General features: G+C 53.1%; 2 protein-coding genes across 3 annotated transcripts in view; both read right to left on the bottom strand.

Annotated features, from left to right (window-relative positions):
• DDC (dopa decarboxylase) overlaps nucleotides 1-44,228 on the bottom strand; it is a 77,603-nt gene extending 33,375 nt beyond the window's left edge. The window contains exons 1-7 of one of the 2 annotated variants that reach the window (XM_032874998.1): nucleotides 44,031-44,228; nucleotides 36,170-36,219; nucleotides 22,710-22,938; nucleotides 19,986-20,099; nucleotides 17,643-17,762; nucleotides 12,526-12,660; nucleotides 11,665-11,808 (exon numbers count right to left, since the gene is read on the bottom strand). In XM_032874998.1, the coding sequence (XP_032730889.1) occupies nucleotides 11,665-11,808; nucleotides 12,526-12,660; nucleotides 17,643-17,762; nucleotides 19,986-20,099; nucleotides 22,710-22,910 (714 nt within the window). In that variant the 5' untranslated portion in view covers nucleotides 22,911-22,938; nucleotides 36,170-36,219; nucleotides 44,031-44,228. The remainder of the gene's footprint in view (nucleotides 1-11,664; nucleotides 11,809-12,525; nucleotides 12,661-17,642; nucleotides 17,763-19,985; nucleotides 20,100-22,709; nucleotides 22,939-36,169; nucleotides 36,220-44,030) is intronic. The other variant, XM_032874997.1, reaches the window with a different exon arrangement.
• Nucleotides 44,229-56,259: 12,031 nt separating this feature from the next.
• Nucleotides 56,260-224,057, bottom strand: GRB10 (growth factor receptor bound protein 10). The gene is made up of 17 exons (XM_032874995.1): nucleotides 223,839-224,057; nucleotides 170,317-170,406; nucleotides 146,585-146,675; nucleotides 121,955-122,135; nucleotides 116,151-116,292; nucleotides 88,193-88,349; nucleotides 81,226-81,341; nucleotides 80,494-80,562; nucleotides 78,950-79,087; nucleotides 77,425-77,535; nucleotides 75,582-75,680; nucleotides 68,176-68,253; nucleotides 67,392-67,508; nucleotides 66,565-66,631; nucleotides 66,288-66,375; nucleotides 57,748-57,841; nucleotides 56,260-56,605 (listed from the first exon to the last, which is right to left on the bottom strand). Exons 2-17 carry the CDS (start codon nucleotides 170,365-170,367, stop codon nucleotides 56,459-56,461), a joined length of 1,746 nt encoding a protein of 581 aa, XP_032730886.1. The 5' UTR covers nucleotides 170,368-170,406; nucleotides 223,839-224,057; the 3' UTR covers nucleotides 56,260-56,458.
• Between the last annotated feature and the right edge of the window lie 1,666 nt (nucleotides 224,058-225,723).

Genomic DNA, 225,723 nt, shown 5'->3' with positions numbered 1-225,723 from the left:
TTTTTTTTTTTTTTCTTTTTTTTTTTTTTTTTTTTTTTTTTTTTGCTATTGTTCAGGTACAGCAAAATCACCAGATTGGGTGCTTGCTGCCATTGGAAAGACAGCTTGTTTTATGGCCCCTAGGAGAGGAGGGGACCTGCTGTGCCACACAGGGGCCACACGGGGAAGCGCGAGCACCAGTCAGGAGGTGGAGGGAGAAGGGGCAGCCAGGACCAGAGCCTTTCCTGGGGCTCCCAGGGGAAGCAGCAGGTGAGGCAGGGCGAGCAGGCTGAGGGTTGGCTGGTTGGAATAATTGCAATGGGCTTTGGGACGCATAGGGACTGTCCCTAGTGTCCCTGGCTCTGGGGTGAGGAAGGCAGTAACTATTTGCCTGGAGTGTAGGAGCCCCATGGTGGAGGCAGTTTGGGGTGTGGACTCTGGATTGGCTGGTTTGGGGAAAGACGGTCCTTTACCATCTCTAGGAATCGTCTGGTCCTGGGAGGAGCGGTCCCTCCAGGGTCAGTGAGGCCGCCAAGATGTTACCCATACAGAAACAGAGATTCAGGAAACAGAAATCGTGATGAATACACCCACACTGTCGTCACACGCCCTTGGGGCTTAAACCCCTGGGCTGGAGCCTGTCACGCCAGCAGCTAGCTGGGCTTCTGTTTTCCTGCTTACAGCACAAACGCCCAGCCTGCAAGGTCCCACCGGGTCCAGATGCTCCAGACCTCGGCATCCCCAGTGCTCTCCGCCCCTGGCCCCCACCGCTGTGCGCCCCTCCCCATCGTCAAACTCAGCAACCTCCACATTGCTTCATTCCGACAAGATGACTCACTTAGTAGGACTCCAAGAGAGTATGCGATTTCTCTCTGGTATTTGCAATTTCTTCCTGATGCTTTGCCTATTTCATTAAAAGAATAGCAAAAAAAGGATATATATTAAAAAAAAAACCCTACAGAATGACTCAACCATCTTAATATTGGCTTTTAATTTATTGTGTCCATTTTAAGAACTTCTTAGGAATGACCTTTTATTCAGCAATTTCTTCAATTCCCTCTGATTTTCCTCCAGTTCTCATCTAAATAAAGGCAATAACTTATGTTTTAAAGACGACGCGTATATTAAATATCCCTTGTTAAAATTACTTTCTACCTATGGACGTGTGCACGGGAGAGTGTCTACAATGATGTTTGCCAAATATTAATATGGCTTGTCTTTTTGGATCTCATAACAGAAAAATACACTCTCCATGTTTGCCTACCGAGCATGGAGCATTTCTGTAAAAACAAAAGTCCCTCCTGCTTCGTCCTGGGCGCAGCTCAGTGGAGAGCAGAGCAGGTGATGTGTGCTCTGAGCACCAACTGTGCCCAACCTAGGGCTTCGAAGACTCTGTTCAGCCGCCCCAACAGCCCTTGGGTCAGACTTTGCAGCTGACCCGGGTGAGACCCTGCAGGTGGGTCAAGGAGACACGAGAGGTGGGGGCAGGGGGGCAGACCATCATGTGAACCCAAGTGTGATGAACTCTTGTCTTGCCAGTTGAAGAAAGAACCCAGGGCCCTGGGCTGGGCTGGTGGCCCTGCTGGCTGACCCAGCTCGTGGGCAGGCGGTGGGGACCGGGCTGGCAGCAAGGACGTGCCCGACTGGTGGGGCGGGGTGGGCCCTGCGTGCTGCATTCTAGATGGCTGCAGCCGGCTTGTTCTAATTCTCAGAAGCCGCTTTCAAGCCCAGCACCTGCTCGCTGCAGGGTCTGATTACCCCGGCTCCGCTCGCTGACACTAACCTGATTTGGGTGGCGCTGCAGGGCCCTAATCACATTTGTGCAGGGAGAGGGAGGGGGGGAAGGTGCCGGTGCCCTATCTCTGAGAGCTTGTGGCGCATCTGCTGTCCAGACCCAGGTCCCCTTCCTCCCCTTCTGAAGGCAGAGCTGCCCCTCCTGCCTTCCTTGCCACGGCTCTGATGAGCACCTCTCGGGCACTGCCCTCTGTCTGTGACATGAGCCTATTAGGTCGGCTCTCGGGGCGGCAAACCACCTCGGGGAAGAGAAGGGGACTGTTACAACCCCATGCACGTCTGGGGAGGGGCCGAGATTCATGTTTCCTGGTTCAAACTTGGCAAATGGGTCCTTCGCTTTCTGCAGAGGGTCTGGGTTTTGAGATGCCTGCAACTCCTTTATGAGGATAATGGAGGCTATGGGTTCGCATCTCGGAATTAGGCATTTGGTGTTAGGCAGAACTATAACCACTAGATACATAGTTTCAACGGAGCAGGTAGGAAGTATGTCCAAGGTCAAGCTGCTGCCCTCCTGGGTATGGTCTGGCCTCTCTCTCTGGCTTCAGAGGACCCTGGCTGAGGGACCCATGTAGGGTAAAAAACCCATTGCATGTCCTTAAACCTCCTGTGACCTCTCCTGTCTCTGTACCTTTGTCGTACTCTGTTCTTCAACCAGAAAGTCTCTGAGCCCATGAGCGCTGCCTGTGTATCCTCTGGGACACAGCTTACGCATTATCCCTTAGCCAAAGCCTTCACAGATCCTGCAGAGTGCTAATCACACCCTCTGCTCCATGTGTGTGCACAGTGCTCACCAAATAGTGCAAAGACCGGGAAACCCGTGTCTTCCCACCAGGAACCATCCCACGAGGAAAGAGACCGCGTCCTCACAGGTTTAAGGGCCGGTGCACACACGTGCATGAACTCTCAGCCTTCCCTGGGCTCTGACACACAGGACTGGCCCATGCCTGTGGCTTCTGTCAGAATGCCGCACGTGCCCTCAAACATTTGTTGCAATCTTGGCCTCTAGGGCAACATTTGGGAAGACTTGGCCCAGTCTTCCCAAACAAAAGTGTGGTTTGTTCCCCCTGATGTGAGGGGGTTTTCTCTGCAACACTTGCACCTGTCCGTCTTTACTGAGCACGTGGATACACTTCAGGCTCATTTCTGCACAGCCAGCATTACTGCCCTCTCCTCCCCTTTCCCACCTACAGATGAATCCATTCCCACATTCCTCATTGCAACAGGAGCCCAGTGGAATCCGAATTCCACCCCTGGCCACTCCAGAAAATCTTACGGAAGTCCCAAGTTGCCTCCCCTTAGCAAAACACGCAAGGCATCCAGGCTTCAGGACGCGTGCCTACTGGCTGCGTGGCCCCAGCTTTCTGGTGTGGCTCCTGTACCACCTCTCCTCTTCCTCTCTCCCCACACACTTCATCTGTTGGTGTTCTCTCCTGGGGCCTCTCCCCAGACCCCCAAGCAGTCTGCGGGGTCTGCCTGTGCGTTCCTAGCGATGTCAGGACCCCCCAAACTCAGATGGGACCCACTCCTGTGTCTGGATCAGACCTCCCCTCCCAGGTGAATTCAGCTGTCTTGGGGCATCCCTATTTAGACGTGCAAACCTTCATCTCCTGCAAGAATAAGCTCAGCACTGTCTCTCCCATACCTTGCTGCTCCCGTTTCTGGGCTCTCTGGATCTCCGAGCTCGGGGGTGGACGGGGGACCATCAGAGTTCAGGAAGTGCTCCTGAGCTATGCTCTCACTTTCTGTTTTGTTGGCCATCAGTTCCGTCGTGAATGCCTCTTAACTCAGTCCCTTCTTTCCATAACCATTGCCATCATCATCCTCCACCAATCGCCAGACTGTTTCACGTCCTGCTTCTTGTCTTGCCTCCCATGCACCTGTCGGCCACACTCATCATCTGCCAGTGATTATTAACATTAATCATGTTTTCCGCCACATGCAATGAATAGCTTTTACCTCCCAAAGATGCTCCTGTGGGCCAAGCCTGATTTCGATGGAACTCCATTTTTCAGATAAGGAATGTTCTACGGTAAGTCACGATCCCTGCCAATGTTGGTGGTTAATTGCTAATGACCACTGGTCATGGTTGAAGGATCAACAAGACAAGCAGTGAGAAGGACATCCACAAACCACCCCGCCACCCCCCCAGTGATGGCACTCAAGTGTGCCCTGTTATTTTCATAGGGTAACGTTGAACTGGTGCACAAAGAAGACTGTCACCCGGTTTTCAGTGGACAGACCCCCAGAGTCATGCTTAACCCCTGAGCTCTGCGCGCCAGGCTTCACAGCCCCACCCGTGCCCCTCAGTTGCCAGCAGGGTGTTGGAAAATGCAAACCATATTGTGTCTCTCTTCCATTTAAAACTCCATTCCTGACCACAAATTACCCTCAGGACGAAGCCCATCTTCCTCATGCTGGTCCCTTCATGACCTCCTCCTCACGACCTCAATCTTCTACATCCCTCCATTCACCCACACTCCAGGCACTCTCGAAGCTTCTAAGACCCATTGGCTCTCTCCCTGCCCTTCTGTGAGCAGCAGCACAACATGGCCTGTGCGTCAGAAGCCTTAGGATCACATCATGGTGCACCTGCCAACTTCATGGCCGTAGCAAGTTCTGAGCCTCTGAGCACTTCAGGTCCCTGGGATACAATCCCTTCTCATTGCTATTTCTGTCCCCACAGAGTGCTTTGCCCAAACAGCCCCGCTACCCCCTTCCTCGGCATGCATCCCTTACTCTTTCCAGATTGTGGCTCCTGCGGCAACTCTTCCCTGATGTCTGCATTCCCGTCATGGGAACTGCTGTACCATAGATCACACTGCACCTGCTGAACATGACTGTCTAAACAATAAGATCCTGGAGGGCTTGCTGGCCTGGCATGCATCAGGTGCTCAATAAATGTTTGCCAGGTGAATGAATGGCTAAGCAAATGAACCTGTAACCATTGCATACCCCATCATGAAAAGTTTGGAAATAGAACAAGTGGAGGTATCTGGCACCTGCTGCTAAGTCACGAATTTGTCCACCATTTGCATGAAAGCCCGCTACAAGGATCATAAAATGTAGTCAGTGTAGATGCCTCCTGACTACATATATAAAATGTCCCGACAAAGCCTTTGGCTAGTCTGAAATGCCTGCCAATCATGCTTCATTTCAAAGTTCTCGCTGACTCGCAGGCACAGAGCAGTGGCCATCGTGAAATTCTTTGCTGCCTTCTGAAATCCCACCACTGAATCATGAGCTCATGCTTTGATCGCCTTTCCTTTGTGTAGAGGCATGAATACTTGATGAATATGTATGTGTTTTCAATATGACATTCTATAAAAAATACTTAAATAAAGACAATAAATTTACTTCCTAAGGATTCCTGAGGGAAGACCACAAAAGTGTACACTTTATAAAATAATATGGAAAGAAGAGATGAAATTCACTCTCTCTCCCTCTCTCTCTCATCCCTAAAACTGTCTACATCATTGTATTATTTATGCATATATTTGGATTTCCATCTCAAAGATGAAGGAAAAAAACACTAAGAGATGTTAGAGCTTTGACTTTGGTAAGGAGACATCCCAGGTGAGGAGCATCAGATCTTCCTAGACCCTGTTTTTCTGTATTGCGGTTATAAGACACAAAGAACTTATTGTTATAAAGTTGGGTACATATTTAACTTTAATTAAAATATAAATTCTAATGTAAAAGAAAGCTTACGTTCTAATGAAGGAGCACATAATTTAGCAAGTCAAATGTGTATCTGAGTTAGGTGAGCTGCTCTAACAAATTCATCAAATCCAAGGATGCGACTCCCTGAAATTTCTGACGTACAGCGGTTGGTCGGGTGAAGACCTGGGGTTACAACCAGCAACTGAAGTGGGACAGTCTTGTAGGACTGAGCCCTTCACCTGTGGGGTCTAGTGCTGCTTCTAGGTAGACAGTATCAGAACTGAGTTAATTGCTTGGTGGTGCAGGAAAATCCCATGTCAGAAACAGGTGCATCTTAATGTCCTTAGATAGGTACATCCAGACAATGGAATACTATTCAGTGGCATATATATATATATATATATATACCTCTCTTATTTTATTTTATTTTTTAGAGAGCTATGGGGCACCTGGGTGGCTTACTTGGTTAGGCGTCTAACTTGGTTTCATCAGGTCATGATCTCATGGGTCACGGCATCGAACCCTGCATCAGGCTCTACACTCAGTGGGGATCTGTTTGGATATTCTCTCTCCTTCTACCCAATGCCCTGTTCTTTCTCTCTCAAATCAATAAGTCAGTTTTTAGAGAAAGAGACAGACAGACAGACAGACAGAGAGCTATAACGACCCTAAAAGAAAAAGAAGAATCTTACATGTGTAACACTGAGTGAAAGAAGCCAATCCGAAAAGGTTACATACTGTATGACTCTACGACTTTTAGGAAAAAACCAAAACTATAGAGACAGTAAAAAGATTAGTCATTGCCAGAGGTTGGGTGGGAGAGAGGGAGGGATGACTAGGTCGACTACAAGGTTTTTTCACATCAGGGAAGTTACTCGGTATGACGTTGAAATGGTATATGCGCGCCATTAGACATTTGTCAAAACCCATCAAAAGAACAGCATGAAGAGTGAACCCTAATGTAAATGATGGAGTTTCAGAATAATAACGTATTGGTACTGGTGTGTTAATTATAACAACTGGATCACAGTAACAGGAGACGGCAATCACAGGAGAAACTAGGGGGTGAGGAGTATCTGGGAACTCTCCGTACTGTCTGCTCATTTCTCTTTACACCTACAACAACTACAAATAGTTGATTAATTAAAAGAAATCAGTCCATCCATCCGATCAAAAATGTGCAAAGGATATGAAGACCCATTTCGCTGACAAAGATATATGGCTGGCAAAAAACCCATTGAAAGAAGTTCGACATCATTAGTCCTCAGGGAAATGCAAATGAAGATATCTCTACTCTTCTATCAAAACACCTAAAATTTACAAATAGAGTACCGAATGCTGAGGGGGATGGAAAGAGCCTGAATTTCTCATTTCTTGCTGGTGAGAATGGAAACTGGCTCAGCCACTCTGGAAACAGTTTGACAGTTTCTTGAAAAAGTAAGTATACAGCTAGCGAATGATGCTCAATTGCGTGCTGGGGAATTCATCCCAGAAAAAGGAAAATGTAGTTTTACCCAAACACCTGTATGTGAATGGTCAGGGAAGCTTTATTTTTTATTTGTGTTGTTTCGGAATCTTTATTTATAATAACCCGAACGTGGAAATGTCTGTAAGGTCATCAGTAGGTAAACAGTTACTTGGGCTGGGGTACAGAGACTGTGGCGTCAAATTCCTGCAGTGCAGCCATAGAAAGAGCCAACGCTGGATACACGCAGCACTTTGGGTAGATCTCTGGGGGTCTCCCGTGCTGAGTGACGTGATGGACTGTGTCCCTGTGTGTATAGAACATGCTCAGAATGGGGACAGTGTAGAGAAAGAAAACAGAATCATGGTTTCCAGGTGTCAGGGTGGTAGGGGATGAGGAAGGCGTGAGTGTGTGCCAGGAGGTGGGTGGGGGAACTTTGTGGCAATGGAGAAGTCCCGCATCAGGATTGCAGGGTGGGGAGTGACGTGAATCACACATGTGACAAATGACATGAGGTCCCAATGTCAGCGTCCCAGTTCTGTTGTTGCACTGTAGACTATGGAAGCTGCAGCAAGTGGGGGATACGCGGGTGAAGGCACAAGACGTCTCCATGTACTATTTTTTGTGGTGTTTTTTTCTAAACCTACAAGTGTTCAAAATAATAACTTAAAATGTTTCAGTATTTTAAACTAAGAACATGACATATTCATTTATCAGCTGGACATAACGAAACAAAGAAGCGGCAAATTGTAAATAGGTTAGAGTGTGGGGATTTAGGAATGGCTGGAAGATATACGGAACAGCATGAGAGGTGGTCGGCACTCAGTGGGAAGATGGAACACGTGTGCTCAGAGTCCCAGAATGGGGGGAAAGAACGGGCAGAAGCAAATCTGGAAACACAATAGGTAAGAATTTCCCCAAAGTGGGGCACCTGGGGGACTCAGTCAGTTAAGTGTCTGACTCTTGATTTCGGCTCAGGTCACTATCTCAGAGTCACGACATGGAGCCCGTCATCAGGCGCCACACTTAGTGGGAGTCTGCTTGAGATTCCCTCTCCCTCTGCCCCTCCCCTTGCTTGCATGTGTGCACACACATGGCCTCTTTCAAATAAATAAATATATCTTAAAAAAAAAAAAAAAGGAACGTCCCCAAACTGAGGATTTCCCCAAAGAGATGACAAATCATAGATTCTGGAAATTCTGTGAAACCCAGTGAGAATCAGCACAAAGAAACAGTCAATTTGCCTCCAAGTAAAACTGCCTAGACACAAAGACAAAAAGCAAATGGTACAAGCAGCCAGAGGGAAAAAGCTACATTGCCTCACTAGGTGCCTAAAAGCCACTGTGACACTGACCACCCATGTTCCATGGGCTTATGTATTTCCTCTGCCAAAAGAAAAAACCATCCACCCTGAAACTCTAAACCCAGCAAAAATACCCTTCGAAAGCGAAGGCAAAGTAAAGACATTTTCAGAAAAACAAAAACAGAGACAACTTACCGAAGTGTGAAATTCTCACGATAGTTTTTCAGACAGAAAAAGAAATGATCCCAGATGAAAATAAGAAAATGCAGGAAAGAAAGATCAATGGAAAAAGAAATATGAGATTTATATAAGTAAATATCAGCTGTATAGAATAATGCCATCTCACAGGATTTAAATATATGTAGAATTAAAATGTATGACAATAACCACACAAACGGTGAGGGGAGGCATAATAATAAGATAAAGCTAGTAAGCTAAAATGAAGAAAGCAGAATAATATAAAACATATAAACATATAAAACAATAATATAAAACATTTGATAGTCTAAGACAAGAAACCCTAGAAAAACCATCATATGAGAGGCCGGCAAGATGGAAAATAAATAGTAAGATTGCAAATGCTCATTGAAATGTATCAAAATTTCCCTTAGGTAAATGGAGAAAAGCAAGAAAAATGTCATGTTGGATTTATAAACAAATGAAAAAACAACAACCACCCAGCAAAAAAGACTGGCTGCCCCCAAGAGAAATGAGTATGAGAAGAGACCTATAGGCTGGAAAGGAAACAATGTATCCCGGCAGCACTGACTACTAAAACTTCAAAGTATGTGAAATAAACCCCTCCAGACACAAAAGAAGCCCGTTGGCATGTCTACACCCACAGCTGAGATGATCCCTTGCCTCTGTCAAGAGCCGATCCGCACAGCTTTGGTTATTAGAAGATGGAAATTGATTTTGCATTCTCGCTTTCTTGGGATTGAATGGGGAACTAACTGTTTTTGTATTTTGTCTGTTTTCCCACTGGGATGTCACCTTTTTGCTTATTGAGATGTGAGCCTTCTTTTGAGATTTACTTTATATTATATACTCTGTTTCCTGCCAGCATTTTCCTTTTCTATTTTGTTTATGAGTTTTGTGGGGGCTTTTAAGAGATTTTATTTATTTATTTGACACAGAGAGACGGGGAGAGCACAAGCAGGGGGAGCAGCAGGCAGAGGGAGTAGCAGACTCCCTGCCGAGCAAGGAGATGGATGCGGGACTCAACCCCAAGACCCTGAAATCACAGCCTGAGCCGAAGGCAAGCACATAACCGACGGAGCCACCCAGGTGTCCCATGAGTTTTGAAGTTTTTATGAAATGAAATCCTTCCATCATTTCCTGTGGTCTATCCCATTGCTTTCATTCTTCAAATCTGCAAGAGTGGGTTTTATTATATTTATTTTTCCCTATGCGGGGTAGTCTAATGAGTCTTAGAAGATTGACAGTATGGGTTCAAAAATATTTATCTCTTTGAAACAGAATCCTTTCAAACTCTCCTGAAATTGTACATGGGAATTTTAAAGGTAGTCTTTCTTTCTAACTAGAATGTCCTTCCTTCCAAATCTTTATTTATTTGACAAATACTTAGGGAGTGTCTGCTAAGTATCAGGCAGGTTCCAGGAGCTGGGATAACGAGCTGATTACACAGACGCTCCCTTCACATAGCTTGCAGGCTGGTGGGAAGAAGGAGGCAAGAAACAAACATACCAATAAATACGGCTGTTGTGCAACACAGAGAAATGAAGCAGGACAGGGTGACTAAGGTGACTCTGGCCCAGCCTTGATCACAACCAGATACCTGCCTTCGCCATCGGCTTCTCCCACAAGCTACATCTGAATCTTCTTGATCCTTCTATAGGGTAATTATTTGGTGATGCTCCTGCTTCCCCCAGCAACTCCATAAATCAGGATTCAATTTTGTATAAAATTATACCCTCCATGCCCTCCCCAGTCACAAGTTAGATTTTCAACGAGGTCTAGTTCATCTGAACGGACAGAAACAATTTTTTTGGAGGGAAAAAAGTTTGTCTCAAAGATTAAACCTTAAATTTAAAAAAAAAAAAAAACAGTGGACAGGAGTAATATAAAAGTCTATAAAAGTCTATAAGTAGACGTAAAAGTCTACCAAACCTAGATTGCTCTAACAGCTGGGAAACACTCGGATACCTAGAAGGGTTCGGGAGGGATATGAGCGTCTTGAAGTGCCATGTAGAGCTTCCATTTCTTTTTAAGGTTTATTTTTTATTTTAGAAGGGGCTGGGCAGAGGGAGAGAGAATTTGAAGCAGAACCCTCACCCACTGCAGAGCCCAACCCAGGCTCGATCCCAGGACCCTGAGACCATGACCTGAGCCAAAATCAAGAGTTGGACGCTCACGGGGCGCCTGAGTGGCTCAGATGGTTGAGCATCTGCCTTCAGCTCAGGTCACGATCTCAGGTTCCTGGGACCGAGCCCCGCATGGAGCCCCACATTGAGTCCCACAGCAGGCTCTTTGCTCGGCGGGAAGACTATTTCTCCCTCTCCTTTTCCCTCTCCTTCTGCTGTTGCCCAGCTTGTGCTCTCTCTCTCTCTATCTCAAATAAATAAATAAAATATTAAAAAAAAATAAAAAGAGTCAGGCAGGTAACCAACAGAACCACCTAGGCACCCTTACTGTGAAAAGCTTCTAACGCCTGGCTCCCTCCCCAAAAATTCTGGTGAAAGTTGCTGGGGCAGGGCCTGGGCATCAATGTATTTTCAACACCACTGGGTACGTCCGGCGTGTGGCCCAGCCAGGCTGAACACCATGAGGCTAGTGCCAAGGTCATTCTTAATTGTCGTGACATGCGACACATCAGCCCCAGGCATTGGACGTGGCCATGGCCACATGCAGGATGACAACTCCCATGTCCAGCTGCTGTAAGTTGTAACACCAAGTATCTCTTCCCTTCCTTGATAAATGCCTGTCTGTGCACAGATGGGCAGAAACCTGGTGCTGTTTGCTAGTTCGATATTTTACCGATAACGAGTCACTGCTTGTTTGCAACACATCCCTTGCCGACGACGTGTCTTAGTGTCCACTCAGAATCCTGATCTAGGCGGCAAGGCCTTCTGGGTTTTATTTTTAATTTGGTGCATGGGTCCATCCTTCACTCCTCAGGACAGAGCATCCTACCATGGCACGGGGAGGTGGGGGGTTGGGCAGTGTGTCAAGGGGCGATCACAGGATGTCACTTTTGACAGGAGCAGAAACAAGACCTCTTGGCTTATTAGGATGCTCTGGGCTGAGCATCCGCTTCCGTCTTTCTGGGATTAGGTGGGTGGAGGGAGAAATGAATGGAGTGTTGCTCCAGCCTCCCTCAAGGAGGAGCCGGCTGGCCACACAAGTACACGCAGACTGGGACAAGCACTCAGGGCCCTGCCTAGGCCCAGGCGGGGCTTGGAGACTCCCGGGGGGCCATACCCGACATGCCTGGTTGACTTACAAAGAAAGGGATCAGGCCCTCCGCCTTGTCTCTCTCCAGGACCTCCTGCAGGGCGGAAGCCCGCATGGCAAACTTGCCATCTGAAGGGATCACTTTTAGTTTCACGCCTCCAATTAATCCGGCTCTTTCCACCGACGAGTGCGCCTGGAAAGAAGGCAGCAGAGTTAGAGTCTTGCATGCACGTGCGTGCCGTGCATGGGGCCGTGAACCCCCCGCTCTGCAGAGAGCTCCCTGTGCGACAGGCCCCCACCACTCCCCTGCACCTCATTCCTGCTGTGGTCTTGGGTCCTGTGGAATCTCGCTTTTCAGATTAGTGAGCAAACAGCGAGAGCTTGCAAAGCCCACCCTGAAATAGAGTACGCAAACCCGGTTCCTATCTGGGGGGCTCCGCTCACCATGAGGCCTGGGGTTGCTTCGGGGCCACACTCAGAAAGGAAGCCAACGACAGGGCACCATTGTGGGATGGTGGATCCACTGTGTCTCGAGGATTCCAGGAAGGCCAGTTCTTACCCTCTTACGAGGGCGCCCCTCTCTGCCTTGGGGCTCCTACCACCGCTGTCTCCTACCTAGCTCTGTCCTGGGGTCTGGATCTCGTTGTGGCTCCCAATGGCCAACAGGAGGCTCAGGATCCCAAGCCCTCTGGGCGCTCGCCCGTGACCCTGGCGTGTTAACCCCCCCGTGGACCTGCATGACCTCCTGTCCACACTGACAGAACACCAAACACCCACGTCAAACACAGCTGCTGTGGAAATGTCGGGAAGGTCGCATGGTTTTGTTTGGATCAGATTGGACACAAAATAAAGATTCTGATCATAGAGGCTCAATGGGGTTTTGGGCCAACATGCTCGACTGACCCCTCACCTGATCCGATGAGTAGGCCACTAGCTTCTCCATGATGGCGCCCTGCGTCAGCCCTGGGGAGGTGGCCTGGAGGCGGCGTACCACCTTGGTCCGAGCGGCCAGCAAGGCCATCAGCGTGGCCTCGCTGGCGCTTCCCTGGATTGAAGAAAATGTGGAAATGAGCTTTGAGGGGCAGCGAAGGAATCAATATCAGAACTGTGGGGAGTCATTAGCGTCCCTCTTTTTCTTTTCTTTTTTTTTTTTTTTAAAGATTTTTATTTATTTATTTGAAAAAGAATGAGAAAGAGAAAGAGAGGGCCATGGGGTGGGGAGCATCAGAGGGAGAAGCAGACACCCCACTGAGTAGGGAGTCTGATGTGGGACTCGATCCCAGGACCCAGGGATCCTGAACTGAGTCGAAGACAGGCGCTTAACCAACTGAGCCACCCAGGCATCCCTAGTGTCCCTCTTTTTCTTAAAAGATGAATGTGAAGCCGCAAAACTGATTCCCCTTCACATAGGAAAAAATCGGAACCCCTGGGACTGCCATTTAGTGTTAGGATTCCTTCTAAGAGAATCGCTCTAAAAAGAGAGAGGGAGCACAAGCAGGGGAGCAGCAGGAAGAGGGAGAGGGAGAAGCAGGCTCCCCGCTGAGCAGGGAGCAGGACGTGGGGCTTGATCCCAGGACCCTGGCATCATGACCTGAGCCATAGGCAGAGGCCTTTGGCATTGCTTTGTCTGTTTTGCATAACCCCTCAGCCAGCACCTCTGGGCACTTAGCTTGGAGCACGTGCTGCCCTTCCAAGCAGGGGGCAGGGGTCCCCACATGTACAGCCTTGTCCCCCTTTCCCACGGCTCACAATCGCCACATCTTTAGTAAATCCTAGGAGAAATCCAGGAGCTAAACAGTTTAACATTAGAAAGGAAAAAAAAGAAAGAGAATGTAGATTTTTGTCGAGTATGAGAGATTTGTAAGCTTTCAAGGTTCTGCAGAGAAATATACAAAGGCACCTGGCATGCCGTTTCCCAGGGAGTCCTCCCAGTGTGGCCTGGAGGAGGAGAGCAGGACCAGCATCGCTGCCCAGCTCTGTGCTTATCACTACTTGGACAGAAACATCTGCATTTGTTTGTAAAATGACGTGCATTTGCCGGGAGACTCAGAAGCTCGCAGTCAGCAGACTCACACAACTAATGTCAACACCTTAACTCTAGCAAAGCACTAGGGAGTGCTACAGTCTTCAGGGCACTTGGGGGCTCAGTTGCTGCATGTCTGCCTTTGGCTCAGGTCATGATCCCAGGGTCCTGGGATCGAGCCCCACATCAGGCTCCTTGCTCGGCCGGAAGCCTGCTTCTCCCTCTCCCACTCCCCCTGCTTGTTCCCTCTCTTGATGTCTATCTCTGTCAAATAAATAAATTTTTTTAATAAATAAAATTTTTAAAAACAATGACAACAACAACAAAAAAGAATGCTACAACCTTCGACAACCTGGGAGTGGGTAAAAGAGGACTTGGCTTCTGCACCCGCCATGCCTTCCCATGTCATTTGCACAATAACTGTCTTTAAATTCTGTCATCATCAGGTAGGAAATGGATGCCCGGCAAAAAGGGAACTAACCTGGTCCAAGTGAGCAACTAGCAAGTGGCAGGGGTAGAAGTGAGCCCAAGCTGCCCTTCCAGGAGGGGGGGGGGGTCCCCACATGTATAGCCTTGTCCCCCTTTCCCACTGGTGATGACCACCATCTTAAGTAAATCCTAGAAGAAACCCAGGAACTGAACAGTATTAACATTAGAAAGGAAGAAATAAAAGAAGGTAGATTTTTGCCATGTATGAGAGATTTGTAAGATTTTAGGGTTTTTGCAGAGAAATATACAAGAAAATCATTAGGTCACCCCCTCCCCCATTAAGGTTTTCTCTTCCTTTCCCTTCATTGATCCTGATTTCCTCTTCCATTTTATCATTTCGATGCTTTCACTCATTCTTTTAAGTCAACGCATATCCTTCGGGAGACGGGTGAAGTGTGAACATATTTAGGTTTACTCAGAGTTTTGAAGCTCAAACGCATGGGCTCGAGTCCACAGGATATCCTCTCTTGATCTGGCCTGTGAGGTGGGTTTTGCATTTCTTCAGGCCATCTTTGTAGAAGTGGTGTTAGAAGAAAAGTTTCCAGACGTGGTTAAAGAAACAGGGCTGGCAAGGCTAGGTGGGCCTCACAGGGAATCCGAGCTCCCTGAGGGCAGGCACTGGGCCTCCCACTCCAGGGGCCTGGGCTTCCTCCTGAGCCCGGCAATGTGTGCGTCCTGGACCCACTGGCTCACTCCTTCTCATCGGAAGTGAACCATGAGAAGCTTCCTGAAAGACGCAGCTTCTCCGTGCTGTGCTGAATTATCTATCTGCCTTGTTCTGCCCCCAACACCCACGCGGGACTGCAGCCCCCCCCACCTTCCACCCTCTGCCTGAGGCCTTGACCCCCAAAGGTCTGCTCTCCCCTGATACACTTGCTAATGAAAGGCTTTGGATGGCCATGCTGATTCGCTCTGGGGTTTGCCTCTGGGCTCTGTCCGGGTGCTGAAACATAACCCCCCCCCCCCCCCCCCCCACCCTTCACGCAGCCAAAAGTGATTGAACACATACAATGGCCCAAGGAAGGAATGAAATTCTCATCGGAGTCTCTAGAGCTCAGAGGCTCCCCAGCAGCCCACAGGCTCAGCCCTAGAACAGGAATCAGGCAGATTTCCTGTCTCCAGCCCTAGAACAGGAATCAGGCAGATTTTCGGTCCTTTGTGGGAAGGCCAGCTTTGCCAGGGATGGGGGAGTAGGGCGTCTGTTCCAGAGTGAGCCTGCATAATGACATCTTAGCTTTCACTGCAGCAGACAAAGGTTGCCACGCAAGCAGGAGGAAATGCTGGTGACAAGTGACTCAGGGGCCAGAACCGCCCTTTCCGCCTCTGAGTGTTTTCAAGTGTCACCCCACACGAGGCGAGCAATTGGCTTTTCTTCCACAAGAGCTTTCAAACCCAATTAAGAGACCGTTTTCCGGGCAGGTTCGTCCAGCTCAGAGGATGATTTGCCATTTGACTCTGTCGCCTGTCACTGTGCTGACGTCTAGAAGCTATGACAACAGCCCGGAGGGGCACGGCGTCCCCCACAGCTCCGGCCCCATGGCTGTCACCAAGCTGTGCTGTCTGGGGCCTGACAGACTGCAGACAATCAGCCTGGTCAGCTGGGAAGGTGGGCTTCCGGCTGCAAACAGGGATGGTCGCCTGTGTTCTTCAGCAAAACTGGGGGAATTGGGATTTGACGCCAGGGGCCGAAAGATGCCAGGATGATCCCAAACGATGCTGGGGTTGCCGGTATCTCTGCAAAATGACATTGTCTTTAAAGTAAAGAAAATTGCAAGATAGAACCTCTGGATACTCGAACCCAAGCAAGGAGTCAGGGCTGAGCTGGTGGAATTTGTGGTCACCTGCCTCTAGTTAGCTCATGCTCTGGGCACGATATGCCCCCTTTCTTGGCTCTATGTCCTTCAGCTAGGAGAAAACTTCTTGATAATGCAGCCAACCCTCATAAGTATTTGCAGGTTGAATGAGGGTCGCATAAAGCAGCAGGAATAAGCCTAGCCCAGAGAAGGCATTCAGTAAAAAGTCACTGTCGGTATAAAGGGCACACCTGAGATTACGGGGTATTTGTAAGATTTTTGAGAAGCATCAAATTAGAAGAATCATCCCAGACTTGCAAGTGGAGAACCTTCCACATCTGTGGTCAGAGGGAGACGTGACCGTGAGAGAGGGGCCGGATATATAGAATGCTGTGGGCTTTGGAGATGGAGGAGGGGCCATGGTCCAGCACTGTGGGAAGCTTCCAGAAACTGGAAAAGATAAGGAACTATTCTCGCCTGGAGCCCCCGGGTGTCAGACACCTGGCCTACAATGTTGTAAAAGGATAGTTTTGTGCTGTTTCTTTTTTAAAAATTCTATTTATTTGTTAGAGAGACAGAGGGAGAGCACAAGCAGGGGAGCAGCAGAGGGAGAAGCAGACTCCTCACTGAGCAGGGAGCACAAGGCAGGGCTCAATCCCAAGACCCTAAGATCATGACCTGAACTGAAGGCAGACGCTTAACTGACTGAGCCACCCAAGTGTCCCAGGTCTGTGCTGTTTTAAGCCACCAAAATTTGTGACAGCAACAACAGAAAACAGACACATGGAGGTCAGAAGCCCTGGTCTGGACCTGCTCCCTACTTGACTTTGGCCGCACCAGGCAGGTGATCGCACACAAAGGCACCCGGGCTTCAGAGTTTTCATTGGCCGGTGGGCAGAGTTACAGCTGCCTTAACGGATTCTCCAAACCTTTAAACTCAACGGTGCTCACCCGATTTCATTATCATATACTTGATCCCAGAAAAATGATGCCAAGCCAGATAGTGGGTCCACCAGAGCCCATCGTCCATGCTGGGAAGTGAAAAGAGCACAAAGCCCACGTCTCCTTGGTGGCATTTGTCCTGAGCCTCCCAGGGGGAAAGACGTGCACCGTCCCTGGTGCCTGACTTGTCCCTGACACGCCCTGGGACGTCGTCGCTGTCACCAGCACACGTCCAGTGAAGAGAATGGATGACATGGGGTGTAGAGAAGGTGGCCACGTCAGATGACCCTGGTTCTCATTGATACAGCACTTTCAAGAAGCCTTGGAATGACTCGGTCACAGCTGCACTCACCGCTCAGAGGACGGTGATCGGGGGGTGGCGGTCACAGCCCTGTGGTCAGACAGATGTGGGCTGAGAGCCCAGCTCTAGAACTTACCAGCGGGAGGTGGCTGGTGGGCTGGGCCCTTCACAGCTCTGAGCCTCAGGCCCCTTGTCTGTCAAGTGAGGTGAAAAAGGCCCCTAATTCCTAGCCTTTTATAGAATTAAATGAATTAAAGCTTGGAAATCACTCAGGAGCGGCTTTGATCTGCGGAGCCGGGGGGCGGGAGAGGTGGACAGCCCCGGGACCCAACCCAGGTCCAGAGGCTTCCTAACTGCTTGTTTTCCAGAAGGTCCCATAGAAGCTCAAGTGGCTCTTTTTTCCCACTTGCCACCGCGGCCCTGGCGTGGAGCCGCCCGTGGGTCCCGGGAAGTTGGGCACCCCTTCCCTGCTGCGTTACCTGGATCACTCCACCCCCTTCTCCCACTTGTCCAGCCAAAAATGCCTCTGGCAGCTTCAGCATCTTCCCCAGCCAGTCCATCATCACCGTCTCCAGCTCTGTGCACGCCGGACTTGCAGCCTAGCGGGGCAGGAGGACAGGGATCAGCCGCCTGTCAGCTTGTCATAAACAGGTACCCTCTGTCACTTAGAATCTCCGTGTCAGTTTCCCAAAAGGCCCCCGCCTGGGGGGGTTTAATGTGGTGGCATGGTCTCCCATCTGGGGGTCCCAGGGAGAGACTTCAACAGAGACTGCCCCCCACCAACTGGGCACAGCAGCAGGACTCCTCCCTCGGGCAGCTCTCAAAGCAATACGGGGGGCCCCTCTGGGCACATGCTGTGCAGAGAGCTTAGCACATGTGACATCCCTCTCCTCTCTCACCCTCAGAGAACTGAGGAACCCACAGTGACCAGATCCCAGATCTGCCCCAGAAGGGACAGTGACCTCCCTGTCCCCCACCCACAGACTTGGGTCCCAGGGACACCTTCGTCTCCCCCCTCTTCTCTGCCACACATCTCTAGACACTGGTGTCAAAACAACGGGCCAGGTCTTGCAGGATTTGGGGAGCAACAGGAGAGTTTACTCTTCCACTGAACCCCAGATTAAAATCTCCCAGTTCCAGATGCTGTTCAAATGTCTGAAATGAGCTGAAAGGACTTTCAGACAAGTGCTCTTTGACTAAGACTCGTGGGGGATGGCCAGGAAGGAAGGTTCAGGCCAGAATAACCCCTTTGGACTGGGCTGTTCTCCACCAGCACCACGTGCAACCCCATCTAGCCATCCGTGTATACACAGAAGGATCTAGAAAGACGCACTGGTGGATTCTCCTCCAGTCACAAGGGAGTGCAGTGAGGATGCATCTGGGAGGTGGGTTCCAGGTGGCCCGAGTCCCCTGGGAGCTCCCCAGGTCAGGCCACTGACCTCAGCTTTTATGAGCTGGAGATGTTCTGCCATCTTGGACACTCCTCTGTCATTGCACAGGGGAGACGGCAGGTTGGCCTTCGTCCCCCACCCAGGGGTGCACACCAGCTTGTGACGCGTGGCTGGGAAGTGAGGCAGAACGTTCTGCCTGCTAGTGTGCCCCAGGGGAGGGTCCTACCCCATCCCAGTCAAGGTCAGCTCTGGGCGTGGGAAGTGCACTCACGGTTAGGAACTCATGTCTTGGCCAGAGGAGCCAAGGGGCAGCCCACCCAGGCTCCAGAGGAATCAGAGTGTCCTCAGAAAGCACGTGTACCATGGGATAGATGCTGAGTCACAGGGACAGGAGGGACAGGATGGCTCTGGGCTAGCAGGGCTAATGAAATCTGCCATAGTAGCTTATGAAAGAAAGTGTCCTTCAGAAGGGGTGTTCATCAGAGACACAGGGAGGTGACCAAGGCCACCCGGTCCATGCTCATGCTGCTTTGGGTACCTGGCAGAGAGCAATTCAGAGACCCACAGCAGGGAGCCAGGGATGACCCTCCCCCAACCCTTCCTGGGCAGCTGACTTGGTCCCCCAGGAAGTCTGGTCTGAAGAGCCAGCAAGTCAGGTGGGGGTGGGGGGCAAGGAGATGCTAACATGTCCTTCCCCTGCCGTGGGTCCTGGGTCAGCACGAGTCAGCACCCACGAGTACGCTCAGCTCCGAGGCACCAGGCACTCTGGTGGCACTCTGGACGCAAGAGGCCCTGGGATCCCTGATGCTGTCGGCCGGCCACTTTGCTTCTGAGTGCTCTGCATTTAGGGAGGAGGGAATCCTTCCTGCAGCACCGGACCTGGAAGCAGGGAGCCGGAAGGAGGAGCCGAGCCCGCCCGCTCCTCTGACATTTTATCTCCAGATAAGGTGGTGCTGGGACTGCTGGCATGGGGAGCGGGAGCTGGCCCCATTTCCAGAGCCACCTGCCCCGCATGGCTCCACACGCTGATGGGCAGGGGCCTCTCCAGGTTGCCAACAGATGGAATGAGCCCTGGGCAGCTGCAGGGTATACACAGATCCTCTGGAATGCTTGGCAGGAATGCAGATTCCCAGGCATGGGCTGCAGAACTTCCAAGGCCTTGGTTGTGATTTCAATTCATACCAAGTACCTCAAAAAAAAGTGCTGCATGCAGAATTGGGCTTTCTTTTCCTAGAAAGGAGACTTTATCTCGTTCTATTTCCCTGAATTCCAAATTCCCTCACGAGACACTCTCTCCAAGGCTGAGACCCTCTCCGTCCCCGCAGGTGCCACAGCTACCTGCTCAGGTCCTATGGGCCCAGGAGCCCTGTCCCCACGGCAGCATGTCCCACCCTTGCCAGAATCCCCCAGGATCCCCCCTGCCGAGCTCACCCAGGAGAAGCCGATGCAGCCGATGGCCCCACACAGTATGTCGGCAAGCAGGGCTGGGTACGAGTTGGCTGTGGGGAAGTAGGCGAAGAAGTAGGGGCTGTGCCAGTGGGTCACCTGTGTGCAGACATCAAGGTATGAGGGAGCCCCGCCCTGCGTGAGGAGGACCCGGGGCCCTCCGTTGGCCCTCATGGCAGGTGAGGTCTCCCAGAAGCTGCCCTGTATTTTAAGTTCTGGTTAGGTGCCCCCATCAGAGAATGAACAGAAACGGAAACCCCATCTCTCCAGGTAGAAGCCTGGCTTTCCTAAAACTGCTCTAAAAAAGTAAAATCCGTATTAGAGAAAAAACCAAGCCTGATTTCACAGACTGTTCAGCTGGTTTTCCTGCCATGGACTCACTCTCCTATGCAAGGCATCCCCTCGAGCAACTGCAACTCCGTCATCCCCCATATCCCTCCTCTCCTCTGTCTCCAGCCTGGGTGGGGGTCCCAGGCTGTGGCAGCAGTGGGGCCACACCGGGGTGTTGGGGGGAGTGAGGGGCCAGGAGCCCAGCCAGCCCACTGGGGGTGGGAGGATCTAGGACTGGGAACGCGGGACTGGCTAGGAATATCTCAGAGTCTGGGAGGAAGATGGAGGAGGGGAGAAAGTGGGGAGAGGAGGGGCAGTGCCTGCTTGTTTTATTTGTTCTTGCTGTTGACCAGCCTGTCAGGTGGGGAACAGAATAAATAAAGCCTTTAAGACACCTTCCACCCCGAGAGGTGGAGGGGTTCTGCCAACGCTCCTCGTTTTCTTAGTCTGGAGAAAAATGCAAATAATTCTTCTTTCATAAACTAGTTACTGATTGTCTTTTGGACCCCATGTGGCCCAAAAGACCACTCTGGTTGTGAAGGCAACTCACTGGGAGCTCTCCGAGAACTGAGAGTAGTCCTGGGGACTTAAGACAAGTCCTGCTGCCACCACAGTCACCCGCACCCCAGGCTGAGGTCAGGGACACTCCTCGGGAGGACCAGGCACTAGCATGGATCCTCCCGAAGCACAGAGTGGGTGGAGGGATGGACACGTATCGCAGAAAACTGGGGAGGACCAGGGCATTCAGCCTGGGGTGGGTTCAGGTATGGCCAACAACTTGTGGGGACTAAGAAGGAGGGAAGAATGGTCTGGAGACAGCTAGAAGCTCAGCACAGTCCCAGCGTGGGCAGCTCAGGCAAGAGAGGCTGCCAGTGGACCTGAGGGGGCATAGGAAATGCCAGGCGCAGTGACCAGGGCTGGTGAGATACTTTCAGGGGCCCAGAAAATATTTTAATTTCTTTGAAGAATCAGGAGAAAGAAGTAAACATTCAGGTCCAGGGGACAAAATGAATCTAATGCTAATGTTTTCATGTTCATGACAATGCCTTCACAAATTACAAATTCCCGTATTTCTACGGGAAGGAAGGAAGTGGTCCCTTCACCCTGTCCCTTCCCTGCTTGCCCTGACACCTGGCAAAGGACAACTGGGGATCTGTGCCTTTGCTTTCACTCTCAACTGAAGCTCACACCACGCTCCAGATGGATACTCCTACGTTCACTCCTCATACCTGCAGACAGGAGCCCTGAGTGGTCACCTACTGTCCCCGCAACCCACACAGGGACCCAGGGACTCAGGACAGTGCATGTACCAGTGCAGCTGGGACACTGCTGAATGCCCCCTTCTCACTCCTCCAGAAATCTCCAAATTCCATTGTCTCCCACATTCCCCGTCATGGAACATGCTTGTGCCCCCAAATTTCTGTGTTGAAGCCCTAACTCACACTGTAATGACATTAGGAGTGGGACCTTTGGGGGCCCTGGCAAGGAGGAGAGGGATGCCCAGAAGTGGCTGTCGGCAAGCCAGGCTGAGAATCCTCACAGGAACCAAATCCGCAGGCACATTGATCTCGCATTCCCAATCTCAGGATTATGAGAAGCAAATAAATGTCTGTGGTCCAAGCCACCCAGCCTGGAGTGTTTTGCCACACCCCCTGCCTGACATTTAACCATATCTCCCCTGGAGGGGCTTAGTGCCTTAGTGCGGGCGACTCAGAGTGTTTGCACAACCTCAAAGGCGAGAACAGGAATCCCGTGCTTCGCTCCAAGCACAAATGTCAAGGGAAACCCCTGGGAGGTGGAAAGTGAGCAGCTGGTCTGAAAGAGGCACTCGGGTCAGGAGGAGCAGCCCTGCCCCAGGTCAGTGGCCCTGTGACTCAGTGGCTTCAGATAAAGAGGTCTGCCTCCATGGACAGAATTTGCACAGAAGCAGGTGCACGCCCCGCCCCCTCCCATTCTCAAGTAAAATAAATAATGTCTTCCAGGCATGCAATTTGCCTTGCTGAACACAAGAATGTTAGGAAGGTGCTTGCTCTATTTTGAGCAAGGAACTTACTTGAAACAAGCCATCAGGGCTGGAAACGAAGTTCCTATGAGGGCTCACGCACGTACCCAGGGCTCAGAGCAGGGCCCGACCTGGGAATCTATGGGGAAAAGCATACTCACTGCCCTGGACGCCCGCACAATCCGGGGCACAGTCCTAGCTCCATCGCTTACTAGCTGTGTGACCTCAGGCTGATCACCTAGCCTCTCTGGGCTTCCGCTGGCTCACCAGCAAGGTGGCTGTGAGGACAGGTAGCATGACACGTGACGTGCCTGATGCCCAGTAGGTGCCACCTTAATGCTAGCCCTTCCGTTTCGCAGCCTGGGGTCCAGACTTACCCCTGGCATGATTATCTTCTCGACATCTTTGAGGATATCCTCAAACATGTCGGGCTCCTCAGGGGCAGAGGTGGGGATCAGGGGCCGCAAGTAGCCGGGCTTCACGTCGGGGTAGACCTGGCGCCCCTCGATGCCGTCCAAGTAGTCAGCCACGAAATCCACCATCTCCTTCCCTCTCCTTCGGAATTCACCTGAGTTCATGGTGGTCGGTCTTTTGCAGAGGCAGAACCTTCACAGCGAGAGAAAATAAATCGGTTAGCAACTATGACGATCTTCCAACTGGACCGGGGCAGTTCCCAGAGAGCTGACTGCTCAGACAGCCTGATCGGTGATGGAAACACCCAGAACCCAGGTGGGAGCACTTCCCTCCAAGTCTGGATGGGTGGAAACACCACTGGTTTTGGACACACAACCAAATGCTCATCCTACCATTGGCCGGCTATGCTCGTCTTATCATCTGCACCAGTGAACGGGGCTCGAAGCACTCACCTCTCGTCCTGGTCCATTCCAACCCCCATGACAAGCACCAACCAAGTCCCACCCTGTTCCCCCATAGCCATCAGACAGACAGGTAAGTGTAACCCTCTGAGCCTCTGTGCCCACGTGAGAGTTGAAGGTGACAAAGCCGATTCCTCAGGAAGGTGGGGAGGTGAACTCACACGGTGCGTGTCAGGCACTCAAGCCAGAGCCCTGGGTACGTAACCTCCCGTCAGCTTGTGTCTGCTTCCTTTTGATCCCATCCCACCTGGGACCACATTCCTGCATGCAACCTGCTTCCCAGACCCAGCCTTTCCCTTTCTCATGGCATCAGGAAGACACAGGTGGTGCCCTGAATACACGGGGCAGTTAGGTTCCATAAAGTCTCCATGGACACCACACTGCCCCCAGGGGAAAGGCAGGGTGAGGATCCTGAATCTCTGGTCACAAATAGGTCAACCAATCAGTACATAATATTGTTGTATTTTTTAAAGATGCTTTATTTGATATTCATTGATTAAGACTGGACTCATGGCCAATTGCACTCTAACTCATGCCAGGGAGCTTCCCTAACACATGTGTTTTCTCCCTAAAGCACAAAATGCAATGTACATGCAGGACCCCTACAGTGAGCTTCAGATTTTATTTATTTATATAGAGCAGGAGGAAGGGCAGAGGGAGAGGAAGAGGGAGGATCTCAAGCAGACTCCCTGCTGTGCGCAGAGCCTGATGCAGGGGTTAGATCCCAGGACCCTGAGATCATGACCTGAGCCAAAATCAAGAGTCAGATGCTTAAGGGACTGAGTCACCCAGGCGCCCCTCTGTGAGCCATTTTAAACAGTGAAACTACCAAGACTAACCCAACCATGTGAACATTGTGACACTACATAGAGTACTTGCTGACATATGAAGATGGGCTATTGTCTTGCTCCACCTCTGACAGAAGCACAATGAGGGCTAAAATGTGTCATCGAGTTATACTGTGCATGTTGTGAAATGTCAGGAAAGCACCCTGAGTATGGATTTCGGGATTACAATTTTAGCACGTAGGTAAATTTGCAGGAAGTAGATCTGTGAATAATAAGAACTGGCAGTATTTTCAAAACAGGGAACTGGGACAACACGAAGAAAAGTATTCACCCGGAATCCCACCACTCAGAATTCTGATGCATGTCCTTACAGAATGCTTCCTGCATTTCTAAGGGACCACTGGGTGCTGAGCAAGGGGTGCCTTTTTAAATTCCTCCCACAGTTCAAAGCATCATGTTCTACCAATTCCCATTGTCCATGCTGGGTTTCTATGGATTTTTCTTGACTTTATTTATGAGATAAAAGTTGTTAAAGAGAAATAATTCACCAGACACTTATTATGCACAAGAAGATTTTATTCAAGACCACTGCCATGGAGAGGGGACTGAATTTAGCTCCCAGTGCAACAGGGGAAGGTGGTGGATTCATAGCCAACAGGTAGGGTAAGGAGCAGATGAACATGACTCAGAGTAACTTGGTTCAGGGGCCAGGGTGGGGAAAGAAGACCTGGATTGGATATCAAGGGTAGAGCTTTCCTTGAAGAGCTGGCTGTTGGGATTCTTTGCTAAACCTGGGCTCAGCATGCTGAAGTAAGCATGAATGAAGATGGCTCATGGAAGCAGGACTGAGTTTGCTCAAGGAGGGCTTCTTGGATGAGGTGAGCCAGACTGAGGATGCCTTTCCATGCCTCGGTGTTCTCTCCAGTCTCCAAGATGCTTTCCTCAGAGCACTCCCTGGTACATGAGTTAGACTTTCCTAGGTTGCTTCAAGATCAGCTGTTAGATCAAACCCTTATTTCCGTGTTATTGTTTGGGGATACATTTTGCATCTAGTGAATGAATGAGTCACAGCAACTGGGACATAAAGTATGGTTCTAAATTGTAGCAACAGTGAACACTAAAAACGTATGATCACCTGGAGTTCCCGTTTGTGTTTATAAGCTCGGGGCCAAGGAGAGCACGGCTTCTCGTCTGGGATATCACAGCCAGACTTTCCAAAGGCTCTTAGAGCCACAAAGCTTTATCGGCATAGCCCCTGGTATATAATTCCCTGGGTCTGCAGGCTTCGAAGCTGATTTTTCATTCAGAGTGACTGATTATTTCCAATTTTGCACAGAGAGTAAAACTTGCTTTTTAAAAACCCCAAAATATACTCTGGTTTCTCTTCAGATCGCATAAATCTTTCACCTTCTTTAAAAACCCCAAAATATTTGAAGTTGACATGATTCCAATTCAACTAGAACTGCATACATTTGCAGGTGTTTTTGCTAGCTAGCTTGCTTTTCACGAAGCAATTTTGCATGTGCGTCCCACATTAATAAATACTTTTCCAGCCTGTGGTTTCTCATTCTTGCTTGTATTTCACAGTTTACGTGTGCTATAGTAACAATACCCTTCAATTATTGAACATTTGGGTCAGTCCCAGCAGCCTTCGGAGAAAGTGCTGGGGGAGCCCAGTGGCCAACATGTCAGGATTGAAAGCCAAAAGCCTCTGACTCAGATGTTTACTGGTTAGACCATCTGATGTCAATCGCCACCGTGGCAAACCTGATCTGAAAACAAAATTCGTGGTAGTAACAGCATGACCTCAAAGGACTTTTTGGTGACAATTGAATAGTACATGGCAACAGCTTTGAACAGTGACATTCAATAAATGTCAGTTATTGGCATTTCTGTAAAACACCGGCAGGTGCAATGTACATTTCTGCACACTTTGCTCTGCATTACAGTTTTCTGAAAGGAAGAGCGTCGACCTGTAGTTTCTACGGAACAGAGTCTTGTAGAAATACATATTTTTGGTGTTTCAAAGTTACATGGCGGGACACCTGGGGGGCTCAGTGGGTTAAGCCTCTGTCTTCAGCTCAGGTCCTGATCTCAGGGTCCTGGGATCGATTCCCACATCAGGCTCCCTGCTCAGTGGGGAGCCTGCTTCTCCCTCTCTCTCTGCCTGCCGCCCTCCCTGCTTGTGCTCTCAATCTCTCTGACAAATAAATAAATAAAATCTTTTAAAAAATCGTTTTAAATCCATCATCTAAAAACAAACAAGCAAACAAATAAATAAAGCTCCAAGGCCACATCTTTCCCCAGAATTCTAGCTCCCCAGAGTACTCTCCCAGTAGAAATGTATGACGGTGCTCGGTCTGCTGTGCTGTGGTCAACACTGGATTTGGGCGACTTCCTTTTAAGCTTTACCGGCCTCATAGGTATCTATGAATCTGTTTTACTTGGATTAATAGGTTTTAACAGGTTTCTCTATTTCTTTGCCATGTGGATTTCTTTTATGAATTGCTTGTCTTCTGCTTTTATTTAATTGTGAAAACTCTCCTGTAATAGCCGTTATGTCTGTGATGTATTTTGCAGACATCTTCTTCATTTTTTTTTTGTTTGACCTGATTTTGTTGACAATTTTCTTCAGCCCTATAAGAATTTCAGCTTTTATGTAATTGGATCTCATGATCTTTTCCTTTATGAGTTGTACCACAGGAACAACTGTAAAAATGCCCTGTGGAGGGGGCACTAGGGCGGTACAGTGGGTTGAGCGTCTGACTCTTGGTTTCGGCTCAAGCCGTGATCTTGGGGTTCTGAGATCAAGCCCTGTGCTGGGCTCCATGTTCAGCCCAGAGTCTGCTGTGTTTCTCTGTCCTCTGCTTCCTCCCACTGAGCTCTCCTTCTAAAAAAAATAAAATAAGTCTTTAAAAAACTGCCCTGTGGAGTAAATATTCGGATGAGCTCTATGTGCCCTGCTGTGCGTTAGCCCCTAGCAGATGACCCAGCATGAGAAAGTTGGGCACAATTAAGAAGGACACTTTGCTTCCCGGAGAATCGGCGGCTCCCTTCTACCAGGAACAACCTAGCATGGACGGCCACACGGGGTCCCCAGGGAAAGTGGACAGACACACCAACTCACCCTCCGAAGAAATATTCCCCAATTGTAAGATGACACCACCTCGTTATGTTCTCGTCACTCTGCCCTGGTTCTGCCATTAATTTGCCTATTGTTTCCCACAAAGACCTTTACAGAAGGCTCTTAGGGCCAAAGACCCAGAGAATCTTGTGCTCATTTTATAGCTGTTTGATATCTCATGCCCCCAAGCTGGGCAAATATTGGCTGGAATATGCGGACAGTGATAAAGTCTGTGATCGATGTCCCCCCACGCCCTCCCCAGAGCTTCTGAGGACATAATCTGATCACTGGGTGGGCCAGTCCCTGTGATCTACTTGCCACCGCTGTCATGCCTTGTGGGTGCCGGGACTCCAGCTCAACCCGGACCTCTGCACCCCAAGCAATCCACCTGCTTCTCAGTCAGTGCCGGGCAGGGCACAGCTCCAGCCCCACAATCTCAGACAGGTCCCTCCTGCCTGGCCCAGGACTTGTTTGGTTTTGTGATGTTGTCTGCTAACTGGGCCTTCGCCAAGCTGAGTCCTCAACTGTTGATTTTTGCTTCCCAGGGCCAAGCACTGACCCAGAGCCACACTGAGCGCCTCAAATGCTTGCTCACTGAGACAGACGGATGAGTGAATGTATGGTTGGATGAACAGAACATCAGATCCTGTAAACATTTTATTCTGAAATATGCTCTATTATACCTATTTCTCTACTTTTAAGACAGCCATAACTACAAGACCATCCTATATCTGCCACAGGAGAAGCCACAAGAGACAAGGGTCCTGGGGCAACCGGGTGGCTCAGTCAGTGAAGCCTCTGCCTTCAGCTCAGGTCATGATCCCCAGGGTCCTGGGATCGAGCTCTGCATCCGGCTCCCTGCTCAGTGGGGAACTGCTTCTCCCTCTGCCTGCCACTCCCCCTGCTTGTGCTCTCTCTTTTTCTCAAATAAATAAAGAAAAAAAATTTTTTAAAAGAGAGAAAATGGTCCCCTCGGAACCCTGACCCACCCCCACCGGGGGCCCTCCTGTTTAGTTCATGCTGAGTCTCTGGTCCTCCAGCCTCACTAAGGACTCAGGGTCCCCAGCCTAGACCCTCAGTGTTCACCTTGGACTTGAACTTCCCTCTCCTCTGGCTCCAGCGGTACCCCCAGAGCCCGGACCAAACCAGCCACAGTGGTTTGGCGAGAACTCAAGCCAGGCCCTAGATCGTGTCTCATAGGTTGTGGATGTCAGGGGGCTGAGCTCCCATGGGACCTCAGTGATGACACAGCTGAACCGGCAGGACCAACCAAGACCACCAATTTGTTGTCAGGGGATGGGGGTGGGAAGTCAGTCCCTCTGGGAGGGTCAGGAACCCACTGCAAGACCGTGCTCTATGCCTGTCTGTGGTCCTGCTCGCCAGGGCTCAACAGCCATGGTCTTGTTTAAACCCTGGGACCCTGGACACTGCAGCCTTTCCTGGACTTCCTCTTCTAACTTGATAAAAAGAAAAGTGCTTACATTTTTTATACACTATCCCAGGAAAAATGAAGCATAATTAGGATTCAAAACACGCTTCTCCCCCCAGGATGGAGGCCTGTCTCTTTTCCTCCAGCATATCACTCTCAATCTAAGCACAAAAGTAACTGGACAGATTTTCCCCCGAATCACCTGGCTTCTTGATGAACATTTCCTCTGTGGGTAAAAAGCATAAATAACCCCAACATGAGAAATGCTTCTAACCCAGACCATGAGGAAGCTTCTAGCAATGGGAGCCTTCTGACAGCAAGAGTGGCTCGCTCTCAGCTTGCCTTGAAGGAAAGTACTGTGCTGTTCCATAACTCGAAAGACTCCAGTTAATGAGTCATTCAGGAGCTTTACGTCATTTAAATTAACATTTTTCTCAGTGACTGTGTAGTGTGTGAGAATCCCAACAAGGCCCTGAGAGGCCATACAGCCAGGGGCGTGGCCATCTCTTTAGTGGGGATGGGGCTGAGGCCCATCCTTGCCCTTTCTGACGCTCTCAGCCCCGCGCAAAGGCGCCTGGTGAAAATGCCCACCTCTAAACACTCTTGGGAGATTAAATGGGATAATGATTTAAGTGTCCCTCAGAGTTGGCGTTCAGGTAAAAGTTTTTATTAAAACTAGGGGAAATGGTGTGTGTGGAGGGGTGGGGGGCAGTGGCAGAGAGGGCAGAAGGAATATACAGAAACTCCCTGAACTTCCTCCTCAATTTTCCTGCAACCCTAAAATTGCCCTAAAAACAGTCTATTTTTTCTAAATAAAAATAAATGTATTAACTGAGCAAAAGTACTTCATTTTGTGGGGTAGGAGAGCCAGCAGGGACGGCTCCTCCCTCTCTTTTGATGAAACATGATTTCACCTTTTTCTCCAACTATGGTTCTCAAGATCATCTAGAGAACATTCCATTACATTCCATTACAAAATGGAAATCCCACTGGATGGCAAACACAGTTTCTTTTCTTTTCATTTTTTTAAATTCAATTAATTAACATACAGTGTATTGTTAGTTTCAGAGATAGAACTCTATCTCTAGAATTCATCAGTTGCCTATAACACCCAGTGCTCATTCCATCATGTGCCATCCTTCATGCCCACAAGAGGAAATTTGGAAGGACCACAAATACATGGAGGTTAAAGGGCATCGTACTAAAGAATGAATGGGCCAACCATTAAAGAAGAATTAAAAAAAAATTCCTGGAAGCAAATGAGAATGAAAACACAACAGATCAGAACCTTTGGGATACAGCAGAGGCAGCCCTAAGAGGGAAGTACATGGCAATACAAGCCTTTCTCAAGAAACATGAGAGATCTCAAATATGCAACCTAAACACACACCTAAAGGAGCAGAGAAAGAATAGCAAATATAGCCCACATCCAGCAAGGGAAGAGAAATAATAAAGATCAGAGCAGAAATCAATGAAACAGAAACCTAAGGAACAGTAGAACAGATCAATGAAACTAGGAGTTGGCTCTTTAAAATAATTAATAAGATCAATAAACCTTGGGCCAGACTTATCAAAAAGGATAGACAGAGAGAGGGAGAGAGAGAGAAGGAAAGCACCCAAATAAGTAAAAGCACAAATGAAAGAGGAGAGATCACAACCAACACCAGAGAAACACAAACAATTACAAGAATATATTATAAGCAACTGTATGCCAACAAATTTGGCAATCTGGAAGAAATGGGTGCATTCCTAGATACATTCCTAAACTACCAAAACTGAATAGGAAGAAATAGAAAGAAGAAATAGAAATAGAAAATCTGGACAGACCCAGAACCAGCAAAAAAAATTGAAGCAGTCATCAAAAATCTCGCAGCTTCTTTTTGATCCCTGGCACTCTGGGTTGTGCTCATGGACGCATCAGATTGTGCAATGAGAGGTGGGTATGGGACTGGGGCACGGCTTAGGGCTCAGACCGACTTTCCTACAACTGCTCCTCTTGGAGTCCCCAATTCGGATCTTTTGCTCTACATGCTTAGCCCCACACTCCTCCAGAAAGCTGTCTTAACAAGTCAAGTCTTGCATGAAGACATCATGTCATCATGGCCCTCCACCCACAAGCTCTACAGGCTACCAAGAAACTCCATAGACTCACTCGGGTAAGAGGAGAAGCCACCACAGTGGGTGTTCCCAGGAGGCGGTGCATACGCAGGAGGGAGTGTGGACCCTGAATTCAGAGTCCTGGGTTTGCACCTTCTTTTCACTGCTGATTAACTGGGTGATTTCCAGTAAGACAGGAAGGCCAGTTAACCCCTCAGAGCCTCCATGCCCATTCCCACCCAGATAGGAGGGACATGGGGAGCACAGTCTGCTCGGGGACCCACGTCATTTGCGCAAAGCAGAGACCTGGTCAGGCTTGCCCAGACAGAGCTGGCATGGGGAGGAGCCTCGGCCAGTGTCACAACGGAGATGGATACCTCTGTCCTCCAACCTCCCACCAGTGCCTCTCACTGGCCAAACTTACAGGATCCAGGTGCCTGGGAGCAGGGGTCAGGAGGGAAGGGGCAAGACTAGAGATACAAGATGGGCTTTCCAATGCATTTAAAGCTTTGTTATGCTTGAGCAATCGCCACCCTAACTTAACAGGTGGGAGATCTAAAACGTTAGGGCCCAGGGATGTTAGGGCCCAGGGATGTCAGGGCCCTTCCCAGATGTGAAGCGAGTGGTGACAAAGCTTTGGGGCACCGTGTCCTTCATGCCAAAGCACCCCTCCCTGTAGCTCCAATAATTACGGCAGGTGCCTCATATTACCCACATACCACTGTCTTCCACTCAGTTAATTTCGTGTATACTGGGGTGTCCTTGTTGAAATAGGGACTCTCATCGGTCAGCACAGACATTAGCTCACAGGTGCCTAGCACCATGTGAACCTCGTAGCATGCACTGTTGTTGTTGTTGTTTTAAGATTATATTTATTTATTTATGACAGAGAAAGAGAGAGAGAGAGAGAGAGAACAAGCAGTGGGAGTGGTAGGAAGAAGGAGAGGGAGAAGCAGGTTCCCCGCTGAGCAGGGAGCCTAATGCAGGACTCGATCCCAGGACCCTGGGATCATGACCTGGGCCGAAGGCAGATGCTTCACCAACTGGGCCCCCCAAGCACCCCTCATAGCATATATTCTTATTAATCTTTGTAATAACCTTGTTAGGACCCTTACCATCCCCTCGAACCAATGGAAAGGCCTTGGCACCGAGAGGCTAGGGACACAGCTGGACCCTGCCCCCTGGCCTGACCCCTCCTGGGTGTAGTGGACTCAAGCACAGGTTTGGCACATCCCCGACAACCGTGGCCAGGGTATGGGTTGACAAACCCTGGGAAAGAAGATATGGTCCCTATATACAATGGAGTATTATGCCTCCGTCAGAAAGGATGAATACCCAACTTTTGTATCAACATGGACGGGACTGGAAGAGATTGTGCTGAGTGAAGTAGGTCAAGCAGAGAGAGTCAGTTGTCATATGGTTTCACCTACTTGTGGAGCATGGGGAATAACACTGAGGACACTGGGAGATGGAGAGGAGAAGTGAGTTGGGGAGGGTCGGAGGGGGAGACACACCATGAGAGACTGTGGACTCTGAGAAAGAACTAAATTCAGGAAACCGGTCTCCCCCTGAGAAGCCAGTGAAGAGCTCCCGGACGCCCCCTAGAGGCCGTATGGGTCCAAGCAGCTTCCACAGAGCCTCTGGGGGCTCAGCCAGGGGTCACCACGGAGGAAAACACAACCGGTTGGCTCCAGCTGTTTGCTGCAGGCGTGCCTGCGAGCCAAGCCACCTAACCTCTCCACACCCCCACCTCCGGCCTGGAAGATGGACGTTATACCGAGGATTCTAAACAAGATGCATAATCATTAACCCAAGCATATGAGCTGACGGGCCCCGGGGTTCTACCCGGTCAGTGCTGGACACCCAGGAAGCCTCCTCCCATCTGGCCAGCTTGGCTGGCCTCTGAGGGGTTTCCTGCTACACTGAACAGAATCAGATCTGAGCCTGCAGTTGCCCAGGACTCTGCTCTACCTCTTGGCCGCCACCGGGAGTAGAAAGAACGTGCCTCTGGGATCAGAGTAGGCAGAAGGGCTTGAATCCTGGCTCTGCTCCAGGAGGCTGCCTGCTTCCTCCCTGGTACACGGGCAGCGAGGTGCTGCAGGCAGAAAGCCCCCGGACTCCAAGGCTGCATGCAGCTGCCCTTTGTTGCTACTGATGTTGGGAAATCATCACGTTAGAACTCAGTCCTGTTCCAGCTGGGTCATCTGGCGGCGACAGAACCCCAGGGCAGTGCAAGGCAAACAGGAGGAAATCCCCGCCAGGACAAAGACCGAGCCTCAGTGTTTTCCTGGCTGACCGTTCTCATGGGCAGGACCCACAGAAAAATCTGTCACGATTTCTCTTTTACTCCCATGGGGACAGACTGCTGCTTCTGTCTGCATCCCTGCAAAATGTATCCTGACACGTGATGCTGCCTGGGAAATTGATACCTGCAGCAATTTCAGAAGAAAAATATGGGGGCAGCCAACTTGTTGATATTATTCCGATTTATACCTGGCCTTGGACAATTTGGACGGTGGTCACCAAGGTATGTGTATTATTTGGTTCCTTTTTTTCACTTATGCTTCGCATTGGCCCCATTACAGCAAGCAACATTGTATTCATAAAGCATACACATGTACCCTTATTAACACCTGCTAAGCAGACTTCCCGGGTCGCCTGTCCCTCATCGGCTGCGGCCGCTGTGAGCCACGTTGCTTGGTTTTCCTATTGAATTTGTCCCTCAAACATGTCAATTCCCAAATGGAATTAAGAGGTGTAAGGCTTTCTGTTCTTTTGCACGCTGTCTGTTTCTTTCCAGAAGAACAGGGATGATACAAACATGTCACCCGCCCCTCGGCACAGCAAGCACGAACACCCCATCTCTGCTGGCTTTTATCATTGGCTCACACTTTACATTTAAACTTCTTTTCAATCAAAATTGAAATTTTAAAAATTTTTATCACTTTCCTTTGTCTTTGCTATTCTGAAAAGTTTGTATGAGAACCATCCAGTCATTCTGATTCTTAATGTCGCCCCTCCCCTTTCCAATTAATTCCATTCTCTTCCAGAAGACACTTTCCTGGCATGGAAAGCCCCTCTCCTCACCCTTAAAATGCTCACCCCCTTTCTCTTGCTCTCTTATAGTCACATTAATAGGTCACAAAAGGCCACCACCATCTGCCTTTTCCATAGACTCAAGACTATTAAATTATGTTCTGGTTGGTTGCTTTCTTCTTAATAGCAGTCATGCCTGTGGCTAACTCACATATTGATTTATCATCTTTCCAAATATACAACACCTGCTGTCGGGAGTCTAGTTAGTTGGCTTTGGCACATTCTTCGGGGAGTCTCCGTTTTTCTTTGTTGTTGTTGTTTTGTTTTGTTTTTCACAAATCGGGTCAGTGGTAAATATTGACTGCGGACTCCCTCTTGCTCCTTGGAGGGGGTTGCTGGTCTGTCCCCAGTGTTGTTAAAAAAAAAAAAAAAAATCTGTGTTTGAGGCTTCCCCAAGTCAGAGCTCAAGCACACGCTGACCCAGGATTGCCATATCCTATTGTCGGAAAAACCAGATGAGTCACTGCTGCCTAATTTCTGCGAGGCTTGTTGTGTGCCCTATCTCATTTACTGTCTCAACAACCCAGCCCGTGAGTATGATTATCGTCGTCTGACCAAGGTTCAGAGGGGCTGGTGCCCTGACCCAGGCTATACAACCAGGAACGGGAGCACTGGGGGCTGGTGCTATGCTGTGGAGGCTGAAGCCAGCCTCCTCCCCTGACAGCTGTGGCCAGTGGCCATGGGCTCCTGAGCCACCTGCTGCCTCTGCCCACCCAGAGGAGGCTCTGGTCTGGGCTGGAGAGGCAGCGCGTGCCACCCAGAGTGTGGTCTGGGCGCTGCCCTTTCACGACATGCTGGAGCAGGTGCACAGGGGAGAGCTCTGATCTGATCTGACCAACTTCGAGGTCCTCTGCGGCCGAGGAGAAGTGCTTCCACCACCTCCTCCAAACCCAAGCAAATGCTGAAATTGTTATCCTCCACAGGGCAGTGGTGTCCTCCCCATCTTTCTCGCCAGCCTTGCAAAGTAACAATACTATCCCCACCTAGAAATGAGGAAATGGGCTCAGGGAAGCAGGTGGCTGGTCTCAGCCCACACGGCTACAGGCAGTTTCTCTGGTGGGTTTGTGCCCTTGGAACACCAGACCCGGTCCGCTGAGGCCCGGTGCCTGTGCTCTGCCCCCTGATGCCCTGAGCATCGCCCCCCAGAAATGTTAATGAGCAACTCAAGACACTTCACAACCTCTCTAATGTGCAAAGTCTAATTTTCCTGGAGTCTTTCCCCAAACTTGCCACCAGACTCAGTTTCTAAGGTTATAGGGTAAAACCTTCAGAATGATACACATCCTCGAGAGGGGAAAACAGATGTAAATAAATTCTCCAGCTACTTATCTGATTTGTAAGAGGTTTTTTTTTTTTTTTCATCAAATTGGCTGTATGCAGAGGCACCCCCAGCACATGTCCAGAAGAGAGAAAGAGGCTGCGGTAAAGGACACAAACTTGCTCCCTTTCAGAGCCATCCCGACACTCATCCTGTCAGAACTGCTCCAGGATGTCTGCTGTATTTGCTGGGGAACTGCACCCCCACACCCCAGGCAGAGAGGATTTGTTTGTCTCTCCAGCAGCGTGGAAAACCCAAAGAGGCCAGCTTTGATGCTGTAACTGGCACCTTTGCAATGGGTTCTGTTTCAGAACGGAAAATGCTGCCCATTTGGAAGGAGAAACCAAGGGGGAACACCCAGCTCTCAGAGTTTTTGACAGAGAAATAGGATTAGGGGGGAAGACCTGGATCACTTGCTTGAACTTCCCTTGGAAACTGGAGAAAACAATATTCCCTGGGACAGGAAAGCACTGGGCAGCATTTCACCCCCCTCTGACATTCCCACCTGCTGGTGACTGGCTTGTTAATACCATAGTCTCATTATTGACCACCTACTGTGTGCCCCGCCCCTTACAAACATCAAAGCAGGTGTTTACAACCATCTTGCAGGAGGACTGTTAACTCTCCTGCACGCTGAGGGCAGGAGCCCTGGCAGGGGACATGCAGTGCCCTCCACGCAGCCTGGGTCCACCTGGTTCCTAGCCATCTCCTTTTCCCACCCCATCTCCCGGCCTCCCTGGGCTCCAAATGCACCAGGCACCAGCCTGGAAGCTCCTTTCCACTAGCTTTGTTATGTTGCTATTGTGGCTCAGAGAACACGGGCTAAAAAAACCATCAGAAGTTTCTGCTTCTTTCCCTGACTTGTTGCTTAGAGACACACAAAAAGGCAGGTGATTTGGGTTGGCATCTATGTTTGCAAAAAGTTCCTATCGTGTGCCCACCGGCCCACAGCAGGATGCTGAGCCATCCTAAGCCAGCTGGAGGAAAACCGCCAGCTGAAAGCAACAGGTAAACCTCTGGTCCCCAGACCCCAGTGCCACAGCCATCCAGGAGCTGGACTGTCCAGTGGGGCTGGTCCCCCGGGCTACAAGGACAAGGAGCAGTACTCACAGGCAGCCCCGCGGTGCTTGCTCACTCGCTCCCTCTTCTCTCTCCTCTCCCTGTGACAGTTCAAAGACACAGAGGATGTGATTGCCATTTATATAGACAGTGTCCGCCTCCCCAAAGCCAATCAGAGCAGCTTGTTCTGCTCATTTCCCTGGCAGCAGCATCTCCCACCTCCCGCCCTCCTGCTCCTCACCCCAGACTCGAGGGCCGGGTGGGGGCAGAGCAGGACCACGGAGACAGTGGGGACTGCAGGCGGCGGGGAGCAGGGGATGGGGGGCAGAGGGAAAAGGCCACAGAGAAAGGGCTGTGTGTCTCCAGAGCTCTGCGCAGGACCCAGATGCGCGGAGACCTTCAGGGCAACCTCAGAGCAGCAGCAGAACGTCCTGGCTTGTCAAGGAGGAAGGACCAGCGCGGCAAAGCAAGCGAGGAGGACTCACTTGGCCAGCCCCGGGCCATCAGAGCCCGCTGCCTGGGGGTGGTGGGCGGCTCCGGGGCCCCTCCGTGCACGGGCCACCCAGAACGCATCACTGCCAAACCCATTAGTCCAGATCAGAGAGCGGCAGACGCAGGTGAGGGTTTCATCCGATTCATGTGATTCAAAATCCCATTCTTTGGTTAAAAGAAGCCTATAGCGTTCAAAACACAAATGTCTTTTTTTTTTTTTAAGGAGAATATTTTTAAAAACACCTATTAAAGATAGATTTTCTAATGGTTTGTAACTATTGTGCAATAATGCACTTGGCTTTCTTTTTTAATTGAGGCATGATTGACGTACAATATTGTGTTACTTTTAGGCATACGGTGTAGTGATCGGACATTTGATCCCCAGCCTGAGTCTAGGCACCTGTGTCACCTCTCCAAGTTGATACCATAGGATCAGCTGCCCAAGCTGCCCATTACGTCCCCAGGACGTCTTTCTTTAATAGCAAGAAGTGTGCACTTCCTGACCCCTTCATCCACTCCCCACCCCCACACGCCCATCCCTTCAGTTCCCTCTGGCAGCTGCCAATCTGTTCTCTGTATCTAGAACTCTGGGTTTTGTTTTGTTTGATCTGTGCTTGAGATTCCACATATGAGTGAGATCATATGGTATTTGCTTTCTCTTATTTCACTTAGCACAATGCCTCAAGGCCCATCGCAAATGGCAAGATTTCTTGGGCTTCCTTCTCCATCCCCTCAGGTAGACTGATCAGGGCAGTACACCGGGCAGGGTTCATTTCTCTTTTAAGGTGTGCACAGAGCCCTGGGAACCTGGAAAGTGTGCCTGGCAGAGCCCACCCAGGTCAGGAGGGGCGTGCATTTCCTCTGCTCCCACCGCACGTGCACGCACACACGTGCAGTACACGCCGGCCAGCTGGCTGGGGGCAGAATCCTTGGAGGGGAGGGGCTGGGCCTGCGGCAGGTGTGGGGTTGATGGGGGGCTGGTGAGGAGCCTCGCACCTGGTGTACAGCTTCATTCCTCCTTCCGTGGTTGGGTGGGGGCAGGAGGCTGGGATGCTTCTCATCCCCCAGCCCTGGGAGGGGCTACTACAGATAAGGGGCAGGTAGCACCAGACTCTCCGAGGGAAGAGAGATCACCCTGGCTGGGTCAGCGGCAGCTGAGCCCTGGGAAGGGCTCTGGGGTCTCAGCACACTGCTAGGTAAACCCTGCATGAAGACAGGGAGGCTCTGCAGAGAGGGACAGAGGTATGGTGAGGGGCTGAGCCCAGCACAGACCTCTGGACAAGGGGGTTTGAGAATCGAGAGATATCTTCCATTCCATAAAGAGTCACTATAGTAATACCTGGCATTTGGGGTGCCTGGGTGGCTCAGTGGGTCAAGCATCTGCCTTCAACTCAGGTCATGATCTCTGGGTCCTGGGATTAAGCCCCAAGTCGGGCTCTCTGCTCAGCAGGGGATCTGCTTCTCCCTCTGCCTCTGCCCCTCTCCCCAGCTCATGCCCTTTCTTGCCTCTCTTTCAGATAAATAAATAAAGTCCTTTAAAAAATACATTTGTAAAGGTTTCATTACAGGCATTTCTACATAAAATCATTCAGTCCCTCATAACTGCCTCACAAGGTAGATATTCTCATCCCCATTGTACAGACGAGGAAGCTGAGGCCCAAAGAGGTTAGGAAATGTGGCAAGGTCCCACACAAGCATACTCCTCGCCAGCAGGCCAGCCTGTGCTCATGCTGGACGCAGCAGATCTGCTTGCTGGGTGGCATGCCAGGAAGGGAGGCAGACCATGAAAGAAAGAGCAGAGAGAGAAATCCACAGTGGTCCACCGGGACCAGTGCTGCAAAGCTGGTGGAGGGGGCACAGCCCAGGCAGGAGCCCTGAATCCAGAGACCCAGCCTGCGTTTGCAGAGAAAGCAAAATCACTGAAAGGTTTCAGGCAGCACACCGCCCTGCCTAATGCAAGTGTTTAAAGAGAAGGCACAGGGGACGCTGGGGTGGAGTGGTCAGTTAAGCGTCCAATTCTTGGTTTCCACTGGGGTCATCATCTTGGGGTTGTGAGATGGAAACCGTGTCAGGCTTAGTGGGGAGTCTGCTTGAGATCGTCTTTCTTTCTCTGCCCCTTCCCCCCTCCCCCACCGCTTTCTCTCTAAAATAAATACATTCTTGAAAAAAAATAAAAAATAAAAGAAGACTCAGCTCAGGTTTAAGACCTCGGGCTCCGGAGGCTGGGCTTGCTGCTCTGCCCACCCACTGCGATCATGGCAAGACAGGACTTCATGAGGAACAAGAAAATAAAAAAAATAAAAATAAAAAAATAAACATTAAAAAAAAAGAACAAGACAATAGGAGTGAATCTAACAAAACCTTAACAAAAGACTTGTAAGACCTGGATGAAGAAACTTGTAACAACTGATGGGACCCATTCAAGTAGATCTAAAAATGGGAATAAATGCCTGCTCCATATTGTAAACGTTTCCATTTCTCTCCATGTGATTCACAGACTCAATATCATTCCAATCTAAATCCCAACACAGATATTTGACTCTAAAATGTAAATGCCAAAGCAGAGGTCTACAAAGAGCCAGCATAATCTGCAGAAAGAAGGATATTCCCATCTTGCTCTACTTATCAAGACAGATGAAACTGTAAAAAAAAAAAAAAAATCATGATTTTGATGCAAGGATAGATGCCTGACCAATTAAACAGAATAGAGAGCTGGGAAAAAACCCCACCAATACATGGACAATTGACAGATGTGGAATTGCAGATCAATAAAGAAAGAACAGTGTTTTTTTATATATATATATTTTTAAAGATTTTATTTATTTGACAGAGATCACAAGTAGGCAGAGAGGCAGGCAGAGAGAGAGAGGAAGGGAAGCAGGCTCCCCGCTGAGCAGAGAGCCTGATGCAGGGCTCGATCCCAGGACCCTAGGACCATGACCTGAGCTGAAGGCAGAAGCTTTAACCCACTGAGCCACCCAAGCGCCCTGAGAAAGAACAGAGTCTTAAATGGTTCTGGGCAACTGGTCACCTACTTGGGAAAAGAATGAAGTTAAACCTGTTTCTTAATCCATATACAAAAACAGATTTCTGATAGACTAAATCCTTCACTGTGAGAGGCAAACTTTTAGGACAACAGAAATGCATTTTTATGACGTTGAGTAGGAAGGATTTCTTAAATGATGCACTCAATCAGTTAACCAAGAAAGATCGACAATTGTCGCTACAGTACTAGTAAGAATAATTGTTCTAGGGCACTTGGGTGGATTAGTTGGTTGAGTGTTTGACCCTTGGTTTTAGCTCAGGTCACGATCTCAGGGTCATGAGATGGAGCCCCATGTCTGCTCCTCGCTTAGCACAGATTCTGCTTGGGATTCTCTTCCTCCTCCTCTGCCCCCCTGCCCTACCAGCTCTCTCTCTTTCAAACAAATAAATCTTAAAAAAAAAAAATTTCATTTGCCTGGCCCTGTTCTAGGGCCTCTTTGACATTGTTGAACAGAAGCAGTTGTGAACATCCTCATCTTGTTGATTTTATAAAGAATGCTTCTAGGGGCACCTGGGTGGCTCAGTTGGTTAAGCCACTGCCTTTGGCTCAGGTCATGATCCCAGGGTCCTGGGATCGAGTCCCGCATTGGACTACTTGCTCAGCAGGAAGCCTGCTTCCCCCTCTCCCACTGCTTGTGTTCTCTCTCTAGCTGTGTCTCTGTCAAATAAATAAATAAAATCTTCAAAAAAAAAAAAAAAGAATGCTTCTAGAATTTCACTATTAATAACAGGGTTTTGTTGGAAAACCCTTATTAGAAGATTTCTTCTATTCCTACTTTTATAGTAAATTGAAGTTTAATTTTATCAAAGTATTTTCTGCATCAAATGAGAAGCGAATCATATAGTTTTCTTAATCTAAATTGTTAATATGATGAATGTCATTAATACATTTTCTAATTTTCAAATATCCTTTTATGCTTCGGATAAAACTACGGTGTATTAGCCACTTGCATAGAATTTTTACTTCCTTCCCATGAATAAAATTGTAATTTTTCTTGCTTATATGGATTTTCTCTAGTTTTAGAGTCAATTCTGTGATCTCATAGATGGAGGATAACCCCTTTTTTAATACTCTGAAGGAATTTATATAATTTTGAAATTTGGAATTACCCAATCACTGACAGGGTGTGACAAATCATACATAGAAATCATTTGCCTCTCCTTCTTGTCTGAGGAAATATTTTTCATAAATCAATTTATTTATTATTCAGGACCGTTCAGTAGGATTTCTGTTTCTCCGTGGTGTTGTTCCAAATGTAAACGAAATGTAATTTTAAATTTTTACATTTAATGACAAGGGTTTGTCTGTTTTAATAATATACTCATTATCATTATCATTCTGCTTGATTGAATCTATAATGATGTCCCTTTTCTTTTTTTCTTAAGCTTTATTTTTAAATTTTATTTGAGAGAGAGAAAGTACAGGAGCAGGGGGAGGGGCAGAGGAGAGCTAGAGAGAGAATCCCAGGCAGACACCCCACTGAGCATGGAGCCTGATGTAGGGTCCAATCTCACGACCCCGAGAGCATGACCTGAGCCGAAACCCAGAATGTGGACACCTAACTGAGTCACCCAGGTGTCCCTAAAATGACAACCCCCTTTTCTTATGATATTATTTATTTCCCTATTTTCCTCTCTTCTTGTCTTTACTTAGTCTTGGGATCAAGACCTGAGCTGAGATCTAGAGTGAGATGCTCAAACAATCAAGCCACCCAGACGCCCCAGGACTATCTCTGTTTTAGATTTAAAAAAGAAAAACTTGTGGCTTTGTTGGTCTGCCCTCATCTACCTTTATTTCCTTTCTCATTCATGTTTCCTCTTAATCTTTATTATTGCCTGTGTTCAGTTTTCTTCATCCTGTTATTTTTCTGGCCCCTTTAGTTGCTTGCTTATCTCAACATCTATCCTTTTTCAATTTCTAATATTAGCTTTGTTTTTAAGATTTTACTTATTCATTTATTTGTCAGTGAGATTGAGAGTACGTACAAGCAGGCAGAGTGGCAGGCAGAGGCAAGGAGAGAGGCAGGCTCCTCGCCGAGCAGGAAGCCCAATGCGGGACTCGATCCCAGGACCCCGGGACCATGACCCGAGCTGAAGGCAGCAGCCCAACCAACCGAGCCACCCAGGCATCCCTCTAATATTAGCTTTTAAAACTACCTGCTTTCTTCTATGTTCAGCTTCCAATACATATCTCAAGCCTAAAACAAACATTATTTCTAAAATAATAAACATTATTATTTCATTTCCATTCTGTTTTTTTCCTTGATGTGTCAGTTACATGGTCTATCTCTTCAAAACAACTCCAGACCAATGGAACAATCTTTGCTTTAAAAAAAAAATGGAACTGAACTGAACTTCACAGAACTGGATCGACCTGAGCTGAATCGGAGCAAGAGAACTCGCTGGTCTGATAGCGATTCTCTGACAGGTGTTGGGATTTAGGCGATGGCCGGTTACATCCTCAATTTTGTCACATTTCACGCGCACTTGAGAAGAAAGCGTGTTTTCTAGCTCTCTGCCGAAGGCTTCTATCTATGTCCCCCACACCAAGACGGTTACTTATCGAAGTTTTCCAAATCTAATATTTTTGCTCCCTGGATCAATCATCCTGTTTACTACCATCACTAACGATGCATTGAAGATTTCCACTATGAGGGTGAGTTTGTCGATTTCTCCCCAGTTGTGCCAAGACTTGCTTAATACGGTTAATATACTTAAGATCTATTTATGTTCATCCACTAGGGTTATATTGTCTAGAGCTGCATCCTCTTCTCGGTGGACTGAGCATTTCATCATCGTATGTAGCCATGGACTCCGTGAATCGATTACTGCGAATGACCTTGTTCAATGGGAACACACTGCTCTTCTTCCTCAGTCTGAGCCGCGGTCGGCCTCCTTGAGCCTCTCTCGTGCAGCTGGAGTCAGGGGTGTCGTGAAGTTCAGGGATGGTCCCCCGAGCAGATGGCCGTGTTTCTTCCCATGTTATTTAGTGATTTTTGAAAGTCTGGAAATCACGATTTAAATTTTGAGCAGCACCGACACATTCCTGGTTTCAAAATGTCATCATTCCACTCTGGGAGAGTCCTAGGGTGCCCGTCTATCCCACACGCGTATGCAGCCTAAGGGCAAGTGCGAGGCTGAACCCTTGAATGACTTACTCCAGCAATAGGAGCGCCATTTGTCACCTCCTGGACCCAATATGCTGGGTCACTAGGCTGACTGAGAGCAGGACAGGCTGCCTTCTGGGGTACAGCGTGCTCTGGTAAGGGACCCTCAGACCTGGGAGCTTCAGGCCCCCAAGGCTGTGCACAGGGAAACGTGTCTAGATAATGTCTGCTGTGCCCTCAGGCCACCTTGGGAGACCAGAGCCTTCGACCCTGTGTCCAGTCCTGCACTTGTCACTTTCCAGCTGTGCCTTGACGTTCCTCACGTCCACCCTTTCTGTCCCCCTCCTGCCCACAGTCCTGCATCTCTGGTCCCGTCCCTCCAGCATCCACTGCCTGCTCTCCGAGGGACTCCTGTGCCTGGGACACAGTAAGTGTCTTAAACATCCAATGCTTTCCCAGGGGCCACCCTATGCCGCAACAACATCCAAGCGCCAGTTTCGTGGTTGCAAGGGGGGAGGCCTTGCATGACTATCCTTCTCACCTCTCCTGACTCAGTTTCTCGTGCATCCAATGAGGATATGTTAAAGATGAAGAAGGTGAGTCCCAGCACAGGTTAAACACTCAGAAGCATTGTTTTAACTCCGACCTGGTGGAGAAGCAATGGTAGTCTCAAAAACGGTACCTTCTGAAGAGACTGTAACCAGCGGGGCAAGTTGGCAGAAAAGACCCTTCAGTTCTCCTCAGACCACCCTGGACAGGGAGCCTCTCAGGTTACCGTTGATGCTCCAGATCTCACAGGAAAGGGAAGAGTCACCATTTCTCTATCACCTTCCAAGCGCCAGATATTTTCCGGACATTATGAGATCGAATCCTCACAATTAGCTGACAAGGTGGGTGCTAGAAAAATCCCCATTGTCGAGAGGAAGAAACAGAGACCCAGAGGAACAAAGGACCCAAGACCGCGGTGGAAGCGAGTGGTGAGGACAAGATGTGCCCATGCTGTCCTGTCCTCGCTCTCGAGTGACAGGCAGGAAATCCTCCCCAGCCCTCGCCTGGCCACACACGAGATACGTGCAGGACTGTGTGCGTGCAAGCACCTAGGGTCAGTCCCCTTGGTCCCGACAGCCTTGCCTAACAGCACTTGACCAATAGTGACGTCCAGTCCTCAGGTGAGTTAACGTTAAGCAAACGTTCAGTACCCTGGGACCGGAATCAAGGTTGCGGTTTCCAACAATAACCATCAATTACGTATGAAGCCGGGGACTTACTTGCTGGGAATCCTACTTCCTTCTGAGTCTGTTCTCCGTCAGGAGACTCTCTCGTTCTGGGGGTTGAGGAAAACGTGGCCAAGCAGTGTTCCGACAGGTCACTCTTTGTAGCTCGAGATCCAGATGGCTCCCTGTCCTTGCTTTCCCAGCCTCCGGGGCTGGTTAAACATTAATTTCTCTTGGTGATAAAGGTCAAGAAAATCTGGAGAAACCTACCGGGAAAGCTCATTCTTCAAAGCGAGTTCATTTCATCTACAGTCCCAGCCGCGTGGATCCCTCTTACCACGGGCCCATCACCAGATGCCCACGTTTCCCCCCGAACACCCCGGCTTCAATTTTTCAGCCCCATTAGATCATCCCACAAATTCCCACCTTGGCCCGCGGGAAGCCTTCCCCGCAGCCCCAGAACTGAGTCTTCACACTCTACTCTTCCTCCCCACGGCTGAATCGCTGCTTAAGAGAACAATACCGTGGGCGAGATTTTGACAGATCTACAGAAAAAAATACAGTCGAGAGAATTTTATGGGGACCCAGAGCACAGCTGAGAGGGGTCACCGAGAGCAGGCAGAGAGGTTTGCAGGGAGCATGGGGGCTGGACGCTTTGGTGCACCTGCAGCTGCCCTGAGCTTGGGGCTTGATAGGTACAAAGGGCAGAGGGGGTGTGAGGCCGTGTTCAGGCCATTCATGGAAGGACTGGGCACGGACTGGGAGGACAGAATGGCCATGGCCTGAGGCACTTGTCATAGGCTGGAGGAGGGAAGAACTCTCTGTGTTCTGCCTCCGGGGCCCAGGATAGGCCGGGGGCCAGCGCTGGGTACTGAGGATTCATGGTTAGGACTGAGATCCTGGACTGAAGTAGAGCAACAGTGAGGAGAGTATAAACCTCTAGAAAAGCCATTGGAGGAAAGAAAGGAGAAGGAAGAGCAAGTCGGCCCTACAGACACACATCCTAATGCTCCCTGTGCTGCCCGACGTCAGCAGAGCCCAGAGAAGTAATTGTCCTCACAGAGCAGGGGTAAGGGAAGGGCACCCTATGGGGAACAGCATCCGTGAAGGCAGTGAGGCTAGACAGACCAACGCAAACCCTGAAAGAAGTCCACCCCCCGCAAGGCCTGTACGAAGCACAGGGGTCCTTTGAGCCATGGTTCCTAATTTGTACTTCCTCCAACTGCAGTGGAAGGCATTGGAATGTTTTCATGAAGCCTGACCCGAGCTTCCGTATGTCTTCATTACAATCACTGGTGCTTGGAAAATGGGTCAGTGGGTGACAAGACTACACTTGCCTCTGCTCTCCTGATTTGCAGGAAAGAGCAGAAATCCAAGGAACATGGTGGGGGTTTTGGATGGGCTGGGGAAGGGAAGAGAGTCAGGTGTGTGGGCGTGCATGTGTGCACGCTCCTGTGTGGGTGTCAGGAGGTTGCCGGAAGGGGATGAGCAGGGAATCATGAAGGCTTAGGGGACACGAGGCCACTGGGGGGATGGTGACCATCATGGACCGAGAAGAAGAGCTCAGGGAGGGCTGCTGTGGACCAGGGGATGAAGGAGACTAAGAGCTGGGGAACTAAATGGTAGGTATTGCACGCATATATTATTCGATGGAGATGTCCAGAGGACTTTTCTACATAGGAGTCTGCGGCTCACAGAAGAGGAGTCTGGATCGGAAATGAAGTCATGAATGTCAAGTTTTAGATGGTGTGTGAATAGTAAGACAAAATCACCCAGAGAGGGTGCCTGGGTGGCTCAGTTGGTTGAGCGGCTGCCTTCAGCTCAGGTCATGATCCCAGACTTCCGGGATCGAGTCCCGCATCGGGCTCCCGGCTCCTTGGGGAGTCTGCTTCTCCCTCTGACCTTCTCCTCTCTCATGCTCTCTCTCACTCATTCTCCCTCAAATAAATAAATAAATAAAATCTTTTTTTTAAAAAAATCACCCAGAGAGAGTGTGCGAGAGAATGGAGTGCACAAGTGTACAATTTACAGAAAAGAGAGAGACTTGGTGATGTCATTGTGACCAACAATTTCCCTGTCAGTAGACAAAGGCACAGAGGAATTTAAGTGACTTATGGAAAGTTCTTGTTGAGGAGGGGTAAGCTCAGGGTTTTGGTTGGATGACGTCAGGGCACCCCCTTTCCCTGCAGGTGTGTGCCAGCCAACACACACCCTTGGAGTGTTTATTTTGTGCCTCCCTGCTGGCGACTGGGCCAACTGGCCTGATACCAACTTGGACAGAAAAGCTGCGGTGACCCATCTGTTTCCTGAAGTCTCCTTGGCCATAGACTCGACTCTATTCTTCCTTTTTACTTAACCACACAAGTGAGATCACTTAAGAACAGCCTTGGGACATAACATCCGTGATCAGCTCTGGAGATACGACCAGCACTCACACCGTCCTCCATCATCTCCTCCTGGGGGTCCCCCAGCAGAAGCCCAGCCTCTAGGGCTATAAAAGTCAGTCTCACAGGAAGTGGGCTGTGGAGATCCAGCTTGCCACCGGCTGCCCAAGACGTGCTTCTGTCTGGAAGCCTTTTTAGACCATCTCTTGTCAGCCTGGACTGGACGGCTTTTTCCTTTGGTCTCATGGCTCCTTTGGCTTTGGGAGGTCGTCTCCTTTGGCTTTGGGAGGTCGTCTTGCATACACTTGCCTTTCACGGAGCACCATCCTTTCCCTTGATGGATACTTTCTTCAGTGTATGTTTCAGTTGAACCAGTCCGCAGAACATTCTGTGTTCTAAAGACATTCTACCGATCTCCAAGTATGCACGCACACACATGTCCGTCTCTGGACGCACAAGGCACACGAGCCTGTCTAAGAGTACTCCCCAAACCGACAGACGTTCCTTTAGGAGACACGATAACGCTTCTGAAGAGCAACAGTTACAAAGCATTCCTCCATAATTCTCTCTGGGAGAGAGTGCGCTGTCGACATGTACTGTCAACATTGACCTTCCACAGGTTTTCCAGTGCCTGAAACTGTGTTAACCATCTGGCAACAAAACCATCTATCCTATGCCATCTGCTTTCCCCCACTGGACAACACACCATAATCACGCTTCATCACAACCAATGTCCTTCCCTTAGCTTGACTGGGATTTCTGTTTCTGGATGTTTGGAATCTTCATCCAGGGGGTGTTCAAATCTGGTGGCCCCGGCTCTGCTCTTCTGGGCTCTTCTCTGTCAGGCTTGGCGTCTCATCCACTCAAAACTGTAGACACATGGACCCCTATTTCTCTGTAGTATTTTTATACATTCAGAGTTTTTACTCTTAGATCTTCACTACCCCTGGAATTTACATCAGAGTGATGCAGATAGCAGAGTTCTAACATATCCCCCCAACTGGTAAACCAATTCTCCCAACATTATTTTGGAGCAAAAGTCCTCCTCTCATCTTGCTGATTCTTGAGCTTGTGGTTCTTCTACTGAGTCATCTGTCCAGTTCTCTGCCCATGGTTCCTTGTGTCAACATTATCACATTATAAGGAACTAGGATACTTGGAAGGGCAAGAATTCCCATACAAGTTTTCTTAAAAAAAAAAAAAAATCCTTGGCGTGCCTGGGTGGCTCAGTGGGTTAAAGCCTCTGCCTTCGGCTCAGGTCATGATCTCAGGGTCCTGGGATCAAGCCCCCCATCGGGCTCTCTGCTCATCAGGGAGCCTGCCTCCCTTCCTCTCCCTCTCTGCCTGCCTCTCTGCCTACTTGTGATCTCTCTCCCTGTCAAATAAATAAATAAAATCTTTAAAAAAAATCCTTGCTACTTTCACATATTTCTGTTTCAAGAGGAACATTCAAATCTTTGTTGGTACCTTGAAAAATTGCAGTGAGAGGAACATTAATGCATAATGTTAAAGAAAGTCTTCCCGTACAGAATGTTGTTGCCTAACTCCAGTCCCATCTCTGTCTTTGTCTGGGTTCCCTCCAGAGCTAATCCTAAAACAAAGATGCAAGCACAAGTAGTTTATTTTGTCTGTGACTGCAGAAAATCCAGGGAGGGATGGGGAATTAAGAGATGGGAGGAAGCCAGCACGGGGCACAATTTTAATGCCAGTCCACGCTGTGGGCACCTGGCAGAGCATGGCTTCAAGATGCTGGGGGATGGGACAGGATGTTTCCCTGGGGGCGGGGTGTTCACTCCCCTGAATGGACATAAGCAGAGCCTGTGCAGGTGACGAGGGACAGCCCATGGCCAAGACACAGGAGCTGGCTGCTCTTTGCTCAAGAAGTGACAAATGATGGACAGCATTAATCAGTCTCAGCAAAGTACTGTGTTTACAGGTCAACTCTGGAGGTCTGTTGATAAAAGGATGTACACATCTGGTACCTTTCACTCTACCATGTGAACTCATGTTTTCCAAGAGAAGACATGTTCAACCTGTTGCATCTTGGAGTTGAAGAACCTGTTCAGGTGTTGTGATCTGTAGACACCCGGACCCCACTGGGGGAGTGGGGTTCTGGGTGTATCCCGTAAGTCCCCCCCAGGTGAGTTGCAAGTCCCATCTACACTGCACGGTTCCCTACCGAGTTTCAAAGCCACAGCCTCTGGTCTGGATTCAAGTGTATGGACTTCCATATCTGTCGGGACTTGACACTTTCCATAGTCCCAGCTGAGGCCCCAGTAAGAACTCCTGAGGAGAGGCTACACAGGCCCCGCCTTCTAAACTGTTCTGAGTCCATGAAGGTTCACAGAGCCTGCGTGCTTTGAGACTGTGCAGCAGAAACACAGAATGTTTCCCTGACTTGTTAAAAGAAAGCACACATCCCAAGAAAGCTGTCTGTCAAAGGAAGGGTCACCTGACAAGGGAGCATTAACTAGCCAGCCCAAGCGCAGGCCTGTCTGCAGCTGGAGAGTCTGATCCGGTGGCTGACATGGCACCGTCGTCATCATCGTCATCAAGAGCTGCACATGATGGGGACCCTGGCCCCTGAGGTTGCCCAGCCAACACCAGGGACCTATTCTACCCCAACAGGAACCTTCTAATACTCAGTTAAATTCGTCCACATTTCTTTACAGCAGCCACGATGCTCATGAGGGGTTTTTCCAGCTCTGGCTTCCCGATGGGACCGGGCGTGGACGTCCATTTGGACAACTCTACGATGTTCCTGCAACGCATGGCCTCTCCCGCATGAGTGGTTGGAGGCATGACCACAGAGCTCCAAGCCCCGGAGAGTTGGAGCCACCGAGACCGCATGGTCCTGGCCACCTCCTGATAAGACAGAGCAGCAGGCCCACGTAGGTCCCCAGTGGACCATCTCCGGGGCTGATGGCATTTCTCAGCCCTAATATTTGGCCTTTTCATTTAGGGTTTTAGTTGCCTGGGTCCCAGGTGAGGCCCTGATAGGAGGAGTCATACCATCGGGACCAAAGTTGGATTTTTCTGGAAAAGACACATAGCTTAGGGCAGGGTGAGAAGATCCTGTGTTTTCAGCAGAGCTGAAGTCTGTTTTTTTTTAATTTCGGTGAAGTCCGGCTTATCAACCTTACTTTCAGGGAACGGATCGTGCCTTTGCTGTCATGGCTTGGAAGTCACCACCAAATGCTATATTATTCATCTAGATTTTCTTCTCTGTTAGCTTCCAGGGGTTTTATAGTCCTGCATTTCACATTCAGGTCTGTGGCCCACCTTGAGCTGGTGTTTGTGAAGGGCGTGAATTCTCCGTCCAGGTTCGCTGTCCTGCATGGACCTTCGGTGTTTCCACCATGAACCGCTGAAGAGACCGTCTTTGTTCCACCGTGTGGCTGTTGCTCCTTTGCCAACGATCAGCTGCTTCTCCTGATGGGGGCTACTTCTGGCTCTCTGTTGTGTTCCATGGGTCTGTTCTTTCACCAGTAATGCACAGTCTTTTGTGGGGAAGGGGGGAGAGAGAGAGCGAGAGTGCCTGAGCAGGGGGAGGGACAGGGGAGAGAGAGAAGCTCAAGAAGATTCCCTGCTGAGCGTGGAGCTCAGGCTCGATCTTAGGACCCTGAGATTATGACCTGAGCTGAAATCAAGAGTCGGACGCTTAACTGAGTCACCCAGGGACCGCACAAATTCAGTCTTGGGGCACCCGGCTGGCTCAGTCGGTGAAGCCTCTGCTTTCAGCTCAGGTCATGATCTCGGGTCCTGGGATTGAGCCCCATGTCAGGCTCCATGTTCAGCGGGGAGCCTGCTTCTCCTTCTGCCCTTCTCCCCACTCATTCTCTAATAAACAAATAAAATCTTCAAAAAACGCTCGTGGTAGCTTTAAAGTAGGCCTTGGAGTTGCGAGCTGTGTATCTTCCAACATCGGGCTTCTCCTACTCAGTCTCTCAAAGCCCTATTGGATCGTGAAATCGGTTTTGAAGGTGTCGTGACCAGCATTTTAAAAAACGATGCAGAATCAGAGGAAAGGGGGGCGTTGCACCTGGTAAGGGAAATACTAATTTCCGAGGCTCTGTTTGCATCCCGCGTGTGTATAACACGCACAGCGTCAGAGGAGAAACACGTTTCTTACCGTAGGTTGTCATACAAGCCTCAAAGCAACTACAGATACTCTCTTCTCAGCAAAATAAAATTGGTAAAGATTCATAAAATCTAAAACTGAGGATGAAACTGCGGGCAAAAAAGCTTGAGAAGGCAACTCCGACAGATCACCAGTCACTCCTGTAGTTCTTTTGTATTGAATTAAAAAACGAGAGTCACAGGTTCCCCAGTTCTTTGTGGTTCTTCTTGCATGAGTTTCTTGCTTCCATTTCCAATATTATTTCTAGTTCGGGTCCTGAGGGCAGTGCTGGAGCCCTGGCCGGGGACCGGCGGCCCAGTGCTGTTCAGCGGCTCTGACGGGGACCCACTCCTCTCCTTGCAAACGGAGGATGGTCAAGCTACAGCACTACAGGTGGCCGTTTCTGTTGGCACTGGAGCCTCCCCTGGGACGTGGACAGAGTCGGTGTGGGTGACCCGTCTTCCAGAGGAGAGGGATGGTGGAGGCTAGCAGAGGGCAGGACGGGGTGGGGGGGTGAGGGGGGAATCCCCTGGGGGTGCTCAGGTTGGCAAGGGGCAGATGGCCGCCCACAGCCTTGGCGGGAAGCTCTGTCTTTGCCAAGTGAGCCCCCTGCTAGGCTCTGGCAGGGGAATGCGGATGACAACCCGGCAGAGTGGACAGAGCCCCGTCACAGACCCGGGAGACGGGGTCCAGGCCTGACTCCCATGACCCAGCTGTGCATACCGGAGCCAGCCCCATCCAGCGGGGAGAGCGAGTGGCCTGGTGTGCCCAGGAGGGGGTGACATTAGTGTGGGGACCTCACACCTCTGGCACTGCACCATAGGGCTGAACGGGGCCCCCAGGTGGCAGCATGGGCAGCTGCCTGGGTCTTGGCAGAGCCAGAGCCCACCAGTGGCCTTTCCAGTTGTGCTGGTCCTGTGCTCCCAAGGGTGCTCCCGGGGGTGCTCACGGGGCAGCTGCAAGGACTTCTAAATTAGCCTCAACATTTCCCAACAGCCCACCAATAACTCTCCATGTAGGAGCTCAGCAAGTCCCCGATGGGTCCAGGAAGGATAAAAATACAGCAGAGGCATGCCCCATACATCCCGGGAGCCACGGTGAGCTGGAGAGGATCTCGCCTACCTGTAGTGGCCTGGGAGAAAGCATTTTATTGCCATGTCCAAGCAAGACCTTAATTCCAGAAACTTCAGAAGGGCGTGGAGACATGGAGCCTCAAAGCTCCAAAGGTGAGTCTGATGAAAGGGTAGGTTGAATTCCCTAGCATCCCTTTACAGGAGTGTTATATGGTTCCCCCCAAAATGTGGCCTGTTCTCGTGACAGCCTGCGAATTCCTCTTGCTGGTGGGAGCCACCCTGACTCACGTGGGGCCCGGCCCCATGGTGCCCTCTGTCCTCACTGAACAGGACACTCTGGGAGTGAGGCCAGGAACGCCTCTGTACTGGGTCATCCCGAGGTGCCTGTTTGGGAGAGAAGGTCGTGGAGCCTCATCTTACAGCAGGACTCAGACAGTACTGAGGAAGGTCATCCACGTCCAAATCACCCCAGGAAAAAACCTCAACCAGCTCGGAGATAGAGCACGGTCAGATCGGATGCAGAATTGAAAGTAGTTTGGTAACAGAACGTTAAGGCCGCTTCACTTTTTACACCCAATAAAAAATAATGCTAAAATCTTAAAAAAAAAAAAAAATAATGCGCGTCTCCTCCTCTAATTAAAAAAGAGGCCAAGAAGTGCACACTTGTGGAACCGGTGGTCTGGGAGAAGCCCCCGGTGCTTTCCTCACGACGCCTGTCTTAACTCGGGAACAGAATTCTGTCGGGATTGGGTGGGAATTCTAGAACAGCATCAGGAATGCTCCCCGTTTCTCGTGTGATGGCTCGCACAGAACCGTCTCTCAAGAAGCAAGGCACGGTCCATTCTTACTCCCGCAGGGAAAGAGGAGGCTGTGTCCTCAGAGGAGGACCTATGTGGTGTCTCCTTATGCTCAGGGTCCTCGTGTGCAAATACGAACACGAAAGCTACCCTCCGTCTGGAGAGAGCATCACAATGGGTCTAATCAGGGCCATAGAAAATGGACCTTCCCACCTCTGGCTCAGGCCAGGAAGTCTGCTCCTGGAGCTGGTGGCTGTGAGACTGGGAAGCGTCCTCCGCACAAGGGGGTGTTTGGAGGTTGGGCTACGCAGACACAGTTGAGTTTTATACACAATATACGTTTCTGATGTGAAACCACTGTCATTCCATTATAACCATTTGGCCAAAGCCAAAGGAAGGCAGTGGACAGTCCTTCTCTTGTGGCAAAGGGGAAGCTAGTATGTGTGTGTGTGGGGGGGTACGCAGGTGTGACTTTGGGGCGGGGGCTACGCTTAGTCTTGGGTCTGAGGCTGAGCTTTGCCGACTCAAAGCATCAACCAGATACAAGAGACGGACCCTCCTCGATCTCGTCATCCACTTCTGTAATGTAGGCATGCCCTGTCAGTCCCTGACTGACCCACAGAAGTTTCCGCCATGATGGACCACTCTAGATCCGCACCATCCATCATGGCGGCCACCAGCCACTTGAGGCTGTTGAGGACTTGAAAATGTGGCTAGTGGAACTGGAACTGAATGTTTCATTTTATTTTTATTTAAATTTAAGTTTAAACAGGTGTGTGTGCCTGTAGTATGGTATTGGACAGCTATATTCCTAAAATACAACGGGGTTTGTATTTTCTGAGAGAATTTGTCATCCCTCTTAACGTCAAAGAACAAAAGTCCGGGAACAGCCCAGAATGACACTGCTGTAATCTGCAAGAGAGGCACCAAAGGAAAAATGTTCTATTGCCAATTCATGTGTCATTTTGGGAGATGTCAGGAAGGTGTGTGTGACCAGAGGCAGGGAGACAAGTTAGTCTCTCCGGGGAGGCCCTGGGGAAGCAGTGACATGGGGCATCCATTCTCTCCATGCTCCTGCCAGTTTATTTGACTAGAAAACCTGGATCCAGCCCACGGTCATGGTCCCACTGCAGCACCAACCATGCCACTGGATTTCTCAAATGCAAACTGGTTGTGAGTTCCTTCAAGTGTTTGCAAAACGTGAGTGAGGCTCGGACCACCTCTGCATCACTTGGTGATGGAGGTGCGGGGAGAAGAGGTGGCTGAGGTCATTGCGGCAGGGATGCGGAGCCACGTGGCCCGCGTGTCACTTACCAACTTCTCTCCAACTAGTGTCTAACCAGGACAAAGATCCATGTTACCTCCAAAGGTTTTCAGGTCCGGGCCCGCTGGAGTGCTCCCAAACACAGAAACAGACACAGGAGCAGCGGAAAAACTAAGAACACCATAGTCATGTTTATTTCTAATTACAAGAAACAGAACATCAGTCCCTCATTTGTACAAAAATACCTGAAAGTTGACAATTAGGTTCACAAGCCACAGAGCTATGTACAGAAAGGGGCAAAGCACGTGGAATAGAGGTTTTGTCTCGTGATACCTTCAGCATTCCCTGAAACCGTCCACATGTCCTCTGTGTCACCGGCACCGCAAGCTTGCCCGGGGACTTCACGATCCCCCGCGAGCAGGTCCCGCCCCGGACAGCTGCCTCAGTTGGTCAGACTGTCAGGCATTAAGTGCACAAAAGAGAAGACAAAACAGCTAGACTGAGGCACGCATTTCTCCAAGGTTTAGCAAACAAAACAACGTTCCAGAACTCGAAGACCCAAGGTACCCGAGATCACCCATTTCAACTCCAGTACCCAAAGATCTGGGTATTTCCAACTAAGTCCAGGCTGCTATGTGGGGTTTTCCTTTGAGAAAAGAAAATCACAGGTGAGAGAAAGAGAGAGAGAGAAAGTCAACAGGCTCCAAAATGACCCTGAGCTGTTCCATTTACATTCATGTCATTTTAAATACAAAAATAAAAATCAACCATCCTTCCGCCCCTGCTTGGTCAGGCCAGGCGCCCATATCCTCAAGGGACAGGCTGCTTCTGGGTGGAATTCCCAGCCACCAGGCACGGGGGCTCCCACCCTGCACCCAGCATTTCACCGCGGCCAGGAAGGTACAGAAGACGACGTCAACCCAGCAACACACAGACCGTGAGTCAGGGTCCAGCTTTCCCGCTCCTCTTAAATAAAATGCATGTTTACAAGCACGAGATGCCATGGAGGCTGGCCGTTCAGCGGAGAGGGGCGTGAGAACCTCATCCTCCAGGTCTACGCACAGGGAAAAAGAGATCGCCGCATTGCTCTCGGGTTCTACTTCCCATCAGTGGAGAGAAAAATGTCTAACGGGAACTGAAGACCGGCTCCGAGGGGCGGCGCCCTGGCGACCGGCAGCCAGGCGGGACCTGGGGGTCGGCTGACCTGCAAGGGCCCGAGATAACTGGCTACAAAACGAAGAAAACGCGACGGAGTGTCTACAGCTAAAAACGTTTTACTAAAGATTCTGCATTTGTATAAGTAGACATTTTTTGGAAAACGAGCAGAGTGAGGCCCGTAAACTAAAATACAGTGTTTCTACACCCTTGAGGTCCCAGGAGCACAGCAGTGCCACTGATGAGGGTCCCGTGGGTCCCACCAGAGTACACGCTTGCTGGGGGCACGGTGGTGGGGCAGAGGCAGGCACCTGGTGGGCCAATCCCGCGTGGTGACCCATCTCCCAGGCCTGTCAGGGGAGACCTTTCTGCTTTGCAGAGTCTGCCAGTAAAGCCGCGGCCCCTGTCACAACTGGTGACTCAGCTACGGGGACGGGGTGGGGGGGCAGTCCAGTCACTGTGTGACTCAGTCCCCCACGGGGGAAGCAGTGCTGTGTTGACCAGACTCTTCTGAGCTCCAGCCCGCCGAGGGGGGCCTCCGCCTGGGCCGGCTCACAGGGCTTTTCAGCAGGACAGAGGTCATCGAGTGAGGACCTGTCCGTGCCGGGCAGCAGACGTGCCCTTTTCTATGTTCACGTCTTTATCACCATGGAAACCCTCGGGCCACCTCTGGCAGTCAAGCAGGTGCCATTTTCCTTTTCGATCCTTTAACCCCCGGAGGGACGACGGCCAGGAAAAAGCCTGAGTGCCTGGGGGTGGTGGGGAGTAAGGCAGCGATCGTTCTAGAACAAGCTTAGAGGGGGCGGTGGACACTGGGTGCTGGGGCGGTGCGGGGGTCCCAGGGACGCTCCCCATGTCCACTAGAGGCGAGGCCACTCAGCCAGACCGTGAGGTGGGCCAGAGAGCTTTCCAGAGCACCCAGGCCTCCTGAACTGTGAAGGACACATATGTAACAGGTGTAGGGGGCATCTGTGCACACGGAAGTGACGGACAGATGGGGGTGTCCGACTGCGTCCACACCAGGGGCCCAATGCCTACTACGGGTGACACCTGTGTCTCTTTAAAAAAAAAAAAAAAAAGCTCTTCAAGTATTCTGGGGAGGGCTGGGGTGGTTTGTTACCTGGGAGCAGATCCGCCTCCAGTCACCTGCACCGGGCGGGGACCTGGAAACACCTGGGGGCCCAGATTCGGTCTCTGGAGTCTGCTCCTCGCCAAGGTCCCCGCGTCCCTCGTGCACAGAGGAGCCAAACCCCCTCCTACTGGGGCCGAGGGCAATACTGAAAACAAAGAAGGAGTGCAAAAAGTGATCGATACAAAAAAGTAAACATATCAGTTTTAATTGTCAAGATTATTCCAGGGCAAGAGTTCATTTCCAATTACGTGTCTCTGGTTCTCGCTCCTACGTGGCCCAGCCAAGACGATCCGTCCAGTTTTTTGCCTCCCGTTCGAGGTTGCGCTCTCCTGCCTCCCCGATCTGTTCGGCGTTTGGGGCGGGGGGAGGCAGCCCCGTCAGATCCGCAGCAGCTAATTGTTGCGGGAGTCCAACCCCGAGTCCCTCCTGGCGGGTGGGCCCCGACGGACCCCGCTCCCCGGGGTGCAGAACGGACGAGTGCTCTCGGCCACGCGCGACCCCCCGGCCCCGTTCCAGTGTCAGCTTGCTCCCGTCCTCAGCCAAGAGTGAGTGTGAGGTCATAAGGCCACTCGGATGCAGTGGTGCTTGAGTTTGCAAGGTAGGACGCCTTTGTTGAGCTGGTAAAAGTCCACAAGCTGGATCAGGTCAGAGAATTTGGTGTTCCCGTCGTCGAGGCTGAAGAACATCTGCCCGTCATCCTCGCACTAGAGGGACACAAGGACATGTGCCGAGTTAGGGGCCACACGCTTGGGGACAAAGAGTGCGACTATGGGGTCACTGCAAGGGATCAATGAGGGCAGGAACCGGCAGTGCTTTCCTAGGTCCTGCCATAGTGGATGTCAGGTAGCCATTTCCATCAACATGGAGGGACCCCATGGTACCTTCTGGAAGTAGCAACCTTCCTAAGGCTGGTCTGCGCAGAGAGAGTTAAGGACTGCACTGTGGTGGGAACACGTGTGTACCGAGCAGGTCAGTCTGATTAATAACTCAGAACCGCTTCTAGACTCCAAAACACAGCTGAAGGCACGAGTGCACCCCGTTTTCAAGCCTCCAGCGACTATCCCTGGGAGGCTTCCAGAATCTGGGGTTATCGGGGAGAATGGCATTACCCACTCCGCTGGCCACATAACAGGTTTCCTTTGATTTGAGGCTAAGACAATGAGAGATGATGTAAGGCGGGGTCAGACAGAGCAAACAAGGAAGGAAGCAGTTCCCCTCAGGCGACGAGTCCCAGGTTGGCACTGAAGCTTCTGTGCAGTCTGGGCAGCCTGGCCCCGGGCACACCACCAATGCCTTTGCCCTTCCGCTGTCTCATGGGCAGAGCGAGAGCATCATCGGGACACGGCAGGAAGGCTCCCGAAAAGCTAACAGGACTCCCCTGTGATCCTCCCACTCCCATCCCTGAGGGACTCCCGAGACGCTGAAGTCCTGGGCTCAAGCAAGCTTCAGACCTGCCAGGTGTGGGCCTCCCAGAGCTTTCTTTGCTACTGGACAGAGTGGATCTCTGAGCGGAAAAGACCTCACCACCCTCTTTGGGCAGAACATGGCCTGGGTTGGGGCCCCACAGGAAACATTTTAGGAATGTTATGACCTGTAGACTTCATCACTTAAGAATGTGAAACATCTGATGTCAATTTCGTATACGTTACTCCCCAGCTGATGACTTCTGGGAGGTGTGTTCCCAATTTCAAAAAACAAACCTATCAGGGGACTCGGAGAAGTCTCTCTGGTCAGCTTGGACCTGATATTTAACGACCTGCAGGTCTGGTTAGTTTGGGGTTTGAAAATTGCATTCGGAACAAACCCAGGAAACAACAAGGCTCAGTGAGAGGTTTTCGATACTTACAGGTAAGATCTGGAAATTTTTAATTTTCTGATGATGACAGAGCGTGAGCACAAAAGCCTTTGGATTGCTCTGGCTGTCTCGGAGGAGAAAAAGCCTAGGGATGGAAAAAATCAGCTGATTGTACACTTTCAAAAATCCAGACCTGGGATGTGGGTTTGTATCTTTGCACATGCATGAACACATGCGCACATTCACGCACAAACACACGCACGCATTGCCCCACTCCTGAGGATAAGAGAGCCTTGCAGACGGTACAGTTCAGGATGCCTGAGGACGGGCTTCTGAATGTCATCCTCCAGTGAAAGCATGCTAGGGCCATGGCTGGGCAGGTGCACCATTGCGGCTAGAACGACATGCGCCGGAAAGTCATGAAGTTCAAATTTCAAAGGGCCATGAGCCAGGATACAGCATCGTAGTAATATCAGACCTGACAGATGATAACCCAGAGAATAAAACCGGAATCCGAGAGTACCTTCCGATACTGTAATAAATGAGCAAGTAAATTAAGAGAGGAGGAGAAGGAGCTCTTCCTTAAAACAGAGGGCAAGCTAAGTAAACAGGAAGAAATGATGGGCCCGACACTATCTGGCCACAGCCGCAGGTTCCCACAGATGAAGGACAAGGTCGTCAATAGGTGCGAACATCAGCAGATGGAATTTGACGAGAAACAGAATTTTCGTTCTCAAACCATCACCCCCCAGCACTTGTCGATACAAAGGGAAACACAGCGACTGTCCATCGGAGGAACCCGCTGGTACCATCACTGCTGCGTATCCAAGGCAACACCGCCGGCAATGAGACACCAACTCTGCCCAGCCAGGGGGGACTCCTGCAAGGTGGTGACCCGGCTGAGCCCCAGAGCACCTGGAGGCACCCAAGCCGAGGTGCACTCTGTAAGAACCGGCTTCTTCCTGTGACACGTGTCCAGGAAGGACAAAGGCTAACGAGATGCGCCCCCAGAGGAGCATTTAGAATTACGACGTTTTTGTTCCCCGTGAAGGATGTGAGAGGAACCGCTGGCAAAACTGGACCAAGTGTGTAGGAGCCACGTGGATGTCTACTTCCCAATATTTAAAAAAAGGTTTTATCTTTCTAATCGATTTTATCTATTTGATAAAGAGAGAGAGGGAGACAGAGAACACAAGCAGGGGGAGCGGCAGGCAGAGGGAGAAGCAGCCGCCCTGCTGAGCAGGGAGGCAGATGCGGGCTTCGATCCTGGGACCCCGGGATCATGACCAAGCCGAAGGCAGATGCTTATCTGACTGAGCCACCCAGGCGCCCCTACTTCCCAATTTTTACAAGGGTACTGTGGTTAAATAGAAGATGAGTCCTTGTTCTTACAAATTTTCTACCAAAATAAGCAGGATCCAAGGGACATCATGCTATTTGGAACTTACCTCCCAAAGGGTTCAGACAAAAAGAGGAGGGAGGGAGGCTATGATAGAGCAAACGGGCCATAGCACTGACAGCCGGCGCATCTGAGAAAACGCACAGGAGATTGCTATAAGACTCCGGCAGCTTCCCCATGACACCAATTTATTTCAGGATAAGAAATACATAAAAATCCCAGTAGCACAAAGACCTAGAAATCTTTGCTTTTCCACAAGCACACCTGGCATTCGTGGAGAAGGCAGCTGTACCCTAGGAAGGAGGAAAGAGGAGCCCTAACGCCAGAATCCAGGTGACAAAGAGCCTTATTCAAGGCAAACAGTGCACCATCTGCTACTGGACTCTACTATTAAGACAGAAACCAGATAAATGGGACGGCAAAGTCCTGTGTTAAAAAGGCAGAAAGGTATTTTATTTTACTACAGGACTTCTCAGAGCCTTTAAATGGGAATATCCACCGTGGGTGCCGTGGGACTGGAGCACTGGGTTTTGCACTCTCGTGTGACCACACACCCCTTATTCCAGTGTTCCCAGGAGACATATTCTTCCAAATTTCTTCTGGGAGACCAGAGTCCCATGACTTGTGAGGCGGGCAGTCAGTGCTAAGAATTGCCTGCCCTGCGTGGAGGGTTAGGTGTGGGGCGTCTGCCACGCAGAACCTTGAGAGGCCGGAGGTCTTCCCCTTCTCCTGGGCATAGCCACATGCCTCGGTTGTCCACCTCAAAGATCTGTCTTATGGGTTATTTCATTCCAAAGAAGCCACCATCCCAGCAAAAACCTGGGAACTTCCTGGACACCGGGCTGTCTGACAGGAAAAGCTGGTTTGTCCCTCGCTCTCCTGTCAGCTTAGTTAGCTCCCAGGCACTTCCTGCTGCAGGCAGGTGCACCGTGAACGTGGCCCTGGAGCAGCCCCGGGAGCAGGCAGGCACTGCCCCACACCTTCCACCTGGGGCAGGACCTTGGAAAGTGCTGAGGTTTCCCCAAATGCTTGGGATTTATAGTTTGTGCCCAGTGGCTGGCTGTCTGCAACCATTATTAACTCAGAGGAACCTGTGGTCTGAAAAGCATGTGGCTCTGGAGTTTGTGGGATTCTCAGACCTGCCACGGATCAGATCCATGACTGGCCTGTTCTGCCTCGGGCTGCATGGGACGCTTGACCTACAGGAGCCCAGGAAGCCAGTGATTGCCAACCACAAACCGCAGGAGCCCCACTGATAGCCCAAGGGACCTCTGCAAGGACAGGTCCCAGGAGGACTGCGTGGCAGGCAACTCGGGCAGGTCAAGAAATCTGGAACAGAGGGACGCCTGGCGGCTCAGTTGGTTAAGCAGCTGCCTTCAGCTCAGGTCATGATCCCAGGGTCCTGGATGGATCCCCCCGTCGGGCTCCCTGCTCTGTGGGAAGCCTGCTTCTCCCTCTGCCCCTCACCCAGCTCTTCTGCTGTCTCTCTCTCTGACAAATAAATAAATAAAAATCTTTGGGGAAAAAAAATGGAAAAAAAAAAAAAGAAATCTGGAACCCAGCACAGGAAGGAAAGCGGTGAGGACCACGTAGCAGGGAGAGCTTGCAAATGTGCCCCCTGGCGGGCTCCTGAAGCAGAGCGTGGCCTGTGTTTGCGGGGGGGGGGGGGGTTGCTGACAGCGGTCTGAGGGACAACCCAGCTCAGGGTCATAAGTGAGGCTCTGAGCGCTTGGCAACTCCATGGTTCTCATTTCAAGATGAGGGCAGCGGGCACAGAGAAGTTACGCCAGGTCCCCAGGGGCTAGCAGCCAGCCTTAGGCACAGAGGAATCCCGGCTTCTAGGATCAACAGGGCCACGGGTAAGATCGGAGGAGGCGTGTATGGACGGTTCCTTCATGGCTGCTGAGCACTGTTATGGTGCCGACCGGGGCACTGTGTCAGTCCTGGGACAGGACCCCCGCCCCCTAACATGGGGGTCCGTGGGGAGCTGCAAACAACTCAAATCTGGACAGAGAAGTTCCCTAACCCGCAGGGGAGGACTGGCGTGCTCCTCGGGGCTCACCAACAGCACGGAGCTGGAGACTCGGGGCCGAAGAGGGGTGGGCGGGGCCGGGCCCAGTGTGAGCAGGGCCAGGGTAGGGAGGGCGGGGGACAGAGCCGAAATGCTGCAGGAGAAGAAGTGAGCACCCAGTGGGCACTCAGCAGAGGCCACGACGCTAGATCTGCCCTTGGAAGAATCCTTCTCCAGGTTGTGGGCTGGCTGTGGGCGGCACGAGGGAAAGGGCGCGGGCACCTGGACACCAGGGGTTTCAAAGACCCCTCCCCACCGGGTGGGCGCTAGGCTCCCTTGTCTCCTTCCGGCCCCTCTTCCTAACTCCCTGTGTCTTTTGAGGTTAAGGCTGACTTTCAGTCATTCTCTCCACGTTGCTGGACTCTCTAAATTGTTTTCCCTTCGTTATCTCTGCAGGGATCAATCAAGATTAGGAACTGATTATTTCATTTACCTTGTTTTCCCAACACATTTCCTGCCTGAGCGCCCAGCAATTAATGGAAGTCTAGCCTCACGGTGATGACACCTGAATGGGTTCCATTATCCTGACCCTCGTTTTGGCCAGCCTGACACCAGGGCTGAAGGTTATACTGGAGAGAAAGCCCGGCTTATTAACGGGGCAGACACCAGGGGACTGGCCGGTTTGTGGGAGGAAAGATGACAGGGACGCTCGTCTTTGTCTGTGGGCCTGAACGGATAGAGACCTCGCTATTTTATTTTTCTATTTTTATATTTTTTACACATTTTATTTTTTTAAATAAATATATTTTAATTAATTAAAATTTTTAATTAATTAAAATATTTAATTAAATAATTAATAATTAATAATTATTATTATAATTAATACTAATTAAATAAATAATAAATAATTAAAAATTTTTAATTAATTAAAAAATACATATTTTTTACACATTTTATTTTTTTTAAACAGGCACTGACATGGGGCACCTGGGGGCTCAGTCAGAGAAGCTTCTGTACTCGGCTCAGGTCCTGATCTCAGGTCCTGGGATCAAGCCCCGCATCCGGCTCCTTGCTCCACGGGGAGTCGGCTTCTCCTTCTCCCTCTGCCCCTACACCCCGGCTCGGGCTCGCTCTATCAAATAAACAAAACAGAACAGGTACAGACCCACAATGTCATGGCCCGGGTGTGCTGAAGGACCGCACGGCTCCCACACACAGGGGCAGCCCCTTAAAGGCAGAGTGGGCCTGACTGGGAATCACAGGGAAGCGTCCTCAGATCACACATGTCCCCACATGGCCTCTGAGGTTCCATCCACCGTGATCCAGAGGGACACAGGTGCCACATTGCCCGGGGCCCCGGGAGGGACACGAGTGGCCATGACACCAATCCCATCCCCTCTGGAACCCTCACTTTTATGGCATCTGATGCCCCCTGGCAAGTGAACCACTGGGCTTCCTTGGAATGAACCCCACGGCCAGTGTGGTGACCTCATCAGAGCACCGTGGGATCCCTTCTGATGCTGCTCAGGGCTGCGGACGGGCACGGTCTGTACAGAAAGCCCGGGAGCCTACATATCCCTGCACGCGAACGCTGTCACTGTTCGGTTTCCCTCTCCTTAGACGGGCCAGACCCCTCAGAGGCGCACAGGGGAGGAGGACTCACTTCTCATGCTTTCAAAAAAGGACCGTTGCTGGATAAGGGTGACTTTTCAAATCAGTAGTTTTGGAACGATGTGACAGCCGCACAGGGCAAACAAATAGGATTTGTTCTTTACACAGCATCTCAGCATAAATACATTGTGAATGCATCTGGGATCTAGACAAACAAAAAGGAACACTGGGAGGGAAAAGCTGGATTAAAAGACTGAAAGGAAGAAGAGAAACAACAGGGGTCCTAGAGGACAGGAGCAAACTCCTTTACGGAGCAGCCGAAACGAACACCGCAAGGGCCCGAAAACACAGGAGGAAAAGGGACACAAATGATAAAGGCAGCTACATAAAATTGGCATCAAAAAGCCTGTACAGGGCGCCTGGGTGGCTCAGTGGGTTAAGCCTCTGCCTTCGGCTCAGGTCATGGTCTCAGGGTCCTGGGATCGAGTCCTCTCTGCTTGGCAGGGAGCCTGCTTCCTCCTCTCTCTGCCTGCCTCTTTGCTACTTGCGATCTCTCTCTGTCAAATAAATACATAAAATCTTAAAAAAATACAAATAAAAAAGCCAACCCAAACCAAATAGAAAACAGATACGAGCCATATGCAAAGTCAAAAACGACACAACGATGTAAGAAAGAACATTTGCAGGAAACAGACTGAGAACATGGGGCAGAAGATACAAACGGTTTCCAGAATGGTAAGAGAAGAAATGCCCAAGGAGGTTTCAATCTCCAGAAAGAGGGTCGGCCTCCCCGGCGACAGAGGAGACAGGTGGACACCCCCTCGCAGCCTGAGGGGCCGTGGGCATGCCATCGCCCACACAGGTCTGGGCACCACCAGCAGAGACATCGGCTGAACTGGACTATGAGGGGACAGCTCCCCAATGTCCTACCATCAGCCTGGAAACACCAAGCCCGAGACAGGGCAGACCGTCGCCATGTGCGTGCATCTGCCACAGCGAGTGGATACACAGACCCCATAAAATGGGCTCCCATAGCGGAGGAGGTGCAGGGGGCAGGGGAGAGCCTGAAGGGAGCCCGCCCGGTTTCACCGTTCTGATTTTGGAACTGGGGGAGTGTTTTGTAGGTTTAACGGGAAGCATTAAGCCGAAACGCAAGCAGATCCGCTGACAAAAATCGAGAGCAAACGGAGACAAATGAACCTCACCAACCACTCAGAGGTTTGCGGCTAGAACCCCAGAGAGGAGCCTATTCAAACGTGGCTCTTGGACGTGACCTGCCTGGAACACGCCTTCAGGATTACGAGGGCCACAGGACTACTTTCCAGACGTGATGAGACATAGGGAAAGTCAGTTTTTACAAATAATTATGTCCTAGTAAGATTTTCGGAGTAAGAGAAGAGAAATACAGTAAAATCAAGGGGAAAGAACCTATCCTCTTCCGGCCAAGTTTGCAGTAACAGTGTGAACCCTGAAAGAGAGGGTTTCAAATTTTTATTTTTCACTGTGGGGAAAAAAAGCCTATGTCCTAGCTCTGCCCCTGGAAAGGGCCCACAGGCTGTGACGTCCAGAAGCCGCTTTCCACTAGAAAGAGCGAGTTTCCGAAGAGCAACATTCAGGGGAGCGGAACGCTCTCGGGTCACTCTGGGATCCAGCACTGGCCGCGGTGCATCAGAAGAGCTCAGGAACTGACTGGATCAAGTCCCGTTGGCCAAAGTGAGCATCAAAAACAGCAAGTTTTGACTGAAAGAAATCCAGTGTTTAGGAATCTGTGGACATAGCCCCAGTTTAGACGAGCAGCAGCTCATCTGTCACCGCGGAAGGTGGCGAGGCCGAACCACTCTTCTCCAAACTGACCCCCTCACTTGAGGGAAAAGTCAAGAGCTCAGCCACCTTCGCAGCCTGCGACACACCCACTGCTTCAGCAACAGACAAGCCAATGAGAGGAAGAGAAGGAAGCAGAGGGACATCGTCCTATCTGAGGAGGCGTGAGACCGACCAGCCAAACGCCATTTGTCAGCCCCGATTTGAACCAACTCAGTTTCAAGGATTTTTTTTTTTCTTTTTGCAGCAATTAGGGAAATTTGGATTCCCTAAAAAGACTGGATTTTAGATGACATTAAGGAATCATGTCAAAGTACAAGGCTCTTTATGTTTTAGAGACACGCTATGTTTACTGGTAAAATATAGAATGTCTGCAATTTATTTTATTTATTTATTTATTTATTTTTTTTTTTAAAGATTTTATTTATTTATTTGACAGAGATCACAAGTAGGCAGAAAGGCAGGCAGAGAGAGAGAAGGGTGAAGCAGGCTCCCTGCCAAGCAGAGAGCCCGACACGGGACTCGATCCCAGGACCCTGAGATCATGACCTGAGCCGAAGGCAGCGGCTTAACCCACTGAGCCACCCAGGCACCCCTGCAATTTATTTTAAAACATTCAAGAGGGCAGGGCACCTGGGGGGCTCTGTCGTTTAAGCGTCTGCCTTCAGTTCAGGTCATGGTCCCAGGGTCCTGGATCGAGTCCCACCTCGGGCTCCCTGCTCAGCGGGGAGTCTGCTCTCCCTCCGCCTGCCTCTCCCCCTGCTTGAGTGCGTGCACTCACTCTCTCCCTTTCTCTCTCTCTCAAATAAATAAATAAAATCTTTAAAAAAATAAACTCTTCCAGGAGAAGGAAGGTGGAGCGGGGAGGAGCCAATCATGCAGGAAGGGACACAGACAAACTAAAATGAGTCAAAACCAGAGAAGGACTACATGGGGACTCACTAGTCTCTTCTCTCCTGGGTAAATTCTTAAAATGTCTATAGGAAAAGTTTTAACATACGAAGGAGTGGGGGAGGCAGAGGGTACCTCCTGCTGGGAGTCAGGGGGAGGACACAGGTGCACATCCAGGGCCCTGGGCAGCTCCTCCAGTGGCCAGGAGAGCAGGGCTGTGGGGCCCTGCGTCGGCCAGTGGGATAGTAGCCCTGAAAAGGGCCTGTGCATCGGGCTCTGACCTCTCTCACTCCTGGGACCCATGACGGCCACGGAGCGAGTGTCCCCAGGCTAGCCTGCTGGCACACACACCCAGTCGCCCCATCTCCGCAGCCAACACCAACACCAGGTGTCAGACCCAAAGGAAGGCCGACCCGCCCCCAGGACAGCTGGCCCAGGCGAGGAGGACCCCCCCCCACCAGCTCCGACTGTGAGAAATGATCCTGCTCTGTGGCTTGAAGCCTTGAAGGCTTTGGGGCTGTTTGTTCTCAGCAAAAGCCACCTGATCAAATGTAAATAAAAACACTGTTCTTTCGTTTGCCCCTGCCCTGCGAATGAAAAACAACCGGCTTGTGCCCTTGGTCCATCCGTCTGATGTGCACCAAAGAGGCAGAAGTTGGTAACAGGAGGGTTACGATCTTCCCTGGGCCGCCGGCCAGCTGAGCCTGCCCTGCCCCACGCTGACCCTGAGCCACATTCTCCGCTCTTCCAGCTGACGCTCTAGCGACTGCCGCCACCCAGGATCTCAGAAACCAGAGAGAAGGTGCACCCGGCACAACAGGGGTTCGGGGCCCGCTCCCCAGGCCACCACCTCCTTACCCGTCCACCAGCCCCTGCTGCTTGATGATCCGGTGGGACTCCTCCCGGGAGATCCTGCCATGGAACCAGTGCTGCGTCCTGTGAATCACTGCGGGAGGGAAGAGGGAAGGAGGGGACTGGCTGTGCTGAAGGCACAGCGAACCGGCCATCAGCGCCGGGCCCGGTTCCCACGGCTACAGCTCTCCTGGCGAACGCTGGGCCCGGGGGTCAGGGGAAGCTCCGGGAGGGATGGGGCCACCCTTAGGACCAGAGGATCAGGCCGCCAAGAGGCGCTTACCTGTACTTAGGGTGGAAGCGTGGAGGGGGCTCTGGCTGCCTGGGATGTTCATCCGTGTGCTTCGCTTCTGCGGAAGGAACGCCCGCGTCAGCGCCGACACAGCAGACCGCCGGGGACGTGCCCGTGCGGGCAGGCCCGGCCGGGATGTGGGGCGCTCGGCCGTGGAGGGACAGCCTCCCCAGCCCGCCACATCTGGCCACAGGCGTGAAAACAGAAGCATCCTGAGGAATCCCCACGACCCCGGGACTGAAGCACACAGTGAAACTCTGGGACATTCTGGGAGAAAAGCACAAGCTTCTCCACGGGAAACACTGGCCTACAGAGACCCCGGGCCATGGGGACGTTCTTTTCCAACATGCTCTGAGGCGGAGGTTCAGGGAACTCTGAGCCAGGGGGCTCACGTTTTGTACATTGTCTGTAAATCTCAGAGAATTTGAAACCAGGGGACACTCTCCACACGGGGAGGTCAGGAGTAGGAGCCTCCAAGGGAAGAGACTGTCCGAGGCCACGAAGCTGGTCGAGCCATGGCGTGAGCAACGACCAGCCGCGTCAGGGCGGGAGGGCTCCGTGCTGTCCACACACGGCCGCTGACCACCCCGTAGCGGGGCAGCTCTGTGCGGGAGCCACGAGGTCAGAGGGCTCTGCTCCTGCCCCACGCCTCCCCCTGGGAACGTGGAGGAACCCCGAGCTGAGCCTGTGATGCCACCCTCCCCTCCTAGCACCTTGTCCCCGCAACAGTGCCCACGGGGCCGTTCTTCCAGGAGGCCAGCGCGGGGGCAGGGGCACTACCCACGAGGGGACCTGTCCACGGGACGGCCTGGCCTTACCCTCCAGGCATGGCCTTCCTCCAGGGCCGCGCTCTGGGCTTCGGCCGGGTTCTCGATCACTCTTCCTGTTTGCCCAGAAAAATCCATCGCCACCAGGGAGTTCTCAGAGACACTGCGCTGGAAGGAAAGGCCACAAGTTCTTAAAACGTAGGCAACCAGGCTAGCGATGGCTGGGGAAGGGTGACGGAACATCCCGCCCCCCGCTCTAAAGTTCAGGTGGAAATTCTGTGGCAGGAGGGCCCCTGACCTAGAGGTGGCTTTGGTTTCTCTGGAGGGGAATAAGAAACACTCCAGTCCCCTCAGTGCACCCAAACTCCACTGGAGGCCGCGGGGTGCCGTAGGGTTGGGGTGGTGGGCAGCCACCAAGTCCCTCCCCCAGGGGCTCAGTTCTGGGCAACACATGGACCCTCCCTGTGCACACCCGGCCCCTCCCAGAAAGGGGCCTGGGGGAGCTAAAGGGTCATGTTTGGAGAGGACGAATTGTTCCTCCACCTTTGGGAAGTAGAGGACATCCTGAGGACAAGGACACTCCCAGCTCTAATTCCCACCAGGGGAAGCTTCAGGGTCACCCATGGCCATAGCGCCACGGCTGCCCCCGGTGAGAGCAAGACATGGCTGGTGACAGTCCCTGAGCTCCTGAATAGAGCCACCGCCCTGACCGGTACAGGACCCGACCCCAGCAGTCACACCGCCGGCCAGACAAACCAGTCTCCCTGGAAACAACCCGTGCTCAGCCGGGATGCTGGGAAGGGGCCCGCCTTTCGGACGCTGCAGACGCACTCACCACCGGTGTGCAGAAGGAGGGGAGCAAGGCCTTCCGCGGGGGCGGGATCCTGAAGTTCTGGTACAGCAGCATTCCGTACTGCGGGGGAGGGCCAGAGTCAGCTGCCGGGGCCCCTAGAGCCCCCCAAGCCCCGGAAAGCGGCAGACCCGTGCAGGGAAGGACCGCACGGAGTACAGAACAGAGAGCGACCCAGCCACCGCTATGGGCACATAGCCTCGCCCCTGCACGCTTGTCCCCCGTGGACAGGAGCAGCTTACTGGCTACTCACGCTGGCGGGGGGCAAGGGAGAAGCAGGCAGTGACGATGTAATAATATCGAGGGGTGCCTGGGGGTTCGGTTGGTTAAGCGACTGCCTTCAGCTTGGGTCATGATCCCAGGGTCCTGGGATGGTGTCTCCAGTCCTTGGGCTCCCTGCTCAGCGGGGAGCCTGCTTCTCCCTCTGCCTCTACTCCTCCCCTGCTCATGCTTTCTCTCTCTCTCAAAAAAATTTAAAAAATCCTAAAAGAAAAAAAAAGGTCTAGCTCCACAGTTAATCTTAGAGAATGCTGCTACGAGCCAGGTACGCTTCCAAGAGCTTTATTTCATTTTACTCCTCTCCGCGTCAGGAAACGCGGCCTTTGTCCCCAAGTACAAGTAACAGATGCAAGAGGGAAGTGAGGTAGGTCACTCAGGGTCATGGTAAAGTAAGGGCTCTGGGTTCAAACACACACAGCCGGCCCCCCCACCCCTCACGGTCCATGCTTCCTGGGCCCGGGCAATAAGCAGAGTCCCGCTCGCCTGTAACCGCCCGCCTGCGCCCCGGTCCCCCACTCGCCTACACAGGAAAGGAAGACGGTTGGGCAAGAAGACGCAGTTATCAAGAGGTAGCTCATCTCCAGCTTCAACCCCATAGGGTGTCCTCTGGTGTCTGGAACAGCACCAGAAGGTCCACCACGCGCGTGCCGGTGCACCCAGAACATGGGGGAGGGGCTGTGAGAAGTACCCAAGGGCTGCTGGCCACGCATGTTCCAGAATAGATAGAAAGACAAAAGGCTGTAGGATCTCGGGGCGGGCTACCAGGGAGAAACCCACGTCCCCGCATATCCCAGCACGACGGCGGAGACAGAGCGACAAACACAAGTGGGGAAGAGCGCACGTCATGGTCACAGGAGCCGCAAGCGGGAGGCGGCTGAGTTCCACGGACACACAGAGAGAAGGCAGTGGAACGGGGTGCGGAGGGCGGCGGCGGGCGGAAGGGACCCCACGGTCTGTGGACAGTTCCCCCGACACTGGAGGCGAGACAGAATGACGGCAGACGAACCCATCTCGGGCGACGGCGGCCGCTCCAGCAGACCCATGCTGGAAGAACTGGGCACGTCTCTGGTCCCCGAAAGGGATGCGAACCCAGGAAAGGGTCAATGTACATGTGCAGGGAATTCAAATTAACGACAGGGCCTCTTCTAAGTCTTAAGCGGCTTAAGACACGGGAAGAACTGAAATCTAGGGTGAGATACTGAGAAGGGCCTCACCCCTGCACAGACATGGTGGGAACAGCAGGGCAGGCTGGGGCCCAGTGAGGGGAAGATCGTGCCAGGACAGCCAGGGGGACCACCAGGAAGGAGAGAAACAATGTGGACAGAGGTTAAAAATAGAAATAAAACTAATTGATGGGTCTCCCTTGCCCCCCCCCCAAAAAAAATTAAATGGGGATAAAGATGAACACAGGCTGATGGGACAAACTGAAAACAGGCAGCAAATGGCAGACGTAAGCACCAACGTTCCTAACAAGCTGTGGAAGGACACCTTTCCCAACAAACGCGCCAACAAGAACGTGAAGATGACCAGAGGAGAAAGCCCTATTACACGGTGTTTGTCAGACACGAGGTCCCGGAAAGGCAGAAACACAGAAAGGAGGAGAAAAACTGTGCAGACACAGACATACCCACAGTAACGTCGGGTGGGTGAGGCGTCGGGGCGGGCATCCCCGATGCAGGTAACAGCAGATTTCGGAAGGACCAAAGAATTGATGTCAAACAGACATAAATGTTCTTTTTGATTTTATTTATTTACTTGAGAGAGAGAGAGAGAGAGCAAGCGAGCGCACACGGAGGCAGAGGCAGGGGGAGAGGGGGAAGCAGGCTCCCTGCTGAGCAGAGAGCCCAATGTGGGGCTTGATCCCAGGACCCTGAGATCATGCCCAGAGCAGAAGGTAGACACTTCACTGACTGAGCCACCCGGGGGCCCAGAGACGTAAGTATTCCAAACTTGTGTGACCTAACAACACACACTCGTACATGCGTGTGTGCACGTGTGGTCTTCTAAGCAGAAGTGTGTACGGCATGTGTGCACACACGTGTACGTACCAACACTCCGAATCGAATACTTGTACAAACATGACAAACCGTTGAAAACATAAGGCTTAAAATCAATGGCCTAAGGATCCCTTTCAAAGCATTAAAGAAAAATCATCAAATTCAGGCCAAAGAAAGAATAAGAAGGGAAACACACACACCCCCTTTAGGACGGCCCAAGACTGCTCCCGGTTCCAATAATTTACTCGGAGGACTCGTCCTTGACCCACGAGCCATCTAACTAGTTTGTTTTAAGGCAGGTATCGAACTGTGTTTTATTTGCACTGTAGTCTTGAAATATTATGTCTGCCTTAAGTATTAAAGAAGCTGTCTACTTCCCACAGTTGTTTTTTGAAGTTCCATGACTAAGGATTCTTGTTTTCCTCACTTAAAAATAAATACTCCAGCCTTCAGAGAGGTAGTTTTATTGGCATAAAATGACAGTTTTCAGATTATTAACCGTCTGTACACGACCTACAGTACCAATTCCTTAACAGTCTTCCCTTTTTATTTTAGATGAGTGGGTTTCAAAGAAACACGATCCAATCATTCTTTTTCCTTTACACTTCCTTCCGTTGCTTGAACAAAAAAAAACGCGTGGCCATAGAATTATTCGCCCCCATTCTGGGCAAAACGTTTCTTATTTCCTATTCACATCTGCTTGAATGCAACACTCTCGGGCACTTTCACAAAGAAGACAGATGAGTGACAGCTGATGTTCTGCTCTGGGGTGTAAAGGGACTGCAGAGACGTCCCCACGTAAGGGGAACGGCTACAGCTGCGGGTTCAAAGTCAACATGTGCCACGCGAGCAAACAGCCTCCTCACACGCGACGGCGCAGGAGTGGGGAACACCGTCACGTGAGTGACACGCCGATCCCTGTCTCTTGGAACGGAATTAAACGTTCAACATTGATGTTCTTAAGCGAGATGGAAGTTTACTTCCCTGTGCGAAGACTGCAAGAGGCCTTAGGGTCAACGTCCATTACTGGCAGGCTCAGCCCCAGGAACGCAAAGCGAGTACGAGATGCGCTTTCGACCCTGAGGGCGCTCCGGTCTTGTAGGAGACGGACAAATAAGCAGCCGTGTTCCTCAGTTATTCGCAGAGAGGAAATCGGAGCGGGTTCCGGAGGGACAGTGTAGCCCCAGAAGCAGGACGGGACGCTGACCGACATATCCACGTGCCTCACGGGTTCCACGGTCTGTTACCGTTCGCACCACACAGAGCTTAAAACGTTCCCAGAAACTTAGAGAAACTAAAAATGTGGTTGATTTTCTCCTTCTGGATTCTTTGCAGTCAATTTTAGGATCTCCTTTGTGTTTGCACACATTTCCTTCTTAAAAGACAACGGTAGGGAGAGGAGTGCAGTGGGCGTTTCCTCTCCCCATTTCAAGTTCCCTGTGTTTACGCGCTTTGGTTTCTACCTTCTGTCCATTTCACTTGCTCTCCTGTTTTGTCCTGCTCCCGTCATTCAGGCTGCTGTGGCCTGGAAGCCTGGCACACAGCATTGGGAACAGGGGCAGGGGTGGGGAGGGAGGGACGGGGCAGGGCGGGGCGTGCAGGCCGCCTCTGAGCAGAGGTGCTTTGGGCATCCTGCAGGGGACGACGGTCTCTGACAGACATTTGAACTGCCTGTGTGGGCTGGGGCGTCTCTACAGCAAGCCTTCCTTACTGAAACCTGCGCTTGGGAAGCCACACCTCCCTCCTGGGGAGGAATTTCTAGGGCAGATTCAGAAACTTCTAGAAGGTGGGGGGAGATACTGGAGCACAGCAACAAAGGTTAATGCTCCCTCCACGCGCCCCCATGGCTACGAAATCATTTAGCCGCACAATAGGAAAGAAGGAGAAACGGCAGCTGATACTACCTGCCAGCTTTGTCCCCCAAGCGTCTCTGGGGACAGCAGGGCCTGTGCTCTCCTACACAGGCTCGAGCTCCTCTTTAAAGAGGACCCGTGACGGGACTCAGAGGCACGAAAGGTCCTTGGCTCACTGAAAATAAGGTGTTGCTCTCCAACAAGCCCTGGGATTTTAATAGGACGCGGACAGCTGTTGCAGTCTTAGCCATCACTCAGGAGTGACTCCTGGATACACCGGGACCAGCAGAAAGGCAATGCTTCCTCCAGGGAGGACACGTACGTCTGACCCCCTTCTGGGAACAGGACAGTCTGAGCACTGGCACTCCGGGGACCTGCCATCACTCACTACCGACAAGCCCCCGGGTCAACCGTGGAAAGGTGCAGCCCAGTGTCTCCTTAGTCTGTGCCGCTGAGATCCCTGGACTCCGGCCCGAGACCCAGACTCTCTGAGGTCCAAGCCCCCGCCTGCTGCCCCTGCAGGCCCCGGGTCGATGCCGGCCTTGCCCAGGACACCAGGAGGAAGAGCTTCGGAAAAGAAACAGTCCCAGGCAGACACAGGAGTCTGGGTGGTGCCCGCTGTTATCCAGCTCACTTTTTTCCAAGCATCTGTTATGTTCTGAGTGCCGGGCAATCCTGGCTGTCCGAGAGGGGCTGGGGGGGCACCAGGGAAGATGACATCTGGACCGAGACCCGGCACTGAGCAAGCACAGGGAGGGCGGACGGATGGACCGTCTCCCGGTCAGGTCCCCTGTCAGGGAGATGGACAGGGAGGGACCTGAGTCCATGCTCACATCTGGGAGGCTGGGACAGGAGCTGGGCAGAGGGAATAGACACACTTTATAAGGTTTCCTATGGCTTCAAACTGCCCCGACTCCCAGGAGAAAATACACCCCATTCTGAAGGTGACGTCGGGGTATGAGGCGAGGGTCTAGAGTCTTCTGATTTCGCTTCCTGCTCTGAGACCGAGATAGTTCGAGACGGGACGGGGAAGGGGGTGGCAAAGTAAGGCGTTCTCATGTGGGAGGAGGTCCATCAGCCTGCTTGGTGGCGGTAAGACGCCACGGCGCATAACCAGCTGGAACTGAAGGTGCCCTTCAGCTTCCGTGTCACCTGAGTGGCCCAAGCCTGTCAACCACACCAGTAGCCGTTCAGTCCAGACCCTCACCTCCTTCAGGAACAGCCTTTGGGATGTGGGGTCTGGGGCTGACTGGAGGCAACAAGGCCACGTGCAGACGTGGACGGGGGTCCCCATCCTGCTGACTCTCATGGAGGGCAGTGGATTGCTGTGGTGAGCTCTGGAGCCCAGCGTGGGGCCCCAGAGCTGACGGTGCACACACCAGTAGGCCCCTGGCCCCCGCCCCCAGGCAGGACACGATGGGCTTCAGCTCTGTCCTCGGTCCAGGGAGGATGGCGACGGGCAAGCGTGCCGCTGAGCTACGGCGAGGTTGGACGTGAGGAAGAGTCCGGCCCAAAGCAAACGCTCGCCAACGTTCCTGATCCTGCGTTAACCTCCAATGGGACGCATTCCTGTTGGCACTAATGGGAACACTGGATAGGACCGTCACCGCTCCTTCTGTGCGTTTCCCTCTCCGTGCCTGGTTCCATTCCGCTGGCCCTGACGTCCCACGCAAGATGCCCGGCGGAGACCTCGCTCCCTGGATTGGCTGTGCACGACCCCAAAGCACCAATCCCACAGCGTCACAGACGTGCTCCCGCTTCCTTTCCTGCTTCTTCCAAGACTATGTATCCGCAGACCCAAAAAAATCACGCGCATACAGAACTATTGAAGGTGTCCCTTCCGCCTGCCCCACCCACGTCTCGCCGAGTGCCCCCGTGCTCTCCTACACAGGTTCGAGCTCCTCTTTAAAGAGGACCCGTGATGGGACTCAGAGCACACCAGCAAACGCACCTCTGCATTTTAGCTTCTCCTTTCCTTGCACCTACAACCAAGGGAGCATTTGCTTTTTAATTCTTAATAATACGTCCTGGGAATTTTCCCACAACACACTCCAGAGAGGACCCCGTTCTTCACGTCACCGAGGAGTATCCTCTGAACGGACATCCCATAAGCTGTAGAGCTGGCTTGTCAAGGAGTCACCTCCAATCTACGGTGTCCTGTACCCACATTAACGTCCCCTCCCTGAGATGTTAATGTTACAAGATAGTAACATTTTACACTTAACCCGTCTCTGTTTAAATGGCAGCAAAAATAAAACAATGTGCAGTTCCGGGGAAGGGAGGCTTCCAGGACACCCGTGCTTGGAGCAGGTGGCCCCTGGCATCTCCAAGAGGTCACGAGCTATGCCTCCTTCAGCGGGTCTGTTTCTCTAGGTGGCTCTGCCCGGACTCTCTGCCTGGCTGGAAGCTTCAGTGAAGGTTGGCATTTTCATAAAGAGATTCCTAGACCCCTGGCACGGGTCAGCCACCGCTGACTGCGCCTTGTCCTCCAGACACCCTAACGTTCACCTCACACAACCACTGCACACAACGGTGCGATGCCCATGCACTTTATGTACATGAGGAACGGCAGCCATGTGGGGCACGGATGTGCGCAAAGGGGCTTTTCCCGGGATCGCAGAAGTGAGGTGTCCTCTGCTGTTAAACGCCTAGCCTTCACCGCGGGGTCACATGGAATCACCGTGGCGGTTACTGGGAGTGGCTGCTGAGGGCACCGAGGTTCTATGCAGCGGACTCCCTTAAGAACGTGTGGGCAGGAGACGCTACGTGCGTCGGGCGCTGTGGGGAGCTGCATGGTGTGCCACGTTTCCCTCGTGGCCCCGGCTTTTCGGGGAGCAAGAGTGTGATACTCCGTCTCTGAAGTCATTAACCCGCCTGAGGAGCGACGTGCTCTCTCTCTCCCTGGCGTCCGCTCTGGTCTTTCTATTCCTATTTCCCTAGACCCAAGGCTCTCAGCCGGTGCAGTCTCCCGCCCCCACGCCCCACCCAGGGACATCCATTCACATCTGGAGACGTTTCTGGTTGTCTCATTGGTTGAGGTGCTCCTGGCATCTGGTGGGAGAAACCAGGGGCGCCGCTCTGAGTCCCACCACGTCCCCAAACAGCAGGGACCGCGGTCGGACGCCGGCTCTGACCTAACGGGAAGCCTCTGGGAGCAGCTTCTGAGACCCTGTTTGGAAGGACGTGTGGGCACACAGGGCTGGCGGGCCACGGGGAGGGCTGTCCACGACGAGACGCAGGGTGCACGCAGGATGCCGCGTACCTTGAGGAGCCTGCACGCCGTCATCCAGCACGTTCTGCCTTGCTCGTCTTCGGCACACAGCAACCGCAGCTCCTTCGTCTCGTTCCTGACTTTGTTGGGCTGCAGGAGGTGAGAGAGGACCCCGTTGAGTGCGACACGGTGAACGCAGAACACCCCCGTGCCGGGCAGAACTGGGCCCGGCGCGCACCAGCCAGCAGGATGAGACCAGAGAGGCTGCATCCTCCGCCTGGCACAGACCAGCCTGGGTTGGGTTTAGTCACGAGGGCTCGGCCAGCTCCCAACAGGGGTATCTCGGAGGACACAAACTCTCACAAGGGAAAGTGGTGGTTGCCACGGGGACAAGGGGGTGCCCAGCTCTGTGTGGGGAAAGTTGTATTCAACTGGAGAACAGGGCCCAGAGCTATGGAAGAAAAGATGTCTGGTTGCCTCCCAGGAGGACCGAGGTGGCAGCTGAGAAAGGGCTCCTGTGGGGTTCAGCCAGTGAGGGGAGAAGCCCCTGAGGGGGTCAGGGCCTGTGGCATATCTGAGTGGCCCCAAGGTGGGACCCATGGACGGTCCAGAGTGTGGCAGCGTCACCCAGGAGAAGGGAATTTGGGGGGCAAGCAGCCTGGGGCGGGTGGAAGGTCACTGTCACACATGCCGCTGTGGAGGGATGGCAGGGCCCCAAGCAGAGGCAGGGTTTACCTGGCGATGGGGGAGAACTGGTGCAGGTGCACTGGTAGGAACAGAGGGGATGCTGGCCACCTGGGCTTCAGTGGCCCCAGCCCCTGCAGAGGCTGCCCCTGTGCTGCTTTCCCAGGCATCTCGGGCGCTGGGCTCCTGCTCCTCGCAAGCCCAGGAAGCTTCGCCAGGTGAAACAGAAGCTGGGATTTGTGGGAACAGTGTGCTCCCACTCCCTGGCCTCTCCTCAGGTTGGGTGGGGCCCGGGCTCACAGGTCAACCTGGCTGGGGACTCTGTGCACACGCTCTCTGGAGCATGGGTGTGAGCAATGGGGCTGCTTCGGCTCCCACACAAGCACCTGGGAAGATGCAGTGAGATGACGGCGGGAGAGCCCTTAGTGGAGCAGCTCACGAGCCCTGTGTATGCAGGAAGCAGCCTCTACTGTGACCGTCCCCAACATCAGGTCGGCCTCCACAGGGGAGAGTGGGCCCTGCACACGGGTGTGTGCACACGGACATACGTGTGCATCTCTATTCCCATAGCTGTGCACATGTGTGCAAGTGTGCATATGTGAGCACGTGTCCGCATCTGTGTGTGCACGTGTGTGAGCACATGATGGATCCACATCTGCGTGTGCATGTATACACACGTGTGCATCCCCTTGTATTCACACAGGTGTGTACACATGTGCAGGTGTATATGTGAGCACATGTGTGTCCACATCTATATGTGCACATGTACGCACATGTGCATGTACGTGAGCACATCTGTGTGTTCATGTGTGTGCACATGTGGAAATATGTGTGAGCCCATGCTCTCACACACGTGAGCACAGAGGCAGGGCAGGGGCACACCTGCTGTCCCGGGGACCAGGAGCCCATACGTAAAGTGTTGGCTCTCAGTACCCCGGAGGCCACCCAAGTGACAGGCTGGGGTCGCTGAGCCACGGAGCCCATTGATACACGGTCCACTACGTCCTCTGCCTCTCCCCAAGGTGCTAGCTACTCAGAGAGCGACACGGAGTGAGAACCGGGAATGAATCAGTGCACCGGGAACGTGTTTCTGTAACAAAATAACTCAAATAACCCCAGCGCCAAGACAGGAGTCTCGGGTTCCATCCCGAAGTCCCTGGTGGGATGCCACGGGGAGAGGTAGCCTCCAGACAGGGCTGGAGGGCGGTACCTTTATGCAGAAGCCGTAGTCGGTGGGGGCACTGTACTGCTTCTTGCCGGCGATCAATGAGAAGACGCTGCTCTCCTCCAAGCCCCCGAGCAGCTGCAGGTGTCGGGGCTCCTGTGGGAGAGCGGGGGTCAGCCACCGGGCAGACGGCAGGCGCTCCCGCGTGCTCGTCAAAGGGGCGGTCTGCGCACACTGTGTGTGCATTCCTCTCTCAGAGCCCACAGACCGACTGGCCGTTTAGAGTAAGTGCTGAGGAGGACCAAAGGCACCCACAGCCCTTGCCAAGAAAACCCAGCGCCCAGACTGCGACAGTGGGGCTCCTGGGCGGCTCAGTCGCATGAGCGTCTGCCTCAGGTCATGATCCCGTGGTCCTGGGATCCGGTCTCGTGTTGTCAGGCTCCCTGCTCCCTGCTCAGCTCCCTCTGCTGGCTGCTCCCACCCCTGCCTGTGCTGTCGCTCTCTCATGCTCGCTTTCTCTCTCTCAAAGAAATAAACGAAATCTCCCAAAAAGCCAAAAACCCCACAAAACAGCATATTTATTCGAGACTCTGCCATATGCTGTGTCAAAGCTCCTGAACCAAACATTCAACATGAAGACCAGAGAACATCTAGAGCCTAAGGTTCAAAGTGGAGAGCACGCTGCCAAGCCCGGCCAAGGCCAGCTCTGCAGCCGTGGTGTGTAAGGTGCAGACATCCCACAGTCTTCCCTCGACAGCTTGTCCCATCCTCGTCCCCGACCTTCCATCATCCTAGTTCTGCTTCCTGCTCTGGGGTCAGCTTCTACGAGGGCACTGGGAAGTCGGGAAATCAAGTTGCCCTCCCGGCCCCGTATGGGATGGAAACGGCTCCATCTGCCCCCGCCCCTTGTCCCCGGCTCACGCGGGGCAGCCACTAACCGCCCAGAGCGGCTCGAAGGTGGCCTGGCCCTCAGCGCCCTCGCCTGGGGTCCCCCCAGACCCTCCCTCCTCTCTCCTGGAATGATGCACGCTTGGCCACAGTCTGCGGGGCCCTCCCCCGCTGCAGGGCGTGTTCACGCACCACAAGGACAGTGTGCAAGCAGGAGTATGCAAGGACACCAGCCAGCAGAGCGAGCCCCCAGCACCCCAGCTGTGGACGCCGGCCGCTGTAGCTTCCATCTCTCACCTGCCCTTCCTGGACATCCATGCCCAGCTCCAATCTCTTCCCGGAAGTATCTACAGTAACATGTACTAGCTTGGCGACAATCTACCAGCCACCCCCATGGCCAGCCTGGGTGCCAAATTCCATACTCTGGAAACAGTCAGCATCTTCCAGGACTCAGGCCACCAAGGAGGCTCTGCTCCCAAGACCGGGGCTGGCCGGCCCGGGGGCCTGCAGGAGGGGCAGTTGCCTGGTTTCCGAGGGAGACCAGTGGGCCGGGAACTGGGAGTCAGCTTCTCCAGTTATCACAAGCCCGGGGGACCTGGATGTGCTTTTCCAAGGAAGCCACGTCCCCTCTGACTGCCTGGCCTGGTGTGACGGTGGTGGCAGCAGCGGCTTTAAAACCCACCTTGGACGCCCCCTTGGTGGAGCAATAAAGGCCTGATCTCCGCAAACACACGTACAGCTTTCTCCACGACTTCCTCCCCAGCTCCTTCACGTGCAAGAACCCCTGGATTTCAGGGCAGCTACTAGAGTTCAGGAAGTTCTGTTGGAAAGACGCGTCAGAGTCAGAAGCTGCTGCCGCCAGCCGGGAGCAGGTGCGTCTCACTGCTGTCACAGACACTCTGACATCGTCTGAATTACAAAAACACTCTTTTTTGGTCAAACCAAGCATTTTCAAACGACAGTTTTCCTTTCAAAAATCTTAAAACCCCATGTAAATCGGTGTGCAGGACATTCATGCCCACGCGAGCCAATGGACCTTCCCAGCATTGACGAAAACACGGGACGTCGCAGATTCCCCTATGAGACAGTAGGGTTAAGGGCCCTCCCTTTCTCCTGGGTTCCCATAAAACACGCAGCCTCATTAAAAGTTAGGGTGACAGGAAGCACTGGGAGCCGTGTGGAAGGAGACCGAGCACATCACGTCCATTGCGTCGCCCTCCATGGAAAGGAGAGCTGATGCATTTCTCCAGGAGCGGCTGGGTGACCCTGCCGTGCCAGCTGACCCCTCCCACATGTAGCACGCCTTCCTTGGGAAACCGAGGTCAAGAGCCAGGTCCGGGAGCAAGACCGGAGCAGTGACAGGGTCGGGTCCTCCTCAAGGGACTGCGAGGGACACGGCTCCTCCCGCAGATGGACAGGCCAGTGGACACGGCACAAATGCTACAGTCAGGGTCAGGGCGTAGGGATCAAGGGGGCTTTGGGAAACCCCAGAATGGAGCTCTGAAGCCCTCACTGTTCGGGAGGTGAAAACAGGCGTGGTGATCCAGAGAGAAGACGAAGGAGTCTCGAGAGCAGGCAGAATTCTGCAGGAGCTAAATTTTCGTGGTTTCTCTTAGCCTGAGGCCGCCTGGAGAATGTTGGCTGCATTCATGAATGGTCTGTTCTCTCACGCGACATGCCGTAAACAGACACGTTTCTCGGGGCACAGCCTAACAGTCCCCATTCCTGCCTTCCCTGGGAGAGCGTGGGCAGCTCAGCTGGGGCCACGGGGAGGGGCTGGGGAAAGGCCGGGATTTCCTGATCAGAGTTCAGAAGGCAGAGGGACATGGTATGAAACTCATTTTAAAGTACACTCTGCTACCTTCTCAAGGTTTTTATGGCAGCTCTTCTCTCTGGCAAGGGGGCTCAGGGTCTGTATGGAGATCCCCAGGGCGGCAGCCTGGCCTGGGACCAATGCTCCGGAGGACACGCAGGCCCGCGGCTGCTCTCTCCCGCCCTTCTGCTCACGCTGCTTCTAGCCTGGAGGGAGCTCATCCTGCTGGTAAGTGTTTCGCCATGAAGGAGCCTGGCTATGTACCCATTTCCCAACCAACAATCACTTCCGGTTACTCTAAACCCCGACAGGAGCCAGGGCTGGTATGAAGACGGCAACCCCGTCTAGCTTCTGGGGAGCCGCCACCGCCACTGGAGAGGACGTCCACCCAGAAACGCGTCCCTGCCCAGTACCTGCAGAAGCTGGTTGTGACCGCCGTTGGACTGCTGACACCAAGTGACCATCTGCTCTGGGAAGAAATTCTAAGGAAATGGGAAAACAAATACATTAGGTTGGTTTAAAAGTGGGGAAAAGCAGCGTTACAGGGCCGCTAGCGTTCAAAATGTTCCTACAGGCGCGCAGACGTCCATCTGTATTTAAAATGACGTCTTTCCCCTCCCCTAAGTAGCAGGGGGCTCCGGATCCTGACAGGTCCCAGGACACGTGCCTCCCTCGCCACCCCCCAGGGAAATAAAAAGGAAAGAAAGATCCAGCCCGATGTGCCTGGAAACTCCTCCTTCCACAAACCACGTAGTATTACTGGCTATTTGCACAGAGTAATGAGTTTTTCTTCTGTTGAATATTGAACCGACCTGTTCTTGGTTGAACCAATTCAACCATGAACTTTCGATGTAACTGGAAAACCCGCCCCGCCTCTCTCCCCGCTCAGAGGCTAACCCTCTCTCCCTCTGCGACCACGTAAAACGCCCTCGTCACGTCCGGCCACCACAAGGGCATTTAGGTAAGCATCGGAGACCGAGTTCCGAGCGAGGACACCTCGTGAGACAGCAGACCGGGTTCTCAAGCCCTCTGCCACCCCCGTATCCATCTCACTTCCACTATCCGCAGCTGCTACGGATCCCAAACATCAACCCCGAGAGTTCGAGAGTCGGAACCCCTGAACCTAAAGAGGTTAAGACGCTCACCGCAGGATTTTTGAAAAACTCGTATTTCGCGTAATTCTTCCTAAATAAAAACTTGCTCTCGCTTGCCATGGTACTCTCCACCTGGACCACCAGCTCGTGGTCTTCCAGGCACCTCTCTGTGGAGGAAAAACACACGTGTGAGAAGACACAGGCAGAGCCGGCCAGGTGCCTTCGCCCCAGAGACGACCTCTGGCTGCTGTTGGGCTCCTGTTCACCCGCTGTGAGCGCAGATGCGGACCAGGACGGACGACACTGACACCTCTCTGTCGTGCAGTGACATGTGACACCCAAAGGTGCAAGGGGTCCTGCAACAGGTCGGGGGAGGACTTCACGTCAATCCCGGCTTCTGCACGCTGCTTCCCCATTCAGCACTGGGGAACATGCTCATGAAGACTTACGTTAATAGACTCCTGGCAAATGATGGGGCCCTTGAGCCAGGGAATCCCGCTCTCATGAAGAACAGGGACTACAGTAACTGGGAAAACATCCACAGATAAGCAGTGTCTGGAGGGACCCCTGGAAGGCGGGTGGGCGAGGGGAGAGTGAGTGCAAAGCCGGTGAGTCAGGAAGCTCCACAGACAGACAGGCAGTCTGGTAAGAGTACAGGAGGGGACGCGCCACGGTCCGTCCAAACGCCCGGCCTTGAGGGTTGAGGCCCACGCCATCGGCACGCGGGGCTGCTCTCCTAGCCTGTATTATGCTGCTGGAGCAGGAGGAAAATACGCCGTCACGGCACGCACAGGTGTGCACACACCCAGGGCACCTGCTCTGATGGTGCCATGCCCCCTCCCGGAAGTCCACTCAACAGGAAACCAACCACCGGGGAAAACGGAGTGTTCAGTAGGACAAAGGCACGGCAGCCTTGCTGTGTGAACTGAGGGCAAGATGGCAGAGAAGGAGATGCCACAAACCTGGCTTGGACCGGTGGGCGGGTCCTCCAAAGCCCCCTCCTCCTTTCCCATGGCCAGAGCCTTGGTGCCACATAGAGGATTCTTTGGTAAAAACATATTTGAAGCCCAAATTTGCCAAGGCCCGGGATGTCCTTCCCACAACTGCCAGGAAGTCTGGGGCCACGCCCGCCACCAACCATGAGCCACGGAAAGCCCTGCCTGCTCCTGGCTGCGGGGGAATCCGCCGGCCACAAGAGACCCTGACCCCGCCCCGCGTGTCCCCACGACAGAAGGGAGGATCCGTGTCCGGCTTGAGCGCGCGATCATGACCCCTGCCTTTACTTTCCTGAAAAGGGACTCCTTTAGGTTGGCATTTGTTAAAACGGCGTTTCCGTGCAAAACAAATCAGTGACCTCTGTTCCAAAGTTTAGTCAGAAAAAAACATTTCTGTAGTAATAGGGACAAAGTCAAGCACCCCGAGCTTGCTGATGGTTGGTTTACAAACCTGAAATTTTTCACCCAGCAAAATAAGGAAAAACAGACCTGCGGGGCTATAAGGACCTTAGCAAGGACGGGACGATGCCACAGTGCGAAGTAGAGAGTTCTGTCTGCACAGGGTCCTGAGGAAGCCCCACCGTGGCGGTGGCGGGGGGGCAGCAGCTCGGAGGGGCACACGCGTACACGGGCACAGGCCCTAGTGCTCCCGGACAGCCGCTTCCTCCCTCCCCATGTCCCCCCGATCCTGGCAACATCTCGGGACAGCTGTGCACACGCTGGGCACAGGGCAGCCTGGCAGAGGGGAGCGGGGAACCCAAGCGCCCTGAAAGATGTGTCCTCCTCTGCTCTGGGTCCCTCAGGGGCCTCCTGCAGGGGCTCAGGTACCCACAGGGGGCTCCCCTTCTCCAGCCCAGGGGGCCAGGAGCCTAGGACAGCAGTGGGCCCAGAAAGTCCATGTGCGACCCCTTTCCCAGAGACCCCTGTCTGCCATGGATGTCCAGGCACCAGCTTTCCCAGCCGTCGAAAAGCCACTCCGACAAATCAGCTCAAAGCCCTTTTCTCCAGTTCTCACTTTCTCTCTGATTCTAAAAACAGGTTCGCTTTCTTTCTTTTTTTTTTTTTTTTCCAAAGCTTTTATTTTATTTATTTAACAGAGACAGAGAGCGCACCAGCAGGGGGAGCAGCAGGCAGCGGGAGAGGGAGAAGCAGGCTCTCCGCGGAGCACGGAGCCTGACGCGGGGCTGATCCCAGGACCCTGGGCCTGGACTGTGACCTGAGCCAAAGGCAGACACTTCACCGACTGACCCCCAGGCACCCCTAAAAGCAGGTATTTTCAAACGACCTTGGGTGAGTCTATTAAATAATCCCGTCACCGTCCGTAAACTTCCTATAATCACAACGGAAAGCGACATTTCATCCGCGTGTTCCAGAGGACTTTTTGTACAGATCGAAGAGTCAGACACTCTTCAAAGGGGATTCGTCTTTTCTCAAATTTCTGACACTAAAACCAGCATCTACGCCACCACCCTACTCCACACACAAAAAGGTTACAGATCACACAACTCGAGAAGGCAGATCTTTGCCTTAAACTGTGCTGCAGGCACGGGAGTCCTTGGCAGAAGCCTGAGCCGCCGGCCCCGGCTCGCGTCAGCCTCCCACCCTGCCGCCCTGCCCCCCTGTCCCCCCCCAACCCCCCATCGCAGGGAGCAGCTCCAGCTGTCAGTAGGCTTCTAACAGCTGCTCCGGGCTCCGCAGGACTGGGGACCGTGAACACAGTCGAGGGGGAGATGCCACGGAAAACAACCCCGACATCTGGACACGCCCGATAAGCAGCGTTCCTTCTAAATACCTCAGTGGGGAAAGGATAGCGTTCTGGTGCCTCCTGCACAGAGCAACAAGGAGACAGAGATGGGGAAGGTCAGCATTCAGAGGCCCTTCTGAGCACTGAGGTCTGAACATGGATGCTATCTCTCCTTCGACACCTGTCCGCATGTCCGGATGGCAGAGTCCCTGCAGCCAAGCCCTCCGAGGGGTGACTGCCACACCTTTCTCGCCTGGCCAGGTACACATGCAAAGCTGTTAAGAGCCCGGAGAGAGCGCTCAGGCTTTTTCCTAGAGGACAGCAACCTAATTCTCCCAACTAGAGAATTCACCAAATCCCTGGACTTTATGGGAGCTGTCTTCCCGTCACTGCTTGATGCACAGTGGACTCCCCTGCTCATGCGTCCTGGGGTTGGTGGTCACCCAGGGCCTGGGAGGGGGTGCCCCATGCCCTCCTGGGGACACAGCTTACCCGCAGTGACACTTGCGATGCCACAGGGGCTCCAGGATGTCGTCTGTATGCCCCCGGTTCCAGTTGCACAAAATCCCTTAAAACGATCATTTGTCCGCTAGACACAGTGGCAGGCTGACTGTTAGCTCTCCCGATATGCCCTCCACACGCAGGCCTCCTGGCGGAAGTGGGCCCTCAGGAGTCCCGCCACGCACGGGCTCGGGCCAGATGGCAGAACCATGCCCGCCCTGTTCTGGTCCCTCTGGCTGTACTTGGTGGCCGCTGAGTGGCCTCGTTTGGAGACAGTGTTCTCAAGGCTGTGATGTCTACATTAAAGACCGAGGCCAAGGACCCCCCACCCCCCACCGATAGGCAGGATGTGAACAGATCACATCCAGGGAGCGGCTCGCCACGGCTGGAAGTCACAAGGCACAGACCAGCCTCCCTAAGATCGTCCATCACTAAGGGCTCTGCCCCAACTTGTCCAACGGCCCTGAGTGGTAAGGGACTTCAGGTGGTGCTGCTGGGGCTGAGGAAAGGCACGGACCCAGCTGTGACAGCAGCACTGTTCAGTGGGAGCAGATGCATTCCCACCGGCCAGAGATGCTGCCCACCGAGCACCAGTGGGCACCTCTGCATCTGCTCCCTTCCCCTACCCCCACCAACGGGGGCCACCGAGAGCTGCGGCCACACACATGCATGCTCGGTCTTCTGCTAGTGCAAACAGAATGTCACTCCTGCCGGGGAGAAAGTTTAATATCGCTAAGGATCCAATATTTTACCTGCGAAGATCTGGGTAGTAATTGTGCCTCAAAATCCTCAAATCTGAGGCCATACACAGGCCCAAAGTGTCATTGGAATTAGCTCACTTATGCACCAATTATAAGGGGTAACGGTCTGCCTCATACCAGCCTTCCAGATCTGAGGTGCTGTGTGTGCCTGGCACCACAATCTCAGGCCTCTTGGACACACACGTCCCCAGAGCATCCCCAACGCACAACCGAGAAAGCGACTTTCCACAGGGTGCTATTAGTAACCGGGAACATGGGGCTGGATGGCTCTGCCCGAGAGTGGGGGTCCCCTGGCTGTGTGCCAGGACCCAGGGACACCCCCAGAACATCATCCATTAAAGAACTCTGCACCAGGCGAGTACACTCACGCCCAATGGTGAGGATTCAGTGCTGACACATCATGTGGCTCTCCAATGGGCACGGCTACAGTGCCTGCCCCAGGGTGGTGTGCAGCGGGCTCCCGGATGTCTGCTGTCCCCACTGTCCCCACTGCTGACCCTCAGATGCTACTGAACACGGGTAAGAGCAGGATTTTCGCCTCAACAGCAATGTGGCTGAATTTAAAAAAAGGACAGCTTGCATCACAAACCAAAGGGCACACAGAGCAGATACAGGAGCATGAAGGCCGGAGGCTCTGCGGACCTGTGGACGGCAGGACTGATCAGCTCTAGAAGCTCCCACATCCTGCGCTACCCAGGGCTTAGGAGCTGCTGCTCCTCTGCTGCCGACCCCGCTGGAGCTGCTGGCAGAGAGGAAGCGGAGGTGGAGCCCCTTGAGGGCTCGTCACGCACCTGCAATTAATGTCACCTTCTTCCTTTTGTCAAACAGGATCCGTGTTCTTCTGCCTTTTTTTCCTCCCATCATTTTCCTTTCTCCCTTCCTTTTTTGTCACTTTAACTTGGTTTTATAATAAAGTATTTTCCCCTTTAGGGATACCTGGGTTAATCCTCTGCCTTCGGCTCAGGTCATGATCTCAGGGTCCTGGGATCCAGCCCCACACAGGGCTCCTTGCTCAGCGGGGAGCCTGCTTCTCCCTCTCCCTCTGCCCCTCCCCCCTTGCTCAAGTTCTCTTGCTCTCTCTCAAATAAATAAATAAAATCTCAGAAAAAAAAACTACCTTCTTTAGAGTATGTTAAGTCCCTCCGTGAATAAGACAAGGAATAAACAGAAAGCGATGGCATCCTGAGAATACTGTGTGTGCATGCACAGGTCTTTACCGAGTTTCGCAGAATGAATTCCTTTTCACGTGGGCGATGACTGCCGAAGTTTTACCGTATTTAAATTCCCCATCTCTGGAATGATGGTTGTGAAATCAAGAGCTACCACAAAAAAATACGTGAACCAAAATTTCTCACCATTTTTGTATGTTTGATTTTTTTGTGTGTATCTGTCTCCATTTTATATGTGTGATGTTTTATGTGTGGACAAACATATTCGCGTATTGCGATACCTACAGAAGGCCTTTCTACAATTCCTTTCAAATTAACAGTATTCTGAGTTTTGAATGGGTTTTTGGGAATATTCATATTGGGGTCCAAGTCCACAGCTGTGTTTTTAAAGTTCCTTCTGTGTGTGTGTGTGTGCACGGACACACATTGGTATACATGTGTATATACCCATGCGTGGCCTGTGTATGTGTCCACACACGCTACAGGGCTCCAACTGTTGTTTAATTTCCAGTTCCTTGGGAGCAGCACATGCTGCTGGCGGCCCCAACAGACCAATGTAGGGCCCATTCATGACTGCAGGGAGCTTGACAATGGAGCTTGACACCTGTTCCTGCAGGTGGCACCAGTGAACGCACCTGGTGGGAGAAGGCTGCTAGATGACGGAGGAACTTTCCTCGGGCCTGCAGGTGCACTGGAGATGGGCCAAAACAGGAAAGGGAGAAAGTGTTCTCAAGGCTAACCGTGAGCTGCACGCTGCATCTGACGGCACAGGGGAGCGAGAACATGGGGACTTGAAATGACGCCAACTCAGGGGGGCCCTGGGGCTCAGTCAGTTAAGCGTTTGCCCTCGGCTCAGGTCATGATCCTGCGGTCCTGGGATCGAGTCCTGCCTCGGGCTCCCTGCTCAGCCGGGAGCCTGCTTGTGCACACTCTCATTCTCTCTCTCTCTGACAAAGAAATAAATAAAATCTTTAAGAAAAATAAAAACTATGCCAACTCAAATTCAGGTAGCACTGTTCAGGCTTAGACTGTGTAACAACGTTCTCAAGAACACTGTTTCGTTACATGGATATTCCAGACCTGGAAATTCCAATTTGACCTATTCGCCTTCTAGAAAGGTTCAGAAGGAACGTTCAGAACCACGGGAAGAACTCTGTGACCCGCGCAGTGTCTCCTGCAGCACATGGGACAGACACAGTTGCTGATTCGGAGAAAATTCTGGTTTTAGGTGTGTGCCTGTGATTTTGTAAGCACCAGCCGTCATCTGGTAAGAATTTAAACAGAAGTCTGAAAAGCTTCCTGACCTGAAAAAGACCACCTGAGCAAGAAACCCCACCAAACCTCAGTGGGCTCTACAAACAGCACCTATTTCAAAATAATCTCCTGCTCTCTAAACATGAGACACACACGCATGTGCAACCTGTGCGAACACTGAACCAGGCCAGGGCTACACCCTGCAACTTCTGCAGGCCGTCTCCACGGCACCCCACTCCCGGGAGAGGGACGAGCTGCCGTGGGCACGGGGACACGGGGACGGTGCTCCCCCCAGCCCACACCTGTGCACCAAGTTCCGAGCACCTGCCACAGCCAATTCTCCAGCCAAGTCACAGAGGGAACCTTCCTGCTGTGTGCGCGACCTCGGGAACAGCCGCCGCCACCCTCCCAGAAGAAAGACTGTGGGAGCAGTAGGTGGGGGAGGGCTGGGAGGGACGCAGGAGAAGTGTCAGGAGAAACAGGTGTGCAGTGAAATGCGGACAGCACACAGATGTCTCGCTGTCCGGGCAGGGACCCCGTGGGGACACAGCTGTCTGCCTGGCCACGCACCAGGTCCCCCAGCGTGCTCCCTACCTAGTCCCAGGTGCGGGTGGTGCTCCACGAGTGTCCAGCTGTTGTCGTCCACACAGTGACTTCTGTAAACCAGCAGCTGGCACAGGTCCCTGGCCGTCATGTCTGCTGGGATCTCCACCACTCTGCTCGTCCCGTCCTCACTGAAGATCCTCACATCCTGCAACACACAAAGGGCCCTCGGGCAGATGAGAACCTGGGGTTTTCGAGGAATAAGCCCCGAATCGAGATCGAACAGGAAAGGTAGCACCGTGGCGTTCCAGCCTGGGTCCGACGTCCTTGCAAGCAGCAAGGCCACCTGCCGTCCGCGCCCCACGCCGCCCAGCTGCAGGGTTACAGCAGGAAGTTCTTGAAATGCCGGGACACCTCGGGGCAGACAGGGCACAGGGCCAGGCCGGGGCGTACGAGCTGCTTCCCAGCCACCTGTCTCGGGAAGCGCCAGGACACGCGTCAGATACTGCCGGTGGTCTCCGGGCCGAACGGTTCACAGCAGAACCAACTGCACAGACAAGCGGAGCCCCTCAAATCCTAACTTCTGGCGAGTCCACCTGCTGCCCGTTCCCAGGTCCGCCTGCATACAGCTGGCGCCCAATCAGCCTGCATGCAGCTCGGCTCACCAAGGCCCAGGGAGAGTCGACACGAAGAAGTACGATTCTGCTGAACTTTAAAATACTGAGAAGACGGGGCAGAGTAGGAGCACAATCACAAAATTCTTTGGCTCCCTTCCCCCTACAACATGACACAGCTTCAGCTCCCTGGTACCGTGCAAAGCCACCACGAATGACGCGCTCCCAGGCAAAGGGACGGTCAAGCAGAAATCCCCGGGACCAGCAATGTCCTCTGCCCCAGCCACCAAGTGACAGGAACAGGGTGTAGCCTCTGGGGGACACAGGGTGTTTTCAACCAAACCAAACCAAACCAAACCACCTTACCTCAACAGCATGGAAAAAGCAGTCAGAGGAACAAGATGGCATTTTAAATGGAGACGGTGTCCAGAAAGGGATTTTGTCCCCGGCTTTTCCACTGTCCCCCGTGGGCGGGGCCCCACCAGCAGCGGATTGTGCAGAGGTGCGGGGAGCCGGGTGGGCAGGGTGGGCAGTCTCTGGGCAGGCGGGGAAGCTGCCGGAGGTGGGGGGCTGCTTCTGCCTCGGCTAGGTCTGCTAGGTAGTGAGTCAAGCCACACTGGGCAGACCAATCAGCTCCTTCCCTGGGCCTGATGCAAGGGGCCCCCACAGGGTCCCCACTCCAGTACGGCTGATGGGGAGATGGACCCTCAGGCCGACAGGCCAGAAAGAGCCCCGCTCCTGTGCTCTCGGGACAGCGAAATGGAAATGCGGGGCACCCAGAGCCCAAGTGTTCTCTGAATCCAGGCCTGTCTGCCAAGTCCCTCAGGAGTCTGTGTCTGCGGCGGAGTGGGAGCTCCCGTGGCCTCTGAATGTCACCTGGTCCTGACCAAGTGGCCTCAGCTCTCTTGCTCCCTCTCTGTCCCTTTACCCAGGTGCAAACTTTGGCTGGCAGGAGAGGGCGAGCTGTGCGGTCAAGTCCCTGTTGCAAGGCAGTGAACGCAGGAGCAGGAATGGGGATCGTCCAGTCCTACAAGGACTGTCCTCGCTGGAGGCAGGGTCAACCTGGAGGCACAGCTCCCGGGGGCAGGTCACCACGTCTGCCCCGCCACACCGTGACAATCCCCCGGGAGCCAATCAGGACTGAGGGACGAGCTTGCAGCTCGCATGTGTTTTTATAGAAACCTACTCATCTCTTTCCGGTAGTGCACATTTCACTGGACAGAAGTTACACTCCCACGAAACAAATCAAATATTCAAATACGGCTGACACGCGGCAGTCCATAAAAGTGACATTTAAACAACGAAAAAAGGTCTTTTGTCTGAAGGTCGAAATTTAAACGAACGCACACAGTAGCACGAAAGAGAAACGGATTTAGAAACTACAAATGGGTCCAGATAATTCCTTAGAATACTGTCTGCCTGGTCCTCTGCCAAGCCCGGCGAGCTCCTGAGCACTCTCTACGCTCAGTGCCGGGGAGCCTCTCTGGGATGACGACCACCGCTTTTTTGATTTGATTACGCTGAAGTCTGTTTATCAACTTCCCTGCCCCAAATCAGGTCTGGCCCCCATACTGAACCTCCTTACCAGCCCGAATGCATTTTTCTTTAAACCAGCCCTTCCCCTCCCTGCCACTCGAAGCCACCACCCCCTCCCCCCAGAGGTCTATATATAGTCTTCAGTATTAAAAGCTAAGATGTACTTTGTCACCAGGCCAAGTCCACGGCTTTTGGATTCCCAGAGCAGGCAGGGCTGGCGGGCCCGGGGCAGGGGCAGACACAGACGGTGCCCCAGGGACAGGACCTCACAGCCCATGCTGGCCGCTCTGCCCTAGCCCCCTCCCACACACAGCAGAGCTGCTGGCCAACGATGGGACAAACCCCCCACGACAGAAAGGCAAGAAGCCACTATACGCAGCAGCAGTCGGGGGTGGGAGTGGGATGCGTCCGGGGCTACACAGGAGAGGACGTCAGCGATTACGGAGACACAAAGAGAAATGCTTGGTAACGGCACTGAAGGGACATCCAGCACCATGAGGTGCCTTGTCAGTCACCACCTGGGCAGTGCTGGGGCTCATTCTGGAAGCAAATAAGGACGTGAGATCTCAGCCTGGGGCACAGGCCTGGGTCTCTGCCCTGCGCAGCTCACGGCTCAGCCAGGGGGAGATTCCTCCCGTGGGCCTGTGGTCTCCCGGGCGGGGTTGGGACTGTAAAGGGAACGTATGGATCTGGGTCACACCAGGACGGGGTGAACTCGCAGCGCAGCCCCGCAGTGCCAGCCTCTACGGCCTCAGGCAGGCTCCATACTATCTGAGACTCACTTTCCCCTCTGGGCCGTGAACACTGCTCGGGGAGTCCACCACAGGTGCGAAGCAGTGTTTGCTCTGAGGATGTTTAAGCACCACTGATGGCCTCCCTCGGCAAAGCGGGGGCAGGGAGGCTCTCGAATCAGACTGGGCCGCAGTCCGGCTTTAACAAGAACTAGCTGCAGGAACCTGGCACTGTGGGCCCGTGCCTCAGTCTCCTCATCTGTGAAATGGGAAGTCTGTGAGTAGCACTGACCTCACAGGGCAGGCCCAGCTCAGGCTAAGGAGAGCCCCCTTTGGAAAGGTCTTGGCCCCCTTTGCCTGCCCCCTTGAGGCCTGCTTTCAAGGAATGAAGCACTCCCCCGTCTGCAGGCTGCGGACGGCAGGGAAGGGCCCCCGCCTGGACCCTAAATCACGCCTGCAAATTGGGGAACAGAAGCCTCCTGACCGGTAAGATGCCATAAGAACAATTCAGTGGGAAAAACCAACCCCTGAATCCTCACTTTCCTCTTTTCTGTTGCAAAAAAACCCTAAGTAAATCATTGCTTTCAAACACAAAATGGTACTATTGCACAGAACTTAATCCCATCAATAGCGTGAGATGCTTCTCTGCAGAGGTGAGGGGGGCAGGGATGCTCCGTCAGGCAGCCCAGCCCCTGCCCTCGGGGGACCCTGTGGCCTATGATAAAACACCTGGAGTGGTAATAGAACCTTGTGGCATTCCTGGAGCCTTGCTGTCACTTTTTATGCACTCCCTGCACAGAGAGAGCAGCAGACCAAATGGAAGGAGTTTGAGAACCATCAGGATAGAAGTGACGTCATCCCAGTGGCCCCAATCTGCACCATGGGGAGCGTGGCTTCTGGTCCTGGGTCTCTGGCAGGTCAGTCGCTCCCATGTCATGCACCAGGCACATGTTGCTGGCTGACTCACAGGCTCAGAACCTCCTATTGGGTTGAGAATCCCTTCACTCTGGCCCAGACCACCGTGCAAAGATAGAAGGTGGGGTACTTCCAGTTCTTTGCACCCAGTGCTGTCTGCTGTGCAACATGACCCTGAAGGTCAGGCCCCCCAGGATGCATGGACAGAGCAGGGCTGGGGTGGGGGGGGGCAAACGCTGGCCTAGGAGCCAAGAGAGTAGGGAGGGGAGGGCTCTGAGCCAGGAGCTCCCTGGCCAGCTTTGTCTTCCTTCTTTACCTTCGATCAACCCTTCTGAGCTGGGAGCTCTCCCAGGTCTGCTTTCAGCACATTTTCCAAGGTTAAGGACATAAACTGAGGTTTTCAGAAACTTTCTTGTAAACACTGGGTTGGGGGGGGGTCGTCAATACTTATGGAGAAGTCAGGCTGTAATCCACTGACTGCCAGGGACAGGAAGTAGGATGTGCTGATGGTACCCATCCTGGCTGGGGCCACGAGGAGGAAAATGGGAAAGTCAGCCATGTCCAGGCAGGTAGATGGCACCGGGTGCCACACCTCTGCCGGGGCAGGTGGGGGACTCCACTTCTGAAGACCGCAGCAGCCATGCTGGGGCCCAACGTGAATGCCCTGCAAAGCAGGTGTCACTGTCCCCCAACGAGATGAGAGACGCGAGTCTCAATAATGCGGAAGGGCTGGCCCAGCATCCAGCAGGTGGAAACTGCTGGAGCCTGGACCTGACCCCAGGGCATCTGCTCTGGTTTGCTGCTTTGCGGGCATGACACTCCCCAGTACCAGACAATCGTCTGTGCCACAAGGGATCCGTGGCTTCCTAGGAGCGACCCGAGAAGGCTTCTGATTCCGGTGTGCTCGAAGCCCCCTGATCGGGCATTTGTAATAAGTCTGGGAGAAATTAAATTCAGTTCAGACTGGGACAGAACCGGGATTAGACTAGATGAATTTTAGTGAAAAATAATGGAAATCGAGCACCTTTTTCCAGTTCTGTTCTAAATTAATGGTTCTACTTCGAGACCTAAAGCAGGATAACTGAAACTGCCCCACGTCATTACATGGCTCGGTCCACGGTAACAGGAATGTACGTGACGGTCCCGTCCAAGTTGGCCGAGGCAAACTCACTTTGAAAGAAACCTGCATTATAAACTGCGGACGTCCAAGTTCCAGTGAAAACATATTTTCAGTCCTTGCAAAGCCTTTCTAAAAGGAGTTAAAATCGAAAAACAAAACAAAACAAAAGAAAACCTCACTGAGGGGCTCCTAGCGGGCTCAGCTGGTGCAGCGTCTGCCTTCAGCTCAGGTCATGATCCCAGGGTCGCGGGATGAAGCCCCGCATTGGGCTCTCTGCTCAGCGGGGAGTCTGTTCTCTCTCTCTCTCAAATAAATAAATAAACAAAATTAAAGAAATAATAATATAATGCTTTGAATAGTTCTTGAAAGTCAACCACACATTTCAGGGTCCCCCAGCGGACTCCCCTCCTTGAACGGCTCTCAGCCCAAGAGGTGGGTGACAAGACTAAAAGCACAGGATGGCCCGCCTTCGTGGCTCCATTTCAAACAGACCATTTGGAAGACTCGATTTTGACTTGCTCCTCTGTACTTTTCTTTCCCCGAAGGGGTATGTGTAGCCTGTGACTTGGACAAAGGCAGTATCGATAAAGTGGTATCATTTTGTCAAAAACTTAAATAAAAGCTATTTTAGAAAAGATGCAATCCTCCTTCGGTGGACTGTAGACAGCAAAGGGATTGCAAGTGTTTGGAGCCGAGCGAAGCTGGGCCTCAGTTTCCCCGCGTGTACGGCGGTGGCACCAACTGGTCTGCCAGGCTTCACCCAAGGGCTCCTACCTGGGCCCCCACCGATCACGAGGGCCCGCTGCTGTTGTCATGGGCACATCCGCTTCCTCTCCCCCTTCCTGGAGCTCCTGGGGGAGCAAGGCCACAGCTCCCTCCTCATTCTTGCTCTGCTCTGCAGCTCCGTGAAGGTCCTGGGGAAGCGTCACTTGTAACACATTCTCCCACACTCGGTTTCCTTCGTGCTCAGGAAAAAAATCCAGCAAGGACCCTGCTGGAAAGCGCGGCCCCTTTCACTCTGCCGCGATGACTTGCGGGCGACTCTTCACGCCTTCCCTCCGCCCTACACCAGGCCTCCTTGTCCGCTGGGCTCCCCTCGGGTTTCCAGGACCAGGAATCAGGGGTTCAGGCGAGTGGAAGCACACAGGGGGGAACCCAAGTCCCGACAGAGGGCCCCACAGCGGTGGCAGGTGTCCCCTGTGCCCAGCACTGCGAGGACCAGCAAGCACCGGTCCAGGCACTGTGAGCTGCGGTTCCCTCAGCTCTCAAATGGAGGAGGACTCCGTTCAGGGTGGAGCCGACCCGGGCAAGCGCACTTTCCTGTGCGTAAGGACAACGCCAGCCGCTCCCGGAATGTGTGAGAGTGGGGGAAGCGGGGCACATAAAGTAGAAATTCCTGACACGTACACACACACACGCACACGCACACACACACACAGATACTAGGTTTTTTAATTATAAAAAGAAGTTTTCATTGTAACATTTGACAACAGTAAGGGACAAAGGGGAAGAAACCGAGATTCACTGACAATTCCCCTCTTGGTTAAAACTCCGAGTGTGCCCTTCTAGTATTCTTCTGCACAGGTATTTATAAATAGACACACTGACATAGTTAGGATCACAGGACAGACGGTTTTGCAATCAGGCTGGTGCAGACTCAGGTTACGTTGTAAATATCTCCTGGGCACGACACTTCTTTGATGTCTCTGCGCCTGCGAGGGGTCTGTCCACGTGGCCGTGTGGACCACGGTGCTGTCCACGTGGACGGTTTCCAGTCTTTCATGCTCACCCACAGAGCCACCTGGCTCATCTTCGTACCGGAGTCTCAGTGTGTGTGTGTCTATTTTCCCAGGATACACCGCTAGATGTCAAGCTTTATTTATTTATTTTTAAGATTTATTTATTTTTATTTTGAAGAGAGAGAGAGAGCACGAGCATGAGCAGGGGAGGGGCAGAGGGAGAGAGAGTGTCAAGGAGACTTCGTGCTGAGTGCAAAGCCCGATGCGGGGCTCGATCTTGCAACCCTGGGATCCAAGACTTGGATGCTTAATCACGCAGGCGCCCGGACATCAAGGTTTCTTAAAATCCATCTCCAGTAAGAGAAACATGCCCAATAGCAGAGATGACTGACCATGTGTTTGGTACAATGCTATTTCCTAAAACCGGATTTGTTAAGGAACAGGATGGAACCATGAGCAAGTCCTCAGCCTTCCACTTAAGAAACCGGTTCTCCCCGGGAATCCAGCTTCCCCCAATGCCCAAACCCACGCAGTCTAGAAGCATCAATCAGGTGGAGAATTTCTCGCTCCACAGTGAGAGCACGGACTTTAGAAGCCGCCAGTCCCAGAATCGGACTCCCCCTCCCACTGCTCCATGAGCCTCCCCACTTCTAACCCTCAACACCCTCAATGCCACAGTGGGGGGGACTGTCACACAGGCTTACCCTGGCTGTCACATGGGGGACTGCATATAATCCCCTCGTGTATGGGTCACAGACTCAACAAATAACCATTTCAGACAGATCCCGTCTGACCTATCTTCTCCTTCTGGGGGACACCTCGGGCCGGCTCACCCTGCTGCACCAAGCCACAGCTCCCACCCCCCCCCCCACCCCCTTCCCGGACAAAGAGAGAACATTTGCACAGAAAGAGCTCATCCAAATGGCCCCAAAGACTTCATCTCAAGTTTAAGTGGTTGGAATCCCAGTAATTAGGAATTTGTTTGCATTCAAAGAAGCTGGAGCCCTCGGGGAGGAAGGCAGTGATGGTGTCTAAGAACAGAACCCCCCCCCCACCACCAGGTCTACCTGTCCATCTTGAAGTGGGTGGGGACAGCAGGGTGACCTCTGGAGGCCTGGTGACCAGCTCAGGGTGGGCAGGCACCCGTGCAGTGTGAACACAGAGCTGGGGCCTGTGGTGTGGCCCGGACTGGGCGCACCCTTCTGGATCAGAGCCTCCGTGGGAACCAGTTCCTTGAGCCGAGCCCTTCCTGGGGCAGTGCCGTCTTTCAGGGGCACCGGGACCGTGCACACATGGTGTAGATGCAACTCTGATTTGAATACTGAATTTTTTTAATGATATTAAGGAATTAGGAATGATGACTGTTTCGATTAAAAAAACAAACTAGTGATCTTTTACAGAACCAGAAATACTGTAAAATAATTACAAATAAGTGATGTTTTTACATGAGATTCTCATCAAGAGATCGGGGGGGGGGGGTCAATGGAGTGCGGCTACAGCCGGCTGAGGGGTACGTGGGGATTCACCTCACTGTTCTACTTCTGGGGAGGTTCCAAATTCCAAATAGACAAGAGCCTCAACACTCCTTCAGCCTTGAGTTGCTAGAATAAAGAAAATAAGGCTTCTTCTGCCTAATCTACTGGAAGGTTTGAACTAGCATCTCTCTGACTGTAACATTCAACAAAGGAAGCGATATCCTTTTCCTCAGTGCTTCTGGGCCGGGACCCGCAAGGCTGGATTCTGCCGCCGGAGGGACGTGTGACAATGTTGGAGACATTCTGGTTGTCACAACAGCTCTGTATATGCGGGTGTCGGGGGCGTCCAGTGGGTAGAGGCCAGATAGGCCACTAAACATCCCGCAAGGCACAGGACAAGCCCTCAGACAGTGGACCAGCCGGTCCCAAATATCCCTGTCCACAGAGCACGGGACATCTTGTCCTCGGAAGCGAGCGAGTACAGAGACGGGGACACGTCCAAGCCCCAGTGGGGCAGCGTGAGTCTCTAAATGAACACTGGTAGTAATGGCTGTGAGCCACGGGACAGAATAACGTGTCCTTATGAACAAACACACAACGTAAGTAAGGGGAAGGGAAAGGAACAAACAAACGTTCCCTCAGCAGACTGGGCCTAGTAAACGCAGAATGATCCAAGAATCGGCCGAGGAGATCAATGCACAGTAAAACCAGTAAAACCAGCGAGGGGAAGCCTGGGGGACAAAAGCAAGCAAACCTCGTCTCGAATTATCTTCCTTCAAGAAGTACTTCCTCATGACAAAGGGGAAAAGCCTGCGAAGGACACCTCTGTCCTGAGCCCTCAACTCCAGTGCTGATTGCACACGTCAGGAGCCATGTGAGCTGAACCCGGCGGAGGACGCAGACTCCTCTCTGTGGTCACACATACAGCCTGATGGGGTCCCCGGGGCCTCCCCACCAGCCAGGTGTCTTTCAGTCACTGTACGGAGGACACGGAAGACCTGGGACAGGCACAGAGGTGTGTTCTGGGGACATGACAGAGACACAGCCCAGCGCCAACGGTGGTCCTGTACCGGTCATGCACCAGGAAGGAGGAAGGCCACTGAGAACATCAGAAGGACATCCGGGAAAGGTGACGTGGTCTGCGAGTGGACACGTGCACATGGCTGATGTTAAGGATTCCGTGCCGCGCTCCGTTTTCAGGTAACAGACACGGAGGTCTTAATAGGAGTAAAGGAAGGACTTGATGTCTACAAATCAGACTCGCAAGCACTGGAATCAGAGAAGCAACTCGCCCAACATCGATCAGCTGGAAAGATCTGGGGGGCACCTGGGGGGCTCAGCTGGTTAAGTGTCTGACTCTTGGTTTTGGCTCAGGTCATGATCTCACAGGTTGTGGGATCGAGCCCCATGCCGGGCTCCATGCTTAGTGGAAAGTCTGCTTGAGATTCTCTCTCTCCCTCTCCCTCTGCCCCTACCCCCCCTAAAATAAGTAAATAAAGCTTTAAATTGTGTTAAATGTTACCGGTTAGCAATCGGGGAACATGATCAACCAGAGTTCTTTGTATTATTCCTACAACTTCTCTATAGGTTTTAACTTATTCCGAAACAAAATTTAGGGTAACCCTACTCCTTTTCCATTCAGCTTCTGTCCTGAGGGGTATTTCGGCTACAGGGTGTTTCGGTGATTATTGCTGGGTTTGGTTGAGCAAAATGTCCCCTGTGGGGAAGGTGGTGCTGTTACGTCCGCCCGTGGAGATGGTCCCCTGGTGGGTGCACCTGGCCAGGGAGGCCCACAGAGCAGACCATCAGGGGGCCATGCCCGTGCTCTCTGCTGGTGGCCACATGGTTCCCGAGCTCAGGGCAGTGACACGACCCCTCCCCAACAATCCCTGTCCCCGTGCTGTATCTGCAGGTCAGGGCTGCCCATCCAAAGCAGCTCCCCGAAACCACCACGACCTCTTTGAGTGGGAGCGGTCTACTTTTAGGCCAACATGTGATCTTTATTAGCATCTGATGTCAACGTGTCTTACTGTGCTCTGGTTTCAGAAAAAGTTTTGCCTGAGCCTAAGGGCAAGCAGGGCTGGCGTTCCTGTAATTTGGGACTGGGGAGCCGCCAACAGCCTCTCTGGGGCGGCAGCACCATTGTTGGCAAGGGCGCGGCGTCCCCTCTGCGACAGCTGGGCGGGCACCTTGGTGGAGCAGGAGGGCAGGGACACGGGGGAGGGACAAGGCAGGGGAGCCTGGGGGAAAGGCTGACTGGGGTCTGGGCAGAGCTGCGGGGGAGAGAAGACGTGCAGACAGACCGAAGCTCAGAGAACAGGGAGTCCCGGGAAGCAGAGTGTGAGTCCTGAATGGCGGAGCAATCACGAAGGACCGCAGTGTCCAGGCAGGTCCCGACGACCCAGAGGGCAAGAGCCTGAAGATTCAGAGTGGGGCTGCGCCAGGGGCTACGTTTTCGGTTGATGACAACCTTCAAGAAAATGTATTCATAGATACAATGTCCCCCTCAAAATCCCAGCTCATCTGCAGGCACATCTCCTTTGTGCAGTTTACAGCACCTGGAATGCCTTATTTGGGGGAAAGGACACTTACCTACCACTAGGGTGGGATTACAGGATTACAAAAATGCTGGTGATCGCCAAGAGTTAGCAACAAATTCTCTTAGAAAGCAGAACATTCACTGGCACCGCTTAGCTTCCCAGGTTGATGATTGTTTAGAACTAAAAATCCGACACCCCAAGCAAAAATCCCTAGCAGAGGACGACAGATGACCTCCGGCCTGCAGTACCTCCATGCCCGTCGGACAAAGCGGGGCTTTCTAGTTCTGCTCAAGTTCGACCACGGATCCCCAGGAACGACAGGTAAGCCAGAACACCGCAGGCAGCCACAGCCCTTCTAAACCCGGAAAAACAAAAGGTTCCACCAAACACCAAAAAGAGTAAGCATCAGAATGTGGCAGGTGCAAACCTTATTCCACCCTCGACTGTCAAGGTCTCAGACAGGGCGGGTAGGAGAGCAAATGACCTCTCTCTTCAGGTCTGTCCCTTTGCCCCCAGATGTCTTTGAGAGTTCCTAGAAGCTAAAGAAACAGCCAGCCAAAATGATGGACTGCCTGAGAGTCTGCCTTCATCACTGCGGACAGTGACTTGGCAAGGGGGACCAGTGAGTGGTACCGGACACCTGACCCAGATTAAGAGTACCTGAACCAGGAATGGCCAAGCCCTGGTGCCCTCGCATGTTATTCTAAGGGACAGTTCGCCCTTTGATGATGGTTATAAAAACAAATTTTATATGCAGGAACGTACAGTCATAAACACGTAAATCTTTCGATACAGCAATTACATTTCTGGGAATCTACCATCTATCGGCTTCTCTCCCAGCTCTCAATCATTTATCTATCATCGATCCAACTCTGTGTCATTGATCTACCCTTCCAAGTAACACAGCCATTCACTGACCGATGATCTATGCACGAGAATGTTCATTTCGGCTCTGTTTACACCAAGAGTGAGCTGCAAACCATTACGAGGGCCTTGGTTACATAAATGTGGTGTCTTCGTGTAACAGAGCCGCAAGAGGCTTTGGGGGAGGGTGTGACGATGCCCGTAGGCCCGAAGCCGAGACAGACACATAAATGCCCATCTGTGTAGAAGGAGGTCGGGAACCAAGAAAGCGATCCCACCTTTTATCCTATGCGACCTTGTACCGTGTGAGTTTCACTTTTTGCTTTCATTGTGACCATGAATTACTTTTGCAATTTAAGGAAGTTAGAGCTTCTTGGCTTGTTTTGTTTTTGTTCCCTGGCTGGGCACAGATCATGTGGTGATAAGTCATGGCTAACGGAGTCCCAACCTTTAATTCTGCTTTCCGGGTGGAGTCCGCCCATGCTCACGCACCCACGGAATGAAGCGGTTTCCTAGGAAAGGGAGGACCACGGGGGAGGGGGGCTTCCCCGTGAGCACCTGCTGCGGGGAGGTGAGCCTCGAATGCACTCAGTTCACAGGGAGGCTAGGGACAGGATGGCTCTTGGATCAACAAGGCTAAAGATCCAAAGACCAATACTGGGAACATGGGGGGTGGCATAGGCACGGCTCCCACCCAGCCAGGCAGGTTCCACGGCTCCTTTGTCCATCTTGGCCACAAGCCAGCAACTCCTGGCACCATAAACACATCTTAACAAAGTGCCATGAATTTAAAGGATGTGGAATGGGGCACTTGGGTGGCTCAGTCATTAAGCATCTGCCTTTGGCTTAGGTCATGATCTCAGGGTCCTGGGATTGAGTCCCACATCAGCCTCCCTGCTCAGTGGGAAGCCTGCTTCTCCCTCTCCCTCTCCCCCTGCCTGCTTGTGTTCCCTCTCTGTCTCTCTCTGTCAAATAAATAAATAAAATCTTAAAAATAAATAAATAAGTAAATAAATAAATGATGCGGGATGGGGAGAGCAGAAGAAGAACTACGACTTTTAATATACGGAAGCTCATTCAGGCTCATTTAGCGTAAGGTTCTCTCTCCTGGTGGCGGGCCTCATCCCAGGAGCCTCAGGAAAACAACATCAACAAAAACCTGCTGAGGATCCATCAGCCCCGAGATGGAAATCTTTGTGACGGAGGTGGGGCACAATCCAATCACATTTTGTAACATCCAACACAGATACAAATGATCGATGCTACAGAAAGCGGGATTTCCAGCAGAAACACCAGCAAGAAGGTTTGCTTTCTAGGAGCAATCAAACTTAGTAGGCAGCACGGACCCTAACAGGTACCCTACAGTTGAAAACCTACTTTAAGGTCTGCCTTCGATGGGTGGAACCCTCCGACACTTCAGGTCTGCTGGATAAGGGTGGGTTTCTGTCATAGCCATCCACGGTGGATATTCCCCGAGGAACTTCTCTTCGCCAGGCATCTGGGCGCTGGGGACACGTTGCTTAGACTGACCTCCCGACCTCACGATTCCACACTCAAGTGGGGAGACAGACAACAAACGAGAAGCAAAACCCAAGGTGTCCCCTGCGGGAATGAGAGCGAGACAGCCCAGTGGGGACACTGGAAGGGCGTCCCTGCAGGCAGCTGGGAGGAATGTACCCTTTACCCTGAAATACAAAGTCACTGCACCGAAGGTGTCACATGTGACCATTTTAAAAGGGTCGTTCCAGTGCTGCATGGGTAAGGGCGCTGGGTGGGGACAGAAACTGGGAGACCCACTGAGCAAGAGTGTAGGGCAGGAAGGCACATCAGACCTGGGTTCCAGCAAAGGAGCCACGAGAGGCCGTCCACCTGTGGTTGGTGGCAGGTGACAGGGTGGGGGGAAGGAATTCGGGAAATCACACGGGGCAGCTGGGGCAGGAGCTTGTGGAAAGAGAAGGTTTTGAGTGGGGATCGGAGGCTGAGTTTGGACACACTGAGTACGAAGAGGCTCGTAGGCATTCACAGAAGAGCCACGTCAGTGCCGAACACAGAAGTCTGGGCTCGGGGAGAACACAGACCTGGGGTATCCATGTGCAGATGGCTGCGATACTCCAACAGGGACCGTGGCCACCAGGGTGCAGGGCAGGGGAGAGGGCCTGGATGCAGAGCAGCAGGCAGGCTCCACTCACAGGTGGGTGCTGGGAGCACCCAGATGGCCCCAGCACTGGAGTGACATCCCTTAGGGCAAGTGCGCTGCTGGGGAGCCCGAGGGGCAGAGACGGCTGAGCGCCCTCCAAACACAGTGGTACAGAGAGAGGGGATAACGGGGCAGAGAGGGGAGGCGATGGGAAGGCCGGGCTCACAGGAGCTGGAGAAACAAGCAGTTTGGGAAGTGAGCCCGTGCCATGTGCCACGGAGACACTGTCCCAGATGTTACCCAAACCTGACTGCAGGCTGTGACCAGGGGTAGGTCTCACGTCCTTGATAAGATTCATTTCAGGGAACCAGCAGAACTGAAAGTCTGATGAGGAGTGCTGAGGGGAGAGAGCAAGGACACTCAGTCCACGGCTTGCCCATGGATGGACAGCAATGCAAGCAGAGGGGGTGTCCCCCTGGGAGGTCTGGGGTTAGGGCTTATCTAGATGCCGATGGAGTGATCCAGGGACAGAGAGTCTCACGATGGAGGACAAGAGAAGGGGTGATGACAGGAACAAACGCAAGAGAGGGGTGCTGGCCACGAACAGGGGCTGGCGTGAACACAGGATATTAGCCATGAATGTGGGGTCAAGTCCACATGGCCAGGAAGGCAGGCAGGTGGGTCCAGAAGCAGGTGGACAGAGGAGTTCTCTTTGGCAACAGCTCCTCATTCTTAAACCAGAGGCAAAATTACCAGGTGTGATGTCAGAAGAGGGAGGCAAAGCTGTGAAAAGTTGTTTTTTGCTTGGGAGTAGTGAGTGAATTGGGAGTGGGGAAAATCCTTGAAAGAAAAGAGTCTGAGAAAGAGAGAGAGACGATGTACCTTTTTCTTATTGATTCTTAGCAGCTCTTTATTTAGGATAATGCAAAAGTAAGTATTCCAGATATTCTTCTGCAGCTTGTCCACAGCTTAATATTTAACTTATGACATTACTTTCCTTGTTTAAAAAAAAAAAAAAAGATTCACTCATTTTAGAGAGAGCAAGTGTGCACAAGCAGGCGGTGGGGGGTGCAGAGGGTGGGTGAGAGACCCTCCAGCAGACTCCCCACTTGGTGCTGAGCCTGACACGGGGCTTGAGCCTACAACCCTGAGACCACAACCGGAGTCGAAACTGAGAGTCTGAAGCTGAGCTGACAGTCACCCAGGCAGCCCCCAATTCTCCCTCTCTATAAGGACACCGGTCATCTTGGATTGACCCCTCTCCCCCAGTGTGACCTCCTCTAAAGTAATGAGGGCTGCAACAACTCTATTTCTGCACGTAACACCGAGATGCGGTGGGCGGGCTTCGGGACTGGACTTCCGCCAGTGAGCGGGGTTTGGGGGAGACACACACTTTGGTCCACTGTGGCATGCAATGAAGTGGGAGACCCCAACGGCACTCTTCCTCCAAACAGCTGCTAACTGTCCCAGCACAAGGCACTTGCCACGTGCACCCTAAGCTAACCCACGCTAGCTTGGGCTCTGCCCCGGGGTGCTCCAGAGCACAGACCATCTCTCTGTTCTGCAACCAGAACCGTGTGGCTTTCATGACAACAAAACATGATGTTTTCTAACATCCAAACACCCTCCGAGGGAGGGAAGCAGTCATCACTCAAAGCCCGAATCCGGACGGCCTCTTCTGTGTTTCCACTAAACTCACGCTGACCGCAGGGCTGGACCCTTTGCGGCCTGTGCACCCGCTCCTCTGACCACGTCACCCCGACACCTGCGTGCCATCTCCTCTTGGAAATCCACCACCCCCCCCCCCCCCCCCCCCCCCCCCCCCGGTCCTGAAAACACTAGATGATTTGGATTCCAAGGTCTGAAAAGGCCAAGTGAACGATGTGCGCTCCTAGTGGCCGATCAGGCTTCTGGCTGATTCAGTGGCCAAGACGCTAGAACCCCAAACTGCTAAAACACATGTGCCACCCGTAAGAGGAAGCAGAAGGGCATCCAGAACACAGAGGAAAGCAGCACATACACATGGTGGGTTCTAGAGACGGCACGGCAAGCCCAAGGCCTGGCCCGCTGGCGGCGGCTACCACGTTCCCACCCTAGCCTGGTGCTTCTCGTCACTGGGGCAGATACAGAACAAGAGCCAGGGGCCCTCGGGGGATCTGGGTCACAGAGCCGGCTGCCCGGGAGAAGACAGTCGCTGGGACCACTGGAGAGCACGTGCATCACCGGATACCAGGGAACCCACAGATGCGGACGTGCATCTGGAGACCCGACAATCCCACAGTGGGACGAGACGGATTCCAAGGCTCCTGCTACGTCTTAACGATCAAAACCACCCTAAAAACAACTCAAAATCATCATACCACGGGACTGACCCAAACTGACACCAGCCCTTGTTGGATGCGGATTTCCCGCTCAACAAGTTTTCCCTTACCCACCCCCTCTGTCTGCGCGTCCTGTTCTGGCTTTCCCGCCAGAGGGAGTGTCCGACCCACAGGGATCAGCAATGAGAGCTCCCCTTGATTCTCCCAAGACCCAAACACGCATTCTGCCTTCAGCAACATCAGTCGGGGGGGGGTTCCATGACCTCACGCACCCAGAGCTGCTCCCCCGTTTCGCTCTCGGTACAACCTGCAGTCTGGATGGAATAAGGTTCTTCTCGCTCTCGGGTAATGGGTGACAGAGAGCAGCTACTGCTGGGCACCTTATCCCAGCGCCTACTTCAAACTCTGCTGCAGCAGCTCCCGGCAGCTCCCCCCAGGGTCCCCTCTTCCGCGGCATCTCTGGGGCACTGGCAGCCCCACGGCAGCCCTCTAGCACCGCCCCCTGGGGACCCGGACACCAGTGTGGAGAGGGAGGGAGAGGCGGCCACGGCAGGAGGACAGCACCCACACTGCCCGGTGGCCAGCGCAACTCCCCTCACCTGCCCCCAGGTCAGTGTGCAGGGCCAGAGCAGCGCCAAGAGCTTCCTCCAGCCCCCAGACGCGGACGGCCAACAAGCAGCCCCACAAGAGGTCAGACGTGATTATTTTCATTGAATGGAAAGAAACATCAAGGGGCACAGACCTTGGGCTCCAGGTACGTTTCCAGTCTGAGGGAGGAGGGCAGAACCTCTAGGAGGAGGTTCCCAGGAGGAGGGCAGGGAGAGGCAGGGCCCAGGAGGAGAGGGGTACCCAGGAGGGCAGCACCCCAAGGAGGAAGGCAGGGCCCCCCCCAGGAAGAGGGCAGGGCCCTGAGGAAGAGGGGCAGGAGGAGAGCGCAGTCCCCAAGAGGAGGGAGGGGCCCAGGAGGAAGTCAGGGGAGGGGCCCCCCAGGAGGAGGGCAGGGAGGGGCAGGGCCAGCTCTCGATGTCCATGGCTCCTCCCCTCCCCGGACCACACAGCAGTCTGCCTGCCCCGTGGAACACACGTTTTGTCCCGCACACTTGACAGAGCCCACCTATCAACCCCCATGTGACTGCCCTCAAAATCCGCCCAAACTAATTTTAAAAGATCACATGGGGGCTTCACCACGTTCAGGCTCACAGGGCGCCGACGTGATTACAGCAAGACCGTGCCCTGCGGGTCCGGGAGCCCCGAGCGGTGGGGACCGGATACAAACCCAAGCAGCAGCACAGTCAAGGCGCTGGCAGGCCTCCGAGGGAGCGCGGTCGATCTATCCCTCACATTCATCTGCCTGGGAACCGTCCACAGCTTGGGCCCCAGGACCAAAGCTGTGGGAACTGCCCTCCCTTGGACAAGCTGACGCAGCTCGAAGAGGTAGGCACAGACCAACACACGTGGCACGTTATGCCCACACAATTACGGATATTCCCTCCGTTTCTTTTGAAAAGAACGGGGAAAAGAGAAGCAGTGTGTTCTCGATCAACTTCCCCTCCTGGGCGCGTGGCTCCTGGGGGCAGGCGGTCCAGGGCCTCCCACAGACCCTCTGAGACCGCCGGGCAGCAGACGGCCCAACCCGGTGCACCTGTATTGTTGTCCAAGCCGTGCACTGAAAGCTGAGGCTGTGTAAACTACAGAGAATTGTGTGGCGTGCGCATGTGTCGTGTGTTCTAGGCTGTTTGTCCGGTGGGGGGAAGCACACTGAAAAAAATCTGTCCACACACGGAGGCATATTTTGGGTTTTAAACAGGATTTCTCTTCATTTTATCTTGAGAAAACTGTGAGCTTACCAAAAATCCATAAAACCTGGTATCACAATTCCCCAAATATTCTTCATCTAGGATCCCCAATACTAATGTTTGCTCTCTCTGCTCTGCTCTGTCATAGCCCCTTTCCGTATCTGTCCGTCAGGGTGAGCTGCAGACGGCCGGCCTCTCAGCCCCACACAGCTCAGCGTGTGCTCCCTAAAACCAACACTCACTCAGTATAACCACAGCACCACTATCGAAATCAGGAAATTTCATCAATCTGCTACCTGTAGTGGATTAACAGACCTCCGTCCAATGCAGCCGACGTCCCACCAATGTCCTTTATAGAAAAGACCATAGTATTTTGGGGCTCGGGATGCCATCGTCCAGGACCACAAGGTACATTTCGGTTGTCATAGCTCTTCAGTCTGTCGTCTGGACAGTTAGTTTTCTGGGATCTCCTGCTTCCTCTTTCTCTAAGCGCTCCCTCAGCATCCTCTCCGTGCGGAATGACATTTAGAAGCGAGATCGGAGCGCTAGGTGGACTTATTTTTAAAGGAGGAACATCGGAACTGCCAGTTGCCACAAGGACCGGGACAACTAAGGGAGATCAAGAAACCACTAAATCCTGGGGATTTGGCTCAAACCCAGACTGTTGTCCCCAGCCTCAGCACCTTGGTTGTCTCATCCGGAAGGCCGTGAGCTCCCGAGGCCGCGTGAGCAGTCCCCGAGCCCCTGCCACCCCTGGTGTGGCCCAGCCTGAGCACCGCAAACCAGAGGGAACCTCCTCAGAATGCAAACCTTCCCTGAAGCCCCCTGTTGGGACACCTGGTGGGGTCTCTTCTGCCTTGGGATGGAATTCTTAGCAGATGTTAGGTACTCATGTCCAGGACCTTTGTGAACGGCCCTCCCGCCTTCCCTCTGGAACATTCTCTGCCCTCCAAGGCAAGAACTGGCTTCTCCTCCTTCAATTCTGATGGTACACTAGCTCGTGGCTTCCCTGCACGGGGCCATGTCCAAGTCCCACATCTGACCCGCTGGCAACCACACGGCCCTGAGGACCAGACAGTGTCCATCTCACACGCCAGGCTGCGGGCTCCTGGGGGCAGGGCTGTGTCAGCACGGCTGTCCCCAGGCCCAGCACCTACTGCCCAGAGGCAAAAGCTGCTGAAAAGATGCTGGGTGGGCCCATGAAAGGGACAGAGGGTGGTGGTGACTTTACTTCCTTGCTGGGACTGGGGAGAAGGCTGGACGGGGGGCGGGGGCGGGGACAGGGGCAGGTGGCACTGAGTGTCCCCGTGCCTGTAGGTGTGGGATTCGGGGAAGCAGTCTTGGGATCCTGCCAGGCCACTCAAGCAATCCTCCCAGACCAGACACCATGCCAGGGAGGCGGGTGGGGGGGGCAGGACTGCACAGCTGTTCAGACAGGGTGAGGAAGGGAAACCTGAGCCCCAAGTCCAGTGCGGCCTACGGTGGTCCGAGCAGGGCAGCGTGGCCAGGTTAGGAGGCGTCGGACTGGAGCCCACTCTCCAGCCCTCCCTTGCTCACAATTTACGCAGCAATCCACCTCAGGACCCCCACGATCTACGTGGAGCAGTGTGGGCAACCTCACTGTGTCCCCTGCACTCTGCGGTCGCTGCAGGGCATCACCATATATCCTGAGACTGCAGGGACCAGCCAGAGGGGGGGCCAAGCTGGCCGCAGGATTCTGGAGAGCAAGAAGATGAGTGCTCAAGCCCACGAAGGCAGGCGAAGGCCAAGGGGGTCCTTTCTTGTGGTCACTACAGAATTCTGGCCAAGGGAAGTTCACCATTTGGGGCCTGGAGGGCCACCCCAACTGGGGGACAGGTTTCCAGGGTCACCATGTGCTGCCCTGGGGCACCCCTGCTCTCACTCAGCAGAGAGCAATGGGGCCGTCTGGTGTGGTGATGGCTCTGGTGCAGGTCCGGGCTCAGAACTCTGGAAACCCACTCTTAGCTACTCCTGAATATAATAATCAAAATAAACAAGCCCTCACAAATTAATATCACAGCACACATCCAGAGCTAGAAAACACTCATGATCTCGGACTAGGAATCCAGCTTCTGGAAACTTCCCTGAGGGGAAGAATTCAAAATGTGACAAAGACCACGGCATGGTCACTCAAGAAAGCGTTGTCTAGAGCACAGACCACGGGGAAGCCATGCAGACGTCCAGGCACGGCCAGGACAACCAAGGAAGTGTGGCCAGAGAAAAACCAGCTTTGAAGGGCGCTGCTGAGGAGAACCAGGAGGGAACAGAAAACACGGCATATTTAACAAAGAAAATCACATATAAAATTACATGTACCTTGGCCGAAACCACATAGAACACAGAGAGGGTGGGACCCTGGGTGGCTCAGTCGGTTAAGCCTCTGCCTTCGGCTCGGGTCATGATGTTGGGGTCCTGGGATCGAGCCCCACGTCGGCCTGTCTGCTCAGCGGGGAGCCTGCTTCTCTCTCTGCCCCTCACCCTGCCCCTGCTTGCTCGCTCTCTCTCACTCTCTCTCTCAAATAAATAAATAAAATCTTCAAAAACAAGACAAACACATGCAGCAGAGCGGGAATGGAACCACACTGCAGACAGATGGGAACAGCTGGCTTTGTGTTCTCGGACGGCGAGGCACCCGCGGAAGGTCATGGGTCAGAAAGTGTTTACAGCGGCACGGGAATGGGACAGCCTCTCCCGAGACCCACAGGTCTGACACACACTCTCACCTTCAGAAGGTCATAGCACACTTTATCTCGACTTGGAAGTTAAGGACGCACTTGGAGAGTGCCCAAGGGAACCACATGTCCCCGTGACTGGTCACGGGCATTCCTGAGGCACAGATGCCCACCGGTGCCAGGCTTTATCACGCTGGACGAGCCGAGTCGTCTGAGTAAAGACAACTTTCTATTCGAGAACGGAGTTGAGCTGATATGTACAGACAGACCCTCGCCCTGGTAAAGGGACTGTCATCGGACAACAGCGTCTTCTCTGTCCCACTGGGGGCCCGAGCATAGCTCTCCCAGATTCTGGTCCCAGGACAACCCTACAGCTGTCCTGAGTATCCAAAGTACAGTGGGCGGCCACCACTCACCCCACTCAGCGCCCCACGGGAACCCCAGCCCTCAGGTGTTGTGACCGTGGTTCCAGTGGTTCTGTTCCCTGGCGGCACCAGAAAGGTGACGTGGGCACGTTTTGGAGACGCTAAAAAAGAAGGCTTGCACAGTATGGAGGAGATCTTAGCGGTGGAGGCTGACGAGAAGGCGCTGGGCTCCAGGATGCTGCCCGGCCCAGGTGGGAGAAGCAGGAGGCATGGCGTGTCCACACAGGCACATTCCTCGAAGTTAACTGCACTTGGACACAGGGGCGCGTTTTTCCTGCCAAAGACGGTCTAATGCAGCAGCGTGTTCATTAAAGGGTAGTTAGAGCCTCGGGAGGCCCACGTTTGATCATTAGTAACGTGCAGAACCCGATGCAGGGCAATTAATTCAGTTCCAGAAAATTAATTCTTAAAAGTAAGCAAAGGGAGAAGAGGGGATTGGAGCGGAGACAATATTCATGCCCTGTTAGAAATGGGGTTAAATGTGCGATTAATTGTGTTTGAATAACAAATAGAGAAACCTGCTGGAACAAGTCACCAGGCAGCTCCATGGAAACCTTCACTGGCTGCGAGGAAGGCCACCCTTGACAAGGCCTTCCAGAAGTTTCAATCCAACTACAGAGGCTTGCATTAAATTCGGAAACAGAGACATTTCCAGGAACATCCCTGTTCTTTCCTTCACCAGCGCTCCCCCTGCACTGCTCTCCTGCCCCCTTTTCTCTCCCCCCATCCTCCTCCCCATCCCATTCTCAACCTCGCCATACCTCTGCTTCCCCAGCCAGCTTTCTCTACGCACTCCCTGTTCCTGCTTCCTGTCCCACAGTGCCTCAGTTTCCCCCTCCACCACTGGAGGCCTCTGGCTCAGGGACCAGCATGTGCGAGGTGCCTTCTGGGTGCGCGCAAGAGCCTGGCCTCGCCGGCCGTGACACACAACGAGGTTGCATGTGGCAGCTGTCTCTCCCTGTCTCTAGATTGGCTATTATGACAGAGGAAATGTCCTCATAACAGAAGCCACTTGGCCCCCGGTTTCTTGCAGCCAAAGACATCTGCATGGGAAGGACAAAGCCCCTGACTTGCGGGGAGGGGCCCCGCAAATGCCAGCCACGGTGGGCAGTGCTGTGGGATCGGGGCCAAGCCGCAGGGTCCAGCCCACCTCCCGCGGTATCCCGGGTCCAGGTGGCCTCTCCAGTGGCCTTCTCTGCCCCGGGCACCCGACAGCTCCCACCCCAAAGCCGGCATACCACCTTCCTAGAGAGGCTGTCTTCTGCAATGGCTATTACTGGGGAGCAGTGACAGCCCCTCCTGTCTTGCTCCGACCTCGGCGGAACGAGGGCTACTCAGAAACATGCACCAAGTGCCAGAACGTCTGACTCAAAAGCATCCTTTCCAGCAGCCAACGCCACTGTGCGCCATTCTGGAGAGGCACTCCAGCCCACACAGGAGGCCCGACCGCGGGGCCCGGACACTGGGGCACCGGGAGGGTGGGGAGCACGCGGGCTCTGGACTCACCCAGGCCGAGCTCACTTCCCGCCTCCGCCTCCAGCCAAAGTAACTGCAGCTGCTGGGCCTCGGTTTCCCCCCACGGAAAGTCTCTTCTGCGGCATGCGGGCCAGTGGCATGAGAATGCATTGTGCGCTAAGCACCCTGAGAAGGACATCAAACGACACAGCCAGGCGCTTCCTGGTAGCATGTCTCGGGACCCGCGTGAGACTGCTGTCCAGTGTCGTCCTTCCACAGCGGGGACGAGTTACTTCTTGTGCCTTCTAGGGACCCTCGTCTGGACAAATGCGTTGGACCCTATGGGAATGTGACCCAGCTGGGACCACTCCACAGGGTCGCTGTGTGACCTGCATGCACTCCCGACTCCATACATGTTCCGTGGTGGTTCCCACAGGGCGCTCCGGTGAAGGCTCCTTGCTCCCGGCCTCCGGCAGTGAGCATCGTAGAGAAGGGCTGGGGTCCGTCCTGGGGCTGGAGGGAGGTCACCCAAGCGCTGCCTTCTGGAAGGGGCTACGGCGCCTCGGGGAGCCCTGCGGGGGTGCCTGGCGCAGCCCACTCTACTGAGGGGCGAGATACCCTGCCTGACCTCACTTCCGCCCCCAGAGAGATGGCTCGGGAGACGCCACAGCCGCCCACCAGCACGGCCGGAACAGGAAAGGTGGTGAGGTCCAGCCCGCTTTTCCGGGAAGGCCACATGGACCTCGGGACTCCAGCAGGATCTTTATCTACGTGGACCTTCTCTCTCTCAGCAGGGACAGCCGCACCTGTCATTCTGGTCCCTGTCCCATGGGTACACTGGTAGCACCTGTTTAACGTCATCCCTCCCAGACGGGCCGGCAGCGTGGCTAGGGCGGGGCAGACACCAGGCCTCCCCTTCAGTGACGTCTCCTGTCTGACTTCTGAGGCCTCTGAGAGGGGTCATGGCTAAAATGGGAGGGCGAGGCTTAGCGCACGGGGCCTGGGTGCCTCTGGGAGGAACCTGCGTGATCAGCTGTCCCCGGGCACACAGGCTTTCCTGAGAGCCGGAGGCTTGTGGCTTGTGGCCCTTTGGGTCCACGCGGCACCGAGGGCAAAGGGAACATCGCCGGAAACACGCGAAGACTCGGTCTAGGCCACAGGATGGGGCGGCGGCCTGATGCGGGGTCACGACTCACGATTCGGGCTTAACAATCACTCCAACCATGTGATAGCCTGTCTTTTCCAAATGAGTCACAAAGCAGTTAAACATGCCTTGTTGATTTTCACCACAAAAATTCACTTTCTGATATTAATTGAATTTCATGACCCTCCAGGGGACAGAATGTTATCGCTCAGAGCAGTTCTCGGGCATCTGTGTTTCTGTGACTGCGAGATGACTCGTCATTACACGACTTCATCAAGTCGTCCGGGTACATTTTGCGTCGTTTGGCCAAGAGGGAACAACATCCTTCACCGGGGCTGTGAGTTCAGACACGAATCACTCGGTGTGTGATCTGCCGGGAAGACTCCACGCACGAGGGCAGCCACGGGTTCGAGACTCTCACGGGGCAAAGCGGGTGCTTCTCCCAACACGAACGACGCTTCGTGACTGTCTTCCGTGAACATGAAGAGGCCCACACGTGCTCTCGTTACAGGCGAAGCCATAACGCTACGTGCCCATCAGTAGACTCTGGTTTAAAATATTAATAAGCAGGGGCGCCTGGGGGGCTCAGGCAGGTGAGCGACTGCCTTCGGCTCAAGTCATGCCCCAGGGTCCTGCTGCTCCCTCTCTCTCTCTGTGCTCTCCTGCTTTCTCTCTCTCTCCCTCTTCCATCTCAAATAAATAAAACCTAAAAAAATATTAACACACCAAAGGCGGCTGCTTCAAATCTGCATAACACAACAGAAGAGGCAGAACGCCTGAGAAACTTGAGTCCAAGGTGACCCCGGGAACTGCTCAGGAGACTGAAACCCCGCAGGCCCGGGAGGACCCCGTGGGAGGCACAGAGGCCGCCGTGGCTGGGCTTCCGACGGGCACTGGGTTCACAGGCCGCAGGCGACTCCCGATCAGAGTCCAGCTGCCGGGCTGCGGACTCAGCAGTTCCCCCATATCCTGACCCTGGTTCATGCTGCTCGGGTCTGGGAGCAGCTGCAAGGCAGGTGCTACCCGACCACGCTGGTATGGAACCAGGGTGGGACCGGGGTCTGTGGGAGCAGCGTGGGGGTGGGGTCGGTGGTGTGGGGAGCGCCAAAGATCCACCCCTTTACGGGCAGAGCCAGGGGACCGACGTGGGGACAGCAGAGCCAGGAACCCAGGTCTGGGGGCGGGGACGCGGAGCTGGGCAGAAAGGACAGCTGGACTGTCAGCAGCCCTTGTCCTCGCAGTGATTTCAAACCCAGGCACGGCCGGGCACTTTCGTCCGGTTAGGGCTTCCAGTGTGGGAAGCCAAGCGCTAGTGTCCATTCTCCACAAGCTCAGGCCACCATAACACATCACCAAGGTGGGGGGCTCAAAGAGCAAGTGGCACCTCTAGCTCCAGAGGCTGAGAGCCCACGATCAGGGTGCGGACGGGTCAGGCTCTGCCAAGAGCCCCTTCCTGGCTCCTGGGCGGCCACCTCCGGCCTGCTGCAGACCACAGCCCTGCTCCTTCCCACCAGGGCAGTGATCCCACATGGGCGCTCCACCTCCCACACCATCCCTGTGGGGGTGGGGCTGCCACATGTCCTCTCGTGGTGGGGGGCACACACACAGTCCACAACACTGCTCCCACTATGTGGACCCCAGTTGGCTCAGGCAAGGACAACCACAGTGGGGTCGGCATGGGAGCACTTCCACAGCCTGACCGGGGCATCTACCCCATGGATGCCCCAGGGGAGGTTGTGGGGCGGCCACTGAGGGTTTCTGATCCTTCCCAGCAGCTAGCCTGCAGCTCACACGTCCACAGAGGAGCTGTGCCGGACGGACAACAGAACAACACACCTAGGAGCCTGAAACCTCATCAGCGCTCCTACCACCCTCGGCTGGCTGTCCCGCCAGGTGGGCGTCCTCTGTGTGGGAGGCGGGCGGTGCCCCATGCAGAGCAGATGCCCACGACACGGCAGCGGCTCCCTGGAGCTGGGGTGCATGGACAGCATGGTGGGCAGCCAGCAAGCTTCCCTGCAGAAGACACCCAGGGAGGGGAAGGAAGGCTGCTGGCCCGTTTGCAAGAGGGTCTGGGAAGAATGCGGTAGGGCAGGCAGTGTCCCAGGCAGGAACGGGTCCGTGCACATCGCCGGTACAGCCTCCCTCGTTCTTGCCTCCCCTTCGGACTGGAGGACAGAAAGAGGCTGCTTCTGATGGCCTCGCGGTCCTGAGGCAGTTTCCTACCAAAGAGGCAAGAGGCTTTCTTCTCCACCCATGCTGGCCACACGCTGCCCAGTGAACGAGGAAGCATGAGGGGCCTCCACGAGCATGGTTTACTCCCTCCAGGGAACCTGCCTGAGGCAGGTCCAGCTGCTCCCTTGGACTTGGTGCAAAGGGAGAGAGAACAGCATGCAAGTGTGGAGAAGGGGCCCTAACTCCTGCGACCATCAGCAGCCACGCCATCACAGGCTGGGGGGCAGCCACCGGCCGCTGCGCCCGTGACACACGGCTCCTAAGATCAAAGGTCAGAGCCCGGCGTGGATGACTGGCATCCGTCAGAGCTGAGTGAGACCCGACGAGGACCATGGACTCTCCACCAGCTCGGCCACCCGTCCTGCGCCCGCCGGGTCCAGCGGGCGGGGGGAAACGGGCACTGGGAAGACAGACACCAGGGCAGACACTCTGATCCCAAGAAAAACAGCAGGCAGAATTCCTGAGTTTCCGGATTCTGCTTACAGACTTGGACAGTCCGTGGGGGTGGAGGCCCGCTTTCCTGCCAACCGTGGCGAGAGCCAGATAAAATTTTCCTAGTCTTATTTTAGGATGGGTAAGGCCGTAAACAAGCTCGGTGAGCAGTCCACAGACAGCCTGTCTAGACCCTTCCTTGAAGCAGAAGGTCACCAGGGAGGCAGACATCCCAGATGTCCTGAAGGCATGTGACAAAGAGCTGTAGCCCGGCCAGCACTGGCTTCTGGACAGGGACAGTTACCTCACCTTCCCAGTGTCAATGGCGCGGAACCATGCAGCCCGCCTGGGGAGGCACGAGGTCAGAAAGGGAGCCGTGCTGCTCAGGAGCCCAGAGGGAGAGAGGACATGCCTCCCTCCACAAGCATAGCCAGGCACGGCACGGGTCGGGGGGATCTGCAGAGGGCAGGGAACGCTGGTGCATCAGGCTTGGAGATGGCAAAGTGCAGAGGAAATTAAGAGGGGTTCCAGTAGAAAAGCCAAAGAGAGTTCTGAAATACACTTACTAAAAATAAAGACCATCAGGATCCCAGGAAATACTAGTTTAATGGCTAAAATCAGAGGCTCTGGATCCTACTGTCAGGTACGACAGGCCTGTCGCTCACTCTGGGGTCCTGCTGCTAGTTCTGGGGTCCCGCCCACTCTGCCGCTCACTCGGGAATCCCACTGCTAGTTCTGGGGTCCTGACAGCCCTGCCGCTCGCTCTCGGATCCCTCCTAGCATCACTGCTCACTCTGGAATCCCACCAGCCCTCCCACTCACACTGGGGTCCTGCCCACCCGCCCCGCTCTCTCTGGGGTCCCGCCTACCTCCTGCTCCCTCTGGGGTCCCACTGCTCCCTCTGGAGTCCCTCCTAGCCCCACCACTCACTCTGGGGTCCTGCCCATCCCCCGCTCGCTCTGGGGTCCCGCCCGCACCCATCACTCACAGATGGGCTTCTGTATCCCAACTGGGAAGTATAGATAACACTTGTACCTAACTCTTAGGAGTGTTTTGGATAATAAATGAACAAATAAGTAAATAAAATATGGAAACTTCACTGAACAGTGCCTGGCCTCTAGGGGTCACTCTGTGAATGTCAGACGTTCCCGTCGTCATTATCATATTTATGCCACCACCACCCACACCGTGGCAAGACTGGGTTTCCCTCCCCAGCCTGCAACACACCAAGGCCCAGGCCATGGCAGCCGATTTCTCTGGCAAGCCGGCTACTGACGCTTTGACCCTGGGTGGGTCCCTGCACTCTCTGCGTCCCGGTCCTCCCGGAGGAAACGGCTCTGATACACGCAGCGCACAATCCCACTTGTAAGGTAGAAACTTTTAGCGTAAGGAGGTGGCTGCCGCCCTCTGAGTCAGGTTTTCTGCCTTGCTCAGACCCTATTCCAGACCAGGATACCACATGGAAACTCTTCCACTTGCGGAAGTCCAGGTGCCTGAGAAACCCCTCATTTATCCAGAGATCCCAGCCAATGAAGACGATGTGGCGGGGCGGGGGGGGGATATTTTGTCAGAGAACCAACATTCATCTCTAGGTAACAAATTGTAACTTTTTATCCTTCTTATGAGATGCTTTCTGAAACACACGGATACATCCCAGACTTAACAAATGGAATTCTGGCCAACAGATCAAAAGTTTCCTAAGGCCAAAGGAACAGCAGCAAGAGGAAAAGAAGCAAAAGATCCCACACGTTCCCTCCCTTCTTCCTGAAGGAAGAGCCGGCACATCCGTCCTGACCCCACAGCCAGGCAGCCTGGCGCTGGAAGGGGGGCGTGCGCTCACCTGCTTCGCAGCAGCCTGGCTCGGAGGTAGGGAGCCCCGCGTCAGCACCGGCGGGCTCCCGGGGCCGCAGAGCTCAGGGAAAGGGTTGGGGATGGCCGGCAGAGACGAGGTTCGGAGCTCCTGGTCTTCTTCCTGCAGGCGTCTGGGAGGAGAGACACACCCGCTCGTTAAAGGTTTGCTGTCGTCCCCAACGCAATCCAACAATCCCACATCTGGGGATGTGCCCCCCAAAATACTAAAGAGGGGCTCAAATAGACACCTGGATCCCAGGGTCCCAGCAGGACGCGTCACAACAGTCAAACCCGAGTGTGCATGGAGGCGTGGACAGACACACAAACGTGGTCCATCCACACAAGGGGACACAAATCCGCCCGCCCAAGGAAGGAACTCAGACATGTTACAGCAGGGATGAACCTCGAGGACACGGTGCTAGGTGACAGAAGCCAGTCACAGAAGGACAGATCTTAGGACAGTCCACCTCTGTGAGGCACATGGGGTCGCTAAGCCCCTGGCTAGAACAATGGTCACTGTCAGGGACTGGGGCAGGACGGGGAGCTTCTGGGTCACGGACAGAGTCTGTGGGAGTCTCTAGGACCTACATGATGAGCAGGTCCTAGAGATACGTACACAACACCGTCAGTACACACAACACTAGGCACCTGTTCACTTCAACACAGCTGGGATGGTCCATTTTGCTACATGTATGGTACCAGGACGGGAAGTCTTGTTTTTTTGTTTTTGTTTTGTTTTTAAAGCTGCCCTTCTCAGACTCAAAGGGTCCAGATTCCCTCCCTCATTAAACGTGGGGGCAAGAAGCACCGTGAACATGCTTATATCCCAAACAATGCCCCCCACAGGGCCTGTACCAGGTGTTCTCTCCAAAAAACTCATGGGTTTTATTCCCTGAAAACCGATGTATGAAGAGGTGTAGGAGCATTTCTAGGAGAACCCCTCTTCCCGATGCCTCGGAAGGGATCACTTCTCCAAACACATAAGGGCACCAGAAGCAGCTCTGTGTGTCCTCATTGGTGTCCCCAAGAACTGCTTGTTTATACAACAAGGTGGCTGATCCTGACTGCGCTGGGACTCAGTGTTCCATGTCGCTATCTCCCCAGAGCACGAAGGCCTGGGTTTGCGTCTGCGCAGAAACGCCCCACAGCACCCCACTTCACAGCGCCAGGCACCACCATGTAGCATGTCACGCTGCCAGCGCTCGGGCATTTCCTCCAGAAAATGCAACACCCACCTCTCCTACAACTACGCCAAACACCTACATTGGGATGAATCAGATGCAAGTATGAAAATAGCAGAAGAATCAAGTTCAGAGTCAAAGCAGAGGCGACAGCAAAGCGCCAGTCTGCTTCCTGTCCCCCAGGAGCGGAGGACACCGCTGCCCAGTGTCCAGGCGTCCACCTGCAGAAAGGGAGCACAGCCCAAGATGCCACTCAGCATCCCCCGTCCCTGCCAAAACTATGTCTCAGGAAGCCCTGGCGCTAGCCATGTCTTCCAGGAATTGGTGCAGTCCTTTGACAGTTCAACTAAATTAATGATGCATTCACTTTCTCGGGAGTTTGCCACTGGAGAAATGCACCATGATCACTTTACAGGTTCTCTGTTTACCACCTGATCCTGACGCTGGAGGGGCCTGCCGGGCCATTCCCAGGGACCAGGATGTGCCCACTTACTGCACGACTGCACCCACAGCCGGAAGGTGGTCCGAGCTGTGGTGTGGGATGGCCCTTCTCTAGGGGCTCGACAGACATACCAGAAAGCAGATGTGCATGGTTAAGAGAACCCTCTCTTCCCGTACCAGCCTCTGTCCTGGCAAAGTGTCTGGCTGACACGTGGACCTTGTTTCCCAGAGCCGGAGCAAGGGACATGAAGTTGGGCCCCTTGTCAATATATTCCAGCCCGAGGATGACCCCTAGCCGGTGACAAACCCAAAGCATGAGAGTTTTATTATATACAAGATCCAACGTTCTGACCCCCTAGGGGTTAGCAAAAGCGTCTCTTAACAGGCTGTTGTGAGAAATGTTAAAAACCATGTTTAGGGCAGTGAGACTATCCTACATGGTAGTGTACGGATGGATTCGGGTCATTACACAACTGTCCACACCCCCAGGACAGACGATGCCGACAGTGGCCTTTGGGGGCCAACACTCCTGGGGCTCATCGACTATACCAAAGTTACCACCCAGAGGGGGACGTGGATAGTGCAGGAGGCCGTGCATGTGTGGTTTGCATGGGACATACTTCTGGATTTCTCTCCAGTGTGCTATGAACCCAAAACCCATCTTTCAAAAATAAGTCCTTATTTGGAAAAACCAGACGTTATAATAAGTGAACGAGGATGCCCTTCCGCTGAAATAGCAAGACCAGGTAAATCCACAGCAATGGACATGCAGGTGGGTGGCCGCAGGGCCCTGGGAAGGGGCAGTGTGGAGACACTGAGCATTGGGCAAGGGGTTTCTGCTGGAGGGGTGAGGGCCTTCTGGAACTAGGGAGAAGTGGTGGGAATACAACCCTGGGAGAGTACTAAAAACGACTGAATCGTACGCTGTAAGTGGTTCATTTCCTGTTATGTGAGCTTCACGTCAATAAATCTTTCTTAAAAATTAAAAGGAGAACAAGAGTCCCATGCTGACTTTACGGCAGTTCACAAGTACTGTGCGAAGCAAAACTAAGAGACATTACACGAACTGGAGACAGTCCCCGTTCCGGAGGCTGCGTCTCTCCATAGTTGAAAACCGAGACGTGGAAAGGGGGCAAAGATGCAGGGATGTTGGGGGTCGGGGATGGGGAGGAGAATGACAGGCCTGTGCTCTGTCATCTGCTGGCTGGACACGCCCGCTGCCCGCTGCTGTCCCTGTAGTACACTCCTTCAGGATCGGAGGCCCCAGTGGTATCTCTTCCAGGAAGCCCTCGCTGCCTTCCCCAGCTTCTGCCCTGCACCTGTCCCCGTTGGCTCTGTACACCCCACTCCACGGGCCTCCCACACAGCACCAGGCCCAGTAGGTCTTGGAGCTCCTCAGGGCCCCTCAGGCTGGGTTTGCATCCGGACTCCCCCCTCAGTAGGTGGGGGCCAGTCACTACGCCTAGGGCCTCAGTTTTATCAGCTGGGCATTGAGGGCCACCACACCAACCACCTTGAGAGATATGCCGGCCATCGTACCAGCTAACAAATGAGGATTCAACAGGAACTATACAGAGGAAGTGATCAGCACACACAAGAAGTGCTCCACAAAAAACCTCACTTACCAAAAAAAAAAATCTTTGGGTATCCCATATCGGTCACCCCATTTTTAAAACACAATTGAAGGTAAGAAACAATGCTACTTATTTGCGAGAAGTGAGGTAAGGCCTGAGGCCAGGTGTCCACTCTGCTGCAGGGAGAGTGTCTGCTGCCCTGTGGTGCATGCCTGCCCAGACACCTCCCGTGGGACTTAGCACAGGCAGCCCCAGGGCAGAATGTGGCCCAAATTTTAGGCTCAAGGGCTCCAGGCAACTCAGGGGCCTGGGCCTTCTTGTCCATCCTCTGCCCTGACTCAGCTTCCGGTGCGACCGCTGTGCCGGCTGTGACCATCCTTCCCAGGGGCTCCCTACTCCAGGCTTCTCTGGACACGTGACTGACAGACTCCACACCCAGAGAAGTGCGCAGGAGGAAAGTGCATCTCTTCGCAGACTGACTGCACAGGGGCCAAGAACACAAGGGTGATGCCCCAGAAAGCAGAGTGGGATGAAAACACCAGGAGAGAGAGGCAGGGAAAGGCCAAGAGCCAAGGAGCAGGCGACCACCCCTGCAGACAGCTCTGTGCTGACCCTGCTGGCCCGAGACAGAGCAGACTGCCTTGGGTGAGAGGGTAGCCTGTCCGCAGAACACCGGGGATGTCAGACCAGAAAGAGCCTTATATGGGGCGCCCGGGTGGCTCTGTGGGTTAAAGCCTCTGCCTTCGGCTCAGGTCATGATCTCAGGGTCCTGGGATTGAGCCCCACATCAGGCTCTCTGCTCAGCGGGGAGCCTGCCTCCCCCTGTCTCTCTCTGCCTGCCTCTCTGCCTGCTTATAATCTCTCTCTCTTTCTCTATCAATAAATAAAATCTTAACAACAACAACAACAAAAAAGAGCCTTATAGAAGTTTCTGGAAGCAGAGAGCACCCCAGCCCTCCACCCCCAAGCAGAGAAGCGAGATCCCAGGAAGATGCAGTGCCAAGAAAGGTAGCAGCCACGAGCACCCCAGCCTGACCGAGGCCCAAAACAGAGGGCAACACCAGCCTCGCACTAGAAAGCACAGGGAGGCACTAGAAAGCTCAGGGAGGCCTCGCTCCGTCGCCCATTCCCATCCCTCCATCCTCACCTGAAAACCTCCAGGGCCCGGCCCACAGGGACCGGGCGGCAGCACAGAGAGCTTCTCAGCTCCGTTTCACAACCTCTGCCCCCAGAAGGCCCGTGATGCCTTCAGCACCCCGTTCCCAGCAGCTGTGGCGCTGGCTGCTCCACGCTCCCAGCTCAGGCCGTCCCCCACCGCCCCCCGAAGTTAGGTGCTGACACCTCCCGTCTGCCCCCTCTGTATCCGCTTCGGGACACCAGCATCTCTAGGCTGGTCCCTGAAACAGCCTCCAAGTCAGCTGTGCCCTAAGCAGCCAACACCCGCCCCCCACCCCGCCCCCGCCAACCAGGCTGCGAAGGATCTGCCGAAACCCTAACCCAATCTCCTGGCTCGCCTCTTCAAATCTTTCCCCATCTCACCCCTCAATGGCTCACAGAGGCCTTCGGAAGGTGGCCCCACCTGTCAGGGTCATCTTTTGTCTACCGCCCTGCGTAGAGATGTGATCGACACTTGGAAAGCAGGACGACTGTGTGTGACATGAGCACGCGGTGTGACCCATCACCAGGGTCGCCTGCCAGACACACCACAGCCTGCGGACGCGACGCCCCCTCCCTGCTCTCTGCTGTGATCCTGGAAGCCCCTCCCTCTCAGCCAGGTTCTCCGTCTACACCACACCAGGGTACTGGGACGTGTGGGCTCTGCGCTGCAGGAGATCCCCTGGACCTGTTCCCCGTGTAGAAAACGGCACTTGGGACGCTCTGTCCCCTCTCTCCCAACGCCCTCCCCTCTGGACCTGGCCTCCACCACTCCCACTCTTTGCTTCTTGGAGTCTGACTACCTTAGATGCGTCCCCTACGTGCAATCCCGTGGCATCTGTCCTCCTGCGGAAGGCTTGGTTACTTAGCATGCTGCCTGCCTCGCCCGTCAGCGCACGAATGGATAAACACAGTACGTACAAGGGAGTATCAGTCCGCCAAGGAAAGGGAGCAAATCTGGCCACCTGAGACAATGGGGATCATCCCTTCTACTCACAAAATCTCTTCCCCCACAACCCCCCAGCTCCTACTCACCTGCCGACACCCAAATCAGAGATGTGCCACCTGTGAGGAACACCCCTCTGCTTCCCAGAAGCCCTGCCCACCAGCCCCAAATTTCCAGAGGCTGTGTCTCCTGCAGGGAACGCCCCGTGGGATGCCCCTCCTCCAGGCCCCCAGACCCCACTGTGGGCAGTAAGGCCCTCGAGCCCCCAACAGACCACCCAGGGTCCTTCCTTTCTTATTTCCAGAGCATTCTCTTACAAAGATTTCCCTCCCCTATCATGGAGCAGGTGCTCCATGGATGTTGTCCAAACCGAATTGGGTGCCAGGTCCAAGCCCGTGGGGCCGAGCTGGATGGAGAAAGTGAACGTACGGACGTGCAGAGAGCCGTGTCGCATCCCCATCCCCAGAGACGAGCCCCTCCGGGCCCCAGGTCCCACCTGACGGCGAGGATGTGCACAGGCTGGGAACGCGGCGTCTGCAGGGACCTTGCTCCCGAGGGCGGCGGCTGGCTGCTCTGGAGCAGAGGCGCCGTCTCCGACGGCATGCTACGGGATGGGTACCAACTCTCCAGCGACGCGTTCACGTCATTCACCAGGGCTTCCAGGTCCACGTCATCCTCTGGGCGCACGGGCCAACCGCGAAGAAACAGAACAGAGCAGGACGTTAGCGGCAGCAGCGAGGGGTGACGGGCACGTGGGCACCCTGGGGATCGGCTCCCAACGCGCATACTAGTCCACACGACCCAGCGAAGGCAGGGAGCGTGACTGAGCTTGTGCATCCCAGAAGGAACCGTACACAGTACGCGAATCGGTGTTTGCTGACACGATCCCTGGGCACCATGGAGCCACCGTCCAGCCGCGTCTCTTTGGTCTGCACGGACGGGACCCAGCTTTGGAGCCTCTGCCTGGCTCGTGGGCCCCTTGGCGTGGATGGGCCACACAGCATGACCCCACCGCTCCGGCCTCAGCTGGCCAGACCACAGGCGGACGTCGAGCCCTAACCATGTAGATCAGGACTTCTCCCTTCCCCAAAATTCTAGAGGTGAGAGACACAGGAGCCAAATGGCACCCAACATGGACAGGGTCCTTGGCCTGCTCAGGGCTCCAGGAGGCCCACGCCACACGGACAGGTTCACAGGGGGAGGCCTATGAATTGTGCACCTGCTGACCTCCAGGTGCCCTCCTCTGCCCTCGACGGGCCTGACAGCCGGGGGAGCCTGGTCTTTGCAGAGAAGGCCTGACGCAGACAGAAGCCCAGAGAATGTCAGAGGGAAGGACAGAAAACAGAAGGAGATGTGCTCCAGAGACTCTAATGGGAACTTGGACGTGTCAGCTTGGCTGGGACACAGGTATTTGGTCAAGTATGATTCTAGATGTTTCTGTGAAGGTTTTTTTGTTTGTTTTGTTTTTTAAAGATCTATTCGTTTTGAGAGAGAGAGCACACAGTGGGGAGGGGCAGAGAGAGTTTTAAGCAGACTCCCCACTGAGCAAAGAACAAGATGCAGGGCTTGATCTCAAGACCTTGAGACCATGAGCTGAGGGGAAAACAAAGTCGATGCTTAACTGACTGCACCGCCCCGGTGCCGCTCTATGAAATATTTTTTAGATGAGAGTAATATTTAAATCAGTAAGCTCTGAGTAAGACTGCTCTCTATAATGTGGGTGGGCCTTGTCTGATTAGCTGAAGAGAAGAAGAGTTTAAGAGAAAAAGACTACAGCCCCCGAGGACAGAAGAATTCTGCCCCCAGACTTGAACTACAACTCTTCCCTGGGTCCCCAGGCTGCTGGCTGCCCCGAAGATTTTGGACATACATCTCCACAATCACGGGAGCCAGTTCCTTAAACCCCCTCCCCCATATTCCCATAAATGCACATCAGAACTGGCACCCAGTTCGGTTTGGACAACATCCATGGAGCACCTGCTCCATGATAGGGGAGGGAAATCTTTGTAAGAGAATGCTCTGGAAATAAGAAAGGAAGGACCCTTTGGAGAACCTTCACCATACACCACGGAGTGGGGAGGGGGGTCAGCCAGCACACTCGGAGATGTGGGAGCAGCTGGGGCAGGCGGCAGAGACAGAGGCTGGGGATGGGAACCAGGCTCCGAGCAGCCTGGCGTGGCAAGGAGCTCTGGAAAGCACAGTCCCTACAATCTCGAGCTGCAGCTGCTCCGAGGTAGGTTCTCTTATTTGTAACCCACTGCAACCCAACAGCACTGCCCCCTTCGGTGCGTTTTCAGCTCTGTCACTTTGCACAATGTGGCCAACGTGAACGAGACCCACCTTACCCTACTGTGGCACTTTGCAAGCCAGGTCAGCCACAGGCCCACCTGCTCCTGTAAATGACTCCCCACGGAGCACCACGGGCTCAGGGCCCAAGACAGCACAACCCCCGCCAAGCCAGGGCCCAAGGCCCTACGGGCAGGAAGGCAGAGCAGAGAGGTCACCCACCAGGAACGTGTCCATCCCGGCCTTGCTCCTGCTATGGGCTCCACACCCAGGACACAAGGCTCGGCTTTCTACCTCTCACCACAAGCGGACACGGGGTTCGCAGTGGAGCTGCATGCAGGGGGGTGACAGGAGGAAGCTGGTCGTCACCTTGCATTGTAACAGAGCCCCGCATGTGGTAAGCACAGGTAGCTGTAACTCGGTACACCTGTTTCACAGATGCCTTACAGCACAGTATACACGGGGGACCACCAGCTGGTGTACCAGCTGAGGACCGGACCCTTGGGGCCGAGCGCTTTGCCTGTGATCACACACAGGTGCAAAGGAGCGAACCCTGAATCTGAAAACAATCTTTGCAGCCAGCAGGTGTGTGCTCTATGCATGAGCTCACAGACCTTTCCAGAACCTGCCCTCACACCTCTCCCCCTCCCCCCACCTGTCGCAGGACCCCTTGTGCATTACAGAGATGTCAGTTTTGTCCAGTCCTGGAATTCGCCTTTCTTTCTTTAAAGATTTACGCCTTTGCTTCGGCTTCCCCACTCGTTAGGGAAAAGGGCCCAAGAAGACAGAGCAGAGCTGAACAGCGACAAAAACTTCCTGAGGGAGCATGTCTGGCACAGATGCCAAAGGGGCACGGGGTCTGGGGGTGCAGGGCGCCCCAAGGCTACAGCCAGGGAGGGCGTGCAGCCGGCTGGGGGTGGGCTGGGGTGGAGAACAGCTGTGGGAAGATGAGGCAGAAGCAGAAAAGCCACAGGCCCTCGGCTTCTTGCCCTCCAACAGTGCCAGGGCGGGGTCTGAGGAAGGCCTGGACACGGGTGCTACACACAGTAAGTGTCAGATGGACGGATAGACGGACTGACAAGAGAGAAGCCGATGCTTCCGAAACAGTAGGAAGCAAGACCAGCAAGAGCTGTCTGAGTGGAGTGGACAGGGACGTGCGGCGTGAATCCGAACCCACATCGCGACCTGAAACCTGCGAGCAGGGCCCCGCACATCTAGGGGTCTGTATGAGAGGGGAAAGATGCTGCCTTAGCTTGGAGTCAAAGATTAATCCTGTGGCCAGACAGTAAAAGGACAAAGGTACTGAATTAATAATTCATCGTTACCGTGTGATCAATACTTAATCGATCACAAAGGAGAACTCCAGAGTCAGCAGGCAGAAGTCTTGCTCAGAGTTCGGGGGCAGGGAGGTGAGTGGGACAAGTGGGGCTCACGGAAAATCCGGACCCCTGGAGGCTCCTTGTCCTCCTGTCTCCTGTCCTCATCTGTAAGCCGAGGAGCAGGGGCCAGGAGAAGAGAGCGGCCACCACATGGGGGACCCCCCTCAGCTGTGTGTTCACTGACAGCTCCGGGGACTCACCTTCGAGAACAAGTACAAGTCACACTGCAGCTCACAAGTCTGGGGCTTCCAGAAAGTTCTAGAATGTGTCCTACACTCTTATTTAGCTGCCACATGATAGCTGCCTGATTTGAGCTCCGTAACACTAACAAGCCCAACTCATCCCGTGAACAACCCAAGCATTTCTCCCTTAATGGACACTTTAAGAGCCGGTGAGGGGTGAAGCCCAGAGCTCACGGTAGTTCCCGAGTCGGCCTCGGGTCAGGTCCCTGCATGCCATGGGCAGGGTGGCTGAGGGGCACCGTGGCCCAGTGCGCTTTCCCCAGCTGCAGTTCACACGTCCTCAAAACCCAGAGAAAATCCAGCAAAACACACCGACCACTGCTTCCACTTCCGTGCCCCCAAGATACAGGCTTGCTGTCTGACACGTTTCTTCTGAGAAAATGCAATGTGCTGACCTCCCTCCACCCAGGTGGGTTTTCACTGGAGTTATCTTTCCCCTATGGAAGCCCCTGGCACTGGTGTCTTCCATCCTGCCCTCCTGCTCCTTTTTGGGGCCGGCCAGGTCCCTCCCACCTGGGTCACCGCTCTCGGCAGTCAGGGCCACTATACTTTCGGGAACATAACATCATTCTGACACTCCTCAGAGTCATTGTGACGGTGAAGTATAAAAGCCCCAGAGGGTCAAAGCAAGGTGTGTCCCCAGTGTGCTTTCCCTCTTCTGAGGTGCATTACTGACAGACCTCCCGGCACATTTGGAAGCGCGGGCGTTAGACAAAGCCAGGTGACTCTGGTCACACGCGGGTAGCAGGCTGTAGTTTTCCTGAATCAAATCCAACTGCCATACCGCCATGTCACCAACTTCGTGTATTTTCCACAGCCCTTAGAGCAAAATCGAAGCCTTTTAAAGAATCTAAAATATCCTGCTCAGGAGAAAAAAAAAAATCCCACTCTTTGACAAACTTTCAAATTCCTGTGGCTCAATTAGGATTTCATTTGTTTAGATTATAGAATCACTGGGGGAGGGGGTGCCTGGGTGGCTCAGTCAGTGAAGCCTCTGCCTTCGGCTCAGGTCATGATCTCAGGGTCCTGGGATCCAGCCCCACGAGTCCTTGCTCAGTGAGGGGCCTGCTTCTCCCCTCTCTCTGCCTCTCTCTCAAAAAAATAAAATCTTGAAAAAAAAAAAAGTGCTACACTACGATATTACGGAAGTCACCAAGACCTTACTGAGGTGATGGTCAGTTCTTGCAGAAACGCTTGGAGTGGCTCACATTCTGCACGTACCGTGGTGTGGCCAGCCCTAGGCCTTCCCTGTAGGGGTCACCACCCACCCGTGAGGGCCCCTCCGCGGAGAAGCAAACACTGGGCACAAACAAGGCAGATGCTTCTGGAAATGGGTGCTAAGATAAAGTGTCTAATCAGTGCAGCCCGCACGCCAAAATACCTCCCCGAGACGGCAGCCCTGGCAGGCACGCAGAGGGGAAGGGAAAACAACTCCACGTACACAATTTCACGTCACACGGGCTCCTGAGGACGGACGTGCAGCAGATATAGGTCAAACAACACGGCTATAAATCAAGTTATTAATAGTTATTTTGCCTCCTCAAATAACCAAGTCCCACACTGGACGCTGACTTTTGTCCCAAATATTTGGGGAGCTCATCTGATCTCCAGCTCCCATGTGCCTCTAGCCTCCGTGCCACGGGTGAACGGAGGCTGCTTCACTTCTAAAATATATCTAAACTCGGTGAAACATCTGGCATCTGGCTCCCCAAGGATGACTTGGGGCACGCATCTTCCATCAACCAAGCCAGGACGAGGCCAGGGGCTCACTGGCTGACTGCAGGCGCGGAGGCCAGCGTGAGTTAGAGACGAGGCCCCCCCTTCTCACACCAACCGACCCCCTCGCTGCACCCTGCTGGGCCCAACTCACTACACAGTGTCCTCTTGAACCTCTGGAATAGGAAAGAGGACACTGAACTGCGTGGCCCCTCACAGAAACGCTACTTGCCCGACATGCTCAGGATACGCGTACGGCCTGTCCGTGCTCCCCAGACCCACGTGAGCACCTGTTACCTGACCTGACCACGCACCGTCTCCCTGCCTCCTCCCATCTTCATAGAGAAGGGATGCTCCTAAGCATAATGGGGCCCAGCACCCTTGCTTAGATGTGAAAACCCCAGATAGTGACAGATTATTAAGAGCAAGAAAAAAAAAGAAAAACATCAATGGCACTGGTGAGGTTGGACAGAATAGAAAATAGAGATCTTGACCTCCTTCATATGCTGGCACATGGCTCCTAAGAGCCTTATGATTTCCTAAGCCGTAACAGCAATGGGAGCATTTTCTGTTCTAATGTTTGGTCTTTCATGGCTCCTGAAATAGCTCCCGAGCTTTCACAAAGGCGAGAGGATCATCTTTTGTGATATAACATTCTCTTATTCATTACAAGCCCCTTTCCTTCTTCTTTTTTTTAAGGTTTTATTTATTTGACAGAGAAACAGAGAGCGAGCACAAGCAGGGGAGTGGGGCAGGGAGAGGGAGAAGCAGACTTCCTGCTGAGCAGGGAGCCTGAGGCAGGACTTGATCCCAGGACCCTGGGATCATTACCTGAGCCAAAGGCAGACGCTGACCGGGCCATCCAGGTGTCCCTTGAAGCCCCTTTCAACCACACCCGAGTTGATATCAATCAGGTGCTTTAGGGGAAGCCATCAGATAACCACAGGACGGGCTCTGGTTGCCGAGGGGACCAACAGTGGGACTAGAGGGTTGGGAGGGTCAGCCCCACTCCCTGACCTCGGGGAACAAGAGACAGGGGCCGGAGGTCCAGTTCATCAGATTTAAGCCATCATGCCTACGGGGTGAAGCATCCACATAGAAAATGCAAACCCACAAGGTTTGCAGAGCCTCTAGGTAGGCGGACACAGAGAGGAGCTGAGAAGGTGGTGTGCCCCTCACAGAAGTCCCGAACGCCTTCCCATGCCTTGCTCAATGCCTCTTTGCCACCTGACTGTCCCCGAGCTGCATCATTTATAACAAACCAGTACTCTGACTAGTACACCATCTGCCTGAGTTCCACGGGCTGCTCTAGTCAATGACTGAACCAAGCAGGTGGCGTCAGGATGGAACCTCGCGCCATAGGGCACATCTGGCGGGGTATCAGAGAATGCCTGATGGGGGAAGAAAGCCCGAGCATCTGGGGTATGGAGGTGTGGAGTCAGCACAGAGAAGAAAAGAGACCTTTCTTTACACACAGCGCTAGGGCTGAAAAGTCCCCAACACACACCTAAAGGCCAATGTTCTTTTTTGTTTTTTTGTTTTTTTTTAAGATTTTATTTATTTATTTGACAGAGATCACAAGTAGGCAGAGCAGCAGGCAGAGAGAGGAGGAAGCAGGCTCCCTGCTGAGCAGAGAGCCCGATGCGGGGCTCGATCCCAGGACCCTGGGATCACGACCGGAGCCGAAGGCAGAGGCCCAACCCGCTGAGCCACCCAGGTGGCCCAAGGCCCATGTTCTTATATGTTTCTATCTGTACGGGAATGAAAGGTCGTGTTCAACCTAAACCATGCTCCCTTGGCAAGTTATGTCGGACGACCTCTGAGCCATTCAAACCTCGTGCAGACAGAACTCAACATTCTACTGACATACCTTTTGCACACCAATTAATCTTCTATTCTCACAGATTCCTGCCACAAGTATTTAATCTTTAATTGGCACTGCTGGGCTTAAGGAAGCAGCAGAAGGAAATCAGGTGTCACCCTGGAGAGAGAGTGGGCCTCTGCTGTATTCATGATAGTTAGAGATATTCAGAAAACCTAACAGCGGAGATTGCCTGACCACAGCGCCAAATACAAAGGCAACATTCAATTCCTGTCACCTAAAAAAATAAAATACATCCCACAAAGCTTTATTTCAGTGGTTACTACAGGCAGGTAGGATTTGAAACAAGAAATAAAAACCAGAGAAGAGAAACTTTGCTTTCCAACCTTTGTGGGAAATGGTGATCTCCTCTCCACCCACCTCCCCCAGACAATGGCAAGTGACGCGGTCAGTGTCTGTGAACTGAGAAAACGCATATCACACAAGCTGGCTGTGTGTGTGTGTCTGTGTGTGTGTGTGTGTGTGTGTGTCTTGCATTACAACCATATATGCACATCTGAAAAGGAGCCCTGCCTATGCTTTTTGTGGCCTCCGGGCTCTGGTCATCACTGAGCCGATCTATGCAGACTCCCGACGCCAGGCCCAAAGCATGTTCCCTGAATGCACCCGCGTTAGCCATGGATGGAGAAGGATCAGTAACTCAGGAAGGAGTGGCTGACTTCCTAAGTCCCTCACGGACAAGTCCCACAATCCCAAAACCCTGACACCAGGAAGTAGACCATGACCGAAAGACTCCCACACTTATTAGCCCCCAGCTGTGTGCACACACTGCCACCCAGGAGGGACTCGAAAGACTGGCTGGTGGCTACCATATTCAAGTTCACGGGCTCCTTCGAACCTTGAAGGCAAACACTGGACATACGTTATGCCCTCGCAGCCCGTGGCAGCTCAACCCGCTCCCTGTCCTTCCCAGTACAGCCACTGCAGCTTCGAGCCCGGGAATCACTGAGCACTGGTCTTCCTGCTCCTGTGCTGGGCGCGATGGAGCACGGTCCTGGGTCCCCATAAGCACGGTGGGGTCAGGGACGATCCTGAACGATCTACAGATGTGGCAGCCTGCGTCGCAGAGCTCAAGCGCATACGCACAACTTCTCCTTGCCATCCCACGGAAAGCTGAAGACCTCCAGAGGGTCTCAGGAATTAAGAGGCGCCAATTTCACACCTCACGGCTAGGCAAAGCAAAGCCCAAAGAAGGGGCGATTCAGTGTGTCACACGGTGACCCAGCGGCCTTGCCGGGGGCCTGACTTCTGAGCTGTGCGTCCACGTGCAGATTAGTGGTTGTCACCACCAATGACCCCAATTACCAAGCGCTTATCAGGTGCCCCTCCGTGTCACATCGCTGACAATGTTAATCTGCAATGTAATGACAGGTACCACAACCCTTACATTTAACATTTAGCAGTGAAACAATCTGATGTTCAGTGGGGTCAAGGTCCCACAGCTGCTGGCAGAAATGCCCCAGTGAGAACCGCTGACACTCTTTCCTTCAGGAGGGTCAAAGTGCTTGTTCTCACGAGGGCGCCCTCGGTCATGCCACCCTGCCATGATGGTCACATGTCTGGCAGTCCTCCAGCCCAGGCCACCCCCCACGGCGCCAGCGTGCCCGCTAACATGCAGCTTCCTCTACGAATGGGGCCGAGGAGACGGTGTGGATAGCACTCCTGGTGACCAGCACAGGGGTGGGCTGCTGGGGGCTGATGCAGAATGGGGCCCAAGGCCACCAGTGGGGATAGGGGTCTAGCTATGGAGAGGAGTCAAGGGTATCTTCCAGAAGAGAAATATCCCATCTAAGAAATGGGTGCCAGGACCAAGTCAGGAGGCAAAACGAGAACTGGGACATCTCCAGGCCATGGAGGCTGGGAGGCAGAGGAGGGGTGACACAGGGACCCCTGGGGCTGACTTCCTGGGTGACTCACCTGGTAACCCCAGGAAGACTGGCTTGAGAAGGTCCAGGACCAGGCTGCTCATTTCCTAAGCTGCACTAAACGTGGACCCCACTTCCTAATAAGCATTAGGTTTTGGTACAAATATGTACACTTCTCCACCAATCCTATGGATTATGGGACAAGGAGGTGTCCCAACCCACCAGTATTCATGTGTGCATCTTAGGACGGCTTGTGCAAAGCTCAACCATAAGTGGACAGAACCTACAGAAACACAGAGAGCCCAAGATGCTTCCAGCTGTGCCAAGAGCTCTTCCCAAATCTCCCCAGAGCAGCTCCTGGCCAGGGCTAGAACGGGCCCAGGATGCTGCCCGCAGGGGCTCTCAGGGAGGGAGGCTGGGCCCTGTGTCCCCATCATGACAGATTCCCCCTTCTCACCACTGGGGCCATGGGATACCCAAAACACTGCAATCCTCAGGGGAAGGGTAAGCCACAAAGTCTGGGGCAGATCCCCCAACCAAAGGCAGATATCCCCGTGGCCAGACAACATTTACCTCTACCACCAAAGCAAACAAGCAAAAAAAGTTAAGATAATGATTAATCGCTATCAGCGGACTTTGATTTCAGTGAGATTCACGAGTTGAATCCATGTTTTAGAGAAGTGTCAAATGATTCCATTCCTCTCCCCGCCCCCCAACCCTGGCAACACCATTTGTAAAAAGGGGAAGCCACTCGTTTTGCTCAGTGACTCTGTTCGCTGAAACTCAAGAACTGGAACCCATGTTCGGGGAGGACCACCCAGCCAGAGTGCAAACTTGCCTTCTATCTTGGCCTGTGTCCTGCCTCACGGGTGCACAAAGCACTCAGACAGCGCTGAAGGCCTGTTAGGACTGAGGTGTTCTGAGCGTGGGAACATACAGCACAGGAAAAGAATTTTCCACTCCGGAGGAGCTACATCCCACCCTGCAAGGACCAAGGACCTCAGCGACACATTATGGAAAAAAGCAGAGACTTCGGAGTACAATCTCTATTTGTACTATTAGAAGACAACTGGGTCAGGGGGGACAGAACCAGGCCCCCCAAATATCACTCAAAAAAGACAGAATTAATTGTGTCTTTCTCTTTCACAATTTACCGTGTTTCTTCTCCAGACCTCTGGTCCAGACCCCTCATTCTTCCATTACATCATAAAGCAGGCAGACGCTGGGCACACGTAACTACGTAAACAGCTGGTCATTCTGGAAGGTTCTCACTTGCCATCAATCCTAAAAATATTAGTCCAAGAACACTGGACTTGAAGAGGAAGAATCCAGGTCACAGTCCAAAAGTCCACCCGTCGCTAACACTGCTCTCTCAAAAAAGGCACATTTTTAAAGGTAAATTAGACACTGGGGGAGTCCTTATTACCTTGTTCAACATGAATGCTCGGTTTCCATGAATTTAACTCCGTAAGCATAAAATTCACTCATCTGACAAACATTTACTGGGTACCAACTACATACCTGCCATCGTTCCAAGTACTGGAAATGCAGATGTTAACAAAACAGACAGGGTCCTCGTCACCTAAACGTAACCATGTCCCTCCAAGCTGTTTTGGGAAAGGATTCCCCCAGGGAAACAAAGTAGCAAGGGAGGCGATGACATCTGACTACCTCCACTGGGGACCCTGAACCTGCTCCCAGGCGGAGGCCAGTGAGGGAGGGACCAGAAGAGGAGACATCGCGGAGAAAGCAAGTGCCAGACCTCCAACCAGCAGGAGGGAATCCCGCCCAGGACCGAGCATTTTGCAAGAGAGGACAGGGACAGGCGAGAGGCGACAGCAGCACGGGGCGCAGTCTGTGCCCTCAGAAGAGAACCTTGGCACAGCTGATGGAGGGGCCACAGCAGAAGAGCGTCCCAGAGGCCAGACGCTCCTCGAATGGTTATGCTCACTCCTGGCAGAAGAGGAGAGGTTTTTTGTTTTCTTTTGTTTAAGGATTTTATTTACTTATTTGAGAGAGAGAGAGAGAGAGCATGAGAGGGGAAAAGGTCAGAGGGAGAAGCAGACTCCCCGTGGAGCTGGAGCCTGATGTGGGACTCGATTCTGGGATGCTGGGATCGTGACCTGAGCCGAAGGCTGTGGCTTAACCAACTGAGCCACCCAGGTGCCCCAGAAGAGGAGAGTTTTAAACCGAGATCTCTGCTTACAGGCAAGACTGTCAAGTACAGGGCATTCAGCTCTAAGAAGAGCCCGATTCCCAAGGCCTTAGGATAGGAAAAGTCATTCCAGGGGAACATACCAGGCAATTCCAAGAAGTGGCACAGCTCTCAGAACGGAAATGCCCAGGAGAGAGTAGCTGCCTTTCCAGAATGTTGGGGAAAACAGGGTTTCACTGGAAAGACTCTGGATGGGGCAGGCAGGGTCTGGGAATCTGGATCCCACGTCCCCCTCCAACTCGAAGAATAAGGAATGGGAGTGACAGGGCAGGTTTGGTTTGTGAAAACAGCTTCCGGAGACTCACCCAGATTCATTCTGCAACTAACTCCTTGGAGCTGGGTCAGGGAAGGAAGGGAGGGCAGTCCTAACCAGAGGCTTTTTATTCTTATGGTAATCATTTTTCAATTAAGAGAAATGAAGTGGTCTGTTCTGATGAATGCTGCAGGAGAAGCAGGGATCTCCCAGGCTGGGTGTGCAGGGGAGGGGGAGGCCACGGGTCTGATTTCTACTCTCTCCACTGATGATGCTGATAAGCATAAGCTCCCATTTCCTGAGCTCCTAGAAAGTGCCAGGTCCTGGGCCAGGCACCCCACAGCCCAGGCTATTCCTCACCCTCTTACCAAACCAGTCGAGTAGGTATTTTCCAGATTTCAGCTGAAGATACGGAGGCAGAGCCACTCAGCTCCCCAGATATGGGGGTGCAGAGTCCAATCCAGATCTGTCCGCCTCTGGAGTTGGACATGTTGTCTCCGTCTTATATTTAACTTTCTTTCTTCCCCTCACTAAACTTGAGTTTCTGGAAGACTAGGACCTTCATGTTCTTTCTCTTTTGCTTCACTGTCTAACGTCGCACCGGGCACACAACAGGTGCTCGGTAAATTGGAGTTGAAGACCTAAACAACAGAGTCAGCAGCCTCCGTCAATCCAGCTGCTGAGTTTTCTAGAAAGCCAGCCAGGCAGCATTCCAAAACCCTCTGGTGCCCGCTGGGACTCCGATCCTGTAGTTCCTTGGAAAAAGGCCCTCCAGGCAGGTGACACGGAAGCCACCAGGTAGATAAGTGCCGGACTAATTCCAACAAGGGAGGACATGTGTCCAGGCATGGGGACGGTGCAGGAAGCATTACCCAGCAGGCCAGAGCTGTGCCCGCGTGAGCCTCCCTGACCCTGTCGCGCCTAACGGGTCATCCCTGAGGTCACAGAGAGGACAGAAGAATGCGATTCTGTCCCCATCCCGGAAGAGCAGCCAACGCCCCGCTCCCTTTGGGGCATCCCCACCGTGAGAAATCTTGCTCCCTCTGAAAGCACCTCTTCCTCCGGGACACAATCTCTCTGGCTTCCCCGCCCCACTGTGGATGCAGCTGCACCTCCCAGGAGAAGACAGGGCTTCATAGATCCTAAGTCCCCCTTGCTCCACATGGCGTCGCCCAGAGACACTGAACAGGAGGACTGGGGCTTGGTGGGAAGCCAGGCTCCGCACCAGGAAGAGCTCCATTTGCAGACGGAAGTTGAGAAGTAGGGTATGCTTCTGAAGCCATGGACGCCCTGCTCGCATCTCCAAGGAGCAGACACTTAGCCCTCAGCAGAGTCTGATTCCGTATCCCACAGGACACACCTTCGTTGTCTGCTATGTCCACTGCCCTGTGTGCTGGTCAAGGAGGAATTCAGAGAGACAGCATGGGCGGGGGTAGGTGGGGGGAGCACAGGAACATTCGCTGGGATCGCTGGTACAACGCTCACACCACACCCATGAGCTAAGGACTATCACGCACATGTCACAGATTAGAAAAACGGGGCTCAGAGAGGTGAAAACACAGGCGTCACAGAGCTCCTGGTGGACCCTCAGTTCCTACCCCGGTGAGCCTTAAAAGCCAACATTCTTTTTAGTTTGTTTGTTTTTCCCTAAAGATTAAAAATGAAAACGTGATCCCTGGTCTTATCTCAAGGAGCCTAGAAAGAAATGGGAAAGACAGACATGCGCTCGGCAAACTATAAGACATAACAAAGTGTAAGAAGTTTTCAGGAGGAAACTTCTGGGTGGCTCAGTTGGTTAAGCGTCTGCCTTTGGCTCAGAGCCAAGGATACTCTTTCATCACTGACCTTAATACTGAATTATACCTAAATCACATCCACTGGTTCCAAAAAGGGACTGATACTTCTTCAGATGGATGCAAAGGTCCACGCATTCTATGGCTAATAAATTAAAACCTCGCTGCTCACTGCTGTGTCCCCGAGCCTGCTGTGGCCCAGACAAGCAACAGATGTATGTCGAGTGAAGGTAAGAAACAGGAAAGGTGAGGAGCCAGAGGAAGAAAAGCCAACACGCAGAAGAGCACAGGACTTGCAGGGGTAAAGCCCTCTATGAGCAGCAAGTGCCCCGACAGCAAAGGAAGCACGAAACATTAAGGGGCTCCAAAGAGCTGCTGAAAGGAAACAGGGAGGCCTGGCATGACTTGTCAGAGCATCAGGGAAGCAAGTAAGAGCAGAGACCCGGGGGTCACAGACGGTGACATGCACTGTTTCAGTGCCAAAGGGGAACTGGGAACGGGGAGGTCCTCGGCTCACCTGTCGCTGGGAAACACAGAGCAAGCAGGTGCCTCCGTGGCTTTTTGTTCTGTCTTCCTCATGGAGACAAAAACTCTTCCGGGTACAAAGGATGGCACAAGCACAGGTCCAGGATAGGGGAGGGGGCTGCAGGGGTCCAACCTTTCTGGCTGCTTCTGAGGAGAAGGAAAACTCAGCCCCTTCCTCTAAAATCTCATTTTGGCGCATTAAAAACCCCGAGGAGTAGGAAGAAAAGGAAGGCATGAGCAGACCCTGAAGGATGGAGGGCGAACTCCAGAGGCAGAGCAGCTGGGGGTGGAGGGGTTGGGAGCCCACCGGCCAGGGCCAAACTCGGCCCTGTTACTCCACAGGGCATGCTCTGGGTGACTCTTCTGATCTCTGGGCCTCAGTCTCCTCCCCTGCAAATATGGGAAAACGAGTGCCCATTGCATAGTGCAGTTGAACTTACTGGTTAGCAGGGGACGAACCTATCTTTTAACAGGGAAGTCACTTGAACAGGTAAGAAACAGAAGACAGAGAAACACAGCCCACCTTTCGGAATGTCTACAATATCGCCACTTGAATGGATACTGCAAAAGCATTAACCACCGTTTGTGGGCAAACGCGATCATTAGATGTGGCCTGAATGCGTATCTTTTTCCAAAAGGCAGAAAGATGTCACTCTGTGGGTGAAGGATTATACGTGGTTTTCCTCCTAGCTTTGTGCCATCTCAGCCCTAAGGAAAGGTGTGTAGGCATGGGAGGAGGGTGAAGGCATCAAAATCATAATCAACTTTGGCTTCAATATCCAACCAGAGGCCAATATCCATTACTGTTCAGGATTCCATGGAACACGTCAGACAAAGAACTTTACTTGAGGGGAAAGCATCGTTCCCCTGTGAGGGCAAGAAACTAAGAAAACAAGAGTTACTTTTGCATGTGTGCACATGTGTACATGTGCGTGTGTAAAGTGGGTGAAATGATGACGTCCTCATGGATAACAGAGTAAAACACAGACATCCAATGAACCATGACACAAGCTGGGTCCCAAAGCTACAATTGAGCCACAGTCTAGTTAGCTGGCATTCTGACTTCACTCTCCGTCATCTCACCTCCAACGCTCGCTCCTAAGACCACCATGAAGAGGGAAGGCCTTTGGTCGCCCAGAATTACCAGAGCCTCCCACTTGGAGGGTCGGGGTGGGAACTCGGGGCCTTTCTGGAAACCACAAGCACATCTACGCCACATGCTTTCAGCAATTCCTTAAATAACGATCTATAAGATACAAGTAGGAACAAGGCATTAGAGCAGAACCTTCATGGTAAGACATGGTTCCTCTGCTCGAGAAATGCACGATGTCAGAAGAAAGGGAAAATATGGTCCCTAGAGTAACACTTACACGGAACAGCCTGTACGATTAGGTGCAGGCCACAAGCTTCCCCTAAATTATCTCCAAAGGTGAAGATGCATGGACGTCGCTTTGATTCCACTTCTACACTGAGTGACCTCTGGGTCACTCCTGGGCAAGTGACCGAACATCTCTGGCTCAGTTTCCCGATCCGCAGCTCTAATGAGTCCGCGGAAACATAGGGGACACGCGGGAGGTTTTAGCACTGGACTCCAAGTTACTATTGTCCTATTAGTGTATTTCATGGCAATTTTAAGAGACCGGTATTTGCTACTGAAGATTCTAAACCACGACGTGGTTCCTCAGTCGCCCACGGTCCTGGGGCGCTGCCGCTGGAAGAAACAAGAGCCAAGGAATATCGGGCCCCGAGCCTGGCCATCCCCCACGTCGGTGACATTGGCCAAGGTTCCCTGCAGGGGAGACACAAAACAAAACAACCTTTCCCAATCCACTTCACCTCTACGGGCATTCTTTCCTAATTCTGGTCTCTTCCACTTGGCAGACAGATGATCTAAGCCAAGTGCTGGACTCTGGTGTCTCCACGGGAGCCCCAGGGTCGCTGGGTGTATGACTCTGGGCATCGTGAACAATGTCTGCAAAACGTGGGGCTCGATCCCAGGACCCTGGGATCACGACCTGAGTAGAAGGCAGCTGCGTTACCGACTGAGCCGCCCGGGCACCCTTGGTCTTTTCTCATTTTAAACAAGCTGCTTCTGGAGCATATCTTCAAGACTGTCAGGAGCAATTCTAGCTATTACAAAACCACCGTCTCTTAAAGGAAAATGCAATCCTTCCTGCAGGGCGGGGCAGGGAGACGTGTGGAACACGTCAGACAAAGAACTTTACTTGAGGGGAAAGCATCGTTTCCCTGGGAGGGCAAGAAACTAAGAAAACAAGAGTTACTTTTACATGTGTGCACGTGTGCACATGTGCGTGCGTAAAGTGGGCGAAATGATGACGTCCTCATGGATAACATGAGGACACACAAAAACAAGCTGCTTACGTGGGTACAAGCTAATAAATGCTCGAGCACTGAATCCTCTCCGCCAGAGAGAAAGAACAGGTCAAGGAAAGTCACTGGGAGTCTTTTGTTTTAAACCCCGGGTCTCTTGCAAAGAGCCAGCCACGTCGCCACCAGACACGTGGTGCAAACCTTTAGGCTTTTCAACAGAGCGTCTGAGGGGGCCTTGCAGATCACAGGAGGCAAAGGACAGCACTGGGACCTCCGTCACATTCGGGCCTGTGGTCCCAGGGCACCTTGTTAGGAGGAACCAAGCGCTGAACCTGGTGTCAGGTGTAAAGGTGGGGGGCGGCTCAGAGAGGCAGGGAGGAGGGTCCACCCTGAAGCCCCCTCAGTCCAGACCCGGGGCTGGAGGCACCACAGGCAGAGGAGAGCAGGGGGGATTTGGACACACCTGACAGAGGGAGCTGTGCCTTCCTACCCCAACCGCAGACCTGGAGCCTCGGCCACGGCCTGGTCTGGCTCTAGCGCCACATTTCCCACCTGCCACGAGTGTCCGAGGTCCAAATGCACACAGCACGCTTTCCTGTGCGTGCCTTTTGCCAGGTTTCCTATCTGATCGTCTCTCTTATTCAGAGGGTTTTAAAAATAAACTGAGGCTACTAACAGTCTACATGTTAATTGCACTGCAGTGATTTTTTTCCAGGCTGGAGGGGGCCAGTCAGTGTTTGAAATGCTGCTCCCTGCGCAGATGTGTATCTGTCGTCTCCTCAAACATCACTGTTCCTTTACAGCGGTGCTGAGTCTTACTAGGAAATGCTTTCTTGGCCTGAGGGTATAAAGATTCTCATGACTCATTCTTACAAGACTATGTTTTTTAAAAAATGCTCCTTTCTACTTGTAGTGATTGAATGGACCTGAAATTGATGATGAAGGACAGGATGGGGACAGGGATCCACCTCCCCCTCCACCCGGGCCCATAGATCCTTTCTGCTCTGCCAGGACTTCCCCGAGCTGCACTGAGTTCCAAAAATGCACGGTGCTCTTTATGACACATCTACTCTGGTCCTTAGGGCTATGCGTCCTTGAATCACTAACATGCTTTCCCAATTGCGATGGGTCCTAAAGAAGCCTTGTTATCACTCCTCCATGTTTAAGTTATGAGCTATCTGGGGCGCCGGGCTGGCTCAGTCCGTGGAGCACGAAACTCTTGATCTCAGGGTTGTGGGTTCGAGCCCCACACTGGGTGGAGAGAGGTCTTAGGAATAAATCAAGTTAGAAGCCATCTGACAAGTCATACCAAAACTCTGCAAAACATGGCCCCATGAGCGCTAAATTTAAAGACACATTTGATAACGTGTGGAGTCTTCGCTAGTGAAGGCTTCGGATCCGAGATCACGGGAGAGCGCTCGACTGTTTACATCTTGTCTATGTCCTTCAGCAGCAACTTACAAGGTCATCAAGGTTCATGTCCTCCTAGCTCCCTTCTGGTTCTGTGACTGATGTCAGTGGGATTTCTTTTTACATTCCTCTTCCTGATTGTCTACGATTGTTACATTTTATCTGTGGATATTGCGTTGTATCTGCCAGCTTGAAGAACTCACTCAGTTTAAAAATCTGTAAGTCAGTGTAGACTTCCTATATGGGTGCTTTGCAAACAGGCACAGATTTCATCGCTCTACTTTGGTGTCTGCATTTCTGTTTCTCTGTTTACCATTTTGTTGCACTGGCTAAGACCTCTAGTGACAGCAGGCACTTGGGTGTGATTCCGTGTTTTTCACAGACACGACTAATATTACTCCGGTGTGTACGATGGATGCTGTAAGCTTGGGACAGGTTGCAGAGTTTCCCTAAAGTACTGGCTTAGGGTTTTGCTCTCATCACCTCTTCTGTATTATAGGAGTTCAGAATTGTATATATTCTTAGGGTCACTGGTAAGATACCACTTTTCCCCCTTAAATCTTTGAATGTGTCAAGGTCTTCTCCATCTAACGTTGGTAAAGCATCCTTCCATGATTATAATAAACCCAACCTGGTTATAACATTTGTTTGATGTTTAAGGAAAACGGGTACATCTGACTAATGTTTTCAGGGTTGTATGATAATGTAAAATACGCCTAGCCCGTAGATGGACTTCTTGTGCTGTCCGTCTCCAGCAGAGCTACAGAGCACTGTAAGACAAATGGAAGGTCTGCTCCCTACCTCTCCAACAGCTCATGGAAAGAGAGCAATGATTTGCTCCTTCAAGGTTTTGTGACACTCAATGCAAAACCCCAAGCACTCTTGAGGCAATGGTACTGAATACAGACTCCGTTCTGCCGGAATTAATTCTTTATTAAGATTTTGTATTTTGCCAAGAGTCAAATTATGGTTCATTTTACTTTCCTCTTTCTTCTTATTTCTTCCAAATTCTGTACCTGAAACTTCTGAGTCCTGGCCACACCACTCACGGAGCTATCCATTCTGTCATGTCACAAAACATTCCAGAAGCACTGTACAGGCAAAACAGTTTTGGTCTCCTTAGGTAATCTCCATGATAGCTTTTATTTCTAATGAGGTCAGGGCCTTTTGTTGTTGTTGTCATTGTTGTTTGTTTTGTTTTTAAGAATTTGTTTGGAGCAGTCTTAGGTTTATGACAAAATTCAGAGGACGGTAAGGGGATGTCCCACAAACCCAATGCCTTCCTACAAGCATGGCCTCACCATGGTCAACTTCACTTACCAGAATGGATGGCTGTTTGTTTGTTTGTTTGTTTGTTTGTTTTTTACCACAGAGGACCCTCTGCTGACACATCATAACCAGCCAAAGTCCACAGCTGACCTCAGGGTCAACACTGTTGGTGTTGAACGTTCAATGGGTTTGGACAAATATATCCATCCTTATGACATCACACACAGTACCGCCACTGCTCTAACTCCTCTCGGCTCTGCCTGGCCATGTTTTCCCACCACCACCCTGGCAACTACTTGTCTCCCAACTGTCTCCACAGCTTTTCCTTTTCCAGAACGTCACAGACTTGGAATCTTACCGCATGTCGACTGGCCACACCGGCTCCTTCCACACAGGAATACGCACCCCAGCTTCCTCCCTGTCTTTCTGTGACTGATAGCTCCTTTCTTCGTAGCGCTGACTAATACTGCACTGTCTGGACGTACCGACTTGTTCATCCATCATCTAATGAAGGACATTATGGTGCCTTCCAAGCTTTCTGGCAATTATGAGTAAAGCCATGCACACCCCTGTGTAGGCTTCTGTGTGGATGTACATTTTCAACTCTTCCGGGTAAATACCAAGGTACGCAACTGCTTGGACCGTATGGTAAGAATAAGCTTAGTTTTCTAAGAAACTGCCAAATCGACGTCCTAAGCCTCTATGCCATTCTGCATTCCCACGGATGGCGAATGAGAGTTTCTGTGGCTCCAACGTGCTTGTCAGCGTTGGGTGTGCCATTTTGGTTTTTTGCTGTTGTTGTTTTTAAGATTTATTGTATTATGTTAGTCACCATAAAGTACATCATTAATTTTTGATGCAGTGTTCCCAGATTTATCATTTACGCACCACACCCAGTGCTCCATGCAATCCGTGCCCTCCTTAATACCCATCACCAGGCTCACCCATCCCCCTACCCCTCTCCCCTCCAAAACCCTCAGTTTGTTTCTCAGAGTCTACAGTCTCTCATGGTTTTATTTATTTGACAAAGAGAGAGGACAAGGAGGCAGAGCGGAAGGCAGAGGGAGAGGGAGAAGCTGGTTTCACACTGAGCAGGGAGCCCGACATGGGGCTCGATCCCAGGACCCCGGGATCATGACCTGAGCAGACAGCAAATGTTTAACTGACGGGGCCACCCAGGCACCCTGGCCATTTTGTTTTTATGCTTTTTCAGTCAGTTTTCCATTTCCTTCCTATTTTCACATTCACAAGGATGCTCATGGTTTTCTTGTGTTGTTGTTTGAACTCCCTGACGTGCTCTCCACGTGGTTTCCCTCTGCGCCCATCTTCCTCCTGAGTGTCTGTGACAGAGGCTTGAGGTTTTGGTAGATTTTACAAAAGACTGGCTTTTGGTTTTGCTCCCCCTTTTGATATTTCCTCACCATTCCCATAATTTCTGATCTCTGTTTTTGTAAATACTTCCTCTACATTCCTTAGCACTCTTGATTTGTCATGCTCCTAATTTCCATTTTTCTGCCAAGATTAGAAATGGAGTTCCAAATACCTTAATACAATCTTCTACCTGCAGTGCACTCATATTTCACTCAATTCTAAATGACCAGTACTTTCATGGTGACTTCCTCTGTAATCTGCGAGTGGGGAAACGGTGTGTTTTTAAAGTTTCCACACACGTTTACATGTTTACCTTTTGAACTTTTTCTCTTGATTTCCCATTTAATCACACTGGGCCAAAGAACGTGGCCTGCATGAAATAGATCGCTTAACATTTAATGCAAAAAAATAAATTAAGATATAAAATAAAATTTAGTGCAGTTTCCCATATGTGGTCAACTTTTTAAAAAGCTACACAGATTTTAGAAAAGAATCAACAGTCTGTTGGGAGCACGGTTCTGTATATTTCTATGAATCTGGGACTGTTAATACTGTTACAGAAATGCTTAGAATTACTCCGACAATCATATTCTGAACTTTCTGCTTGACATCCTTTTTATTTTTCACATCTCGCTTTTCTTCCTTTTCTATTGGTGTTGGTTGCTTTTGTTAAATACAGATCCCCTCATATCTTTTCCTGCTAGATTAGAAACTATATACACATATTGTTTCAATAACTACAGCCCATACTTCAGTTGCAACTAAGATTTTAAAATACATAACTAAGGGGGCGCCTGGGTGGTCCCGATGGTTGAGAATATGACTCTTGGGTTCGGCTCAGGTCATGACCTCAGGGTCGGGAGCTCCGCACTTGAGATTCTCTCTCCCTCTGCTGCAAACCCCCCCAACTCTCTCTCTCAAATACATACAGTCTTTAAAATACATAAGTAAGTATACTTTTTCTAACACAATCTCAAATCGTTCTATGTTCTACTTCTCCCAACGGAGGTCTTATTATATAACTGCTCACGGAGCAAACCCTCAGATGATACCATGATATAACCACACAGAGAGCAAACCTCAAAAGACACACATGCACACTTGGGGCGTCTAATTACCGAAGTTCAGCTTAACCTTAGTTGAACAGTCCGTATGGAACTGACCCTGTGCCATGGCGTCCCTTTCTCTGCACATTGCTGTGTCCCACACTCTGCACCTTGCAAGGCGCTCACGATCTTCTTTCTAAAGGACAACGCTGAATGAATCAGAGACGATTGCCAGTCACAAATCTTCTCAGTCTTCACCTGAAAAAGCTTTCCTTTGCTTTTAGTACGTGTTGGTGTGAACTCCCAGATGGATGGTCCCTTTCACCTCACGGCTCTGAAATCACCCAGGCTCTCCTCTGGCACTTGTTGGTTCTGTGCGGGCTGCCAATCCGATGGCCGTCCAGGCGCTGGGAAGTCTGCATTCTCCCCGAAGACCTTTTCTTTGCCTTCTGCTTTCTGGAACCTTGCCAGATGCTTCCCAATGTGGATCAATCTTCCCTTTTCCTCTTGGTTCTTTGAGCCTGCTCTGGGGACTGCCTGTCCCATTCTGGCCAATTCCCACCAGCCTCTCTTCGGATCCCCGTCTCCCTCCCACCTGCACACTCCGGGACATGTAAGTGTGTGTGTCCAAGGGCCCACTCAGGTTTTCCCAGGTCCATCTGTTCTGGAGGGAGGTGAACCCTGAAATGAATTCTCCTTGGACTGAATCCAGCACTTTGAAAATGCCAGGAACTCTGCTGTTCACTTCTAACACATGGACTCTCCCCTCTAGCTGTTCCCGTCACCCCACTGTGCTTCGGTGTGTCCGTTATGACATGACACGTTCGATCGCCTCCCCGTGCAGCACACACACGCTCCCTTCAAAGCCATGGTCAGACCCACCTTCACTGCATCTGGAAAGTGGAGGTCTGCTGATTGTGGTGGTTGTACTTCTCAGTGTTTAAGGAATTCAGTTTGCAGACTCGTTGGGGGTGGCTTGTGCTCTGTTTTCCTCCCACCCCTCCCTGTGGGGGGACGGAGCAGGGCACTCGGCACCGCTGCTGTCTCTCGGAACGCTGCCCATGAACTGCCCTCCGCTGCTGGGGGCTTCTACAGCCCAGAGGAAATAAGCATGGGCACTGCTCATTCTCTAAAAATATCTGGCCTGTGGTCCAGCCTGAGTGAGTCCTTCTGATTTCCCTGTTTTACATGCAATGGGGACAGAGTTACTGAGGACTGGAGGGAAAGGCGTCCAAGGTCACGGGTGGAGGCACATTCGTTGGTTCCCTTTGGCCCTGCTTCAAGTGCTGGGATGTGTCCGACGCTCGGTTTCAGAGGCCAGGGTGTAACTCTGGAGCAAGGAAGGGAACCCGGTCTGCTCTGCATGAAGCCCACTCCATCTTCTGTGCTCAACCCTCACGGCCACTAACCAAGCAGCTGTGACAACCATGGGATGCTTAGTTTCAAACCTTAGAAAAGGTTTATGCTTTATTTTATTTTTCAAGATTTTATTTATTTACTTGACACACAAAGAGAGAGAGCATGAGCCGGGGGGAGCCGCAGAAGGAGAGAGAGAAGTTAACTCCCTGCTGAGCAAGGAGGCCGATGCGGGGCTCCATCCCAGGACCCTGAGACTATGACCCAGGCCGAAGGCAGATGCTTAACCCACTGAGCCACCCAGGCACCCTGAGCTCTAAACTTTAACAAACTCTTTCAGTATAATTTTTTCCTAACTTTTTGATTAAGGCATCAACATAGATTTTTATACGAATATTACTACCCGGATTTTGATTATTTCAGTCTAAACGAGACCACTAGTAAGCAGTGAAATGTCATCAATTAAAACGTCCCTAAGTATTGAAATCTGTATTAACGAATCGGTGTTCTTTCTTGTTGCCAAGTGTCCTCAAAGATGACTCAACACGGAAAATCCCGACTGCTTGACACGGCATCTCACACTTGAGAAAACAGCTCTTAGATGTCACGGGAAGCTCCCAGCTCTTATTTTTGCTAAATTTCAACCTCTTTCAGATTAAGCCATTTTAAGAATCTGATTATTCTAATGCCTCCCAGCTCTAAAGCCTACCCTGTATTGTACTTAACCTTTCCTGTAATCCACACCATGAGCTGTGTGCATTTTTCTGAAGCCTTCCCCCAGTCATACCGTTTCCTTTCCCGGGCTGCTCCTTCTCCCCCGTATCAAAGCGTGCACCTTTAGACTTCATTTGCTTTTGTTTTTTGTTTTGTTTTTTTAAGATTTTATTTATTCAAGAGAGAGTGCACACAGAGGGAGAAGCAGGTTCCCCCATGAGCAGGGAGCCCCAAACGGGGCTTGACCCCAGGATGCTGGGATCATGACCTGAGCCGAAGGCAGATTCTTAAACGACTGAGTCCCCCAGACACCCCAGACCTAATTTGCTTTTAACCCCCATCCTTGCTTTCCTGTGCTGCTCCCATCAGAAGTGAACAGAATGGGAGTAAAAGTCATCACAGCAAGCCAGAGGATCACTAAGTGTGCAGACATACAACACCAGCCGGAGGGCAACACCCAGAAGCCAAATGGAAGGGCTGCACCATGCAGGGGCCCTGAGAGGTGATGTTGGGTTCCCTCTGTGCTGCGCCCTGAGACAACTCGTGTGGAACCGGCCTCAGGGTTCTGCTTACTGCAGTTGGCTCCTCATCACTATTCAGAATTCAGTGTTCCTATGAAACTTTTCCTAAGCCAAAATAAAGGAAGACAAAGAAGCGATTACCCTTCATGCATAGGACAAATTGGGTGAGCATTCCAAGAGCCGAAACCACCTGTCTCCACTTCCTCTGATACCGATAAAGACAGATCTTGCTCAAGGATGAACAAAATACATGGAGATAAAGGGCAGATGCTCCCAGCTCAAAGCCATGACAGCTGGATGCTGAGTGTGGCTGCGAGGAAGGCGCTTGGCAGGGCCGCTGTCCTGCTCAGTGCCCGCTGCCTTTAGAATGGCCCCCTGTGAGAGCAATGCCGGGTCTTCCTGTCTTTCTTGTTTTTAATATTTTATTTATTTATTTGTCAGAGAGAGAGAGAGAGAGAGCACAAGGAGGAGGGACAACAGACATAGGGAGAAGCAGACTCCCTGCCCAGCAGGGAGCCTGATGCAGGCCTCGATCCCGGGACCCTGGGATCATGACCTGAGCCAAAGGCAGACGCATAACTGACTGAGCCACCCTGGTGTCCCGAAAACAGTGCCGCATCTTTGTTTCTAAAAGCAGAAATCCTCTTTGTATTTCTCTAAGTGAGCAAACACAGGTACTGAGGTAGGTCTTTCGTGAAAGTCAAGGAGCGTGAAACAAACTTTCGAAAAGCCGGGGATACCTGTATATCAGGATATCGCAGCCAAGTTGTTTTTTTTTTTTTTTTTTTCTGTTCTAGAATTTGTTTTCTTTAAAGCAGAAAAGAGCCAAGGTCAGAATTTTTCTCGTGTGAGGGCCCAGAACAATTTCGCAGAATACGGAGTCCTAGCACAGGGGCAAAGCTGCCGCTGGGGCTGATGGCATCCATGGCATCCTGTTTTTGTCATTCCTTACCCTGGTGATTCGTGAGCCGGTCTGACGGTGCTGGGAAGCCCGGTCCCGCCAGATCTCGTGGACTGAGAGGGGGCGTCTGCTCCACCTGGTCCTGGGGAAGAGGGGAACACAAAGGCTTTGGTCAAAAGGAGCATTTCACACTTGTCCACACCCGCCCTCCCCTGCAGTCCTTCTTCCTCAGTTTCTTATTTTGACTCATTCAATTTCTTGGTTTTTAAAGGTTGGTTGTTTAAAATACACCGTAAAAGGGAAGCTAATGGTGGAAAGGTGCCACCATTTAGCAAAGAAAGGCGTCAGAAGACAAGTTACCCTAGGTCTCAGGCTTAAATTGCTTTGCCTGAATAGCAATTCAAAAAGAATTATTGTCAGCTGCTGGATTCGAGCACCGAATATAAATTATTAGCATTCAACGGAGCACATGCATTTTCTGCAACAATTACTGGTAATCAAGCCCTAGGCGGTCTGTTATCTGGAACGGAAACATCCAGGGACTGCTTATAATTGGCCGGCTCTACAGAGAAGAAGGGCTCCGTGGGGATTTTTTTTTTCCCCAGACGTCAGGATGAGGACAAAAATTTTAGGCAAAAGTTAAAACAGCAATGTTACAATTAACCGCACAACTCTAGGAAAAAGCGTCTTCGTGAGATTATAATCAACCCAATGAAAGACAGGTTAAACGTGGGAAAAGAAAATGGGCCTTTTCATAGGGACACACCGAACACTAGCAGGGATTAATGTGGGGCGGAAAGAGGTTAAACTCCTCTTTCAGATTTAAGAAATTCTGAAATTTTTACACTGCACCTGAATTACCTCCATAATTAGGTCTTACAACTGCATCTGCAGGGGAAGATCTACCATCGGCACAAAGAGCAGCCAACTCGGCAACTTCACCCCTACCTATGCCAACAGCAGCAAACGTGTGTGCAGAGTTTACTGGGCAGAGCAGGACTCCCACTTCACAGCTGGGGACACTCCGGGACAGGAAGGTTATGTCCACCTGACCGCCCCCCGCCGGCATTAGAACCCAGGTGGTGGGGTTCAGAGCCCACGTGCCTTCCCACTCATGCTGCCCATGAAACTCAAAAAAAGCTCATTCGTTTTGACAAGTCACTTTATCACCCGAATGCTCCCCAGTGAACGGTTCTCTGTCCAGAGCCTTAGCCTGGGGGTACAGAAACAGGGGGATGATACTCTATCCCTCCGCTGTGTGAAAGCCAACCCATGTGCACACACACGTGGTCTGGTCCACACTGCACGGGGTCCGCTCGCTAGAGCTGGGGAGGCAGAGTGGGGAGCACTGGGGAGAGAGACCAGAAGGGTCAGCTCACCAGTGTCTACCACTCAGAAGTAGGGAGCTCAGTGCCTGGGAAGGCCCAGCCATAGCCATACCTTCCCCCAGAAAATCTGGGGAAAATGATCCAAGCCTGAGAGCATGTCTTCACTGCTGGTCTCTCTCAAAAAAAAAAAATAGCTTTCTTTTTGTTTTTTAATCATAAATGTGATACTTGCTAACTAAGAGAATCTGGATACTAAAGAAAAGCTTAAAGAAAAAAATTCAAGTGAACCCCTCTACTTTCACCCACAGATGATACCCTGTCGGTTTTTGGTCTGTTTTTCCAGAGACAAGAAAAAAGCACAAACGTGGTTCGTCTACGTGCACTATTTGAATTACTTATGGAAAATGTATATGTTACATTTGGATCACACGGGCGTTACAAGCGATTCTGATTAAAAAAAAAAAAAGGATTCATAATCAAATGGCACATATTACGGAATTTTAGCCTATCTTTCTGAAATTTCCCATGGCAACGAAGCACCTCCATCCGTGCTTCCAAGCCCTGGACCACTCCACTGGGTGGCCAGGCAGCACAACTTCCTGAGCCCATGCCCTCCCGGGGAGCAGGTGGTTGGTGAAGAAAGGAAGGTTCTGGTTGGGAAAGAGGAGAGGAGCTGGTTTGCAAGACAGAGTCCGGAGGCAAGAGCAAACCCAGCAGGAGCCCTGCCGCGGTGCAGAGGACAGAGCTGGGCAGTCAGGGTCAGAGCACGATGGGGTACCTCCCAGACCCCCAAATGCAGCCCAGCCCCCCTACTGAGGTCATCCCACCTGGTTTCTGCAATTCCACAGCCCACATTCCTCCACCATACTGGCTCTTTACCGTCTGGGATAAATATTTTTCTTATTTCTTTTCTAAATTTTCAAACAAGCAGGTCAATTTTTGGAACAGAGCAGAAGTATAATAAAAATGCGCCTGAATCCCGACACCAGGCAGGGTAACTGACAGCACCCCCGGGGGCTCAGCACCTCTAGACCCCGTGGAAATCACACTGTGTGAAGGATCCTGTGTCCTGCCTCTCTCCCTCCCCCACAAACATGACAAGATACTATGTTAAAACCTCAGTAAATATTTTCTTCAGATTCTAAACTACTCTGGTACACACTTGTAGCCACTTGCAAGTTTCCCATCAACACCTCTGTGCACAAAATCCTGCCCTCCTTTCCGCTTATTTCCACTGGATCCCTGGAAGTTAAGCCACTAGTCCAAAGGTTTCACCCGTATTTTGGGTTTTTTTTTGAGCAGAGATACATACTGTCAAAATCTTCTTCATGCAGTTTACCCTTCCACCCAAAACAGAGGAGAACCGCCTGTTTCATAATCTCTGCAAAAGACCGAGACTGGTGATCTTTCTGGAATTTCTTCTTGCCAATCCCAGAGGTAAACCGTGGCCTTGGCCTGTGGTTTTCAGCGCAGGTCTTAAATACCGAAGTTGACCATTTTCCAGAGCTTCTCAGCCCTTTGTCCTTCTCCTTTGGGACTCCCTCTCTGATGAGTCCGCTGCACTAGCGCCTGAGGGCAGCCGGCCTTTCCAATCAGCCAAGCCCACCCACTCTTCAGGAGATGAGCCCCTGGGGGCCAATTCTCTGGAGTCTGACTCAACCAGCTCATCTGTAAAATGGGTTCAGTGACATCCCCCGCCCCGCCCCTGCCACCCAGAACTGCTGGAGGCTTTATTTACAGCACCAAGTACAAACCCAGGGCCGGGGGCTGGGCAAGGATCCAGCCTAGGGACGTGTGCATCCCCTGCCCACTGGCAACCCTGGTTTATGCTTCATTATTCCTCCAAGATGAGCCCCTCACATGTAAGAAACAGCTGCTCTTGTCTGTTGCAAATGCTTTCCCAGCCTGTCTGCAGACTTAACTGAATTTTTTATTCTCCGAAGTATAATTCAATGTAGGCAAGTCCACGGAACTCTCCTTCTCGGTTCGTCGAGGCAAGCTGGTGACTGCCTCTGTCTCCTCTCAAGGGAATCAGAGTCCCTAGCCTCCCCACCCTGAACACACCCAACCTCGTCAAGGACACTGGAGAGAGTCCGTGTAAATTTCACTCTGGTCTCTCTTCCGACGTGACATATTCCTCGCTCATCTCACTGACATTTTTACCGGTGGACGGGAGAAGCTGACACCATAAACCGGCCCCCGGTTCACTCTGCCCTTTCTCCCTAAGCTGGAAAGTCACCTCCATCCCACCTCATAATCTCCATACACACGCGTGTCTGAGTCGTGGCCACACTTGTGCATGGGTCCCATGGACCTGCCCATCCCAGAGTCATGGCCACGCTCTCCATCCTCACGGCCTCGGACACGTTTTCGTTGGTGCCCACTTCCCCTCTCGCTTCTTTTGCTTGGATCTTCTTCTCGAATTGTTTCAAGGTTTGCTTAAATTATTAAAGCTTCTCTTCTGGTGTATTTGCTTACATATAAATGAGCAATTACTACCCATTACAAATCTGGATGTTGGTTGTGGACCATCTGACTGAAATCAGATGGCACGGAGCTCAGGAGAATATAAACCAAAGGTCCAACCTCCCTGTGACCCAGGCCTCACCCCCAGCCTGTCCCTCTGGGGACAAACAAGACCCCGGGTGTCTCCTGCTCAGACTCAAGTCCAGGTCGGAGTCCCCGTCTTCTCCTCCACACGCCACTGTCCCTAAGCACTCCTCTCGTCAGTGGCAAGCAGACCTGACCCCACGGAGACATCGATTTAGAAGAAAAGACCTTCCAAACCTGACTTGGGCAACCCTGTTGCCAGATTTAGCAAATGCAAATGCAGGCTGTCCCGCGAAACTGGAGTTTCAGATACACGGGAGGTCAGTGGGTCTGGGGCACTTATGGGGCTTGCCCTAACAAACATTCCTGTGAGTTCTCTGAATTTAACTGGGGACCCTATACTTTATCTGGCAGCTCTGTACCGAAAAGACCATTCAAATCGGACAGGTTTGCAGGACAAAGAGCAGCGGCAAGAACAAAATCCCGACGCGGGGCTCGTGTGTTTGTACATAAGACTCCCAAGTCAAAGAGAAAAAAAGAAAAAAAAAACATATATATATATAAAATTCAACATGCAGATGCTTCAGACAAGAATCCTATTATCCTGGTAAGCGAGAAAAGACGCAACAGTAGGAAACTGCTAGTCTGTAACATAAAGCCAGCCCGGGAGAAGCGAACCATGGCTGCAGGGGAAGGTCAGACACAAACTCTTCAAAGGCAAACACTGGCACCTGGCCAGGCTCAGGGTCACGTAAACTGGGACAGGAGCAACATGCCCGTCCCTGTGCTGGCCTGGTCTCCCGGGGCTCATTTTTGCTTGTCGTGGTGGGTTTCCTGTTCCAGGTTAGTGAGCCTCCCCTTAGGGCCAGGAACCAGCACTTCGAGCGTCCATCTGCAGGAGGCCCGGGGCCCCATGCAGGGCCTGGGGGGAAAGACCCTGCAGGGGCAGCCTGGGTCAGCGGGCTGGTCCTAGAGGTCCCGCAGGACTGGGCGTTGGGGCACAGGGAGGGGACCGGGATGGAGCCTCCAGCTGGGCAGTGCTGTCCTCTAGAAACTTCCTTCTTGAGTCACACTTCTGGGGCTGACCTGAGTGCCCCCTCCCACCTCGCTCCCTCTGGCCTCTTGCTGGCCCCAGGCTGGGGTACCAACCCAAGGCTTCTCCGCACCCCTCCAGACCCCTCCCTGAAGCACTCTTCCTCCCCTGTCAGAAGCGCTCCCACTGGGCGTGCTGAGTGAGATCCCTGCCCACCCACGGAGGCAGGTGCCGACCCACCCTCAGTCGCCTAACAAAGACCCCGAGGGCTTAAGGATCACAAGGACAAGGTGTCTCGAGCTGGGTGGGAACCGTCAGGGCAGCGGGTGTCGACGCAAGGTCAGACCCAGCAGGCCTCTCCGGGAGGAACTGCGGAGGAATGCAGACTCCCAGGCCTGCTGGGCTTGTCTGAGCACCTCGCCGCGGTGAGTCACTTCACAGGCTATTGCAGGGGGCGCCCGCCCGGCCTGGCATCCCTGGGACGCACAGCTCGTGGCAGGCAGGCCGCCCCATCCCACTCTGCCCCGGCGATTCTTCACCATCCGGAATGTTCTCTGCCTTGCCCTCCACACACAGCGTGGCCTCATCCTCAAGGCCTCGCCAGGAAGCCGTCTCCTCCCAGAGGCTTCTCTGATGGCCCAGAGGAATATGGCCTCTTACCCCTCCTCCTGCGGCGCTCTTTAATTCAGTGTGTGCCCTAGACGCGGGGCAGGGACGCCTCTGCCCCCCACAGTGAGGGGAGGAAGCCTGGCTGGAAGCGAGGTCATGCGGCCCAGCATGAAGAACAAAGGGGCCGAGAACACCTCGCTGCCCAGGCTGCCTGCCAGATAGCACGAGATGCCCACGGGGAACCCCGCTCTTGAGACGGAGAATGCTCGCGGGGTGGCTTGAGCCATTTCCTGGCTAAAAACTCAGGCCATTTGGAGGTCTTCTTTGCAGAAAAGTCTATTCATATACAACAGAATAGTATGCAGCCAGCAAAACCCCCCTGAAATCTTCCATTTGCAGTGATGTGGATGGAACTAGAGGGCATTATGCTAAGCGAAGTAAGTCAGAGAAAGACAATGATCTCTCTGACAAGAAGAGTTTGAGAGGCAGGGCGGGGGGTCGTGAGGGGAAGGGAGGGAAAAAAATGAAACAAGATGCGATGGGAGGGAGACAAACCATAAGAGACTCTTAATCTCAGGAAACAAACTGAGGGTTGCTGGGGGGTGGGGGATAGGGATGGGGTGGCTGGGGGATGGACATTGGGGAGGGAATGTGCTATGGTGAGTGCTGTGAAGTGTGTAATCCTGGCGATTCACAGACCTGTACCTCTGGGGCAAATAACACATTATATGTTAATTAAAACAAAACAAAAAACCCCACAGGCTGACATGCGCCTCAGGGAGCAGGTGGGGAACTTCCAGGAGACAGAGTGGGACAGTCAGCACGGTGCCTGCTGGGAACAAAGCGGAGCGTACGGCAGAAGGCCAGGCTCTGGGTCCAGTCCCAGGCTCACACCTATCGGTGAGTCATGTGACTGCTGCATCGGCGTGTGCCCTGGGGCCAACTGGCGGCTTCATGCGTTGGCCAGGAGGACTAAATTAAAATGGCATAAACAAAGCGCTCGTCCAGCAGGTATAAGGTTCCAGGCCGCGAACGGCAGGGACAAGGGGTCTCTAAGAGACACGTCTCTCTAGCGGGTGTTGGGGCTGTGTCCTCGCTCCCATTCGGCGCACGAGGTGTTCCGGGGACTAACGGCACAGCCCTTCGTTACTCTGCTGAGAAAACCAAAGAGGAACACCAAGGAGAACAGAAGAAGGGGCTTCCACACGTCTGCACCAGGCAAAAATGTTCCATCAAAACCTCCAAGCTGAACTCTTCATGCAGATAACCCCCCCACCCCCCCGCACACAGGAACAACAATGCGTGACAATACTGTGGGCGGGGGGCAGGGACAGTCCAGGAGTCCAGGGATGCCCACCTCAGGCTGTAAACTAAGCCAGATGGGGCTTGCCCAGCGCCCCCACACCCTCTCCCGCAGCGGCCCTGGCTAACCCCACTGTCGGGGAGGGAAAGAACAGAAATGACACGGGTCCTATGGTCCAGGGTCCAGCATCTCGCTTTCCCTCCAGGCCCCCCTCCAGCGCCCTACAGCCCGTCACCCGGTGGTGTGACGTACAACCGCTCCGACGTACAATGAGCTGACGCTTGTGAAGGTCTGTAGGTAAAGTACGATCAGAATAGCTTTTGTCGGCTGATGCAAAACACAGTTGAAATCGTGGAACAGGTCAGAATCAAAATCTACTAAGAGATGAGCTTCCTGCCCTAGTGAAGAAGGAGTGACCCCAGCATCTGTCCCCGGTTCTAACAGGGAAAGCGTCGTCTTCCAGTCTCTGTCACAAATTCCCTGCCGTCCCAAGCCCAGTGGGTCAACTGTGTGTGTGTCTTCATCCACGATTTCCAAGCACACACAGCTGTGTGCGGGAAACATCTGTGCAGCCTCCTCCCAGCTACAGTTACTCATTTTTATTAGAACTTACTAGGTTTAGGGACACTTGGGTAGCTTAGTCATTAAGCGTCTGCCTTCGGCTCAGGTCATGATCCCGGGGTCCTGGGATCGAGCCCCGCATCGGGCTCTCTGTTCGGTGGGACGCCTGCTTCTCTCTCTTCCACTCCCCCTGCTTGTGTTCCCTCTCTCGCTGTCTTACTGTCAAATAAATAAATAAAATCTTAAAAAAAAAAAAAAAACCTCCTAGGATTTTAGTAACTACCCACCACGCCAGCCGCCCTCTCCAGGAGTGAGGGTACCACCTCCCACTTAGATGGCAGCGATCCGAGCCGCTGAGTCACACAGAATACCTGGACCGCCACTCCTCAGAGCAACCAAAACTCTTCTCCAAAACGGTAAGACGCCAAGTGTAGCAGGGACAATGCCACTGTTTAGAAAACCACCAGACTTTTGCAAAAACCTCACTGCACCCAAGTGCCGTAGACCTAAACCCACACCGTCCCGTGTATACCATCTTCAGACACTTCTTTCTTCGCAACCACCTCTAAGTGTCCAGGTTCTTGACATTAGGAGTAGTGTACGAACCACCTAGCTTTAAATTCACTCACCCACTCTACAACGCCAGGCACGGACACATCCATTTCAGTAATGCGAGGGGGAAGGAAGGGCAGTCCACCAATCCTTTCTTTCTTTTTAAGCAGTTCCATTAAGATCTATCAGCTACCTAACATGAATTTCACCTGCCCTAAGTGTACCATCCAATGAATGTTAGTATAATTACAGTATTTGTAGAGCTACCACCACAACCTAAATTTAGAACATTTCCATCGCCCTACAGAGAAACCTTGTGCCGGCTCAGCTTGACAAATGGTTTTCCCAAACTAAAGTGCCTTTGCCACGTCAATTTTCTCCCCATCTTTTGATCTGGCAGGGCAGCTCACCTCCCAGGTAAGAGCACTGGCTCTAGGATTTCTAGAAATCAGTAGCTCAGGGGGCTGGGATAGGCACTAGCCCTCCTTGGGAAAGGGTCACCTCACGGGACAGTGTGGAAGATTTCGTGTGATTGTGTGTGTGACACACGGTGTACGTTATTAACAAGCTGCAATTTTCACGTGCATTCCTACTAATCCGCTGTTACCGTCACCTCCCCCCACCTGTGTCTCCCCGACTCCTTCCACCTGCTCCATCCCCCTCCTCCACCTCTACAGAGACTCCACCACCACCAACTTTTAGCTCGAGGACAAGGACTGGACAAAGCACAGCAGACCGGATGTACGTGAATGACTGCAGAACGGAAGTGCAGTTAACATCATGCCTGACTTCCTGTCCGTTTTCTGTTCCTGTTCCATCCAAAGGAGAAGCTGTCAGAGCCATCAGCTCCCAGGCGGGCATGGCAGAACACAGAGAGGGTAGACCCCAGGTACACACGAAGGAACCTGGGGACTGTGGACTCACTCCCTAGCTGTTTAGGCAGAGAACAGAAGTAGCTTACGGAAAAAATGAGCTCCATCAAGAACCAAAGGCACAACCTTCTTGGCCCTGCCCCCACTCAGTGCCCAAGTGGAAATACTCCCACAAAAGCCTTCACCGGTCCTAGAACCAGGAGACGGGTTCACAGCAGGATTTTCCAGTCTGCCCCAGAGGACACGCAAACCCCAAAACACGGGCTGCATGTCCTCACCGCCCTGCTGCATGGGGAGGGCAGGCATGGCAATGGAAAGAGAAGACGGTCTGCCCTTCCTTTCCCTGCTTCTCCCCTGCTCTGCCTGTGCCGGCCTGGGGATCCTACGTGACTTCAGCCCCCCAGCCGACCCTAATCTGGCATCACTTGCAGGCCTTCTGCCCAGACTGGCCTTGATCAGAACCCTGCCCACCCCCCAGCAGCCCCTGAAGGGAAAATCCACTCTTGGCACATGCACGGCCCTCTAGCCTCTCCAGGACTTTGATTCTGGACCTGCGTACGGGGAAACCAGCTATAAACGGCTAGTCCCAAAGCCCAGGCTTTGCTCTGGGGAAGGAGACCACAGAGAGGCTGGCCCAGGGACGGAGTGGGCAACGATCACTCCGGGGGGGGGGGCAGGACCGAAGGTCAGGGTTGGGACATCCACACTTTCACAAGGGGTCTGTGTCTCAGAGCTCTAGCAATACAATGACCGTGGCTCAGATGAGGGAGCCAGAAACGTCAAGTCCATGAAATGTTAACCAATAAGAAACACAATGGCCCAACGCTCCACAGAACAGTGACAGCCCCACTCATCGGCACTAATTCTACATTCCACACTGGCTCTTCATACGAAACTGATGGTTTCCTAAGTCACTAACTTACTGATTTTAAGTATAACCTACAGCCTCTGTCAAAACTAAAATGCTGCTATAATTTTTTTTTTTTTTTTTTAAGTAGGCTCTACTCTGGGCATGGAGCCCAACGCGGGGCTTGAACTCATGACCCTGAGATCGAGACCTGAGCAGAGCTCAAGAGTCAGACATTTTACCAACTGAACCACCCAGATACCCCGACCCCTACATTTTTTTCATGGCTATTCGGGTCATCCTCTGGGATGTCCGTAACTCTAGAGAACGGTCAAGATGCGGAAGCCAAAGGCTGCTGAGGGTCTCCCCAGTCTTTCTGGGATGGAGGCCCCTGGGACAGGGGTTGGTAGTTCTCACCTGCACACACTGTTGGCCCAGGCTGGGGAGTCAGGCATCTCACCAATGTCGACGATACTGGGTCACTCAGCCCTGCACTATTACCCCCAAGTTCCTGAATGCAGAAGAGCAGGACAGGTCTGGGTGGGGGTACTGAGGGCCCCCCTTCATGAAATGATGTCTGCACCAGGCCCACGGCTTACCCTTTTGTCCTTCTCCAGCCAACCACTCTCTGCAGGGAGGCATGACCCCTCTGGCCCATGCAGGGAGGCATGACCCCTCTGGTGACTAAGGGAGGCCCGACGGCTGGGCCCCCATCCAGGTGGCAGAAACGGCACAGCGAGAACATCATATCGCTGGGCGGCCAGCCCCAACTTCCGCTGCCCACTCACTTTGTTCTCTGGGACCACTACCCTCATGGAAAGGGAAATGAACAGAGACCAAGACATCTGCACGTGTGCATCTAACATGAATTTTTTAGAACGGTCAGCGAGTAGCACCCACACCGAGATTAAGGTCTACCCCGGCCAATGAGACAGGACGGAAATCTCTACGCTGCTCAGTGATCAATAAGGCCGACAATCAGAGCCCTCAACGCACCTCCCCAGGCTCAGTCAAAATGCCACCAGGACAATGAGAACAATCTAAGAAACCACGAACTTCCAAATGGAATGAAATGCGTCCTGATCCCACCTGGGCCGCCTCTGGCCAACCACAACCCGAAGCTCTGGAAGACAGGCCTGGTGCCCGGCGTTCCTCCAGCTGCCCCCGGTCCCCCCAACCCCCGGGGTCACAGTACCGAGCTCCCCATAGACTCAAGGACCAGGCCACCAGCTGAGACCCTCCCGGAGGCAGAGGGAATGGAGTCCGCTGGCTACACAGAGACCCAAACAAAAAGGACAGAGCAGAGGGCATTCATTAACAAAATGCGAGCCCAGCCGGGACACTGGGGCCATCAGGCTCCATGTTCTGGTGACCTCACCATGGCGACATCCCTCAGCATCTCGGCGCCTCAGCTCCCTTCTCTGAAATGCGGGTCACAATCTTGCGCGCTCCCCAACGGGGAGCATAAAGCCTGTGCAGACATGCGAACCCGAGTTCCTTGGCTTGAAGCTTCCAGCATTGTCCTGGCAACACCGCCCCGTGCAACATCCACACTCAAACCCCAGCAGGAAAGCAGGTGGCACGCGGTCGTAGGGTGCACCAAGATGGGGCTGTGTTCCCAGCAGAGCTCCCACACCCATCCAGCACACGGCACACCCCCACCGCGTGCCCGTGGTTAGCAGAACAACAAGAGGCACCTCTTCTGCGAACTTTTCAAAACTCCCATTTCAAAATCTGGAAAGGGTTCTCATTGGTCCTGGCCGACCAGGAAAAAGCCCCAGGGTTTACTATGATGTAATTCTTGGAGGCGGCTCTCCCTCATTTCTCAGTCCCTCTGGCAAGTGGAGGCCAGAAGGCCAGGGGTGAGCGGCAGCCCGTGGCCAAGAATCTGGAGGTGGAATGAGGAAGCTGGGTCTGGCCTGGAGCTCCAGCCCGGGCCCCTCCTGCCTCCCACCCAGGTTCCCACACCACACCTGAGCCAGGTGTGATAGTCTTCAGAGGGCGGGTAGGAGAGCAGGGAGGGGCAGGAAGAAGCTTCCAGAAGCATGATGAAGAATGCGGCCGACGAGTCAGGCTGATGCTCCCTGGAGGCAGATCTTTCACGGAGCTCCAAGCAAAGCAAGTGTCCAAGACCAACCCAAGAAGCAGCAGAGAAGCCAGAGCACAAGGAACTGGGTCCTCCAGCCCCAGAGGCGCCGGTCCTGCCGGACTTGGTCAGCGCCTCCCCGCACAGGACCCCTGGGTCCCGACCCCCGAGTGGGTCACCAGAAGCAGGTCATCGCATCCTTCATGAATGAAAACCCTTACTGTGATGTGAGCCAAATGTTCATAAATCACCACCGTGTCAACTCCGTGATTCGGAGCAAATAAACTCCCTACCCGTGCCTTCTCCCTGCTCTACAACGGGAGGTCTCGGGGCACCCGTGGGCTCCGTCCATCACGCACCTGCCTTCAACTCAGGTCATGATCTCCAGGTCCTGGGATCGAGCCCCGTGCTCAGCAGGGAACCTGCTTTTTGCTCTACCTGCCGTTCCCCTGCTCTTGCTTGCTCTCTCTCCCTCTAACAAATAAAACATATAAAATCTTAAAAAAGAAAAAATACTATAAAGGGAGGTCTCTGGACCACATGGTCTCTGTATTTCTTTTGGGCTCCAAAGTGAATTCGGGACAGCACAGGCCCACCAAGACGGAGTATAAAGGTTCAAACGGACCCTCCCTCCTTAAACAAGCAAAACACTGAAATGGTTTTTGTGCACAGACAGCAGGCAGCTCAGGACGGTTATCTCTGAGAGAGACAAACCCACTGCCCAGAGTGCCCGTGATCTGCAGCATGAGGAAGGGGGTCCTTTCGGGGAGACCTGTGTGGGGTGCCGGGCAGGCTGTCGGCCGAGTACTGGCTCGGGCACACATGCATGGAAACCATCGAGGCCAGGGCAAGAGCCACCGGGAAGAAGCAGACAGAAGGACCCCCAGAACTCACATGGGGCAGAACGAAGGTTGTGTCCCCTACAGCCACAGTGGAAAAGCTCCTACACGGGGCTCTTGCAAAGTCTTGCCTCAGATGTGAGAGCAAACAGGCCCAGAACGCCGGGTAAAGAAGGCAAGCTCCAGAAGGACCCAGGGCCTCAAAGAAACCCAACTGTTCGCATTAGAAATCCCCCTGGGAGTCAAAGCAACACAGAAAAAGGAGAACCAAAATCACAGCACCCAGCTGCTTCTGACACCCAACCTGAAAGCAGCAGGCGTGAAGAAGCCAGGTCCGTCCGGGGAGGAGACGTCAGCCCTACGAACGTTGAAGATGACCGTGGGAAGGCCGGAACATTCCAGCAGCCAAGAGAGCCAGGCCGCACCTGTCCAGGATGGGGAAAGCCAGCACAGTCCTGACGGGCACCAAACCCAAGCCCAGGACGGGCCTGGCCGCAGATGACATGCCACAACCCTGTCTGCTCTCCCTCGCCCAGGACGCACCCCGCCACCGAAGCCTGACCACAGGGGTCTAGGAGGCCGGGGGTAGAACCCACACGAAGACACAGAAACTCTCCAAAATGAAGCACCCAGAGGAAAGCAAGGGGGGAATGCCCCCAAATCATGCCCCATGTCTAGGTGGGGAGGAGACTCAGGTTTGGGACCAGGTGGAGCAAAGCTGAACCCAGGATCTCCCGCCCCTACCTGTCTGGCCTGAACAAGTCCCTGGGCCCCAGCCCTCACAGGAAAACCTGGAGCAGCACCCACTTCAAAGGGTTTGCAGGGGAGACAGCGTAAGGCATAGGAACACCAGCCGCAGACCCGAGTTGCCTCCCCATCCACGAGACAGACTCCAGCCACAGACCCGGGTTGCCTCACTGTCCCCGAGACAGACGCCAGCCGCAGACCCGAGTTGCCCCCCATCCCCGAGACAGACGCCAGCCGCAGACCCGAGTTGTCCCCCCATCCCCGAGACAGACGCCACTGGCTCCCTTACAGCTCGGGGGTTGGAAGGAGGCAGGGGGAGCAAGGAGGGTCTCCAGGGCGCCTTCTGAGTTGCACTCACCCCCACACCCCTGGAAAGCAGTTACAAGTGACAACGCCTGGCAAGTGACAGGCCACTCCAGCTTCTACCACCAGCAGGGACGCAGGGCCAGCCTCAGGCACAGGTTGGCTGCAGACTTGAGCTCCCAGGCCTACGACCAACGGCGTCGTGCTCAGGAGAAGACAGGAGTGTGTGTGTGCACATGTGCATCCATGCGTGTGTGTGGAAACACAAGGGCCACTAATTTAAACTCTACACGGACACAGATAATCTACAGATACAGGGACAGCCCTGCCTTTTCCACAAGAACTCCCTTCTAGGTCATGCTCCTTGCTCCTTATCAGCAGATCAGAGAGACTCCCTTCCTGGGCCAGCACACAGGTCTGATGGAGCTTGCACCTCTACCCAAGGCCTCCTTCTCTTAAAAGCGGGTCTTGGCCTAACAGGATCCCTGGATCCACTGAAAACACTGATCCATGAACTCGCTGACCCCACCCCTGGCACCAGTCCTGGAGCCATGAGGAGCAGTAACAAGGTCCCAGACAGAGCCATAACGTGACCCTGTTCCAAACCAGTCCAGAAGGGAATTGCTGGGAACAAAACAGGCCCCTCCCACTCCAGGGAAGCCCCAGGCCCTAGGAATCCCAGCAAGACAGGGACCTACGCTCAGGTTGCAGACTGCACAAATGTCACAGCCCAGCAGACCAAGTGCCAGGCTGGTAGATGGGACAGGTTCATGCAACGGTGTTGCATGAAACGGCGACTGAAACATCAGGAAAAGGACTCTCCAGGCCTACTCCAAGGCTAGACACCTGGCTGACCCGGAGGGCAATGAATGGACAGAGGAGAGGCTAGTTTTGGGTGATGAGAAGACAGGTTAACTGCATCTGAAATCTCCGTCATCTGAAAAGCTGGCATTACACCGGTCCCCAGAAATACTTCAGCGACCGCCAGCCTGCCAGCCGCTGCCCCTCAGGCAGGTGTGCAAGCCAGACAGAAGAGTCAGCCTCAAACTCTTCTGCTCCCCATTCCAGCTCTGCCCCCATATCCTGATGACGCGGCTTTCTAAATATACTTCGACACACTTCTCTCACGGCCGCTGCGGTGTCCTGGGCTCAGGCAGCCAAGTCTCGCCCTGGAGCACGGGCTCAGAGCAGCTGAGAAGAGAACGTGGCGTCCTCATCACACAGCAAGCAGGGCAGGCAGGGGATGGGGTGCAGCCCCGTGCCACACACAGGAGAGGGTCAAGCCCGGGACTCACAAGACCACACCCTCAATCCGCACTCCACCTGATCTCCCATCCTTAGAAGACCGCAGACGGAATCGGACTGCAAACGCATCCACTCAGTAAGAAGCAGGTTGCATGTGCACGTGAACACCCAGTCCACCGGGAGCCTAAGATCTACACACCCCTGCCAGGACTCAGCCGGGGAAGGTGGGGAGGCAGACACCACTTTACACTGCTCTCGGGTCCAAGAAAGCTTCTCCAACGAAGATGTCTGTGGTCACGGAGCGGTGTCCTCAAACTCATCAAGGACTCACGTCTTTACCAGCCTAGTCACGGGGCAACTGACCAGCCTCAGAGACTCTAGCGTGTGACGTTTCAGTCACTAAGAACGGAGGAAGCCTTCCAAGAGACTCACTTGCTCCGCGATCATCTACCGAGCACCCACGCCATGGCTGGCCCGTTAGCCCTTAAAGCCCAGATCCTGCCCTCTCGGCTTATCTGGACCAAACAGGTAGTAAAGCCATAATCACACTGTGCAACTGACTCGCTCATAATGGGGGGGGGGGGCTGAGGCTCTGGATCATCAAGGGAAGGCACAGAGCGGCTAAGTGGCAGAGGAAGCTGCACTTTAAATGGAACAGGAGGGAAGGTTTGCCGAAAAGGAAGGGTAAGGAGCGGGTGCGGCTTGGCGGGGGTGCTGGCCATGGGGGGGTCCTCGGTGCTGGGGGAGGCGGCCGCCCCAACTTCAGCATCTTCATCTACATCGTGACAAATCTGGATAGTGACACCAGACGCCAGCCCGTTCCCTGGGAAACAAACATCCTACCTAGCTTCCTGCACTTTCATCCCACTCTGGAATGTTCTACCAATGACGAAAAGTCTTGTTTTTCCTATGAGAAAAACCTTTGATGATTTACCTTCTGTTTTTTTTTTTTTTTTTTAAGCGATCCGGTTCCAGCCCCTCTGTCAGAAGCAGGCTCCCAGGAACACAGAGACAGCTGGCGGAGACCCTGCCGCCCCTCCTGTCCCCCGCTGCTGGGGCGGGGCTGGAAAGCCAGACCCTGCAACCCCTCCCGGAGCTGCCCGCTCAGGCGGGGAATCCACCTGCGGGAGACGGAAGGCCAGGTTTCCCGTCGCTCTCCCAGAAAAACTCCCCGACCACGCCCAGAGGGACGGAAAGCTCAGTAAGAAAATCTGAAAATCTGCCAAGCATTTATTCTTCAAAGATCAATTACAGGAAAAGTTCGCAGAGGCTGAGGATAACGCTCATCTTCAATTACCAGCAACTTCATACACCGCCCCCCCAGGTTTTCGTTTTTGGTTTTGTTTTTTTTGTGTGTGTCCTCCTAGTTAATAAAATGTAGTAATAATCTTTGAAAGGTCCCAGGAGCCACATTCGCAGGGTCTCCCTCAGACACGTAGGAATATGGCACGTGCTGGGGACCGCCAGCTGACGATGACAAAGACACAGCTGCGAAGAGTCAGGGGCCCCGGGTGCTGGGCCAGTAACCGGGCGGCGAGAGCAGGTGTGCGGCCCCGTCCACCGCCAGCCGCCGGATCGGGCGCAGGGGGAGCGGAGGGAGGGAAACGCCACCAGCCAGCGATCAAGGGATCTGTGCACGGTGCTGTGCGGTTCGGGAGCTGTGAAGTGCCATCCTGGAACACCCGAACAGAATTTAAACCTTCCCTGCTCGCCAAGAGCAGACACTCCAACCGGAAATCAAACAGACCTGAAAAGCTCACGCTTCCACTACTCCACAGGCTTTATTAAAAGCGATAATTTTAAGGTTCCTCTCTCCCCCAAAATGCACCATTACAACAAAACCAAAGAATAAAAAACCCGTTGCAACGCTTGTGCTCCTGTCAAGCCATTTACTGCTGGTCTGTGACACAGCAGTGCTCCCCAGCTGGCTGACCTTGACCCCTTCCCCCTGAGGACCCTAAGCCAGCACTTCCCAAGCCCCCTGTGGGAGAGGGCGCGGTTCGCGGACGGTACGGATACCAGGCAGTCCAGCACGAGTATTTTATATAAAACACAATAAAAAGGAAGTACTAAAACATGACATAAAATAAAGACAACACATGCCCACGTTTTTATCACTAATTCAACATTCAGATTACTGTAAAATTTCTAAGTGGGTTCTCTCAATTTCTCTACTGCTCCTGGGCCGGTCAGGACCACAGCCCCCCGAGGCCGCCCAGAACACAGGGAGGCCTGCCCGAAGAGACCCTCTCCCCACACAAAAGCCCATCTTGCCTCCAATGACGGATGAGACTCTCACGCGCTGAGAGGGGGGCAATCCCCTCAGCCCCCCAGCTCCCAGCTGGCCGGACCCACCTAGAGTGCTGAGGACTTCGTCTAAGAAGGAAAGACAAACCACAAGGATGGAAACAAGGAAAAGTGCCAGAAACCGGGACAACGGAACACCCCTCAAGGACCGAAGGCGTGTGGGCCATGGCAAGTGGGCAGCATGGAACGCACAGGCTCTGTTACTGAAGGGGCCTTAGGAGGGAAAGACGGGGGACTCCAGGGCTCGCGTGTCACTCTGGTGCACTCCAGAGCATCCTCCCAGGAAGTCCTGCCTGCCTCCTCCCCGCGCCCCGCCGGCCTCCGGCTCACACCTCCTCACGACGCCAACTCACCAGCCGGGCACGCTGTGGTCTTTCCGGCGACCAGACGACCTCTGAGACTTCACAACACGCAGGAAGCACTCATCAAACACAGCTGTTTTTTCAGAATGAGTTTAGAATTGTTATTTCTTGGAACCACCAGAAGCAGTCGAAGATGTGAAGCTCACGCCTGAGACGGTGACGGCCTCTGAGGGGAGGCGACGAAAAGAGCATTTGGACCAGAACACGCCCGTCTCTCTTTCCAGTCGAAAACCAGATATATCCTCGAACATTTTTAATTTCTATTTATTTACTTATTTGCACCATTTCATGGGTTTTCAGACTGCCTACTTGTGACATTTTGAAATACAATCATCTTATGGACTTGAGGACCAGAGCCGGTCATTTTTCTTAAACGGAAAAGTCGTCATTACACTGAGGCTCGGAAGGTACCAACGAAATACCGCATCACAGGAGCCCTGAGGAGAACTGAACCCCGCTCTCCCTGACGATACCCTCCCGCCTCAGTCTCAGGGACATGAACGCGATGCGCGTAGCCATGAACTTCAGGAAGAACACGGCAACAGCCTCTCTGCTCCTTCCTTAGTGTCATCTGGAAAGGGGACAGCATGGCGGCCCCATGTCCCAGGGCTGGCAGGAGGATCCAAGACGGGGAGCACAGAAGTGCTGAGTGTTGTCTCCACAACCTGCCACACACCACACAATGCACCACACACAGAGTCATAAGCTCTGGGCCGAATACCCACATGACATGTCAGGGGATGACACGGGGTCCCCGCTGCTCCCCACAAGGCACACCGCTGACAGAGACCCACCCTGCTGGTTTTGCACCTGTCTCTGTCACACCATGGCCGGGAGTCTTCAACAGCAGGGTGGGCATCTGGGTCCCGAGATCTAGCCACAGTCTGCCTGTCATTCCCGACACGGTAAGTCCATGAACAAAGGACGCGCGCTATTCCCAGCGGTTAAAGAAAAAGGTTTTCGGGGCGCCTGGGTGGCTCAGTGGGTTAAGCCTCTGCCTTCGGCTCAGGTCGTGATCTCAGGGTCCTGGGATCGAGCCCCACATCGGGCTCTCTGCTCAGCGGGGAGCCTGCTTCCCTCCCCCCCGCCTGCCTCTCTGCCTACTTGTGATCTCTGTCAAATAAATAAATAAATAAATCTTAAAAAAAAAAAAAAAGAAAGAAAGAAAAAGGTTTTCAGTGGCTTCCATAAGTTACAGAAAGTCTAAGCACACACGCTGCTTACTGACAAGCCACTCACCACCTCAGGTTCCAGGAGCGAGAACCAGATCACGGAGAAAACGGTTTTTCCAAACCAAATGCTGTCTACTTTTATGTGACGGTCCTGCAGTGGTTTCAAAGACTTGGGAAGACTGCAGTCTCCAACTAACCTAGGTATCCCAAAACCACCTAAAAACTCTACTTCTAGAGACGAGATCTACACTCAAAGAAATCAGAGAGCAGCTCACATAGTCACATCAAAGCGATGGCTCATTTCCTGTCCGTCTTGGATGCGTGGAGCACAGCGCCGGGGACCCTATTTCTCACGGTGACGTTGTAAAGAGAAGACATGGACACGGAATTTATTTCGCGTAGGGTACATTCTACATGTATAAATTCCCTCTTCTCCCTCACAAGACTCCTGTAAAATAGTGGTTATTAGGAAGTTCAGCATCGAAACTTGAAGTGATTTGCAAAACCACTTCTAGGTAGACATCCTATCAGCTGGGATGCCTCGTGAAGCAAATACAGGGATGGGATGAATGATTTCTGCATCCTTCCAGCCCGCCTGTGAGAGCCACAATGAGCCAAAGTCACCAGCCACAAAGTTCTGGAAGAAAATGGAGTCCAGGGGCACCTGGGTGGCTCAGTGGGTTAAGCCTCTATCTTCGGTTCAGGTCATGATCTCAGGGTCCTGGGATCGAGCCCCGCATCGGGCTCTCTGCTCAGCGGAGAGCCTGCTTCCTCCCCTCCTCTCTGCCTGCCTCTCTGCCTATTTGTGATCTCTGTCTGTCAAATGAATAAATAAAATATTAAAAAAAAAAAAAGAAAAAGAAAATGGAGTCCAATATAAACGACGTTTTGCCAAGATACAGGGTCATAGGAATAAAAACAAAGAGGCTACAGGATCCACCTCTGGTTAAAAAGATAAAGAACAGGGATGGGCTTTGGGAATGGAATTCATTTCTGAGGACGGATCCCAAATCAAGACTACAGGACTGATGTCATCCCCCAGCTCCTCTACACCACCAGAAGGTGCAGGAATCTGGTTGTCCCCAGAGGTCCGCAGGCCCGGCAGAAACCCCCCAGCTGTGTGTGCTTGGCAGGTGAGGGCCCATGCTCAGGCTCTGATCTTGTCCCCTTGGCCCTGACCACGAGTAGGCGACAAGGAGGCCTGCTCTGGCCTCTGTCCGCCCACAGCACTCAGTGGAGCAGTCAGTATCCTAACACAGCAGTTGGCAAACGGCTTCTTTGCAAAGGGCCAGACGCTGCTCTACTGGGCTGCTGAGCCCAAAGGCAGCCACTGCGGAGATGTAAACAAATGAGCATGGCCCCGGTCCCATAAGCCTTCATTTATAAAAGCAGGCATGGGGCCAGACGGCCCATGGCTGCTGTCTGCCAGCCCCCAAGCTGGAGAGGAAGGTTCCTGGCCTGAAAGCTTGGGACTTTGGGACTGAAATGGAGCCAGAGAAGCAGCAAAGGGGCTGGGACAGAACTGAGGAATTCCCTCAGGGGCAGAGAAGGAGCCAGGGACAGCTCCCCGGCGGGGGGTGTCAAAGGGACCCTCTCTCAGATGCTGATTTCCAAGACAAGCATAGGTGGGTTTTTTTCTTTTGGAAGATTTTATTTATTTATTTATTGGACAGAGAGACAGCAGGAGAGCACACAAGCAGGGCGATCAGCAGAGGCAGAGGGAGAAGCTGGTCCCCCACTGAGCCGGGAGCCCAACGCGGGACTGGAGCTCAGGACCCTGGGATCGTGCCCTGAACCGAGGGCTGAGGTTTCATGGACTGAGCCACCCAGGCGCCCCATAAGTATACGTGTTTTTGATTCAGGAATCAAGAATGAAAATCAGAAAAGTAAAGCTCGATACTCAGTGTTTGGAAATTCAACAGTAAGCTTGATAACCTGTATCACGTCTACATTTGAGCATTTCACTGCCAAAGCACCGTTCAACGTTCCATTCGCATGTGTTACCTGAACTTATCTCGCTTCCTACTTTTTTGCATTCCTTTCTTAAGGATAATAAATGCCACTTTCATTTTTAGCCAATAAATAAAATGTACCTCTTCACAGGTGTGTAACCCTCGAAACCCCAGAAGCCAGAGGGAGATGGGAATTAAGGACTTTTCGGGTTGGACGGAGAGAACACAGCGCCCAGGGAGGCCCCTGTAGGGCACAGGTTCGAGATGAGTCAAGTCAAGTTCTGCTGTGATGTGAGAAATGAAAGTTCTTCCTGGTTTGGACCTTCTGGGGTTTTAAAATTGCAGACGATGGGCTGCAGGTCTCTATTTATGGCCACTCCCATTCCTAGTTGACTAAAGTCTCACCTCTGCCCCAGCCTCCCCAGGCCAGGCTTTTCCTCCTCTGTCCTCTGCAGAGAGAGCCCTGCCCAGTCCTGCCTGGGTGCTACCTCGGCCTAACGCCTCCTCCGGGGAGGCCTCCCTGACCTCCTCTCTCTCCCGCTGGCCTGTTTTATTTGCCTCCGAATTATTATCCTCATTCACAATCATCTTATTTACCAGCTATCCCACGTCCACCTCCCCCACGAGGACTCATGAGCCCCGGGAATCTGCCTGCCTCTTGCAAAGCTGTCACCCTAACTCTGATGCTGTGTCTGGTCCAGTTGATGACCAAGGAATGAAACTTAAGTACCCTGGGCTGGGTGCCCAAGACACGGCCACCCGCATGCCAGGCGATTTCTGTGCATTTGCTCCGATCCCCACACAACCTGGACACCATTAACCCTTTCTTACCAGAAGAGAAACTGAGGCATAAGACTGTTACAAGACCCCCCCGCCCCAAGGCCACAGAACTATGATAATAATATTTTAAAGGAAAAGCTACGTCTTCAAAGGGAAGCTGTTTGCCACCATCTCACCAGCCCTGGGGCCCGTCATGCCCATTCCACATAGTCCCTTACCGCGGAAAGCAGGATAATTTAATGCACGTGCTAATTTGGGTGCCTCCGTGTCTATAAAAAGCTCTATAGCTCAGCAATGGATTGACCAAACCCTGTCACGAATCCGCGCCCAGCTCTAAGTGAACAGCTAGAATCAGAAAACCCTTTGTCGCTGACGATCTTCAGACATTCTGTACAACTTGGGAGATTTCTCTAATTGCTATAATTGCAGATTGCTCAAGACTGGAACTCACTGTAAATCATCCCATTTTCTGAGAAATTCTGGAACTGTCATCCAATTTTCCAGGAACGGCGGATGTGAGCTGCCAAGTCTGGCTGCTGGGTTTTACGGGAGGAGGACCATGCCATCCAACGTCACCGAACGGCACGACTGAGCATTTCCTCCAGGGGCGACGGAGGCACGACGGAGGCTCGCCGGGCTGACTACCGTGCGCCCACGGCTTCCTGGCTCCTGCAGAGCGGCCTCCGGCACCTGAGTCAGCCAAGACCAACAGTTGTCCGGGGGCTGAGGCGCGACCTTCGCCCGGCGCTGCCATCTCTGTGTGGCCCTGCGGGAAACTGAAGATGGGGGCACGGGGAGGTTGCGAGAGGGACTCGGTGCTGCCCATCAGGTCTGCCCTCCAGGTCCGCTCTGTAACCAGCTGGCGAAGACACTTCTCCACCAACGTTCAGACACTCCCCCGGGGACGGTATCCCTTGTGGTGCACTGATCCATCCCCTCCATGTGGGAGTGACGGTATGGAGTGTAAGGCAGCAGGATAGACGATGGGCGCAGTCTGGGCCCAGACACCTGACCAAAGCTAAGTGACCACGGGAGAACGAGCCACGGGTACAGCACAGAGCTTTCGTCAACAGGGTGAGGCCCTCTAAGAACAAGAAATCAGCCCTGCAGAAGGCAGAGGGCCTTGCACAAAATCACCCACAAAACAGACCCGCTGTCCCCAGCACGCTCCGCATTTCGGCTAGGGTGCCGGCGCTCTCTTCTGGTTGGTGACCGGCTTCGGTCTCATCTCAAATTCAGCGGCTACAATGAATAATTCCTAACCTTCGGCCTCTCTTTGAAGGTCCACATCACTTTGATGCCAAAAAAATTAAAAAGGAAATCTCTCTGCAGCCGTGGCACACAAGGAAATTCTCATCGCTATTACCAAAGAGAGACTTTATAGATGAAGGGAGGAGACAACATCATCAGATCAAGGGTAGAGCATACGGAAGGACTTCCAAACCTTGGGAGCCCTGCTGGGGAGACACTGAGGCCGAGAGAGAGATGGTACAGGTACGTGAAGTGTTTGAAGACTCATAAAGATGGACAAGCTTGGGGCATTCGGGGGCTCAGCTGTTGAAGCCTTTGGCTCAGGTCAAGATCGGGGGTGGGGGGTGTCCCTGCTCAGCGGGGAGTCTGCTTCTCCCTCTCCCTCTGCCCCTCCCCTTGTTCCCTTTCGAATAAATTAAAAAAAGAAAAATAAAGACGGACCAAGCCTGGCTAGCGCATTCCTTCTGATGTGTCCCTGCACACGGTCAAGTAAAAGTTCAAACACAAACTTGGTTCGGAAGATGAAGGAAGTGTCCAGGGGAGACCCACCGGGCAGCCTGAGAACCTGGAGGGCCGGGTCTGAACGTGCCGTGCCCTGCACCAAACCCCACCGGATGCTACTGGGTGGACGGGGCGGGAAGGAGCCAGTCTCGGGGCGGGGGCTCCCTCTCTGAAAGGCAGGCCGCGCCTGGGCCCAGAGCCTGCCCTCTCCCCACTTCTTGCCCAGGATGCAGTGCCCCCACATGAACGTCCCCGAAGGCGCCACGGCCCCTGCCATCTGAGCTCAGGGGCCCAGCAGACAACCACACCTGAACACCCCATCCCGCGCATCACAGGCAAAGCCGCACAACAATGACAAGCTCCTCAAGGAGAGGGAGGGTGCCAGGACACAGAGGACAGGTGATAAGCCTCCCAGCACCAAGTGAAGACAACCGTGGGAGACATGTGCTCCTCTGCGGGACGTGCCAGCAGCCCCAGTACAGCCACGGCCAGCGATGGAGCGGGTCTCGGTCGCTAACTCCGTCTGCGCCGTGGCCCTGAGCCACTGCCCATGCAGGTGGCAGCCGCCCACGCCCCCCCATACCTGGTAGTAAGGATGGTGCAAGAAGGAATCTGGGCAGCCGGCTAAAGCCATCGGCTCCTCCTTCCCGTTACGCTGACCGCTCTGCAGCACCTGCAACGGAGACAGACGGTAAGAAGCCTAAGCAGAGAAATTTATTCCTCCCAACTTGTCCGAGAACAGCGCGACTAAGGGGGTTGCCTCTGGGACACCCCTCGGGCGGTCAGGTGCTCGGTTGGGATCTCCACTCGCGGGGGTACTGGCCATTCTTCTGAGACAGGAGCCAGCTACGGAGCCCTGGGGAACTGCCCACATAGTCCCAGGGCCCCCAGACCACTGAAGGGGACCTGGCCCATGGCACTGACCACATGCCTTCTCAGGAGCTCCCAGGGACTCCTGGGTTCCTTTCCTAGTTACAAATATTAACACCCTGACGATTTATCATACTTGGGCCATGATGGATTTAGCCCAATTCTGATGAGGAAGGGAGGTGGGTATGTGCTGCTGGGGTCCTCAGGGGGCTGCCTGTGTGCACACTGGGTCCCCTGGCCACAGTCAAGATCGACCACTGTCAGGGGCATCTAAGACCCCCGGCCAGCTCTATGCTCTCCCTGAAGGCCCCGGTTCTGTGAGTACAACCCCTGAGAAGAACATTCCCAGAAATGGACTTGCAAAGACCCGGGAGACTTTCCCGCCCTCTACATGAGCTGCAAATACCAGCAGCTACGTGAAAAGGCATACTGGCTCTTCCAGGGAGCTCCTAATAAGCAGGAAACAGAGATCCTGACTTTTGCTGTTTTACTCTACTACAGAGCAAACCACCAGCTCGCCACCTATGAAGCAGACGAGTTTCCCAGCTGAGTCTGACACAGGCCCCTCCCTTCTGATGCAGAGGACTGGGGCTGGGGTGAGGGACGAGGGGTGAGGGGCGACCGGTGCCTTGGCCTGGACTTGGGATGGGTCTTCCCTGTGCCTCTGAACACACAGACAAAAAAAGGAACGCTCCGCCAAACTTCCATGAAGCAAGCTTCTCTGAGACCCATCTTTCCTTCGAAATCTCAGCAGCAAGCAGAGAGCGGGGTGTGGATTCCAGGAACAGGGTCATCAGTCATGAAAACATTTTCAGGAAAGGCAACGAACGCTCCCCATCATAATCACTCCCAGAGGTTCACGTCCTGCACCCTTGCTTCCTCCATATGGGGTCCAGACACCCTGAATAATTCATAACTATGGGCCACGAGAGGCTTTCTTGAGCCTCTGTCCTTCCAACTGTCGGCTCCAGCTCCACCACCAGCAAACGCACTATACCCTGCAGGACTGAGCTCAGGAATCACCTCCTCCAGCAAGTCCCCCCAGACTGCCTCTCGCCAATCATTGCTGCTCCAAGATGGCTCCGTCCGTGTCCCTTCTGGGCTCCTGGCCCCACGCTGGGCTTATATTCATCTTTTCATTGGCCACACAGAATTGTAAATGATCCTTCCCAGTCTTGCTCCCCACCAGGTAAACTGTGCGTTCACTGTGCCCCAACGCCCACGCCAAGAGTGGACGCTGCCCCCACCTCACCAGGCTCTCAGCATCTGGATCCAAGCAGGGCAGCGTTCACAAAGGGGACTCTGAGTGGTCATCCGTGACAGCCTGTTAGAGCAGGAAGAAAACAAAATGACTCCAGGACGGCGGCCGCCCCACCACGTCCAGGGTCCATGGTCAGCAGGACCCCCAACCTCTCCTACACTGTCCCCAGCAGAGGGTAGGCAACAAGAACCCCTACCATGAGGAAGCAAGGAAATGGAGCCGAGCAAACACTTTCTGCTCCTATGCTCAGGGCATGGAAGGGCTCATCTCCCGGGAGTCGCTTTACTATGAAAAACATAAGGACAACTTAGAAAGGGGCTCATTTCTCTCCACGAAATTAAAAAGGAGAATGGAAGAAACAGTACAGGCAGGAGGGGGACTAGGACAAGATAAACTGAATGCTGGGGGCGGTCACATCAAATCAATACAGCAGAAAACTCAACCTGCCCAAATGAAATCCCAGAAACATGGACAACAGCCCCCAGAAAGAACGAGCCAAACATGGAGGCAGAACAGCAGCTTCCAGATCGGTGCAGAATTCAGGGTGCAGAGAGCAGCACCCAGCTGTGAAGGGAACAGCACCTGCCCATCGGGGCCCCATGCCCCACCCCCCACAGAAATGCTCCCTCCAGATAGTTTGAAGTCTTCAGAATTCAGAAATCAGAAACTCACAGAAGCTTCCCACGGGAAACCTAAGATCAGATGGGGGACAAAAGTCAGGATATTGATTTCATCTGCTGAAACAGCACAGAAATCAAGGTAAGACCCAGTAATGGGCTGACCTGGGTCCTCCCCCAAAATCAGAAGTTGAAGCCCTAACACCCAGGACGCAGAATGTGGCTGAATTTGGAGGTGGGAGGTCTTTAAGGGGTGACTGGGTTCCAGTGAGGCATTAGTGTGGGCCCTGATCTGGTGTAAGAGGAGATCAGAACACAGACACGCAGACGGAAGACCATGGGAACATACGGGGAGCAGAAAGACGTCTGATCACCAAGGACAGAGGCCTCGAGGGGGAACAGCCCTGCCCACAGCTCAGTCTCAGACTCCAGTCTCCAGAGCCATGAGAAAATGTATTTCTGTTGTTTGAGCCACCCAGTCCGTACTATTTGGTTCTGGTGGTCCTAGAAAACGAATTCAGACCCAAGGTATTAGAACACTACTAAATTGTCATTTTAGCTAAAAGGAACAGAAGCACCCTAAACGTGTAACATTTACTCCCAACTACTTATGTTTCCTGCAAGTGTGTAGGATCCTTGAAGCCACCTGGACGGAAACTGAAGAACATTCCCTAAGGGGCTGCTGGGCTGGAAAGAACAGGGCAGGAGCCGTGGAAGCACTAACCAGATGGCGGGAGCACTCCACTCCCCGCCTGGGCACAGCTGTGGCGGGTCACCTCCCTCCAGCCTCCGGCAGGGCCAGCAGCTCCCAACCCTGTGCACCTGCACGCCCCCATGGTGGCGAACTCCATGTGTCCAGGCTGCAGGCCCAGCCATTTCATCCAACACCAACCTAGAAGCTGTTCTGAAAGTCCTCCGTGGGGCACCTGGGAGGCACAGTCGGTTAAGCATCCGACTCGTGGTTTCAGTTCCGGTCGCGATCTCAGGGTGGTGAGATTGAACCCCACATCGGGCTCCACGTTGAGCAGAGAGTCTGCTTGAAACTCTCTCTCCCTCTGCCCCTCCCTGCTATGCATGCACACTCGCACACTCTCTCTCCCCCTCTAAAATCAATTAAAAAACCATAAATAGATAAATAAATGAATAAAAGTGTTCTGTAGGCGCAGTTAACATCTGAAATCACGGACTTGAGTAAAGGGAAACCTTCCATAATGGACACGGGCCTTGTGCAATGTGTTGAAGGCATAAGAGCAAAGACTGAGGTCACCCCGGGAAGGGATCTGACCTCAAGACTGTAGCAAACTCCTGTCTGAGTTCCCGAACTGCCAGCCAGCCCCACGAACTCCAGATCTGTCAGCCTCTACAGTCACACGAGCCAATTCCTTAAGGTAAGTTTCTGTACAGAGCCATATATGTGCGGTTTCTCTGGAGAAGTCTGACATACAAACACCAACCAATCACGGCTGGCTGCCAGGACCATTCTGTGCTGTCTCCTGTGGGCCTCCCCAAAGCCCGCGAGGGTCTGATGGCTCTGCATAGACAGCTTCCCAGCTCTGGGCCCTTCTGTAAACACATCTTCCCACCTCTTCAGTCTGAAGCCTCACTTTCCTGGGATGCTGTTTTTTCCCCCTTCGCCCACATCCTGGCAGGCCTGGGAGAGGTGCTCCCATCCTCCTGGCTCCCCCTTCTTGCCACAGAGTATGGGCCTTCCTGGCCGTTTAAGGACCCTCTCTGTACCCATATTAACACGTTACCCCACACCTCCTTCTGCCACTGCTTCCCACACTCCTTCTAGCTCACTCTGTGCCTGCTGCTTGCCCTGCCTCGTATGCCTCCGGAACTCTGGGATGTGTTCAACACCGGGAAACACACTACTTTCCCCCTGAAAGTTCAAATTTAATGGCTGTTGGAGCGCCCAAAATATCACAGAAACATGCCCATTTTATCACCTTAATATGACCTTTGAAAGTATTTACCAAGTGAGATTGCTTCTCAGCCAGAAAAATACATATCCCATAAGCCTGTTGAGTAGTCCCTTTGGAACAGGAAAACTATAGTTAGATATACTAAGAAGATCAGAGTAACTCTGGTCTCTCCTAAAATGTCTCAAAACTAAAGCTAACCTCATATTTAATGGTGAAAGATGGAAAGCTCTTCCCTAAGACCAGAAACAAGGCAAGGATGCCAGCTTTAACCTCTTCTACTCAACATTGCATTTGAAGTTCTAGCTAAAGTAATAGAGCAAGAAAAATAAATAAAAGACACCCAAACTGGAAAGCAACTAACACGATCTCTGTTCACAGATGACATGATCTTATCTACAGAAAACTCTAAAGATTACTAAGACACACACTCAATCTCAAGCTAATAAATGCATTAAAGTTGCAGGACAGAAGATCAACACACTAAAATCTCTTGAATTTCCATACTCTAACAAAAAGTCTGAAAAGGAGATTAAGAAAACTCCAAGGGGTGTCTGGGTGGCTCAGTGGGTTAAGCATCTGCCTTCGGCTCAGGTCATGATCTCAGGGTCCTGGGATCGAGCCCCGCATCAGGCTGTCTGCTCAGCAGGGAGCCTGCTTCCTCCTCTCGCTCTCTGCCTGCCTCTCTGCCTACTTGTGATCTCTGTCAAATAAATAAATAAAATCTTTTAAAAAAGGAAAAAAAGAAAACTCCATTCAAAACAGCATCAAGAATCACAACGAGGAATATATTCAACTAAGGAAGCAAAAGATTTGTACACGAAAAACTACAGATGTTGCTGTAGGAGTATAAAGAAGATAAGATAACATAAATAAGATAAGCATCCTGTGTTTGTGGTTTAGAACATTTAATATTGTTCAGATGATGATAATACTCAAAGCAATCTAGAGATTCAGTGCAGTCCCTCACAAATTCCCTCCAGCATTGTTGAAGAAATCAGTAAAACCTACTAAAATCTATAGAGATTCTCACAGGACCCCAAATGCCCAAAAAAAACCCTTGAAAAAGAAGAACAAGATTGGAGGACTCACATTTCCTGATTTCAAAACCTACTACGAAGCTATAGTGATAAGGACAGCAGGAAATGGAAGAAGGACAGTCATACAGACTAATGGACTTGAATAGAGGGCACAGAAACAAATCGTCATATATACTGGCTGGCTGATTTTCAACAAAGTTGCCGGGACCATTCAATGGGGAAAGGACAGTCTTTTCAATAAATGGTTTTGGGAAAATTGGATAGCCACGTCCAAAATGATGAGGTTGAACTTTTGACTCACACTAATCAACTAACTAGGTTCCTTAATGAACCTACGGAAAAGTTTCCATGATGTTGGATTTGACAACGACTTCCAGGATAAGACACCAAAGGCACAGACAGCAACAAGAGACAAACTGGGCTTCATCCAAATTAAAAACACTTGTGCAGAGGACATGATCGAGGGAGTGAAAAAACCCACAGAGAAGGACAAAAGAGTTGCAAATCATTTATTTGAAAGGGATTAATATCCAGAATATATAAAGAACACCTACAAGTCAACAATAAGAAAACAAGCCACCAATTTCATAAATGGCCAAAAGACTATAACTAGACATTTCTCCAAGGTAAACAAATAAACGACCAATAAACCCATGAAAAGATGCTCCACATCACTAGTAATTAGGGAAACACAAATCAAACCACCATGAGATGCCACACAAAATCACAAGTGTTGATGGGGATGTGGAGAAACTGAAACCCTTCTGCCTCACTGATGAGAATATAAAATGGTGTGTCCTCTATGGAAAATGGAAAAAAAACCTCCTCAAAAAATCAAATGAAATGAACATAAGTTCCAGAAACTCTATTTCTAAGCATATACCCTAAAAGAAGTGGGAACAAGGACTCAAACAAATGTTTGTACACCCATGTTCACAGCGGCACTGTGGTCAATAGCCAAAGTGTGTAAACGACCCAAGTGTCCATTAACAGATGAATGCACATGCAACACGTAACCTATCCATGCAAAGGAATATTATTCAGCCTTGAAAAGGGACGTCATTTTGTTGCACACTATGAAATGGATGAACCTTAAAGACATTATGCCAAATGAAGTAAGTCGGTTGCCAAAGCACAAACATTGTAGGACCTCCCTTATATGAGGCACCTAGTACAGAAACAAGATGTAGAAGTTAGCAGGGGCTGGGGAGAAGGGAAGTGTGTTCAATGGATACAGAGCTTCTGTTTGGGATGAGGACAAAGTTCTGGAAATAGATAGCCATGATGGTTACACAAAACTGTGAACGTACTTAAGTCAACTGAATTGCACACTTAAAAAATGGCTAAAGTAGTACATTTTAGGTTTCATATATTTTATCCCCAGTTTTTAAATACCAGAAAAGTTGGCTATTCGATAAGCTTCCATTAATAAAATTAACAATCTCCACTCAATTTTTTTAAAGATTTTATTTATTCATTGGGGGGGAGGCGCAAAGGGAGAGAGAGGATCTCAAGCAGACTCCCCACTGAGCACAGAGCCCAGTGAGGGCTGGATCTTACAACACAGATCCTGACCTGAGCCGAAATCAAGAGTCAGACATTCAACAGATGGAGCCACCAGGCACACCCCCGCCCCCCAGCCCTGCTAAATATTTTTAAATACAACCATGAGATTCAGCAGAATTTCTTAGGATGCTAAAACGAAGATGGATAACACAATGACTGCAAACTGACTTTTATACAAACTTTTTTTTTTTCTTTTTTAAATGCCACCACGTTCCCGGTCACGCTAGTTCTACCACTTGGATACTGTTGACGGCTTCTCCATTTTGGTTTCTCTTGAGCAGTCATGCCCCCTCTCAGTTGTGTGACTCTGTGTAACCCAAGTGTCTGGCTGGTGAAATGGAACCCCCATGGCAAGGGCAAACCCTCCATAAATCCGCCCTGCCGTCTACACTCAACAAAGACAAAGACCACAGTCACGATCTGTGCTCTGGTGTAGACTCAAACCCCCATCCTGCTCCTGAACAACAAAAAAAGAAACCCCAAAAACAAAACAACAACAAAAAAAACCCCACACTTTGAAACGTCTTATAGCAGGGCAGGGGTGACATCCTATGCCCCTTTAAAAGAGTCCCATATTCAAATCATCAGCTGATTTACCAAAATGATGTGCTCCACAGGCAGGCAGATACTGCAACTTTATATCTACAACAATAAAAGGCATCCTCACGAACAGTTGTAGACTGACTCAGAAATTGTACCAACGACTGTTGTCTTTTCTCTTCCTTTCATGAAAGGGGCTTATGGATAAGGTCATCATGCTGTGTTGGTTTCATGTGTCTTTTGATTATGAATTTTGTCTGTTGCCAGAGTGCTATTATAAATAATGTATTGGCAGCTGTCCCCCCCACTTTTTAAAAGCTTTTACTTATTCATTTTTAGAGGGTGAGCATGGGTAGGAGCAGATGTAGAGGGAGAGAAGAAGAGAAAGAGAGGGAGGGGAATGGACTCCCCGCTGAGCATGGAGCCCAATGCGGGGCTCGATCTCATGACCCTGAGATCAAGATCTGAGCCGAAATCAAGAGTCGGTCACCTAGCTGACTGAGCCACCCAGGGATCCAGGGGATCTGTCCCTTTTAATGGAGTTTTGAACTTATGATGAAAATTTAAATAATCTTCACCATGAAGCTTGAACTTTCTTCCTTATTAGACTACAGTTCGGACAAATAGTTCAAGCAAAGCCAAAAGTTAGCTGATTCTAGAGTCAACATTTTTCTCAACAACGTCAATATTTACACTTGTGGGTCCAGTAGCCGAACCTCAACAATGCCTTTGTTCTTTCTGTTTCATGTTTGTTTTTCCATTTTAAGGGCCATTTCTACTTCATTAAATGATACAACTGTCTTAAAATTTGAAAACATTGCACCAATAAAGCTTTTTCAGGCGTTCCTGAGACCCAGAAGGCTGGCACGCGTAGGCCTTTCACATCACAACCAACCGCAGAGTCGGCTCGTGGTGCATTTCAACGGCCCGGCGCCCTCCCACCAGGATGACCCCCTATGCCAGGAAAATCGGCTAGGACGCCCACAGGTCCGCTGAAGGACCCTCGCATCTCATGACCCGCCTGAGGCGCACGCTTGGCACCGTGCTCAGGTTCCGGACAGTTCACACTGATTCACACCGATGCTTCCCCTTCTGATCTGTTCTCCTTCCCGAACATGCTGTGTGTGACCGACGAAGCTGACGCTTGGCGCGATGACGGGACACAACCCACCAACTGAAAACAGAGACAGGCTCGGGTTGGTAGTTAGGACCTGCAAGCACACGGGCTTCCCCTGCACACCCGCCCTCCAGGATGGAGAGTGCTGCCCACCGGACCTGCCACCCTGTCCCCACCTCCCTGCACCCACACCCCTTTCCTGCCTGGCTTAGGGCAGCAGTCTGCAACGACCACTCCCCAGCAAACATCCGAGCTCCCTCACGTGTCCCCTCCTCTGACCCACTCTGAGAAAACACAACTCCTCTGCTTACCTAGCCATCCCCAGCACCCCTGAAGTCACCGACCATGCAAGAAGGGCTCTCTCCATTTTGACTCAGCCACAAATCCAAAATGTGCATTTAGTACTACTGGGAAAATCGGGTACGTCTCCTTAGGGAATTTACTATGTCCTCTCCAGCAAGTCCATTTCCCACTTTCTGCTCATGGCTGCCTCGCAGGACACTCAGATGACACCCAGCACAGGCAGTGAAGGGCTTATTGTGCCACCACCCGGCTCCACGGTCACGGCCGGCACGTGAACTCAATCCTATCCCACTTGCTAGTTGGTAAATGCCTTCTTGTTCAAGGATGTGGTCTTGCTCCCTGCCGCACCCAGGACGGCACACAGTGGGGACTGCACGCTGGCGGGACTAACCACCATCCCTGTGTGTGCAGAGCTTAAACAATAACATTTAATTTAAAAATAAAATTGCAAAGAGAAACTGCCAGTCTTAAGTCACTGTAGGACTTTTTATGAAGAAAGCACTCCCTTCCATAAAAGCCAGAGGTCTGCTGTTTACCAGGAACAACGTAATGGACCAATGTTCATGGCATATTAAGACAGTTACTTGTGGAGCTGAAAACATAATATTCGCATTCTAAATCATAACAAACACATAAAAAGAAACTCACAATACTTCAACATCAAAGGGAAAACAGAAACCAGGCAATGAAGACAGCATTCAAAAAAGAAACAATGTATTCCGAAGACGGATGACATGTAGCAATAAACGTCAACTGATTCCCTTCTTTTCAAAATAACAATCAGAACTATCCCACTATTAAAAAAAAAAAAAAAAAAAAAAACAACACTCAAAGCACGTGAAATAGAAATGGTTTAAAAAGAGAGCCAGGAAGGGACGGACAGAGACAGAGCAGGCAGAGACCCAAGAACAGGACAAAAGTCTAGCATGGTGACAAGCACAGGGACAGGCCCGGCAAAGCGCAGGGCCAGCGAGATGCTCACACCCCCAAGAACAGCAGAGCACGCGGCCCCCAGTGTGGTTAACAATCAACCACAGGGCTCGGGCTTCACCCTCCACAGAACACGATGTCTGCATGCAGGGGTCTTGTAGCAAATAAAGGGACCTTACACGTTGACAAGAAACTCACACTGAAAATAAAGGAAAGGGATGCAGTAGTTTTTAATCATATGGTAGCTTTATAGACGAAATAAATTTGGAGACTTCAATAGAATTAGAACTTTTATTATAAATATATACCAAAATCAAAATAATATTCAAAAAATACCCTTATAGGGACACCTGGGTGGTTCAATCAGCTAAGCGTCTGACTCATGACCCTGAGGTCCTGGGATCGAGTCCTGCACTGGGCTCCCCGCTCAGCAGAGAGTCTGCTTCTCCCTCCACCAGCCCTTCCACCCTGCTCCTGCTCTTTCCTCTCTCAAAGAAATAAATAAATTCCTTTAAAAGAAATAATAAACATTCTTCTGATAGAAGACATGACAGATAAAACAGACTGAAATCCACACTCCTTCCACCTTCATCTCTATAGGTAAAGAAAGCCATGGACTTAGACGTTCTTACTATTGATTATTTCAAGTTGTCAAGACCGGAAAAAGGGGGAAAAAAAGAAAAAGATGGTTCCAAGTGCTTCCGTAGACCAGGCAGAAGGCTACATAGGGATGTGTGAGTACATGTGCAAACACACACACATGCCCTCTCACTAGAATCATTCCCGCTGTTGACAAGAGCCAAATGAAGCGCAGGGGTCAAGGTCCTGGGGCCACTGACGGGAAAGAGACTGAGGAGACTGAGGTGACCGAGGATGTGACGGAGCTCAGTCCAGAAGTCCACACTCTTAACTAGAACCCCACAGTTCCATGGTTTTCAAATTAGGGTCCCTGGACAGATGGAAAGACAGCACAGGCACCACCTGGGAACCCGCACACACGCACATGCTCTGGCCCGGATGTGGACCCGTTGAATCAGAAAGTGGGGCCCTTGTGTCCATGGCCTAACACCAACCACGGGGCACCCCGGGGGCCTGAGCTGCACCCCAGAGCAGCGAAAGTAAAATCTAGGGGATGCGGGCATTGTTTTAAGCTCTACGGTGTTCCCAACGTTGAGAACCATGGCTCTCGTCTCTTTTCTTTACTTGAGTAATCCTTTTTTATGATATTTGCAAGGGGGGACAATTGGGAGAAAATTGCAATAAAGCTTTGAAGAGTCACATCTCACTTTCTAGAAGTGGGGCGGGGAGCCCACCTCAACGGGATGGAGTAAGCAACATAATCAGCTCCTCCAAATGCCACCGGAATCCCAAGGGCCAGATTCCCAGAGAGAAGCCGTACCTGGTCCACTTCCGGCCTTTCAAAAATCAATTACTTTTTCCTACACAATAGAAAGAATCCTTTCTAGAACACAGGCGGGTGGATGGGGAAGGGCGGCAGGCCAAAGGGCCACCCTCACCCACCTACAGCAGAGACTGACCTCGGCACATCAAACTTCGGGGCTTCAGGGACAAGGGTCTGCATATGACCCTACATAGGAGCATCACCTTTGACTTTATACTCTGTGTCTCTTGTAAGAGACTCTTTGGGATATTCTAGTCACATATCCACAGTTCCTTACCCCTAAGTGCTTTGGTCAGCCTCCAGACAGAAAACCAGCAAAATTCTTTAAATGAAAACTTGGTGATGGCCACACTCCTCACTTACGTTATTGGTGGGGGGCATCGTGCCCTCACATGATCCACGTGGGGACTCGATCGTGAGTCCCATCAGATAGGCCAGGAGGCTGAGCAGAAGCAGCCTGCCTTGGGTCACCCGCGCTGGCCAAGTGTGTGGTCAGGGTCAGTCCTGGGGCAGTGCTCTGCCCACATCCTGGGTCCTGAGCTCGGATGCGAGGCCCTGGGAACAGAATATCTGGTCCGTGTGAGCCAGGAGAGGCCAAGGGTGGATGCTGGTCTTCAATTTCCAGCTGCCTCCACCTGCGGGCAGTGGGGTCTGTTAACATGCACATGTGCAGTCCCGTGCTAAGCGCAAGAAAGGGTTGCTAAGCCAGCCCCCGAAGGCTCCTGGAAGGAATGACCCAAAGGCCTCGAGGTGCCCAGCACTGGAGGTAGTCGAGAAACAACCAAGCGAGAGAAGAGCGAGGGTACCCACAGAGAACAGCCGGGACTGCACACAGGCAGAGCAGCCTCCCAACCTCCATCACGAATGCATTGCCAGGGACAACCACACTGGCCTCGGGTCATGCAAACAGAGGCGATGGGGGTCCATGAGAATGCCTCACCCCACCTTCCCCGGCCCGCCTTCCCAGAAGGATGGAAGGGACCATCCCCACTTCCCAGATGAGGACACAGGCTTTACAATGAGGAAGGACCTGGCCAGGGCCACCCAGGGAGTGCAGGACCTTGCAAACAGGGAACACCCAAGAATCAGCATAGGTAGCCGGCCTAGGAATCGGAGAGGAAGGACTGGGAGCTCTGGCAGAGGAAGGCATCCCACCCTGTGTGACCGGGGACCCCAGGGGGAGAAGGAAAACCACTGTAATCTTAAACTTAAAATGCGGATTTACTCACGGGCCTAAAATTGGGCTCCTTTTTAAAGAACTTCCTTTTCCTGATATATGTGTGTGTGTGTGTGTGTATTCTTTAACTCATCAACGTTTTGTTTTCACTACTGGTGTCATTACTTAGAATAATCCTTGACGGTTGAGATTTCTGAATTATCATCAATTACTGAATGCTTGTGGGTGCCTTCTCAGGGACTGCTCTCTGCACATCCAAATGTAACAGGAGAACACAAATGAGAGACTGAATCACTTAAGTGAAAAAGGGAGAGATCACCGTGATGGCGCCCACATCACCCACCATGTCCCTGACCCAGCAACCTGTCCTTCACGGGCACACGGCGCCATTAACCCTACTGAAAGACCTCGGGGTTGACTTCGCGGCCTGCACACCCGGTCTTCTAATCGTTGGGAAAGGAATTCAAACTTTATCAGAAAAATGAGGAAAGGTCTGTAAAACTGTGCTTAGATTTAAACACCTTGTACAACAGATACAAATCCAAGTCCTACGGATCAGCACCTTAAAGTACAGCACTTGTCAGTACGCTGAAACTCACTTCACAGACGGGGGACATTCAGCTAAAGAAAGCTTGAGAATTTGCAGCCTCCCAAAGGCCTGCCGCTTCCTCCCTTCCTAATCGGCCCTCAAGTCCAGACCTGGAGCTGCCAGAACCCCAGTCTCTGGGGCTTTGGAGAAGGGGGTGTGGGGTCCCCGACCCCCAGGGTCCCCCTCAAGAGCCCCCCAGCAGTGGTAGTAACCCAGCTAGACTGCACACTGGCTGCTTCCCTGCGGAGTCCCTCTTGACCGCAAACCACTGATGAGTGATGACCAGGACACTTGGGGGCCCTCTGGAGCTCACAGAAGGCCCTCTGGAGCTGTTATGTTTCGTGCCAAGTGCAGGAATTACATATCCAAAAAACAAGTGATTAGGATCACTGGGTTTCACATCTTGAAAGCATTAAGGCTGCACTGCCTTCCAGAGTTTTCCCAGGGTCGCTGGTGAATTCAGCAAAGTAAACCCATTTCTTGGGCTCTCACGACACCAGACGCGTAGGGACTACAGGTCAGCAGAGCGAGACTTGCTTCTGCTCGCTCTACGAGGCATAGCTCAAATCCTGCAAAGCACGTGTCAGAGGAGGGTCCTGAATCTTGCGTGTAATGGCATCCCTCACACGGCTGGGAAAGTGAGCCTTGCGTCCCGGGTGTAAAGGTTTCTGACAGCTCCAAGCAGCGTAAATGTCAGCTTTGCTCTCAAACTTCACAGCCACGGCAAGTGTGGGACCGCACGCACACCTGCTCCCTCGCTCTCTCTCTGTCCACCACCTGGATGATCGGGGACAGACAACCACTCTTACTTCTGAGTGTGTTAATTGAGCGTGTCACCCACTCACACCTCGCAGAGAGCCCTGACCTGTGAAGTCCTTCTCGGCTTATGCTCAGGAGAGGTCGTTCTGGCCAGAGATCAGTCCAGTCACAGCTCTTCCCCGGTGCCCCGAAGACGAAACACCCATTTCTGAGCTGTGTTAGCCCCCGGAGTGTACCACACGCCAACGCGCCAGGCCCAGGACAAGTCGCCTGGGAAGCCTGCCCCCAGCACATGAAGCTGTACCCTCCCGGAGGGGATGGCTCAGCATCCGTTCACCAGAGAAGACAGTCCGTAATTACAGGTTTCACTAACAGTGATTATCAGACGGGGGGCTGGCAAGGAACGACGATCACAGGGCCACTGCGTGTCCCTCTGCCAAGGCCAGGGCTCAGTCAGTTAGGTCTGCACAAGACTCAGATTTGGATCTCTTATTTTTTAATTTTTTAAATTAATTGATTTATTTTTTATCATGCTCCACATCCAGCGTGGAGCCCAACGCGGGGCTGGATCCCACGGCCTGAGATCAAGACCTGAGCTGAATAATGAGATCCAGAGTCAGACACTCAACTGACTGAGCCCCCCAGGCTCCGGGTCTGGATCTCCGAGATAGAGTTTAGCTACAGGGGGTTCTGATAATGTTTTAAAACAACCCAAATACGTTCACTTTCAATCCATTAGCTTTAACCAAAAAACTGTCTTTCCTGATGAATAATCCCAACATTCTGTCCTTGGCAGGACTTGAACCGCCACCAAGGGACACACGCTGGACCCTCTGCAGAAGCAACAAACCACATCGCGAAGCTGCGTCCCTTCTCTTCTTTTTTTAGGGAGAGAAGCAGCGGGAGAGCAGAGGGGAAAAGACAATCTCCAGCAGACGCCACGCCCAGCACGGAGCCCCTTGTGGGGCTCGATCCCACGACCCCGAGATCATGACCTGAGCCAAAGCCAAGAGTCGGAAGCACAACCGACTGACCCTCCAGGTGCCCCCAGGCAGTCGTGTCTTCTCATATTCTCTGACCTGGGCTCCAAAGAAGAGAGGCACACGCACACGGCCGGTCACACGAGCACCACGACCAAGCCGCAGGAACTGCGGACACCCAGCAGCCTTCCCTTAGACGCTGACAGAGGCGGACTGCGGGCACCAAACACGGTACTTCATCCCGCGTCCGCTCCAGAGAGCCGTGCTGCTAGATCAAAGCATCGGAGGGGCACTGGAGGAAAGTAAGACCATCCGGCTTCCCGTAAAACCCACCTGTTTTACTATGAGTCCTTCCTGCTTCTGTGAATCGGAAAGGAAGGTGGGACCAGGCGCCAGCCTTCTGCTCTGCCTCTCGCATCATCCTTAAGAGCAGGAGCCACGTGGAGCAGAGCCCAAGCCACATGTGAGCCCAGCACCCACCACTGTGTGGCCTGGAGAAGGTCCAGGGTCTCTCATCACCCGCTAGCTGGGGGTGAGATGGGGCCACCTAAGTAAAGGGCACAGCCAGCCTGACACGGGGTGAGGTCACGACCCTCACCGGCCTATGCACTCCGACCTTCGACATTCTGGCTTTAGGCAACACGCACACTGACTGTCGTAGCCGGGACAGGGGTCTTAGGACCAGAGCCCCGTGAGGACGGGGGCCGGCCCAGGTAAAAACAGAAGGATGTCCTGGCCCCACAGACCCTGAGCGAGAACAGCTCTGGTCTCATGGACAAGGCGAGACCCACCCCCACCCCCCAAAAAGGAAAAAGTGATGAAGGCGCCTCTTTCAAAACCATCACGGGAAGTCCTAACTCCAACTACAGGAAGATGCACCACATGGAAACACCTATTTTTTACAAACTCTTGCTTTCTCACCTAAAAAAGGTCAAAACGGTTCTCTGCCACCTAGGTGACACTAAAAATTCTCCCAACTCCAACGTCCCGGAGGTCTCCACGCGTAATAACCTCCTTCACGAGACTCAGCTTTTCGTTCGTCATGAACGTCACAAATGGTCAACAGTCTTGAATGTCTAATGGTAAAATGGAATTTTTCAATTGTTCCGCTGAAAAATGAAACAGGTTTGTGTCTACACGGGCCACACTAGTCCCACGCTACCGGGGTCAGGATAAATAACCACCAAGAGTTTCTCCTCTGAAGTTTGCAATCGGCAGGATGTGCCATCTGAGAGCAACACTTCCCCCCATTGGTCCCACACACGGCAGGAGCCGCGGCAGCAAGGATGTCCCGATGAGCTATCTGCGGGCATCAGGTCACCCGTGGACGCAGCGGGACAAAGAAGGCGCAGCTCTGGAACGCCACCCTCGTCTCTGTCCGCCGTGCCATCCCCGGGACCAAGGCCTGCTGCTCCTGCCAGCGCGGAAGCATGGAGCTCAGACACAGAGCTGCCCAGCCCCCGCGGGCTCGCCGTCACCGTCATTATTACCGTCATTACAGGCCTCCACGCTCTCTAACTGCAACTGTGACTCAGAGAAAAATGAATCCTCCTTTACCTTGGAGTGCTCTGCGGCAGCCCGCCGGCCTGGCAACCCCCTCAGGAACTGCGTCACCAGGCTCCCCCGCCCCAAGAAAGAACAGGAAATCTCTCTTGGAGACAGGTGACAGGTGTGGCCCTCAGATCGTACCCAGGAGCCCCACGGGAGCTCTGCCTGGTGCAGAGAAGAGGGCCATTGCCTGGGGGCCTCAGGACGTGAGGAAGAACACGGCGGTGAGTTCCCGGTTCCTTTCACCTCCCACAGATTCCCGGATAGAGCACGGCACAAGTCTCCAACTGGAAACCACCAGCAGACCTGTACAAGAAACGCTTCCGGAAAGCCTGCCCTCCACCCCATACAAAGGATGGGGGGAGAAAACGGTTCTAACAAAACCAAAAGCCTTGTCCACAACAGCCACCCTACTCTATCCAACAGCACTGGAAGAACCTGTCCACCCACCCCGGTCTCGGCAGGGCACGCAGGGGCTCATTTTCACACCGCCCCCCATCCAGCCCTTGACTTGGTGGGGGGGGGGTCCCACTCAGATCCCCCGGCATAGTGTCTGCTGGCCAAACAGGAAGTGATCTTCTGCGTCCCACCCAGTGGAAACAAGACAACTGATCCCTCACAGGAGTATGGCCAGGAGGGGCCCCAGGGGAGCTCTGCCTCCACTCCCCTCCAGCATCATAAAGAGAACAGGAGGGAGAGGTGGGCTGAGTCGGCATCTCTGCCCCTCACCCCCGCTTCCCGTGCCAGCAGGGTCTGGTGGGAGCGGAGCGACCCCGACAAAGGACGAGGTGTGTGTACACCCCCCACTCCCCGACCCTGTTCCCAGGGGCCCAGAGGGGAGCGGCATTTCCCCTGCACTCGGCTGCGGAGAGGCAGTGCTCTGGGAAGGTGTAGATGTCCCCCTGAACTGTGACAAGGCTGTCCTCAGGTGACAGTGGCCAGGCCCAGCAGGCAAGGGCCACACAGCCCCACAGACCAGGAGCAATGCTTCCACGGGGAATGACCTGCCATGGAGATGAAGCAGGATCGTGACACTCACCCTAAACCCCAGATGCCCAGAGTACAACCGAAGTTCACCCGTCCCTCCAAGAACAAGATCCCTTGTGACCAGAACAGGAGAAGACAGCCACAGATGCCCACGGTGACAGGAGTCCGGTTGGAACCAGCACAGGTCTCAGAGCAGCCGTCCTAAGAAAGCCTGTTGAACGAGGACGGACTCTCCTGCCACAGAAGAGAGCTGGAGAGCTGCATCCCCACGGGACCTGCAAGCCGGGCACACCGGGCTCTCTTTCTTGCTTCCAGCTGAGGCCGTGAGCTGTCGGTTCCTTCCATCAGGGAGCCAGGTGCCGAGACCCAGCACAGCCCACAAGGCCATCCGTGGTGACCAGATGCCAGGACTACCAGCAGCCGACGGGGGCAGAGGTCCGGGGCCGCGCGCCGCGTGCATGGCGAGGGAGAGGGGGTGGCGCCCCGTGTGAGGCAGAAATGAAACAACACGGGCACTCCACGCGACGACACAAAGTCTGCCAAAAGAACGTTAAGGATGGTTCCAGCTCGGAGCGGGCGGCAGAAGCACAGTGAACGAGGGACAAGAACAAGAGAGTGCACGAAGAGAGCAGCGTGCGAAGACGCACGTGGTTCTAGAAGCCACGAGGAGGAGCAGGCGGGAGAGGAAGACACCACAGCACGCACGCCAGTCCCTTCGAGGTCTCTCTGCACGGACGCTGGCCTCAAGCCGCAGCAGGACTGGGGACTCTCTGCCCTCGGAAAGAGGAAGACAGAAGTTGCTCCATGTGTAGCTCAGTCCTGAGAAGGTCTGGGAGTCAGTCATACTGTAAACGGGGAGGAAGGACCCGTCAGCACTGCGGGGCAGAGGAATGGCTCCCGCCTCCGCAGGGCCCGGTCTTGCTAAACAGGTCACACCAGCCAGCAGTAACTAGCCCTCCTCTGGCTGCATCCCCAGGGTCGGAGGCCCAGAGACGTGCCCCCTGTGGAGCACAGGGGACCGGGTGGGAGCCACAAGGCTGGGGTGGGCCCACCTCTGCTGTCAGGCGAGAGCACACTCTGGGAGGAGCCCCGCAGATGGGGCAAGGCAGTAGACATGGGGCCTGGGGATGTGATGCCCTGACCCAAGTCAACCACCCCTACAAACTCTCCAACAAGAGAAACACAAGCAACAAAAACTTGGGCAAGGGGACGGCCGAGCTGTAGGCCCACCGGGGCCTCCGATGGATCAAGAGTGGGAGAACAGACTTCGGGCAACGTAAGCCCATCTGTACCTTTCCCTGTCTCCCATGATGACCCCAAAACAAACAGGGTTCTTGCGACTCAGAGACAGTGAAGAACAGAGGGAGGGCGGCCCTAACGCCCAACAGATCTCCCCGCACTGTCGCTCACAGCCCACAACCCTATCCCTCCAGGATCACGATCCCCACGGTGGGCTCACCCACATCCAGACGCTGCGTGCCCCGGGTCAGAGTCACCACCCACACTGAAGCCTGTAATTTATTAATTTCCCTGTTGGCCACTAAATGGTCCCTCTCAGACCCTCTTATGTGGTGTTTCAGCATCTTCCTAAACCGCCCCGGGGACAGGGCTCCAACTCACAGATCAAATACAAGTTCTTAAGGGATTATCTTGCTTCTAGGACAAGTTCCACATGTGCCAGGGCTGTGGCCAGCCGGAGGGCCCAGAGCCCCCAGCACCTCGCCTAGCACAGCCTCTGGTACCAAACATGGGCTCTCTGGAACTTACCAAATGAGCAGAAAACGTCAGGAAATGAGAACTAATTGAATGGTTTCCATCACACATGTTACACGCCGTGTTCAAGTTAGCAGAGCCTAACTCAGGTCAGATTGGTTCTCTTTGATGCCGGGGATCGTGGAGTACGCCACGGAGCCATCCGTGTACCCGGTGGGGTGGGCACTGCCTTGCAGAGGACGCACAGTAGACCTCCCAGCAGAATGGCCTCTTGCGCAGCCCGTAGACCTGACCTGCACCTCCCCCGCTCCCCTGTTACCTCTGTGTCGCAGGTAAGTGCAGTTTTTAATTTATCTCTCTGGGACTAAGGATGCAGTGAGGCCATGGATAATACAAACTGGCTTTTAGGGGTGTCTGGGTGGCTCAGTCGGTGAAGCGTCTGCCTTTGGCTCAGGTCATGATCTCAGGGTCCTGGGATCGAGTCCCGCACTGGGCTCTCTGCTCAGCAGGGAGTCTGCCCCTTGCTTGTGTTCACCTGCTCTTTCTCAAATAAATAAATAAAATCAAAATCAAAAACAAAAACTGGCTTTAAAAAAATCTAAAAGTTTCTACCTTGGACTCATCCCTGGAGAAGCCCATCATGAGAGCTGTCAGTACCAAAGGGGAGACACGAAGGCACACCCATCCACTGTCTAGCCATCCCCCCAGACCCAAGGGGCTCCAGGGCCCCACAAGCATCAGTGGGACCGACACCTGCTGCGGGAGAAGTCATCACATGACAGTTCAGGCTAAGAAAGGGTTTTGTGGCTAAAATGTTTTTGGAAATACCCTCCCTAGAGCAACCTTCAGGGATCCACCCCTTAGTCACGACACCCAATGACCTCTCTGGGCACTCTGTCACCCACCCAGGGACAGACGGCCCCAGACCCAGCTCCCCACTCCCAGAGGACAGACGCGGCATGCCCTACACCGTGCTTTCCACACTGGAGGAGAGGACCCCAAGCCTAAGCGCCATGGAGAATTAGATTTCAAGCCCCCGACAGGAGGATCAGCTATGAAACGAGACTTGGTTTCATTGTGTGCCTGAGCCAAGAGGTCCCGGTGAGGCTCTCGGCACCCAGGGGCTCACAGCTTTGAAGAGTCGCGTTCAAATGCTAACAGGGAAAGGCAAGGAGCCGAAGTGAAGGCTAGTCAGACAATCCAAGAATGGGGACAGGAGAGGCCAGGGACGCTTCCTGGGTTTTCCCGGATGTGCATCTCCCGCACGGTGACGACCCGCCAGAGACCCCCAGGGAAGCTCAGCACCGCACGTAAGAACCCCCAGGTCCCGGCTAAAGGACAGAGGCAGCGGGAAGGCGCACAGGGGCCCAGCGGATGGCCGCCTCCAGGTGGGAGCATCAGCCCGCCCCTCTCCCCCGCCCCACCTCCCTCCTTCTGCACCCCATCCCCCGGAGCTTCAGGACTACCTGGCCCCCCAGGAGATTGAAAACAGGGCCAAGACAAGCAGCAGCTGTCCAGCACCTGTGCCCCGGCTCTGCGACGCCTAAGGGACAGAGCTGTAATCAGCCACGACCCACTTCCTCTCCAGGTCATTCACTGAAGACTGAGGACACTGGTCCTGCAGGAAGGTGGGAGAAGCTCGAGGAGGTCACAGTTCATGGGAGCAGGACAGGGGGCAGGAGGAGGAGAAGCTCCAGCTGTTCCCAACCATGTGGGGGACGTCTTCTCTGCGAGGGCTCACAGGGGACAAAAAAAAACCTCACACCCCAGAATAAAAACTCAGTTGCCATGCTAGCTATCCAGAGAGAAAGAAATGCAAGCCTGTACCCTCGCAGCCCGGGGACATGTAAATGTCGTTTACCACCTAACACGAGGCTGACGCTCCAGGGAGGTGTGAGGAATAATCCCAATTAACCGAAGAATTGAAGCCCTTCTGTTCTGCGTTGTACAGTTCAGGGAAAGCAGAGCGAGTCAAGGGTCGCGGAAAGAGGCAGCCTGAAGTGGGCAAGCTGGACAGAGAGGCCGGCACCCCTGTCCCAAAGGCCGTGGAGCCCCGTTCCTCAGCCCGGGGTCCCCTTGGTTAGGGGCCAAATACACATGCGCCCACGCAGAAGCCCTAAGCTTGAGCCGCAGAACATTCTGTATATGGAGAAGGGTCTTCAAAGGGGTGATTAAGGTCAAATGAGGTGACAGGTGGGCTGTCATCCAAGAGGACTCATGTCCTTCTAAGAAGAAGTGATTAGGACACAGGCCCACACAGAAGGAAGGCCACGCTCAGAGCAGGGAGAAGGCAGCCGTCTCCGTGCCAAGGAGAAAGGCCAAAGCCACCTTCCGTAGAGGAATCGTCTCCGCTCACCCTTGATGTCGGCCTCCTGACCTCCAGCACTGAGCCAAAACACACGTCTGCTGTTCACGCCGCCCAGGCTGCGGTGTCACCTCCAGCAGCCCGAGCTGAGGGACACTGTCTCCCGCACACACCGTCCTCCCTGGGAGTGAAGGCTCAAGCAGGAGCGTTTGCTGGAAGACTGTTCTGGCCTCGGTACCCCACTAAGACACCCACAGGGGGCAGGAGAAGATCCCCACACCCCCGCCGACCGGGACTGGGGGAACGGTCCGCGCCAGGCTCTGAGGGCTCACATGCACGTCTCAGGACAGCCCAAGGCGGTACCCCCACGCCTCCTGATAGAACACGAAGGGGGGCCTGGAGAAGGGGAGGCGAGCGCACTGGGCACGAAGCGTGGCCTGTGGAGCCCGACGAGGCCCAGCGAGGACGGGTCTCGGGCCACCCATCTCGGCCCAGCGAGCGAAGGCGGGGACAGGGGCCCGGGAGAGGCAGGTACAGAGACCCCCTGCAGAAACCCAGAATAAAGGAGCCACTGTTGTGCCCCCGCCTGCGACGGCAAGCACTTACTGACCTCGCCTTATCAATATTTAGCATTCGATCCTCCCACTAAGACGGATTCGTGCCTACTGGTGCAAAACCCAACGGACCTTACCTGTCAGGGGCTCGCGTGGTTTGGCAGCTCGACCGAGAGGACCCGGGTGAGACCCCGCTGCCGGTCACGGTCACGGTCACGGCGCCCGCGCTCCCCACGGCGCCCTGCTCCGGCTCAGCATAACTCTCCACTCCGAAGCTGAAAGTCAAAGAGGCCGTCACTGAGCGCGTGGAACTTGGGGGGACGTGCATTTTATGCTCTGCACCCAGGACTAAAAAGCTTTTAATACAGACACACAGGATATTTTTTTCAAGAAAATTTAATTTAAAAAATTCTTCAAAGAGCAGAACGAGAAAGAAGTCCAGGAGGAGTAGGCTTCTAGTTGCCATGTCAACGGCCTGCAGAGCCAGACGCCTGTGGAGACCAGAGACGGGAGAAGGGAGAGGGGCAGCTCCGGGTCCCAGGCCTCAGTCTGCACATCCTCCCCCTCCAGCCCAGGAAAAGCATGTGCCCCCGAGGTGGGCGGGGCAGGGAATGCACAGACCTTTGCCCTCCCGCGAGGTCAAGTTCACCTGTAATTCATGCTTCGAGCCCCGATCAAAGCCCACATCCTTCCCAGGCTCCTCTCCCAGACAACAACCCTCAGCCCATGCCACAGAGACCCTCCTGCATCTCAGCCCAGGCACCACCCCGCGGGGCAGGCAGGCTCCACTGGGCACCACGCATGCGCCTTGCGCAGGAGGGGCAGAAGCAGGTGGGCCTGCCCTTTGAATCCTGGTTACTGGCTTTGATTCCCTCCACAAGTCATCTCTCCTGAGGGGGGAGCAGGAGGACTGCTCTAGGCTCCCGGGACCGTGTCGGGACCAAGACTGACCCCAGCCCGGCTGGAGGGGAGTGTTTGGCCACCGGAGCACTCCCGGACGCTGGCTCCTATGCAGGGCGGTGCGCAGAGGGCCCACGTCCCCAAGGACGGTGATCCATCACTTGGAACGCCACTGACTCTTCACAGGTCACACGCAACACACTCCCCTGGGGACTCTGTGGGGTGATCAGCACAGAGCAAGCCTGAGGCCAGAGGCGTCTTCATCACTGCCACTGCCTCTGTGCTGGTTCAGGGCCTGCGACTTGGGTGCCCTTGGGGGGGGGATGAGATCCCTAAAGTAACCCTCCCTGCTCACTCCAAGTGCAGACAAACCCTGCATCTCTGACCTGCTCTGGAAGAAGTCGCAGAGCTAGAACACAGTGGGGGAAGGACTGGGCACGGGAGCCGGAGAGACAGTCTTAGAGCTCCTGACACCACCCCGTCTCAGTGGGTAACATCTGGGTGAGATACTGAGCCTCTGAGTCCCAAAAATCAGCACCACAACAGTACCTCCGTCTAGAGCTTTTATGAGGGAGAAATGAGCCAGGCTGTAAAGATATGGGGTAGGACCCAACGTTCAGTAAACGTTAAAGGAATACGAGATATCATGAACCAGGACGCGTCCCACAGTTGCCCCACGATCAGGGGCAAACACGCTGGCCACCAGCACGCTATGAAACCTGCCGGTGTTCAGATGGGACGCTGATCTTCTGAGGAGGGAAAGGGGGACACAGGATACACAATTACACGCGTGATCAACAGTGAAGGTCACCTGTCGAGGAGAAGGCGTTGTAGTAAAGGGCCCCTTGCTTTCACTCTCAAAGAATCCACAAGTGTGAATGGGTTACAGCAATTACATCCACTGCAACGTCTCTAAGCTCTAGTAGCTAAGTGACCACAAATTTCAAAAAAAAAGTGTGTGATCAAACATAGGCTTGGGAGGTTTGCCTTACTTGTAACAGACAACATAAATTCATCTATCACTGGAGAAAAAGGACGGGCAGTTGCTTGTCAAGCACATCACCATTAACCATTTAAGCTCATGACTCATTGACGCCGTTAACCATTAACTCATCAAGCTTACTAACCATTTCTGTGTATTTTTAAGAAAGTGAATGTTGAACTTCCCGGTGGAGAGCCCAAAAACAGGCTGAGTTCTGACCGCGGTGAACCAGCAGAGCTGAGATGTGCCCTTCTCAATGTCAGGAGCAAGCAAGGGCCACAGAGCACGTGCAACCAGCAAACCTCCAGGCACCGCGAGCAACGGCCAGTCCGCGCCCAACACCAGCGGAGCCACTGCCGGGGCCATGACACTGAGCAGAGTCACTGACACTCTGCACCCTTTGCCCCTGGGTCAAATAGCGCGTCTCCTGCCCGCTCCCCACCAGACACAATGTGAACCTGAAATCCTACGTCGGTGAACCTAGGTGAAAAACCAACGTCTTAACCGACTCCCAAAGCGTGTCAGAAACAAAGGACCCCCTGATCTCTGTGTACTATCTGTGGTATCTTCCAAAACGTCCAGACACCCAACAAATCCCACCTTTCGTGATGAGGACATCCAGCGGGAGCAGCGAAAGGGCTCTGGGATAGTCTAGGCCTTGGTAAAAGGGGACAGAACACTCTTCATTTAAAAAACTTAAATTCAATACCTTACGGATAGCAGAGTCCGCTTGTGACAGCAAACTGAGAACAACATACTGAGAAACGGATCAATGGAATAGAACTGGAGGAAAAGTCATTATATAATGTCAGAATGCAAGTGCCGGAACCTGAAGGCAGCCTAAAAGAGAAGCAAAATTAACGCGGAAATGCCGGAGCTCACACGGCTTTAAGTGGGTGTGCCTGCAGGTGGGACACGCCATTCCAGAAATGTCACAGTGACCTTGGCCGCACCCAGATGCCAACATCGTCCTTTGGAACCATCCAACACACGGGAAACATTCAGCAACAACGCAGGAGGGAGGTCGTGGCTGGCGTCCAGAAGGCCCTCCCTCCATGGCCCGTCCACCTGGGACCCTCAGGGGCTCCCACAGGGATGGCAAGTTGGCCCAGGTCAGGGAATCCCACCCAACTGGCCACCATCCGAGAAGTCACCCCAACTTGAGAAAAATGTACGCATGGGCCCAGACGGGGATCTCAAGTCAAGCAGAACCACGGATCCTCCAGTCCTCACCGTGGGGCCTCCAGGAGCGGGCCATCAAGCAAGCTCAAAGACCGGTGACCTGAGGCCTCCCTGACTGGACATGCAGCAAGACGGGCTACCGACTGCAAAGAGGCAGGAGACCCCCCCCCCAAAGCCAAAGTCAGAGGAACAGCAAGGGACAGGGGAAACACACGCGCCCACAGACGCAGTGACTGCACGGAGAATGGGTGCCTGCGCACACACACACGTTTTAGCTCCATCCCAACAACAGAAGCACAGCCCTACATAAACCAGAGAAGTTGCAGCCTGCCCGAGACATGGAAGAGGCCCGGATTAATGGCAACAGACAACGTTCCCAATGGGAAGAGGACACCTCGCAGAGATCCGATGCCCTTCAAAGCAATCAATTGAGAAATGAAAGTTCGTTTTATAAATGAGATGCGGTTATCAACCTAAACGCATTAAAACGAACGATATCAGTCACGAGTCTGCGATTGGTGCACACTAAGGGAGAGCTGCCCTCCTCTCACAGTAAATTATAAAGCAAAAATCGTCAAAATAGTGTGGTACCAGCACAGAGCTACAAGCAAGAGCGTTCATCCGAAAGGGGCTGGCCAACAGGAATGTTTGGGTTTGCGGCACGTGCTCTAGGAAGACCGTGTCCAAATCATCAGGCTTCCACACCCTGGCACACGGGATCCGCAGGGCAGAAACTCCGGGGTCGACCAGCTTTCCCTGACTGTCCTGTTGATGCCACCAGGGATGAAGGGGACGGCCGTGATGCCCACAACTAGCAATGACCACCACCCTGACTGACAACCTGTCCCAGGTCACACGCCTCGCCAGATGCTCCATCACCCGTCACACAAGAGGTTTTTGAGGATTAAACTGAAACAAGTAAATGCAGAGAAGACACATAACGAAATGTAAAAATGAGTGGTTCTTGCTTACGAACAAGGAAATGCCATCAATCCTTCAAAGCAGAACTGTTTCTAAGGATGAAGAAACCAAGGCTGGGGTACAGTCAGTACTTCCCAAGGTCCCAGAGCTAAGAGATGAGAAAGCCAGGACTGAATCATCACGCTTTTGAATCCGCCCCACGTGTTTTATTATTTCATTGATGAGCAGAACTTGTAGGATAAGAAGAGAATAGAAAAATCATGCACTCATTTGCCACATTTCGTCTTCATTTTTGTTCTTTCCGATCACACTGTTTGGAACATATTTTATCATTTTCTTTTAGAGGAGGAAAAAAAATGGATTTAAAAGGAGAGCCTGAAATTCAAAGCACAGAGGGTAACGGGGGGGACCTCCCCTGCTTGTCAGGGATCTGTAGGTCAGAGACGGGGCGTAAAAAAGGGAATGCTCTTGACCTAATGAAAGCATCTACCAGAAACGTCCAACCACCAAAATGCTGACATCACGAGGAGGAACCAGCAACCTTGCCCTTAAAATGAGGGCCAGCAAGCCCAGATGACAGCAGGCGCCACCCCGTGTGAGACACCCCTAGATGACACCACGAGGTACGAAACAGAAACCAAGCGTGAAAGTTGTCTAGAAAAAGCTAAGAAGCCAGCGCTGTTTCCAGAGGAAATTCAGGACCACCAGCTAAGGCCAAGCTCCTGTCAGCATCTGATAAATCAGATCCCAGAGCGACCCACACGCCCGCAGTCTTCCTGGGAAACAACACCCAGACAGTGACAAAAAAATTAAAGCAGTTTTATTCTTAGAAGCAACAGAAATAATGTACTTAAGAAGTATATACGAGATCCTGAGGAAAACCCAGAAACTTTGGCGAAGAACCCACCAGAAATCCGAAAGAAGGCGCCTGGCGCAAACGCGGCCGTTTCTGGGAAGGGCAGCCCTCCCCTCGCTGCTCCTGGCTCAGGTAATGGGGGAGCGGGTGCTCTCCCGGCCGACACCCCAGGTCTGCCGGGACCCGGCTTGCCTGCAGACGGGTGGACAGGCCGGGACAGACACGGAAGTCGACAGAACGGAATAGGATCTGGGTGAGCCGAGCCACCAGGGAAGAATGAAAAGCAGGATCTGGGGTTAGGGGCCAGCGGTGCTCAGGAAGACACAGGCGGATCCTCACCCCCCACCATCCCCACAGACGAATGACTCGATCATCATGAAACACGGTAAGAGAAGGCACAGAAGAAGACACACGAAATCTGGGCGAGGAACACACCTTCCTAAGATTCTCTCCCGGAAGCCAGGAAGGAAAATCCACCTCCTTCCCAGCCCCAGACCTCGCTACAAAACCAAAGGACCAGCAAAAAGCCTGGGGAGAAAAAAATAACTGGAAGCAGTGAAAATGCTCCTGTCCCCGTCCCCGTCCCCGTCCCTGGCTTGGCACGACCCACCTCCACCAGCAGCGCAGCTGCTCCGGCTGCAGGAGCAGGAGAAATCCACCCACCACCTTCCTCCCCCATCCGCTGTCCCTCTCCTCCCTCACACCAGCCTCAACCCCCGCTGCACCGGTGTCCCCTCTCAAGCCGACTTCAGATGCACGGGGACACCCAACAGCCACCAGGCCTGACCCGGGGGCCCCGCCTCCCCTCTGACCCACAGCTCCCTTCACCCACCAGCCTCCTCCAGGTGCTCAGGCATGGCCCTCCCCAGGGATGTCCTCCCCTTCCTTCCACCCAGACCCTGCTCAGCCCTGCTCCTCTTGCCCGGGGACCCGCCAGCCTGCAGACGACATGATGATACCAATCCCAAAAGGCGCTTCTCACAGCACTGGCCAAAGGCGGAGATCAAGGAGGAAACAGAGCCGAGGAGGAGGGAGGAGGGGATACTTGCACAAAGGGGAAAGTGACAAACGTGCAGGTCCATGAATTCACCTGAGTTCGTGGCAGAAAAGGACCCAGGAGGACACAGACCGTCCATGACCAGGAGGAAGGCCAATCGGACAGCTCGGGGGGCACAGCTGGGACCTTCACCCTATTTCACAGACTCTCAGTCTGAATGTTCGCAAGAGGGAACAGGAATCACATAATCCTAGAGCTGATCTTCCTAGTAAAAAGTGCTTTTGTCAAGTTTCAGACCAGCGTTCCGGCTGTTTCTCCCCCCCTCCCAGCCCTCGCCCCCAAAACCCCACCTGAGTCCCTCGTGACTCTCAAGCATGGTTTCCTTCCCTCACCCCTGGCTGGCTCTGCCCACTCCCCTTTCTAGGAATTCCAGAGAAATCACAGCTCTCCACGGAAAGCAATGAGGCCATTAAGTCCTGCAGGGAAGTCACAAGAACGGGAGAACAGCCCAGAAGCTTCTAGAAATGCAAAGAACTCTGCCTCTCGATTTTGTTTTGTTCTCCTTCTCTCCTTTCTCTGCATTTTCTTTGGTCCCTCAGGAAGTCAGGGGAAAACAATGACAAGGACAACAAGATAAAGAGGAAAGTAAAGTGAAGACCACATTGCGGTGGAGAAACTTGGCTACGGGATTTTGAGCAATGGTGAGTGAGGGAGGCACCACCCACCACAGGACAATGTCGAGTGAGGGAGGCACCGCCGACCCCAGGGGAAGATTTCGTCCCTCGTCACAGAGGAAACTGGTGGGAAACAGAGTCAGTCCCGAGTCGATGCCCATCCGCCCCAAGAACAGCCCTGTAACAGGGCACAGCCCAAGGTCCCACACCCCCCACCTGCAGGACGGTAGTTACATGGGAAAGACAGTCACCTCTTTCTCTGAATCACTCCACACACCCGTAAGGAACGACTACGGGCTCCGGGTGCAGGGGATAGAGTACTACAACACGTGTGAGGAGACGTGCTCCCTCGGTGTGGGGAACGGAGACTCTGGTACGGACAAGGGAGACGCGCCGGCTCTTACCAGCAGAGACACTGGCCCAGCAGCCGGGCCTAGTGAACACTACCCAGTTAAGAATCTCATCACCTTTCAGTGCTTCTATCAAACCCAGCAGTACAGCTCTGCCACGAGTTTTGTTACCTCCTTGTACTTAGCCCTGCTCAGCCCTTCTGGCAGCTACTCCCCCCACCCCTCCCCCTCCTCCCTTTCCCCTCCATCCTGCCCTCCCTCTCCATTCCTCACTTCTCCTCTTCCCGTCCTCCCTCTCCCCTTCTCTTCTTCTCCCTCCCCCTTCCCGGGTCTACTCTCCCCTCCCCTCTTCCTCCCACCTTCCACCCTCCCTCTCCCTTCCCTCCTTACCTCCCCCTCCCCCCTCCTTGTAAACACAGTGAGGAGGTGCCCCCTGCAAACCAGTTAGGGAGCCCTCACAGCACAGGCACAGGGAATCCACCAGCGCCAGGTCTTGGCCCGTCCTCCAGAGGGTGAGAAGCACACACGAGTTCGTGGAGCCCCCAGGCTGTGCTATTCCATGAGGGCAGGCCGGAGCAGACTAGGACAAGGGGGGACACACGGACTGTCCATCCCTCCTCCCTGATGAGCACGGGCAACGACAGAGCCATCTGGAAGAAGGTCCCTCACCTTGTTTCTTGGGGCCATCGAGGCAGGACACAGGCACGTGGCCAAGGCTCGGTCCACACCCCACAAGGAAAACATGGGAAGAAAAGCAGCCTGTGGCCTGCAGGGCCAAGCACTGCTTTTATCCGCCCTGCAAAAACGGCAGGAGCATGTTGAAACACGTCCCAAGTGAACTTGGGTGTTCACTAGAACATGAACGTTCTACTAGACACTCGGGAGGCCCAGCCGGGGACGCCCAGCTGGAGACAATCCCCGAGGGGAACAGCCCCTACAGCTGACTTCCCTAAGGAATCCCAGCTGCTCACTCCTTGACCCAAGAGCAGGCCCTCCCTCTGTCTGGGCAAGTCGGCTCCCTGGACAGAAGCAAAGGGAAAGGCACAAAGCAGAGCCCCACCCACTTCAGAGGAGCAGAAACCTACCCCAGGGGCCACTGGGGCGGCTGCTGTCCCCAGCGAACCGTGCTGAACAGAGCCCGCCGCTGAGGGGGAGAGTGCACCTCGAGACATCCAGTGTTCCTCATGCAAATGGAGTCTCGGGGACAAGGCAGGGTCTTCCCCTGGAAGGCCAATCCAGAGCTCAGCACCCCCCCCAACAAAACCCCACACTGCATGCGCCAGTATTCAATCTTCCGCTCCCTGGTGATCCGAGCTATTAAAACAGTCACCACAGAGGAACTTCAAAAGGCGTCCTATAGGGGCTCCTAGATGGCTTAGTCAGTTAAGCATCTGACTCTTGGTTTTGGCTCAGGTCCTGATCTCAGGGTCGTGGAATCGAGCCCTGTGACAGGCTCCATGGTCAGTGGCAAGTCTGCTCCAGATCCTCTCTTTCTCCCCCTGCCCTCCCCCTTCTCGTACTCTCTCTCTAAAATAAATCTTCAGGGGTGCCTGGGTGGCTCGGTGGGTTAAAGTCTCTGCCTTCGGCTCAGGTCATGATCCCAGGGTCCTGGGATCGAGTCCCGCATCGGGTTCTCTGCTCAGCAGGGAGCCTGCTTCCCCCTCTCTCTCTGCCTGCCTTTCTGCCTATTTGTGACCTCTGTCAAATAAATAAATAAAATCTTGAAAATAAATCTTCAAAAAGGAAAAAAAAAGGGGGGTCTCCTCTAAGAATTACTGAGGTTAATCTAAATTATTTGAGAATTCCAGTACCTTCCACGGCTGTGATGCATGCTAAATGCCCAGAGAGGTGGGAGCTACGGGACCCCACAAAGGAAAGTGGCCATCAAGACTCGCAGAGGAATCTACCCTTCATTTTGACCAATGCCACCTGCATCAGCCACTGAAACACTTTCCCTTTGCCAAGAGATCTCGGATTCCTCACATCCCTAGCCTCCCGTTCACACTTCCCAGGCTGACCAGTGCTCAACACCCCAGATATGCTCTATGGCTTGTCATGCGTCACCTGCGTGGTGTAATCAAGAAATATTTGGTCCTTGTCCCAGTTCCTGGTTCACGGCTCCTATAACTCCCGGAACCTCCAGAGTGATGAGTGTCTCGTAGGCCAATGAACCAGGTGGCTAGGACCCCTCGATACTTTGGGATGGGAGCCAGATGGTCACCAGAAAGACCAGGCACGTTAGGATGTGGAAATGTCCCCACCTTCATGACCTCCAGGGAAGGGACAGGGGCTGGAGACTGAGGGGACCTCCAGAGAAGGAATGGGGGCGAGAGACTGAGCTAACTGCAAATGGCCAGCGAGCTGCTGAACCATGTCCACCTAATGAAACCCCCATGAAACCCCTAAAGTAAAGGGTTCAGGGAGCTTCCACGTGGGTGAGCGCTTTGGGGTGCTGGGAGCCCCCGGGGAGACATGGAAGCTCCACATACCCCCTTCCCCTACACCTTGCTCTCTGCATCCCCCCCATCCGGCCATTCCTGACTTGCAGCCTTTATAATGAACCTACAAATGTAAGTAAAGTGCCTTCCTGAATTCCGTGAGCCAGTCGAGCAAACTACCCAAGGGGGGCACCCCCAGTTCATACTCATCTGGTCGGAAGAACCGGGGCCTGGGACTTCAGCGGGCATCTGAAGTGGGGGCCCCTTTCTGGTGCAGTCTCGAGCCCTAAAGCCCATCGGGGTTGGGGGGGTAGTGTCAGAACCGCACAGAAATACAGGACCCCTCCCCCCACTGCTGCCATCTGGAGATCTGGAGAGCATCGGAAGCGTGGTGAGTAAAGTGTATGCTGACACAGAAAGACGGGTCCCAGAGCCAAGACCATGTCACCCTCTGCTCATAGTCCGTCTGTCTGTCCGTACACCGAGCTCCAGGCTGGCTTTCCCCGCCCCGACCCCCAGGACCTGATTCTGAGCGCTGGCTGAGGCTGCGGGGCCCCAGGCCTTCTGTGTGCAGCTCGGCCAGGTCAGAGGAGGGACAGGACCGGGTCGCGGGGCCCCTCTCCCCTCTCAGCTTACCTTCTGTGCCTCAGGTACAAAGGGCCGGTCTCACTCCTGTCCCAAAGCACTCTGGGGGACTTTCAGCCTGACGCCTGTCTCAGATGCCTCTGCAGACACTGGAGTTGCCAGTGGGGAGACAGGACAGTGGCCGGGAACTCGGCCCTGCAATCTGGGTGGCCAGCAGGAGCAGGTGCACGGCACAGGCTCAGCAAACAGCAGTCACCGAACTGCCACGTCTCAAAGCCCCGGAATCGGGCTAGGCAGAGCTTCTATCCACGTCCCACCCCAAGCTGACCCCTCAGTGAATGCAGCTCAAGGGGACACCAGCATCTCCCACGGTATGTGTACTGCAGCCCCAGAAAGGACACGAATATGCCGGAAGACTGAAGACCTGGGCTCCCCCCTCATCTGGTGCTCAACAACCCTGGGCCCAGTGTCTTCAGGGCATCCCTGAGCTACAGAGGACACAAGAGACACAAAGATGAGCCCACATGGCCCTCACCAAGGATGGGGTGCTGCAGGGCCAGCTCAGGACAGACCCCAGTATCCCAGCAGCCCGGCCGTGCCCCACACCCACACCTCCGCTCGCAGAAGCCTCTCCCGGGAGCCCCAGCCTTGACCGACTTCACGTGCCAAGGGCAACATCAAAATCACCTTCAGACTAACACAGGGTCTCTCCCCAACACAAGTGCATGCTGAGGTGTCCCGGAGGCCACAGGACACGTGACGGGATGCAGAAGCAGGTTTGAGAACCCGTCCACCTTCTATTAAGCCGGATCTTACAGGGATTTACAAAATGGACAACGACCACACTCTCATCACATTCTTTTATTTGAAAACACAACTCCACGTTTTTCTTAAGACAGAGTCCTTATGTTTACATAGAACAGACTTACTCTTCTTTTTATGCAGGAATAAATATTTTGTAAATGTGTCTTTGTTTCTGCAACAGCAAAAATCAATAGGCATGGTCACAAAAACACAAGCTCTGGAGGGTTTCCACCTTTTTTTTCTCTTTTAAAGATTTTATTTATTTATTTGACAGACAGAGATCACAAGTAGGCAGAGAGGCAGGCAGAGGGGGGGATTAGCAGGCTCCCCGCTGAGCAGAGAGCCCGATGCGGGGCTCGATCCCAGGACCCTGAGATCATGACCTGAGCCGAAGGCAGATTCTTAACCCACTGAGCCCCCCAGGTGCCACTTTTAAGGGTGTGAAGTGGTCCCGGGAGCAAACCTGTGAGGCCTGCAGTGTCCACAGACTGAGCAGCCCCGGGGCTTGGGGCAGGGTCCCCAGGACAGTGACCTCTCCCAGCACCCAGGACTTGGATGGCCCCCGGGACAGGCTGTGCCACCACCAGCCACGCTCACACAGAAAACCAAGGCCCTTAGAGACTCGGTGAATCAGGAGAGATTTCACGGACAAGGATACTGGGTTTCAGAACGGCTCACCTGAGATAGGGCCATGAAAATAAATCGGGGGACTCCATTCCAGGGCTGGGGCAGATCCGCGGGGGGCGCCCGAGGAGGGCCATCTCCTCTGAAGAGTAACTGCCCAGCTGTGCTCCCTGTCCTTCGGGATTCCTGCAAGACGCAGAGCTGGAAGCATTCAGAACATCCTTTCCTGCCCCCGGTACACGCCACCAAATAGGGACAGTCAGCAAATGTCATACATCCAGTATTTCCAGTTTTCTAGCAGAGTTCTGCAGGATGGGCAGCCTTCCCGGGGATCGTGCACTGCGGACACCAGAGTGTTACCCTCTGTCCTCCACCTCTCCTGGGAGAAACTTGGGTCTGAGCTTGATGGGGCACTCCGGGCACCCAGGGCACCTGCACACATCTCCACCCAGACGTGTTCTCTGTAATGCTGGTCCCAGCTGCTCCCCTTCTTAGGTTTAAACGGTCCGACATGGGAGACCAGAGCTTGCAGCTGGAGGGGACACGCTGTGGGGGACAGGGAGGGACACAGTGTCTCCTGGGGCAGACAGCGCCGCCCCACTCTTGCCCGCTGCAGGATTACCTCCCAGGACTGAGCTCAAGCTTAAGAGGAGAGAGGATCTATTTCTGACCTGAGGACTTGAGACCGACTTGGCTAAATGGGGCAAGGATCTTCAGACCGCCTGTTATTTCTGTCCCTAAGGACGCACTCCTGTGCAAGACCACCGCGCTCACCAGCACAGGCCCAAACGGACCCTGAGAGGCACCTAAGAAGTCAAATGAATTCAAGTGGCACGTGTGTGCCCAAATTTGGCACCAGAAGGAACGGAGGCTAAGTGAAACCTCCACGCAGACATACATCCATTCAGGTGACGACCTCCACCTTCTTAAGCGTCCAAGGACCTTGAACATCATGACAAATAAAAAAGGAGTCCAACTGTGCGAGGCCTGGTACCAGACCAGTTCCCTGCCTCCAGAAGGCCGCTCCAAACCCGAGGCCTTGGCGAGGAAGGGGCCAGCACACTTGAGAGCAAAGATGAACAGATATGATGTGACAGCACAGGGCTAAAAAGTATCACCTGTGTTCCCAAACCCCCCCCCCCACTGCTTCCAGATCATTCTGCATCCAAGACCCCGGGACTGACAAGAACCCAGGATCTTTCCTGCAAAACTCCCCCAGGGAAAGGAAATTAAATGTTTGCTGAAGACCTACTATGGGCCAGAACTGTGAAATGAATTTGCCTTTGATATGTAAAATGCAGAGAGTGGGAAGCCTGGGTGGCTCTGTTCCTTAAGGGTCTGCCTTTGGGGTGCCTCCTTTGCGGGGGGGGGGGGGGCCCCCCCCCACCGGGGGGCCTGCCTCCCCCCCCCCCCCTCCCCCAGTGCCCAAAAAAAAAAAAAAAAAAAAAAAAAGGAAAAAAGACAAAAAGACCAAAATCATAAAAAATAAAATAAATAAAATGCTAATAAGAGCACAGAAGCAACATACATGAATGAAGTCCTTCCTCTTATCAGCACACCCCCATTCATTCAAGCAGGTGGGCCTTTGTGGGAACATACTACCCCTCCCTGCTCCATTCTCAGGGAATAAAAGAACCTGGGACACAGGATCCAACGCTCGAGGACAAGCCTAACCCTTCCACCCACTCATGCCCCCCCGACCCTGAACGAAAGGGCTCCCTCCTCCCCACCCATTCCCCCTGCTTGCAAGTGTTGTCCTGAGAGTCAAAGACAGTCAAAGACAGGGTCAGAGGCAAGTCCCGTAAGCTCGGTGCCAGGCCAAGGAAGGAATCCACACCTCCCACCCTCTCAAACAGCAGCAGGATGCCTTATGCAAGCAGTTTTTGGAGTCAACTAGGGAATGCAGACACCTCTCCACTATCCAGCACAGCAACCCCAAGATATACTATCAAGGGAACCGTAACGACCAATGCATGTTTCAGTGTTTCGTAAAGGTTCTTCTAAATATAACTTACTCCACAAATGTTCACACCGAAGCAGCCTTCCTTAAAGCATTAGTTATAAGAGAGGATTCTAGAGACACAAAGGACAGCAAGCTGTAAGATGTACCCTTCCTGCCCAAGGACACGAATATTGGCAAAATGGCCACTATCAGTAATTAAATGCAAATAAACTAAACCCTCAAGAGGCAGAGACTGGCAGGATGGAAAAAAATAAAGACACAAAATCCAACAATACGCAGTTTCCAGGAGACTCCTTTTAGAACAAAAGACACAATCAGGTTCCAAGTGAAGAGACGGGAAAAGATTATTTCGTGTTAACAGTGACAAAAAGAGACCTGGGAGAGCTATACCTCCATCGGCCAAAATGCACTTTAAGTGAAAATTCCTAGAAAGACGAAGAAGGACATTCTATACTGAGAATAGGGTCAATTCATCAAAGAGATTCAACAACTGGGGACCCTGGGTGGCTCAGTCAGTTAAGTGTCTGCCTTCAACTCAGGTCGGGAGCTCAGGGTCCTGGGATCCAGGCCTGTGTTGGGCTCCCTACTGGGTATGGAGCCTGCCTCTCCCTCTCCCGCTCCCCCTGCCTGCAGCTCCCCCTGCTTGTGCGTTCTCCTGCTCTCTGTCAAATGAGTCAATAAAATCTAAAAAAAAAAAAAAAAAAAAATTAAACAAAAAAAACATATATACACCAAAATTCAGAGCCCCCCAAATTTATGGGGTAGCCAGCATCAGAACTGAAGGGAGACAGACAGTTCTTCTACGGTAACGGTCGGAGACTTTTGGTCATGGACGGAACAGCCAGGCAGAAGCTCAAGAAGGAAAGAGAGGACACCGCGCGGTCACCCCACCCGACGTCACAGATGCTGCCCACGCTCCACCCGACCACAGCAGGACACACACTGCTCTCAATGGCACGCACAACGGCCCCGACTGTAGACCTCACCTGTTGGGCCACGAAAGGGGTCCGACCAAATGTAAATGGACTGAAGTCATAGAAGTTTCTTTTCTCCGCACAACAGAATGAAAACAAGAGAGCCACAGAAGTCAAAAAATTCAAAAACACATGGAAATTAGCACATCCTCTAACAACCAGTGGATCAAAGATGAAGTCGTGACAGAAGTTCTAAAACATCGTGAGGCAAAGGCAAACAACACCACAAGATACCAAAACTCACAAGATGCTCAAAAGCGCTAAGAAGGCGCTTAGAAGCGCTAAGAAGGCACGTAGCTGCTCATGGTTCCATTACAGAGGAACGATCTCGAATCCCGCACCCAAGTTCACGCCTTATAAAACTAGAACGGGGCGCCTGGGTGGCTCAGTCGAGCATCTGACTCTTGATCTCAGCTCAGGTGTTGATCTCAGGGTCGTGAGTTCAAGCCCCTCACTGGGCTCCACAGTGGGCACATGGCCTACCTAACAACGACAGAAACAAAGCTGGAGCAAACTGAACGGACGCTGACGGAGGAAAGAAAAGCGTAAAGATTGGAGCAACGATGAATACAACACAGAACAGAAAAGCAACAGAGAAAAAGCAGTAAAAGCAAAAGCTGTTCCTCTGAAAAGCTCAACTGAATGGACGGACCACTAGGGAGACTGACTAAGTCTCAAGGTTATTATAATCGGAAACGAAGGCGGGTACGCTACGGTTTTATAGAAATACAACTATCAACAACTCTGTGCCAACGGATGGGTAAGACAGGTGCAACGGACAGACTCCTAGAAAACCACCATCTACCCCAAACAGCATCATGAAAAACTAGAAGGTCTAAACAGATCTGGAACAAGCAAGGAGATTAAATCAGTAACCAAAGAAAAGCCCTGGATGGGACGGCTTCACGGAGCCCAGCGTGGCTGATGAACGCTGATGCAAAGTCCTCAACAAAATGCAACGGTAGTAAACCGACTTCAGTGGTAGATGAAAGGATGACACACCTGACCAGTGGGATTTATGCAAGGAATGCAGACAAAGTTCAGCCTACAAAAACCAGTCGAGAGAACACACCCTGTTCACAGAATAAAGGGAAAAAACCGACATGACCATCTCACTTGACGAAGGGAAAGCACTTGACAAAACTCACCAGCCTGTCATGATAAAAGCACGCGATGAACTAGGAATAGAAGATGTCTTGGCCCATTCAGGCTACTAGGATGAACTGCCACACAGAGGACAGTTTCTAATAAACAGAAATAAACGGCTCACTGTTCCAAAAGCTGGAAACTCCGCGTTCGAGGGAGGGCTCTGTTCCAGGTCATAGACTTTTCCTGTACCTTCACAGGCCAGGAGTCAGCTCTGTGGGATCTCCTTTACAAAAGCACTAATCCTGTTCCTGAGGGCTCCACTCTCATGCCCTAATCACCTCCCAAAGGCCCCCACCTACTAGGATTTCAACTTATAAATTTGGGGAGGACACCAAACATCCACACCAGAGCAGAAGGGAACTCTAGCCACAATAAAGTTTTTCACATATGAAAAAATCCCCAATTACCAGCATCCTCAAAGGCATAAGAGTGGAAGCTTTCCCTCTAAGATCAAGTCAAGGAAGGGGCGCCTGGGTGGCCCAGTCAGTTAGGCATCTGCCTTGCACTCAGGTCATCATCTCAGGGTCCTGGGATCCACCCCCTGGTCAGGGGACCTTGCTCAGGAGGGAGCCTGCTTCTCCCTCCCCCATCTGCCCCTCCCTACTTGCTCTCTCTCTCTAATAAATAAAATCTTTAAAAAAAAAAAAAAAAGAGGGCTGCTTTTGTCATTTCTACTCAACATAGTACTGAAAGCTCTAGCCAGAGCAATTAGGCAAGAAAAATAAATACATGGTATCCAAATTGAAAAGAAAAAACTAAAGTTATCTGTATTCCCAGATGATGTGACTTTACATGCAAAAAAACTCTAAAGACTGCACATACATAAAACTACTGGATTGAAATAACAAATTCATCAAGGTTATAGGATATTAAAATAAAGTTATTTTTCTATATAAAATGAACCATCTGAAAATGAAATTTAAGAAAATTATTCCATTTACAGTAGCATCAAGAACAATAATTAGGAATAAATTTAACCAAAGGTGAAAACCTTATAATACTCAAGTCTATAAAATGTTGCTGTAAGAATACAAAGAAGACCCGGGGCTCCTGGGTGGCTCAGTCATTTAAGCACCTGCCTTCTGCTCAGGTCATGATCCCAGGTCCTGGGATTGAGCCCCACATCGGGCTCCTTGCTCAGTGAGGAGTCACCTCCTCCCTCTCTCTCTGCCCCCGCCCCCCGCACTCATGCTCTCTCTCACTCACTCTCTTTCAAATAATTAAATAAAAATCTTAAAAAAAAACAAAAACAAACAAACAAACAAACAAAACAAAGAAGACCTAAATATGATAATATACCTCATGTTCATGGGCTGGAAGACTTGACAGTACTAAGTCAAAACAGCCCACAGACACACCGCGTCCCCATCAAAGCCCCACCAACACTTTTGCAGAAATATGAAGAATCAGAAAATACCAAGTATCCACGAGGACACGGAGAAACTGGAGCGCTGGTCCACTGCTGATGTGGACACGAAGTGCTGCAGCCGCTACGGAACACCGCACGGCAATTCCGCAGAGACACTACAAACAGGATCATCCTAACATCCTACAATTCTACATCTAGGCATGCACCCCAAAAAAAAAAAAATTGAAAGCAGGGACTCCAACAGGTACTTTTTACTGCTGTTGTAAAAGCACGATTCGCCATAATCAAAAGGTCAAGAGCCCAAATGTCCCCCCCGCGGCTGAAGGGACAAACAGAAGATGGCGGCTACCCTAGGAGAGGATATTGCTCAGCCGTGAAAAGGAACGAACTGCCAACAGCTGCCACCACATGGCCAGTCTCGATGACAGCAGCCAGGCCGAAAACCACAGGCCAGAGGAACCCACTCCTAGAAACGCCCCAACAGTGAAACCTACAGAGACCGGAAAGAGGCCAGTGGTAGCCGAGGGGCGGTGGGGGCGACGGAATGAGAGCAATAACCAGGGAGCGGAGGCTTCCCTGTGAGGTCTCGCGTCGGGTCTAGAATTGACTGGTGGCTTGGGGCACCTGGGGGGCTCGGTGGGCTGAGCGACCGACTGTTGATTTCTGTTCAGGTCAGGATCTCAGGGTCGCAGGATCGAGCCCCGCCACGGGCTCCGCACTCCGTGTAGAGCCTGCTTGGGGTTCTCTCGCGCGCGCTCCCTGCTCACACTCTAAATAAAAAAATAAAATAAAACCTTAATAAAATAAAATAAAATCTTAAAAAAAAATAAAATGAAAGGACATAAAATGGGCGCTGGTTGGACATACCTGTGAGTCTGTAACTGGGTCCGATATATAGCACGTGTGTCTACACACACACACACTAACTGCACAAATCTGTGAATATACTCATTGGGACTGGCTTGTACACTTCCAGTTTAATTGGGTGAACTGTGTGGTACGTGAATGACATCTGTATTGCCCTGGGACGCCATCAGCCCAAAAGGGTCCCGTGCCCTACCTTTGGAACCAGCATAATCTATCCTCCCCTTGAAGAGATACAATGAATTTTCTGCAAGTTCTGTCACAGGAAAATGCTTTATCCACCCCGACATCTCCAAGCACATCTGGCCAAGGAATTATTCGCTCTGCAGCATCTCCCAGTCCTCGGGAAAGCACTAAGCTGCCCTACTCACCACAAGCACCGGGAGTCGCTTGATAAAGGCTGACAAAGAAACCACCACCAAAGCCGGGTGGGGCCGTCAATGCCTGTGCTAAGCAATGAGCAGAGGCAAGAAGACAAACATTCCACGGGGTCCACGGTCCCAGAAAAGCTTCTGGTGGTGGAACTTCTCAAAAGGTGGAATGAAGAAGAGCAGGTGCCCGGACTGCCGCCCGCCACACAGGACAGACTCCCAGGGGAGAAAGGGAAGTGGCTCTCAGGTCGCCACCCCAACCAGGACCGACAAGCACCCCCACCTTCCCCCCCACAAGGCAGAGCGCAGATTGGCAGGAGGCTGGGGGGTGGGGGTCTCCTGCGGACACCGGCCATGGGTCTCTCCCCAGGGCTTGGGGCCTCCGGGTTTACAAGCTCAGTGGGACGTAAATCCCACACTCCTGCAACGAAGACAGGAAGGCTTCCTGAGCCTGCAAGATTCCGAAGGCTTCAAACTCTGAAGTTTTCTTCATCAGAAGCAAAAGAGAAACTACCTAATACAACCCACAGACTCCAAGTGAATGTCAAAGGGGGACTCGGGGCAAGTATCTAAAGGTCCGGACGCACTTACGAGCGCCATTTACAATCACGGAGGGCTGAAACCTGTCTGGCAGAGTTCCTAGATTAAGTAACGGCGTGAGGAGTAAGAGCTCCTGCGGGGTCGAGCAGCCTTCTCGGAGATGTTCAGAGAAGAAACCACAGACAGAACAGAACACACGCGTGAAGACCTCAGCACACGACGCGTGGCTGCAGCTGGAGCACGCACAGGCCAGGGAGCCGGGCGGACACGCAGGACCTCGGCTGCACCCTAGACTTACTGAGCTGGTAGCGGCCTGGTCACGGGATCCCGGGGCTGCTCACGTGCCCACTCCAGCTTGAGGACCGTTTTCAGCCCCTGTTAATCCCGAGCCTGTGTCAATACAGACCACTGCCAGCTCCTTCCCGGAAAACAAGTGAGAACTCCACTGGGATGGCTCCTTCCGTGCTGAGCCGGCCCTCAGCCACGCCACCCCTCTGCTCACTGTGCCTTCCTCCACGGATGTCACGGTGTTCAGCGGGAGCGCGGCGGCAGCAGGCAGAGGGGACACGCTGGTTCCTCCAACACCTGCCCGGTGAGCGACTCCCCGCGTCCGCGTGCAAAGCCACCTGTGCACTCCTGAAGCCCGTGTCCCAGTTGAGCGCCGAGAGGTGCTGAGAGCGTCCGGTCCTCAGCAGCGAAGGCAAATAGCCAGAGCCGAGGCACCAGCACCATCCTGCAAAGAAGTCAACCGCGATGAGGACGCAGGGGACCAGTGGGGACCTCGAGGTCCCATTCACGCACACGGGGCTGCCTCCCCTCCCTGACGTCAGGCTAGAGCCGGGAGCACCTGGAGCCCAGCATCCCACAGACCCGGAACGTTCTGCAGAGCCCTGGACTCCCTGCCCAAGGAGACGGAGGACAAAAGGCAAGGCAGAAGCAAACGGGTTCAGTGCACACCTGCTGTAACTGTAACTACAGTCCCCGTAACTGGAGTTCCTGCTCCCCGTGTCCCTCTGATCCAGCCGCTACCAGCCTGGGGAGGAACAAAGCCCACGCCATCCAGGAGGAGGGAAGGGGAAGAGTTCTCCCGAACCCGTCTGAGTAAGGCTTCATGGAAAGGGTTCAGGTACTTGGAAGGTTCCGGATGGGCTAGGGCTCTGTAAGTCATTTCCACCCCGTGAATTCGATGAACAGAAGTAAATACGGTGCATCATGTTGATTTTGGATGTAACGTGTGGCCATGTCAACTGCCAGGCATGCTTCCGTGGCCCGTGTGGGTGGGGCTGGGTGAGCCCTGGAACGGGGCCGTTCTTTTTTAAGTCTGATGTAAAACACAGAAACAAAAAGAGCCTCACCACGGCCTCCTGTCCCGTGTTCTCCCAGAGCCCCCCAGGGTCCACAGGGCTCAGACTGCCCTACCACCACCCCTCACTCTACCCTTGACCTTCTGATTAGGTAGTAATGCTGGCAGGTGGGAGCTGCCAAGTTTCTGACCCAACTGGTGATTCCAAGAGCAGAACACAGAGCTCCTGCGCTGGGGTGACTTCTGAACCCAGCATCCCTGCCGGAGCTGTGGGCTGCTTTACAGAGACGTGGGATTCCAGATCCCAGCCCTGTAGGTCGGTCTCATGGATCGGGGCAAGGCCTGGAGAGATTCAGAGGTCACCGCTTGAAAAACCCGGCTCTCTCCTAGCCACCCCTCCACCCAGGCATTATCAGGGCGTCCCCTCCCATCTGAAAGGAAGGTACGCCCGTTCTAGTCTGTCTGGACTTTCCTAAGACACTGCGTCACGAGGCCACACCCCACGAGGCTGCGCGGCTCTTGTGGGACCACGAGAGTGCCTCCTGGCAATCCATCAGTGGATTTAGACTGCAGCAAAAGTTCAAAAGAGCCCGTGTTCTCTGAAAAGCTCAGAAACCCAGGTCTGGGTGGCGCTTATGCAATGGCTCCAGGAGTGACTGACAGTCAAGAAAATGCTTCGACCTAACTCACACTTTCCTGCCACCCTTCTGGAATCCCACTGACCTCGAGCCAAAGCGAGCGTGAAATCACCGCGCATCCTGTGGACTGTGTCCCCTGGCAGTCACCACACACGCCCCCATTCCTACAAGGCGGTGAGTCCCATCCCTGTTTCAGGGGCACGGGGCACAGCAGCGAGCCCTCCGGAGTCTGACGCGCATGAACACCTCCCACAACCGGACTTCCCCGTGTGGTTGCCTGGCACCCCAAGTCCAGAGTAAGTCTTCTCCTGCGGGTCTTTACCAGTTTTACGCTTTCGAGTGCCGGAGGAGAGGAAAACCAACAAGTCCTCCCACACCCACGCCCGGCCCCAACCAACATACAGAGCTGGTGGGTCCCAGGCTAAAGGGTGGGCGTGTGACACCAGCTCCCCGTGCATACAGGGACAGTCTGGCAAATGGCACAAGAGCTGAGACATGCACGAGACTAAAGGCACTGTCTGGTCCCACAGTGACTTCGAAACAGACCCTGAGGCTCAGCACTCTGGGGCCACCGCCCGTCCAATCCCGACTGTCCCTTGCCCTCTTTCACACTTACAGAGAACCGGGAGGAAAGGCGCCCGCTGCTTCTTCCTCGCCTGCAGGAGTGGGTAGGAGACGGCAGCTGCGCAGACGGCAGCCTCCCCAGACAACAGCTGCCATGTGCGGGCACCTCCAACAAAACCTCTGTCAACAGCCTGGGCAGGGAGGGACTCCCACCGGCAGGTGATCAAAGGGTCAATCACTGCGTGGAACAGATCTGATTGTCCTAAGAACGAGGGCACGGTGGTCCCACCTGTGTTTGGAGCGATCTGCTAATCGAATTCAAGCGTGAGAAACTTCCCCAACATCTCACTCCTCACCCTACGTACTGGACAGGTTCGCTCCACGGAGGAGGCGGACTTGGAGGGGAAAGTTCAGTGTCACAAGCTGTGTCCGTCCTGGGCTTTTCTACGCGACTATGTATGTCAACGGGGCATGAAAGAGGTGCAGGCAGGCCTGGGTATTCGTCCTCAGCAGAGAAAAAGGTCCAGTTTCCTCCTAGAAACCCTTATCTGTTCATTTCTGCAGCTGGCTCCCACACCCACTGCCCACCACTGGGCTCAGAGATAGTGGACGGGTTTATCTGGGTACAGTTATTACTTGTTACATATTAAACAAAGTTAGAAACGGTTATATAACACCTTGTCTGACAGCTGACAGCGGACACCCAAAAGCTCCAGGATCCTGGACCCGGGGCAGCAGGAGACAGGGCAGGGGCCAGTGCTTCTGAGAACACACAGCGCCTCCAAGCCCCTGGGCCACCAAAGCACATGGCAAGAACAGCGAGCAGCTGACCACTGGTGCCTTTACCGGTCACCCAGGGCTGGCCCTGCGTGGAGAGCATGCAGATGAGGACCACGGGTCACACTACAGGGCTGGTCCCAGTGCATCCATATATACTGTGTGGCACTGGGTGTGCCAGACCCACCACACGGGGTAGCTGCATGCAGCGTGGGAGACCCGGCAGGGGCACGGGCCACTCGGCGCACAGCGTGGGACACCAGGCTAGGGAACAGAATGCACAGTGCACACACAGCTTGGGAAACAGGGCTCAGGGCAGAACGCACAGCGCACAGAGAGGGAGACCAGCTGGGACACAGGCCACATAGCTACGTCCCCACCGGGGAACTTCTGTGCAGGACATCAGATCCTGTGGCCTGAGCACCCCCAGACACAGCCTGAAGAGCTCTAACACCAAGAAGTAGGGAAGCCATCCTGGCAAGGGTGGGATGCTACCCTGCCTCCAAAATGCAATGAGACCCACCCCTACCAGTTCTCTGTGCACGGAGGACCCTACAGCACAGGTCTGGCCCCACAATGCTCTACTTACAGGGGATGGCATTCTGAGGAAAGGGGGAGAAGCGTGGCCTGGGCCAGGTACCTGGGACTCCAGGCCCAAAGCCCAGGTGACCAGGTCACGCCCTAAGGCTTCAGGGAGAACTTGCATTGCCCAAGCCCTGGTTCTCACAGCAATCCAAAAGAAACCCCCTGTTCCGTCCACTGCCCTGCGGCCTCCCCCACGGGCCGCCTCCACTGTGATGGGCAAGGACACACCCTGCTCACAGAAACACAACATTCTCCTTCTCTGCCTATGAGACGATGCAGAGCACTGGGCCGGGGGACTCCCAGGCCCACCACCAGTCAGACACGCGACAGCACACCCACTCTTTCCACCTGCCCAGGAGCCTGGGTGAACACCAGGGGCGGCCAGTTCGGGATTTCCAGGATCACTCCCAGCCCTCCCCAGGTGTGAGCACAAACAGCAGGAAGGGAGAAGCTACCTCTTGAAGCCGGAGGCTCAAGGCTAACAGACGGTACACGGAGCGTGGGCTGTGCGCTGGGCATGGAACAGGGATGCGCACGTGCACAGACAGCCCTGAACCGGCCCCGCAGCGGGCCACGCAGCCAGGGAGCACACTAGCCCCTGGGACACAGCAGGGAGAGCTGCAAGCTGCAGAAGGCAGTGAGAACCGCCTGGAAGCAGACTCGGACGGACGCTCCGCCGCACGCACACTTGGGAGCAGAGAGCTGGGGAGCCCAAGGGGCGCTGTGCTCAGACGGGCAGAGAAGCACCGAGTGCAGCTCCCGAGAAGGAGGCAGGGCCAGCCACAGGCCCTCTAACTACCAGAGGGCTCGGGGAAGACACCGCAGATGTTCACTCGACCGGGAAGCCCTCCGAGGCAACCAGGGCCAGGTGCTCTCAGGATTCTGAAGTCGACCCCGTGAACGCCAACCCAAAGCAGAGTGTTCAACCCAAAAGGAGCGTCAGCGAGTATCTCTCAAGGTTCTGGCAGATCCGGAATGGCCTGGCCCGCACGCCAGGAGGCAAAGCACACTCCACAGGCGAGTTAGCCATACACGGCACCCCTCCAGTGGAGATGCTGCAGGGTAAACTGAGGCATAAAGTCCAGCCCTGACATTCTAGAAGTCAAGACCCCAACAGATGAACTTGCCCCAGGTCACAGAGCAAGTCACTGGCACAGGTGAGCCCCACTTTCCTCCCAGACATGAGGCTCCCCCGCTGCTCTCCGTGGTGACTCCCCACCCCACCTCTGCAGTCAACCACCAGAAGGAGGAGCAGGGGTCCCATCTATCCCCTGGCCTCTGCTCTCAACCCTGGCGGTGACTCCTCTGCCTGACCGCATGGGCCCTGCAGCCTGCTGGGGAAGAGGAGTGATTGACATGACAGAAGGGCCCTCCTCCGCCACACCCCCCATAAAAAATACCAGTGCTCCCAGGTAGAAGCAGGCTCCAGAGGGCAAGAGGTAACACGACGCCGTGACAGATCCAGAAGACCCGGGCCTGCGCCAAATGACCCAATGACCACACACTCGGGTGTGCTGGGACCGCAAGGAGGGGATCTTCTAAAAGGCATAAAAGCCAGAAAGCCAGTGGACCAGAGGAAGCTGATCAAGGATCCAAAAGAGCCAGAGGCCCCGCCAGAAAGTGGAGACACAGCCAGACCAGGCCCGCAGGTGTCAGACAGGAGAACCGCAGGGAGGCGGGGTCTGAATAAGGGCACTGACTCCAGCCTAAGGACCAGCTGCACCCCCGTCCTCCCCCAAAGCCATCAGCAGGCACCTCCGGAACACGGAGCTGCTTTCCAGAAGCACTGCAGGGTCTCTGGGCCTCTGTGACCACGCCAGGCGCCAGCGGGGCAGATGACGCAGGGTGGCCGAGGTGCCCAGGCCTGCCCCAGCCCACCCCGTCAGCAGGAAAGAGGCTTCTGCACGCAGTCTAGCCGGAGGAGGAGAAAGTCCCAAGCCGTGGGCACCAGGGGCTCCCCACACAATGGGGCAGCCAGACAGCACTCCCCAGAGGCCCACCATCAGCTCCTCAGGGATGCCTCTGAAAGCAAGCGGGCAGAGAAGGGCCCAGACGTCTGAGCAAAGCTTTGAACCTGAATGATGGGGGCTGCGTGGAGTGGGTCGGACACCACCCTGCCAGCCTCGGCTGTCTCGGCCTCTCCACTGGCCACCTGGGGCGACCACTTGGACAACCGCCAGGGCAGAGGCCCGACAGGCCTCGTGGATGAGGAAGGCCTGCCCACATGGCCTGCACCAGCACCCACAGGCCCATACCCCTGGCCCACAGGCAGAGGTGGCCACGGAATGGCAGATGAATCCGTCTTCAGCCGGCCCCAGCCCCAGGACTGTGTGGGGACAGGGACGATGTGGAGTCACCCATCACACACAGCCCTGTTCCTGCCTCCCTCCCACCTCCACCCCTGCTTCCCCAGGCTTGGACATCCAAATAAAACACACCCAGAAGCTCTCGCCTGCCACAGGCTCTCCTTTCTGTTAAGTCAGGCACAAGTGTGTAGAAAATTTTTAAACAATAATGTATTGTTTGAAGAAAAAAACTATCTAGGTAAAAGAAAAAAGAAAAAAAAAAAAACAGAAATGAATATACCCCTTCCCCCCAAAAAAAATTTAACAAACACTATATCTACGATACAACGATGTTATGGGATTAAAATAAAAATAATCACTTTTGGTGATGATGGACGTATCGCTGTAGGTTCACTGACAAATGCCCCCTCTGCTGGGGATGCTGGGGGTCAGGAAGCACATGGGAAATCTCTGTTTTCTGCTCGATTTCACAGTCAATCTAAAAACGGATCGAAAAAACAAAGTCCGCTGAAAGAAAAGAATCAGAGGAAAGGTCCTTGGGGATTAAAAATTAAAACAGAAATTTAAAATCCAATAGAAAGGATTAAACATCAGCCTGACATACAGCCCAACCTCGAACAACAGAACAGATAGAAAACAGGAGATAGAAGTAATTGGAGAACCAGTCCCAGAACCTAACAAACAAAAGCCACTCTAGAAAGAAAGGGAAAGGCGGAAGAAAGGAAATTAAAGAATTAATTTAAAAACATATCCCACGCCTGAAGGACCTGGGTTTCCAGCTTGAAGGGACCCTTGCTGTACCTCACACAATAGATGGGAGAGCCCCCCCCCCCAAGGCACTTCTTTACGGGACTTCCAAACAAAGATACAAAGAGAAAATCCCAGAGCTTCTAGACATGAAAAGAAAGAAAACGGGGAAAAAAAAGAAGAAAAAACAAAATACTCAGACGGTTTCATACCCAGAACCAAGAATCAGATTAGGTTCACTCTCAACCCCATTCTGCCTAAAGACAGTGACGTCCTTTGAATTTTTTGAGGGAAAACAACCTCTAGTCCAGGAGTCTACACTTGGACACACGTATCCGTGAGAGGAAAATAAGGATGTTTTCACACACACAGCGTCCCAAGAACTGGCAGACACGTTTTTTTTTGGAGGCCAGCATGGAATGTTCCCCATCCCACTGTGGGAAGCCATGAGGAAAGAGATCCAGGACCCTAGAGGAAGGCAAAGGGCATCCCCAGGCTGATGGGGAAGGAAGAGCGGGGGGGGGCGGGCCGCAGCAGGGAGTGCTAAGCACATGAACCACCAAGGAAATGCAAAAGCGCTCCCAGAGACGGACCATGTCGGGCCAGACAGGGAAGGTCAGTGCGGGGTGCCTCACCGCTCACCCCCAGAACATCAGCAGTGTGTCACGGCCCAGCCCACCTTGCCAGAAGACTCGGCAGGGAGACCACTGCGGGACCCGGCCGGGACGGTCAGGGCCAGGACTCCGCACCTTCCAAGAAGAGAACTCAAAGCATCACATGAGAAATGAGAGACAACTGCTTGGAAATATAGATAAACATGAACACCAAACACTAAGCCTGGTCACTTCTGGGACCCAACTATATATACACGTAGATCTGATTACAAGATCAAACTAAAGGTCACAAAGGTCTGCCCTGGGTGCCGAGGGATTAGGGAGCCGGGGGGTGTTGCAAATGGAGGGACCTCGCAGGAGGGCAGGCGGGAGAGCAGGGGACGGGGCCCTACCTGGGGAGGCTGCCTGGGCCCACCGCAGCCCTGCAGCCTGCAGGGTGGGGAGAAGGGCCAGGCCTGCAGTGTAGACACAGTCCAAGAGTGGGGCACGGATCCCCATCCTGCCTTACCCTTCCTCCAAAGCTCTCACACACCACAGGGGAGACGTAGGCCGCAGTCTCATCTTCCTATTTCTCTAGAAACTCCCTAGCCTGGTTTCCATGAGATCCACAGAATTCTGGGGAAAAGAGGACAGACAGCATCCTAGGAAGAGCAGCCTGAAGGCTCCTGGGGAACATACCATGGTCTTCTCTGAGCCACAGGGAACGCTGCTCAGACCCTCCACATCCCTCAGCTCAGCCTCCCACCTGGTGACAAGATTTCCAGGCAGGAGCCCAGATTCAGAGCAAGCTGTCGTCCCCACACCAAAGAAGCTCTCCTATCTGCGTGAGGCCAACATACAAACTTCTGAACTTAGAAGTCCCTCGGTTCATAGTCGCTTTCCGGTCACTATGAGCTTTCTGATGCAGGGGGTCCAAAAATGACCACTACTAGAACGGGACCTGAGAGAAGTTTGTAGGTCAGGGGGAGTTCTCAACTCACAAACGTGAGGAGAAGACACTCCCAGGGATGACAGGTAAGAAAATAACTAAGCAAACCAAAGGCCCAGCTATCCCATCAGAGAAGGGAGTGCCCGCATGGTCTCTGCACTGAGAAGCATCTCAAGGGAGATCCAGGCAACTTGCGGTCAGAAGCCCAGGAGGTCCTCACGGGTGGCTCCCATGGGACAGGACAAGAGAAAAGGGATGTCCACAGGGGGTCTCCAGGCATCCCTCACCATTCTGTATTTTCAGAGGTCCCGGGATGGTGCACCTGTTAGCTCCAGACAGGGACAGATGAAGCACGGTCACCTCGCAGTTTTATCTGTGGTGACAGCTCCCAGCCCTGTTTCCAAAGGACAATAACGATGCAACGCCAAGGGCCAGCATGCGTCAAGCTCTTTGCACGCCAAGTGCTTTAGGAGCCCACGTTACTAGGCAAGACGGCAGCGACTGGTGCCTGGGCCTGTCGACCCGGCTTGAAAACCTAGCCAGGACTCAGGGAGATGCAGGGCGGCTCGCCGGCACAGCCCTCGACGGTGTGTGTGCACAGCCGTTTCCCAGGATCACGGTCAGCCCGGCAGGACCCGGGTCCACGTTCACTTCCATCCCAGCCGGGCCAAGAGACTCTGTAGACGCCAGACACCAACCAACCTCGGGGTCCTAAAACTAGATGCCACCTCGCCTCGCACTGCCTGAGCCCAGGGGTCTCCCTCATTCGAGGCTGCAGCCCGCCTGAGCCTGTGCATCTCCCGGGCATCCACCGCTCTCGCTCCTGGTCGGGGGCAACCGGCTGCCAATGCCTGCTCTTCACTATCATCTGGTTCAAACGCTTTGCCCCCAGATAACACGTGCATTCCACCACCCATCTCACTCCCGGAAAGCCCGCCGCGAGGAGCTCCAGCTGCCGTGCTACAGGCGGGCCAGAAAAGCATCCTTACAAGGACTGGTGCTCAAGCAGGTTATGGTCCGTCCCCCAAGGTCTGGGGCAGCGAACACGCGCCCAGCACCAGCAGGCAAAGGCATGAGAAGCGAGGTCCTGCTTCGAGCAGACCTTGCAGATTAACAGGAAGTAGAATAATCAAGCTCACAAGCTGCTCCAAGTCAAGGCTGAGTGTGCCCTGACGGCGTGTCCAAGCTCTGGCAAAGTGCCACCCGCCACATACAGGGTCACAGGACTCCAACAGCCCTTGCCGGTAAACGCCTTTGACTCTCGTTTTGCCGATGAGCTTAGTTAACCTGCTCAGGCTCGCCGCCCCAGGAAAGAGTAGACCCGGGGGTCACACTGGGGCAGCAGGCCTCGTGCAGTGGTCAGCACGGGCCACGACCCCTGCACAGAGCAGAAAGGGAGCGGGATTCGTCCCCGGCACCTGTTCCCAAGGGAGGTGCCCAAACACATCGTCCCCTCTGGCAGCTCCGGCCCAGATCAATCCTGAAATCGAGGATCTCAACAATCAAGGAAGGTCTCTGTCAAGTCCATTTATGAATTTGATGGTCAGAAATAATATTCTAGTTTCCCCAGTGGCGTCCAGAGGTGATGAACCAACCTGAGTTCCCGGCAGGCATCTATTTCCACCTGGACACAGGGCCAGCGGGGCTCCCACAGCAAAAAGGGAGATCCCCTCAGTCGGCATACCCCAAAAGCAGAAAGTCAGAACCATTCAGGTTTCTGCCTCTGCGACGACCTTCCATTCACGATGGGACAGGGCTCTCTGAGTAGCCATCTCAAGGGAGAGTCACACCATGTCTCTTCCCATCAATAAAGAAGAGCCATCAGCCCTTCCAGGTGCTGGCAGTTTTATGCTCCCCCTGCTTTCATCTCCTTCCGGAAAACAGGCCCTGTGACCCCCAGGACCAGGGACAAAAGCCCATCCCAAGGAGAGGAGTTCAGAAGCTCCTGAAGCCAGGGAGGGCAGCGGAGGCAACGGTGTCCCCACCTGACGGAGAAGGCGGGGGAGCACACGGCTAAAATACGAACATAAATCAGTGCCTGAACAGATGAACCGTGTTCCGCACCCATCAGCATGCAGACCTCGCAGGTTACCAGATCCCCAACGTGCCCTGTCTGCCAAGCTTCGCCCACCAAGTCGCTCAACTGTCTTAGTTCCTTCCGTAATTTCCCATAATTCGACAGTTGAGCAAAAAATAAAGACAGGTTAAAGGAAGAAAAAAAAATCTTCACTAGCAGAAAAAGTTTGATTTAAATCTTGAACATGAATGGTTACTTAAATGCAAAGACGAGGCAAGTATTTCTCCCCACAAGCCCACGCAATTTCACGTTGGCTTAACAGTCTGAGAAACAGAGGGGGATTTTGCACACGCGGCAAATGCAACGGCTTCCTCCCCCCTGCACCGTACAGACCCCTCGGCTCTGAGTTCTGACTCTGGCTCAAAAACGTCCTACCACCGTGTGGGTTTTTCCTCCCCTGCAGAGATGGACAGAATTCCAAGAAAATAGGTTCCTTAAATTAGGCCACCTTCAAAGCATTAGGTTTTATCAGATACACCAACCCAGAATTTCTACAGCTCTGAGACGAAGCGGAAGGCACAAAAGCGGCCTCTGGTCAAGCAGGAGTTTGCTTTCTGTACCTTGTAAGGTCTCAGACCAGCCACCCCATCAAAATTAACGTTTTGTGCCAGCTCTTAGATCCTGACTTCGGCTCTCTCCACTTGGCCAGTCACTGTGGGTGCCCTGGGTTCCGATCCTGATGGCCACCACCAATAATGGAATAATTGCCTAGACAAGTGGTTGGCAGGAACCTGCCCTGCTCTGGATTCCCGACTCACAAAGGAAAGGCACTCTGCCCAGCCGACACAGCCCCAGAAGTGGTACACACCACACGCAATAGGGCCACTGATGACTTTTTAGGGATGCACAGCTTCTATTAAAACACTGTTTTAATTACCATAAAACAACTTGCCATATCGAGCTCATGACATCAAAGTTTCCTCCCAAATGAAGTGTGTATTGAAGTACAAAAAGTAAGTGGAGAAATCGATGAACACCTCGCAACAGGACAAATCTGGAAGGTGGGGAGCCCCCAGAGTGGCAACAGAGCTTCCTACTTCTCCAGCTGTGTGGCTGGAAGGAGGAACCTCCTCTGGGCCACTTCTCGCTTTCAGAGGCAGACGGGCTTATGCAGAAACATGAAACACACAGGGCTTAAAAAAAAAAGAAAGAAAAATCCAAAACTAGCTCCTGGTGACAGTGCCGTCATCTGCTGGCCAGGTTACCCTGACATGTCAGTTAACCTGCTGAGCCTCAGTTTCCATACCTGTAAAACACAGATCAGCGAGCTGTGGAGGATGAAAGCAAGGAGCTTTCTACCGAGTCTTTTACAAGGTGAAATGTTACAGAAGTATCAGGAGCCAGGCTTCTCAGTTACAGGAGCTGCTCTCGGCTGTGTAACTCGGTCTGTCCTCACGTTCCCTCCCTGTAATCTGGGGATTGGCCTGTGTGGCCCTTCTCTTTCAAGTGTTCCCAATAAAACTCAAGTATTATGTGCAGGAATCCTAGAGTTCAGATTTTTCACAGAAAAGACAAAAACAAAAACCTCAGTCATTTAGAATCATTCCTGGAAACACATTTGGCTTCAGGGCTTCTCCTTAATAAAACACCCCCCAAGAGACACCTCACGGTCACCATAAGTCACAGCTTCTTCCCACGTGTCCTCTTGGAAAGAGAAAGGGGGGCGCTGGGTCAACTCTGAGGAAGAATCACCAGCTTTGTGCCATAAACCCCCAGTCGACGCCTGTTGCTGCGCTAACATGTGTTCTTAGTAAAACTGAGTGAAACGTTAAACAGAGCACCATTTCTGAACCTCGGGGGCTGCAAATGGCTGAATCAGCATTTTCAGAAACAAAGTGTTCTGGGCCTGGCCTTGTAAACAGCAGCACTGAGAAAGTTGTGCAATAATGCATATTTACTCACGAGCGCTACTTGTTTGGGCTTTTTCTTTGCATCTCTTGAATGAAAGCGGCTACGATCTTTGCAAGAAAGCCTCCTTTCCAATGCGTCCCTACGATCCAGATCCAGGACCGGGTCAAAGCCACCTGTGGCTCCCCTACGCTACCCACCCTTTCGGTCGGGGCAAAGGACACAAAGTCTGCGTTTCTTCCAATCCCAAGAAAAGACGAACACAATCAAAAGTCGAGAATACTCCTCATTTCCATAACGCACGTACTCGAGGGCAGAGGCAAGGCAGGCGTTTGGAGAGGCGAGCAGCGAAGGCAGGAGTTGCATCAGAAATTGCCTTCTGCGAACGGTCTCTTATCACATTTCCACGGTTGGCGGGCGGCTGATCCGCGAGCCCACAACTTGGTGTTAGGCCCCGGGCGGCGGGTAACGGGGCCACGAAGAGAACAACGACAACAAAAAAAATCCGCGGCGCGGACGCTCGGGCAGGGGGAGAGGAGCCCGGCCCCACCGCCCCCGCCGCGGGCGCACCCCGGGCTGCAGGGGCGCGTGCAGCCCACCCCCGGGCGTCTCCGGGAGGGCGGCCTCGGCCCTCAGGGCCCGGCGCACCCAGCACCCCCTGCCCAGCCCAGCCCGCGGGCGGCCAGCGTCGGCCCGGAGGGCTCGGGAAGGCGCCGCCCGGCCCCTCGGCTCCCGGGCCGGGAGCGCCGCGCGCACAGCCGCCACCCGCCGGCTCCCCGCTGCCCGCCGCCCGCTCCCCGCTGCCCGCCGCTCCCGCAGACCCCGGCCCGGAGGCGACGCCCTTCCGCCCGCCGCGCCCCCGCGGCGCCCGGCGTCCCCGGCCGGCCGGCCCGCGCGCAGACAATGACGGCGCGGGGACCGCCCGCCCGCCCGCCGGGCCCGGCCGCGCCGACCACAAAGTAACTTGCCGCCGCGCTCCCCGCCCAACTCCGTACCTGCCGCGGCGCCGCTCCCGGCCGCCTCCGCGTGGCCGCCGGCGACCCTCGGCGCGGCCGGGGCGGGCGAGGCGGCGCGCAAGGCGGACCCGGCCCCCGCGAGCCGCCGCCCAGGGGCTGAGCGCAAACTTTGGGCTCCGCGCGGGTCTCCGCGGCCTCCCAGCCGAGCCCGCCACCGGCGCGCCGCTCGCGTCCCTTCCTGCCTCCTCCCGGCCTCCCCACCCCCTCGCCGGGCTTTAAACCCGCCCGGCCCCGCCCGCCTCCGCCTCCGCCGCCTCCGCCTCCTCCCCCGGCCGCTTTTCCTGCTCCTCCTCCCGCCGCCGCCGCCGCCGCCGCCGCCACAGCCCGGACCGCTCGGCGGCCGCCAGCGCGGGCGGAGCCGCGGCCGGGGCGCAGGGCGGGGCGCGGGGGGCGCCGCTGCGCTACGGCGGAGGGGGGGGAATTCCGCGTCCTGCCCCGCCCCATCCCGGTACCCCAGGACGCGGGACCCCGGCCGCCCAAGCCGGGCGCCGGCGAAGGACACGTCGGACCTGTCCCGAAAGGCGATTTGGGAACGAATTCTCGGAAACTCGAAGTATGAACCGTGCGGTCCAAATCCTCGACCCCCGGCGCCGCAGAAGGACCGACCCGACGACGACGAGCTGCGACTGCCGGACTCCGTGGTGGGCTGGCGGTCCGGTCCGGGAAAGGAGAACCGGGGTTTGCAGTGTCCGCCCACAGCCAGCCAGGTGTGGGGCCTCGCCTCTCTGAGCCTCTGTTTACCCGTCTGCGGGCGAGCACCCAGATGCAGGTGGAGTGGGGAAGCCCTGCATGTTTACTTACTGCCTCCAAGCCTCAGTGTCCTTATCTTTGAAATGGACTAATGCGCCTGCCCGAGGGTGATATCCTGGGGATTCAATGAGGTCATGGCTGTTACATAAAGTGACTGCCACGAAGGAACCCCTGAATTAATGGAAACCGTTGTCATCGATATGGTTATTAGCATCTCTTCCCAATCAAAATTGAAGTACAAATACGACAGTAACAATAAGCACGTCTTTTTCTGGGTCTCGAGGTTGTGAGAACAGCTACCCTATAACTTACCTTTACTGAGCACACATTTTGTGCCAAACATTCGCTAATGGTCTCATTGAGCCCCCACTCTGGACCCCTTGGGGATGCCAATCTTTCCCAGGTTGAATAACTTGCTGAAGGTCAAGTAGCTGGTCAGTGCAGAATAAGCATTAAAACCTTTTATGGCACTTTTTATGGCTCCTGCTTTTCCCACCTTGGGACAGAATGTATCAATGAAAGGTCATCCATTCCAGTTACTGAAATAAGCCTCCTGAAAGCATCTATGGTTTGCTCCAAGCTCAGAAAACCATTAAGATGAACATCTAGAGAAAATGATATGAAGGAGACTTAGATTCCTGAAAGAACAAAACACAAGGACTCCTGTTGTAGACAAAGGATGGAGAGAAAATTAAAGAGAAAACTTAAATTGGGGCATCTTCTCAAAAGTATATCAGCTTTGAATCTTACAGCTTTGCCAAAGGCCCCGATCAGCAAGGTGATAGGCTGATAGGCAGGGGGCTTTTACAGATGATCAAAAAGTGCCTGTATGTATAGGCACATTTTTTTTTTCCTGCGTCATTTGTAAGCAAAGCTTACTACACTGTAGTCCCTTCCTCCTATGTATTGTAATATGTCTTTACTAAATTAGGAATATTATCTTACACAACCATAGCACAGGTACCAAATTCATAAATGTACACTGTAAAATCCTTGTATGTAATCTAGGTCCGTATCCCAGTATCGCCGGTAGATCTGAGAATGTCTTTTATGGTGTTTCGTTCCCAGACAAACTTTAGTCTAGGGTCAGGTATCACATTTAGCTGCCTCAACA

This window comes from Lontra canadensis, unplaced genomic scaffold (assembly GCF_010015895.1).
Source record: "Lontra canadensis isolate GAN:19392208 unplaced genomic scaffold, GSC_riverotter_1.0 scaffold54, whole genome shotgun sequence".
Lineage (NCBI taxonomy): Eukaryota > Metazoa > Chordata > Mammalia > Carnivora > Mustelidae > Lontra > Lontra canadensis.
This window is presented reverse-complemented; position numbering and strand designations above follow the sequence as displayed.

What these genes read in the sequence shown, in the direction of transcription:
- GRB10 (XM_032874995.1), bottom strand. Translation starts at nt 170,367, where the DNA reads ATGGCTTTAGCCGGCTGCCCAGATTCCTTCTTGCACCATCCTTACTAC. An exon ending in ACTACGGCTTCTGCATAAAG is followed by an intron (nt 75,681 to 77,424) that starts GTACCGCCCTCC and finishes CACCTCCTGCAG; the next exon opens with CCCAACAAAGTCAGGAACGA. An exon ending in CCTCCTTCTGCACACCGGTG is followed by an intron (nt 67,509 to 68,175) that starts GTGAGTGCGTCT and finishes CTTTCCTTCCAG; the next exon opens with CGCAGTGTCTCTGAGAACTC.